This window comes from Danio aesculapii, chromosome 18, assembly GCF_903798145.1.
Source record: "Danio aesculapii chromosome 18, fDanAes4.1, whole genome shotgun sequence".
In the NCBI taxonomy this organism is placed as follows: Eukaryota; Metazoa; Chordata; class Actinopteri; order Cypriniformes; family Danionidae; genus Danio; species Danio aesculapii.
In genome coordinates this window covers 32,763,896-33,052,253 of record NC_079452.1, presented here as the reverse complement: position 1 = coordinate 33,052,253, position 288,358 = coordinate 32,763,896, and the positions used below count along the sequence as shown (strand labels likewise).

The following is a 288,358-nucleotide window of genomic DNA, read 5'->3' as shown; positions in this document are numbered from 1 at the left end:
GAAAAAAACTCATGCAAGTGGGGTTTTGTTAATTCTGAGAGCTCAAAAGTGATTAAATCACACCGCTCATCATATCATGCACTAAGAGAGTGCGTTCACTGCAATGGGAATGTGGGCAAATGAGTCAAAACTAGGGTGGCCGAGAGAGCTCAACATGCTGCAAGTTAAGAAAACACATGCAAATAGAAAAAAACACCAGCAAATTAAGAAAACATCAGTTTGACAGCACACGTTGCAAATCCTCACTACACAAACACAAAAAGAAAACGCACTGCAAATCCTCACAACACATACAAATAGCACGGATCACAAGGTAAATGTTTCAAGAAACTAAACTGAAGAAAGCGAAGGACCGGGCTGGGATTTGCTTATTGTGCAGTGACTATTAGTCTGTGGTTCTTGTTTGTTTATTTTAACACCCTGATTGCATGATTCCTTAATCTTTTGCATATTAGCCCAATCAAACTGACTGTTAACTATGAAATGCTATTAACCCTTTAATTGTCTGCTTTACCAAATGATTGACCATATTTTGACTGTTTTAAATGATGACTGTTAAAGTAATTTAAAGAAAGACTGTTTTCAATAATGGTTTACACACACAGCATTGTTGGTTTACAAAATATTCAAACAAACATAATCCTGTTGCACTACTACACTTGATTTTGTTTTCATTTAACAAGAAAACATGAGAATGTGAAATATTTTTTGCCGTACTTTAAAAAAATAAACATCCTTTTAGAAAATAGATTTTTTTTATTTTGACAGTTTTAAGTAAATTGGTCTTACACTTCATATTTTCTGATTTTCATAGTATAGGTATTAAATCTGGTACTTTTACCATAAACTGACGTATCAACCATTTGGTAGAGGTTGATATTTTAGAAATTATGAGATGTGTTGAAGAAAACGCATTGAGTGTGTTAACTAGCGACATCAGGATTTTTTTTTTCTTAGTGGTGCAGTTAAAGGGTTAAGAGTAATTAACTTAATATCCTCAACTAAATATAATTTCAACGTTAAGAAAAATAAAAAAAGTGCAATTCTTCAATAATTGTTAAAACAAAGTAAAAATAAATCGCAGATAAGAATAATATTAATAAAAAAATAAAACATTCAATAACAAATTTTTTTTAAATATTTAGTAGGTTACTGATGGAAAACACAACATAATACAAATGCAACGTGCTAACTTCAGCCAACTTTTCTTTTTTTAAGATTAAAATGTGCATGTGTGTTTTAGCATGTGCATGTGAGATATTGCAGTGCATTTTGTATTTGTTTTCATTTTGAGAACAGATGAAAAGATTTTCTTCATATGCTAGTGTTTATTTTTTTATTTGCATGCATTGCAGCATGTTGAGCTCTCTCTGCAATTAAAAAAAACAACATTTGTTAGTACAATTTATGCATGATATTCTCCTAGAGGCAGCAAAGGGGTTTGTGTGTTCACACTGGATGCAACCACTGCACCAAGGGTCAAAGGTCACTGGGACAGCAGTGGGTGTGTCCTACCAGTGGCCGCCAGCAGCAGTTCCTCACTGAAAGACACGCTCTTTCTCAGCATGGCTGTGTCTGATTGGCTGACATGGAGAGGGGGAGGAGTTGTACTCCTGGAGGCCATCCCTGACCGTAAGTGACAGGGCAGATGGGTAGAGGGGAGGGAAGATGATATGGACTCAAGGGCGGGAGTACTGGGACACAGAAATATCCTCACTGACAGAGAAACAGAGGTGTGAAGACATCACATGAGAAAAGAATGAGGTGACCGAACTGGAAAGGGAACTGATGAAAACAGGGATGCAAACTTATGAGGTGTTCAAAAACTAAGATGAGAAACTGTCATGTTTTTAAGTAGGTTAAGATCTGTCTGAATTACTTTTGTGGTCTGTTTCAACTAAGTAAAATTTGATTTAATCATTTAATGTTTAGAAGGCTTAAGATAATGCTTGGAAGGCTAAGCAAAACTGTTGTTTTAGTAAATAGGACCAGTTCCGGGCAAAAGTTAATTGCGATTAAAGTTAATTGCGATTAATCACATCCAAAATGAAAGTCTGTTTTGACAATATATGTGTGTGTATTATATATTTTTATTATGGACATGTGATGGAAACAAAAATACTAGGGCTGCACAATATATCGTTTGAGCATTGATATGGTAATGCGTGTATCTGCAATAGTCACATCGCATGACTAGATTATTTATTAAAGATTAAAAGATTATTAAATGTTATTTTTAAATTATTTCTACAATGATAAGCTTGTTATTTTACAAGTGATTGTTCAATTTCTGTACTTAAATACTGTTAGACTCCCTAAAAAAACCACAAAACACTGTTTATTCATTTATTTTTGCTTGTAATTTATAAAAATCTATGCAGATGCAGTGCACAGAAAAAAAAAGTCTTTTAAGCAGAACTATTTAAATCATCTGGGGAAATTTAATTTATATCGCAATATATTGCAGCAAAACAAAATATTGCTATGTCAAATTTTTCTAATATCATGCAGCCCTATCATATACACGTATTTTATATCTAAATATAAATAAACATTCTTTCAAATATGTATGCAAGTGTATATATATTATGCATATATAAATACACACAGTATGCACATGTAAAGTATGACAAAACAAACTTTTATTTTGGATCCAATTAACTTTAGTCCAGCACTAATTAGGACAATTAGTATTTTTTCTAGTTGTAAAAATCTTTGTTATACTGTATGTATGGAAGTGGAATAGAAAAAGGAAAACTGAAGAGTTTTAATTTTGTACATTTTACCATGCCCTTGTGTTTTTTGTGCACCTTCGTACATCATTCTTTACTTGCTGTCACAGGACTGATTTTTGAGAAAAGACGACCAATTACAATGCTGTCATTAATTTAGATAAATATTCTTTAAATCAAGTTGTCTGCAAGGAAGAGTTAAATGTTAACTTCGCTTTTCAATTTGTGAAACCTCAGAAAAACACTACGCACATGTGCATGTAGATGTAGCATTGATATAATGAAACACGAGTCTGCCCAAGCAAAACTCTTGACATTTTCATAAAAGTAGACCTTTTTTAACCTTATATATACCTTTAAAAAAAATACTTTTTAAAGTAACTTTAAACTCTCTAAAGTTTTAATAATTGTTCACTTAAAAACAGAATTTGTCATCATTTACTTATGATTTTTTTATGAATAACTAGAAATAAAGCATCACTAAAGGGAACCTATTATGCCACTATCTATGTACAAGATAAAATAGATAAAAATAAGTCTTTAGTGTTCATAGAGTGCATATGTGAAGTTTCAGCTCAAAATACCCCACAAATAATATGTTATAACTATTTGGAACTGAGCAAATTTTAGGCTTTGATCCAAATAGTACCATTTTGGTGACTGTTGCTTTAAATTCAAATGAGCCCTTTTTTGAGGGAAAAAGGCGGAGCTAAAAATGCCTGTGTCAGCATAGCAAGTTGCCATGGGTAATTTCCTACTTTATTTCATAATATTTCAAAAGAAATAGAAAAATTACTTTAAATTGTATTAACTAATGCAGTATCATGTTTTAAATGATAACTTTTTGCAATAAAAACAAACAATCTCATTTAAAATACACTGGAGTTCAATGCTGAATACACTGGTCAAGCAGAATTTGCAATTAGCTGTTTCTCAATTCCAAGAACGCAGAGAACGGACTTGCGTTCTTGTGGAGACCGGTCTTGCCAGGTCACTGCGAGAACAGAGAACGCGTCCTGTGAGGAATAAAATGCTGCGTTCTTCCTGATGGTCACGTGACCTTCACGCATTTTTACTGGGAAATTATTTAAACATTACACCATTCATACAGTGATTTATTGTTTTTCCCCTTTTCACAATATATACTCTGCATAAAGACTTTACAAACTCACTTTGTACAATACAAAATAAAACAGATTTTAATATGAATTTCAACAAATAATCACCCTCAATGTGTTTATGCCTCTTTTAAGATTTTAATGGTAATGATTACTTTCACAGTTTCATTTAGGGAAACTCCTGAGATAAATAAGTTCTATCTCTGAACCTTAATAATAACCGTACAGTATATAAAATGCAGCGCTTCCCACCTCCAGTCGCAATGACTTCAGGGACTTCTAGAGCGAGTGCTGCGCTCAAGTCTGCATGGATGCATCCTCAATATCAAGAACACATGCGGGAACTTTCACGTGTTCTCTGTACTTGCGATCTTAAGTATTGGAATTGCACTTTGTCGGTTGATAATGACGTTACACGAGGACACAAGATCGCTGAGGAACACATATTGAGAAACAGCCATTGACTTGGATTTGCTCACCAAAATTCTCCACATTGTCAGGTGACAGTGTGTACATTTAAACAAAATCATATTTCATTGAAAGAATTTAATTAAAACATTAAATTTCAGTTAGGTTTTAACAATATAACAAACAAAAATGGGGTTAGAATAAATTTTAATTGACTATCTTGAAACCATCCCGATCATTCCCTCTCTCTTCTCAGATGGGCTCATAGGCCAAATCAAAGGTTACCATTGGTCAACTTTGCCCCATGGGCCCTAGTTTGGGCATCTCTTTAGTACAATATGAAAGTGATAACACTTTAACGGTTTTTGGTAAGCAATTCCCCTCAATAATTTAACCTCACTGTTAAAACAAGTTTCTTAGTTTTGCCTGAAACAAAAAATAAGTGACCAATTTTGTATAAGAAACAGAGGATTTGGCAGAAAGCAGAGTAGTTTGCATCCCTGAAACCATAATGAAAGAACATGCATGAAATAAAATAATAAAACAATAAATAATTTGTTTAAAGGGGCTTATTTTGATAAAGAAGGCACATTGGTTGTTGACCTTTCAGATTTCTAATGTGCAAAATCCGAGAAAACAGCCTTGATGCAAATAAAATAAATAAATAAACGTCTCACACACAGATAAAAGTAACAACGGAGGGACAACACAACTGAAATAACAAAACTAGGCCAAAACAACCAGAGACACCGACACTGTGCCCTACACCCTCTGCCTCTGGGCCTTTACACTGGGCTCATATTGATCCAAATGTAGGCCTGTAAAGAGAGAGCGTCTGGTAGAGTGCCGATGGGGTGGGTCGGGGTATCTTACCGGTTTTGGGGGTTAAGCTGAGCTCGGTGTCAGAGGAGGAGGACTGGCGACTGTAGGACTTGGAGGGGGAGAAGGAGGAGAAGGTTTGTGCTCTCAGAGGGGTGGGGGGTCCTGAGGATAACGGGATGCCTGGGACCTCCTCCCCAAAAACTGGCCTGTCAGAGTAAGGAGGAACACACTCCATCAACACACACGGACTCTCATACATGTGGACTGTGCCCGAGTGCGTGCGTTTGAGCATGTGCATGTCTGTGTGTGTGTGAGAAGAGAGACAGAAAGAAAGAAAGAGTTGCTGGTGGAGCGTGTGAGGATGTCAAGAAAGCGTGTGATGGCGGGGATTAAAACAACACAGGAAAAAAAAAACTCACTGTGAATAACCATATTAGGCATAACACAGAATAAAAGAAATAAAAAATGAGATGAACAAGCGTGTTTCAGCCAACCAAAGCACAACGCTTTGAAAACGAGGATAATTTGAAAATCTCCCTGCCTGAACAACTTAACACAAGCCAAACCGACACCTCTTGGATAAGCTCTTTGAGTGACAGCTGAATGCAGCTCACTGATTGGTCGTTTTAAGCTTTGGCAGCTGAAGGGAGGGAGGGGCTGGTGATGTCGTAGCTGTCTGCCAATGAAGAACAGGAGGGTGGTGAAATCCGTGACGGGGGTCGTGATGGGGGGGGTCAGGGGGGGGTACCTGCCTACACTGCCTGGCTCTGGGGGCTTCTGAGCTCCTGTGTCTGGGTTTCATACCGGCGAACAGCAGAGTGGGCACAGAAACGGAGAAGCCCTGAGAGAGACGGCTGCTCGCACTGTGAACTGGACTGCTGTGTGTGGAACGACATCCGAGAGTGGAAGGAGCAGCCTGCAGAGAGCTACACACACACACATTCACGCAGAGTTCATACATTAAACACACACGGCCACACACTGTGCACTGTACAGTCACGGAGGACGCAAACATGTAGACGGAGAACATCAACATACACAAACATGCACACGCACACATAGGGGTGGGACCACACCCCTGCTCTAGATCTTCACAATTTAACATCACAAAGGCCTTTGGATTAGACTAACAGAACATGGATCTGATTTGATAAAATTGACAAAAACTGCACTTTTTTTGGCAGAGGGAGTGAAAAATATCTGACAGAAATTTGGATTTTGTTTTAAGAGACTTTTTTGTAATTATTGGCATGTTTGATGTCTGTGCCAATTTTTGTATATGTGCATGAAACATAGCTCGTGGGGTACTTTGTTGATTGTTTATAGGTGGCGCTGTCAAACCAATTTGCCACATCCACTTCTGAAACCTATAACAAACGTAAATGTTCACCACTTCTAGAGTGTGTGCAACATTTTGTGAGATTTCGAGCATGTTCAGGCTTTCAAAAATGCGATTCATACCAGAACTGAATAATAACAAAAAGAAACGGAGCCATTCCAATAAGGCCTACGCACCACCAGTGCTCGGTCCCTTAAAATTCACCAAAAAAGATGTTTAAAGGGGAACATTTATTTACAAAAAAAATGATATTTACAGTTGAAGTTGAAGATATATTAGCCCTCCTAAATCATTAGCCCCCCTGTATATCTTTTCCCCAATTTCTGTTTAACGGAGAGAAGATTTTTTTAACACATTTCTAAACATAATAGTTTAAATAACTCATCTCTAATAACTGATTTATTTTAATCTTTGCCATGATGACAGTAAATAAAACTTAGATATTTTATATATTAGATATTTTTCAAAATACTAGTATTCAGCTTAAAGTGAAAGATAATTAAGTTAATTAAGCAAATCATTGTATAATGATGGTTTGTTCAAAAAAAATATTGCTTAAGGGGGCTAAAAATATTGACCTTAAAATGGTTTTCAATAAAAATTAAAAACTTTTATTCTAAAAGCTAAAAGGTTTCATTCTAGCTAAAAATAAAACAAATCGGACTTTCTCCAGAGGACAAAATATTATAGAAAATACTGTTGTTTTTTTTTAATCACAATACAAGAATACAAGTAATTTGTCACTTTAAATCTTTCTACTGTTTTAACACATTTTAATCGGGTTTTATCTGTTTTTAATTATACTTAATTCTTTTAATCGCTTTTTTTTCTTGTCTCTTTTATTGTTGAATTACCATTGTGTATGAAATGTGCTAAATAAATAAACTTGCATGATTTCCGCTACATTCTTCCATAGCGGGGGCGCCACACCAAAATCCATCCCGCCACAGCTACATTAAAGCTTCTCATTCAAAACAATCAGTTGTTGTTGTTTTTTAACAGCGGGTTATAAATCGCACAAAAACGTATTAAAAGGTCATTAAATTATAACAGCGCAAACTTTTCTGTAATCGTATAAGTGCGGTGCGTTATTTGTTTAACCCTTTAAGGTGACATGCTGACCGACTGACAGGGCTGCATGATGTGTTAGGCTAGCAAACACGACGTAGCTTTCAGTTATGATGAACACAGTTTCCTAATTATACTTTATAGATAAAGATCTATGGCTCTGCATACAATGACATTATCTCGCTGGAGTTTATAGCCGTTTCACTTTACTTCAGGACGCATTAATGCTGCTCTGTAGGTCTATTAGGGACATTCATAAATATTACCTGCAAACCTAATAAATGTATGAGACATACTCATTACATAAACAAACTAAATCTCACTTCAGCAGTATTTATTTGAGTGCACAAGAAAGTCTGCGCTTGAGCAGCATATATTTGAGGGGGTGTGCAAGAAGTTTTGTGCACGTACAGAGGAAATCGGCGCTCGAGCACAGATTTGCATGCTCATATTACATAATTGCAATCTCGACTTGTAATACAGCGCCATAGCGCCAAAGGTATTTGATAGATCTGTGTAAAAGGTCTGCCACCACAGCTGGAAAAAATCCTAGAGGAAACACTGAACTTGCCTTGCCTTACTTTTCCACTATTCTTCAAAACACTATGTGTGATCCATTTGCAAGTAAAAAACCTATAAAATCATTTTGAAAATGGATCATGATTCTATGAAATTGGTCCCTGAAGGTTCCCACCCCTAAGCACATACTTAAAACAGACTGCATGGATAACTAACGGGGAGAAAATCCATTACTGGCTGTGTCTCAAATCCTAGTGAGCTGGCTACCTAGACATCACCAAAAATGCTGTCTAGATAGGCAGATCAAAAGTCAACATTCGTTGCTCCCTAGAGAGCAATGGACAAGACGACGCAAACACAAGAGACTCAAGGCAGCACTCCAGATGCAAAAAACGACTAGCTTGGAAATTCACAACCAAACAGCATTTAAGCCGTCTACTGCAAACACATGCTAGTAGTGCAGGGAGATGCAGCATGCAGGAGGAAGTCAGAAGAAAAAGACAGTAAGAGAGACAGAGGACATGCAGGGGAGAACAAGATTGTAGTGTGGTGTGTTTGTGTGTTGAGAATGCATTTCTGTACAACTTACAAAACAGCAACTCATAAAACAAACACACACACACACACACACTCATACTCATTTAAAACATAAACAGGAAAAACAGTAAGTAATTGCACAGCATTTCTTCTTTTTTCTGCATTGCATTAATACCTGTTTAACAAAACAAAAGGTGTGTTACATGATTTTTCATTGTGTTTTGATTAAACAGACAGAAATAATAGTGATTAATGGTTACGTTAGGACTGCACGATATTGGAAAAATCTGACATTGCGATATCTTATTTTATGAATACATATAAATACAATTTGGGCAGATGACTTGAAAAGCACTATTTGGAGTAAAATCATTAACTTCAATTGATTGGAATAATCTCGTAGAGGAGTGAATCAAAGAAATTGCAAGAATAAATAAATAAGATACAGGTCAAAGATAAAAGTTAAATAAGTGGTCAGATATTCAGGTACAGTAACACGATGCGATAATATCATGATGCCCCCGATAAAGATAGGTCATGATATCACAAGAACCATCCACAATATATCATGATATTTGTAAATTAGGAGGGGAAAATGCATATATAAAAGCACATATGTTTCTTGCAATTTCAACGTTGATAAATGTTTGATCCGCCATTACAAGAAGCGCCACCTCACGCATATCGCTATTTTGTCCTGCCCCAATGCAGACCCCATAGTTTTTCACGATTGATTTTTTATTTTTTTGCGATAAAAATTACGGGTTTTGTGGAGGTAATGCCCAGAAATTTGCGGACAATTTTGCGATTCAAAAATATATCTATATAAATATAAAGAAATTACATCTAACTAAATATAGAGAAATTACATCTATAAATAAATATAGAGAAATTATATATATATATAAATAAATATAGAGAAATTATATCTATATAAATATAGAGAAATTATATATATATATAAATATAGAGACATTACATCTATATAAATATAAAGACATTACATCTATATAAATATAGGGAAATTACATCTATACAAATATAGAGAAATTATATCTATACAAATATAGAGAAATTATATCTATAAATAAATATAGAGAAATTATATCTATAAATAAATATAGAGAAATTATATCTATAAATAAATATAGAGAAATTATATCTATAAATAAATATAGAGAAATTATATCTATATAAATATAGAGAAATTATATCTATATAAATATAGAGAAATTATATCTATATAAATATAGAGAAATTATATCTATATAAATATAGAGAAATTACATCTATATATATATATATATATATATATATATATATATATATATATATATATATATATATATATAGAGACATTACATCTATATAAATATAGAGAAATTACATATATATATATATATCATATTAGGTAGCCGATTATGTTAGGTGTTCAATCTGACAAAATGTCACAAATTATAAAAATAAAGCTTCTTTATTTTGGTCTCTTGTCAAGACAAGATCTGAAATGATAGGGATTAAACCAAACGAAGGTTGTATATTTTACATCTGAGCATCTGACATGCATCTCACTCAGGACATGCGTTAGGGCTTTCCCTACTGTAATAAACCTAAAACACGGATTGCCGTAAAACTTGTCAATGGCAGGGAAGCGTTTTCTCACGGTAACTGCATGAAAATAGTTCAACGAAAACATGTATCGATTTTACACGCACCATTATATCAGCCATACATGTAAAGCACAAATAATGTCCTTTAATTCGTTCACCTCCAGCAGCCGATATCCTTGAACCAATCTGCATTATTGTAAGCTGCTCGCTTTTCTATCTGTTCCATTGCTCCGATTTGTTTGCTCAAACTTTTTTTTGCAGTCTGAAGCGCATCAAACGCTCAATTCGCACCACAGGATGTCTAATCGCATCTTTGCACTTCACGCATCTTTGTAAATCACTCGCGCTTCATCTGTGTCTGCTTACTGCTGCAAAATTTCGTCTGTCCACTTCCATGTAATGTAATGATTATGAGGGCGCAGGTGAGACGTCATTTTTCGAGAGACACTCAAATACATCACATGCGCTGCATTTGTAACGTCTGTAAGTCAGGTAAAACAGTAAATTGCAAACTGAAATAAATATAATTTGATTTTATGTTTGGAATTGAATGTTTGATGAGATTATTTAAGAATTTTGCAGGATCGCAAAAATTTTCTACTTTTGTTGATTTTGCATTGGATTCAGCGATCGTGGAATCTGGCGAAAAACAAGGGGGTCTGCCTATTATTGAATAATCAAATGTAATGTAAAACGTAAACACTGTGCATTCTTTATTGCTGATCAACTGTAATAATCCCAACTCCACATTGCAGATGCTGCGATGTGACTATTGCGAATGCACACATTGCGATATCGATGCTGAAACGATATATTGTGCAGTCCTATGTTACATCATTTTATTATTATTAACATAACTTATTAAAATGCTTTGGATTATAGTGTCTGCTAAATGATGCTCAATGATAAACTTCCATTCAAAAATTTGGGGACTGTAAAGATTTTTTAATTATTTCTGTTTGAAATAATTGTTTCTAATCCAAATAAGTGTTGTTCTGTCATTACAGGAATACACTTTTATAACACATTATATTCCCAAATGTATTAACCCTACTGCTGGGCATGTTTTCATCCACTCTGGGGTGATTTTGAGTCTTAATTTGGCCACAACTTTCTCTGTGTTTTTCCGCAAATGGAATGATTTTTGGTGACCAATATTATTATGACACATATTTTGGCAAAATGCTTTAAAAGTTTTCAAAAACTCAATACACTCAAATTCACTACCCTTTCATTATGTTCATAGCTGTTTTTGCCCCATTGCCTGTTTTCGATTGTAAAGCCATGACACCATATTATCATGCATTCTTGAATGTTGCTGGTTTTTCCTGTTGGGAAGCCATGAACATAATAATAAAGGTAGTTAATTTGAACAGTACCAAAGCGTTAAAATACAAAAAACTTTAATATTAAATCACAATATCAAAGTTTGTCCAGTGTTTTGATTAAACAAACAATATCACCTTCCTGAGCACATCACATTTCCCAAACTTTTGAACAGAAGTGTACATTGAGTGCAAGCTCTCAAACAAACAGCCTTGATTTTGACTTCATTACAGGGGTCAAAAAATAAGCACTAATGAGTTACGTTTTCTGCAATTGCAACCCAATTTATAAGAAATATAATTCAGAGTATGCAGTAAAAATAACAGTGTCTTTCATATCTCTTAATAAATGAATGCAGGACTTGATGCTGGCATGCGCATATGCACAAACAGGTATTTATATGTGTGTGTGTGTTTGACACTTACTCTTTCATGTCTTTAGATGGAGAGGAGTTGCTCTGGTGTGTGGCTGTGGAAGGGAGAGTGCTGATTTTCTCAAGAGTGCACGCCGTCCCGATGGCTCGAACCACAAGACCTGATTCGCCTTCCAGATCGAAACATTGCAGATACCCCACCACAGCATTCCCTCCCATCTCCAGCACTTTCAGACCAATCTTCCTCTGCAATTCACCTACAACAACAACAAAAAAATACTCATACATTTCTTAGAAGGTTCTCAGATTTCATTTGCACATGTCTCCTGAGACACAGTAAGTAGTCTGCTAGTAAGAAGTCAATTAGCAGATGATTATCTTTTTCAAAGCAACTCGCAGTACACTTAGTCAGAGCAGATCAATAGGCCTAAACTCTACTGTCCAATGACCTAGATCATGTCCAATTTTCAGTTCAATGTTTCTACTGGAATCCTGATGTGGGTCACACATGAAAAAGAGCTTAATAATAAAAGTCAAATCAAATCACTTTTATTGTCACATGTGCTATGATGAGTGAAAAGCTTAGGTGCTGGCTCGAGATAAAATGAATGTGTAAAAAATACAGACAATGTAAAATACTGTACAACAACATACTCCAAACCAAAACAATATACTTTTAACAATGTTGACAAAAAACCTGTTAAAAGATATTAAATATGTGAAAGACAATAAATGCGGAAAGAAAAACACACATGTAGACACAGATAAACAAGTTCACAGTCAAAAAGCTGTATATATAGTTTGGCTGTTTGTGGATAATTATTGTAGGCAATATCGCTTTTTAAGTAAGTGCAATATAGCTTAGAATTTTTTTTTCTGTAGAGTATAATCTGTCCTTTTAATATGTATTGAGGCTAGATTGCAGCTCTAAAATCCATATTAACTGCCATTTAACATTTTTATACGTTTTTCAATCCTTCAAATCTCTAGGAAGTTGTTGCATTTAAAAAAAAATACAAAAACATACTAATGAAATTTTTTTTAATTAAATAAAAATGGTATATATTTTACTAGATACATATTGGAATAAGAACGGCTTTTGGTTCTTACACATATTTATTTACAGTTTAAGTCAGAATTATTAGCCCCCCTTTGAATTTATTTTTTTATATTTCCCAAATGATGTTTAACAGCAAGGAAATTTTGTGTCTGATAATATTTTTTCTTCTGGAGAAAGTCTTATTTGTTTTATTTCGGCTAGAATAAAAGCAGTTTTTACATTTTTTTTAATTATTAGCCTCTTTAAAGCTATATATTTTTTCGATAGTCTAACAAACCATCATTATACAATAACAATGCCTAGTTAACCTAATTAACCCAGTTAAGCCTTTAAATGTCCCTTTAAGCTGTATAGAAGTGTCTTAAAAAGATCAAGTCAAATATCATGTTCTGTCTTCATGGCAAAGATAAAATAAATCAGTTATTAGAAATGATTATTAAAACTATTATGTTTAGAAATGTGTTGAAAAAAAAATCTCTCTGTTAAACAGAAATTAGGAGAAAAAATAAAAATGGGGGCTAATAATTAAGGGGGGCTAATAATTCTGACTTCAACTGTATTTGTTATGCTAAATGATTATGGAAGATTATTAAAATAAGTTTTTGGAGGTGTCATTTTCACAGAAGTATATTAAAATACATTTATTATTAGATGTTTATGTATTTTATTATTGATTCAGAAAATAAAATGGCATGCCTCATATTAAATTTTTTGTAAAGGCCTAAAATGCTTAATACATTAGTCAACAAGTGGTTCAAAAGATCAAAGTTGTCCTAAAGCTACTGAACAACACCCTGAATTATTTAGGACAATTTTGAAAAATATTTGTGATCCACATTAAAATGTTGAAGACTGTATAATTAAATATTAATGTCACTATAGTCAATTAAATTCTCTTCTATAGATGTTTCTCTTGCATCTTGTTGGAGCTTTCTTACCTGACATGAGGAAGATGAGCCTCTGTCGGGCCTCGTTGGATGCCCGAGGGGTTCTGATACGGTCGATCCACTGGTACTCTGGATCCTCATTTACCACAAGCTCTTCCACAAAGCCATGAACCATAATGGCCCGATAACATCTGGGAATGGAGGTTGCTTAAAAAAACAGAGCAAAAATTTCAGTGAAAATTCTCAGAAAAAGACGAGACAAAAAATGTGGACAAAGAATAGCAGAAGCTGCAAGAAATGTATTAAAGAGAATTTGATCATGATGAATTTTTTATTTAATGCCATGTCAGCAACCACGGCTAGTTTCATGGCAAGAACATATATATATATATATATATATATATATATATATATATATATATATATATATATATATATATATATATACACACACATACATTAATATAAAATATACAATTAATAATAACAAACAAAAGAAAACATAAATAAGATTTTTAGCGTTAATGCATGATAACAATTTAAAAAATAATAATAATAATAATTCTTAGTGATACTTTGCTAAAAATGTCCTTAAGAGAGTTCATTTCATAAAAAAGCCTTTTGCAGTTATTATTAAAGAAAATGTAAAAAATAAAGAAACACAAACAGGACACATCAGAAGACAATATGACAATATACAGCATATACTATGGAGGAAATAAAAAGTAAATTTCATAGTATGGTCTATCATTAATTTCATATCGCCGCTAAATACAATGTTCATGGCAATAATTTTTCATCATTCGGTTGACCTCAATTACACATGGCACTATGGGGATGCAGGCAGAAATGTGAATTAAAGCATGGTGAGAAAGAAGCAAGTTTGAAAGTACAATGTTTGCATTTTGCATTTGATCCTATTATGTCTTATGTAACGGTGGCTCAGTGGTTAGCACTGTCGCCTCACAACAAGAAGGTCGCTGGTTCGAGTCCCGGCTGGGCCATTTGGCATTTCTGTGTGGAGTTTGCAAGTTCTTTCCGTGTTCGAGTGGGTTTCCTCAGGGTGCTCCGGTTTCCCCAGCAGTCCACAGACATGTGATATTGTTGAATTGGCCAAACAAAATTAGCCATAGTATTTGAGTGTGTGTGAATGAGTTAGTATGGGTGTTTCCCAGTACTGGGCATCCGCTGCATAAAACTTATAATGGAATATTTGGCGGTTCATTCCGCTGTGGCGACCCCTGATAAATAAGAAACTAAGCCGAAGGAAAATGAATTAATGAATTTATTCTACATTCCTTATTTTCCCTGATGGTCTAAATAAAGCGAGAAAAATAATCATACTATAAATTAGTATGTTTTGAATGTATGCTTTAATGTAAAAAAATAATAATAGTATAGACCTTGCCTTGTGGTCGATATATAAACTATTATATTATTAAATGTACAAAAATAGTACTATACTGTTATGTAACAATATGAGATTTGTCAAAACCACCCAGCTCCAATCAGAAGAATATGATCTACTTACTACAGAAGAATTTAACTCCACATGACGACTGTCTGAAGCGGTTCAAGTCATTGAAGAGATCCACCTTCACTAGCACATTGATTTCCCCTCTTATCCCTGAACACAAGCATCTGATTACAAAACAATTCAGAACTCTTCAATATTACAAACTTATTCAATACATACCATGTATAGTGTCATAGATAGGCAGCCAGCCAGAGATGACAGTAGCAGCTTCACTGCAGAGTAATGGATCGATGTCAATGTACACCTTTCCTATGGCATCATTAGCGCTGTATGTGTCATGGTCAAGAACGGTGATCTGCAACGGCTCATCCTGCAAATCCTCATCGTCCACCTGAAAGATGAAAAAAAGATCAGCACAGGGCATACAGTGGGGGAAATAAGCATCAACCACGTCAATATTTTTCTCAGAAAACATATTTCTAAAGGTGCTGTTGGCTTGAAATTGTCCCCAGATGTTGGTAACAACCAAAGAAATCCATAAATGCAAAAAAAAAAAAAAACGAATTAGTTTACAAATGAAGTTATGCATAATAAAATGAGATGACGCAGGAAAAAAGTATTGAACACATGAAGAAAGGGAGGTGTAGGAAGGCAGTGAAAGTCCAGACAGCAGCTGAAATCTCTCAGTAGTTCTTCAGCAACCCTTCGCCCTTCCTCATTGTAAATCACTATTATCTGCTTCAGTCCAATATCTACATTAGCAGGATGATGAAGATGAAACCAGGCTGGACATTTCATACAGCGAAGGAGACTCTTAAATGCTTTTAGAGAAAAAACATCAAGCAATACAAATTAAAGATCAGATTTGATAGACCGAGACTCAAAGAACCATCAAGATTGTACACTCTGTTGAAGTCTGTGGAAAAACTCACAGCATGCTGAGCAACGCATGTGACTTCAATCTCCATATGAAAGGCGTCTTTAAGCTGCCAGCACCAAAATAGAAATATATGCCTTTTATATAACGTATTAAATATATTTCAGTCATTCAGTTCAAAGTTCTCCTTGTGTCACTTCATTGTTATTACACAGAACTCATTTTTCTGAATTTCTTTGCTTTTGTTTTATTTTTATGTTAGAATTTTTACCAAAATCTGATTCAATTCCATGTCAACAGCTCCTTTAGAAATATTACTCCCAGGGAATAAAAACATGGAATGTTCAATACTTATTTCCATCACTGCATATTCCATAAATGTCCAAGTCAAAGCAGGACAAAGGAGAAGTTTTCTTACCTCAAATTTGAACCACTCAGAATTCCACTGAGGATTCAGAGACTTGGGGTACACATCTGTTTTATATGTTGTGTTTCCAAACTTCACCTGCAGAATAAAACATGAGTGCTCTTATGTACAGAATATATATTTTATCTCCAATTACTGTTGAACGGAAAGATTTTTTCCAACACATTTCTAAACATAATAGTTTTATTTTATTTTTTTTCGGGGTTTTCACCTTTATTCAATAGGACAGTAGAGAGAATTGACAGGAAAGCATGGGGAGCAGAGAGAGGGGAAGAATCGGCACAGGACCGCGAGGCGGAATCGAACCCGGGTCGCCGTGAGCACCGGAGTGCATGTGTCGACGCAGTAACCACCACACCACTGGCGCAGACTAAACATAATAGTTTTAACAACTTATTTCTAATAACTGATTTCTTTTATCTTTGCCATGATGACGGATCATAATATTTTACTAGATAATTCTCAAGATACTAGTATTCATCTTAAAGTGACATTTAAAGGCCTAACTAGGGTAATTACGTTAACTAGGCAAATTAGGGGTAATTAAGCAAATCATTGTATAACGACAGTCAGAAAAAAATTTGAATAAGGGGGCTAAGAATATTGACCTTAAAATGTTCAATAAAAAATTAAAAACTGATTTTATTCAAGCTGAAATAAAACAAATAAGACTTTAATCCTCATACTGAGGTAACCAGAGATTAGAGCAGCTCCAGTTTCTATCCAGCCTCTTTCAAAGACTTTAGATGACTCTACCACCTGAAATAATATATCTAAAACATTCAACATAACATAAAACATCTCTTTTATAAAACTTTCCATTGTAATCATGTTCACAGAATGCAATAATCACTTTAATTATGATCATCTTGGTTGAATATTGTCATTACCTGCTTGTGTCTGCAATATGGATATTACTGTACATTGGCATAGTAACCTCAGATAATCTTAATCATGCTTAATTGTGAAGTAGAATAAATATTCCTCTCTATACAGCCACTTTGTGATTATGAACAGGGATATACAAATAAATATGAACTGAATTAAACTGGTGGTGAACTGACCTCCACGAAGGCATCTGTGAGATCGCTGGCACGGTCCATGACGGGCAGGTGCCGCCCCGCAACAATCTTCGCCTTTAGCTTCCCAGGCATTATTCATCTAGTCTTGATAGACACACATAAACACTGTTTGCACACTGCGTCAAGTCTAAACAGAAAAGACATTGATACATAAAATGACATGCGTCTCTGACAGACTGAATGAGCAGGGAGCAGATTTGAAACTTCTGTTTTGAGTTTGAATAAAAGTTAATTAAAATTGGCTTTCTTATATAAAGATCTGATAACTTAAAAAAAAAAAAAACATTCTGAGCATTCTTTCTGCAGAAAATAACAATTGTTAGAAAATGTTTTCACTCATTGTGATTGAAAAACACGGTAATTCTACCAAATATTGTTTTCATTTTCCTTCTGAAGTTAAAACATTGGTATTAAAATTAGAGCTGCACATTACTGGAAAATTATGAAGTTGCGATATTTTGTTTTGCTGCGATATACATTGCGATATGTATAAAATTTCACCAGATGATTTGAATAGCTCTATTTGGAATTAGCTTTTTCTATTCAATTCTAATTAATAAGCAAATATAAATAAACAAATAAATAGTGATTCTAACAGAGTCCAGCAGTTTTCAAGAACAATAATTGAACAATCAAATGTAAAATAACATGATCATTATTGCATATATAAATTAAAAAATAATATTTAATATTATCTTTATCTTTAACAAAAAATCTAATCCTGTGAAGTGACTTTTGAAGATACACACATCATGATATCGATGCTAAACCAATATATTATTCAGCCCCAACTTAAATATCTTCAGCTGTTTTGTTGCAGAACAAAACTAAAATTATGCTTTACTCAAAGACATTACCATATATTGTAAAAAATGACAATTTCCAAGAAATTATTTACTACAACTAAATTCTCAATAGCTTTATATATTCAATAATATATACTAGGGCTGCACAATATATTGTTTTAGCATCAATATCGCATTGTGCACAATTGTAATCAATATTTGCACATTTCAGAGGAGGTGCATTTCACGGCAGGGGTGCGTTTCTCAGCACAACACCTGGACCGAGTTTGGGCACCCCTGCCCTAATATATACTTTCATATTAAGTTAGTGTATATAATAATGATCATTTTAGATTAGATGTATTTAAGTAGTTACTTCCAAATAATTGACAAATTAAGTGAAATAAACCCCATTTAGTCGTGCCTGAATTTATTTTACATCTGACATAAAAAAAACAACATTTATCTAATATTAAATAAGAAAAACAATCGAAAAAGTAAAAGTACATATAATAAATGTTCAACTACAAATTCACATTAGCATAATCGTACCTTTTTCATGCAAACACAACAATATTAGAAAACAATGCAAAATTCTTATGGAAATTGTGTACTTTTTATTACTATGGGTGTAGGTTTGTTTTTATATTCACAAATTCGGACTTTCAGCTTCCTAATATAATTTCAGAAAGGATTCTTTGCAAAATCATATTGGCATAGAAGCAATACCATGCAAATGTCAACCTTGCCATGAAAAAAAAAAGTTTTTACCAAAATACGGAAACCTTTTCTGCGTTTTTTGAGTAAGCAAGTATTTCACAGTACTTTAGAAATACTTTAGAAAAAACGTATCAGTCAATGTTTTCAAACTATTACATTTGATTTATCAAAATCACACAAGTGGCAATTTTACATCTGTCACATCCGTAACGGAGAAATGTCACATCCATAACAACATTTTTTCCTCATAATAATAAAAATATTAAATAAAACAAAATCAATCATTTTTGTTCTATGGTGAGCCAACTCCTATCCGTTTGATTAGCATTATTTCTTTTAGGTTGTGCAATTTAATTCACAGAACTTCTACAAAGTATGTTGTTTACTGTAAACTCGCAGAGTTTTTTGGTCACATCCAAAACGCATGTTTATTTTCCTTATTTAACGTACAAAACAAGTTTACAGATTGATCTTTTACTGGTCCCTTAACTCTGTGGTTAGTTGTTCTGGAAAATATAAACAGTTGTTTCAATACAATTTCTATGTGAATTTATGCTTTGAGTTTTTACTGCAAATGTCACATCCTTAACGCTGGAATTGCTCATATTAGACATGTTTTTAGCCAATTAATTAGTGCTAATGTTGTTTAGCTATCATTCTTACGTGCGATTTTAGACCAAATATTCATAATAATAGCATAATAAACAATGTAGGGATTGTACCACAAGTTGCCACTTATAAAAAAATTAATTAATGTGTGAATATAAGACCTCTTTTACCTTAAACTAACGATATATAGGTTATATGTATTACTATATGGGTTCACCTCGCGGTTAGCAAATAACACCATGCTGCTTGTTTTTTAAACATATAGTTACCACATTACACAAATAACACATTAGAATCTCCAAAATCATTTATGGAGGAAATATTCGATGATCCTTTTTATATAAATAATGTATAACGTTATCCATATCTCTCTGTGACTGCAGTAAACAGCTTCGCTGCATTCACCTAGTTTATACACCACAGCAGTACTAGATTAGACACAACATGCGTACTTATGGAAAGATTTGTTCATAAACTATACCGGAAAATGAGATTATTGTAGCATTTTTGATCCTGTCAACTCACCAGTTTCACCTTAGCGGTTCAATCTGACATTAAAGTCTCGCCATCGACCCTCGCTCCGGTTAAAACGCTTTTTCTGTCATGGTTCAATCTCAGGAAGGCGCGGCGTCGATTCTGTCAGGCATTTTGATCGCGTTCATGTCGAAATGTTGACGTTTATGCGGCTAATTTGCGAAATAAAATCGTCTATCACACACGTCTCAGAATCAGGCGCATCGCTCGCGCAGGTGGGAGGGGCGGGCGCGCGCACGTCAGAGCACATCCGGGTCACGGGCATTGACACCTCACGCACGTGTGTTTATGGGTCAGATGTGTGCTCATTTTTAATATTTCCCACTGTCATCCGTTAAACAACGTCTATATTACATCTTCACACTGTAAAGTGAACACAGAAATAATCACTGAACTTCTCCACAAGTGTCGAGGATTAAAAGTCAGAGTCTTACAGACTAATCCTATTGCATTCAGAGCCGATAGATGCTGCAGCCAGGCTTAGTTAGTCTACTATTATTACACACTCCTGCCCTACTGAGTGACCCGCTGGTTTCCTCCTGTGCAAAAACACATACACATACCATGTAAGCATAGTTGCATTTAATAAGTAGGCCACTGCTTTATTTGTAGCTATTTTTCATGTAGAAACTCCCCAAAAAAAATCAACAAAACAGTGTACAAATATGGGTGTAAAGTAACATTGCAAATACAAATTGCTGTAATTGAGTAGTGTTTGTACTTTACTAAGTAGCATAGTTTTAAAACGGTGTGCTTTTACTTTCCCTTGAGTACATTTTTAATGCTGTACTGTAGGCTATCTGTATTTTTACTCCACTATTCCTTCTACCTACTTTATTTTTACTTATATATTTATATATTTCATTGGTTAAGTATAGTAATTAGTCTTGTGATTTCCATCCAATCAAATTGCAAATAGAAAAATCGCATCATACAGAACGACCTCAAGACACAGACGCTTTATAAATGCAGCAAACATGTAGGCCTACATATGGAAGCATTAAAAGTGTCCAAGACAAAAATGATCACACGCAATGATCCAGAAACTATTTAGATGATGATGATGATGATGATGTTGATTGTATGATGACTGAAATCAAAATTGGCCTCAAACTAAATTCCCCACAGAATGTTACATTTTAAAACCGATGCGGTGGCACAGTGGGTAGCGCTCTCGCCTCACAGTAAGAAGGTTGCTGGTTAGAGCCTCGGCTGGGTCAGTTGGCATTTCGGTGTGGAGTTTGCATGTTCTCCCCGCGTTCGCTTGGGTTTCCTCCGGGTACGCCGGTTTCCCCCACCAGTCCAAAGACGTGCGCTATAGGTGAATTGGGTAAGCTAAATTGTCCGTAGTGTATATGTGTGAAAGAGAGTGTGGATGTTTCCCTGTGATGGGTTGCAGCTGGAAGGGCATCCGCTGCATAAAACATATGGATAAATTGGCGGTTCATTCCACTGTAGCGACCCCAGATTAATAAAGAGACTAAGCTGAAAAGAAAATGAATGAATGAATGTAAACGTTTTCACACTCTCACACAGCATGTAAGGGCATCAGACTTTGATTGTAATACTCACAGCTCTTTTACTCATACTTTTGAGTAAGATTTACAACAGATACTTTTACTCTACTTGTACTACATTTAATGGTATTTTACTTGAGTATGATCTCTCAGTACTCTTTCCATCACCGTGTACAAACATTTAAAGAATTCTATAAGTAAGGGAGAGCGGGGCACAAAGCAACACTTTTTCGTTTTGGTCAAATAATGAACAAAGTAATGGGGTTAGAGGAACCATATTTTTACCAACAACACACAAGCCTACAAATGAGTGCTGGAATTATGATTACCGGACCTACAGTAAGGTTTCTGTGCAGTATTGCCAAAAGTGCCAGGAGTAAAAATGCTACTATTTACCCCACCTGCGAGGCAAGTTGTAACAGTCGGAGGGTTAGTTGTAACACGTGCTTATAAAGGCAGATTTCACACAATTAATTTAAATTCAGTTTACTTCAAGTAGTAGCTATATTGCCTCAGTAATTGGCTCATTTCTTTTTTATTCTACATAGCACAATATGTTTATTTATTTCTTTCTTTATGTGATAAACACATCTATTTACATTATAATCCATTTATCCATTATTATACAGTGCATTTTATTGCATTATTAGCAATAAAATATTTTTTTTCTATTAAAACAATATTCATTCATTCATTCATTTTCTTGTCGGCTTAGTCCCTTTATTAATCTGGGGTGGCCACAGCGGAATGAACCGCCAACTCATCCAGCATTTTGTTTTACGCAGCGGATGCCCTTCCAGATGCAACCCATCACTGGGAAACACATACACACTCATTTACACACACATACACTACGGACAATTTAGCCAACCCAATTCACCTGTACCACATGTCTTTGGACTGTGGGGGAAACCGGAGCACCAGGAGGATACCCACGCGAACGCAGAGAGAACAGGCAAACTCCATACAGAAACGCCAACTGACCCAGCCGAGGCTCAAACCAGCGAGCTTCTTGCTGTGAGGCGACAGCACTACCTACTGCGCCACTGCGTTGCCTATTAAAACAATATTTTCTATTAAAGTCATTTTATATAAAAAGTTCTCAACAATACAGTCAAAATTCAACACATTATTTTGTTAGTTTAGTTGGTGTCCAACAGTGTGTGGATTATTTGTAACACCCTGTTACAACTTACTCCGCTGTGTCATGTTTTCCTCAAAACTGGCTAGCAGTCCCTGTGTGTTTAATCTTTCAAAATGGTTTCATCTTTTAGCCTAGAGGACGGAAATTACAGCAATATAAGATTTTACATACATACTTTCACAGATTTTCTTTAAATAAAAAAATATTGACTATAATAAAAAATACCTTTATGCTGCAAAAATGGTTTCTCCTGTGTTTCTCATCCAAATTTCGCTGAAATTGTTCAATAATTGGGAGGAAGACGTCTGCTGACACTATGGTGAAAACCTCGGAAGCATACCATGGTTCACCCTGAGCAAATACCTTAAAACTCCGTGTTACATTTAACCCCACGTTACTTTGTGCCCCAAGCTCCCCTACTACAGGCAGCGCAGTGGGTAGCATTGTCGCCTCACAGCAAGAAGGTCGCTGGTTCGAGCCTTGGCTGGGTCAGTTGGCATTTCTGTGGAGTTTGCATGTTCTCCCCATGTTGCCGTGGGTTTCCTCTGGGTGCTCCGGTTTCCTCCACAGTCCAAAGACATGCACTTTAGGTGAATTTTGGTAAGCTAAATTGACTGGTGTATGTGTGTTTTACCAGTGATGGGTTGCGTCTGGAAGGGCATCCACTGCGTAAAACATATGCTGGATACGTTGGCGGTTCATTCCGCTGTGGCGACTGAATAATAAAGGGACTAAGCTGAAAAGAAAATGAATGAATGAAAATGACAGCTCATGCATATTAATTTAGACACTAATTATAACTAGTGCAAAGTTACTCTATACGCTACTTGTATGTTATAAACCATTAATTATGATTGATGAGCACTAATGATTGATCATATTAAAATAGAAGAATTTCTCTTCTGAAAGATCTGGTAACATTGAAGACTAGAGTAGTGAAAATTCAGCATTGCCGAAAAGAAGTCAAATAAAATGCATTATTTATTAAATATTTATTGTAAATTAAACTGAACTTCACGATATCGCTTGCTATTATATTATTGCTGTTTTTACGATATTTCTGATTAAATAAGCAGCCTTGTTTTAACTTTTAAATTTGTATTATTATTAATTTATTAATTAATTATTTATCTATTATTTTACTTAAGTATTGGTTGTATATTGTACCTTTTATTGTTAAGAGTAGTGTAAATGTCTATTGGACCAATGTAAGTCAATGTGTTTAAATATTTAAAAAATAATAAAGAAATTAAAAAAAACAGAAATGAGCAGCCTTGGATTTTGGTGAACAGAAAAGAGTTATTTCAAAAACATTTAAAAATACTAAAGTAATTTTTTATGTACATTTAAAAAAATAAGTATTTCAGACTATAAAATTACAAATCCAGGGGAACTGAGATTTTTAATCTTTTTTTTCCCCATAGTTGTACAATAAAGCTATTAAAAAACAAAAGTGGTGTGTATATATATATATATATATATATATATATTGCATACAAGTGTCTACTTTAAATGTTTTGAACAAAACGTTGGTGTCAATCAACACACTGACCAATAGGAACATCTTTTAAATCCTTTAAATAATTAATTTCTTGTTAATTGTAGAAATAAAGGTACAAGAGCAATCACCAAGGCAGTACATTTTCACAACCTTTGTACCTAAAAGGTCCATCTCGGCACCTCAAAAGTACATATTAGTACCATTAAAAGTACAAAAGTGTCCCTTTTGAAAAGTTTTGGTACAGTTGTGTACTTTTTGAAAAGGCACCATCAGTGGCAGTACTGGCATTTGTTATGGGGCTGCACTCATTAAAATTGGCTCTTTTAATTATTCTTGTTCTAAAATACAGGGTTTCTGCAAGATTCACCAAGCCAAATTCAAGGCTTTTAAAGACCCTGTAAGACCACTATAAATGAAATTTCAGACTTACACAGGGAATAAACACCAAGGAGTTTTACTTGCCCCATTAAAATAATTCTAATAATGTGTCAAAACCACTAAATCATACATACATACTTTTTTCAATATAACTTTTATATTAGCTTTAGACAATCTTCAAAAACAGTAATAAAAGAAATGTACAACAGTCTGTCCAGGTCAATGTATTAACCACATATGGTCTACAAAAACATGGAGAACTTACATACAGTGCATCCAGGAATTATTCATAGCGCTTCACTTTTTCCACATTTGTTTATGTTACAGCCTTATTCCAAAATGGATTAAATTTCCTCAAAATTCTACACACAATACCCCATAATGACAATGTGAAAAAGATTTTTTGAAATTGTTGCTAATTTATTAAAAAAATAAAAAACCTGCAAAATCACATGTACATAGAGTAAGTATTCACAGCCTTTGCCATGAAGCTCTAAATTGAGCTCAGGTACACTCTGCTTCCACTGATCATTCTTGAGATGTTTCAGCAGCTTAATTGGAGTTCACCTGTGGTAAATTCAGTTGATTGGACATGATTTGAAAAGGCATACACCTGTCTATTTAAGGTCCCAGGGTTGACAGTGCATGTCAAAGCACAAACCAAGCATGAAGACAAAGGAATTGTCTGTAGACCTCAAAGACAGGATTGTCTGGAGGCACAAGGCTGGGGAACCTTACAGAAACATTTCTGCTGCTCTGAAAGTTCCAATGAGCACAGTGGCCTCCATCATCCGTAAGTGGAAGGTGTTTGGAACCACCAGGACTCTTCCTAGAGCTGGCCGGCCATCTAAGCTGAGTGATCAGGGAGAAGGGCCTTGGTCAGGGAGGTGATTAATAACCCGACGGTCACTCTGTCTGAGCTCCAGCATTCTTCTTTGATGAGAGGAGAACCTTACAGAAAGACAACCATCTGTGCAGCAATCCACCAATCAGGCCTGTATGGTAGAGTGGCCAGACGGAAGCCACTTCCCAGACGGAAGCTCTCAGACCATCAGAAACAAAATTATCTGGTCTGAGAAGACTAAAATTGAACTCTTTGGAGTGAAAATCAGGCACCACTCATCACCAGGCTAATACCATCCAGCATCATGCTGTGGGGATGTTTTTCAGCAGCAGGAACTGGAAGACTAGTCAGGATAGAGGGAAAGATGAATGCAGCAATGTACAGAAACATCCTAAATGAAACCTGCTTCAGAGTGCTCTTGACCTCAGACTGGGGTGACCATCTTCCAGCAGGACAATGACCCAAAGCACACCGCCAAAATATCAGAGTGGCTTCACAACAACTCAGTGAATGTCCTCGAATGGCCCAGCCAGAACCCAGACCTAAACCCTATTGAACATCTCTGGAGAGATCTGAAAATGGCTGCACACCGTCGCTTCCCATCCAACCTGATAGAGCTTGAGAGGTACTGCAAAGAGGAATGGCCAAACATTCCCAAAGACAGGTGTGCCAAGCTTGTGGCATTATATTCAATAAGACTTGAGACTGTAATTGCTGCCAAAGGTGCATCAACAGAATGTTGAGCAAAGGCTGTGAATACTGATGTACATGTGATTCTTCAGGTTTTTATTTTTTAATGAATTTGCAACAATTTCAAAAAATCTTTTTCACATTGTCATTATGGGGTATTGTGTGTAGAATGTTGAGGAAACTAAATGAATTTAATCAGTTTAATTGTGGAAAAAGTGAAGCGCTATGAATATTTTCCGGATGCACTGTATGTTGTTATATTATTGTGAGGAAAATAATCAAACCATGTTGCTAAATAGAGTTTTGTTCAAAGTTTGTGGATTGTTAGTGACTGTAAGGGTGTGATTGAGCTTTATATGGACAATGGAAAATTAAGACACTTTTAAAATGATTTAATACTTACAAGTCAATATTTCAGGAATTTAAAACTTTTATAGGCCTAAAATTTAGCTTTTTGAAATTTAAGACATTTTAAGACCCCTTGGAAACAATGTAAATATGTCCGGTAGGGTCTACGGGGTAACAGAAATGACCTAGTTTGTGTCTAACATTAACTCTTACATAAGCAGGCATCACGTTACATCAATTCCACACCTGACATATTGTCATCAAAGACTATTTTTGTATGCATATGTCTGAGAGCATTCACTGGCATCTTTTGTGACCATGCAATTAGTGTGTGTGTGTGTGTGTGTGTGTGTGTGTGTGTGTGTGTGTGTGTGTGTTTTAGGGGGATAAGCAGTATGTTTATGCGCTTCTGTTGCAAGGATCAATTCAATATCTCGTAAATATGGGCTTAGTTTTAAATGAAGCCTTGGATCAGAGGGGTTTTCACCTCATTGAGCTGCCTTAGGTGGAAATGCGCTAATATTGGATCAAATGTGCATGACAGATATTCCTGACACCCCAAGCTGCCAAAACTGTTGTTCGGCCATTGGGTTTGTCAGTCAGATGAGAGGAACCACGGAGAGATCTCTGTATATGGAAAGGTTACTGAATAAATAGACCCCTCACTAAATCCAAAAGGACTTTATATGGTTAACAAATAAACTCCCTGTTACATTTTCAACAGATTTCATGTCATGATGTCAAGTCAAAGACGAAAAAGCAGTCTTCAGTTTGTAAAATAATCACTAAATGCAGCTTTTCCCCCTTTTACTTTACATGTTTACAGAAGACACTTGCTAAAATGTCATTACATGTAATACGTGTATTTGAACAAAAAATTGTCAAGCAGATTTAAAACAAAATTCACTGGATGTCAAATTAAAAAAACAATCCCAAATCAATCAACCCAGTTACATTGGAAATACATTTAGCTTAAAATACATTGCTCTGGGTAAGTTTCAGATCTCAAATCCACTAGACCAGGCATGTCCAAGCTCGGTCCTGGAGGGCCGGTGTCCTGCAAAGTTTAGTTCCAACCCCAATCAGACACACCTGGGCTAGCTAATCAAGCACTTACTAGGCTTTCTAGAAACATCCGTGCAGGTGTGTTGAGGCAAGTTGGAGCTAAAATCTGCAGGACACCGGCCCTCCAGGACCGAGTTTGGACACCCCTGCACTAGACGGCGCTGTACATTTTTGTTAATCTGAAATATGTTGTTTAGGGTTTGTTTTGTTGTACGTTTCAGATACACATCTTTATTGTACTTTCTTCAGTTGAACACAGAAGTAGATCTCTTGAAGAAATTTAGGTTTTCCTGCTATAAAAGTCAGTGGTTGCAGGTTTTCAGCTTTCTTCAAAATATCTTCTTTCATGTTCAATATAGTACTGTCAAACACAAAATACAATCATTTAAAGAATGTTGAAAAAGGTAGAAAGCAATGCCACTGAAGTTAATGGCTACTGGTGTCCAACATTTTTCAAAATATCTTCTTTCGTCTTCAACAGTACTTGCCGAACACGTAATATAATAACTTAAAGAATTTTAGAAAATGGTCAAATTAATATCATCGACGTCAATGGCTACCGGTATCCAACATTTTTCAAAATATCTTACTTTGTGTTCAACAGTACTTTGTCGAACACAAAATACAATAATTTGACAAATGTTAAAAGCGGTAGAAAATAATATCACTGAAGTCAACAGCTACTGGTTTCCAACATTTTTTAAAATGTCATCTTTTGTGTTCAACAGTGAATTGTCGAACACATAATACAATAACCCACAGAATGTTGAAAACGGTAAAATTAAATTGAAGTCAATGGATACTGGTTTACAACATTTTTCAAAATATCTTCCTTTGTGTTCAACATTAATTTGTATTTAAAAAATTTTGAAAATGGTAGAAAATGAAACCACTGAAGTTAATAGCAACCGTTTTCCAACATCTTTCAAATGATCTTCTTTTGAGTTCAACAATATTTTGTCAAACACAAACTACAGTGATATTAAAAAAATGGTAAAAATGTTTTAAACAATACCATTGAATTCAGTGGCTCCCAGTTTCCAGCATTTTCAAAAATATCTTAGTTTGTGTTAAACAGTAATTTGTTAAGCACAAAATACAATCATTTGAAGAATGTTGAAAATGGTACAAACAATTACTATTGAAGTCAATGGCTACGGGTTTCCAACATTTTTCAAAATATCTTCCCTTGTCGTCAACAGTACTTGTTGAACACATAATACAATAACTCAAAGAATGTTGAAAACAGCTAAATAGTACCACTGAAGTCAATGGTTACCAGTTTCCAACATTTTTCTAAATATTTTCTTTTGTGTTCAACAGTAATTTGTCAAACAGAAAATATGATAATCTGAAGAATGTTGAAAACGTTAGAAAACAATACAATTGAAGTCAGTGGCTACCTGTTTCCAACATTTTGAAAAAATCTCGTCTTTTGTCTTCAACAGAAATTTGTCAAACATAAAAACACATTTAAATGTTGAAAGTGGTTGAAAATAATAACACTGAAGACAATAGTAACCGGTCTTCAACAGTACTTTGTCAAACACATGTTGAAAACAGAAAATAATAGAATTTGTAAAATTGTAAATTAAAAGTTGATGGCTACCAGTTTCCTACATTATTCAAAAAATCTTCTTTTGTGTTCAACAGTATTTTGTCAAATAATGTTGAAAGCGTTAGAAAATAATAACATTGAAGTCAATGGCTACCTTTTTCCAAAATTTTTCAAAACATCTTCTTTTATGTCCAAAAGTATTTTGTCAAACACAAAATACAGTGACATAAAAAAATGGTAAAAACGTTATAAAGTAATACCATTGAAGTCAATGGCTACCTGTTTCCAACATTTTTCAAAATATCTTCCTTTGTCCTCAACAGTTCTTTGTTAAACACAAATACAGTGGTTTGAAGAATGTTGAAAATGGCAGAAAATAATAACATTGAAGTCAATGGCTACCAGTTTTTTCAAAATTTTTCAAAATATCTTCTTTTGTGTCCAATAGTAATTTGTCAAACACAAAATACAATGATTTGAAGAATATTGAAAACGATAGAAAGTAATACCATTGAAGTCTATGGCTACCGGTGTCCAACATTTTTCAAAATATCTTGTTTTGTGCTCAACAGTAATTTGTCAATCAAATAATACAATAAGTTAAAGCAGGGGTCACCAATCACGGTCCTGGAGGGCCGGAGTCCTTGCAGGGTTTAGCTCCAACTTGCCTCAACACACCTGCTTAATTGTTTCAAGAATACCTAGTAAGACCTCGATTAGCTTGTTCAGGTGTGTTTAATTAGGGTTGGAGCTAAAATCTGCAGGACACCGGCCCTCCAGGAACAAGTTTGGTGACCCCTGAGTTAAAGAATGCTGAAAATGGAAAAAAGTAATACCACTGAAGTCAATGGCTACCAGTTTCCAACATTTTTCAATACATCTTATGTGTCCAACAGTAATTTGTTAAACACAAAATATAATCATTTGAAAAACGTTGAAAACGGCAGAAAATAATAACATTTAAGTCAATGGCTACCAGCATTTCCAACATTCTTCAAAATATCTTTGTTCGTCTTCAACAGTAATTTGTCATCACAAAATACAATAATTTGAAGAGAGTTGAAAACGCTAGAAAACAATAATGGCTACCAGCATTTCCAACATTCTTCAAAATATCTACATTTGTCTTCAACAGAACCAGTGGTTTGGGACCACTTGAAGCAGAATAAATAGTGGCAGAATTCATTTATAGGTGAACTATCCCTTTAACAACCTGCCACTTCCAGTAATTTACAATCCTTTTCAGTTAAAATCCTTCTCTTCATGCTCATGTTTGATTTCCCCTTTTTAACACACGTGCCATTTTTGTCTGCCCTATTGCATATAAAAAGTATTCTGAGTGGGCTTTGCATTGCTTTGTCCTTGTGGCATAGGACACACACACACACACACACACACACACACGCGTCTCAGAAATGTTGAGGACAGCTGCCCATTCATCCTCATTCCTCTCTCTCTGTGAGCTATATTTACAAAGCTGCTGCCGCTCACACATAAAAACAATTGTGTCTGTCCTTTGTGCTTCCAGAAGCTTTCTGACCCCTCCAGCAACTTCCTCAGGTAACACTGCTCTTTCTTATACACCTCTCAAACAATACAGCACAACACAGGACATTTATTTAGTCTGGTTTTGTGATTGTATCGACTCTATATGTATTAATTTCTCATATTTGATTTAGCAGGTTTTCACAATGGCAGACGAGTAAGTCATGTTTCATCACTTTGTGGACAATTATTAGTATTTTTATGTATTTGACGCCATTTTTTCCCTCTATTTTTCTCTTTGAAACCTTGAACAAATGAAATATGCAGCGATGTAAGTGACTTTTCTGTCTTATGCGACTTTTAAAACGGATTTGACTTCAATTAAAGGATGAAAACTGTGATGATGCAAATAATATGATTTATACTGTGTTTATTTGAGCCATTTTTTAATAGACTTTATTTTGTATGTTCAACAGACACCTCAGCCATTGGGCCCGCGGGTACAAGCCAAGGTATTTATTAGGATATTGTGATATATTAGTATTGTGGTTTTTATATTGTGTCGAATGGCAGAAAATAATGCAGAAGTACATTTTATTTACATTTTACATTACATTTACCTCTTATTTTTTTCATTTAGCCAAAATCGAAGATCTCTGCATCTCGAAAACTCTCCTTAAAGGTAGAGCAGTCTGTGTGTGTATGTGCGTTTGTGTGTGTTTTACTTTAATTGCAGTTAAATACAGTAAAAACTGAGAATGAGCTCTTATTTATCAGGGGTCGCCACGGCGCAATGAACCGCCATGTTTAAATATGTCATTATTTAATGTGATATAGCCATTATTATGTAATATAGCTATAATTGAATAATTATGTAATATATGCAATATTTTGTGCTAGATGTATGCAAATTAGTGCAATAAACATCACATATATTACATAAATACATTTTTAAATATGCGCATTATTTATTGCACTAATCTGCATGCATGTCTAGCACAAACAAATTTAATATTGTATGAAAGTTTTGGGGAATTTTTTTTACTGCATAATTCATAAAATACAGCAAACAGACAAAAATAAATGTAAAAATCTCATTGTAGAATAAAACAATAACATTTTATATAATAATTGTTAATAACATAAATTTATACATTTATACATATATATAAAATAAAAATTACAATAAGAAATTAACCATGTCATTATAGAATAAAATGCTAAAAATTTATAGAATAATAATTATTAATAATTAAAAAAATAATTATTAAAAAAAAAAAACCAAATATATATATATATATATATATATATATATATATATATATATATATATATATATATATATATATATATATATATATATATATAGTAAATAAGATATATATTTATATATATTAATATATATTTATATATTAATATATTATATTAATATAATATATATATATATATATATATATATATATATATATATATATATATATATATATATATATATATATATATATAAATAAAGAATATAAATATATGTGTATATATATATATATATATATATATATATATATATATATATATATATATATATATATAAATTAATGATAACATTTTATATAATAATAATAATTGTTAATAGTAATAATAATTTTAAAAAGCTATATTTTATTACAATAAAATTAGAAATTAGCCATGTCATGAAGAATAAAATGATAAAAATATAGAAAATGTTATAATAATAAATAATAAAATAAATAAATAATAAGTTAAATTAATAATAATAATAATAACCATGTCATTGTGGAACCAAATGATTAAATTATATATATGATAATAATTATTAATAATAATAATTTAAAATATATACATTTTATTATAATAAAGATAATAAAAAACTACCTTGTTATTGTAGAATAAAATTATACATTATTTAGAATAATAATTACTAATAAAGATTTAAAAATATATATATATATTTTATTATAATAAAAATAATAATTTTGCCATGTCATGTACAATGAAATGACAACATTTTATATAACAATAATTATTGATAATAATAATTGAAAATATACATTTTATTATAATAAAAATGACAAAAACTAGCCATGTCACTGTGGAATAAAATGATAATGTTTATAGCATAATAATTATTAATAAATAAATATATAAATAAATGAACAAATATAAAGAATTAACCATGTCATGTAGAATAAAATAATATAAACATTATAGAACAATTATTCATATTATTAATAATAATAATAATAATAATAATAATAATTTGAAAAATACATATTTCATTATAATAAAAATAAAAAGTAAAAAACCATGTCATATAGAATAAAATTATTAAAAGTTATAATATTTAGTAATAATAATAATAATAATAATAATAATAATAATAATAATAATAATAATAATAATTTAAAAACTATATTTTATTATAATAAAATTTATAATAAAAATAACCATGTCATTGTGAAACAAAATGATTACATTTTATATTATAATAATTATTAATAATAATTAAAAAAATATGCATCTTATTATAATAAAATAATAATATAAAAATAACCATGTTATTGTAGAATAAAATGCTGATTTGCCTCTGTAAAAACCTTTATATGAATATTCAAATAAACGATACTGTAAAGTTATCTCTCAGTGCCGGAGAAAAAGTAATAATTTGAAGGAAGCAGCCTTTAAAGGTATGTGTTATAACTGAAATACAACCCTGAATACTGAAAAGCAACCCTTAAAGAACATTTTGGATGCTTTATTTCAATTAGGCCTAAGAAACACTCCATGAGAAGCCCAAAAGTAAAGGTGTGTGTGTCAAATAATGCTATTAGACTTACATGTGTGATGTGTGCTTCAGATCCTGCTGCTCCAGAGGGCCATGGAGGAGCTGGAGCAGGAGAAGGTCAGCCGGGATGAAGAAAAGGTGAAATATCTGAGCGAGAAACTTCCACCTCTTCAAATAACAGGCCTTCAGCTGGAGGAGCTGCAGGTTAGAGACAGATCCACTCATTCATGTACAGTTGAAGTCAGAATTATTAGCCCTTCTGAATAGGTTTTCCCCAATTTCAGTTTAACGTAGAGAAGATTTTTCCCCAACACATTTCTAAACATAATAGTTTTAATAATCATTTCTAATCACTGATTTCTTTTATCTTTGCCATGAAGACACTAAATAATATTTGACTACAGGAGGGCTAATCAAATTGCTTTCAACTGTATATCTGCTTAATTCTTATGAAGACGAAACCACAAAAGGGAAGCTGAAAACCTTTTTTTTCCTGTGTCACATCCAGAAACTGTGTCGGCAGCTCCATGCCAAAATCGACAGTGTGGACGAGGAGAGATACGACTTTGAGGCCAAAGTGGTTAAAAACAACAAAGATGTGAGTATGAAGTCACATGTAATGTAAACTCAGTGTGTGTGTACTTGTGTATGTGGTTTATGAGACAAAACTGTATAACGACACTGATATGTCCTAGTTGTGCTGTAGTAAGCTGGTTTATGAGGACATGGCTCGTGTCCTTGTAATTCATAACCCTTAGAAAGCATACTTAAAGGGGTGTTTAGACATTCGATGTTTAAAGAGTTGGGTTTAGGCGTAGGCCTGTGGTATAAGGCCATATAATAAGCAATTTTTACTAATTACTGTACATTTCACCAGTGGAGAGTCCTCATAACAACATACAGTTGAAGTCAGAATTATTAGCCCCCCTTTGAATTTTCCTTTTCAAATATTTCCCAAATGATGTATAACAGAGGAAGGAAATTTTCACCGTATTTCTGATAATATTTTTTCTTCTGGAGAAAGTCTTAAAGAGCCCATATTATACATGAAATAGGGTCATATTTAGGTTGTAAGGGTCTCCAACAACAGTCTAATATGCATGCAAGGTCAAAAAACACTTTGATGGTCTTATAATCTGCATTTATTTTTACCTAATTATCCCAGCGACTCCCATATGAATCGTTCAGCGATTCATTTGTTCCCAAACCCCTCCTCAGTGCGAAGCTAATCTGCGCTGATTGGACCGATGACAGCCTGCTGCGATTGGTCGATGACACTGACAGCCTTCAGCGCGAGACAGAGTGAAATGCCCAGCTGCTAATCAACAATATAAAAGTAGTCACAGTGCATACACGCTTCATAGTGGATTTTGGCTGCCAGTGGGTGAATGTAAATACAGACGATGGACTAGAAAATACTGACGACTAACTATTTTATTGAGAAAAAAGTCCAAGAACTGGCGAGGAGATCTCCTAGCCCGTCGCAGTCTACCTGCTCTTTTCACACGCACACACACACACACACACACGCACACACACATACACGCACACACAGGGCCGGTGCGTCCATAGCGGCGTCGGCGCCACCTCCCTCACCACCCGCGTCCTCAGTTATATCCGCGAATAATAACCCCTGATCCATGATGCACTGATCCATGTTCTGACAGTCTTCACTGATCCTTCCTTTAACAAACTGATGAAGTCTTCTTTGTAAGCATGTAGTTTCCAGAAGCACTCAGAACTGCTCAAGGCTGGGCTATATTGCTGAGGTTTCATCTTTGATTAGACTGTCAATAATATCCATCTGCACAGCGTGACTTCATTCAACCGGTGTGTGTGTGTGTTGCTTTTTTTCTGTTAGTGGGCGGGGCCGCAGGTTTCAAATCTCTTGTGTTTCGTAGCCGCGTCATCACGAAACACCTAATGACTCGTTATCAAGACGACTCGTTTGAAGCACTATGAGTCGACTCTTTTATAGATGAATCAACAGTTTTAAACACTGTACACTTACAGATTTAAGCCTTAGCTGGACATTTCACCTCACTTAGAGCTATGTTACACACTACATGGAAGAGCATTTTCAAAAACCCATAATATGGGCTCTTTAATTGATTTATTTCGGCTAGAATAAAAGCAGTTTTTAATTTTTAAAAACCATTTTAAGGTCAATATTATTAGCCCCTTTAAGCTATTTTTATTTTGATAGTCTGCAGAACAAACCATCATTATACAATAACTTGCCTAATTACCCTAACCTGCCTAATTAACCTAATTAACCTAGTTAAGCCTTTAAAATGTCACTTTAAGCTGTATAGAAGTGTCTTAAAAAATATCTAGTCAAATATTATGTACTGTCATCATGGCAAAGATAAAATAAATCAGTGATTAGAAATGATTATTAAAACTATTATGTTTAGAAATGTGTTGACAAAAATTCTCCGTTAAACAGAAATTGGGGGGAACAAACAAACAGGGGGGTTAATAATTCTGACTTCAACTGTATATGTGTGTCTGAGCAGATCCATGAGCTGAAGCTGAAGGTGCAGGATCTGGGAGGGAAGTTTAAGAAACCGGCGCTCAGGAAGGTGCGCGTGTCTGCAGACGAGATGATGAGAGCACTGCTGGGCTCCAAACACAAGGGCTCCATGGACCTCCGAGCAAACCTCAAATCTGTCAAGAAAGAGGACATCAAACAAGAGAAGGTAGTGTTACACCTCTACATCAACAGCAAACTGAACAGTTAAAGCACTATATTAAGCATATTTTGTGCACGATAATTGACATTTTCACTATTCTCATTATTGTGGTGTTAGTGTAGTTAGTGTAGTTTTTCTGAAAGATCATCATTGATCAGGTTTTATTATTATTATTTGTCAACATGAAAAAAACTAAAATGTACTGATATTTAGTAACAATTACATATTTGATAACGTTAGTAATATAATTTAATATAATAAATTAAATATAATATAATATAATATAAAATAAAATAAAATAAAATGTAATGTAATGTATTATATTTTATTACATTACATTACATATTTTATTATATTAAATTATATTATATTTTAATATAATTTAATATAAAAAATATGTAATGTAATGTAATGTAATAAAATAAAATAAAATAAAATAAAATAAAATAAAATAAAATAAAATATAATAAAATATAATAAAATTTAATATAATAAAATATAATATAAAATATAATATAATATAATAAAATTTTATATAATAAAATTTTATATAATAAAATATAAAATATAATAAAATAAAATAAAATAAAATAAAAAAATTTATAAAATATATATTATACGTAATATATTTTTGAACGTTAATACAAGTAGAATTTTTATGATTTACTGTAGTACTATTTTAAAATATAACATAATATAATGTATATTACACTCACCAACCACTTTATTAGGTACATTTTACTAGTACCGGGTTGGACTCCCTTTTGCCTTCAGAACAGTGATAATCCTTAATGGCATAGATTCAACAAGGTACTGGAAATATTCCTCACAGATTTTGGTCCATATTGACATGATAGCATCACGCAGTTACTGCAGATTTGTCAGCTGCACATCCATGAAGTGAATCTCCCGTTCCAGAACATCCCAAAGGTGCTCTATTGATTAGATTAGATTAGATTCAATTTATTGTCATCACACATGTACAAGTACAAGGCAACGAAATGCAGGTGATTTTGGATTGAGTTCTGGTGACTGTGAAGGCCATTTGAGTACGGTGAACTCATTGTCATGTTCAACAAACCAGTCTGAGATTGAGGCACATCAGACCAAGCAACATTTTTCCAATCTTCTACTGCCCAATTTTGGTGAGCCTGTGCTAATTGTAGCTGACAGGAGTGGCACTCGGTTCTGCTGCTGTAGCCCATTCGCCTCAAGGTTGGACGTGTTGTGCGTTCAGAGATGCTCTTCTGCAGACCTCGGTTGTAACGAGTGGTTATTTGAGTTACTGTTGCCTTTCTATCAGCTGGAACCAGTCTGGAAATTCTTCTTTGGCATCAACAAGGCATTTGCGCCCACAGAACTGCCGCTCACTGGATATTTTCTCTTTTTCAGACCATTCTCTGTAAACCCTAGAGATGGTTGTGCGTGAAAATCCCAGTAGATCAGCAGTTTCTGAAATACTCAGACCAGCCCGTCAGGCACCAACAACCATACCACATTCAAATTCACTTAAATCATCTTTCTTCCTCATTCTGATGCTCTGCCATTTACAGATTTACAGATTTTTGCCATTTACAGTATTCCCACATTGTAAAGTATTGTTATATATTAAAATACAATCAAATAAATTATATGATTTAATGTAATATCAAATATGAAATAGAAAATTATAAATAAATATTTTCTTTTGCATTTTATTGATGAGAATTGGGGCAAATATGCCAAACCGCAGCATAAATGATAATAAATCTGCATTATATTATATTATTCATTCATTTTCTTTTCGACTTAGTCCCATTATTAAGCAGGGATCGCCACAGCAGAATGAACCGCCAACTCATCCAGCATATGTTTGACATAGTGGATGCGCTTCCAGCCACAACCCAACACTGGAAAACACCCATACATTCTTGCATGCACACGCATACACTACGGCCAATTTAGTTTATTCAATTCACCTATGGCGCATGTCTTTGGATCTGTGGGGGAAACCGGAGCACCCGGGGGAAACCCACACCAACACTGGGAGAACAAGCAAACTCCACACAGAAATGCCAACTGACCCAGCCGACCTTCTGTGAAGCGATCGAACATAATAAAACATTTGGATCAAATAGTGTGAGATTGTTTTTATAATAGTCCTAAGACAGGTCTTTCACACTGTTCTGAATGATAGCGAGCTGTTTTCAGTGTCTGTCCATGACGGGGTGTGTGTGTGTGTGTGTGTGTGTGTGTGTGTGTGTGTGTGTGTGTGTGTGTGTGTGTGTTGGTCAGGTTATGTCCACAGAGGTGGGCGACTGGAGAAAGAACGTGGAGGCCATGTCTGGAATGGAGGGCAGAAAGAAGATGTTCGATGCTGCTGGTGGAGGACAGTAGAGACACGAGTGTACATATATATATATAGCAGTGTGTATAATTGTGTAAATGTTTGTGTGTGTTTGTCAAAATAAAATCACATGTAATTGAAGATCTGACTTAAAGTTACTTTTATTTACCCAGCAAGTTTTTCTTTGACAAGAAATGACCCAGGCTTCTCCTAAAATATAATAAGATGAAGTACGAGAGGCATCATTCATTCATTCTTTTTTGGCTCAGTCCATTATTTATCAAAGGTCGCCACAGCGGAATGAACCGCCAACTATTCCAGCATATGTTTTACACAGCGGATGCCCTCAGGCTGCAACCCAGTACTGGGAAAGATTAATTAAATTAAATGTTAGTTTTAAGGATATCTATATGCTAGTGTGAGGTCGCCACAGCGGAATGAACCGCCAACTATTCCAGCAAATGTTTTACGCACCGGATGCCCTCCAGCTGCAACCCAGTACTGGGACAACAAATGTACACATTCATTCATTCAGTTTCCTTCAGCTTAATCCCTTATTTATCAAAGGTTCCCACTGCGGAATGAACCGCCAACTATTCCAGCATATGTTTTACACACCGGATGCCCTACAGCTGCAACCCAGTACTGGGAAACAGCCATACACATTCATTCATTCAGTGTCCTTTGGCTTAGTCCCTTATTTATCAGAGGTCGCCACAGCGGAATGAACCGCCAACTATTCCAGCATATGTTTTACACAGCGGATGCCCTTCATGGCTGCAGCCTAGTACTGGGAAAGATGAATTGAATGTTAGTTTTAAGGATAAGTTAGTGTGAGGTCGCCACAGCGGAATGAACCGCCAACTATTCTAGCAAATGCTTTACGCACCGGATGCCCTCAAGCTGCAACCCAGTACTGGGACAACAAATATACACATTCATTCATTTAGTTTCCTTCGGCTTAGTCCCTTATTTGTCAAAGGCCGCCACAGCGGAATGAACCGCCAACTATTCCAGCATATGTTTTACGCACCGTATGCCCTCCAGCTGCAACCCAGTACTGGGAAACAACTATACACATTCATTCATTTATTTTCCTTCGGCTTAGTCCCTTATTTATCAGAGGTCGCCACAGCGGAATGAACCGCCAACTATTCTAGCATATTTTTTACACAGTGGATGCCCTTCTAGCTGCAACCCAGTACTGGGAAACACCCACACACTCTCTCATTCACACACACTCATACACTATGGTCAATTTAGCATATTCAATTCACCTATAGCGCTTGTCTTTGGACTGTGGGGGAAACCAGAGCACCAGGAGAAAACCCATGGGGACACGGGGAGAACACGCAAACTCCACATAGAAAATGCCAACTGACCCAGCCGGGTCTCAAACCAGCAACCTTCTTGCTGTCTATTCTAAACACACACATATTTTTAACACACACAGGACAGAGATTGACAGTTTGTCCTCTTCTTCAGTACGAGTGAACAGATGACAGGCGCTCAGATATTCACACTGTGTGACCGCCGGTGTGTTCGTGCTCAAGGACAGCAGAAGTTAGTGATTTATTTGGTCAACAGCTGTCTGAGGGTGACAAAGAGATGCACACTGGATGACTGATGTGAGTGTGCTTGGCAGACACACAGTATGAGCAATGGTGTAGATGTGCTCTATTGAGGAAAGAATAGTTTATCACCTCGAGACAGCATGACTGCTACTGCGTTTGCATCAGCCTGTGGTCATGTGCATTCTCAAGCTAAATTTGGAAATAAAAATCCTTGAAAGGTCCCAGGAAATTAAAATAAGTTTTTTTTTTCGGATGTTAGATTCAGTATTACATTACACTTGTACTGAATTATAATTGTGACAACTATTTTTTTCAATTCAATTCACCTTTATTTGTATAGCGCTTATACAATGTAGATTGTGTCAAAGCAGCTTCACATAAAAGGTCACAGTAAATAGGAACAGTGTAGTTCAGTTTGTAGTGTTTAAGTTCAGTTCAGTTGAGCTCAGTTCAGTGTGGTTTAATAATCACTACTGAGAGTCCAAACACTGAAGAGCAAATTCAACGATGCGCAGCTCTACAGATCCTGAACCATGCAAGCCAGTGGCGACAGCGGAGAGGGAAAAAAAACTTCACTAAATGGCGAAAGTGAAGAAAAAAACCTTGAGAGAAACCAGACTCAGTTGGGCACGACCATTTTAATTTCTCCGCTGGCCAAACGTCTTGTGCAGAGCTGCAGTCTCAGTGGCGGAGGCTGGAAGCTGGCCTCAGCGAAGACTCGTCTGTCTCTGGAGCGTCACAGGAATCAGTCTCATGTTCTCCACTCTTCCATGACCACCACAGTAGCTGCTCAGGATATGGCCTGGTCCAGGATATGGAAACCTTGGGATCATCTCGTCGTTGGTCTTGGGTCGAATCAGTGACTCTGCATAGTCTGAGGGCCTCGGGAAGAGTATCCCCAGGTGGAAATGGAGAATAAAGAGAATAATTAGCGTAGCTGCTGTTCATAGTGTATATAAACAAAATGCAGAACCTGTGTCGGAACCCGCTAAGTGGTGCACTAAGTGTATGCTTTACTGAACAGGTTTTTAATCTAGTTTTGAATTGGGAGAGTGTGTCTGAGCCTCGGACGTTATCAGGAAGGCTATTCCAGAGTTTAGGAGCTATAAATGAGAAGGCTCGACCTCCTTTACTCGACTTAGCTATTCTGGGTACTACCAGAAGCCCTGAGTTTTGAGACCTTAGAGAGCGAGTTGGATTGTAGCGAGACAGAAGATTGGTTAGATAAACAGGAGCTAGATTATTTAAAGCTTTATATGTAAGAAGCAATAGTTAAACTTTTATGTTATGCTGCTTTGACACAATCAAAAGTGTTATAGAAAACAAGATAAATTGAATTGAATGTTAGTCTTAAGAATATCTATAAGCTAGTGTGCTCCAAACAGTGATAAAATTCACATTTAGAGGATATAAACCTGATATAAACATCCAGTTTGTCACTTCCGCCTAAATGAATCAACAAGTTTCTTTCCACATCATCTCATACTTTAGTTTCTCATCAAATACTGACCAATCAAATGCTTTCCAGTATCTGACGTGCCCCGCCCCCTTCAGACCACTTCTCATTTGATGCGCTTAAGCTCAACCACTTTCACTGGCGGACGGGTGATAAAATAAAATGCTATTGGCGGGGAGGAGCTACTCTACGTCCCACTCGATCTTCATTTTTCATATAAAAATGCATATTTTAATTCACAGGACCTTTAGTTTACAAAAAAAAGCAAAAAAGGGTTGATGTGAACAGGGTGATTTGGGGGCGCTAAGCAATTCCAGGCATGGGGCTCTGACAATAACACTCAAAACACTCTCTTCTCTTAGATATTTTGTTCTCTGTACATTTTTTGTGTGTGTGTATAAACGTATTATTTAATAAAATAAAATAAATTCACAAATGAAAAAAACAAGTTCACAAACTTACTACTGTATATGTACAGTTACAGTTAATTAGCCATATTTGTGATTAGATTTTAATATTAGCATGTGCAGAAGTAAAGAAGTAATAACGTTACAATCTTAATGGTTATAGACAGATTTTAAAACATATGATAAAAAATTTATTTTCAAAAAAAGCTATATTATTAAAAAAGTCTTCTTGGAATTGGTCGGGGACCCCTAATTCCCCGGAGCACCAAGCGGCTGCTCACCTCACTTATTGTTGGTTAAGTCCGCCTCTGAATGTGAATAAAGGGAGATGCAAAAATGCCCCCCACATGATGCCATTATGCTTGCCTTGTTTACTGTTGGTTAGCTTACCAATACTAGATTCAGCCACTTTAACAGCTTGATGAAAATGGACCTAATTTGCATTCATGCAAATTTTTTCGCTTCACAATAGGATGGAAACCTGTCCGGTGACACAAAATATCAATAATACTATTATTAGAATTACTATTATAAATATAATATACAGTGCTCAGCATAGATGAGTACACCCCATATTGAAAATGAATGTTTTTATCCATTTCTCAGTGAATGCACGTGTGTATTTTGTGCATTTAAACAAAACAGATTTATTAAACAGATATATTTATTAAAATAATATTTTAGTCACCAAAAATATTTAGAAATTAAAAGATATTCAAATTAAATTCAAGCAAAATATTGCAAAAAATAAAAAATTACAACCTACAAAATTCCAAATAAATTTGTCCTCTTTTTTTAAATTTGTATTTAATATTTTTCTATAACATTTAAATTTAGCTGCACTAGTTTTTAGACCGTTATCATAAGTTATTTTGTCAGATTAGCCCCAGATTTGGCTTCAGAACTGATTAATCTAATGTATATGCACAAATATAATATTGTATAAATTTCTATTAAAAATATGAATTTAAAAGAGAGATTTGTGAGGGGTGTACTTATATATGCTGAGCACTGTAGATTATTGAAGAGTCAAAGACACTCATCATGTTTATATTTAAAAGTGTATTTTATATAGATAAAAGCACATTATATGCACATACAGTCTTCAATGTTTCAGTTAACTTTTGTGAAAATTAAATATAAAAGTATGATTCAAATAATGCTTCACTGTCAGTCAGTGTAACAGATACACTCTTAAAAAAATACTGGGTTGTTGTAACACAACAATGGGTCACATGGTAAAAGCCAACATTGGATTAATTTTATCAAATAAATTTAATTGACAACTGTTGGGTTTGTTCATAGTTGACAGAATGTTGGGTTACAACAACCCAACATTCTAAAGAGTGCATGTTTATGTAAAAATTAAACAACACATATTCTGACCCATTCTTTAAAAACACATAAGCAATTATACTTAATTTATCATATTTGTACATTGTAAAAAATGTTGTGTTGACAAGTCTAGCGAAATGTAAAGGCTTAAAATGATATTTTATTAGCACTTTGTGTATTTTTGGTTCTATATTTGTGTATTTTAACATTCATTTTTTTTAAGATACCACGCTGTAAATAAAACAGATTATTGGATTAGGTTTCACCGGAACATTTCATTTTAGCTTTTCTACTTTTCTACTACAACTTCACAATAAATTTGTTGTTTCTTGAACAAATTTCTTTTAAAAATCTTTTCAAGATCATTTTCAAAATGTCTTTAAGTCTCCTTAATGCTCTCCAAATGTATTTGATAATAATACAGTAAAAGCAGCTATTAAAAATGGTAACATTTAAAGTAAAGTTTTCTTTCTACATTTCATACAAATCCAAATATTCATCATTATTCCAGTCTTCAGTGTCACATGATCCTTCAAGAAAAAACAAATCTGATGATGAATGTTAAAACTGAATATTTGTGTGTGTGTGTATATATATACAAATATATAATTTTTTAAAAACCATTTTAAGGTCAAAATTATTAGCCCCTTTAAGTTATATTTTTTTTCTTTAGTCTACAGAACAAACCATCATTATACAATAACTTGCCTAATTACCCTAACCTGCCTAGTGTTGTAAAAAAAATAAATGAGTGAATATAGAAGAGAATCCAGTCCAGGAGACTCGAAACAAGCAGAATTCCTTTATTGAGACGTGTTGGTTAATCTGCAGTCATACAGCGTCTTCAATAAGTCCATGTGTCTGCAGAGCCTACTGGAGGTATGCAGTCTGCGAGTTTTATCAAAAGTCTGAATTAAGACAAAGATGTCCTGTCTATATTGTCTTAGGAGGAGGGGAGATGGCTAAACAAAGCATGCAAATTCAGTTTTGGAGTCAGCAGGGTAAATTGGCATATAGGTGTAGAAACCGGCCCAGCAACTGACCACACAAGTTAATCAACAAAATGGTTTCTGTAGCATGAAAGCATGACCTGCAAATTATGTTCTGGAGACAGAAACCGCCTGACCAGTTGACCAAAAAGAGAAAACAAGTTACACAGCCGTGCTGTGAAACTGACACTTTGCATTACTTTGGAATATAAATTTATATTCCCACACTAGTTAACTTAATTAACCTAGTTAAACCTTTACATGTCACTTTAAGCTGTATAGAAGTGTATTGAAAAATAACTAGTCAAATATTATTTACTGTCATCACGTCAAAGATAAAATAAATCAGTTATTAAAGATGAGTTATTAAAACTATTATGTTTAGAAATGTGTAGAAAAAAACACTCTCTCTGTTAAACAGAAATTAGGGGAAAAAAAATAAACAGAGGGGCTAATAATTCTGACTTCAATGGTGTATATATATACACATACATATATACATATACACATATACATATACATATCTATATATATATATATATATATATATATATATATATATATATATATCTATATATATATATATATCTATATATCTATATCTATATATATATATATATCTATATATATATATATATATATATATATATATATATATATATATATATATATATATATATATATATATATATATATATATCTATATACACATAATTCCAGTGGAGTCTGAAACCAGATGATCGGGCCCAATTTCCGATCACGAGATCAGATCTGGACACCCTAATTATTATTATCATATTGTAAAGTGAAGATCATTACTGTCATTTTTACTCAATTCATTAATTTTCCTTCAGCTAAGTCCCTTATTTACTAAGGGTCGCCACAAAGGAATGAACCGCCAACTATTCCAACATATGTTTTACACAGCGGATGCCCTTCCACCTGGAACCCAACACTGGGAAACACCCATATACTTTTGCATTCACCCTCATACACTCATACAATTTAGTTCACTCAATTCACCTATAGCGCATGTCTTTGGATTGTGGAGGAAACCGGAGCACCCGGAGGAAACCCACACCAACACTGAGGAGAACATGCAAACTCCACATAGAAATGCCAACTGACCAATCTGGGACTAGAACCAGCGACCTTCTTGCTATAAGGGAACAGTTCTAACCACTGAGCCACCATGCTACCCTTTTATTCAATTCTTTATAACTAAGTGATGCATAATATATAGCTTCACAAACATTTCAGTTTAAGTCCTAGGCTGATAGGACACACATTTCTATTCTCATTATACAAACACCCACATAAACCCTCACACTGATCCTAACCTGCAACAAACCAGCGTCAAACATGTCAAAGTTTAAACAGTTGACTGATAATGAGTGTCTATCTCAGTACTTTACACTGTAAGGTGAGCTGAGTTCAGCTGACTGTAGACCTGAGACAGCACGTATACACAACTCCAAATAAATGCACAGACACAATCCTTGCCTAAATATAACCCGACGTATAAAACTAAAAGGCATTTACAGAATTTAAACAGCCACACAGAGGGAAGCCAGAGACTCCTGGTCTTATTTTAACCCTTCACAAGCTCATACCAGCAGCAGATGGATGTCCTTGTATAACTTTGTAGATGCTCTGGAATTACATGCTGTTTTGGAGCTTACAGTACATTTATTATTATTTTTATTGGACTGCAGTGGTTACAGCTTTAAAAATGACAGACGTGGACAAGATTGTTGGTACCCTTCAGTTTTGTCAAGGCCAGTTTCATTAGTTTGCCTTGTTTTAATAATTCTGTTGGTTATTCACTCCTTTATTTTCTTTTCAGCTTAGTCCCTTTATTAATCAGGTATATGTTGGCGGTACATTCTGCTGTGGCAACCCTTGATTAATTAAGGAACTAAGCCGAAAAGAAAATGAATGAATGAATGTACAGACATGGACAAACTTGTTGCCACCCTTCCACTGAAGAAAGATAAACAGTGGTCTATGAAATAACTAGAAACTGAAAGAAGTAGCTAATCATTAATAAAAAAATTTATGAAATCATCTAATATTGCTTTCAAATAATCAACAGATTTCCCAGTTTTGGGTTGCAGCTCGAAAGGCAACCGCTGCATTCATTCTTACATTCTTACATTCACACGCATACACTACAGACAATTAGCTTATTCAATTTACCTATAGCGCATGTGTTTGGACTGTGGGGGAAACCGGAGCACCTGGAGGAAACCAGCGCAACCAGCGACCTTCTAGCTGTGAGGCGATCATGCTACCCACTGCCCCACCGTGCTGCATATCTGTACATATAATTGTTTAAAATTCAGAAGAAGAAAAAAGTAGTAGGAAATACTTTTGTAATGTCCAGTTTATCCAGACAGCGTCCACACTTGAGCATCTTTCATGTTGGTCTTTTCATTTTTAATTTTCTGTGATAATGCAAACAGCATATTTCAGCAAAGAAAATATTGAAAGCGAATATTTGACTCTTATTTTTGTTCATAAATATATCAGGCACAAAAAAAAAAGTCCTCTCAGGAAGAAAAAATGTCCTCAATTATAACCAATTTAAACTGTAACCTGCAAAAACAATAAATAAATACGCAAATGTTCCTATTCGCAAAAGATTTCTGCATAAATAAAACAATAAATACGCAAATATATATGAAAATCCACAAATACCTGCATAAAAAATATGGAAGCAATTAATACTGCAAAACTGAAAGTAGATTTTTCAAATGTTTGTTAATTTTTGAACGTTGTTGCATATTCCTCAGCTCAACATGATAATGAGAGAGTGTCTATCAATCATCAGAAGGCGACCCTTATGTCACAATTGGTTAATCTTAGAAATCTTTTTTCGATTTTTGTGACTGGCTCGTGATGATTGTCATTAGCATATTGAGTTGAGGAAAAGTAAATACGGAGCTACAAAAAAATTTATTTTCAGTTCAGCTTTTTCATATTCTCCCAACATTTGTGTAAATTATTTACCTGCCAGCACTATTAACTATTAATATATTCATTTATGCAGAAATTTGTGGATTTTTATATATAATTATTTATTTAATTGCATATTTATTTATTTATTATTTTTTGCAGGTTTAGTCCTCCATACAGTATTGTATTTCAGTCCTATTATTCTTTGTTAACAAGTCTTTAATAGGGTATATGCCGAAGTATGCTAAAGGACTTTTAATTTGTTAGTAACCTGGGTTAAGCGCTTCCGGTGAACTGTATGCCATTACAAAACTGGAGCGTTTAGATTAGATTTAGATTAGATTCAACTGTATTGTCATTACACAAGTACAAGGCAACGAAATGCAGTTTAGGTCTAACCAGCAGTGTAATAGCAGCAAGTGCAGGATATAGGTATAAGTTATAAAGTGCAGTTATAGAAAAACTATGGTAATATTTACAGATGGATGTACTATCAACATTATATACAGGTTGTATTAGCTATGAACAGATTTACAATAAATGATTATATGTATAGGATACTATTAATAGCAGAAGTGTGCTTACAGATAAACATAATTACAAATGTCCATGTGCAGTGGATATGTACAGTTCAGATAAATGAATCAGTGCAATGAATATGTGCAAACTTTAAATGTGCAAATGTTAAATAGTGCAGTGATTGTGAAGAGTATAAGTTAGAGGAGTGTGGGGGGTGTATCGGGGGGGCAAAAGAGTCAGTGAGGGGCAGAGTTCAGAAGAAAGACAGCTCTGGGGAAAAAGCTGTTCCTCAGTCTGCTGGTTTTTGTCCGGGGGAGCCTGAAGCGCCTGCCGGAAGGCAGGAGAGAGAACAGTCCGTGAGCAGGGTGAGAGGTGTCCTTAAGAATACTGCGTGCTCGGCGCAGACAGTGTTTCTTCTGGATGTCCTCTATGGCTGGCAGTGTAGTCCCTGTGATGCGTTGGGCAGTTTTCACCACCCGCTGCAGTGCCTTACGCTCAGCAACAGAGCAGCTTCCATACCAGACTGTGACGCAGTTGGTCAGGATGCTTTCTATTGTGCATCGGTAGAAGTTCACCAAGACGCCTAATGAAAGGTGGTTCTTCTTAAGTTGCCTCAAGAAGAATAGGCGCTGGTGAGCCTTCTTGACCAGGCTGGAGGTGTTGGTGGTCCAGGAAAGGTCCTTAGAGATGTGGGTCCCCAGGAACTTGAAGGATAAGACAGGCTCAACGGCCATCCTTTTAATGTGGGAATGATGGGTGTGAGTGCTACAGGGCGGTAGTCATTCAGGCATGTTGGGCTGGAGTGTTTGGGCACTGGCACAATAGAGGTGGTTTTAAAGTATGTTGGCACAGTTGATAGGTTAAGCGACAGGTTGAAAATGTCTGTGAATACCCCAGCGAGCTGTTCTGCACATGCTTAGGGTCTGTTTTCTTTAAAAATCAGCGATCTCCACTGGCTGAGTGATATCCAATTTAAAGTGGATCTCAGATTGTACAAGAAGCACTGCATTAAATGACATTTTCCCCCGCCATGTCTTTAAAATATAAACATTTATTTTACCCCAGTATGTTCAATGGAGCTTCTGCGCTAGCCTGCCGACCCTGACGGGCATGTCCGAGTAAACAGCTTTTTATTAATCTCTTTTTACGCTTGAGCAACTAAATGAATGTCAAAGTCTATTTAACTGATTATATTTTCATTGCATTACAACATCAATGCTGTAAAAGGAGCCGTATAAATTGGAAAATAAAGTCACATTAACCGCTCACCGGAAGTTTATCAGTATGGGAAGAAACACTAGCTCTGCATATACCCTTTTATTTTCAACATTTTATTTTAAGTTCTGACGCGCGCGTGTTTGTACTCAAAAAATGTAACTACACATTGCAATGACTCGTATCAAGCTCTGTGATTGGTCAGCTTGGTAGCTGTGACCAGTGTAGGTGGGACCAAGAGCTGGGTTTGCAGTTGACCAGTCCAACTGCTTACCTCTGCATATCGCGTCATGCCTCGTGTTGTTAGGACACGCAGTTACAATGTAACCTGCTCACCTAATGTTTACACTCATAATATTCATATCATTTGCTAATTAATAACCTCATGTAGAACTCTGAATCTGCGTCTCATTTTGGAGTCTGCTACTGTCCACCGGAGGTCACATTTCGGTCACAGACACATATTTTGACAGCCTTCATGACTGAATGAATCAAATATGATGTTTCCAACAAGGCAACCCGCAGTGCTGAAATATACTTGGCTAAAGAGGCAGTGGACAAATAAACAAAACAAAGACAGCCATTCCAGCACGTAACGCACATTTTCAAAGCACAATATCTGACTTCAGCATTGTTTTTCAGATAAACAAAAGCATTTTTCTTAAATATCTGCAAACATATTATGGTATTTTTATGCTTTAGAAGAGACAAAAACAGAGACCTGTACAGTGTAACATGCATACTGTAACACCATTGCTATCTATTTCTTTCTAATGTTCTAAGTTTCAAAGTTGATGTAATCTTTTATCATTAACTGTTTTTGAAGTAGTAATAAATAATTACAAATATTGCGAGCGATGTATACTCAGTGATGGTCAAAAACACACCTCAACTTCAACCTGAAATGTTTTATTTTAAGACTGTTGGTGATCCACATCCACGAGTTAAAGGTTTCCATATTTAAGCCCTTCAAGAAGATCCTTCACGTAAAAAACAAACAGCAATGTAGCAAAACAAATGCATAAAAAAGTTGATTTTGTAAGCAATGCGCTATTAACTGGGAGATCTATAATGCGGCTCATTCTTATATATTCACAAAAAGGCAGTGACATTTACAGCATGTGTAACCATCCAAAAGAATCTCTGTAAAACAGCACCAGATCCCTTCATAACAGTGTACAGAAGATATTTCCATCCGCAAAATGAAATACACATAAGGCACATATGATGGCCGCTTTCATTACAGGCAAGAGTCAGCAAGGAATTTATCAGAGAAACAAAGCAATGTTTCGCAGTCTGTCTTTGTGTGTTGGATGGCAATGCATTGGATTGAATTTGTCTGAAATAATACTGTACCAGGTTGAAGGAGTCTGATTTGGAGTTTACTCACTGGAATGTTTCACGAACACAGATAAACTGCCTGACTACGTTCATAATGCAGGAAAATCCACTGATGCTGTACAAAAAAATAGGCATTTTAATCCTTCAACATCACTATAAATGGTGAATATTACAAAATATGCCCAGATCATTTCTTACCCTCCTGAAATAAATTACATTATGCATAATAAACATGCAATATTTAGTTCTTCCAGTGCTGTATTATGAAAAGAATAAAATTTTAATTAAAGATAATTAGGAACACATACATTCTAATTATAATTTAATAATAATGTATCTTTGTCTGTATTAGAGTGAGCAATTGAAAGTAAAGTCATTTTAAATTATCAAAAAATATATTCTTTAAGCAAAATATCATTTCTTTCTTCTTTCTTTTGGATTTTTCGGGGATGAAACATGACCTAAACGTGGTATAATGAGACTGACCTGAAGACAGCATTTGTAACCTGAATGAATCCATTTTATTAGACTGTGAATATTGCACATCTCTTTGGTTTTGGCTACCAATTCGTTCAATTCCTCAGGTCACTTGCAGTATTAAAAAAAAAAAAAAAAACAATGTGCAAATTCAACCCCCTCACCCAAGACTATTGGCTCCCTCAATAAATATGTATATCCATAGTATTTACATCTCATTAGCGTCATATTTCTGCCTGTCAGAACAGAAAACTCACCCAAACGCTACTAAGGCATATTATTGACCTGGAAGTAGAGCCTTCAGTGACCTGTAGTTCAGTTTTCTTGACAGCATTAGAGGAGCATTTCAACCCTGACATGCTCTCATAGCAGCTGGAGAGTTCAGTGTTACACAACCCAAACGTCTCAGACGTCCCTGTCCTGAGTCTCTGCGTGTTTCCGCCAACTATTACCTCAAATTCGCCTTCAGTTGGATGTGATATAAAGCACACATCCAGAATGTCCTGAGGTCTGGCAAAAGTTTAAAGTGCTGTGGTAAGCCTTGTTTATGTGGTTTACGTGTTGCGCAGTGACCGCCGGTTCCACATTCCTCGCTTTGAGTGGAAATAATGGAAGAAGTTCCTCAGGTAGAGTCGCTCCACCTCCAGCCCACCCTGGAGGATCCTTCACAAAACACACAACACACTTTACACTTCTGCATCTTTATACACTGCAAAATATTAAAGGGTTCCACACAATTCCTCCATGTTGTCGCATCACAAGTTGATTAAGTTAACTTTAGGTGGATTGAAGCTAAAACGATTAAGTTGTCCCCAAAAAAACTCTTGGTCAGAATGGGTCAGAAATTGTTGGCATTTAAAAATGTATGTAAACATGTAAAAATAGCAACTTCTTAATTTTGTTCAAAATGACACTTGGAAGATCTGTGTATTCTCTTTTACTGCTGTTTTTTGGCAAAAGAAAAACTTTTTTGCTGATCACCAAGAGAATTTTTGGCTCTGAATATAAATATTACAGGATATATAGTGCCAAAAATGAATATTTTTACCATAAACAATTACCAAATTACCATAAACAGCCCTGGGTGCTTGTGGTGTGAACTCCTGTGGTCAATAATAAAATAATGTAAGTGTGATATTAATGTATTTTTTTTTTATCATGACTGACCTGTCCAGTAGTTCCCAGTCTTCTCCACCCCAGCGGTCAGTAAACTCTTTAGTGTTCATGCCTCCAATGCGGTCCAGGTCTGACTTATAAATGCCCAGAAGTCCAAATCCATTGACCTCCCAGTAACCTACACAATAAAAACACATGAGGGGACAAACCTTTATTTTGACTTGAGAAAGTTGCAACATTTCTAACACTAACACTTTGCTAGCATGATTCAACATGATTAACATGTAACTAACATGCTTTAGGTAACAGTTTAGAACATTTCTAATACATTCCTAGCATGTTTTAGCAATTTGCTAATGTGAAGGTGGCAAGAACCACCTCAACCAGCTCATGACTAACTAGAACCAGATAGAACAATCTTAAACCACCTAATGACCAGCTTAAACTAGCTCATGACCAGCAAGAACCAGCTTAAACCAGCATGAACCAGCTTAAATTAACTCATGACCAGTGAAACCCATCTTAAACCAGCAAGAACCAGCTTAAACCAGCTCATGTCCAGCAAGAACCACCTTAACCAGCTCATGACCTTAAAGATCCAGCTTAAACCAGCTCATGTCCAGCAAGAACCAGCTTAAGCCAGCAAGAACCACCTTTACCAGCTCAGGATCAACAGGAATCAGCTTAAACCAGTTCATGACAAGCAAGAACCAGCTTCAACTAGCTTGTGACCAGCAAGGGTGACCTTAACAACCTCATGACCAGCAAGAACCAGCTTAAACCTCCTTATGATCAGCAAGAACCCCCTAAAACAGGTCATGACCAGTAAGAACCAGCTTAAACTACCCCATGATCAGCTTAAACCACCTCATGACAAGCAAAAACCAGCTTAAACTACTTCATAACAATCAAGAACCACTTAACAAATTAACAATCAAGAACCACTTAACAAATTAACAAGAAACAAATTAAATAAGATCATGACCAGCAAGAACCACCTTTACCAGCTCAGGATCAGCAAGAATCAGCTTAAACCAGCTTGTGACCAGCAAGGACTACCTTAACCACCTCATGACCAGACAAATCCAGCTTATACCAGCTCATGATCAACAAGAATCAGCATAAACCAGCAAGAACCATCTTTACCAGCTTAGGATCAGCAGGAACCATCTTAAACCAGCAAGAACCACCTTAACCAGCTCATGACCAACTAGAACCAGCTTAAATCATCTTATGATCAGCAAGAACCATCTTAAAACCACTTGTGACCAGCAAAGACCACCTTAACCAGCTTATGACCAGCAAGAACCAGCTTAAACTACCTTATGACCAGCAAGAACCACCTCAACTAGCTCATGACTAACTAGAACCAGCTAGAACAAGCTTAAACTACCTTACGACCAGCAAGTATCACTTTAAACTAGCTTGTGACCAGCAAGGACAACCTTAACAACCTCATGACCAGCAAGAACCAGCGTAAACTACCTTATGATCGGCAAGAACCAGCTTTAACTACCTCAGGACAAGCAGGAGCCAGCTTAAACTACCTAATGACCAGCTTAAACTACCTCATAACCAGCAAGAACCACCTTAAACTACCTTGTGACCAGCAAGAACCACGTCAACCAGCTCAAGACTAACTAGAACCAGCTAGAGCAAGCTTAAAGTAACTTATGACCAGCAAGAATCAGCTTAAACTAGCTTGTGACCAGCAAGGACGACCTTGACAACCTCATGACCAGCAAGAACTAGCTTAAACTACCTTATGATCAGCAAGAACCAGCTTTAACTACCTCAGGACAAGCAAGAGCCAGCTTAAACTACCTCATGACAATAAAGAACCAGCTCAAACCAGCTCATGACCAGCAGGAAACTAACTAAACCAGCTCATGACCAGCAAGAAACAAATTAAACCAGCTCATGACCAGCAAAAAAAATCAGCTTAAACCAGCAGCCATGTATAAAACCTACCTGTTTCAGAAAGGAAAGACTTTAAACTTTCAAACAGAAATGTACATGCCTTTGACACTATCAAAGCAGCACTATACAAATCATCTTGACCTGAATTGAACTCTTATCAGGCTGTGTTTGTAAGACTATACCATCAGGCTCCTGAGGCGTAGCTCCACAGTTCAGTCTCATGACGATGGGAGCGAAAGCCATGCGTCTCTCCACACAATGTTTCCTCACAGTGTCAATGAAGCCCGGTGGAAAATGGATGTGCAGATCACAGAGAAACACAATGCTGTTATCATCCTGACAAAGAGACAGACATTCATAAGCCCTTCAGCAATCAACCGAGTGACATTCAGTAGGTTTTTAACTGAAGCTTTAGTGCCAGAATTTCAAGCATTTGTCTGGTGTGTGAATGATTGTGCATCTTAAACTTACGGTAATGAGGTCAATTCCTGCCTGCAGTCCTGCCGATCTCTCAAAGTTTCCGCTCAACCTGAGGTACTGATACCTGAATCAAAGGACACACAATAGAAAGGAGGTCAAAGTGAGCTCTCATTTAACATTTTCCAAGCACATGGAGTATTAGAACAGTGGGGGTCTCATTTATAAACATGCCGTATGCACAAATCCAGGGTGGAAACGTGTACACCACTTCCCACACAAAGGTTGTGGTCTATTAAAAAACATGCTTGAATGCAGAATGTGTGCAGCTGATATTAATTCAATTCAACTCAATTCATTATTTCTGTAGCACCTTTAAAATGTAGATTGTGTCAAAGCATCTTATCATAAAAGTTTTAGTAGATTGAAACTGTCAGTCCAGTTTTAAGAGTTGAAGTTCAGTTCAGTAGGTTTAATTTTCACTGCTGAAAGTCCAAACACAGAGCAATCCATGGATGCACACCTCCACAAGTCCCAAACCAAGCAAGCCAGTGGTGACAGTGTCGAGGAACAAACTTCACCAATTGAAGAAAGTACAGGAAAAAACCTTGAGAGAAACCAGGCTCAGTTGAGCATGATCATTTCGACTATCATATATTAAATACTCTAAATATTAAACTGAAATATTGACTTAATTTAACCACTTTAAATCATTCTATGCAGTGCTTCCTCTAGGATTTTTTCCAGCTTTGGCGGCAGACTCTGTTGGGCCTTTCACACAGATCTACCAACTACCTGGGCGTTATTTCATTGACAAATGTCGTGAGCGCAGTATTACAAGTCGAGATTGCATTCATGCAATACGAGCATGTAAATCTCTGTGCTCGAGTGCCGATTTCCTCTGTTCATGCACAAAACTTTTTGCACGCACTGAAATATACGCTGCTCAAGTGCAGATTTTCTTGTGCGCTCTCAAATAAAAGCTGCTGAAGTGCCATTTAGTGCGTTTATGTCTGAGTATGTCTCCAACATTTATTAGATTTGCTAGGATTATTTGTGAATGTATCTAATAGACCTACAGAGCGGCATTAATGCGTCCTGAAGTAAAGTAAAATGGTTATAAACTCCAGCAAGATAAAGTCATTGTATGCAGAGCCATAGACCTTTAACTATAAATAAAATACAATTATGGAAATTGTGTTCGTCAGTTGAAAGTTACGTCGTGTTTGCTGGCCTCACGCATCATGCATCTGTCAGTCAGTCAGTCAGTCAGTCAGCACGTCACCTTAAAGTATTAAACAAATAACGCACAGCACTACTACGATTATAGAAAAGTTCATGCTGTTATTAAAAGGTAATTCACTTAACTTTTAATACGATTATAACCTGCTATTTAAAAAAACGACTGAACATTTTGAATGAGCAGCTGTAAGGTAGCCGTGGTGGGATGAATTTTAGTGTGGCGCCCCGCCATGGAAGAATGAATGTAGCGGAAACCATGCTATGAGATAAAATAATTAACAAATTAATTAAAATCTATTTTGGCTACGTTCACATTTAAGGCTGATTTATACTTCTGCCTCAAGAGCATGTGTATGCTCCGGCGCAGTCTTCGCCACAGTCGCCAACACTTATGCCCAATTTACACAGGCTTCAGCGCCATGCTTGACAGAGGGCGTGTCTGAAGTTGGGGCTGACGCGATCATCAAAACGTCAGATAATGAAAATAGTCCACAATTGGCTACTGTCTGAGCTGGTGTATTTGCATAAAGCGATCTAATTGGCTGATGCATCGGTGATTGAAAAGTTGAGAACAGCAGCACCGACGGATCCACAATGCAGTTTGGCAACAAGTTTGGCAGCAGTTTTAGTAAGAAGGTTCAACCAACTCGGAGTTTAAACTTGAACTCTGAGTTTTTAATCTCTCGGTAAATCAACTCAGAGTTTTCGGTTTCAGAATAGCGGATCTGAGTTGGGTCAATCAACATTGAGTAGACCATCTCAAAGTTAAGCGCGCACACCCGGAGGAAACCCACGCCAACACGGGGAGAGCATGCAAACTCCACACAGATATACCAACTGACCCAGCCAGGACTCAAACCAGCAACCTTCTTACTTTGAGGCAACAGTGCTAACCACTGAGCCACTGTGCCACCTCTTGGCAGTCTAATCTGCTGAAATATGATTTCCTAAATACACAAACATGACATGCATGCACAGAAAGCTGAGAAACACACAAGTATTCTCTTTCAAGTAAACTGCGAAACATACATATGGTTAAAAATCACACACACGTACACAAACACACACACACACACAAACAAGTTATTTTATTGACTTGATTCTATCTGTAAATGTAAACAATTTGGTGAGAAATCACATGTGTATCAGCATATTAGATCTGTGCAGCAGCATCTCTTGGACAACAAAGCAACACATTAGTAATGCAATTTAACCTATTTCAATTCTGGATAATTTGATGTGCACAAAACTCGACTGTAACTGGGGTATTTCAGGAAGTTGAGAAACTGTGCTTGCTAATGTAGAGAACTCCCACAAAAATATATGAAGTTGCTGTTTGAGCATGTAAAAGTTGATGGAATCAGAAGTTCAGGGAATTAGTGTGAATCTGTAATAGTACCTGGGTATATAAGAGTTTAGCAGTTCTTCTTCTATGTTCATATCAGTGCTTTCATAGTCTGTGATGATGATGTTGAAGTTCTGATCTCCAGTGATGCGGTAGAGCTCCTCCATGTCGGAAATAAACTGTTTCACCCAGCGGGCCTGGTTCTTCACTGCAGACACAAAGACAGACAGTTTTAATACAGGATATTTAATACAGCCCATATAAGAAACTTATACATGATATAGACAGCACAGTGCATTCTGTATGGGTCCAGTTCGAATATATATGTGCATCTAGAAATTATTCATAGCTCTTCATTTTTTATGTTACAGTCTTAATCCAAAATTGATTAAATTCATTAATTTACTAATAAATAATTTCCTAATTAATTTAATAATTAAAAGGTTTTTTTATTTTTAATAAATTTGCAACATTTTAAAAAAGTCTTTCTTCACATTGTCATTATGGGGTATTGTGTGTGGAATTTTGAGGAAATAAATGAATTTAATCCATTTTGGAATAAGGCTGTAACATAAATAAAATGTGGAAAAAGTGAAGCGCTATGAATACTTCCTGGATGCACTGTATATGTGCCTCTAAAAGAACCAGAATAACAATAACACTATGTTAAGCCTTTTTAGTCTGAGTGGGTTTGGAGACATATTCTACACAAGTATATTAAAGGTCCCATGACCTTAAAATAAAGTTTTTTAGACATTAGTATTAGTATTGGTAGTTTTTAAGATATCCAAAATCTAGTGTGCTCTAAAACAGTGACTAAATTCAGGCTTAGAAAAAACTGATATAAACATGTAAAGCTTGTAGTTTGTCACTTCCGCCTAAATGGATCAACGGTTTTATTCACGTCAACCCATACTACAGTTTCTCATCAAATCATAACCAATCAAATGCTCTCTAGTATCTGTCATGGCCCGCCCCCTTCAAGACATTTCTCATTTGCTTTTTATTTGATGCACTTCAGCTCAAGCACTCTCACTGGCAGAGCGGTGATAAAACTAAACGCTATTGACTGTTTTTTAAGGGGAGGAGCTACTCTATATCCCACCCTTTCTTCATGTTTTGGTTGAGATTACGTCAAACACTGAATAAAAATGCACAATTAAAAGCCATTCACAGAGCCTTTAAAGGCATCTGATGACTTTATCACAAACTGTACAATACAATAATACAATTTAATGTTTCAGATCATTAAACTAATTTAAATATTAGTTAGTATCAGTTTTTTTCCAAAATCCAAAACTACATAGCCTTGTGTGAAAAAGCATATTCATAAAAAGTCCACTTCTAAATGGCTGAAGACAAAAACTGGCTTTGGAGTGGCCTAGTCAAAGCCCCGACCTGAATCTAGATGCTGTGGCATGACCTTAAAAAGGCGGCTTATGCTCGAAAACTCTTCAATGTGTCCGAATTACAACAATTCTGCAAAGATGAGATGGACAAAAATTCCTCCACAGCACTGTAAGAGACTCATTGCAAGCCATCTAAAACACTTGATTGCAGTTGTAGCTGCTAAGGGTGGCCCAACCAGTAATTAGGTTTAGGGGCAAACACTTTCTCACACAGGGCTATGTAGATTGTATTTTGTTTTCCCTTAATAATTAAAACCTTTACTTGTTAACTTGTGTTATTTTTGACTAATATTTAAATTAATTTGATGATCTGATACATTAAAACATGACAAGCATGCAAAAATGAGAAATTTGTAAGGAGGCAAACACTTTCATACCACCTTATACATCTATAAAGTCCATTTATTTATTTATAAATGCATATCCCCCAAAATGAATGAATTTATTCTTGCCTGGGATGATGAAGTGGACAGTAGCAGTCGGGTTCCAGTAAAAGGTATATGGATTGCAAAGTTGAAGTTTTGCATCCTGAGGCTTTTGTTTTCTTGGAGAACCCCAATCTTCTGTTCGTTTCACAAAGATGTACTGTCCCAGACGCAGGTGCCGCCCTGAAGCCTCCAGCAGGTCCAGCTCCAGTAGATATCTACTGCCTCGGTTATAATCAGGCTTCTTCTCAACATTCACAATACGATCTAGAGAGAACTGCCTACATACACACAGAGGCAACAGTGTATGTTAGAAATTGCTCAAAATGTTTAGAATTGTATACTATCTATTCATTCATCTTCCTTCAGCTTAGTCCCTTTATTAATCAAGGGGTCGCCACAGCGAAATGAACCACCAACTTATGCAGCATATGTTTTACACAGCAGATGCCTTCCAGCTGCAACCCAGTACTAGGAAACATCCAAACACACTCATACACTACAGCAAATTTAGCTTATTCAACTCACCTACAGCGCATGTCTTTGGACTGTGGGGGAAACTGGAGCACCCGGAAGAAACCCACACAAACAAGTTGAGTGGGATATTATTATAGGTATTTAATTCTACCAAAAAAATGATGATTTGCTCAAACAATTTATTCAAAAGCATATTTGTTCAAAAGTAAGCTCTATGTTGCTTTAAGATTGTGTTCTGCCATTATAGAAATTGTGTAAAAATCAGTGGAAACATACAACATAGTCCCCAAAATGTAAGTCACTCCCTATTAATGTCTTGTATGTAATCCCAAAATCATGGCATAGCCATATTAAGTAAAGGATAAAATTATACTTGTTCATAAAAATTAAGTGTACATTATACAATAGAGTTTATGAGTTTGGGTTGATGAAATCTGATTCAGAAGGTCATGATTCGCACTCATTAAATAATTGCTTCGTACAGTTTTTCTTCAGGTGATACAAAACACAAACATTTCGGCACAATGCCTTCCTCAGTGTGTGAGACAATCCTCTCACTCTACGCTTTTGTCCCACAACCAATCACATTGCGTCATTAGTCAGACTGCCACTCAATGAAACTTGATAAAATACTTTTTCTAAAATACAGTAAAATGTAATTGGTGGTACGGTGGCTGAGTGGCTAGCACTGTCCCCTCACAGCAAGAAGGTCGCTGGTTCGAGTCCCAGCTGGGCCAGTTGGCTGGGCCAGTTTGTTCATGTGGGTCTCCTGCGGGTGCTCCAGTTTCACCCACAGTCCAAAGACATGTACTACAGGCAGGCACGGAATCTGTGAGCAAAAATCCGGAGATTTCCGCAGATTTTTAGCCCATCGTTGAGTCTATTTATTTACTTGAGTAAATTTATATTTATTCAGTTTTTAAATTAATTTCACTAATATTATCTAGATATAATTAATAATAATAATAATAATAAAATGTTGATATGATTTGTTTTCAATACAATTTGTAAAGTAATATGTTCTGTTGTTTAGAAGAGATATTATATGAGAGACTTGCTTTGTTAACCAAATAAGTGGATCTAATTGGATTTGCATTGGGCCCCACATGAAATCTGCGTGCAAAAATCTGCAGGTTTCCGCAGATTTTTAGCCCATCGTTGAGTCTATGCAGTTACTTGTGTAAATTTGTGTAAATTTATTTTTATTCAGTTTTTAAATTAATTTCACTAATATTATTTTGATATAATAATAATAAAAAAATGTTGATATGAGCTGTTTACTATACAGTTTATAAAGTAATATGTTCTGTCTTTTAGTAGAGATATTATGAGACTTGATTTGTTTACCAAATAAGTGGATCTAATTGGATTTGCATTGTAAACATTTAATAAAAGTTAACAATGTATTATTTTTTATTTCATGGATTAAGTTTAGTCATGACACTCCTAAAATCATTCCGATAAATCCGCAGAATTTTTACAACTTTCTCCGCAGAAATAGCAAAAAATGTCCGCAGATTCTGTCTAACCCTAGCTATAGGTGAATTGAATAAACAGAATTGGCCGCAGTATATGAGTATGTATGTATGCGTGTGAATGAAAGTGTATGTGTGTTTTCCAGCACTGGGTTGCGGCTGGAAGGACATCTGCTGTGTAAAACATATGCTGGAATAGTTGGCGGTTCATTACGCTATGGCAACCCCAGATGAATAAGGAACTAAGCTGAAGGAAAATGAATGAATGAATTAAATGTAATTACAATTTAGGATTAACACTTTCTATTATGCTGACTTACTGTTCAAGATTTCTTATTTATATCACTGTAAAAAAGGTGCCTAATATTTAGTGAAAACTGATTATTTTTGGATTTTTTTTTATGAAAAGGAAGTAAAATTATAATGATAAAAAACATTCTTAAATACATTTTAAAGTATTCACTGACACTTGATAAACTCAGAGCGTCCTTGCTGAAGTTTCTCAAGTAGCACTTTTTTTCCTTACCTCCATCTATCTCTTGATTTATTTACTTATCTACTTTAAATATTACTTTAATTTCTTTATTATTATTTTGTCCATAAAAATTATTGTATTTATTTATTTAGTAAATATTATTTAACCTATTTGCTACTATTGGTTATGATTTGATTTTGCAGTACATTTGGACTATAACCCATTGCACATTTTCTGTAAAACTTGCCTCTGATTATATCTCTGAAAGAACATTGTTCATTCATTTTGATAACCTTAACACTACCTGACAAAAGTCCTGTCACCTATCCAAGTTTTAGGAACAACAAATAATAACTTGACTTCTAGTTGATCATTTGGTATCATAAGTGGCTTATATGAAAGGCAAAGACCTCTAGATTACGCTTATTTTACCATAATAAAATATGATCATGCCTTGATTTTTAATGATTTCATTAGGACAGTAAAGTCTGACTTTGCTTAGACAAAAGTCTTGTCACTTAACAGAAATAATATAGAGTATAGAATATAAGTCATGGTGCAGTGGAAAAAGAATTAATATTGTGTATGACTCCCATGAGCTTGGAGGACTGCATCCATACATCTCTGCAATGACTCAAATAACTTATTAATAAAGTCATCTGGAATGGTAAAGAAAGCGTTCTTGCAGGACTCCCAGAGTTCATCAAAATTCTTTGGATTTATCTTCAGTGACTCCTCCATCTTACCCAAGACATGCTCGATAATGTTCATATCTGGTGACTGGGCTGGCCAATCCTGGAACACCTTCTTTGCTTTCAGGAACTTTGCTGTGGAGGCTGAAGTATGAGAAGGAGCGCTATCCTACTGAAGAATTTGCCCTCTCCTGTGGTTTGTAATGTAATGGGCAGCACCAATGTCTTGATACCTCAGGCTGTTGATGTTGCCATCCACTATGCAGATCTCTCACGCACCCAACCTGACTGATTTCTGTGAGAATCTTGGGTCCATGCTGGTTCCAGTAGGTCTCCTGCAGTATTTGGTATGCAGTTCAACAGATGATTCATCTGAAAAATCTACTTTCAGCCACTTTTCAGATCAACTAGAAGTCAAGTGATTATTTTTTGCTTTTACAGTTGGATTGACGACAAGACTTCTTTTAGGTAGTTTAAATAAATGTTGTGAAATTTTTTTTATTAAACTATATAAGAAAATAGCCAAATAAATGTTAAGTTTTGCTTAAAAATGCTATGAAAAAATATATATTCTTGATGCCAAAGTTAGTATTTAAAGTTAAAATTTGTAGTTATTTATTTATTAAAAGCTGTGGTCCAAATACTGAAAAAAAAAAAGAAACCAAAACCTTGAAACATTATTAATGTGTTTAACACTCCCGAGAATGTGATTCTATCAAGTGAAAATACTCTTCCTACCTTGGGTACTTCTTATTTAGTTCCTTCATGAAAGCATCTACTACAGACAAGGCTTCTGATTCGCCGAGCATCAGGTTTCCAGACACGTTACACTTCAGATCGATCCAATCAGAGCGCATTGAATGCAGATCCAGAGATTTAGCATGAAACGTCTGATTCCACTTGACTTCCACGTCAAACACAGGTCTGTGAACATGCTCGTAGTCTTCTTCCTCTGATAAACCCTGATTTACCCAATCATCTTCTTCATCTCCATCATCTTCAGTCTCTTTAACATCCATAGCATCATCCTGTATCGGTTTCTCAATTCGATTTCTGTCCTCATTGGCGTGACCCCAGCGGTTGTTATATTCTTGATCTTTGTGCTCACTGGTTTGGTTATACACCATGTTTTGGTGTGGTTTTTGGAGAACTGCAATATTATTATAAGCTTTATTGTTATGCTCGACTATTTGGTTGTCACCTACAACAATTGTATCTACTTTTTGTTTACGGTATTTGGGTTTCTTCATTGCGTCTGCTTTGACTTCATCTCCATGCAAATATTCATATGTAGCGTTCTTCACCTTGGTTTTTTTTAGTTCCACCGCATTTGATGAGTTCTTGCGTGCTTTGTCCACATGCTCTCCAAGAAAGACTTTCCGGTTATCCATTTGATTCGAAACGTCAGGATGTTCATTCTTGACCTCATTAAACATGGCAGGTTTTTTAATGGATTTTTCCTTTAGATCGATAGCTTCTCGAACTTTTTCAATGGGAATATCTCTGACTATAGCAGGGTTTGGATTTACATGGCTACTATTGACATAATGGGCTTTAAGACGGTGAATTCGATCCTTCTTAACCATCGATCTATCAGCTTGTAGATGTTTCTCCTCAAACCTCCGGATGGTTTTTTCCTGAAACAGTTCTGGATTCTGCTGCTCAGGTATTTTTTCCACAACATAAGCTTGTTTTCTGCCCTGGTCATAGCTTTTCACCTCTGAAGGTGCATTTTGGAGATGTTGTTGATCTTTCAGGTTTTGTTGTTGGGGCAGTCTCCTCTTCTTCTTCCTTCTCACTTGGGGTTCATTTTGTGGTTGTTCAGGCAGTTTTTGGATTTCCTTAGCTTGGTTCTCTTGTTCAATTCTGATGTTTAGTTCTCCATTGTTTCTCTTTCTTCTAATCACACTATGTTTCTGGACGGAGAAGAGTTTGCGGCGTCTATTCATTGAATAATCATCATAATCGTCGCCATAATCTGGGAGAACCTTCTTCTTCTCCATTCCATCAATTTGCTGCTTCTCCTCGTACTCTCTAGGTTTCTGAAGGTCTTTATTTTTATTTCTTCCGAGCATGCTGTCTCCTTAAGGAAAACAAACATTAGATGTGTTAAAATGGGGAATGTGGAAGATTTGTGACAGTTCAGAATCATCAGGCTGATTGGTTTATAACAATTAGAGATGTAACGATTAGAGATTGTGGTTGTATGATTGTAGTCTTAGGAATAATCACAGTTTCACGGTTATTAAGCAAAACCCTACTAGTTTAGAAAAATCACATGAAACTCCTTATATTTTAAAGTGTTATTTATTACTGCTCAGTAACCAACTAATACAACACAAAATAATAATAAAAAAAATCCCAAAGACTCCCATATGATTCGTTCAACGAGTCATTTATTCCCAAACCCCTCCTTAGCGTGATGCTAATCTGCGCCGATTGGTCTGATGAGCCAGCCTGTTCTGATTAGTCGACTGCATTCAGCGTGAGACAGAGGGAAACGCCCACTACGGCTTATCAACAATTTTGAAGAGTGTATGAGTGTATGTGTGAGCATACCTGCCAACACTCACGTTTTTCCTGGGAGTCTCCTGTATTTCAGACCCATCTCCCGCCACCCTCCCGTTTTGTTCTTTCTCCCAGAAAACTCCCGTAATTTCAACCTCTCCCAGTCCTCTATTGGTACAGTCTGTAAAACTCCCGGGTCTACAACTTTGTTATAGGCTCCGATTGCAGCGGCCGCCCGAAACACTCTTCATAGTAGTTACTAACACCACAGTACACTGTACCCGGTTCTCATGAGTGTTATTCAGACACCTCACCCCCGAAAACCCCCCCACCAAATGCAGGAGTGCATTAAAGCAATTCAGTTAAACACCAGCATATTGCTCTATTCTTAACCATGAGTAAAAACATGATACACATTCAGTATTATTCCACACGGTGGCAAAAGTAAACTATTTTGAAACCTGACAGCCGCACGTGTGTAGGAACAGCTGATGGTGGCAATAGCAACAACAAACGGCAGTAGATCACGAGCTCACAAACGCATTTAAATCCGTAAAAACAGAGGCACACATTGCATTTTCAACGTGGCTTCAGACGCAATATGAGAATATAAAGAGTTAACTAGATACAGTACAAGCGGTTACAAGTAATAAAGCTTTCTTCTTTAAACGAGAATGATGTCGATCACAACTTTCTGACGTACACCATGTGTATTGAACCATACTGTACCGCACCACTCGGTGAATACAAGGCATTAAATTCCTGATATACAGTTTACTAAACAAAAAGTGCAAGCACAGACGGCACAAATATGCTTGTATTTAATTAAGTTCTTTTCTCCCATTAACGGTCAAAACAGCACACAAAAACACTCTAAATCAGTATTTTAGGGTTATGAACCGGTATAAAACAGAAGTAAAACTCAACCAGGGCTCGTTGCTTAAATTCTGGATATTGCAACCTGAACACTCTCTAAAGAAATACAGTTTGAAAGAGTTCAGAACAGTGTTTACATAAATGCACCGCAAATGTAAAGACTAATGAAATGTAAATCTCCAGAACGCTTGGATGTTTGCCGTACCTTGGAATTTGAGGGAAAGCTCTTCCTCAGGCACATCCATTTGAATGTAGTTTGAGAAGCCGTATCTGAAAAGAAAAACAATTTCAGCTGAAATCATAACTCTTAAGGTGAATCAAAGAGGATAGTACACCTTCATTCATTCTCCTTTGGCTTAGTCCCTTTATTCATCAGGCGTCGCTAAAGCAAAATGAACTGCCAACTACTTCAGCATATGTTTTATGCAGCGGATGACCTTCCAGCCACAACTCAGTACTAGGAAACACCCATACACATTATGGCCAATTTAGTTAACCCAATCCACCTATAGCACATGTCTTTGGACTGTGGGGGAAACCAAAGCACCCGGAGGAAACCCACGCCAACATAGAGAGAACATGCAAACTCCACACAGAAATGTCAACTTGCCCAACCAGAACTCAAATCAGCGACCTTCTTGCTGTGAGGCTGCTTCAGTTCAAATAAATGCTATTAAAATTACGGTGTGACCCTTTGGTTTAAGTATCAATTCCCTAAACCTAGCAACTATAGCAAAAGTCATAGTTAATAGCTTAATAATAGCGAGAATTTGATCTTAAAATAAAGTCTGACTACTACAAATTCAAACTAAAAATCAAATTAAACGTCTAAATCTCTGTGTCACGGTGGCTCAGTGGCTAGCACAGCAGGAAGGTCGCTGGTTCGAGCCTCGGCTGGGTCAGTAGGCATTTCTGTGTGGAGTTTGCATGTTCTGCTTGTGTTGCCGTGGGTTTCCTCTAGGTGCTCCGGTCTCCCCCACACTCCAAAGACATGCGCTATAGGTGAACTGAATAAACTAAATTGGCCGTAGCGTATGTTTGTGAATGTGTATGGATGTTTCCCAGTACTGGGTTGCAGCTGGAAGAGCCTCCACTGGATAAGTTGGTGGTTCATTCCACTGTGGCGACCCCTGATGAATAAAGGGACTAAGTCGAAGGAGAATGAATGAATGAATTAATAAATATTATTAAACGTATTATTAACTACCTGTCCATGTAATATGGATTTGCGCGGTAGAAACATTTGTTTTCACTCTCCATGTGTGTGAGCCGCGTGTAGTCATTAGGATACACATAGGTCAGGTACACCTGTATCAGATTAGATCATGCACACATAAGCTAAATGACATTCATAACTTTACAGAGGAAAGTGAACTAAATGTCTAAGTATGTGTGGGTAAGTACTTACAAACTGCAGGCCCTGATAGCGCACCAGAGGATAACCCTTTATGATGTAGCTGGGGTTATAGATGCAGTCAGGTAAAACTCCATGCAAACGCACCTGGTCCAGTAATGGAACTACACATACACATACAACACTATTATTAACACTAATACACATACACAATTAAACAAACACCAATAATCTATTGATAATAATTAGAATTTCTGTTTAAAAGAATAGATTTGCATTCATATATTACAATAGTCTAACTCTAAAACCTCTTTTGGTCAATCTTCTTTTATATATAAAGCCACAAATCTATGGAAGTCTCTCCCAACAGAAATAATCACCTGTACAAATTATAATAGGTTTTCACACCTGACTAGAAGGTGTTTTTTGTCAAATCAAATTTGGACAAACTGAATGAGATGTTTTTGATTTGTTAGTGTTTTAGTGTATATGTGATTATGCCTGTATGTTTTAAACAGACTTTTTAATTAATTGGATATTATTGTTTTAATTTTTTACCTATCCAGGGACTGCAGGTGGAAAAAAGCAATCCTGCTACAACCTGGCACAATGCATCTTTCCTCTTTGAGGTTATTGTAATTTTTGTGCATGTCCCTGTTAAATAAATAAATACACACTACACACTAAAAATGGCATTCAAGTGCTATTAAAACTTCTTGAACGAAAAAAAAAAATTATAATAAAAATTTATAATTATTTAAATTTTACTGAAGGAAAAGAAAATGTACATACAATAAAATAATAGCAAATACAGTTTCCTTTTTTCTATTTTATTTATAATAACCCAACCCCTTTACCCAAGATCTGAACATACCAAGGAAGCTTAACAAAAAAAGTAAGGCCAAATAAATATGTTAATTACATAGTCTGGAGTCATCCATATCACAACATAACACAATAAATTAATTCATTAATTTCAATTCTGCAAGACAAACTACATTAAAACACTGAATATGATTATTTAATTTAACATAGATTATCAGATGTCCTGGACAAAAGAGTTCTCAAGTCATAAAGGTTGAGGAAAATTTGCACTAACATCCTTTTTCCACAAGATGGCGCCAATATCATATTCTCCCTGAATATTTCCCTTTAAATCAGAGATGCCCAAACTAGGTCCATGGCTCATGTAAACCTTTGATTTGGCCCAGCATCCCATTTGAGAAGAGAGGGAGAATGATGGGGAGGCAGTTGGGGTGAATATATTTGATAATTTAAAGCAATGTTTTGTAGTTATTTTTAAATATTAGGAAGGGACTCACGGAATCATTAATGTAATGCAATTTGGCATATTTACCTTCGGCCCACAGCCCTCAATCAAGATTGTTTTTTGGCCCTTCATAAGAAAAAGTTTGGTGCTATAAATGGTCATGTACAAGCCTTTATGCCTTAATAAACAAGATATTTTAAAGAATGTTGAAAACTACACTCCAAAAAATGCTGGGTTGTTTTAACCCAACGTTGAGTCAAATGTTGACAAACCGAACAGTAGGTTAAAAGACGCAATTTAAATATAATTGAAAAAACAATAACCTAACAGTTGGCGTGACCATATTTGACCAAAATTTGGTTTGAAACAACCCAGAAATTATGACAGTGCAGTAGCCATTGTCATCCATAGGAACTTTTTTGTTTTCATTTTTGGGTGAACTGTCCCTTTAAGATCTGCTGCAGCAACAAGCAATCAACAAGAAATAAATACACCATATTTTTAAAGCAAATGTAAAGCAAATTATCTAAAGTAAAAGAAACAGGAAATTTCAGATGGCAATGATTATATTACAACGTTAGAATGTTCAACTACATTATATTTACACTGTACTTTTTGGAGTTCATCATGAACCATCATTGATTAAATAAAGGGTTTTCAATTGAATATTCTTCACTCTTTTCATTTATATTTCTACACTGAATGTATATTTCTAAATCTACACTGCAAATCCTTTTCTTACTTAGATTTTAGTCTTGTTTCAAGTTCAAATATCTATAAATTCTTAAAGCAAGAAGCTTTTTCTAGACAAGAAATAATGTTGTCTTGTTTTAAGAATGTCAAAATGAAGTGAGATTTTTCCTTTAAACAGCTAGTAAATAACATACTCATGCTTTTCACTTAAACATAAGATTACTTGGCCTGTTTTAGGAAATGCTCCTTAATTTTTTATATTGTCTGTATCCAAGTATCTAAAACTTCTTAAATTAAGTAATAAAAGCTTTTTTGCGGTGTAATCAGTTTGGAATGATCTGCGAGTGAGGAGATAATGACAAAATATAAATTTTTGTATCGTGCTGCTAGCGTATGATTTTTGTTTAGAGTTTGAGTCTGAATTTCTCACTTTGATGAAAGGAATCTCGTGGATCTGCTCTCAGCATGTCGACATCATGGGGCGGAGTCTGAGACAACCTCGAGGGCGGATTCACATGACTGGCAGCTGTCTGAGGAATGTGACTGACATCTCCAGCCTTCAAAGAAGACTCGTCTGCACACACACAAAGGATAGAAGACAAACTACCCCATTAAACATGCCATTTTATAACCTATATAAATATAACATATAAACATTTAAATTTATATTTTTTATATATGGTTTACGATATTACATTTGTGCATATATATATATATATATATATATATATATATATATATATATATATATATATATATATATATATATATATATATATATATATATATATATATGCACACACACACACACACAACAGTCCTGTCTGGTTCTCAAACCTGATTGGCTGATAGTCGTGCAATATTCTGCAATATCAGCACTCGTACAGCCTCCTCACCCTTTTGTATTACTCCACCCACATAGATTGATAGCAGATGAATAAACTCACTATAGTTTGACAAATATTGCAGCTGTTGGACAACATAATGTATTTTGAGGCATTTTTAGGTGAGAATGTAGTTGTTTAGATTAAAACTATGCAGTTTATTTAAAAGGACACAATAGGCACTTATTTTAAATATTTATAATTTCTGAGATACAGCGCCATCCACAAGATGGCGACAGAGACGGCATAATAAGCTTTAAGAGAAGGAAAAACCCAGTGTAATTTTAAACTACAGCTTATCAAATAATTTTAAAACTGGTAAATGACTTTCTGGGTGGTTCTCTCTCTTTTTTATGTTGCAGTGCTGCATTTACACGATAGTAATTGTAGTGTATTGAGTGTGAGGTGGGACTCATATCAGGAATGTATGTATTTTGATTGGCCATCTGTTTGTTTCTAATGTGTCTCCTGTTTTCTTTACTGCAGACTAGTTCAGTAAACAGTAAGAAAAAAGAAACGCCCGTATGCGTTTTGCATTTTTCCTTATGGCAAATCTGCTAGTGTTTGCTTTGCTCTGGCTTTTTCGGGGTTAATTATTGTGATATCCTGATTGTAACAGAAAAATACTGGGAAATCTCTGTAGACTGATGGCATTTCATGCAGTTCAGCCTTATAATCTTAAAATGTTATCAAAATCACCTGTTTTGGCATCACTTTAGATATTACGCTAATGAATCATTCAAGTACTAGCTCTAAAGTGACGTTAAGAGAATGAGCAACGGTTTCTGCTGTTCTGACATCAGCTGCAGATGTGAATGAATGGCGGAAGAAAGTAGTTCCTCTTATGAAAAAGTTTAGACTCTGTGTTTGATTTTCTTTTTTATATACATGATTATGCTGTCAACTGTTGTATAAACGCAATATCACACTCGTAGCAGTGCGATGTGGCTGTATATCGTCACTGGTGGGACACTAAGGTGCCTCCCACCAGTGCCGATATACAGCTATATTGCACTGCTATGAGTGTGATATTGCTCATACAGTAGGTGACACTTTAATATGAGCGTTACCGCCGTGACTTGTACCGCCGCCGCTCTAAAGGAGTAAGAACGTGTTTTAAGGTATGACTGCAGTTCCCAACTATGTGCCAAGGGGCACAAAGGGACGGGATGCGAACAGACAGATATAGCCTATACATTAACTGTAAATACTCTGCTGCTTGTAAATAAAGATAAACAACGAAACAAAGCATTATAATTCCTTCATTAATCATTAAAAACTTGTTAACAAGCTTAATTATCATTGTACACATGTTAAGTGCAATGAGGATTCATTTTGAAAAGTAGAATTAAAGACATAAAAGACAGCTAAAATGAAAGTATAAACATAAATGCAAATAGGTAGGCCTTAACAAATAAAAAAATAAACAAAGCAGTGTTTTAGCCTAAATATAGAGATGTATAGTGTTTATTTTAAAGTGATAGGACTAAGACAGTCAACAAATAAGCTTTTTCATTTGCAGTTTTAATTTACATTTTCGTTGTTGATTATATTTTACTTTCTCATTTTATGTGTCAATTACATTAGTCAGTACTGAAGCCAAATCTGGAGCTAATAAAACAAAACTTACAATAACGGTCCAAAAATGTGTACACTAAAATGTATATGCTAGGGAAAAATATTAAATACAAATTTTAAAAAGAGCTAAATTCAAGAGACACAAAAAATATATACAATTTTGCAGTTTGTAATTTTTTTGCAATACACACACACACAAAGTTTGTGCAGCAGAGTCTCGCCCATCATTAGCTCTATTTCAGGGCGTGTGTGTGTGGACGAGAGCTGCTATTCCAGGCCTCCTAACACTACCCTGACATTTCTGCAACCACAGCCCAAAATAACACACACTCACTGGTGTAGAGCGAGATGAACTTGGAATCGATGATTGCAAATCCACTCCCAGTCACTTTGAGCTGCCACTGTAAGCAAATACATAACAGTGTCATAACAGAGTTCAAGCATCAGACAACAAGAGTGTCAGAAATACACACTCACCGCCACCTCCACGTGATCCGTTCCTTCACCGTTCTGCTTATGAATGAGTTCAAAGAAATATTTCTTGTTCGCCTGCAAACTGTAAAACAGATCAACTATATGTACAGCAGCAATTCTGCGTGAAAGCCATGCAAGAACTTTTACAGACTTTCAAGTTTGTAATGGCACTCAGTTTTAAAGTTAAAGATAACATGAAAATAACCCTAATTAATCTAGCAATAATAAAAGTATCATTTGATATTTCCATTTTTATTCTGAACACCTCTTCATTAAAGACATTAAAACCTTCTTTCAAAAAAAGACAAATACAGAACAGACAAAAAGTAAACAAAAACTATATATGCACATATATAACGAGAGAGAGAGTGAGCACAACTTCTGCCACGTAACCAATATAAACTAATATAAAACTGTGGCATACATCCTGTGCATAAATCCCACCATGAAAATTACGTTAAGATGCCTACTGGTTTAAAAATGCCTAAATTTAAAAAAAAGATGGCCAAATGGGAACTTTTCTGTCATAAACGATAGTAAAACAGCTTGTCAAAAAAGAAAATTAAAAAAGTCTTTGCTGTGTGCTGTGTAGATGCAGACAATCAGATGCACCCATGCATATCACTGGCCACTTTATTAGGTAAACCTTACTAGTACCAGGTTGGATCCCCTTTTGCCTTCAGAACTGCCGTAATCTTTTGTGGCAAAGATTCAACAAGGTACTGGAAATATTCCTCAGAGATTTTGGTCCATATTGACATGATAGCATCACGCAGTTGCTGCAGATTTGTCGGCTGCACATCTATGATGAAAATCTCCTGTTCACCACATCCCAAAGATGCTCTATTGGATTGAGAGCTGGTGACTGTGGAAGCCATTTAAGTACAGTGAACTCATTATCATGTTCAAAAAACTAGTCTGAGATCATTCACGCTTTATGACATGGAGCGTTATCCTGCTGGAAGTAGCCATCAGAAGATGGGTACACTGTGCTCATAAAGGGATGGACATGGTCAGCAACAATACTCAGGTAGGCCGTGGCATTGACACAATGCTCAGTTTGTACAATTGGGCCCAAAGTGTGCCAAGAAAATATCCCCCACACCATTACCACCAGCCTAAACCGTTGATACAAGGCAGGATGGACCAATGCTTTCATATTGTTAACGCCAAATTCTGACCCTACCGTCCGAATATCGCAGCACAAATCATCAGACCAGGCAACATTTTTCAAATCTTCTATTGTGCAATTTTCGTGAGCCTGTGCAAATTGTAGCCTTAGTTTCCTGTTCTTAGCTGACGGGAGTGACACCCAGTGAGGTCTTCTGCTGCTGTTGCTCATCCGCCTCAAGGCTGGACGTGTTGTGCATTCAGAGATGCTCTTCTGCAGGCCTCAGTTGTAACAAGTGGTTATTTGAGTTACTGTTGCCTAATCAGTTAGAACCAGTCTGGCCATTCTCCTCTGACCTCTGACATCAACCAGGCATTTACGCCCACAGAACTGCCGCTCACTGGATATTTTCTCTTTTTCAGCCTATTCTCTGTAAACCCTAGAGATGGTTATGCGTAAAAATCCCAGTAAATCAGCAGTTTCTGAAATACTCAGCTCGTCTGGCACCAACAACCATACCACATTCAAAGTCACTTAAATACCTTTCTTCACCATTCTGATGCTCGGTTTGAACTGCAGCAGATCGTCTTGACCATGTCTACATGCCTAAATGCATTGAGCTGCTGCCATGTGATTGGCTGATTAGAAATTTGCATCAATAAGCAGTTGGAGAGGTGTACCTAATAAAGTGATATGTATATATATATATATATATATATATATATATATATATATATATATATATAATTAACCATTAACAAAAAAAAACTCCTAATTGGCTGCTATTAATATTTAGTGAGCTAGTAGTTGGGTTTAGGGTAGAGATAAGAGATGATTGGAAAATGTACTTTACAGGTCTAATAAACAGCCAATATTTTAATAATAGTCATGCTATTAAGCTTTAGTCAATAGTGAGGATTGTTCCTTATACAACCATAATAAATGTTAAATTGAAATATTTTCTTTATATGGATTATACACATTTTCCTTACACTTACCCATACCTATATTAATAATAATTTAAAACTATAGCATTTTAAAAGTATAAATAATATTAAATACAGATAAATAAAATAAACAAGTGTTTTCCTTTAAGACCTAAGAATTTTTCACTCAATTATATTATTTTATGTATAAACATAAAGACTTCAGTGTTATAATGTCAATTTTTTCCAAATATCGTGCAGCCCTAATAATATGTGTGTAAAATCAAAGCTAAACTGTTTATCAGCTGTATTAGCCAAACAAAGCAAGCCAATCAAATTATCAGGAAAATTTAATCCATACTGTCTATAGCATAATTTCTGACTCTGAAGCCACTTTTTATTATACTGATGTATTTGTTTAATATCCAAATGCATTAGCTGAATAAGCTTTGCTTTGTGTGATTTGATCTGAAAAAACATGTTGCGAGTTTTCTGTGGTTGTTTGATTTGAAATTAGTGAACTCTAATGTCAACACACACAATATTACAAATCATAAATCAACCAACAATCACTACGCACTGACCAGAATCAAGCAGTGGCATGTAAATCTACACACTCTCAATCTAAATATAGTTCCTCATCACTGAAGTATGTGGTCATAACAGTGTGAGTGTTTTCCTGAAGCATTATGAAGCTCAAGCGAAACATTTACTTACGGAACAAGATCTGATATCTGACTGGCATATTTCCCATACTCCCCTGGGGCGGTCCATTCTCTACCCGTCTAAATGAAATGGAGAAACCATACAAAATTAAGTGCGTGCACCTGCCATCAAGTAATTGTAAAGACAACAATGGTCTCACAAACCTTCCCAACGTATGCAATGAGCTTCAGATTATCGGGATTGTCATCATCACTGAGCCAGAACTCACTGTTGTCATCAGACGCCAATGCAAATAGGAAGTCACCTGTCAAGCAAACAGAGCGATTAACTAAACACACGGTGTGTGTGTGTGCGTGCGTGCGTGTGTGTGTGTGTGTGTGTGTGTGTGTGCGCGTGTGTTTGAGATGAACAGACCATCAGTATAAGGATGTATGTAGCCAAATATCCTGAGCCCATAATTTGTCCAGCTGGGAGACACAGCAAGCTTCTTTACAGTTGTACGACGCTACAAAGATAAAAAAACAGGATATATTTATTTATTCATTCATTCATTTTCCTCAGCTTAGTCCCTTTATTCATCAGGGGTCGCCACAGCAGAATGAACCACCAACGTATCCAGCATACGTTTTACACAACGGATGCCCTTCCAGCTGCAACCCAGTACTGGGAAACACCCATACACATCCACACACATACCAATTTAGTTTATTCAATTCACATAGCACATGTCTTTGGACTGTGGGGGAAACTGGAGCACCCGGAGGAAACCCACGCCAACACGGTGAGAACATGCAAACTCCACACAAATGCCGACTGACCCAGCCGGGACTCGGACCAGCAACCTTTGTGTGCCTATGATTAGCACATCTTCTAAAAGACTGTACATCAGGCAACGTCAACACACATCTCTGAAAGAAACTAAAGAGGTTGGACATGCTGGCTTTTTGTACTAAACTCTGAAATAGGAGTAGGGCCAGACGGAATCTGCGGACATTTTTTGCTATTTCTGCGGAGAATTTAGGTAAAAATCTGCGGATTTCTGCTGAATTATTTTGGGAGTATCATAACTAAAACCTTAATATGTGAAATTAAAAATAATATCTTTTTAACTTTTATTTAATGTTTAAAATGCAAATCCAATTAGATCCACTTTATTTGGTAAACAAAGCAAGTCTCTCATATAATATCTCTACTAAAAGACGGAAAATATTACTGTACACACTGCATTGTACATAAATCAGATGAACATTTTCATATTAGTCAATAATATTACTGAAATTAATTTGAAAGCTGAATAAATATAGATTTACACACATTTACTCAAGAAAATAAACAGAATTAATAATAGGCTAAAAATCTGCAGAATTCTGCGTGCACAGATTCCGTGTGGGCCTAAATATGAGCAAGCAATCTAATCATGTTCAGAAAGTAAAAACAAAGCAGTAACTCGACTCTATTTTAAGTGTTTTAGTTTCCCTGATGTCCTCGATGCTTTTAGGCTCAGTGGAGCAAAGTGGTGGTCATATTTATTTTATATATTTACAATGTTGAATAGGTGATGCTTTCTTTTTCCTGAATCATTAATAAACTTATATGGGTTATAACATTTTATAAATGATCGCAAATATAATATTATTATTCAGAATGATATCGCAAATCCCCTTTTTCTTCATTTTTAAACAGCAATACAGAAAAAAGGGCACAGAATCCTACAAATATTTTACACTAACTGTGTAAGAAATAAGAATGAGACTATAGAGACAAACACTTTGGGCATAAAAAGTAAAATAGCAAAAAAAAAAAAAAAGTGATGTTATTGAATTAAAATAAAATATTAAAAACACTAAATACTTAAAATAAAGACTTCCAATTAAATATAAATTAAAGCTAAATAAAAAGCTGTGAATATCTGACCAATCTAGATAACAATACAGAAATATACAGCGCCACATACGTGAGGATATAGTGGATAATGTAGATTCTTCCGTAGTTGAGCTATAGATGAGCCACACCAGTCGTCGAAAACATGAAGATTAGCTTGTCCTTTATACTGCAGCAAACACAACAGAAATAAACAGACATCCATTAGTCAATACAACTAAAAAACAGAGACTGCAAACAGCCTAAACTAATTTGATAGTGTTAAACAATTGAATATCTACATCTACATAAGATTTAGGTAATTTTCCATGGGGGGGAACGGTCTATTTCACTGCCAATCTGAATTCAAAAGAAAGTCTTTGTCTTCAGTTGCAGAAAGCATGACAGTATTAACTTTTCAATAAATATATATTTCTTGTGCTAAAGAGCAAACATCAGCATATTTCATGGACATTATCAAATGGAATCATGTTTTGGAGGCAAAAATGTGAATATTTTCAGTTCTGTTGGGTGTTTTTTATAATAATTCGGTCCAGCTTAATTCTAGATTTTATACAGACTGTGAAAATTGGATTCATATTTTTTTCCATGGAGGTCTATGAGGCAAGAATCTACACTTTCATAATCTATATATTATCCTTTGGCTTAGTCTGTATTTCAGAGGTCACCACAGCGGAATGAACCACCAACTATTCCAGCATATGCTTTACACAGTGGAAGCCCTTCCAGCTGCAATCCAGTCCTGGGAAACACCCATACACTCAGATTCACACACACAGTCATACACTACGGCCAATTTAGTTAATCCAATTCATCTATAGAGCATGACTGTGGGGGAAACCGGAGCACTTGGAGGAAACCCACACCAACACGGGAAGAACATGCAAACTCCACACAGAAATGCAAACTGGTCCAGCAGGGACTCCTTCTTGTTGTGAGGTGAAAGTGCTAACCACTGAGCCACCGTGTTGCCCACTTTAAAAATAAATATTAAAAAACAAACAATAAAATGTCAGTGCAAAGTCATATCCAATATTTGAAGTTCAGGATTGCACACATTTCTGTACAAAAGAATGAATGTAAGCCTATTTTAAATGTAAGCACAACAAAAACGCAAGCTCATTTCTTTTGTTAAATCCTCTGGAGTATTAATGCATAAAGTTAATAACATAATGATTAAATCAATTTGGACAGCAAATGACCATAAACATATAGTTGAAAGCAAAATTATAACTACTGTAAGATTTTCCAAGTGATGAAGGACATTTTCACAGCATTTCTATAATATTTTTTTCTTTTGGAGAAAGTGTTATTTCTTTTAGTTTTGCTGAAATAAAAGCATTTTTAAACTAATTTTTAAGGTCCATATTGTTCACCCCCTTTATTCATAATTGTCTACAGAACAAACCATTGTTGTCCAATGACTAGTGTAATTAACCTAACTTGTCTACTGAAGGCTAATTTATACTTTCGCCTGGCGCCACAGACCATGCTGACTGAGTGCGCACCCCACAAAAAGGATGAGGCTTTTATACTTGTCACATTCGCTGTAGTGATATTCTTTAAAAGGACAGGGGGGCGGTCAAAAGAAACTCACCGTAAAATCAGACCGATAAACAGAGAAGCAGAAAGTTTCTGGAACTATGTCATATCATTATTATCATTCAAGATTTTTAGACTAATTATTTTTATCATTTATTATAATGATTATAAAGATTCTTATAACCATTAAAAATATTTAAATGAAACTTCGATGCATCTCTTGCTTTTTGTTCATATCACAGACCGTTCTACCTATTAAAGTTACATATGAATGACAACAGAACATGGGTTGCTCTACAAATATATATTTTTATCATAGCAAGAATAAAAGCCAAAAAAAGTCCACTTGCTAAAAAATACTGATGTTTATTTAATAGATTTAGCCCACTCCACAATTCATATATGCTTATATGCCAAAGCAATAATGGCCCAACATTCCTGACCATCATCACCGACAGCCTGGAAAAACAGGCCATCAGTATACTATAAACCGATAGGTTCAAATATTTTTTTCCAGTTATCAAAGGAATAATTTGCGGATTCATTTCAGTTTTGTAAAAATTGTTTTAATATATATATATATATTTAGAGGTTTTTACCTTTATTGATAGGACAGCAGAGATTTACAGACAGGAATGTGTGGGGAGCAGAGATAGGGGAAGGATCGGCAAAGGACCTCAAGCCGGGAATCGAACTCGGGTTGCCGAGAGCACCTGGGTGCTATGTGTCGACGCACTAACCACTAGGCTATTGGCGCTGACGTAAAAATTGTTTTATTTCAAAATTGTAATATATACATCAGTGTAAAACCTATGAATGGCGGAAAAACAGATTTCTGTAATTGTGTATTAAAACCACCCGGGTCTCCACTTTTGCCACGGCCTCTATTTGTGGTTTTAACAAACTTATCCCTCAAGTTTTTCTAAACTTTTTAACAAAAACTTTCCTCCTTTCCCACGGCTGTTGCAAATTCTAGCCAAGAATTATTGGTCATCAGATTAACCCAGTTGTCACACATGGACGGATAATAAAGATGTTTGTACAGTCGTACCTGTTTCAGACAAAATCTCTTCAAAGTGATTCATATTCAACTCAAATGAAATTTCGTGTGCCCCGCCAGCCAAAATTATGTTACACGCACCCAAAGCGAACCTCCGCGATGACGTCATGACAAGTATAAATCACGGAGACGAGTATAAATCAGGCTTTAATTAATTAATTTTAGTCTAATTAACCTAGTTAATCCTTTAAATTCCACTTTAAGCTGAATGCTAGCATCTTTAAAAATAACTAGAAATATATAATGCACTGTCATTATGGTACAAACAAAAGAAAGTTATCAATACTTATGTTTAAAAACGTTAAACAGCACTTGAAAAATATTTCTAAAAGAATTAATTTCACATATAATAACTCTGACTTTATCGGTACATAAAAAATGATTAAAAATGTATAGCCTTATGTGTGACGTTTAAAATAGTACAGCGACACCAGAGATACACGGAGTCGTGCTAAATTTAACAAGCCGTCAAAAGTGTTGCCAAAGACACGCAGAAAGAGCCGCGGGCGACATTATATTACATACACATCAACAGATCATGCACACTGAGATCTGAGTGGCAGAAAAATTGCCACCCATAGTATGAGGGGGTTTTCAGAGGCACATACCAGGATAACTTAATTTTTTGAAGCTGCAATACCATATTTGCTGGTATGAATCATAATAAAGCAATAATATTGGACACCATAATAGTACATTCCAAGTGTATTACTGTCATTAGCTAATTTAAAAATATATATAAAATAAAAGCAGAGTCATTATATTCTTTAATAATTACCGTCATGTCATCTTGTGTTTGATGACAGATGTATGTTTGGGAAGGGCAAGTGTGGGTGGTAATATAACCAAATACCTTTATGACACTCACAGTGTTATTTAGGATGACGGTGTGTATTGAAATTTGTGGTTAGTCCAGTAAATCACATGGTTTGTTGAGGTAAAGTCACATAAGTGGCCTTTTGATATGTGCTCCTTTTGTATCTTCCAATCAAAATTTAAAAATATAGCTGCATAAATTTAACATATGCATTTTTTTAAAGGATAGTTGACCTAAAATTAAACTTTACAGTCAATTTACTAACCCTTAGGCCATCTGAGATGTACAGTAACATTTATTTAATCTACAGACGAAATCACAATTATTAGCCTTCCTGTGAATTTTCTGTACTTTTTAAAACATTTCCCAACTGATGACTAACGGAGCAATACATTTTTCACTGTATTTCCTTTATTTTTTCTTCTTATCTTATTTTGGCTAGAATAAAAGTGGTTTTAAAATGTAAACAATTTTAAGGTTAATATTATTAGCCCTCTTAAGCAATATTTTTTTTTGATTGTGTACAGAACAAACCACTGTTTTACAATGACTTGCATAATTACCCTAACTTAAAACCCTATTTAACCTAGTTACGCCTTTAAATTCATGTTTATTTCTATAGCGCTTTTTACAAAGTAGATTGCGTCAAAGCAGCTTGACATAGTTCTAGTAAATGTCACTTTGAGCTAAATACTAGCATCTTTAACTGTATATTATTGCAGTTTATTTGCCATCATTTAGCAATAAATGCTAATAAAATATGACACGAATTCATATTTAAACTGTCAGATCAAATTCATCTTTATATTCTAAGAAATTCTGGATAGAACAATTAATATGTAATTATTTAAAATCATCCAAAAAGAATTCAGACATCTGTTAGCATGACTATACAACCATCAGTAATTTATTGGTCCTCAACGACAGCCTTTGCTGTAAACCAGATTCATGCAAACCTCATTATTTCCACATACTCGCTGCAGCAGCTTCTTCACTTCCTGTTGGTTTTAAGTTTACAGTATGACGCAGCACAGGTTTATTGGAAATACGTGCTTCGGCCCACAAAATGTACTTTGTGTTTGACTGCAGTTTCTAGGTAAAATGAATGCTAAGACAAAGTAGGACACCAACAACTTTTGTTCCTTTTCACATTAATGGTATTCACAGGGATATAGGGATATATTTTTACAAAATGAAATCTTTGCATGAATGTAAACTTATTTTCATAAACTTGCTAATATTAAATGATATATAACATTATTTTATATGTATAGATTTGTATTCATGTTTTATAGATACTTATTTCCTGATTTTTGTCATGTTCTGGTAAAGCATTTGCTAAAACATGATGTTTTCTCTGCCTAAATAATCAGGGTCTCTTTCGTTCATTACATATCCATTTTTAAACAGAAAAAGGAAAATTACGTTTTTCTTCTGCTCACAAAAAAAACAGAAGTTTTAGCTCGATTTTTAATTTAGGGTAGGAAAGCGGATAAATGACTTTAGAATTCATTATACACATGTAGGCGGTGCTGAAACACCCCTTTTCCTCTAATTGGTCAAGCAAATCTGAGCTCGTGTTGTCGCCCTCAAAATAAGAGCCCTCTGCGGATCAGCACCCAGGCTTTTAATTATTATTATTTAATTATATATATAAACTAAGTTTACATATTCTATCATTTGATCAGTTAGCAGGCTGACATTCATTGCGTATGCAGAAATTAAATAAAAATGTAAATTAGCAGTATTATTACACATTTGTCATTAAAATAAAGTCATAGTTTGCTGCCAAACGTCCTGCAGCTGTGCACCTGATGCTGAGCAATGATAGCCATTTCTGAGCAGAACCTGGTTTGGATGATTAGTTCCGAGCAAGACCTATATAATAATGATAATAAAAAGGACAAAAGAAAGTGAATGATTAAAAATAATAAAAATAATAGGCTAATAATAATTAATATTGTTGTCGGTTTTTATCGTTTAGTTTTTTTTTAACTGTTGCTAGCAGGATCAGAATAAGAACAAATTGGGCCTTGGGGCTATAACAAAGGGTACAATTTGATCAATTTGATTTCATTCATTCATTCATTCATTCATGTATTCATGTATGTATGTATTCATGTATGTATGTATTCATGTATGTATGTATTCATGTATGTATGTATGTATTCATGTATGTATGCATGTATGCATGTATGTATGTATGTATGCATGTATGTATGTATGTATATTGACCAATATAATGAAACGGGCCGTTTCAGCACTGCCTAAGTGTAAATTGAATTTTACAGTAATTTATCCGTTTTCTTACCCTAAACCAAAAAAACGAAAATCGAGCCAAAATCAGTTTTTTTGTTTTTGTTTTTGTTTTTTTGTGAGCAAAAGAAAAACCAAAAACGGCCGCTTTCTTAGTTTTCCTTTTTTAGATATGGAATGGACAGAAGATACCCCGATTCTAAACTCTTTAAAATCTTTTTTTTTGTTGTTAGCAGCTCGGAAATCAGAAGCATGAGCATATTGCCAGACAGAGGCATTTCAAATATGGCCGTAGAATTAGAAAATTAGAAAATTACTTGCTTTGGTTTAATGCACAGTCAGTTTTAGACCGTTTGGATCAGTGGCATTGAGAAACACAAGATCAAACACCATGACCATACTTAATCTAAATTCATCTTTAATGTTCTACTGAAAAAAAAACTACATTAATAGTGAATGTTAATTTTTGGCTGAACTATCCTTTTGAGATTCCATTTGCATCTTGCTCTCTCCATCCAGCATTTTACATCCCAAATATGTGGATGCAATTGAGGCTACATTATTACCTCTGTCCTCCATGTCAGTTGAGTGTTTTTTGGTTTCCATTTGTCTTCATCTCGATTCTCATCAGAGAAACGATCTTCTTTAACCTGTAAAAAATGCCCACACAAATCACACAAAGTCTTATAAACCTACAATACACTCCAGCAGCATTTTGGATTTTATTTCAGTTTCAAGAATACTGCAACTAACTTGACATGCATTTATATCTGTAGTATGTAGATTTTCTTCATGCATGAAATATCAGAAGAATATGTAATGCATTGCATTCATTTTGACAAGTCATTTGCAGTTTCACAACGTAACCAGAATAAACATCACTCATGATTTTTAACACTACCGTCATATAAACATGATTTCTGCATGCAACATGATAATAAGTTTTTACCGCACGTTGAGCAGCAGCAGCTTTTGCCCAGACAACAGATTCACCGCGTATGGTTACTTCTGGAAGAGAAACAGAGTAAATATTTAGTTGAGTAGCCAATTAATTACTTAAACCTGACCAACCATGTGTGTGTGTGTGTGTGTGTGTGTTTGATCCATGACAGCGACATTAGATTGCCATTGATGGTGTAGGATTTCTGCACATAGACGGAAACTGATTCCTTGTTGACATCAATCTTTAACAGCAGGGAAGCATTAACTTACACTCCATCAATCTCTCCCTCACACACACACATGCACATACTAAACACACATTCAATTTGACTGCAATCATATTAAACCACAAATAAATATTCTTTATTAAACACTAACTATGGCTACATCAACAACATCATTGATGAAATTAAACGCAAATTAAAAAATAATAATTAAAAACGGTGCCAAAATATCTCATCTTTTTTGTGGTTGCCAGATGTCAAGATTTTCAAGCATTTTCAAGCCTGTTTTACTTTATCTTCATAACCTGGCAACCGTGAGATTGTGTCCAATCTGTACTGAAGAAAAAAAACATGCGCATGAGGTTTAAAAAGTGTGTAAGACATTTAGTTTGAGCCATTAAGAAAATGGGTTTCCTGAAACATAAAACAAGCCACTTCATGGTGCTGCTTTCCTATATTCCGTCAAGATGCATCCTTCAAGATGATGCTCAAGCAGTTAAAAGTGACATCAGATCAAATGGTCAATTTTGAAAATTGTTGTGTGTTTAGTTAGGTTGTTGTGTCTGCCAGTTCAGACAGGTTGAAAATAAAAACATGCAGCTTGTTTTTTATAAACTAAGTGTATTTATGTGCCACAATTGACCTTATTGAAATTGGAGCCGGTTTTTATGTAACCAGCTACATCTTCACATGTGCCTGCCTCCAAACAGTGTCGCTTTTCATATGTATAGTTGTATAGTTTGTTTGAATACATTTTTCATTAGCTATGTTTCTATCCACCTATTTTTATGCACATTTTGGATATGCGCATAAAAAAATCGGTTAAGGAAACATTAAGATGTGCATCAATTTTGAAAATGCGCATATAAAACATGCGCATAACGGAGTAGAATAAACTTTTTTTATTCGAAAAGATGCGCATAAATTAATATAGAAACAATTTTACCAAACAAATTCTAGTATGTGCATTAAAAAAAAAATAAATAAATAAAAAGTCATGTGATTTTGTTAGAAGAGTGATGATAGATCATGTGATGATAAAAATGTGTGTGAATGGACAAACCAGCAGGCTGACCACACTGTTAAACATTTGTAATGTTGTTTTGGTCATTCTAAAACACCCTTACCATTTCAGTATTAGTGTCATTATTGATGACCTCCAGAACTGTCAAGAGCATCTGTGTTCTGCGTCACACGCCTTCAATTTCCACCACGCGTTCATTGGGTGTTTGTCTTCTGAAGCGCAAGTCATTTATTAAATGAAGAAAAGATTCACCCAGCTTCTCCTACCGTAGCAAATTCCCGCTTTACTGTTGATATTTGGCACCAGCTAATCAAGATTTTGTTTTCTTTGACTCGTTGGATGGAAACGCTGCTTTATTCTCACATCTTTTATGTGATATTCCAATTTTGCGCATCAAGATAATTCACATTTTTGGATGGAAACTAGCTAATGTGATACACCTAAGAAGAGATAATCTTGAACATTTTTAAATGATCAAAAGTAATAAGCAAATTATTAAAATATGCATAAACTAATTTGAAAAGAAGATGGTAAAAATAATCTAATACCTGATTCTGTAACAGAACAACTTTCTCTTTCAGTCTGAAAAACATCTTCACACTTTCGCTATACAAACACTGAAGCACTGTGTGATCTCCGTAGTACTCGTTAGAGCAAGCGGAGCTGCAAATCATTCAGCCCGCTTGGTTTGGCTTATTAATAGTTTTGCATATAGACGTCGGTGACCATACTTTTTCACTGTGCTGATGGTTTCTGTGCATCATATTCGTTGTTTTGTTAGTGTAAGTACACGTCTTTTCACAGTATTTTGCGCACAGTTTGTGTTTGTCTGGCGCACCTCACGGCTGTCATTTTACTCTGCCGCCACATCTCTTGCTCGCAGCTGATGTGCAGGTAAAGTGAGTTTGTGCATGTAACAACAGCGCCCTCTCTGTTAAAAAAACATATTGCGATTCGTTCAACATTTCTACCGATTTGAACAGTCACACATTTGAATCGGTTTTCAACCGGCTCACTGTGAATCCCTACATCCCTATTCAGAAGTTAAATGTCCAAACATATCTGGATATAACTTCACATTGTTGTTGGAGATGAAATATACACAGAAAATGTGATTTAAATATTATCCAGTTGGCTAGCTATTAATTAATAGTAATTCAAACAACTTTACCAAAGTCTCTTTACTCGACGGTTGGTCTTGCACGTCCGCCATGTTTGTAGTTTATTTACACTTTTTTTAACCCTATTTTGTAGTTCTAATCGAATTCACATCCAACACCCAATGTATTGTGGGCAATATTAGCAGTTAGAGTATGAACGCTTCTACACTTCGGATTGTTACCGGAAATAGTAAACCATCCGGGAACCTTTGGCATACACTTTTCAACATACTACAATTTGGGACACACTCTATTTTCAAATACTAGAACGGATAGTATGCGAATTGGGAAGCAGCATGTGTGTTTACAGAGAAGTGTGCTTAACCTCGCACATTGGTGCTACAGCAACAAAGAACACAGGAAAAGACAAGTCACCTGACCCCTGCGCCACTGAACACACACTGCAGGGAGGGCAGCTATTATGGTCTGTGTCTTCAGGTGTATTTGCACACTGGGCGGTGTGAACTTTTCTTAGTGTGCACGCAAGAACAAATGAGCTGAAAGAAGGGACCCAGAGGACTTCTGTATCTCATGTGCACGTTCAAAGCAAGCCTTTCTCCATTTCCCAAATCCTTTCTTTCACCATTCACCCCAGAGGTCACTGGCAGCCCCCAGAGGAATGTCGAGTTTGTATAAAAGAGGGACCAAAAGCCGCCCGTGCCCAGAAGATAATGGGATAAAGAGTCGACGGAGAGTTTGGGTCCAGCAATACTGTAGTCTCCTTGCGTGCACCTGCTCTCTGATAATCCTCATTAAAAATAATCAGCAAAATAAAGTGAATCTATCAAATCAATCTAAAAATTTAATTCAGCACTGGGAACACTCGTGAAAAAGTCACAAGGGTACATTACTTTACACCAACTTACAAAAAAACACAGCAATGTTGCTCAACTATGCACTAGGTTGACCAGACTCAAAATGAAAGGCGAAAACAATAGATGGACAAACTAAAAACAAAGCAAATAAATCAATCAACTGTGTGAATATCAACTACACAGTAAAAAAAATATCCGCAAATTGACGGTTTTCCAAATTTTGTGATTCATTACGGGTTTTTTTTTTCATTTATTCATGCTTTTTCAATTGCATTATGAGACCTTGATCTTTCTTATAACAACTTTTAACTTTGAAAAGTTTGAAGAAGTGACTTTTATGAATATTTGTAACAGTTTGATGTGATTGTATTGGGTTGGTGTTGTATATTACGCTACAAAAACCTTATAATAAGCTGTCAGTACATTTTGTGTTATTTTACAAACTTGGTTCTCGATGTGCACAAAATACATTGCCTATATTCACTGAGAAATGGATCAAAATATTCACTTTCAGAATGGAGTGTACTCAATTATGCTGAGCACTATACTATTTCTTAAACAATATTGGTCACACTTTATTTTGATGGATCTGTTTGTTGAATTTAAGTTACATTGCATCTACATGTCAACTAATTCTCATTAGATTATAAGTAGACTGTCAGGTTGGGGTTGGGTTAGTGTAAGTTGACATGCACTGGCAAAGTTTCTTATAGTTAAACAGTCAGTTAAATGTCTGTTGAAGGAGCAGTATCAGCAGATATTAAACAGACAGTCTGCTAATTCTCAAATGGACCATCAAAATAAAGGGTTACCACAATATTTTGTCTCAAACTACTAAAATGTCATAAAAAGTCACTTTATTAAACTGTAGAGTTGAATTTTCAACATCAAAAGTGGACAGAGCAGAGATCAACATCCCATAATTCATTTCACAACTGTAAATAAACGGATAACACAAAATACAGAAACTCTTAATTAACAGATATTTTTTACAGTGTAGTCTTCATTTCATAAAGAGCAAGAAAGTTGAGTGCATCGCCATTTATTGCTATTTCATGGCAAAAACAGATAAGCTACAAAAATAAGATTTTGTGAAAATGGTGATATCATCCACATGCTTGGTTTAACGTTGTACTTTATGCACAACTACATGACTGGTACTCGTTTTCAAAGATCTGTGTAAATCTGGAGTTTATTTGACAATGTTGTTGACTGTGCTACATCTTTAAAAGCACAAATGAAACAAAGTTTTTTTTTGTACATTTTGACATGACAGATATTAACAACTCACATTATTAGACAATAACTATGGCTACTTCAACTAATAATAAATTTTCATTTAAAAAAAAATTAAAAACTATACTAAATATCTTATATTTTTCTTGTGGTTGTTAGATGTCAAGATTTCATGCATTTTCAAGCCTGTTTTACTTTATCTTCGTAACCTGGCAACCACAAGCATCAAGCTCTGCACTGAAGAAAAAACCCCACAGATGAGCTGAAAACAACAGCAAATTGGACTTAAGCAAGATCCATTGGGAGAGTCTACTCAAATAAAAGTGTAATACATCCAGTCTGTGCAGTAAATCCATAATCAAACATCCTCACTGACGCATTTGACTAAATATAATCAAGGATCTTAACTGTGTTCAAGTCTGCGAGTGTGTTTGCCAAATAAATGCAACTACAAAACCTCTGTGCCTCCAAACATAATATATCATTTGCAATTAATATAGATTAAAACGGGCAACGCAATGGCGCAGTAGATAGTGCTGTCACCTCACAGCAAAAAGGTCGCTGGTTCGAGCCTCGGCTGGGTCAGTTGGCATTTCTGTGTGGAGTTTGCATGTTCTCCCTGCGTTTGTGTGGGTTTCCTCCGGGTGCTCCGGTTTCCCCCACAAGTCCAAAGACATGCGGTACAGGTGAATTGGGTTGGCTAAATTGTCCATAGTGTATAAGAGTGTATGGATGTTTCCCAGAGATGGGTTGCAGCTGGAAGGGCATCCGCTGTGTAAAACGTGTGCTGGATAAGTTGGCGGTTCATTCCGCTGTGGCGACCCCGGATTAATAAAGGGACTAAGCCGATAAGAAAATGAATGAATGAATTAGATTAAAACATGTCTTGTTTTCATCTTTGAGTTATCAATTTTCATATATATGAACAGATTAGTCCCCTTCACATTCTGATAACAGTAAATATCCAGAAAATTACCAGAATGACATTACCAGTAGATTCTAAAAAGCACTGTTTACATAGACATGGACGTTCTGGAATTTTTCCTGAAAAGACCATTCACATATCCATTCCAAACTGATAAATTTACAGGCAAATACCAGCAAATCCTGACATTATTAACCATAAATGAGCTCTAAACGACCATGCTTGTATTTGTAAGTCACGTGGTTGATGGTTTCACTTTTATTTGAAACTTTAGCATCATGTACCTACTTTTGTCCAAGAGACAGACCAAATAACTATGGAAAAAGGAAAAAAACTAAAAAAAGCTACCATTCGAAGGCCTTTTATCGATCGTTTACTCCACAGTTGACACCAAGAAGGAACATAGAAACATTATCTGACTAACTGGCAGCAGCTAAATGTGTCTGGAGAAGGATTCAAAGACATTTATTTTCATAAACAGTGCAGATGTGAATGCGCCTATGTGAGTGTTTTGATTAGCTGGAGTAAACATCACTTGTCAGTGTGTTCGTAACGTGAACGTGTTCTTTCCGACAATTTTTTATTCTGTGTTTACACCGTGGTTCACACAGAGCAGCATTCTGGCATATTACCAGTGACGTTACAATTTCTCATTCCGGAAAATTGCCGTAACGAATTTACCGGTATTTTCAAAAAGGGTCTGTTCAGACATGATCCCTTTCAGGAAAATTGCCTAATTTTGTGTGGAAGGGGCTATAGAAACAGTGCTAAATGATTAGATAAGTAATAATACCACTCTTAATTTGTGCTTTAGCAAAAAAGCAATGATACTACAATAATTATGGTCAAAAATTACAATTACAAACATTGAAGAAAGTAATAGGAATTTTGCAGTGTGACTAAAATAGTAGTAAAATACATGTAATTAACAATCTATTAAAATTTTTTGAATGAGTGTTATGCAAAGACACAAATTCATCCAGTTTAGCGAACATGATGTTGACGTAAATATGACCTTTTTTTACAATGCAAAAAATGATTGCATGTTTACTACATGACTGATAATAATTATTAGTAAATCTGTGAAAAACTTTTGCATCTTACATGAGCAAATTTTGTGTACCGACCTCATCTGCGGCCATTAAACTGCTCTTAATCTGCTCATAATCCACAAAAAAAGTTACATTAGTAAATTTAGCAGCTATTTAGATTTAGCTCAGAGGTTAGTAGTCACCTCACAGAAAGAAGGTCGCTGGTTAGAGTCCTGTCTGGGTCAATTGGTGTTTCTGTGTGGAGTTTGCATGTTCTCACCGTGTTGGTGTGGGTTTCCTCCTGGTGCTCCAGTTTCCCTCACAGTCCAAACACATGCGTTATAGGTGAATTGAATAAACTAAATTGGTCGTAGTGCATGAGCGTCAATGAGCGTGTATGGGTGTTTCCCAGTACTGGGTTGTGGCTAGAAGGGCAGTTGCTGGGTAAAACATATGCTGGAATAGTTGGCGGTTCTTTCCACTATGGTGACCTCTGAAATAAAGACTAACCCGAAGGAAAAATGAATGAATGAATGAATGTTTAGCCAGAGACAATCCATCATCAGCTCATCAATTATTTTTTGTGCTTTTAGCATCACCCGCTTAAACTTGCATGCATTTGAGTCAATCTGATAATATCACAAGTGGACAATGTAGAATAAACATGTTAATGGGGTCTAAACTGTTTTGAGCTTTCAGAGGTAGTCGACAATGCATCTGAGTGTATTGCTTTCACCGTGTAAACAAACACTCGTGCGGTTGAAAGCATTTGAAGTTTCAGACAGCCACAAAAGACCACCTGCTCTCTGCCTACTGACTCCACATGATCCAATTGGCACTTGCTGAGAGAAAACACACCAAAACAAGGTATTCATTTCTCTACATTGTACCAAAACAAAAACTAATTGTAGCCACTGTCCACATGGATCATTGACTTGCTTTTCTACCCAATCCGAAGTCATGTAACAGGAGTTTGTTCTAGGATACACAAACAATCGGAAAAAGATCCTTATCGCGATAACAGTATATGCAATTTCTGTATCAGTGTTCATTTTGGCAGCAAATCTTGATGTAGTTTTAGTTAAGTCTTCTCACTAAAATGCCAATAGCTGCATGTCAGGATTTAGCCAAGTGCGATGTGATACTGGATTAACATCCATGTTGATCCTGGAACATCATTTTTGTAGGAAAATGTAATCCATACCCATTCCCTACCCCTAAACCCAACCATAACTGTAAATGATTAACAAAATCAGAGGGGAATAATAGTTGGATAACAATCAAGTAGAAGTGCATAAAGCTAATCGTAAGCCTAAACTGAACATAAACGGTAAACATATCCCTTAATTCTATTTAGCTGACTGGAATGTTGTTCCAAGATCAACTTAGATGTTAATGCAGGAACATGTCCTACTTGGTGAAATCAAGTTGGCGGCCAATAACTTGAATAATGATTTAGTCTTCTGAGTCCATGTAGTTTTAGATTAGTAGTCTGGTTTTAGTTGATGAAAACTTGACATATTAGCAACACTATTATTATGGTGGCTTGAAAAGCCAGCATATTGTTATCTATCTTAAACTTATTATTATTCTTCTTCTTCTTCTTCTTCTTCTTCTTATTCTTCTGAGACTAATTTCTAAGTGTATCTCCTCCTAGGCCTTTCAAGCTACATACTTCAAACTTTCGTCAAACCTTCAAACTGGTCTGACTCGGGTTGCTATATCTTTTCTAACTGATCCGACCTTGGGTTTTCCGAAAAACGACCCAGAAAAAACCCAAAAGTCCCATTGACTTAACATTGGGTCAAACTTTGTGAGCTTATAACTCTGCATCAGACTGTTCTACAGACTTCTAACTGGACTCATTTAACTCAGTCTAGCCAGCAGCCAATAACTGATGACTTTTTAACTTACTAGCCACTCCCTAGCAACCACTTACAGCACCCTAGCAACTGTCCCATAGACTTCCATTGTAAAAGACTCCCATTGACTTAACAATGGATCAACCTTTGTGAGCTCATAACTCTGCATCAGACTGTCCTACAGACTAGAGTCTGGCCTCATTCAACTCAGTCTAGCCAGCAGCCAATCACTGATTACCTTTAAACTTACTAGCCACTCCCTAGCAACCAATTTCAGCACCCTAGCAACTGTCCCAGAGACTGTGACTAGCTATTCTAACACACGCTAACAGTTTTAACATCCTACTGACATGCTAATCTTGCTGGAAAGGTGCTAGCAACACGATAGTGACATGCTAGTCATGCTAGTAACATGCTAATTCATGCTAGAATCATGCTAACAACATGCTAATTCATGCTAGAATCATGCTAGTAACATGCTAGTTACATGCTAATTAATGCTAGAATCATGCTAGTTACATGCTAATTCATGCTAGAAACATGCTAATTCATGCTAGAATCATGCTAACAACATGCTAATTCATGCTAGAAACATGCTAATAACATGCTAATTCATGCTAGTAACATGCTAGAATCATGCTAGTAACATGCTAATTCATGCTAGAATCATGCTAGTAACATGCTAATTCATGCTAGAAACATGCTAGTAACATGCTAATTCATGCTAGAAACATGCTAGTAACATGCTAATCCATGCTAGAATCATGCTAGTAACATGCTAATTCATGCTAGAATCATGGTAGTAAAATGCTAATTCATGCTAGAATCATGCTAGTAACATGCTAATTCATGCTAGAAACATGCTAGTAACATGCTAATTCATGCTAGAATCATGCTAGTAACATGCTAATTCATGCTAGAATCATGCTAATAACATGCTAATTCATGCTAGAAACATGCTAATTCATGCTAGAATCATGCTAATAACATGCTAATTCATGCTGGAGTCATGCTAATAACATGCTAATTCATGCTAGAATCATGCTAACAACATGCTAATTCATGCTAGAATCATGCTAGTAACATGCTAGTTACATGCTAATTAATGCTAGAATCATGCTAGTTACATGCTAATTCATGCTAGAAACATGCTAATTCATGCTAGAATCATGCTAACAACATGCTAATTCATGCTAGAAACATGCTAATAACATGCTAATTCATGCTAGTAACATGCTAGAATCATGCTAGTAACATGCTAATTCATGCTAGAATCATGCTAGTAACATGCTAATTCATGCTAGAAACATGCTAGTAACATGCTAATTCATGCTAGAAACATGCTAGTAACATGCTAATCCATGCTAGAATCATGCTAGTAACATGCTAATTCATGCTAGAATCATGCTAGTAAAATGCTAATTCATGCTAGAATCATGCTAGTAACATGCTAATTCATGCTAGAATCATGCTAGTAACATGCTAATTCATGCTAGAAACATGCTAGTAACATGCTAATTCATGCTAGAATCATGCTAGTAACATGCTAATTCATGCTAGAATCATGCTAATAACATGCTAATTCATGCTAGAAACATGCTAATTCATGCTAGAATCATGCTAATAACATGCTAATTCATGCTAGAAACATGCTAGTAACATGCTAATTAATGCTAGAAACATGCTAATAATATGCTAATTCATGCTAGAATCATGCTAGTAACATGCTAATTCATGCTAGAAACATGTTAGTAACATGCTAATTCATGCTAGAATCATGCTAGTAACATGCTAATTCATGCTAGAATCATGCTAGTAACATGCTAATTCATGCTAGAATCATGCTAATAACATGCTAATTCATGCTAGAAACATGCTAGTAACATGCTAATTCATGCTAGAATCATGCTAGTTACATGCTAATCCATGCTAGAATCATGCTAGTAACATGCTAATTCATGCTAGAATCATGCTAGTAACATGCTAATTCATGCTAGAATCATGCTAGTAACATGCTAATTCATGCTAGAATCATGCTAATAACATGCTAATTCATGCTAGAATCATGCTAGTAACATGCTAATTCATGCTAGAATCATGCTAGTAACATGCTAATTCATGCTAGAAACATGCTAATTCATGCTAGAATCATGCTAGTAACATGCTAATTCATGCTAGAATCATGCTAATAACATGCTAATTCATGCTAGAAACATGCTAATTCATGCTAGAATCATGCTAATAACATGCTAATTCATGCTAGAAACATGCTAGTAACATGCTAATTAATGCTAGAAACATGCTAATAATATGCTAATTCATGCTAGAATCATGCTAGTAACATGCTAATTCATGCTAGAAACATGTTAGTAACATGCTAATTCATGCTAGAATCATGCTAGTAACATGCTAATTCATGCTAGAATCATGCTAGTAACATGCTAATTCATGCTAGAATCATGCTAATAACATGCTAATTCATGCTAGAAACATGCTAGTAACATGCTAATTCATGCTAGAATCATGCTAGTTACATGCTAATCCATGCTAGAATCATGCTAGTAACATGCTAATTCATGCTAGAATCATGCTAGTAACATGCTAATTCATGCTAGAATCATGCTAGTAACATGCTAATTCATGCTAGAATCATGCTAGTAACATGCTAATTCATGCTAGAATCATGCTAATAACATGCTAATTCATGCTAGAATCATGCTAGTAACATGCTAATTCATGCTAGAATCATGCTAGTAACATGCTAATTCATGCTAGAAACATGCTAATTCATGCTAGAATCATGCTAGTAACATGCTAATTCATGCTAGAATCATGCTAATAACATGCTAATTCATGCTAGAAACATGCTAATTCATGCTAGAATCATGCTAATAACATGCTAAATCATGCTAGAAACATGCTAGTAACATGCTAATTCGTGCTAGAAACATGCTAGTAACATGCTAATTCGTGCTAGAATCATGCTAGTAACATGCTAATTCATGCTAGAATAATGCTAGTAACATGTTAATTCATGCTAGAATCATGCTAATAACATGCTAATTCATGCTAGAAACATGCTAATTCATGCTAGAATCATGCTAATAACATGCTAATTCATGCTAGTAACATGCTAATTCATGCTAGAATCATGCTAGTAACATGCTAATTCATGCTAGAAACATGCTAGTAACATGCTAATTCATGCTAGAATCATGCTAATTCATGCTAGAAACATGCTAGTAACATGCTAATTCATGCTAGAATCATGCTAGTTACATGCTAATTTATGTTAGAATCATGCTAGTTACTTGCTAATTCATGCTAGTAACATGCTAATTCAGACTCGGCTTTTCAAACCACCATAAAGTTTGTCCTCAAACTTTAATATCTAGTTATTATTATTATTATTATTATAATTAACAGTACAATCAATCTACTCTATCTCCAGCGCTCAAAGGTTAGCCGGAAATGGACGTTTTTAAAATCTCAGTATCGATTGGTATTGAATTCCAGAAACCTGACAACACTACTACATTGTTGCCTTTATTGACTTAAATAAAAATGTCATATTTCAATAAGAAATTATTCAAACTAAATAATATATAAAATAAAAATCGATAAATATGACAATTTTACTTTTTTTTTAAAAAATTGGTTACATTTTTGATAACTTAAAAATCTTCCTTTGGATGCATTTTTAAAAACATCCATCAAAGTGCTTTGAGCATAAAAATCTTGTCTAGAACTTTTTTTTTTTAAATGTGACATTCGTGAGTGGCTTGACAGTGATTTAGTGGTGGGTAGAGTACTGATAAATCATACTCAAGTAAAAGTACCATTACTTGCCCAAAAACGTAGTGCAATTAGAGTAAAAGTATCTGTTGTAAATCAAAAAGGTAGCTAAAAGCTAAAAAGTTAGAAGCTAAAAGCTAAAAAGTAGCTCTTATAAAAGTACTCAAGGAGTAGTGAGTATTAAGCTGTGAAATGCTGATGCATTTATATGCAATTTGTGCATGTGTGTGTAAACGTAACATTCTGTAGTGCATTTAGTTATTGTGCAAGACTATTTAGCAATTTCATCCCTGCAGGCACAGGATGCCAACATGACGTCAGATTGACGTTGTACCCCAACGTCGTGGGATGTTTAATTTTGTTTGGAAAGAAAATCAGGTTGACATATGAACCCAATGTCAGGCCGACGTCACATTTTGATCACTTTCCAACACAATCTAAAAACAACAAACTATCAAAGTCTAATGATGTTACAGGTTGACGTTGTGTGGACGTTACCAATATGAAGTCTATCAGACGTTGGATTTTGGTTGCCATACCTGAGGAATAAATGGCAGTATTTAACGTCAATATGACTTTGGTTTAAGATGTTGGCTTGACGTTGGATTTTGGTCACTCCAACACAACCTAAAATCAACCACACATCAACGTCATTTCATGTCAGCATTTGATGTCAAAAAAACATTGTCCTTAGACCTAAATCTAACCTAATATTAATGGCTTATAATGTTGTGTGTCTGCTGAGATCAGTGACATGCAGCCTAAACTCTCTCTCTTGGTCATCATTGCATGCAAAGATTTTGGACAACTTCTTGGACACTTTTAATGCTTCCAAACGGTTTGCTGCTCTTATAAAGCACCCATGTCACAGGGAAATAAAGTAGTGACTGCAGGTTGAAGGAAAGTAGTGAAGTAAAAATACAAATACAGCACAAAAATGTACTCAAGGGAAAGTAAAAGTGCACATTTTAAAACTACTTAGTAAATTATAATTCCTGGGAATTACAGTAGTTTGAGTATTTGCAATTTGTTACTTTACACCACTGCAGTGATTACATATAGGGTGTACATGTATTCTTCTAGTGAGTCAACAATATGGCATCGGGTATAAAAAGTCTCAAAGAAATTAAATTTGAAGTGTCTTCCATTATGCTTGGGTTGATCTCTTGCAATTTATTATTGGTTAATCCAAGATATAAAAAATGTATCACAACGTCATGCAAAATAGTCAAACCTGAAACTATTCATATCCCTGTCAAATTGTGACTTAAAGTTACTTTTTTGAGTTTTTTTGAGTGGAAATGACACAGGACAAAAAATATAGGATGATATGAAAAAATAATATAACAACGTACAAGATTGTGCAACATTGTGGAAAATGCACAACCTTTATTTACCTGTAAACACTAAGTGGTAGTCATACTTCGTCAGGGGTATGAATAATTCTAGGTGTGACTGTATATGCATATTCAAAGTCAGAGAATGCATGATCGGTTGCACGCCAATGCCGTATGTAGGTCAAACACTCGTTTTAGTTTGGAAATCCAAAAAGAAAAAAAAATTTAAAATCACACTGAAGCGACTTCCTCACAATCAGATTCCATCCCAGGCAGAGCTCGACTGGACAGCTGTTGCTTTTAATCTGATTTCACTCGCAGGCAGTATGAGCTTACAATTCAGATGTAATTTTAGATGCACATTAGCAGACTGATGTCCAGGTGGTGTGACACTGGCACTGCTCCTCTGACCTGATACTGACCTTAAACTAGATGACAAACTCCTTCTGCAGGTCAGAGCTCACCTGACGTCTCTCAGGTTTCCAAATAAGCTCTTTGTACGGATTTCATAATGTGGAACCAAAAAAAAACATGATTTAAAATTGTTGTAGGTTTCATGGCTGCCAGTTTAGCAGATAAATGAAGCAGAATAGACACTGTGTATTAGGGGTGCAACAATACAGACTTCTCATGGTTTGGTTTATGGTTTTAGGGTCAAGGTTTCAGTATTTTATACTGTATGCCCAGTAGAAAATCTGACATTTTATTTTGCGTATGTAAACTACCTGACAAAACTCTTGTTGTGGATCCCAGTTGTAAAAGCAACAAATAATAACTTGACTTCTAGTTGATCATTTGGAAAAATGGCAGAAGGTAGATTTTTCAGATGAATCATCTGTTGAACTGCGTCCCAGTCATCATAAACACTGCAGAAGACCTACTGGAATCCAAACGGTCCCAAGATTTTCACAGAAATCAGTCAGGTTGGGTGCGTGAGAGATCTGCAGAGTAGATGGCAACATCAACAGCCTGAGGTATCAAGACATTTGTGCTGCCCATTACATTACAAACCACAGGAGAGGGCAAATTCTTCAGCAGGATAGCGCTCCTTCTCATACTTCAGCCTCCACATCAAAGTTGCTGATAGCAAGGAAGGTCAAGGTGCTCCAGGATTGGTCAGCCCAGTCACCAGACATGAACATTATTAAGCATGTCTGGGGTAAGATGGAGGAGGAGGCATTTTTCTTGATAAACTCAGTCCTGCAAGAACACTTTCTTTACCATTCCAGATGACTTTATTAATAAGTTATTTGAGTCATTGCAGAGATGTATGGATGCAGTCGTCCAAGCTCATGGGAGTCAGACACAATATTCATTCTTTTTCCACTGCAGCATGACTTTATATTCTATACTGTCAATTATTTCTGTTAAGTAACAAGACTTTTGTCAAAGCAAAGTCAGACTTAACTGTCCTAATTAAAAATATTAAAAATCAAAATCATACTTATTTTGGTCAAATAATCGTAATCTAGATGCCTTTGCCTTTCATATAAGCCACTTCTGATACCAAATGATCAACTAGAAAACTTGAATAGGCAAAGAGACTTCTGCAATTTCAGCTGATGATTTTAATAGCTCTATTTGGAAAGATTTAATTCATTTAGACTGACTAGGATGATCAAGTCTTTTCATCGCAGTGCAGCAGCACAAAATATAATGAATTTGAAGCACATATAAATACGACGGAGTTGGAAATTGTAAAATAAATAAGATGCAAAAAAATACACTGATAAGAAATTTATTCATTCATTCATTTTCTTTTCAGCTTAGTCCCTTTATTAATCAGGGGTCACCACAGCGGAATAAACCACCAACTTATCCAGCATATGTTTTAGCAGTGGATGCCCTTCAAGCCGCAACCCATCACTGGGAAACATCCATACACACTCATTCACATACTGCAGTCAATTTTAGCATACCTAATTCACCTATACATCACGTCTTTGGACTTGTGGGGGAAACTGGAGCACCTGAAGGAAACTCACGCCAACACAGGGAGAACATGCAAATTCCACACAGAAACACCAACTGACCCAGCCGAGGCTCGAACCAGCGACCTCCTTGCTGTGAGGCGATCGTGCTACCCATTGCGCCACCGTGTCGCCATAAGTAATTTTATTTCAAAAAATTATATTGAATATTTATTTCATAAAATATATAAAAGCAAAGCCTAAGAATTGTCAGTTTTAACACCACAGAAATTACTGAAAGTTTAGGAATTATACATTTGGAATTGTTTCTTGCTGCAGTGGTTTGTCAAATCTATTTGACACTGATATTACATCAAAGATAATTAAAAAGTATTTGAGACTCAAAAATGAACACGTAAATGGCTTCAAAATGTTCTGTGCGCAAGAAGAAATTACAATAAAAACATTTTAATTAATTAAATAAAACTAATACAAAAAATAAAATTTAAATAAAAAAAATTGAGATAAAAGGATGAGTATGTTAATGTATGTATTTATATTTAAGTATTTGCAATATTTCATTCCCTAAATAAAACTACTACTTTTTTTATTGTGCATGTAATCTGGGACCCTGTTGTAAAACAAGCTGCCATACTATTTTAATCATTGTGCTGGACTGTTTGCATGTTTTGCATTGCATTGCATTAATAATAATAAATGACGCAATTTGCTACAATAAACTCCTCATAAGAGCAAACACACTGTCAATAAACTCAAGCTCTTCCCTTAGTAAGTCCATCTAAAAACATAACAAGAAGAAAATATGTGGCTAAAAGTGCAACAAACTCCTGGTGCAATTAAACATCTAATAAATTAAATCAACATTATAACTCTAGAATGTAATGGGAAAAACTAAAATATGATCTAAAATCTAATTAGAAACAGACATGTTCAGATAGCGGATGAGATTATAAACTGCATCTAACAAGAAATTGGATCAATTGATAGTAAACAATGATTAATTTATAAAACATAAGTAAACAATTTCACAATGCAATATGTTATTTTAAATACTTGCATTAATGAAAAACAATTTAACTATTTACAGCAGTGACATCCTTATATTAATATTGCACTACAATCAATGCTAATTTCTGCAAATAATAATACAACAACTGAAGTTTATTATAGGGCTGCACAATATGGGAAAATTTTCACCTTGCGATATTTTTTTTTCTCTGCGATATATATTGCAATATAATTTTAACAGATGACTTAAATAGCTCTATTTGCAAAGCCATTACTTGAGATGATTTTTTAGAGGAGTGAAATATAAATATATGTCTATGTAATTTGTTATATTTTATATATTCTTGTATTTATTTTACATAAACTACAGTCATAAACACAACAGAGCCAATATTAAAGTGAAATAAACCGTACTTTATGGTTTCCTGGAGAGAGCAACAGTATTCAAGTACAGAAATTGAATAATCAAATGTAAAACAGCACTGTATCATCTTCACCATATAAACAACTTTATAAATGTTATAAATAAATTAAAAACAGGCCCTAAAAACACATGCAGATGATAAACTATATTATGTTTCAATTCAGTGTCTCCACAAATCTCCTGTGTTTTGACCTGTGGTATCTGGTCATCTATAATCCTAACTCCACATTGCATATTTTGCGATGTGACTTATGGACACACACATTGCGATACTGATGCTCAAACGATATATTGTGCAGCCCTATTAGCAAAGTTTTTTTTTTATTTTTTTACTAATTAAGATTCATGTAAACAGTGATATACTGAAAAATGACAATAACAAACAAGATCAGATATTGCTAAAATGAGTTCATAAAAAAAGCTACTTTGTTTAAATATTTGTTCATTAATTCTAAACCTTCAATCATGCATAAAAACGTCTCATAAATTATTATAAAATATATAATAAGAATTTATTTTAAATGAAAAGATAATTAAATAGAAATATTAGATAATAAATAAAATTCTCAAAAAGAAAATAATTTCTAATTCAAACTAAAACACTTTAAAAGCTTGAAACGCAGGAAAACAAAACATTTCATGTGACCATTAAGCGACAACTATAAACATGTCTACAAGTGATAGTATAGAACTATTGGTGTTACTTCTGAATAAAAAAATTAATTAAATAAATTAAGTGCCGTTTCTATTTTAACTATTTCGAATACTGAAAAACTCTCAAAATCACAGTAAGTGTATGTCAGAATCAAACAGGTTCACCTGACAGAGAGAGTGAGAATTTTGAGTTTATTGCCATATCAGCTACTCTGGCTATATGTCATGGCAAAAAAAATAATAATAATAATAAATAAATAAATTTAAAAAACAGATGAAGTTTACCACATTTATTATAAATATCCCCTTTCTATGATTATAAAAATATTCTGAAAATTAAAAGTCATCAACAGCAATAAATAATACATCAGATAAAATACATACGTAATAATATAAATAATGTATAAAATCTTAGGAACCTTAAGATTCACATTAGGATTAGGATTCACATTAAAAATATTTCATTTAAAGTCTCTCCAGATAAAAATTGTTGTCTGATAACATTACAAATAGGGCTTTCCACAAGAATATGTTTAACAGTTTGGTTTCTGTTGCAGTATTGAGATTTTGGGGGTTCTTCTCCTTTGAGTAAATGTTCAGTTCACCTGACAAAAAGTGTTGTTTTTTTATTTTCTTTAATTTAATTTCAGAAAAGTATTTTTAGCTAAATATAAATAGGGAAATCATATTGGCAGCCAATTGCTATCAAAAGTACAACATTTTCCACAGTCAATTAAATACTGCAAATGTTGTTATAAAGTCATACTTGCATGCGATTTCAGACTCAATATTCAAAGTAGAGTGGTAAACAATATAGGAAAATTTCACAAGTTGTCACTGTTAAAAAAAATGAATGAATGTGGGAATACAAAACAAACTATACCTCAATTAAAAACAAAGTTTGGGAATCTCTGACAAGTGCAGTGAGATGATGTATTGAGTTAAAATTGGTTTTATATTCCCACATTTCTACTTGATAATATTGCATAATCTAAATAGGAAAATCGTATTAGCAGCTAATGACTATCAAAGTACAACTTTGTTCACAGTCAATTAAATAGTGCTAATGTTGTTTTCAAATCATGAGACTTCAGACCAAATATTCAAAGTACCATGGTAAACAATATAAGAAACATGTCAGAAGTTGTCACTGAATGAAAGCGTGGATATAAAACCAACTTTACCTCAATAGATGATGTGTATTGTCAGCCCATGATAAAGTGAGGTAAATGACTCGAGCCTTATTGAACACTGTGGTTTAATTAAAGTACATTTATCATATTATAGTGAATGTAGGCATCAGATGTGAGTTTACGTTACTAAGGAAACATTTTATATTCACACATTCATTCAGGGACAATATAAGACAAGTTGTCACTGTTCAAATATGAATGTGTGAATATAAAACCAACTTTCCCTCAAAGTTTATTATCAGCCATTACTTTTCTTCTTAATAGTGCTGACATTAATGTTGTTTTCAAGTCTAACTTAAGTGAGATTTCAGACTAAATAAATATTCAAAGTACCATGGTAAACAAGTGTGTCACTGAACGTGTGTGCAAACATAAAACCAACTTTACCTCAATAAAAAGTTTGGAAATCTCTAACCAGTGCAGTGAGATGATGTTTATAGTCAGCCCATGATAAAGTGAGGTAAAGAATGACCCTTACTGAACACTGTAGTTTAATCAACATACATCTTTATCATCTTGACAGTGAAATAGTGAAATCATATTAGCAGCCAATGACTATCAAAGCACAACACCGTTCACAGTCAATTAAATAGTGCTAATGTTGCTTAGACATGAGATTTCAGACCCAATATTCAAAGTAGCTTGACAAACAATATAGGAAGCTTTTCACAAGTTGTCACTTTAAAAAAAAAACTGAATGAATGTGCGAATATAAAACCAACTTTACATTCAATAAAACAAGGTTAGGAATCTCTGACCAGTGCAGTGAGATGGTGTTTATAGTCAGCCCATGATAAAGAAGGAAATGATTCAACTCTTACTGAACACTGTGGTTTAATAGACGTATATATTTATCATCTTGAAAGAGAAATAGTGATATTATATTAGCAGTCAATGACTAAGTACAAAATTGTTCACAGTCAATTAAATAGTGCTAATGTTGTTTTAAAGTCATACTTGCATGAGATTTCAGACCGAATATTTAGAGTAGTGTGGTAAACAATATAGGAAGCTTTCACAAGTTTAAAAAAAATTAATGTGCAAATATAAAACCAACTTTACCTCAGTAAAAAAGTTTGGGAATCTCCGACCAGAGCAGTGAGATGATGTTTATAGTCAGCCCATGATAAAGTGAGGTAAATGACTCGACCCTTACTGAACACTGTGGTTTAATGGACGTTGATGTTAAGCATCATGACGGAAAAATAGTGATATCGTATTAGCAGCCAATGACTATCAAAGTACAACATTGTTCAGTCAATTAAATAGAGCTAATATTGTTTTAAATTCATACTTGCATGATATTTCAGACCAAACATTCAATGTACCATGGTAAACAATAAAGGAAGGGTGTCACAAGTTGTGACTGAACACATGTGTGAATATAAAACCAACTTTCAATATAAAAAGTTTGGGAATCTCCAGGGGCATGGCAGACATTTTAAGAGTGGGGGACAGCTCTAGGAGATCTAAATGTTTAAATTCATATAATTATTAAATCACCCGTTTCTAAATGACCTGTCTCTAAAAGTGAGGGGGACATATCCCCACTCCCCCCCCACCCCCCCCCCCCACCCCCCCCCCATTTGCTACACCCCTGGAGTCTCTGACCAGTGCAGTGAGATGATGTATAGAGGTAAATTTGGTTTTATATTCCGACATTCTCCTCAATAATTTAATTTCAGGAAAGTATTCTTTGAAAATTCTAAATAGGGAAATTCTGTTAGCAGCCAATGACTATCAAAGTACAACATTGTTCAGTCAATTAAACAGTGCTAATGTCATAAAGCAAGTCATATTCACATGAGATTTCAAACTAAATATTCAAAGAAAAATCATAAACACTACAGGAACAAGTTCAATTTATAAACAAGCTGTCATTGAACAAATTTGCGAATATAAAACCAACTTTACCTCAATAAAAAAGTTTGGGAATCTCTGACCAGTGCAGAGAGATGATGTTTATTGTCAGCCCAAGATAAAGTGAGGGAACTTGACTCTTTTTGAACACTGTGGTTTAATTAATCTTATGTTTATCATCTTGACAGAAATGTGGGCATCATATGTGAGTTAACGTTATTGAGGTAAAGTTAGTTTTATATTTCACACATTAAGACTTTCTCCTTAATAGTGCTAACGTTAATATTGTTTTCAAGTCTAACTTACGTGAGATTTCAGACTGAATATTTAAAGTTCCACGGTAAACAATATAGGAAGTGTGTCACTGAATGAGTGTGCAAATATAACTTTACCTCAGTAAAAAAGTTTGAGAATCTCCGACCAGAGCAGTGAGATGATGTTTATAGTCAGCCCATGATTAAGTGAGGTAAATGACTCGACCCATAATAAACACTGTGGTTTAATCAACATACATGTTTATCATCTTGACAGTGAAATAGTGAAATCATATTAGCAGCCAATGACTATCAAAGCACAACATTGTTCACAGTCAATTAAACAGTGCTAATGTTGTTTAGACATCAGATTTCAGATCCAATATTCAAAGTGGCGTGGTAAAAAACATAAGAAACTTTTCACATGTTGTCACTTTTGAAACTGAACGAATGTGAGAATATAAAATGAATTTTAGCCTTAATAAAAAAGTTTGGAAATCTCTAACCAGAGCAGTGAGATGATGTTTATAGTCAGCCCATGATAAAGTGAGGTAAATAATGACCCTTACAGAACACTGTGGTTTAATCAACGTACATGTTTATGATCTTGACAGTGAAATTGTGAAATCATATTAGCAGCCAATGACTATCAAAGTACAACACTGCTCATAGTCAATTAAATAGCACCAATGTTGTTATAAAGTCAGACATGCATGCGATTTCAGACCCAATAATCAAAGTAGCGTGGTAAACAATATAGGAAAATTTCACAGTGTCACTTTAAAAAAACAAAACAAAAAAAAAAAAACTAATGTGCGAATATAAATCCAACTTTTCCTCAATAAAAAAGTTGGGGAATCTCTGACCAGTGCAGTGAGTTGATGTCTAGAGGTGAATTCGTTTTTTTTTTATTGGCACATTCGGAATATCTATTTAATATTATTTCAGAAAAGTATCCTTTGCCAATTATAAATAGTTATATCATATTAGCTGACAATGACTATCAAAGTACAACATTGTTCACAGTCAATTAAATGCTAAGGTTGTTTAGAAGTAATACTTACATTACATATTCAAAGAACCATGATAAACAATATAGGAACAAGTTCAATATATAAACAAGTTGTCACTGAAGAAATTTGTGAATATAAAACCAACTCTACCTCAATAAAAAAGGTTTGGGAATCTCTGCGCAGTCCATGTAAGATGATGTTTATTGTCAGCCCATGATAAAGTGAGGGAAATGACTTGACTCTTTTTGAACACTGTGGTTTAATTATTCTTATGTTTATCATCTTGACAGAAATGTGGGCATCATATGCGAGTTAACGTTATTTAAGGTAAAGTTGGTTTTATATTTCACACATTCAGACTCTCCTTAATAGTTCTAACGTTAATATCAATATCAATGTAAATATTAATATCAATATCAATCTGTATATTTGCATTCACTACTCACTTCCATTTTCTATTTTTATTTTAAACATATTTATTATCTGTTTTTTGTCCTGTCTCTGTAATCCTGTTGCACTGTAGAAGCTCTGTCACGAAAACAAATTCCTCGTATGTGTGAACATACCTGGCAATAAAGCTCTTTCTGATTCTGATTAATATTGTTTTCAAGTCTAACTTACAAGGGACTCCGACTGAATATTTAAAGTACCATGGTAAACAATATAGAGAGTGGCACTGAACAAATGTGCGAATATAAAAACAACTTTACCTCAATTAAAAGTTTGGGAATCTCCGACCAGTGCAGTGAGATGATGTTTATAGTCAGCCCATGATAAAGTGAGGTAAATGACTCGACCCATAATAAACACTGTGGTTTAATAGACGTATATGTTTATCATCTTGAAGGAGAAATAGTGATATCATATTAGCAGGCAATGACTATCAAAGTAACGTTACAACATTGTTCACAGTAAATTAAATAGTGCTAATGTTATTTTCAAGTAATTACATGAGATGCAGTGATCAAAGTAGCGTGGTAAACAAAAGGGAGCATGTCACAAGCGGTCATAGTTAAAAAAAAAATGAACGAATGTGCGAATATAAAACTAACTTTACCTCAATAAAAAAGTTTGGGAATCTCTGAGTACAGTGAGATGATGTTTACAGTCAGCCCATGATGAAGTGGGGTAACGTAACGTTAAATGACTCGAGCCTTATTGAACAGTGTGGTTTAATTAAAGTATATGTTTAACATCCTGTAGTGAATGTGGGCATCAGGTGTAAGTTATCGCTACTCACCGGAGCTGCTCCACTCACTCGTGGCCCTGAACTCCAGATACGCCGCGAGCAGCGCGACCGTCAGCACCGCCCCGAACACTATATATCTACCGTTGCGTTTGAATTTCCGCACCGGGAGAAAGTTGAGCATCATCTTTCCGCCCTTCAGGCTCCGTCTGGATCACAGAAGTTGTGAGCCGCTGAAAGGACCATCAATACACAGTTTCACGGTGTCAGAACTCGTGGAAAACTCAATCCTCGTCACTCCGGTTCACATTTCTCCCTGCCGCCGTGATTCAGCGTCTGTGAAGAGTCCGTGAACATCAGTGCGCTCACAGGTTGAGTAGGCCACGCCCTCCTCGTGACGTCAAAGGCACTCGCTGAACAGGTACAGCGATGGTGGAGGTGTTTTTATTGTCTGCTCATATTTGCTGTGAGAAGTAGGTGATAGGTTTGCAGGTCCGTAGCCAGCCTGGTGAAAGGGGTGGTTCTTTTATCTCAAAAAGTTGAGCTTTTTGCAGTTATTCGCCTCGATTTTTATTTAATCAGGAGATTTAAATACTGCTCTTAAATGTCATTTTATGCGTTCTCCCTGCGTTTGTGTGGGTTTCCTCCGGGTGCTCCGGTTTTCCCCACAGTCCAAAGACATGCGGTACAGGTGAATTGGGTAGGCTAAATTCTCCGTAGTGTATGAGAGTGTATGGATGTTTCCCAGAGATGGGTTGCAGCTGTGAAACATATGCTGGAATCTGGATAAATTGGCGGTCCATTCTGCTGTGGCGACTCCGGATTAATAAAGGGACTAATCCGAAAAGAAAATAAATGAATATTACATAATTAGAAAAAAATTGAAATTTGTTAAAGTTTTAAATTAAAAACTGTAATCTATTGTCATTTATTAGGTAAATAACAAACTGACCTGCACGTCCAAATTAGTATTTAAATTTATTTTATCGGCCACTTTTGGTGCTTCACACCTTTTTATTGGAGTCAATCTAGGGCCATATATACTTGCAAAATAAAAGAAAGTTTTGCAAACAAAAACTAAAGTATTGAGCAAAAAATAAACAAATGCAAATCTCTAAAAATCGCAAAGGGAAAATAAAGTTTTGAGAAATAGAAATTTATTTTGCTAACAAAAATAAAAACTGGGAAAATAAAGTTGAGAAATAAAATTTAATTTTCAAAAAAAAAAACAACAATATAAATATAAAAATAAAATAAAATCAAGCAGTGCAAAAAAAAAATAAATAAAATACTACAACAAAATACTTGCAACTAAAAATAATATATATATATATATATATATATATATATATATATATATATATATATATATATATATATATATATATATATATATATATATACACATATTTGCAAAACATTTTTATAGCATGGTCTACAAATCTCATCCAATCAATGGCCGTAAATGGCCAAGTTCTCTTGACTCCACCTCCATGTAAAATCAGGGCCACAAAGTGAAACATGCAGAAACGTGAAGTGCAAAGTGAAAACAGCATCACAGACTCACAGTTGACTAAAAAGCAAATCAAAATGAGCATTGCCATTGACTGGACGAGTTTTGTTAAGGCAATAAAAATGTTTTGCAAAAATGTATAGTTTTTATTTTTATTTAATTGCAAATATTTTTGTATTTTTTATTTGCACTGCTTGATTTTTATTTGCAGTTTTTATTTCCCTAAACTTAATTTTCCCTTTATTAGCAAAATACATTTTTATTTCTCAAAAATGTATTTTCGTTTTGCGAATTTTTGAGATTTGCATTCATTCATTTATTTTGCTTAATACTTTTTTGTTTGCAAAACTTTCTTTTATTTTGCAATATGGCCCTAGATTGACTCCATACTAGTCCAAGATTTAGAATAAAAGTAACCTGTAAAATGTTTTCTCCATTTAAACACAATACAGTCACCAGTGGAAGATGACTTCATGTCAGATTGTGTTTCTTGCACAGCTGGATATTGAACTCATGAAAAATAATTGTTTGCATTGGTCAAAACGGATTAACTGAATTAACTATTTTTAATGTCAAACTATAAAATATTTACATTTAGTAACTTTTACAAAAAGCATCTAAGAAAATCAACAATAATATCTGAGACATTACAAATAAATAGCATAAGATAAAATGTTTAAAGTATAATAAATTAAATTACTTCTAATTTAAATATTAAAAGACAGAAGCAATAAATGAGTTTTTTATACAGTGAAGGTAATGTTCGTTATTACTGGTTTAACATTCAGCAAACAGTATTATCCAGCATGACGAACAACAGAGGAACAAGAGCAATTTGTCAAAGTGTCAATAGAAGTCATAATAGGCCTGCACAATGGCAGCTTAATCTGACAGCTATTTGGAGCAAGGAACAATGGGAAATGCAGGAAACATCTTTTTATTGCTGTATTAAAAATGTTTGCACACTTTTCTGTTGTGAAATGCTCTCTCTTCACCAGAAACTTGGATCGTATCCTAAAAGTCCTTTAAGAAACACAAAGAAATGTGTACAGCACACATCCAAACATATTCCTGACCGATCTGGATAAACCTGTAAGACCTGCTGCAGGTTGTTTTGCATGCAGATTTGTCGTCTCCAGAGTCAATAATCTTTCCAGCAGTGCTTAGCCATTCATTTGAATGTGGAAACATGGAAGTGAGTGCATAGAGTGAACGCTGACAAACAAACAGATCTGCCTGCCAGAGGGATTTCACTGTCCCTCATGACTGCTGTGTTACCAAGTGACACAAACCACAGGCAGAAGAAACCATCTCCAGCATTCGAAGCCAATCACAGAACATTAGGTCTGATTAGAGAAGCTAATCAAAACACAAATTTGTTTTAAAATTCAGTACAATAGGAGCACAGGTAACAACACTGCACCAAATACAGGTCTTCAATTGGTATCTTTCATATATTTTTCTCAGTTTATATATTTTTGAACTGACTTTTTTTATATTCACTTTGCTATTTTCATCAATTCATTTTCCTTCGGCTTAGTCACTTTATTTATCACGGGTCGCCACAACGGGATGAACCGCCAACTTATCTAGCATATGTTTTACGTAGCGGATGCCATAACAGCCACAACCCAGTACTGGGAAACTCCCATACACTCTCACATTCACACATACACTAGGCCCAATTTAGCTCATTCAATTCACCTAAAGCATATGTCTTTGGACTATGGGGGAATCCCACACGAGAAAGATGGGAAACACAGTGAGAACAAGCAATATATATATATATATATATATATATATATATATATATATATATATATATATATATATATATATATATATATATATATATATATATATATATATATATATATATTTATATACACATGGTCCGCCTATAGACGAATTACTGGTTTGTAAACTGTGTATATACACAGTTGTAGTCAGAATTATTAGCCCTCTGTTTATTTTTTTCCCCCAATTTCTGTTTAACGGAGAGAAGATTTCTTCAACACATTTCTAAACATAATAGTTTTAATAATCATTTCTAATAACTGATTTATTTTATCTTTGCCATGATGACAGTAAATAATATTTTACTGGATATTTTTTAAGACACTTCTATACAGCTTAAAGTGACATTTAAAAGCTTAGGTATGCAAATAAGGTTAACTAAAAAATAGCTTAAAGGGACTAATAATTTTTTCACTATAAAATGGTTCATAAAAATTAAAAACTGCTTTTATTCTAGCCGAAATAAAACAAATAAGACTTTCTCCAGAAGAAAAAATATTATCAGACATACTGTGAAAATGTCCTTGCTCTGTTAAACATCATTTGGGAAAAAAATAAAATAAAATCAAAGGGCGGCTAATAATTCTGACTTCTACTGTATATATATATATATATGGTCCACCTATAGACGAATTACTGGTTTGTAAACATTCAGGATGCGCACGCAGTGAGGTTGCAAAAAAAAACAAAAAAAAACAGGAGTGGTAGCATTTACAGCAAGGGAATGACATCCGATGCGGTACAGAGTTTGTTGTTGTATTAGAGATAAGTTATATTGATAACATATTATATATATTATTTACATAATGCTTTCAGCGTATTTTAACAGCTTGTCACCCTGTGATAAGCATAGTGATTCTGCAAAATTAAGTGAGCGGCGTTCGTCTGACAGGTCCATTTGCGATAGCACTCTCCTATTGGATACTGGATACGACGAAATGGCCAAGCAACTATCAACTATCTCACTGAAACTCCAAGTGTTTTTACAAGAGAGAAGTTAAAGACCTACAAGTCTTTGGATGCCAATAATTTTGTTCTGTGTGGTCATGTGCAAGAAATAATGTTCCATGATTACCAGATTCAAAACTATATAGCGCTAGAAACCAAGGTTCTGCCTAGCCAAAGACAAGGAAGGAAGACAGAACTGTACAAGGCCTGGGTAATCATCAACAAGCAAAACAACTGCATTCTGACAGTGAACTGCACCTGTACGGTAGAGTATGTGAACGTACATGTTTACATTTCATTCTGAGCATTCAGTGTCTGCAGTTTAATTCACCATATTTAACTCTTTTTGCTGAAATCATTGCTGCAATCAAAAACAAGTAATGTGTATGATTCAGCATAGCGTGAACTTACCTGATATGAAATGAGAACTGCAGAGTCGAGCATTTTTAATTAGGCCCTCACTCCATTCAGCTCTTATGACGGCTGTTAGCCAAAGACGTCTGCAGTTGGCATTAAAGCAGTGTGGTGTGCGGTAAAATTTAAGTTTTCTATTTTTTGGCATTCTACCGCACAACACGACATGTTTGCTATTGCAACCGGTCTTTTTTTGCAACCAGTATGCGTGGTTGAACCCGCATGACGTCATGTGTGATGTAGGTTGGAAATCCCCCTATAAGACCCAGATTGATCCTATTAATTCTCTGGAGTTGTAATAGGTATAGTCTGTAGCACCTGATTATAAAGTCCAGTATTACAACTATTAATTCTGTGAAATCATGTTATAATTGATGTAATGTAAAAACGTAATAATGACCATTTAATTCCACCATTATAATGACATTTAAAAGCGTCATATAGAGCCTTTCATACACTGATGTATAATTAAAAGAATGAAATTGAGCATTTATATTTCGTACTGTTTAGTTAGCCTTTTTGCTAGCATAATCATACATCTTCCTTTAGCCTCCTAGCTACAACAAGCTAGCTCTGATTAGCCACACAACAAGGTATTACAATAATGGCTTTTGATCCGGCGTTCACCTCAGATGACCCCTTGGTGTCCTAAGTGGATTCGATTTTTTTCCACACCCGACTTGACCCAGCGACCTTCTTGCTGTAAGGCCACAGTGCTAACTACTGAGCCACCGTGCCACCCCTTTGCTATTTTTATAACTATAAATGGCTTGTTTCCTATTAAATTCCCTAGATTATATATATATATATATATATATATATATATATATATATATATATATATATATATATATATATATATGTGTGTCAAATGTTTATTTTCTCAATTGTAATCATGCAGGGAATGTGTAGCCTAGGCCTACCATCATGTTCACATTGACTGAAAACAAATGTTAGCCATGTGCTACAAATGCGTGCTAATAAAGGATACAATCAACATAATAAACATGCTATAAATTAGCATCAAAGTCCATTTAAACATACTAGAAGTGTTAAAACGCCTTAGCCTTGTGCTAACAGGCTGTCCACATGCTAATTAATTCAAGATAACCACATATTAAACATATTCATTAGTTTTCTTTTCAGCTTAGTCCCTTTAATAATCTGGGGTCGCCACAGTGGAATGAACCGCTAACTTATCCAGCATATGTTTTACGCAGCGGATGCCCTACTAGCCGCAACCCATCACTGGGAAACATCCATACACACACATACACTACACAATTTTAGCTCACCCAATTCACCTATACCCTGTTTTTGGACTTGTGGGGGAAACCGGAGCACCCGGAGGAAACCCACGTGAACACTGGGAGAACATGCAAACTCCACACAGAAATGCCAACTGACACAGCCGGGGCTCGAACCAGCGACCTTGTTGCTGTGAGGCAGTGCTACTTACTGTGCCACCGTACAAACATTAAAAAAATAATTTTAAACATAGCAATTTGAAGTCTAAAACACAGAAGTACAATAGCACGCTAAACGTCTTTATGCTAGCATATTAACCTGTTAAAAAGTTGCTAGTGTTTACCACAATCATTTAAAAAGGATGTACAAATTGTTAAATGCAAAAGAGTCATGCTAGCAAATATCAAGCATACAACATCCTTTATACTAGCAACATGTTAACAACATGCTAGCTAGATTTGTGTTAAACATATCATGATATCAACATAAACAGCGTGAATACTCACAACATGCTTATGTTAATTAGCTAGCATTGTAATCTTTCTCCCCCACACTTCAGTACTTACCAGGCTGTTTCAAACATTCCATGGTTTTCTCAACGAAGCATGTCCAAAATTTACTACCTAGTTTAACTCGTTTATCAACTAAAACATTTAAGATACACATCACATTTTTGCCTATAGGATAAAGTTCAAAACAATCTACATAAACTATATGAGCTGTTGCGGAGCTCCAGCAGAGGGCAGTGTAGATGCACTTTGAAAGCTTGCATTGTGTAGAAGGGAATAGATGAAACGCGTCCATTTTTACTTATTTTTCTTTATCCTAAATTTGACTTGTGTTCTCATATTTATTCCATTGACTAGTCACACTCATACACACACCCTACAGGTGCACAGTATGTTTTAATGACGTCAAATCTTCTCATGTTTGCTCCTTGAAGCCAGAGGCAATCTCTTTGCGTGTGCTGCTTGGCCGACAAGATTTCTTTTCTGATTGTGAAAATGTATTACCCATTGTGCATTTCTGCATTATTAACCATCCCAATTTAAAAAGATAATTCACCCAAAAATTAAAATGAGATTACTCACCCTTGTTTTAATCTTTCTTCTGTTGAACACAAAACAAGACATGTTGAGGAAAGCCAAAAATGACCATTGACTTCCATAGTATTTATTTTTCCTACCATGAACAGACTACAGGTTTTCAGCTTTCTTCAAATTATCTTCTGTGTCACTTAAAAGTTTGAAACCTCTTGAGGGAGTGTGAATAGTGAGAAATTTTTATATAAACTATCCCTTTAAAACAACCCCTGATTTTGGATCTAAAGTCATGAGCTTTGGGTCATAACCGAAAAAACAAGATCTCAGATACAAGAGGCTGAAGGCTGAGTTTCCTTCTCAGGGTGGCAGGGCGCACCCTTATAGATAGGGTGAGGACTTTTATACAGTCATTGGATGAGGAGCTCTGTCACCTGGGAGGAGCTCGGAGTAGAGCCGCTGCTCCTCCACATCGTGAGAAGTCAGCTGAGGTGGCTCGGGCATCTGTTTCGGATGCCTCCTGGACGCCTGCCTAGGGTAATAGTATCTGGATGCAGCCTTTATGATGCAAGCTGAGATTGCATCACTCAGCGATGCAATGTCAGACACAATGCACTCAAATGGAGCGAGTGACGTCACTGTGAGGGGTAGGGTTGAGGTTAAAAAAAGCATTGGATGCAGCTTAGATTGTACTGCAGAGTCTGCAGCCAGACCCCTCTCACCTAGGGAGGTGTTCCAGGCATGTCCTACAGGGGGGAGGCCCTCGGGGAAGACCCAAGACACACTGGAGGGACTATGTCTCTCGGCTGGCCTGGGAATGCCTCGGGATCCACCCAGAGGAGCTGGAGGAAATGTCTGGGGAGAGGAACGTCTAGGGCAGGGGTGGGCAAACTCGGTCCTGGAGGGCCGGTGTCCTGCACAGTTTAGCTCCAACTCTAATCACACACACCTGCTTGTAGATTTCTAGTGATCTTAAAGACACTGATTAGCATGTTCAGGTGTGTTTGATTAGTGTTGCAGCTAAACTATGCAGGACACCGGCCCTCCAGGACCGAGTTTGCCCACCCCTGGTCTAGGGTTATCTCCTGAGACTGCTGCCCTCGTGACCTGGCCCCAGAAATGCATTGAAGCACAAAGTAGTGGTGTTTAACCTTTCTGGCGATATTTAAAGGCTGACTTCGATAAAATTATCTAGTGAGTCTCAATAGTGTAAAACCTTTAATACTCTCTTTGGTCATTAAAAATCCCATGACACATATTGTAAAGAGTAGGAGTGCAACTCTGATGTCCTGACCAAATTCAATGCATCGTCCCTTACCGATCATGGACTCCCAATCATCCCCATCCGCCAAATTGGCTGTATCACTGTCTCCACCTATAGCTGCCGCTGTCCTGTGGCTGCTGTCTAATCATCAAAGTGGAGCTGCACACTGGAGCACAAGATTCTTCACATTTATCTTCAATGCCTCCTACATCTTACCCCAGAAATGCTCAATAATGTTCATGTCTGGTGACTGGGTTGACCAATACTGGAGCCCCTTGACCTTCTTTGCTTTCAGGAACTTTGATGTGGAGGCTGAAGTATGAGAAGGAGTGTTGTCCTGCTGAAGAATTTGCCCTCTCCTGTGGTTTGTAATGTAATGGGCAGCACAAATGTCTTGATACCCCAGGCTGTTGATGTTGCCATCCACTCTGCAGATCTCTAGCACGCCCCCATACTGAATGTAACCCCAAACCATGATATTTCCTTCACCAAACTTGACTGATTTTCTGTGAGAATCTTGGGTCCATGCGGGTTCCAATAGGTTTTCTGCAGTGTTTGTGATGATTGTGATGCAGTTCAACACATGCTTCATCAGAAAAACCTTCTGCCACTTTTCCAAATGATCAACTAGAGGTCAAGATATATTTGTTGCTCTTACAACCGGAATCGACGACAAGACTTTTATCAGGTAGTGTTAATACACATTACAATATATTTAGTATGATATTAAGTAATATTAATGTTGATTTCATTAATTGGCACCACTGAGCAACCCTTATGAGTTGCCAATTTAACTAGAAAAGTAAAGTTCGTAGACAAACTTTATGGTGTCTTGAGAAAGCCTCGTCTGAAAGTTTGAAGTAGCTTTAAAAATGAAATATTTCAGGTAGTTTTTAAAAAGTTTGAAGCAGTTGGCATAGATGGATAAATACATATAGGTTAGCATGTTTATAGTATGGATTGGTATGTTTCTTGCTAGGCGGTTGCTAGGGGTGTTCAGGCAGTTGCTAACACAAATTACCATGGTTCTAGTACGAATTAGCATGTTGCTAGCAGGTTTTAGCATAAATTAGCACGCTGTTAGCATGGTTTTAGTATGAATTACATGTCACTAGCATATTTAAGCATTAATTTAGTATAAATTAGCATGTTTCTACTATGATCAGCATTAGTTTATAGTCTGAATCAGTATATTGCTAGTATGATTTGGTATGTTGTTAGTATGTCCAATGTAAAGTTAATGGCAGTTTATGGGACAGCTGTGCTAGGGTGCCGTAAGTGGTTGCTAGGGTGTAGCTAGTAAGCTGAACGGTCATCAGTGATTGGCAGATTGGTAGTCTGAGTTAAATGAGCCCAACCTTATGTCTGTTTGACAGTCTGCCGCAAAATTATGAGGTCACAAATTTTGGTCCAATGTTAAGTCAATGGGACTTTTCCAAAATTTCCAGGTCAGTTTTCGGAAAACCGCAAGTCGGATCAATTGGAAAAGATATAGTAACCCGAGTCAGAGTAGTTTGGAGATCTGGAGTAAGTTTGGTGGTTGTAGTATGAACTGTCTAGGAGGAGATGCATATAGAAATTAGTCTCAGAAGAAGAAGAAGATGGAAAAAGAGTAAGTTTATGTAGTATAACAGTATGTTAGCTTTCTTAAGCCACCATAATTAAAGGGAAAATTCTTAAACTATATATTCTTTAATATATAAATAATATATAGATACATATACATTTTCTATTAAACAAAAAAAAGCAGATGTCCAGATTTATCATTTTTATTTAATTTCAGTTAAAAAAAATCATCACAATATCTTATAATAAATTGTGATACAGCTCCATTCTGCACTGCTTTCAGGTTGCACTAAACGCTACAAAGCAGACAATACAGCAGGAGGATTCAGAGCTTGTTTTATTGTTCTAGTCAACATCAGAAGAGCATCAAGGACATGGGAACAGAACTATCTGTATGTCTCTCATTCAGTACAGTAATCCTGCCACACAGTGTAAAGCAAGCCTCTTCTGCCATGATCATTACAGTGCGCAAGTGCAATCATGGAGAAATCATGGGGAATCTTGTTCAACAAGAAGATGAAAAAGGGGAAAAAAGTTCATGTTCTCACCTTGCATTTAAAAATGACATCTCAGCCCCATGTTGATGGCGTTTCTCCGCTAAGAACAGTATCACCAAAAAAAAAGACCTACAGACAAAACTAACAAAGCAAAGACTAAACTCTTCTTCACAGGAAAAGTGCGTGGTTTCTCTAAGACGCTTGTAAGACTTCAGCAGAAATTCACTATCCAAAGGCTTCCAGTTGTGATACGTCATAAACATTAAATGTGGAAAGCTGTCCTTAAAAAAAAAACAAGTCTTTACAACAGATTAGAAACTAAAGTGTGTACGCGTCCTCACTCGCATAAACACAGTCGCTTCAAGAGGGCGGAAATCATAGAAGGTACAAAATAACCTCTTAAAAAAACAAAACAAACCCACAAAAGACAGTAAATAATACAAACGCACGCTATTATGCTGCGGTTTGTTCCTGGGCTGCGTTTTCATCTATTTCCATTGCACTACCGTTCTGTTTCTTATCCTGCTCTTTCTCTTGCTCGGCTTCCTTCTAAACAATCAAAAACACAAGGATTAGATCAAACATGAGGCAGGTAAATGATTTTCATGTGGTGAGTGCGAGCTAGTAACTGTAGACACTTACTTTGGCGTCTCTCTCTGCAAACTTCTGGAACATGTTGGCATAGAGGCGTTTGTCCTTCTCGTGTTGCTCTTTCATGTGTTTCTGGCAGATCATGATCTGGCTCTTTGCTGCTTTATTGGCTGGGTATAACTGAATGACACGCTGGAAGTCTGCTCTCGCCCTGTCGAACTCCTTCATGACAACCAGAGCCTCTCCTCGCCTAAATAAAGCCTTCTCGTTATTGGCGTCCAGCTCCAGTGCCTTCACACAAAGAGACGGTCAAATGAGAACAGCGGTTCGGGTGGCTGAAATTAAAGTCTTGTTGCAAAGTTCTAATTGACCTGCATATTCAAGAAACCCTTACTCAATGTTATGATTAGCTGCTAAACAGATGCGTTATAAGGGACAGTTCACACAAAAAAATGAACATTCTGTCATCATTTTCTCACCCTTGAAATGTTTTAAAGTGTTTTTCTGCTAGTAAACACTAATTAAGTTTGTGTATCCTACTGTTGAAGTTAATAGTTACAGGTTTTCAGCTTTGGAGCCACTTGAGGGAGAGTAAATTTTCATTTTCAGATGAGCTATGATTTACCCAAAAATGAAACTTCCTGTTCATTTACCAGGGTTTCTGCAGATATCCTAATGTCAAATTTAAGACCTTTTTAAGACCATTATGCATTAATTTTAAGACCTATCTCACAATATCAAAAACCCGCATACACATAAAGAGAAAATGCTAAATCACAAAATTAGTGCTAAAATAAATGTATTCAAATTGAACAGTACTAAAGCCAGGTTTGATGCACCATTGAACTACAGAAAAAACAAACAAACATCTTAAGGCTGATTTATACTTAGCGCCGCATCGCGCACCTCATGAAACGGATGAAGCTTTTATACTTGACGCGTTCGCCATTGAGATATTCTTTTAAATGACAGTGGGGCGGTCAAAAGAAACCCACTGTAAAATCAGACGGATAAACAGTAGCAAGTTTCCGGAACTATGTCATATCATTAATATCATTGAAGATTTTAAAACTAATTGTTTTTTTATTATTTTTTATAATTTATTATAATGATTATAAAGATTCTTATAACCATTCAAGATTTTTCAAACTTTGAAGCATCACTTGCTTTTGTTCATATCTCTGACAGTTCTACCTATTAAAATGAAATATTAAATGGCAACAGAACATGGGTTGCTCTACAATTATATTTTTTATTATGTCAAGAATAATAGCAAAAAAAAGTAGACTTATAAAAAATACTGCCTTTTGTTTGCCCACTCAACAATTCACACATTACTGTCTGGCTAGTTTATGTCCTCTACTTATGCTAAAAAGGCAATAATGGTCCAACATTCCTGACCATTATCACCAATAAAGCCTAGAAATTGGGCATCAGTATATTGTAAACCGATAGGTTCAAATATTCCTTTGCCATTATCAAAGACATAATTTGTAACTTAATTTTAGTTTGTAACTATGAAATTGTTTTAAATTCAGAATTGTAATGAATACATCAGTGTACATCAGTAAAACCCATCATGACTGGTGAAAAAACATATTCTTTAATACAGGGGTCACCAATCTCGGTCCAGGAGGGCCGGAGTCCCTGCAGGGTTTAGCTCCAACTTGCCTCAACACACCTGCCTTAGTGTTTCTAGCATACCTAGTAAGACCTTGATTAGCTTGTTCAGGTGTGTTTGATTAGGATTGGAGCTAAAATCTGCAGGACACCGGCCCTCCAGGAACAAGTTTGGTGACCCCTGCTTTAATATAAAAACCACCTGGGTCTCCACTTTTGCATGGCCTTTTTTTGTTTTAACAAACAAATCCCTCAGGTTTTTCCAAACTTTTACAAAAAATTTCCTCCTTTCCCACGGCTGTTGCAATTAACAGCCAAGAATTATTGGTCATCTGTTTATCTCCATTTCACTTTGTAAGACTTCGGTGTATCACCAGGAGCTATAAGTGAGGCCAAACAGAATCGGTGGACATTTTTTGAGGAGAATTTAGTAAAGAAATCAGTGGATTTATGCTGAATTATTTTGGGAGTATCAAAATAAAAAGCGTAATACATAAAAAAAAAAACCTTTTTAACTTTTATTTAATGTTTACAGAGTAAATCTATCTAGATCCACTTATTTGGTAAACAAAGCAAGTCTCTCATAAAATATATCTACTAAAAGACAGAATATATTACTTTACAAGCTGTATTGTAAATAAATCAAATTAACGTTTTCATATTAGTAAGTATTATCAGTTAAATGAATTCAAAAACTAAATAAATATAAATTTACACAAGTAAATAAGTACAATACTGATGGGCTAAAAATCAGCAAATTTCTGCGTGCGGGCCTGGCCATTAGTCTTCATTTAGTTTTGCCTGTATGTTTTCTGACTCTCAAAGTGCTGGTAATCATTGACCTGTATTTTATGATTACAGAGGACCATAGTTTAAGATAAAAATCTTCCTTAATGTTCTACTGAAGAGAAAATAAACACCACCTACATTTCTGATGGCGTAAAGGTGAGTGCATTTACATATCTGAGTGAACTATCTCTTTAAAGAGGTTTCTCATACCTTGTCACAGTTCTCGAGGGCGGGGTTTGCATCCTGCAGCTTCAGGTAGCACATGGCCAGATTGAGGTGAGCAGCCAATCGCAGTGCTTTAGCTTTCTCCTCCTCATCTGGCTGCATACTGCTCTCGTGCTCCAACCAGGAAACAATGCGTTTGTACTGCACAGTCGCCTGCTTGTATTTTCCCTCCTGTGGACAAAATACAGACACTATTTACTAAAACAAATCATATGCTTGCAAAACCATTACATATTGTATTTATTTATTCCTTAAAATAAATTATTATGTGATTAAAATGGGACAGGTATGTGTGTGTGTGTGTGCGTGACATTTCTTCTACCTTAAAATACTGAGTTCCTTTCTCTTTGACAATGACACTCTGTTCCAGTTTCTCAATCGTGTTCATCTCCCAGGATTCTTTGGCCTGTTTAACAGGACATAGCAAATTAGTTTCACATCTACTCAAGATAGGAATATATGACTTAAATTTTAGAGTGAACTATCACTTTAAGATTAAGTCTGCAATCATTTGCTTTACTTTTCCCAAACTTTTCTCTCTTCTGAATTGTATTTTTCGTTCCTACTATGAATGTCAATGGTTGCTTTATTCCAACATAATTCAGAAAAATCTCTTTGTGTGTTTTTCTATAATAAACAATAATAGAAATGATAATTCTAATAAAATGATTATATATTCCTTATAGAAATGTTTGATATTGGCCACACAATTTAGGTAACAGGTTTTGTTTTATCAGTTTCAATGTTTAGCAGTATATTAGATACACAAGTAATATTTTATATTTATACTTTGTACTTCAATGTCGGGACAGATCCACACACCGCTGCTAGATGGCGCTACTAACAGGGTTAGTTCTCTTGTGTCTACAGAATATAATTTTCTCTGTAATTTAGTTATTATACAAGATGCATGAAGTACTGCTCAGTCAACACTTCGAACTGTAACAATATTAAGTCCAGATGAATTGAGTAGCCTCATATACTTTAACATTACATCCTGAAAACTATACCATACATAGCTAAAATGTATCACTTTCCCTTTCCTTCGGCTCAATCCCTGCTTTTTAATAGTTTTAATGAATTATATATATTTTTTATAAATTTGTAATATCATCTAAACTTTTGAAACTTTCAAGTATTACATTTCAGGTGCTATAGGCTATAGCGCGGAATAAATGAAAACAAATATGAGAACTGAAGTAGTGTGCACTAGACACGGCACAATAAACGTTTTCACGGTATACCGCGGTTTAGTAAAGTCAAGGTTTAAAAAACATAAAAATTGTCTGCAATACCGTTCCTAAGGTATGTGTATGATTTTTTATTTACTTTTTTTGTTTGTTTGTTTTTTAGGACAACAGTATCTCCAGCAAAATAAAAAAAATTATTGTAAATAATCTGTTTTTGAAACAAATAAAGACAACAGAAGTCAAGAATTCGTTTAGCCTGACATGTTTACTGTTCCAAAATATATTAAATGTTTCTCAAAATAAAATATAGTGTTCAAAAGGGAAAAAAGTTTTTTACCAAGACATTTAAAAAGAATATATTTTAAAGCAGTAACCACAATACCGCGAAACCGTGATATTTTTATCCAAGGTTATTCTACCATCATAATCTTATACCGGCCTATGCCTATTGTGCACAGCCACACACCCATTTAAATCGATTTCATAACTTTTCATATCGTCAGCGGCTTCGTCATACGTGCACATTATAGAACTACACAATGTCATTATGTTATATACACAGTAGCCTAGTTAGGTCTACAATTAGATCCCTGAAAGACATACGGAATGAAGGGGAAAACCATCAGGTCGTCTGCTTTGATGACAATGAACATTACAATGGCGTTTATACATACACAATCATTTTTATAATTTGTAATAATTCTTCTAACATATCTTTTGTTTACATTGCACTGAAAGCCACGCACAACTCTCAGTTATTATTATATTATTATCATCTATAGTTATTCCAATGGGTGTGCGTATTAGTCTTGGTGTATAAGCTTGTCGGAACTTAAACTAGCGCACAGGTGGCATAACATTTAGCATAGCATAAGTTTCGTTCCGTGCAACAGAAACTCGGCATTGAGAAGCCTATAAGCTTACTGTAAGTATCCAAATGTTTTCGGCTGCTCAAGCCACTCACTCGCTTAATGTCAGGTGACTCACGCTCTGCGCAGCCTTCAACTGCAGCTCATGCTGTATTGAACAGACAGACATCACTTCATAAGTATAGCGACCGTTTTTCGACTGACCAAATTTATTTTTGATGTCTTGATCACACTATTTGGAGGGCCGGAACAAATTGCTTCACGGGCTCGCCAACTGAATAGCCCTGCGTTCCCACGTTTGTCGCAAATTACGTGACATCACCCGGACAAAGGAGCTTGGCCGGACACACCCGGTCGAAGCCAATCGAGAAAAATAAATATATTTATGCTTTTTTTAAAGTCAAACACTTTGGAAAACGCTTGAACAACATTGAAGACCTCATAAAAACGTGATTAAGACTTTTTAATACCTTTTAAGGGCCTAAATTTTCTCATAATTGATTGATCAACTTTTAATACTTTTTAAGACTCCGCAGACACCCTGATAAAAAAACCCCTCACAAATACAATGTACATCTTGGTAACATAAAATCCCACATGCTGACATTTTTTTTTTAATAACACAGGTGTGAATTTTGCTGTGCACTGCTATTTATACACTGACCTTGTATAAGGCTTACTGACCTTTTCGAATGCTTTCATTTTGATTTTGTACTGCAGTGTAGCATTAGGTGGAATGTTGTATTTTTCGCTGCCAGCAGTTCCAAAACCGTACCTGATGATACAGAAATTAGTAAACACCACCCACTTCAACAGACACTGTATATGCAGGTGTATAAGAAGCATGTTTACTTTGGTTTGATGGTGAAGAGTGCCTCCTCTCCCTGCTCCATAGCCTGCAGGGCTTTCTCCACACCCAGTGGCAGACCCAAATTCTCACCATCTCCCACTTCAAACTTCAGCTCACGCTCATCAAAAACACGATCCTCATAAGAGCCCTCCAACCAGACTAACACAAAGAATGAGAGAGTAAAATTAACTACTGCAAAGATGACAAGATTAAGGACACATCTGTATTGTACTTAAAATACAGAAACGTTTTTCTGCTTCATTTTGAAATGTGTCTTGTACAGACGACAACAGTCAAACAATCCCCAGTCACAACGATCCACTGAAATAACTAAAAGGCTGTTTTATGCATGCTAGGTCTATAATTCATGATGTTAAGAAGCACTTCTTATGGTTCACTTATAATCCTCTGCTTGTTTTTATTTTTTAAATACTTGCACTTTAAAACACATTGGCAAAATGTTGTGCTTTCAGAGCCCTAAAACACAGTTGTGCAAATGCACTGCTAAACCAATTAAACATTTTACATTTATAATTGAAAACAGCATCATGTGACCACCAGCTAAATTATTTTGCTCCATTTTTTTGATGTAATGTATTTTATATTTAATTCCATGTCAGCAACTAAGGAAGGCTATTTTCATGGCAGGAACCTTTCAATAAATATACAATTAAAAACACCAAACGAATACATAAGTCAAATAAGATTTTTAGCGTTAATACATGATAAAAATTCTACAATTTGTCCTGGTGTCACTTTGCTAAAATGTCCTTAAGAGAGTAAAAAAAGCCTTCTGGAATCATTAAAAGCAGGACAGACCAGTAGAATGTGTTTTACTGTAAGAGGAATTGTCCAGTATAAACATTGAGTGGGGTTTTCACCTTTAGGCAAAAACTATGGGTTAACCATGTACAGTTGAAGTCTGAATTATTAGCCCCCCTGAATTATTAGCCCCCTGTTAATTTTTTTCCCCAATTTCTGTTTAACAGAGAGAAGATTTTAACACATCTCTAAACATAATAGTTTTATTTACTCATTTCTAATAACTGATTTATTTTATATTTGCCATGAAGACAATAATATTTAATAATATAAAATAATATAATAATATTTTACTAGATATTTTTCAAGATACTAGTATTCAGCTTAGTGACATTTAAAGGCTTAACTAGGTTAATAAGGTTAACTAGGATAACAGGTTAGGGTAATTAGGCAAGTTACTGTATAATAATGGTTTGTTCTGTAGACAATCGAAAAAAATATAACTTAAATGGGCAAATAATATTGAGCTTAAAATGTTTCATAAAAATTAAAAACTGCTTTTTTTCTAGCCGAAGTAAAACAAATAAGACTTTCTCCAGAAGAAAAAATATTATCAGACATACTGTGAAAATTTCCTTGCTCTGTTAAACATAATTTGTGAAATATTTAAAAAAGAAAAAAACTCAAAGGTGGGCTAATAATTCTGACTTCAACTGTATGTCCAATACGACATCTAAAAATCTAGATCAAATCTAGTCTAAGGCTGCTTTCACACCTGTAGATTGATTCTTTTGATCCGAAACAGGGATTAAAATCGTTAAAATGTTTATTTTTGTTCTTGGTGCGATTCACTTTCACACAGCAAAGTTTCTAAACGGACCAAAATAGTTAAAACAAGTCAAGTGCGAGTAAACTCTACTGACATCAGGAGTTTCAGGGTTTATTTTTCAGAGTCCCGCTCAGCTGTCATGCGTCCTTATTTTATTTATTTATGCCAATGAGCAATAAGACAATATAAGCAAAAAGCTGAGCTTTAACTTTGAATGGTGACACCCACAGACATCGTCACCAAGTATAAATCAGAGGTAAAACTTACTCATACTTAGCCGTTGGCTAGAGTCATGCATTATAGGCTTTACATAAAGAGAAATAACAGATAAACCTAGACTGCAGGTTGGTCAACTTTCCTAACGCATAAACAGCTCTCGTTAATATTTTAGCATTTTTAGCATTTCGCATTTGACATGAAACGCACATTTACTGGTAGGACTGACATCCCACGCTACTCATAATTTTCTCTTCATATAGCCGTATATGGCTATTACATATCCATAATACACTGTGATTTAGCCGGGTTCATTAGTTTGTTGGATTGTTTTGCTTTCTTACTACAATCAATTCGCTCCAAGGTTCGTTTCAATCGAACTAAGACCACCTCACTCAGACCGTTTGTTTTGACGTTGATCCGAGTGCGATTGCTGGATTCACAGATGCCAAACGAAATGCGCCAGGTTCCGGAACAAAAGTCTAGGTGTGAAAGCACCCTCAAAATGTCTTAAAACTCGGTTTGAGATTTCAGGTTGTATTTCAAACTATTTATTACTTTCCAATGCATCCCACTCCTCTTGCAACATATTTAAAACGGAAACTTTGATAAAAGATCTCTGAAGAAGGAATTTGGCATTTGTTCACACTTCACTTTGTTTCAAAGCTTCTTTAGCAGCTGTATCAGCTTGCTCATTTCCTGAAAGTCCAACATGTCCTGAAACCCAGCAAAAAAAATTATATGATGAAAACTGGTTTTGAAGATGGTAAACTTTAGTTAAAATACTATCCTCTATTTTTTTGATAACATTTGCATTTATTCATTAAAGGATTATGAAAAGGTAAAATAAAAAGGTAATTCTGTTAATAATTAAGTCACCCTCATATTGTTCCAATTCGTTGTCAGAACACAAATTAAGGGTGCTTTCACACCTAGACTTTTGTTTCAGAACCTGACTGTTTTGCCTCCTTAGCACGGTTCGTTTGGCATATGTGAATCCAGCAATCACTCTCGGATCTGCAGCAAATCAATCGCTCCAAGATCACCTGAATGAGGTGGTCTCGGCTCGATTCAAACGAACTCTGGAGCGGAGTGAGAAAGCAATACAATCAAACAAACTAATAAACCCGACTAGAACACAGTGTATTATGGACATGGAATAGGCATTTATGGCTATATGAATGAGAATTATAAGTAGGGCAGGATGTCATTCCTACTGGTAAATGTGCATTTAATGTCGAATACAAAAGTGAAAGCATGCTGAAATATTAACGAGAGCTATTTATTCGTTAGGTTAAATTACTGATATTTTTTTCTATATTTTAATCTTATAATATTTTGAATTAGGCCTATCGTTTTGTTCATTTGTGCACTTTACATCGATCTGATTCATGATCTGACTGCAGTCTCGGTTCATCTGTTGTCTCTCTCTCTAAATGTAAGCTTATAATGCAGAATTCTAGACAACGTTTTTTTAATTGATTAATTGACTCAGTGGATATATTTGTACAACCCTTAACAACTGAAATGAGGCCATGTATGAGAAAGTCTTACCTCTCTGCTTTTTTATTTGGTGACGAATTCTGTGGGTGTTAAAATTAAAGTGTACCTTTTCGCTTATAATTTCTCATCATCATAAATTAAAATAATGACGTGTGACAGCTCAGCTGAATCCTTGGGACTCTGAAACTTTGACCAATATGAGAGTTTAATCGCACGTCACTTGTATTGACTTGTTTTATTTTGGTCCGTTTAGAAACTTTGCCGTGTGAAAGCAAACGGCATCAAGAACAAAAATAAACATTCTAACAATTGCACACAAACATATTCTCGTAGCTTCATAACATTGTGATTGAGCCACTTAATACATATGGACCATTTTCACAAAGTTTTTGGTACTTATGAATGTCTCTTGACTGTTCCTGTCTATGGAGGATCAGAAAGCTCTTGGATGCCATCTAAAATATCTTCATTTGTGTTCTGACAATGAACACAGGTCTCAGACTGAGTAATTAAAAAACTATTTTTATTTTTGAATGAACCATGCCTTTAAGGCTGGACTTATCAAACCAGCAGCCTCCCAATATACAGTAAAGAAGGTTGCAGGTGAGCATAAATCTGGCTTCATGATTTGTTCTGCAACACTGGCACGAAGTAGACCACACTGGGGCTTTTTGGCCCACTGAACATGTTGATTTGGCATCCGTTGGTGCAAGAATGAACACTTATTGGCTGTTAAATTTAGCACAGGAGTGCATCACAATTAAAGTAACCAAAGAAGTCACAAGTTGGCTTACTCACAAGTCTGACAGTTTACTGCTAGATAGATAAACTGCCTTGCATGTATTGATTGTTTTAGAAACAAGAAAACTACCTTCCACAGTTGCACCCTCATTAGGCTTTGTGTAACCCTCCCCTTTCGTGATGATCCTGCGGGTAATTCCACCATCTTCATCATCTGTGATGTCCTCCCCACGAAAGTCAAACAATTCCACCTGCAACAAACAAGTGGGCACATTAATAAAGAAACCATGCTTGCAAACATCCAAGGTTCTTACACTTATTCCAAAGCCAAATTTAAGCACTTTTCTGGTGCATTTTCAAACTTTTCAAGCACTTTGCAAGTGTCGCAAATGACATTTACATATACTAAATGATATTAAATCAGATGCTAATCATTATTGTATTCTATAGCGTAGTATTCCAAGGAATATGTTAAATGGTGTGTTTACCCCAAGCCAAACATTGAATTAGTGTAATTTACTTGTACACTCTTTACTAGGTACACTCTTTTACACTTTATTAAGTACACCTGTTCAACCGTCATTAATACAAATTTCTAATCAGCCAATCACATGGCAGCAACTCAATGCATTTAGGCATGTAGACATGGGCTGTTTCTCAATTCCAGGAACGCAGAGAATGGACTTGCGTTCTTGTGAAGACCGGTCTTGCCAGGTCACCTCGGACCTCGAACTCGGGAGAACGCGAGAACAGAGAACGCGTCCTGTGAGAAATGAGACGCTGCGTTCTTCCTGATGTTCACACGACCCTCAATTATTTTTAACTAAAAATTATTTAAAGATTACAGCATTCATACAGCGATTTATTGTTTTTCCCCTTTTGCCCTCTATATACTACGCATAAAGAATTTACAAATATATGTTGCACAATTTAAATAAAACTGATTTTAATACGAATTTCAGCAAATAAACACCCTTAATGTGTTTATTCCTTTATTAAGATTTTCATGGTAATGTTTATATTCACCGTTTTATTTAGGGAAATGGCTGAGAAAAGTTATATCTCTGAACTTTAATATTAAATCTATTTAAAATGCTGTGCTTTCCTGAACATGACATTGAGTTAACTGTACTCAAGTGGCCTTCACAGTCACCAGAGCTCAATCCAATAGAGCGCCTTTGGGATGTGGTGGAATAAGAAAATCACATCATGGATGTACAGCCGACAAATCTGCAGCAACTGCGTGATGCTATCCTGTCAATATGGATCAAAATCTTGGAGGAATATTTCCAGTACCTTGCTGAATCTACGCCACGAAGGATTAAAGCAGTTCTGAAGGCAAAAGGGGGTCCAACCCGGTACTAGTAAGGTGTACCTAATAAAGTGACCGGCGAGTGTATGTTAAATGTAAAAAACGTAAAATTTCAAAAAGCGCAGAAAAAAAAAAAGGAAAAATACTTATTTTTATTTAAATAGTTCATTATTATTCTATATTAGGAAAGAAATTATTACAAAAGCAACAATCACATTTTCAAGCACTTTATCCAAGACCCTGACAATAGCAGATCCAAATTCAAGCATTTCCAAGTATTTCCCGCACCAGTGCAAACATTGAAAATCTCAGCAGTCTATTACATTACCTGGAACAGAAGAGTAGCATTAGGTGGGATCTTTGGAGGGCTGCCAGCAGCTCCGTATGCATACTCAGGTTTGCATGTCAATTGGCAGATCTCGCCAATCTTCATCGTAGCCACACCGATGTCCCATGCTTTGATCACCTGACCTGCGAGATGGAGCAAATAATTGTCTAAAATTGTTGACTTGCATGCGCAATGATGTTTTGCTTACATTTATAAATGCATCTGTTCCTATGCCCTGCAGTATTCTGCCGTTTTGTCGATCGCAGGCTTGGATTTGTATTTGCCTCAATCTAATCTACAACCAAATATAAATACCTGCTGTAGACATTTCTAGATATGTCGGTTAATTGTATTTTCAGTTCTATCATCACAAATCAAATTGCTATGTATTAAATACCTGAAGTAATTTTGAATATTAAGAAATGCCTAAGATGTTTTCATGTTTAAAACAGGATAAGAAACATTGAGAATACACCCGTGTGGTTTATTAATTAAGCTACTGCTATTCTTGAAAAAGAAACAAGTAGCTTAATGAGACTACAAAGGTTGTTGCGTACATTAAACATCAAGATGAACAGGTTAACTCATCTGATCACATTCTTACAAACTCATAGTTTCAAGGGAAATGTTGTTCACAATTTTAAAGTGTGCCAAAAGCTTAACGGTTGTGACATGAGTTGTGTGTTTAGGCTCAAGATTAAAGTCAGGTTAATTTGTCAAGATTATCATCGAGTATGTTTACATGGACACCAATAATCCGATTTTAATACGATTAAGACAATACTCTGATTAAGAGTCCACCATGTAAACAGCGAGTTTGGTTTAATTTAATTCGATTATGATCATAATCGAACTAAACAGAAATCGAATTTAGACGTGGAGTGTGCCGATTTTAGTCGCATTATAGAAGTGCAATGCAGCCATGTAAACACCTTAATCAAACTATCACCATCGTGTAGGATTTTCACTGTATTTTGCGACAGGAAAGTCTATACACAATACACACACACGGCTGTTTGACACTATTCTCTGCACCTACCGAGTCAGTAAAGGACCACAGACACCTGCATTGCAAAATGCGGAGGTTTTTTTCCCCTATACGGAGGGCGGTCTCAAATTCCATTAAAACTACCCTCTTCCAGCAGTTCATACTCGGCATACAATATCTTGTTTGTCACAGGGGCATTCATGAAATGTTCCTGAATGAAAGTGCTAAACTGCAATTAAATTCGACAAATTAAAAATGAAACATGAATTAAAAATGAAATTACATGAAACTGAAAGAAATGTGGATAGCGTGGTCACGCAACAACGTCAATCGAATTATGTGCTATAGCATGTAAAGCCGGATTATGAACATTCAAAAAGAAACTTATGTAAACACCATCATATTATTGCCTTATTCAGATTAAGGCAAATAATTCGATAACTGATGCCCATATAAACTCAAGTAATTTTAAAAAATGTGTAAACAGATCATTTCTAAAGGCCCCCCAACACAAACACAAGTATTTTAATTTTTTTCTACGGGGTTTCGCTGTTTGTCAACACGAAAATGAAGTATCAGGTGAGTGAAACTTCCTAAAAACTCTGGCCATGGTGAAAATTTTCCAAAACTCCAGGTACAGTGCACTTGTTCGGACTTCAGTGTTTGGGCTTTCAGCAGTGAAAATGTCTTTATGAAAATACTTAATACTTAACCTATCTAGCCAATTACAGACGTTTCTGTTGGGCTTCTGAGCACACGGCCATTCAGCTCATGCTGATATGCTCTCTCATTGGCTGGAGCTTGTCACTACATCTGACCGCACGTGGGGTTGAGTTGGCCGACTGCTCTGGAATATTCAGCATGCTGGACATTGGATTTCCATCGGCGAGGTGTTGGCGACGCATCAGCGAGCCTCCTTGATGCGTTCTTCAGTAGTTCACACATAAAGACTGCCGAGCACCCCCAGATATTTCCCCGATCACAGCCTGATCTGTCGGCGAGCTCGTTAACTTCCAAATCGGGCTCAAAATCCTCTAGTGTGAACTAAGCTTTAGTATGTTGAAGCAGGGTTGCAACTAAACTGTGCAGAGCGTAGGTCCTCCAGAAACTGAGCTTGACACCCCTGATCTAAATTCTGCTTTATTAAATGCAGATCATTTTAGCAATCCGTGGTCTGTTCCACAATGCAAGATTAGCTGGCTAGCAAGTTAAGTTTCAGTTCAGTTTGCACCAATCCTGGGTTTTAGGTACCAATTAGACTAAAACCGTGCTTAATCTTGAGCCTAAACACGTCACACAACTATAATGTCACAACAATAGTTAAAATACAGTAGTTGCTCTCATTTTTAATTGAAGGAGCACACGCTTGGTGTATATAGGAAGAGATATTTCTTTTTGTTTTAAAAATATCTGTTTGGTTTTGTGATACTTCAATATCAAAACAAACATGAAGCAATAGCCTAATAAAATAATACCTTTTAATTTGACTGAACATCTTCAAACTCATTTGTTATGATTTCTCACTAATTGTGAACTCAAAATCTCGCATTGAACTGTGATTTCAGTGAATCATGACATTGAGTTTTTTTTCCTTCACTTTCGTCAATTGGTCTAGCTTTGTTCCTCACCACTGTCGCCACTGGTTTGCTTTGTTTGGGACTTGTGGAGCTGCGCATCGATGGATTTGCTCTTCAGTGTTTGGACTTTCAGCAGTGAAAATTAAACCACACTGAACTGAACTAAACCGAACTTCAACTCTGAAAACTGGACTGACACAGATTCAATTTACTAGAACTTCTGTGTTAAGCTGCTTTGACTCAGTTTACATTCTAAAAGCACTATAGAAATAAAGAGGAATTGAATTGAATCCCTAGAATCTGTTTAAGAGTCAGCAAGAGCGAACTACTATTCAGTGCACTTCACCCTTACAACACTCACCTTTGCCCAGCTCAAAGGAGAACTTTTCCCCTCGATCACGGCTGGAGTCGAACTGTGAGCCATCAAGCAGTGTTCCGACATAGTGCACAAATACTTTATCGCCAATCATAGGCAACTCGGTGCCTGTACCCTCCTTCTTGACCAACTGTAGAAGAGAGAAAGAGATTAATCTTCAATCTGTTGGGCACACTGCACTACACCTGTGACCTGTCAATCTTCAAAGACCGCAGGGCAGAAAGATGTTCACGCCTAACGCTTAGGTTAATGATTTTATACACAAATAACTCTTATATGCTTGTAATAGTCAAATAGTTTAAAACTGCATATACAGTGCCATATTCCACACAATAATTACACAATAAATACAATAATTATGTTATTTAGATGAATACTTCTTGAATGTGTTACACCGAAAGCGTTTAATTATCCCAAACAAGTAATACCTGTATTTCTATCTGAAAACACCAATCTGAGATGAGTTTCCAGAGATTACATACTTTGATTGCTACTGATTTTAATCACATAAATGTGTCATGTATATTAAATAACCTGCACAAAACTTTGTTTAATTAACACTGCAAAACAAGAGGATTGTGATACTAAAAATAAAAAGGAAAATTAACCTAAAATAAGATTTGTGTCACATTTGCTCACTTTAACGTTGTTTATTAAACTGTATGGTTGTATTTCTATTCACAAAACAATATACTTACCAGTCACCATTCGGTTTAGTAACGTTAGCATACAACAACACATAATGAAAGTGAATGGTGACCTGCAACTGTCAAACGCTAATGTCTTGTCTCCTTTTGTGTTTACATTACATTAAGTAAATCATATAGGTTCAAGAATACATTGAGACTAAATGAATCATATCAGAATTATATTATTTCTGAAACCTTTATCGTTAGGCGCGGTAGAAAGATCTAGAAAACGCAGCACAATTAGCAACAGGCGTTGTTTATCAATCAATACTGTTAAAACAATCACATTTAGTCGCATTTAAATGCACAACAACAGCTATAGCAGTAGTAAAAGTGAGCTAATAGACAGACACATTGTCTGTAACATGCATTTTAGTCAGTCACACCTCCCACATGGAGTCAATGCGGCTCAATGCACTGCAGTATTTACCTTTAAAACCCCTCCATCTTTCTTCGGGGTGATGTCTTCACCCTCGATGGGGATGCTACAACCTTCATTCACCACCTCCTCTGCAGTCATCTTCGCTTTAATATGGATATTACCTTCAAAACAGCTCCAAAATGCAGACTGAGTCTCCTCACCGAGGTCTTTCCTTCAACAGTTAACGTGTAGAAATCACTGAAGACTCGACGTCTGCAGGGCTAAACGGCTTTAATTTCGGTATTAGGGGCGGATTTGCTGAGCTATAGCGCGATTGTGACAGTCAGCGGCCGATAAATGTGGTTTTTGGGAACGCACAGGGGCTCCGCGAGGCGTTTATATAACGATCGGGCCGCCGCTGGAAACTGAATCGACTCAGCGAACTTTCCAGAGCTGCGCGAGAGCGAGGAGACGGCGAAGTCTAGAACTGACTGCAGCATGTGGGACCGTCACAAAATTCTGAACCATAGTCATTAGCGGAGAAAGGGATATACGAGTTTGTGATAGAATCAGATTGTTGGGAACAGCAAATGTCGTTGTCAACACTCAAATTACAATATGACTATCCTATTTTCTACATTTTCATTTTAATTGTAAAAGCATACTGTTTTTGCAGTGTACTTTTATATAAAAAGGAAAATATCTATTAGCATTACCATTACGCTCAATATATATTACCTTCTAACTCAGTGTTTCCCAACACTGTTCCTGAAGGCACACCAACAGTACACATTTTCAACCTCTCCCTAATCAAACACACCTGAATCAACTTATCATAACATCAGAAGAGACTCCAACACCTGAAGTTAATGGGGCAGAAAAGGGAGACATCCAAAATATGTACTGTTGGTGTGGCTCCAGGAACAGGGTTGGGAAACACTGTTCTAACTGTTAAGTCTCCCATACTGATATATATCAAATATGTGCGGCGTCTGCATATTTAACAAACTATGATAGTTCACGTTCACTGAAAAGTAAGAATGATTAATAAATCCATATGAAACAGTCCCTTAAAATTGACGTCGCGTCTTAAGTTTCACACTCAAGTGTAACTGCATAAATTGTCATATTATTGTATTATTGTTGATGTTGCTTGGATTACTTGTATTGTCCCCATTTGATTGTAACTTGCTTTGGATAAACTTATATTACCTGCCTGTATTATAATGCAGTTTGTAACATAGTTATAACCATAAAGGTCACACTGTATCTTATAATATATGTTGCTAATATTGTGTAAAACTAAAGCTATATGCAAATATTTTCGCATTAAGGAAATTGCATGCACATAAAAATGCTAATATAAAACTGAAAACATTACATAACACCACATTAACAAGATATGTAGAAATAGAGTATATGCAGAGCTAGTGCTTTTTCCTATACTGATAAACATCCGGTAAACGGTTAATGTGACTTTTTTCCATTTTATATGGTTCTTTTTACAGCATCGATGTTGTAATGTAGTTAAAGTATAATCAGTTATATAGACTTTGGCATTCATTTAGTTGCTCAAGCATGAAACGAGATGAAAAGCCATTTACTCGCACGCACCTGTCAGGATTAGCAGGCTGGCGCAGAAGCTCCATTGAATAAACTGGGGTAAAAAAAATGTTCATATTTTAAAGACATGGCTGGGAAACATGCAATTTAATGCAGTGCTTCTTGTACATTCTGAGACCCACTTTATATTGGATATCACTCAGCCAGTGGAGATTGCTGATTTTTAAAGAAAACAGGCCTTAAACTTGCCGATTTTGTAACGGCATACAGTTCACAGGAAGCGCTTGACCCAGGTTACTGACAAATTCAAAGTTTTTCCGCATACTTCTGCATATACCTAATTAAAATACAATAAAACACAAGAAAATACAATAAAAGTATTACTGATAAACAAAACATCACAGATGTATTAAAAAGTTTTTGAATAATAAACATGAGTCATTAAAAATGATCATGTAGTTTCGTTTTTCAAAAAAGAGTGAACTTTGACGATCGTCCCTATCCTCTAAGAAGTTTTCCCTCGTTTTCATTGGCTGAAGCAGAAGACTGGCGCGTTTGTTCGAGGAAGTTTACGCTGTCAGAACGTGTTTTGGTGTATTTGTGTAACTCAGTTACGTGTTATTTCTGTTTGCCCTTTGCGACTTCATTGGAATTATACGGTAGATTTTGATAATAGCTGAAGTCATATTTCGATGATACAGTGAGGAGTTTATTGTCGGCGTGAAAAGCGCTCATATGCAGTGTTGATTTTCGTGTTGTTCGGCCTCTAACGTTATTCAGGAATCTAACCCAATACCAGATTTATAAAATGGAGAACAAAAGTGGCCGGTTTCCCTTCCCCTTCCAGGCGTATCCCATCCAGGAAAGCTTCATGGAGGCACTTTACACCGCCCTGGATCAGCGGAAAGTCGGTATATTCGAGAGTCCCACAGGCACGGTGAGTCTCCACAACAAGACTTTAAGGTTTCAGTTACCGTCAGCTAAAGCACTGCAGGTTAATTTAGTTACAAATTGACTAATCGTTTTTATTATACTTAGATTGTTGAACATTGTTTGTATTACAAGTTTTCTACTCGTCTATATCTACATATATCATTAAATATGCGCTAATATGCATACATTTTTAGCCCAAACATCAGAATATTTGATCAAGTCAGGTTAAAAGTTCATGTTTCTTTTTTAACATTTCAGTTAATTTTGGGTAAAGGTTTAAAGGGAATCTTAGCAACAAGAAAAAAAGTATATAATCAAATTAAACAAATTATATTTGTATACAGAATAAAACTACAATGTGATGTAACATTATGTCAGTGCTGATGAAGTGGAGATGTATACTCAGTGCATTAAAAAAACAACACATTTTGAGAGAACAGCCTTTAAAAATGTTTTTTTTTTTTAATTAAAATTTATAAACATAACTTGAAAACATAAAATGCAACAAAGCAAACACCTTAAAGTGTATTCTGGATGTTTTTTTTAACATGTAAATCTGTCCATTGGATGAAAAAACAGTTTCACCTGCAGTCTCTCTCCTAAGATGGCAGTAGATGTTTGATCTGCATTGTGTTTGATTCTGCAGGGAAAGTCTCTGAGCCTCATCTGTGGAGCTTTGACGTGGCTGAGAGACTACGAGGAGCAGAGGAAACAGGAGGCTGCTAGACTTCTGGAAGGACAGAAGAAGGACAGTGATGTTGTGAACAAGAAAAACAGCAATGGCAGACCATCAGAGCCAGACTGGGTGTCAGAGTTTGTGCAAAAGAAAGCAGAGAGGGATATGGTGAACAAGTTAAAGGTATCAGAACTATCAAACTGGGCTCACTGGCAGCTAATAAGATACTGCTATCCACCTGTCAAATTGTGACATGGTTTCCAGACCCAAGCCGCTACTCACTTGAATTGAGAAAATATTTGTTTATGACCACTTTCAGTCATATCACACATTAAAGTAAATTTCTGGTGTATACATGGTGTCTCTTGCTGCATCACAGACATTAATATTTCAACAATATATAAAAAATATATCACTTTCTGGCCATATGATAATAGGCATGGACATATGTTCGTTCATTCATTTTCCTTTAGCTTAGTCTCTTATTGATTAGAGATGAGAGGAATGAACTGCCAACCATTTCAGCATATGTTTTATGCAACGGCTGCTATTTAAATTTTAAGGAAAGGACCCATTGCAAGATAATGATCAGGTATGAAAAAACTAAATTTTTTGTCAATTTCATTCAGGATGACGAGCTGAAACGGAAGAAGCGAGAGGAGAGACTGGAAATGATCCGACACAATGCTCAGCTCAGATATGCCATGAAGAGAAAAGTAAGTCCAGTGCAACAATCTCTGATTTTTCTCCTGAATTCTGAGTTTGCATGTCACACTTTGACCTTTTGCTCTGTAAAAAAAAGTAATTGTAAGAAAAAAGGTCAGCAAGAAAAATGTCATAAATGGTCCTGTTTTCGTTCTGTGGTGGTAATAAGCATTCATTAAAGTTACCTTGGGGGTTTGCTCATAAGTGAGGGAAGGATGGAACGGGAGATTGACAGGCGGATTGGTGCAGCGGCAGCAGTAATCCTCTGAGGAGGAGCTCGTAATAGAGCCGCTGCTCCTTCACATCGAGAGAAGTCAGCTGGATTGGCTCGGATGCCTCCTGGATGGCTACCTAGGGAGGTGTTCCAGGCATGCCTCATTAGGAGGAGGCCTCGGGGAAGACCCAGGACATGATGGAGGGACTATGTCTCTTGGCTGGCCTGGGAATGCCTCGGGATCCCCCCGGAGGAGCTGGAGGAAGTGTCTGGGGAGAGGGAAGTCTGGGATTCTCTCCTGAGACGGCTGACCCTGACCCTGCCCCAGAAAAGCAGATGAAATTGAATGAATAAATGAATAAAATTATGTTTTGTACCTTTAATAGGCTGATGAAGATGACGAAGCAGTGAAATTACTGCAGCTCAGCAGAGAGGGGGCGGAGTCAGAGACTCACAGCCCAGAGGAGGAGGGGCTTATTGTAGCAGAGTATGAGAGTGATGATGAAGCCACGCCCAAGAGCAGGTATTCCTCATGTTTATGAATGACTGCATGAGTGTGACTTTTTCCAGTCTTCAGTTCTTATTCAGTTTCATCTGCAGACTCTGTGATGATGATGATGACGATGATCTGGAGGAGGAGCATGTCACTAAGGTGCATGTTTAAACCTTTCACTCTGCATTGGTCGATAAGGTGTTCGTGCATGTTTAACATTTATTTATTTATTTTTTTAATCTTAAGATATATTACTGTAGCCGCACTCACTCTCAGCTGGCTCAGTTTGTGCATGAGGTCCAGAAGAGTCCATATGGAGCTGCGGTTCGCTTGGTTAACCTGGGCTCCAGACAGGTAAACATACATATGCAATAGTAAAATAAAGACAGTTTTGTAATAAAAAAAAAAAACTATTTATGTTTACAGTGTCACCTGATCTTTCATAAATCATTATAATATGATCATTTTCACAATTATTATAGCAGTAACTCTTATTATAAATCCTGAAATACTTTTATGCTAAGGTTTTCTGCTATATATTGTTTTTAAGATTTTTTCATCAAAGGTCAAAGATCAAGAAAGGTTGAAATACAAATCTTCTGTAACATTATAAATGTAATTTGTTACTTGTGATCATATGAATCTGTCTTGAATAAACAGTAGCGTATAATTATTAACTGTAATAACTGTATTTAATATGCTATTAGACAATTACATAATTACACTTTTAAATTAGAGGAAAACCTTTGAATAGTCATACAATGAAACATAAACAGCATTTAATTGGACAGAAAAATATTGTCAAATATTATTACATTTTAAAATAACTGCTTTCTATTGAAAAATATATTTAAAATGTAATTTAATGCAGGGATTTCAAAGCTGAATTTTTATTGTCCAGTGTAACTTTCAGAAATCATTCTAATATGATATTCTTAGGCCCAATCCCAGTTCTACCCCTTAAGAAACCCCCCTGCTCTCCCCCCACTGAGCATCATGGATGGCATTGTGGCAGCAGTGGAGTCATTCAGGTACCTGGGCACCACCATCTTGCAAAACCTGAAGTGGGACATTCGCATTGACTCCATTGTCAAAAAAGCTCAACAAAGACTGTACTTCCTTCGTCAGCTGAGGAAGTTCAACCTCCCAAAGTAGCTGCTGAAACAGTTCTACACCTCCATCATTGAACCATTCCTCTGCACTTCAATAACTAGCTAGTTTAGCTCAGCTACCTAATCTGACCTTCGAAGACTACGTCAAGTAGTTCAGACTGCTGAGCGAATCATTGGTACAACCATCCCTACTCTCCAAGAAATATACATATCCAGAGCAAGCAGGAGGGCAGCCAAAATCACTCTGGACCCCTCACACCCAGCACACTGCCTATTTGAACTTTTACCTTCTGGTCGACGCTACAGAGCACTGCGCACCAGAACAACCTGACACCGAAACAGTTTCTTCCCTCAGGCAATCCATCTCATGAACACTTAATGATAGTTATTGTGAAACAAACATCACTACTTGCTATACACTTTTATACACACATACACTTATTTAACAACACGCTTTACATGCTAATTTGCACATAACAGCTGCACATATAGGCCCAATCCTAATTCTACCTTTTAGCCCTTCCCCTTACCTCTACCCTTCGTTTTGTGCGTTCCTGCGAAAGGCTGGGGTTTCCCAATACTCTTTAGCTTGAAGGTGTAGAGCTAAGGGGAAGGGACCCCTCTGAACGAAGATTTTTCAGGACCACACTCAAAACTCAGGGGCAAGAAAATTTCCCAGAATACACCAGCGACAACGGCAGGATTGCTGCACCCGGAAGTAAGGAGATCCACAAATTAGTGTTTTTTTTTGTCATTATTACATATTTTTACAACAAACAAGCACGTTTTAATAATGCTTTTATAAAAAAAACGCTAAAATAAAAACAGCTAAATTTCACTATCTATAATCCCTAATAATAAGTCCTGTACAGCAGTCCACGATATTGTGACACTCGATGACACTTGAATACCCTGTCAGAAAAGTCTAGTGGCTGGGAATGAGCTTTTTACAGTGTCTGCTATAATGTTAATGTTGTTTTTGTGTGTGTTTACATAGATGAATATGGCCACGTTGTAAATGCACAGTATAGTTACGATCTTATTCCCACATTATATCAGTATGATAACAATATACGCCTTCAGTGATTTCCTGAAGATAAATACCAAAAAATAAAGCAACTGGAATAACTACAGCAGTCGCGATCGTCTGATCTCATATGAAGCAAGAGATTGCGATGACATATGATGACGTGTGCAGGTGCTGTAGTGCTGTCCCATTTCTTAGGGGTAAATTTTGAAGCCCTTCCCCTTCACACTCGTTTTTAAGGGCCATGGGGAAGGGGTAGGGGTACAAAAATAGAATTGGGATTGGGCCATAACGTATATTGTAATATACCTGTACATACACTTGTAATTTGTATATTTGCATTCACTACTTACTTCTACTTTTAAAATATATTTATTATCTGTTTTTACCTGTCTCTGTAATTCTGTTTCACTGTAGAAGCTCTGTCACGAAAACTAATTCCTTGTATGTGTGAACATACCTGGCAATAAAGCTCTTTCTGATTCTGATTCTAATAACTCCTGTATAACAGTCCCACAACATACTTTCACATCTGACACTTGAATACCCTGTCAGAAAAGTGCATATAATGTTAATGTTGTTTTTGTTTGTTTAGATGAATATGGCCACTGTGTAAATGCACAGTACAGTTACAATCTTATTGCCACATTACATCAGTATGATAACATAATATCGCTGACTTCAGTGATTTCCTATTTTAAATACCAAAAAATGAAGCAACTGGAATAACTGCAGCAGTCCTGTTCGTCAATCTCAAGATTGCGATGACATGTGCAGGTGTTATAGTGCTGTCCCAAGCCCTTTCTCTTCACACTCTGTTTCAACGGGAAGTGTAAGGGGTAAAAATAGAACTGAGATTGGGCCTAAGTTGTTACCACAAAGTTATGCTGAAGTTTCACAATATTTTTCATTTTTAATAATAATTTCTTGTCATTTTTCAGAACCTGTGTATCAATCCAGAGGTCGTCCGGCTGGGAAATGTCCAAATGATGAATGAGCGCTGTTTGGAAATGCAGAAAAACAAACACGGTCAGAAACATCAACACACAATCTCTGCCAGTTCAAATGTAGTGCTGTGGCCTGTTCAAATCTGCTATTCATTCAGAGTAACACTTCTGACCTCCATTTGCAGAGAAAAGACAAAAGGAGTCAGACTCCGAGTCCAAGCGCAGTCGTGGTATGCCCAAAGCAACGTGTGTCTTTTCTGGGTTTGAGAATCTGATGGCGATGAAGGATGAGGTGCTGGTGAAGGTTCGAGACGTGGAGCAGCTCATACAACTTGGCCGTGAAACACACACCTGTCCTTATTACAGCACACGCATGTCCATTCCTGCGGCTCAGGTACACACACACACACACACAAACACACGCATATACACACACACCTGTTCTTATTCCAGCACACACATTTTCATTTCTGGATGTTCCTCTTCTTTATATTATTTGTCAGTTTAAAACCACCTAATGTGGATTTTTACACTCTGGATCTATGTCTGGGTGGCACGGTGGCTCAGTGGTTAGCACTGTCGCCTCACAACAAGAACATTTCTGGTTCAAGTCCTGGCTGGATCTGTTGGCATTTCAGTGTGGAGTTTGCATGTTCTCCCCTTGTTGGCGTGGGTTTCCTCCGGGTGCTCCGGTTTCCCCCACAGTCCAAACACATGCGCTATAGGTGAATTGAATAAACTAATTTGGCCGTCGTGAATGAGTGCTTGTGTGAATGTGAGAATGTGTGGGTGGTTCACAAGACTGGGTTGTGGCTGGAAGGGCATCTGCTATGTAAAACATATGCTGGAATGTTTGGCGGTTCATTATGCTGTGGCGACCTCTGAAATAGAGACTAAGCTGAAGGAAAATGAATGAATGGATCTGCGTTTCATTTGGGAGACTGCTGCTGTCCTCCAGAGGGCGCATTTTCAGCCACGGTCGTATACACGGATGCTGCTTTCAAGACTGAAATGAAATATGGTGTGTTTTCAGCCAAGGCAATCCAGAGTGCTGAAATATAACTGGGTAAACGGGCAGTGACAATACAGACAAAGTAGAATATTATAATAAGAAAATATCAGTTTGCAACACCAAGCAGCAAAACGAGCTGTTTTTAACGTCTAAAAAAGAATGGAAGTGAATGAGACCAGAAGTCTCGAGCCAAAATGATTCAAATGGCTGCGCCCACTCGTACGCAGAGAATAAGGTGAATACTTTTAAATGGGGAAAAGTGTAAGAGTCAATATGGTGAATGAAGCCCTGCCTTCTAGTACATGAGCCAATCAGCGATCACTATATGGCGAAAAAAGGCCGCTTTCTAGTTCATGAGCCAATCAGCGATCACTATATGGCGAAAAAAGGCCGCTTTCTAGTACATGAGCCAATCAGCGATCACTATAGAATGACAACTCTCCAGGGGAGGGGCTTGGACTAGACGTGAGTTTCTGCAGATTTTGTGTAATACGAACATTTATAAATGAAACTAAATAGACAGTTGTTGTATAATTTTATTGGTTATTGATAATATGTTATCTAATCGTAATCTTGGCAAGTAGTTTTGGAGAATTTGATGTTTCAGAATGCCCGAGCATACTACCCGAGAGGCGTTTTAAAGATGGCCGCCGAGTGAAATGACTTTCCTTAAAGAGACTTTGTTTACACATTCACATGGATGACGCGATGGCAGCCATATTGCCCCAGACCGCACACCAGCTGATTGGTGGAGGGGAGACAGAGTGATGCAGCCAATTATGATATGGGGATGATTAGGAGGCCATGATGGACAGAGGCCAGTGGGCAAATTAGCCAGGATGCCGAAGTTAAAGCCATACTCATTCTAGGATTTTTGACAGAGTCAGGACCTTGGTTTAATGTCTCATCCAAAAGACAGAAATACTCACCCCCATGTTGTTTCATCATCAAAACTAATTAAGATATTTTAGATTAAATTTGAGAGCTCCCTCATTCTCCCTAGACAGCAAATTAAAAAACCAATGTCAAAACATTCCACACGTGACTTCAGTGATTCAACTGTAATCATAGGAAGCTCCATGAATGCTTTCACTGAGCAGTATAGAGTCCCCATCAATATACTGGGGTGTTAGGACCCACACAGACTGCAGGTTAAGCACCCCCTGCTGGTCTTACTAACACCAATTCCGACTGCAACCTAGCTTCACATGTGGCCTCCCATCCAGGTACTGCTTAGCTTCAGTGGGTGACATTGTGAGAGTTGCAGAGAGTTGAAGTGACGACGAACGAAGTGGACAAAAGTAGACGAGCTCAAAACATTTCAGACCTCCTTTACATGATACAATATTTAGCATTGTTTACCTGTTGTTGGATTGACAAAAATGCATCTCAGTAGCAGGTGTAAACAGTCTCACACACTCTGTGCTTTTCAGGTGGTGGTGTTGCCGTATCAGTCGCTGCTTCATGCTTCCACACGCAAAGCATCAGGCATCAAACTGAAGGATCAGATCGTGATTATAGATGAAGCTCATAATCTAATGGACACAATCTCAGCCATACACAGTGCAGAAATCAGCGGAGGACAGGTACACACACACACACACATATACTACAAACACACTTAAACATACAAACACATACACACACATGCAAACACACACATACAATCACACACACACAAATGCAATCACACATAAACATAGACATACACACATCACACACACACACAAACACACTAATATACACACGTTCATACACATACAAACACACATGCATGCTCACACACATACTGTACAAACACATGAACAGAGCCATACACACATCACACATACACATACAAACTCACATACACATACAAACACACAAATATACACACATTCATACACATACAGACACACACGCACGCTCACACACATACTGTACAAACACACACACACAAATACAGTCACACATGAACAGAGCCATACACACATCACACATACAAACTCACACACACACACCACACATACAAACACACAAATATACACACGTTCATACACATACAAACACACACATACACACACGCAGGCTCACACACATACTGTACAAACACACACACACACACACACACACACACACACACACACACACAAATAGTCACACATGAACACAGCCATACATGCATCACACATACAAACTCACACACACACACACACACACACACACACACACACACCACACATAAAAACACTCAAATATACACGTTCATACACACACACATACACACACGAACGCTCACACACATACTGTACAAACACACACACACACAAATACAGTCACACATGAACAGAGCCATACACACATCACACATACACATACAAACACACATCATGCATGCATATACAAACACACATCTATAAACACACATACACACAGCAGATCTAGTGCACTAGTGTAGTAATGGTCATTTGTTGTGTTTCAGCTCTGCAGGGCTCATTCACAGCTCTCTCAGTACTGTGAGCGCTACAGGTAAAGTTACAGCACATCACACATATTTCATACTCGTACAGTTATTAATTTAGTGTAAAATTATCCAATAAAATGAAGGATTTTGAAAAGTCTCCTGCTCATCAAAGTGGAATTTATTTGATCAAACATACAATATAATCTGTAATAATTGAAATTAAATGTGGCCCTTCACATGATCCTTCAGAAATAGCCCTATTATTGTTGTTATTATACAATCTTGCTGACAAAAAAGGGAAAAAGACACTTAAAAGTTCATACAAACTAATATTGAACTTTTATTATTAATATTTTGGATAACATTTTATATGAAGATATTTTTTCAGTACTCTTACTTTGTGTTGTTGTGTACTTTGTTTTCAAATATCTACATAATTATTATTTCAGATACGTTATTTTAATATATTAAATTTATACCAAATATTAAGATATAATATATTATTATTATTAACTCATATATATATATATATATATATATATATATATATATATATATATATATATATATATATATATATATATATAAACATGTCTGAGAAATTTCTTAGTTATTTTATGCAATATATATATACATATATAAGGCGTTACGGTGGCGCAGTGGGTAGCACGATCGCCTCACAGCAAGAAGGTCGCTGGTTGGAGCCTCGGCTGGGTCAGTTGGCATTTCTGTGTGGAGTTTGCATGTTCTCCCCGTGTTGGTGTGGGTTTCCTCCAGGTGCTCCGGTTTTCCCCACAGTCCAATGACATGCGGTATAGGTAAATTGAAGAAGCTAAATTGGCCGTAGTGTATGTGTGTAAATGCAAGAGTGTATGGGTGTTTCCCAGTGTTGGGTTGTGGCTGGAAGGGCATCCGCTGCATAAAACATATGCTAGATAAGTTGGCGGAAAAGTCTTTGGCCACCATTAGATTTGTCATTTTAATGTAGTAATTATAATAATATAATTATTTATAATCTAGAATGATAATCTCTCGCTTCTTACATGAACAGTAATGATATTTAGAGATAATTCTACTGATTATGAAATTATCTCATATTTATAGATATTCATGATATTTATAGACAAAAACAGCTAAGGGCAGCACAGTGGTGCAGTGGGTAGCACAATTGCCTCACAGCAAGAAGGTTACTGGTTCGAGCCCCGGCTGGATCATTTGGCATTTCTGTGTGGAGTTTGCATGTTTTCCCCGTGTTGACGTGGGTTTCCCCACCAAGTCCAAAAATGTATGTGTGTGAATGAGTGTGTATGATTGTTTCCCAGCAATAGGTTGCAGCTGGAAGGGCATCCGCTGTGTAAAACATATGCTGGATAAGTTAGCGGTTCATTCCGCTGTGGCGACCCCAGATTAATAAAGGGACTAAGCCGAAGAGTCCACAGAGTCCACACCTTAATATAATATTAAAGAGGCAGTATGGGATTGCCTAGAAAAAAAGCAGGAAAAAAAACAACACAGACATTAGAAATTGAACTTGTGTCTACATAAACTCATACTAGTCTTTTGCTTGCAGGAGTCATTTTATTCTGAAAACAGCGTTTTGTTTTTCCTAATTTTGTGTACATATTTCTTTTCTATCTATTAATAACTTAATGCAGAGACCAGTCTTAAGGTCAATAAAGTTTTGCTAAAACATCAAAAGTAGTTTGCACAGTGTATATACACTCACTGGACACTTTATTAGGCACACCTTACTAGTACCGGGTCGGACCCCCTTTTGCCTTCAGAACTGCCTTAATCCTTCGTGGCACAGATTCAACAAAGTACTGGAAATATTACTCACAGATTTTAGTCCATATTGACATGATAGCATCAGCACAGCACAGTTAGCACAGTTGCTGCAGATTTGTCAGCTGCACATCCATGATGTGAATCTCTGGTTCCACCATATTCCAAAGGTGCTCTATTAGATTGAGCTCTGGTGACTCTGGAGGCCATTTGAGTACAGTGAACTCATTGTCATGTTCAGGAAACCAGTCTGATATAATTCTTGAATCCTGCTGGAAGTAGCCATCAGAAGATGGGTACACTGTGGTCATAAAGGGATGGACATGGTCAGCAACAATACTCAGGTAGGCTGTGGCGTTGACGCGATGCTCAATTGGTACTAATGGACCCAAAGTGTTCCAAGAAAATATCCAACACATTATTACACCACCACCAGCCTGAACCGTTGATATAAGGCAGGATGGATCCATACTTTCATGTTGTTGACGCCATATTCTGACCCTACCATCCGAATGTTGCAGCAGAAATCGAGACTCATCAGACCAGGCAACGTTTTTCTAATCTTCTATTGTCCAATTTTGAGCCTGTGTGAATTGTAGCCCGTTTCCTGTTGTTAGCTGACAGGAGTGGCACCTGGTGTGGTCTTCTGCTTCTGTAGCCCATCCGCCTCAAGGTTGGACGTGTTGTGTGTTCAGAGATACTCTTCTTCATACCTCAGTTGTAACGAGTGGTTTGAGTTACTGTTGCCTTTCTATCAGCTGGAACCAGTCTGGCCATTCTCCTCTGACCTCTGGCATCAACAAGGCATTTGTGCCCACAGAACTGCCGCTCACTGGATATTTTCTTTTTCAGACCATTCTCTGTAAATCCTAGAGATGATTGTGCGTGAAAATCCCAGTAAATCAGCAGTTTCTGAAATACTCAGACCAGCCCGTCTGGCACCAACAAGCATGCCAGGTTCAAAGACCCTGAAATCACCTTTCTTCCCCATTCTGATGCTTGACCATGTCTACATGCCTAAATGCATTGGGTTTCTGTCATGTGATTGGCTGATTAGACATTTGCGTTAACAAGCAGTTGGACAGGTGTACCTAATAAAGTGGCCAGTAAGTGTATATATTTTAGTTACCTTAGTTAATATTATTTTTTTTAGCTTTAGTTGACTATATTTACCCTGGTTAGCATAACAGACATCAGATGACATTAACAATGATGTGATTTAATATAAATCTCAATGTTTGGAATGATTATAGAAGTCGACTGAAGGCCAAAAACCTGATGTACATCAAGCAGATCCTCTTTGTGCTGGAGGGTCTGGTGCGGACACTCGGAGGTCAGCTGAGTGATACACTGGTTTCTCTGAGTATTTTATCTTGATCCATCTGTCTGATTTATTGTGCTCGTTTCCTGTTCAAGGTAAAGTGGGTCAGAATCCAAACACTCAGTCCTGCCAAACAGGTAAACAAATACAACCTGCACAGATAGTTCAGGAAACTTTTCCTCCTTCGTGAACCATTTCTAAAAATGTTCTGAAATGTATTACACAACAGGAAGTGAGCTGCTGACAATCAACGACTTCCTGTTTAAGGCTCAAGTTGATAACATAAACCTATTTAAGGTACTACACCAAGTGCAATAGCATCTGTCTGTCTGTCTGTCTGTCTGTCTATCTATCTATCCATCTATCTATATGCAATGACAACAATCAGAAATGTACATAATTATGATTTATGTTAATTTGGTAGCATTTTAATGTGGTTTTCTCTGTTGGTTGAAGGTTCAGAAATACTTTGAGAAAAGCATGATCAGCCGAAAGGTGATTATAAGAGCACATCAATGATTCCAGTTTTAAAAATCCAAGCAAACACAAACTGATCATCATCTTTGTGCTGTTCGTAGCTGTGTGGATTTGCAGAGAAATATGAAGGCAGTGGAATAAACACACACTCCAGCTCTAAAAACAAAGAAAACCGTCGCACTGAAGGACTCGGACGTTTCCTGCAGACGCTTCAGAGCAAACCTACAGGTACAGCTATCAGAGAAACAGGGTATTTGCGGGCTCTTAAAATGTCTAAAATTTCAAAACAAAATTTTAGGCCATAAAAAAAAGATCTAATTTCTCTGAAATATTGTGTTTTAAGCCTGAAGTCAATTTAAACAGGTCTTAATTTTTCTATGTCCGAGTAAAGCTACCCAGTTGGCCAATACCCAATCACCAACAATACATCTCAGAACGTCTTTCGTTAGATCTAAGTATTGTATTGCAAAGAGATACAATTCATAATAGCTGTTAGACATTTGACAGCCAAGTCTCCTAATTAAATTCCCTAATTAGGGAAAGAAAACTAAAGCAACACATCCCTTTACATGATCTTCTATTAATACAAAAACTATTTACAGAAGTAACTGGGCCATTAGAAAAAATCCTTAGTGTTTAGTCGTGAATAAGTCTAAAACTTAAAAAGTCTTACATTTGACTTATTTGACAAACCTGCAGAAACAACATTTTAACATCGTAATGAGCTGCTATATGCGTGGTTTCACCTATGAGTATGATGATCCAGATGCATATATATATATATATATATATATATATATATATATATATATATATATATATATATATATATATATATATATATATATATATATATATATATATATATATATATATATATATATATATATATATATATATATATTACCCATGACTGTGTTTAAAGTAATAAAATTAAACTCAAAGTGTTTATATACCGTTTTTACATATGCTATTGGTTTAATGATCAGAAATGTAACTTTTACAACATGCAGAAATGAAGAATTAATATTTTGTTAAGAAAAAAAGGCTGTGTTAAGTTTACCCATTACAAGTTTTATAAAAATGTTTAGCATTATGAATATTGTCAAATTCATGAAATGTTACACCTTTGTCATGTTTTGTAATTTCAATAAACAGTCTGGTTTCTATCAAGAGCAAAAATCTGCCTCTAAACATTTAATCACAATAACAATTGATATTGACTGATAATTTTTTTTGGCCATATTGCTCAGCACTACTGTAAAATATAAAAAATATGTGGTAGGGTGAAGAGCATTAAAATACAATGGGGGAAATAAGTATTCAACAGTTTTTCTTAAAATTAAAGGTGCCGTTGACTTGAGATTTTCACTGGATATGGTAACAACCAAAGAAATACATATATGCAAAGAAAACAATGCAATTATGTGTAATAAAATGAAATGACACTGTGGAAAATAACTGAACACATGAAGAGAGGGAGGTGCAGAAAGGCAGTGAAAGCCCAGACAGCAGCTGAAATCTCTCAGTAGTTCTTCAGCAACCTTCTGCCCTTCATCAAATTACTATTAGCCGTTTCAGACCAACTAAATCTACTTTAGCAGGAGGATGAAGATGAAACCAGAGTGGACATTTCAGCAAGACAATGATCCAAAACACAATCAAGGATACTCAAGCTGTAGAATGGCCCAGCCAATCACCTGACTTGAATCCAATAGAAAACACAAAATAAAGCTCAGAGTTGATAGACGAGACCCACAGAACCATCAAGATATTTACATCTTTTGTCCATTTACGTCTGTTGAAGTCTGTGAAAAACTCACACCTGAGCAACAGCTCCTTTAGAAAGATTATTCCCAGGAACAAACATGACGTGTTCAATACTTATTTCCCCCGCTGTACATGTTTACATATGTAAAAATGTGTTTCATTTAGCATTAATGGAAGCTTACTTTATGTAATTTCGTAATTAAGTTATAAAACGTGACTTCTATATACCTATGCAAAAGTCAGTGTTATTTCTTTCAACACTGCAACTTTCAGCTCACACATTTTCTATAGTTCTAAGCTTTTAGGAATTTCTTACTTCTGTTGAACACAAAACAAGATATCCTGAAAAATGTTGGAAATAACAGACATGGACATCTATATTAGGAACAAAACTACCACAGAAGTCAATAGCTGTTTTTCCCCCAAACATTCTTCAAAATATCTTCCTTTATGTTTAAAAGGAAAAAAATTGGATTGGAACTAGTGGAAGATGAGTAAATGATGACAAAATTGTCATTTTTGGTTGAACTATCACTTTATATTTAGGCATATGTTTTTTAATACAGAAAACATGGGTATTCAGAGAATGTAAAATGTTTTTGTTGATGTTGTAGATGTGCCAGAACAGCAGATGGCAGTAGAAGACAAACTAATCATGGCCTCTCCGATGATGCTGGCTGAAAGTTTCCTGTTTGCCCTCACTAATGCCAACAAAGACGGCCGGGTTGTGATACAAAGACAGGGTTGGTAGAGCATTCGGGCTCCTGCATGCAGACACACATTCTCACATAATCTGCTGGTTTAGTCTGATGTAGTGCGTCACAGTTTCCAAACACTATTAGATCCCAAAAGCAAAAAAACAAGTAGTACTAATATATACTCGCAGTGTGCTGCAATACCATAAAAGAATCATGATTGAAATGTTTATATCAATGCCTAATCTCTCGGATGGTGAGACTGTGATTCGTCTTTTATAAATCATTAAAATATTAATGTCTCAGATGCAGCAAGTCCAAAGACTGACACCACGGCTTGTGAAAGATTCACTTAATGTGTGAAATAACTAAACGTTGGTCGTTTTGTTCCAAGTCATGGAATATCAGGGGTTTGTGTTTGTATTTGTTTAGTTCCCATTTATAAGCATATATTTTTTCTTTATCATGTTTTTTTTTATCATGTTTCAATTGTTTGCCTATTGTTATGGTTTATGGAGTTAGATTTGTTTCATAATAGTTAGGCTGTATTTCACTGACATTTTTTGTGTTATTATTATTATTATTACTACAGTAAATATGAGTTCTTTTGTAAAAACACTATATACTGTATAACTGCAGGTTAACTACATTTATATACCTTTTTTACTTTCCCACCTGTCAAATAGCAATCAAATGGGTCACCAGACTTTACCTGTTAAAATACTGTCTGTAATATTGGTCAAAAGTATCCCAAGCTTTGTTTCCATCCATCTATTGTTATGAGTATTTTGGATTAACCTTTAAAAGAAAGCTAAACCCCAAGATGTGGAAACATTTTTAAAAAACGTATGCGCACAACTGAGTAGGATAAACTTTTTGATCTAAAAATATATAATGTGCATAAACCACAATGTAAACACAATTACTGAATACATTCCAGCATGATGGACATAAAAAAGTCATGTGATTTAGTTTTAAAAGATCATGTGATGATAAAAATGGGCACAATGAGACAGTATTTATGGACCGATCACATTGTAAAACATCTGAAATGTTGTTTTGTTCATTCTAAAATTCCTCAGCCAATGTCCATCATCAAAGTGGTTCAGGATTATTATTATTATATTATTTTGTTAAATGTTAAAATGTTAAATGATGTTAAATTGCGAAGATCTAGAGTTTTCGTTGAAGGGTGTGTCCTTGGCGGACTCGCAAACTTTGATGTTTCGCCACAAAACAGGAAGTTTTTATAACTCAGGCAAGCTTTTTCTGATCTGCCTCAAAATTCACGTTTGATAACAGTCGTGACTTGAACATATTTACACACCAATATCCAGTTACAGTTATAGCGCCACCTGCTGGCTACAGCAAATGACATGTTTTACAGTGTAACAAACAGAATCTAAGTTTTGTCAGTGTAGTCCAAAGGCCTTTGGGATGATCTTGATGAAGTTGTGAAGATCTAGAGTGTTCGTCAAAGGGCCAGTCTATGGCGGACTGATAAAGTTCAGTGTTTCTCTATGACGGAGGAGGTACTTATAACTCAGCCACACAATGGCCAACCTGCCTGAAAATGCACAGTTTCAATGAAACTGCTGACAGAAGAAAGTTTGGAAGTCTGGGATTTTCTCAGATTTTTTAATATAGACCGCTTTGAGGCATGCAAACAAAAACAATGGTCCCAACGTGTTTCCTGTTTTACATTTTTAATTTCTACAGCTTCCAAGAAGCTAAAAATGGGCCACGTATTGATAAATAATGTTATGATAGCTGTTTTAACATTAAGTTATGATTGAATTGTCTCTTGTTACACTTATGAAATAGTTTAACAAGCAGGAAATGTTTATGGGCCAATTACATGACCACACTGAAATGGTCTATACTGTATATCAGCTTAAATTATTATTGTCCACTGTTTTCTGTCATCCTAAGGCCACAGGACGGTGGTGAGCCTGGGTGCAAGGTCCCTTTCATCGCTGCTTGCAGCTTTATTAATTATAACCTCCAAAATTGTCTCTCAAAGAGCATCTCACGCCTCCAAAAAAGACCATGCGCTCATTGCATTTCATCTTCTAAGCCATTTACTATATAAGAAAAAAGGCCCACAGTGGCTTCTCCTAGCTACATTTTTCTTTTTGATATTTGCCACCAGTTTATCAGGAAGTGATCATTTTGTTCTCTGTGATTCATAGGATGGTAACGCTGCTTTATTCTCAAATCTTTTATGTGATATTCCAGTGTTATGCATGAGTTTAATTAGCACCTTTGGATGGTAACAGCTACAGTTTTTTGAAAAATAGTTTAGCCCTAAATGCAATGCAATGCAAGTATAAAAAAGTCTCCCAAATGCATCAGAGCAATTCCGAGCAATTCCAATCAAATGTCAATCTCGCCATGAAAAAAATTAAGTTCTCACCAAAATAGTAAAACCCTTCCCAAGTTTTTTGTGTAGGCTTGTATTTTACAGTACTGCAAAAATATGCAAAATTGTCTCTGTTTTCAAACAATTAAATTAGATTTACCAAAGTCACACAAGTGCCAATTTCACATCTGTCACATCCATAATGAAACTTTTCCCTCAAAAATGTAAAATAAAATAAAATCAATAATTCCTGCTCTATAGAGATCCAACTCATATGTTGTTTACTGTAAACTCGCAGACTTTTTTGATCACATCCATAACGCATGTTTATTTTCCTCATTTAAAATATAAAACTGTTTACAGATTGATATTTTTCTGATCCCAATACCACGTGGTTAGTTGTTCTGGAAAATATAAACGGATGTTCAGGGGTGTCCAAACTCGGTCCTGGAGGGCCGGTGTCCTGCAGATTTTAGCTCCAACTTGCCTCAACACACCTGCACGGATGTTTCTAGAAAGCCTAGTAAGTGCTTGATTAGCTAGCCCAGGTGTGTCTGATTGGGGTTGGAACTAAACTTTGCAGGACACCGGCCCTCCAGGACCGAGCTTGGACATGCCTGTTTTAATATAATGTTAACGTATACTTTCTTGTGAGTATATGTTTTGAGTTTTTACTGCAAATTTCACACCCATAATGCTGGAATTGATAATAAATGTATTGAGTATTGACCAGTGTTGCTCAGAGCAGCTTGAAGTTTCTTTTATGCGATATTCCAGTGTTGTGCATAAGTATAATTAGCATCCTTGGATGGAAACACAGCTACAGTTAGACTATTTTTAAAAACGGTTTAGCCCAAAATGCAATGCAAGTATAAAAGTGTGTGCTAAATGCATAATTGTATTGTTTACGTGATAACAAAAGTGTATTAACCTGTGTTCCTGCAGCGTGTGTAGCTCAGAGCAGCCTGAAGTTTCTCCTGCTGAACGCCGCGGTTCACTTCGCTCAGATCCTCCAGGAGTGCAGAGCTGTGATCATCGCTGGAGGAACCATGCAGCCTGTAAGCTAACAAACACACACACATTTAAACACAGTACTGCAGACAGTGACACAGCTGTTTCAGTTACATAACCCTGAAGCAACACACTAAACACTAACAGACTGATTTCGTGTTAATGCTTTACAGGTTGCAGATTTTAAAGAGCAGCTTTTATTTTCGGCCGGGGTCACAGAAGAGCGTATTTTAGAGTTCTCGTGCGGTAGGTTATCGTGTGTGTGTGTGTTTTTTCCTCTTGTCTGTGTTTACTTATGTGTTTTCTAACTGTTGCATAATGGCTTCAGGTCATGTCATACCCCCTGAGAACATCCTACCCATAGTGCTTTGCGCCGGCCCCTCAGGACAGCAGTTGGAGTTCACTTTTCAGACCAGAGACTCGCCGCAGATGGTAAAAACTTACACGTGCAGAGCAAAAACTGACACAGATGGTTGAATGTGAACATTTGTGCATCTTCAAAATGTGGACAGAAATAGTCAGAGGAATAATAATGTTTTTAATCTAAGGGTTGGTTATGATATCATGTTCAATTCACTTTCAAATATAACGTTTTGTGTGGTCTTGATATTTTAATATGTTTTGAAATATAATTCATTCACATAAACAAAGCTGGATTTAGTCAAGTCTGCACTGCAGTGTCACATGATCCTACAGAAATAATTCAGAATAATATGCTGATTTACTGCTTAAATATATCTCATCTCTTAATATCTACAAAAAACTAATCTCTTAATGTATTTATGCCCTAGCATTCAAAGGTTTAGGGTGAGTAAAATGCATTGACATTTATTCAGCTAGGATGCATTAAATTGATCAAAAATCATTGGAATATTTAGAATATTACTTTTTTTTATTTAATTCAAGCTGTAAGAATATTATTTTATATAATCTAGTTTCAAATTAACAGTGATTATTTATATATATATATATATATATATATATATATATATATATATATATATATATATATATATATATATATATTTAATTAAATTATTTCATTCAAAACTCTAGCAGCCCAGGTGTGAGAGATATTAGAACCTATTGCATTCCTGAGCACAGGCTGAGCCAGAGTGATGCAAATGCTAAAGGCAGGGTCTCAAAGACTGTGCCTTCAGGGCAGATGAAACCTCAGGATCTATTCAAGACCTTAAAACAAGATCTTTAACTAAAACTAGTCATGCCCGTTTTCTATGTCTCACCTACAAACTCTGCCCCCTCCTAAAACACATAATAGACAGGACAACTCTGTCTCAAATTAGACTTGTTTGACTGCAGACTAACCAACAAGTCTCAATAAAGAAATTCTGCTTGTTCGAGTCCCCCGGACTGGGTTCTCGTTCATACATTTTTTTCCAACCAAGCTATCACTGCTCTTTTGAGCTTTTTATTTATTAACAAATTCTGCAAAATGTATGATGGTATCCAGAAAGTATGAAACCACAAAAGCTGTTTATAATAAAAATGTTAATATAATTAAAACAATAATTAAGCATCAAATTTCTAAATGTTTAAATAGATTTTACAGTCAATAGTTCCAGTAAATAGACTCTTAAGAGTAAAGTAAAAGAGACTCCTTTGACTCTTGTGAGTCAATTTTAAAATGTTACCCTATGATACGGTACCTCTTTTTGAACAAGCATTGGTCCTAATAATGACTACCAGAAATGTTATTAATTTTAAGAATTGTATCTGTTTAAATTACAGGCTGGTTATACAGTGCCAATTGTTTTTATATTAAAAAACTATAATTTTTCCATATAAAGGCTAACTGTATTTTATTATTAGAGCTCTGATAATTCAGTGATCATAAACCACATTAATTTTGATGCATTATTATATGTTCAGTGTCACTTAAATAAACAAATGCAGCCGACCTCAAATACAAATGTCTCAGGATACACAAACAAAGCAACTCTAAAATCCATACCAACACATCCACATCAATAAAATTAAGTCATTTAATTTCTGACCGCAGAGCTGTGAGTGTTTGCTTCTATAAAAATGTGTCAAAATATTAAAACCTTTTATGATAATAGTTATTGAATGATTATTGAAGGTTTGTCAAGATTGGAGTACCTGTTTACAAAGAATATGTGATATTTTAGCACATAAATGGCACAGGGATGAAATAATGCAGTATTAATGGGTTTTAAAGGGAGCTGTTTTTTAATATATGGTGTAAAGTAGATTTATGAAATCATGAAGTGAGGTTTAGCCAAAATGTAGATTTTAAAGGCAAGGCAAGTTTATTTATAGAGCACAGTTCATACACAGTGGTAATTCAAAGTGCTTTACATAAACAGGAATAAAAGAAACAAGAAAACAAGAATTAAAAATGATTAAAACAGATAAAAACAAATTCAAATGTGTTAAAACAGGTTATAAAAGAATGAAAAAGAAAAGAAAGACATAATATAGTGTGATCTGTCGGACATAGCACAGTGCTCATTCAGTAAAGGCACAGCTAAACAGATGTGTTTTCAGTCTTGATTTGAATGTGCCTAATGTTGGAGCACATCTGATCATTTCTGGTAGAGCAGCTTCATCATCATTTTCTAAAGAGCAGATTTATTTTCTGCCAGGGTAGGCTTGGGCGGTATCCAAATTTTGATACCGTCAAACCTCCCTATTTTACCTCGGTAAATAGTATTACCGTGCATTATTAAAAAAATATGATGTAAGGCTCAGACTGCGTCACCAAACTGTTGGCTTGTGCCTAAACCATTCAGAGACTGAATACCGTATATGCGACCTTAGGTTGAGGGTTACCTGTTTGCCTTGTTCGTATTAGAGATCTGCGCTGACACTCTCTCATTCACACACACACACACACACACACACACACACACACACACACACACACATACACACACACACACACAGCACCAAGCCAGTGACATACAGCATCACGCTCTCTCGCTCATTCACACACATACAAACACACACACATAGACAGCACCAAACAAGCGACACACAGCATCACGCTCTCTCATACACACACACATATAAACAACATCTACTCGGGAGCGATATTGTTAGACTGTGCGCCCGCTCCCGTTCAAATTACACCAGAGTTACCGACCGCTCCCTCGCTTTATTCGGAAATTTATTCCCGCAGCTCCCGTGGAACAGTAGCGGGAATGCAGGACTCTAGTTCATATTTACCACGTCTCCCTTCTTGTTCGGTCGAAACCCGAAATACTGCCAAACTGCAAAGGTTGTGTTCTTTTTCGAGACCAGGTCACTTGGTGCACGACACGCCATCTTACCTCACCTCTCTCCTCCACACTGTCCCATGATGACAATCACGCATACGCAATTAATATTTAATACTCGTCTCCTATATAAGTGCATTGTTTTTATGACGGTACAATGGTATTAAACTGACATGTTGCTATTTTTAGATCCTTCAGTATACCATATTACTGTGTTACCGCCCAAGCCTATGCTAGGGTCACAGTGGAGTGTTTTTTAGAGTTCACATGCGGTGAGTTTAGGTAAATGTGTGTGTGTGTTTTATATTTTATTATTTAAATGGCACAGGGATGAAATATATCAGTATTAATGGGTTTCAATGGAAAATTTGCTTTTGTATATGGTGTAAAGTAGCTTGTATGAACAAATTATCAAAATAACAAGGATGCAAAAAAAATTGACCTGAAGATTTAAATAGGAAAAGTACACAACCTAAAATATAACTGTCGTACCTTCTCTCTACCGGTTATTCTTTCTTAGATGGAGGAGACGGGCCGCGTTCTGTCAAACCTTTGTAATATAGTGCCGGGTGGCGTGGTCTGCTTCTTCCCCTCTTATGAATATGAGAAGAGGATTCTGGGACACTGGGAGAGCACCGGGATCCTCCAGCGGCTGCAGTCTAAGAAGAAGGTACACACAAACACCAACACTGCTACAGAAAGTCACTTTACTTCATTTAAAATGCTTGTGCGTGTGTGTGTGTGTTTGTGTGTGTATGTGTGTGTTTTAGATTTTTCAGGAGCCCAAAAAAGCCAGTCAGGTGGAGCAAGTGCTGAGTGACTATTCCAAATGCATACAGGTGTGTTGTATTAGTGTGACTATTAGTGTACTTACATTACAAACACAACTGGACATTACATGGTTTATATCTACAGTATTCTACTTATTCCTGGCCTCTTCTACCTTGCGGTGTAGAGGCTACAGTATTCTATCTATATTAGAATATACATAATATAATAATGACAGAACTTCATTTTTGGGTGGACTATCCTTTTAACTACCTATACAGTATTCTATCTAGTGTATATTGGTTTGTTAAAGGGATAGTTCACCCAAAAACAGTATTCCGTTATTGAAGTTCAGTCATTATTTACTCACCCTTCACTTGTTCAAAAGATGTGTTCAACGATAAGTGACAAGATACACAAAAGACGATATTTTGAAGAATGCTGGTTACTGGTACTTATTGACTTCCATAGTAGAACAAAAAATACTATGAAAGTCAATGGGTGCTAGCAACCAGCATTCTCCAGAATGTCTTCTTGTGTTCAACAGATGAAATGTTTAAAACCACATGGTGGAGAGTAAATGATGAGGTAATTTTGGGTGATGTCTTTAATGCAGCGCTGCAGTAATGTTGGAGGTGGCCAGACGGGGGCGCTGCTTTTCTCTGTGGTCGGAGGGAAAATGAGTGAAGGAATCAACTTCTCTGATGACCTGGGCAGGTGAGTACGAGTTGCAATAGAGAGCGTAATTTATTTAGCGCAAATATTATTTTACAGAATTTTTCTGTGTATCCAAAATTACTTATAATTATTAATTTTTACTCTATAATAAACTATTTGTTTTTATGTAGTTTTTATATGCATAAATGTAAATTTTCTAATTGCAAACCTATTTTTTTTAGGATTTATGCAAGAGATTAAAATAACTACAATTCCAGATTCACTTAACAAGTAAACACTCAAAGTATAGAATTTGCACAACCTGTACTATATATAATGTATTAAATCGCTGTTATCTTTTTTATTTTGCCCTCTTCAATCTCAGTTTCTTTCTCTATTATATCTATCCTCAGATCAGATAATCTCTTGATATTCTTTGTTTTGTCCCCATGAACCAGAAGCTGTGACCGTCATTTTTTTGTATTGTGTTGCAGTTAGAGTTTTTTCTGCTGCGAGCTGATTGGAAGTAGGCATTTCATTCAGAAAGATCAGGAAAAAAGGTTTAGGACAGTTGCAACCTTACAGACTCCTCCTGGGGTTCGTTCTTTGTACCTCGCTTAAATAATCTAAGATGATTTGACAGATCCTGGATCTTTTAATCTTGATAACTGATCTCTGGCTAATTTGGTTCTTCAAACAAGTTTGTGAATCAGATTAAAATGTCTGAATGAACTGATCTGAGATCGCTGTATGTGTTGTGAAGGACAGATCTATCGATCCTCGAAATCATGATCAGCAATGCAGCGATTGGCTGACGACACAGCAGCGTAATGACATCATCTGATTAATATTCGATTATACACATGAGCAAAATTACATAAAATTCTTAGTAAGCAGTTTATTAAATATGATACGCATTATCTTTACACGTTTGTTGTGGGCTGCAGGCTTTACACTTTCATGTGTCGAGAGGATTTAGCAATTTATTTAGTTTTACAGTTCGAGTGGATTTTAGCGGTATAAGGAATAACTGGCTATTTAAATAAATTTTGCATCAAATAAGCATTGTACAGTAAAGGCGTCTGCAACGTTTGTGAAGCATCAAATCACCGGCATATTAACTGTCAAAACATCTGCATGACTGCATAAATTATTACTCCTTTAAAAAAAATACATAAATCAGTCAAACATTGTCCATGTCTGTTATTATAAACAAATTGTACTAAAGCTGGTACTTTAAAATAGTTTGCGTTTGTCCATATTAATAAATGTTCTCTTTGAACCACCCCATGACAGTCTTTTTACTTTTATTTATATATTTATATACAGGTTGTCCACGGTGTCTTAAAGTGTATTAAAAGTTGATAAATCAATTATGAGAAAACTAAGGCCCTTAAAGGGTATTAAAAAGGCTTAATCGCGTTTTTACAAGGTCTTACATTTTGTTTAAGCGTTGTCCAAAATGTTTGACAATGTTTAAATATATTTATTTTCCTCCTAATATTAACGACGGCGTGCTCGATCCACGCAATTGGTTCGTCCAGCCAAGCTCCTCCGTCAGGGTGAGGCCACGTTATTTGCAACAAACGCAGGAAGGTGATGTGACGCTCTCCACATGTAGCGAAACCATAGAGTAAAACAGACAGCGAAATGGGAAAATGCAAATCTGCGCAATCCTGGTTGGAGAAAGACGAGTTTAAACAATGGCTGAAGTCTGACGCTGAAAACAACAGCGTAGTTTATTTTTCCAAGCTTTGTTTCTGTTGTGAGTTTTGTTGCACGCTTGTGCTCCATTCATTTATTTAACTACAACTGTTTATTAACAACTGTTTATTAACAACTGTTTATTAAGTTAAAGCTTTGATACTGATTAGAACTTGAAGTGGCGATGAGGTCTTAAAATACTCTCAGAAGGTCTTTAAAAAGTCTTAAAGGTATTGAAATTTCCTTTAGGATTCCTGTATATACCCTTATATATATGTATATTTATATACACACATATATCTCAGGGTATATACACAATTAATTTAACCATCTACTATTTTCTCAAGTGTATATAACTACTACTGTAAGAAAACATCAGAATTCAGTACATATTTTTTACTATTACCTTTGTTGAAGAGAACTGATCGAATCCTGTTTATATGAAATAAGCTGCTGCTCCCGAGCAGGTTTGAGCTACCGGAACTGGTATGAGTTTTGAAGAACGAAACGATCATGGGTCGTGTTAAATCAGAAGTAACCAAATCCAGCTAAATGAGTAATCCATGTACGGACCTCTGCTCATAGTCTCCGTTTGTTGTCAAAACTGACTGTTGGAGGGGCGTGGTCAACAGGGCTTGACATGAACTTTTTTGATCACCAGCCACTGTGGCTAGTAGATGTACAACATCACTAGCCACTCGGCTTTTTCACTAGCCACAACTTTATTGTTGGGAAAATGCATTTTGTATGCATAAATTTAACTTTGACATGCTAAAATTACTTGATTTAGGTTTTGTATTATGTCCACACGCCTCCTTATTCACCTAACTTTTTGTGTGTGCTCAATGTGCTTGAGCGAATGGGTTGTGTTGCATTGCAATTAGTTTTTATTTCACAAAACTTTTCAGGGCTCAACATTAAGGATTTACCAAAATTAACACACATAATTGGGGAGTTAATCTCATATTAAAGCAATGCTGTTATAAAAAAAAAGATCATTAAACTATATTAACAAAAATAACTGTAAGCAAAAGAAAGCAGGTAAAAAGCATACCGTGTCTGATCATGAAAGGCTGATCACACACACATGGTCAGTGTTAGGCCTGTTAATAATCTGTTCAAAGAATAACTGAAGTGAAAGCAGAGTCCGCTGCTGCTTACAAATAGATTTTCTTTTTTAATCTTGAGCTCTTGAAAGCAGCAGGACTGTGGGTGCACGATCATCGCTTTTTGTCCGGTCTATTTTAAATCAGTTGTGCTTCCTCTAGGCACAGTTGCTTCACGCAAGTAAACGGGAGCGCACATCACATCACCTGTTCACGCGAGTGATTATCCTCTCATTCGGTATTCACCTGCTTTCTTTTACTCGTGCGAACACAATTACTTTTGTCAGTCCTGCTGCTTCTCAATTCTAAGATCACATTTGCACGAATATTGGGTCATCTCTGTTGTTGAACCCTGCTTTTAAGAAGACCACCATTTAAAAATTAGTTTTTTACCAGCCAAAGTGGCTAGTGGGAGTGTCTGTCTAACTCACCACAGCTGAAATCTACCTGCATTTGGCGAGTGTTAATGTCAAGCCCTGGTGGTCAAGTATGATAAGCCACGCCCAATACATCAAGAACAGGTAATCTGAGAATTTAACAGAAAAACAGGAAGTGCATTTTCAGATTGTAATTTTAGATTATAAGGCTTTTTTTTCCTAATGACACACACAGATGAGTTGTTCATCACAAACCTAGCAATGTGAGCTAACAAAAATCAACATGGTTAGCTTTGATTTCATTTGTACTTTAATATTTTACCTCAGCAAAATACATACAGTAAATGATACTTTTTTATAGCTATAAAGAGCGGTTTCATTTAATCACTGTAATGACCCAATTTCTGCATCTGTGAATGTGTCCAGATGCATTGTTATGGTGGGAATGCCGTATCCCAACATAAAGTCACCAGAGCTGCAGGAGAAGATGGCTTACCTGGACAAACACATGGTGAGGACCCCTTCAGTGGAGAATCTGCTCTTGAAAAAAAGAAAGTCTGCCATTTCTAAAATGTCTCCCTTCTGTTTCAGCCTCATGTTGCTGGTAAAAGTCCTGGGAAAGCGCTGGTTGAGAGTCTGTGCATGAAAGCTGTCAATCAATCTATTGGTAGGCGGAGCCATGTATTCCTGTCATTTAAATGCTGGTTAACAAATATTACACACAAGACACTGCAAGTGAACGGAAAAAAGCTCTCACCACTTCCCAGCTGACTGCATTAGAAGTTTTCTAAAATGTTATGTTTAAATATGCAAATGATGCATTATTTTGTTTATGTGCTGATTTGCATATTCAAGATGATGTCAGGTTCAAAATTGTCACTTGTTTTTTGACATATTAGAGTCAAAGATTTTTTACTAGAGATTTTGGGACATATTTATAACAATTTTATCACAACAATTAGGAAAATACCAGAAAAAAGTAGAGCCAGTTGTATATAATCAGGCAAATAATTAGTAAATAAATGAATCTGTAAAAATCTTCAGAATATAGATATGAATAGAGATAGATTTATGGATATGAATAAAACTGAATTATGTAAAAAAAAACTATGTAAAAGCTGCTGAAGTGGATATTTTTATTAAAAAGATGTATTATAAGAAAAATCATAAAGTGTGAGTCTTTAATAAACTATAAAATACCAAAACATACAGTCTTTTTTCCGGCAGTGTCTTGCTTTAATGTGTTACACTTTATTATTTAGTGAACAGTATTTTAGCTGATAGTAAGTTTCTCACTTTTTGACAGGCCGTGCGATCCGTCACCGTGGTGATTACGCTTGTATTGTGTTGTGTGATCACCGATACGCCCGAACCGGGACACTGCAGAAACTTCCAGAATGGATTCAATCCAGCACACGCACACACGCAACTTTCGGGCCCGCGTTTGCCAGTGCCAGGAGGGTGAGAGTACTGCATACTGTGCATTATATTGTATAAATACATTGTTAATTTTCTTTATAAGTTTTTTGTTTTACTGTATATTATTACAGTAGTCATTAATAATATATTGATTGACTTGTTATTTTTCATAGAAATGATATAGTACGTTTTAAAATTAATAATAATTATTATTATTAATAGTTATTTTATTTGAAAGAGTATTATACAGAAGAATATATACACTACCTGACAAAAGTCTTGTCTTCGATCCCAGTTGTAAGAGCAACAAATAATAACTTGACTTCTAGTTGATTATTTGGAAAAGTGGCAGAAGGTGGATTTTTCTGATGAATCATCTGTTGAACTGCATCCCAATCATCACAAATACAGCAGAAGACCTATTGGAACCCGCATGGACCCAAGATTCTCACAGAAATCAGTCAAGTTTAGTGAAGGAAAAATCATGGTTTGGGGTTACATTCAGTATGGAGGCGTGCGGGAGATCTGCAGAGTGGATGGCAACATCAACAGCCTGAGGTATCAAGACATTTGTTCTGCCCATTACATTACAAACAATAGGAGAGGGCAAGTTCTTCAGCAGGATAGCTCTCCTTCTCATACTTCAGCCTCCACATCAAAGTTCCACAAAGCAAAGAAGGTCAATGTGCTCCAGGAATGGCCAGCCCAGTCACCAGACATAAACATTATTGAGCATGTCTGGGGTAAAATGAAGGAGGAGGCATTAAAGATGAAGCCAAAGAATCTTGATGAACTCTGGGAGTCCTGCAAGAACGCTTTCTTTGCCATTCCAGATGACGTTATTAATAAGTGATTTGAGTCATTGCAGAGATGTATGGATGCAGTCCTTCAAGCTCATGGGAGTCAAACACAATATTCATTCTTTTTCCACTGCAGCAAGACTTTATATTCTATACTGGACATTATTTTTGTTAAGTGACTTTTGTCCAAGTAAAGTCAGACCTTACTGTCCTAATTAAATCATTAAAAATCAAGGCATGATAATGTTTTATTTCTGTAAAATAAGCTAAATCTAGAGGCCTTTGCCTTTCATATAAGCCACTTCTGATACCAAATGATCAACTAGAAGTCAAGTTATTTGCTGTTTCTAAAACCTGGATAGGCGACAAGATTTTTGTCAGGTATATATACAGTTGAAGTCAGAATTTTTAGCCCCCCTTTAATTTTTTTTTCTTTTTTAAATATTTCCCAAATGATGTTTAACAGAGCAAGGATATTTTCACAGTATGTCTGATAATATTTTTTCTTCTGGAGAAAGTTTTATTTGTTTTATTTCGGCTAGAATAAAAGCAGTTTTTAATTTTTTATGAACCATTTTAAGGTCAAAATTATTAGCCCTTTTAAGCTATTTTTTTTTTTTCGAAATAAACGGGGGGGCTAATAATTCTGACTTCAACTGTATATGTATTTATTACAATATGATTATTGCCATAGCAATGTATTAATTTCCTTTATTGATTTTATATATATATATATATATATATATATATATATATATATATATATATATATATATATATATAAATTAAAACTAAATGATTGCTTGCCTGATGCAAATGACATTCTGCTAGATTTGTAAGGCAGTGTGTGTTGACAGACAGGAGTGTGAAGTGTTTCTCCAGCTGTGTTCTCTGTAAGCAGGTCTGTTTTAATGATAGGAAAGTGATGAGCATCATTTGTTAGCTGTATGTTCACAGTCCCATCCTTTATTTGATTCTGCAGTTTTTCCTGGAGAAGCGACAGAAAGCCACACTCTGAAGGCCATCTACTCATCTGCGTGTGTGTAAAAACATTACGCTCCGTCCTGCATTATGGATGTTTGTTTGAGTACTCCTTCCTTGTGAATTATTAAGGTGAAGTTCAGCCTCCTCTCTCTCAGGTTTCTACATGTCATTTTGTTTGGTTTTATTTAATTAAAGCTGGTTTTAATAATACTGGATTATGTCTGTGCCTGTAATCCAAAACATGATGCAGACACACTCGCTCGGATTGCTTAAAACGTCACACAGATTAGTTTATTTTGTCTGTACTAAAAGCTATGAATGTCAGAGATGTTTTGGTACACATAATTATGATAAAATATCAAAAAATACATTCATTTCCTTAATGGAGCGTCATCAAATCTTGTGAATGAGCACGAGGAGTTTTAAATATTCATCAATAATATTAAAGTCAACATACTGTAAAACAAGCATGATGTGAAACTGGGTTATATTAAACGATTGCTTGTGCATTTAGATGAAATTAGGTCTTATTGTAAATAAAAGAGTAAGATTTTACCAAAGTTTGTTAGTTATGTTAGTAAACATTCATATTTTTAAGATCTAAAGTTGTGTCTACTATTAAAGCACTCTGAAAATGAACATTGGGTAACACTTTACAATAAGGTTGTATTAGTTAATGCATTTACTAACACGAACTAAGCATTTATTACAGTATTTGCTCATGTTAGTTAATGTTAAGTTGGTGCATTAATGTTAACAAACAGGAATTCTGATGTTAATAATGCATTAGTAAATGTTGAACTATGATTTATAAATGCTGTACAAGTGTTGTTCATGTTAGTAAATACATTAACTAATGAAACCTTATTGAAAGTGTGACATTTGTTGGTTATCAAATGCTATAAAAATACTGCTCTGAAAAAAGCATTTGTGTTTGAGTAAAATGGTAATATTTGTTTGAGCAAATGACATTATTTTTATTTTAAATATAGAAGGAATGACCTTTAAAGGTTGTATAGATTAACATTTTACTCAAACACATATAAAATATCATATATTAAACAAGTAAATCCAAAAACAACAAAAGAATTTAAGCTTTCTAAGTGTTTCTCTATAGCTGTATAATGCTCAAAGGGATAGTTCACCCAAAAATCATTTACTTGTTTTAAAACTGTTCCCTTTCTTGATTTGGTTGAACAGAAAGAAATATATCTGTAATGCAGGCCAGCTAGCGAAGCGCTATGCAGGTAAAGCTCACTCCTCTGACCTCAAAAGATGCTCTAGCAACTGACGGCAGAGGCCATGGTCTTTAGCCTCCTTGTTAGAGTAACCGACTCCCATGCATAGAAGCGCCGGTTCAATCCCAGCTCAGAGCAGGTTGGGTGCAGTAGAACCGGTGGGTTACATATATTTTAAAGAAAGCTGGAAACCGGTAACCATTGACTTCCATATTATTATTTTTTTCCTATTATGGAATTCAATGGTTACCGGTTTCCAACTTTCTTCAGAATATCTTCTTTTGTGTTCATAAGGATTTGTAACCACCTGAGGGTGAAGTAAAACTTTGAGGTGAACTATCCCGTTAATGCATTAACACATTTGAACAAATGATATACAGCTGAAGTCAGAATTATTAGCCCCTCTGTTTATTTTTTTCCTCAATTTCTGTTTAACATAAAGATGATTTTTTTCAACACATTTCTAAACATAATAGTTTTAATAACTCATCTCTAATAACTGATTTATTTTATCTTTGCCATGATGACAGTAAATAATCTTTGACTAGATATTTTTCCAGACACTTCTATACAGCTTAAAGTGACATTTAAAGGCTTAACTGGGTTAACTAGGCAGGTTAGGGTAATTAGGCAAGTTATTGTATAACGATGGTTTGTTCTGTAGACTATCAGAAAAAAAAAAAGCTTAAAGGGGCTAATAATTTTGACCCGAAAAGGGTTAATAAAAATTAAAAACTGCTTTTATTCCAGCCAAAATAAAACAAATAAGACTTTCCCCAGAGGAAAAAAATATTATCAGACATACTGTGAAAATTTCCTTGCTCTGGTAAACATCATTTGGGAAATATTTTTAAAAAGAAAAAAATTCAAAGGGGGGCTAATAATTCTGACTTCAACTGTATTTAATTTTGTAATTGGTTACTGGTAACACTATACAATAATTACACCAGGGGTGTCGAACTTATTTTAGCTCAGGGGCCACATGGAGGAAAATCAATTCCCAAGTTAGCCGGAGTGTTGAAATCCTGGTATATATAACTTAAAAACGACTACTTCAGATTGTTTTCTTTGTTTTAATATGATCAACATAAAACATAAAGCTGGAGCCTGAGGACAACACGATCTCACAGCAATTTGAAACTTTTTGATTTATTGGCTAATTCATATGAATTTGTACAATTTAGTTTGATTTGCTCATCTACCAAATGACGGTGGGGTTTAGGGGGTGTGGTTGGTTTTTTTATATTGTACATTTTCATACTACTAAACTCGAATGAATTAGCCACTAAACTGACCAAACGTGAAATAGTTCTGTTTCCTCATGAAAACACCTCAGTTTGGCATGGCAGGGCATAGATGGGGTCTTTCTCTCTGAGAAGGCCGTCACACTGACGCTGATTTAGGCATCTGAATCGGGCCTGATCCGGCCCGCATGTTTAACACAGCTGAACTACACACTTTGAATCATTTATTAAGCATTAGCAAATAGTTCATTCATTATCTGTTAAGCATTAACTCTACATTAGTAGACATTAGTAAGCAGTTTATAACTACAGCTACAAATGCTCTATTCTTGACTTATATGCATGTGTAATGTGCTTAATGATTGTGTTTTCATACTTTGTTAATGATTTATTTCTTTATTACTAAATTAAGTATTGCATTATTTACAAACCAGTTATTTAATAGTTGATGTTTTTTGAAGATCATTCAGAATGAGTTAGTAAATGATTAATAAACTATTCAAATGAACACTTAGAATTCTTTTTATTCAGGCATATAGTAATGGTTGCTTTGTATGTTAATAAATGCTGTATTAACTCAATTTCATCCAGTTTTGTGACCTAATCTAAAATGGATATTATTTAAGCTTTGTAAATCCCTTATAAATGACAATTATACATTATACATGCGCTTATATGAAGGCCCAAACAGACTCTGCGCACGCAGATTTTTAGCCCTTCATTGACTATTTATTTACTTGTGTAAATGTGTGTACATTTATTTATTCAGGGTTTTTTTTAAATTAATTTCAGTAATATTATTGACTGATATTATTGTTCATTTAATTTATTTACAATATAGTTTGTAAAGTAATATGTTCTGTCTTTATGTAGATATATATTAGTCTTGCTTTATTTACCAAATAAGTGGATCTAATTGGATTTGCATTGTGAACAATAAATAAAAATAAGTGAAAAAGGGATTATTTTTCATTTCATGAAGTTTTTAGTTATGATACTCCCAAAATAATTCCACATAAATCTGCAGATTTTTTTACAAAATTCTTCGCAGAAATTGCAAAAAAAAATGTCTGCAGATTCAGTCGGGCCTACTTATAAGTCAAGAATACAGCATTTTTATCTGTATTTATAAAGTCTATTAATGTAGAGTTAATGCTTAACAAATAATGCATTTGCCTATGCTTAATAAATGATCTATATAGTGTAGTCTTTATAAAATGTTACCTGGTTACTTGAAGATAAATTTCTAGAATAATTTACGCATGAATCATCCATGAATTACCAGAAAATATACATTTAAAAAAATCTAGTAAATCCTCAAAAACAGAATTTAAGCACTCTTAATTGTTTCCCACAACTATATATTGCTCATTCTTAGTTATTTAATTACTTTTTCTAGTAAAGTGTTACTTAAAATCACATCTTAGACTCATTTCCACATGAATCATGCATGAATTATCAGAAATATCCATTTGTAATTCCTCTTTATAGCAAATAACAACCTGTATATGTTCATTTCTATTTGCATATCCCTGATAATTAACAGCAGCCTGTACAGTGTGTTCATCTATTTGAACTATCTAATTCCAGTTATTATGACTTGTATTGATGTTCATAGTGCATCCTTCTGTTAATAATTCCCATACTTTTCTAGAATTGCACTTTTAACTTATACCTACCTGTATCCTGCACTTGCTGCTATTGCACTCCTGGTTAGACCTAAACTGCATTTTGTTGCCTTGTACATGTGTAATGATAATAAAGTTGAGTCTAATCCATCATAAACGCCAAAGAAGAGTGGCAATAGGGTGAGTTTAGATATCATGTTGGCTTTAATATAATCCTTCAGACCTCTTGTGACATATAAAACACGTCTTTATAACACTTTTGCTCATTCACTGACCTTCAGGACACAAAACCAGGAATAAAAGGTCTCACAGATGTCCTTTTAGAGACCGTCTCCATATCTGCAGTCTTTGAGCTGGACACTTGGCTGAGGTTGTCCTCCATGCTTTATGCCTCCCAGTCGTCTTCATCGTCTGCCGCTGACTGCTGTGGTGCTGGCAGTGGTGGAATCACATCTGACATCCTGGCGAAGGCACCGCCTGAACTGGCAGGGGCTTCAGAGGAGTCTCCCTGACCCCCTGGACCCTTGCCTGAGATCCCTGTCAGATATTCAGAAATAAAAAATAAATAAATGATGCATCGGGTAGGATAAAAACTCTAAAATGAAGGTTTAAAACACACCTTTCCTGCGCAGGGCCAGTTTATTGAAGAGGTCCGACATCAGGTCTCCACCACTGACCGTCGCCCCAACTGGAGGAAAATAATAATAAAATGGCCATTTCTGTGGATGTTAATAGGATTTAGAAGATGTGTTGACCACAGGAGGTATAAAAATAAGGCTTTAAGAAGCCTTAAAATGTCTTAAATTCGCATTTCAGAGGTCTTAAAAATGCAATCGAACTAGGGGTGTAACGGACCACAACCCACAGTTTGGAACGCACGTGACTCACGGATTAATAACTTGTAGATTAATCCAACATTTAGAACAAATGCAGAGAGATCGCCTCCCGCGTCATTCAAATCACGTGTATGAAAGCATTTTGGCTTCGCTGTAAAATATAAAGATGAGAGAAAAGGTTGTGGTGGGACCTAAATGCTTTCTTAGGTTATTCATTAGGTGAAGTTTATTTATAAACTATTTTCGAGAGGATCACCTGCTTATGATTGATTGCAGCTGGCCCTGCATTATTCAAATTATGATTCACCAATCAGACGATTCCTAAGCCACTAGAAATAGCCTAAGTTCCATATAACAGCCATCTTCGTTTTGAAGAATCCCCCCTTCCACCCCACTCCTCCTTTCCTAGATGGGTGGCACGGTGGTCCAGTGGTTAGCACTGTTGCCTCACAGCAAGAACGTCACTAGTTCTAGTCCTTACCAAGCCAGCCGACGTTTCTGTGCGGAGTTTACACATTCTCCCCGTGCTTATGTGGGTTTCAAAACATGCAACTTAAGTTACTTGACCAATACAAATCAGCACCATAGACATGCTCCTAGTAAGTAGTTATCTCTTAAGAGCAATCACTATCTGTTTATTAGCTACTACAGCTCGAGATCTACCTGAGCTCAAACTCCCCTCTCGCCTTGCAAACGGGAGGAGCCCCGGGCTCGAGGATCTTATGAGCTCAGGGCTCTCTCCCAGGACAGCACATCAAACAAGCTTTATAATCAATCACATCAGCTAAATATGAACTCTTGAAAGGTGTTTTCTGTCACTGCTTGTTTGGCCTACATTAATGCATTCGGTGTAAAGCTGCACAATTAAACATTAAAAGATTGTGATTTCATTTATTTATATATATATATATATATATATATATATTTATTTATATATATATATATATATATATTTATTTATATATATATATATATTTAGACAACCTACAGCATCTAAACACTGGGGTACCTCAGGGCTCTGTTCTTGGGCACCTTCTCTTCTCTATCTACACGGCATCCATCCATCCATCCATCCATCCATCCATCCATCCATCCATCCATCCATCCATCTATCTATCTATCTATCACACTGATGATATATTAATGAAGAACTGGAAATATCAGCCTCCTCGAGTCTAGGGCCAGTCGATTTCAGAGCAAATGTCAAGGAGATTTAAAAAGCCTAAATAGGGCATGATTTAATGACAGTAAATTTCTGGTTTGACCTTTCCAAATACCATAGTGTTCTTCAGTATATTAACAATACTGAAACAATGAATTCCTCTTGTTTTGAAAATGTATATTCTTGTACTCCTAATACGAAATACTTCAGAGTGCATATTTTACATGCCGTATATTCTGGCTGGTTGCCAGGTTGAAACTTTACAACTGCTATTCAGTGCTCAGTGCTTCCAGTAATTGAGGAGTTTCTTGAGATCGATTGAACAAGATTTTGATGCACTTCTGTTTAACACACACACATATATATATATATATATATATATGCTACCTCTCAGACAAAATCTACAAAAAATTGGTATTAATTATCATTGCTATGCTGACGATAAACAGATTTACAATAGTACAACTCCTAATTTATCTGCCTCATTGTCAACATTTAATGCCTGCTTGGTAGACATTAAAGCCTGAATGCAACATAACTCAAATTAATAGCTCCAAAACTGAGACTTAACTCTTTGGCATGCTCTCTTCTGTTAATAGATGTGGTAATCTTACGTTAACAGTTGATGGTTCTCTTCAATCTTCTTCTATGCAGGTATGAAAACTTGATGTACTTTCTGATGCTCAACTTAGCCTGAAACCTCATTTTAAACAATTAACAAAAACACATTTCATCACTTACGGAACATTGCCTGCGCCCGTCCTTTTCTCTCAACACCAGAGGCTGAAAGGCTTGTTCTTAAATTACGTCTTGTTTAGATTTCTGTAACTCTTTATTTGGGGGTTTGCCAGTCAATTCTCTTAAGATTTTACAATATGTTCAAAACTCAGCCGCACGTGTGTTAACTCATACCTCATCTCATTCTCATATGACCCCTGTACTTCAACAGTTACACTGGTGGCCTGTTAAGTCATGCATCAATTTTATAACCTTGATTTTAAAGAGGTTAATGCCCTTTAAATGTCACTCAAAGCTGATTACTAGTATCTTGACAAATACCTAGTCAAACATTATGTACTGTCATTACGATAGATAAAAAGATAAAAGAAATCAGTTATTAGAAATGAGTTATTAAAACTATGTTTAGAAATGTGTTAAATAAATCTGAATAAATCTTCTTTCCATTAAACAGAATTTGGGGAAAAAATATAGAAGGGGGCTAATAATTCTGACTTCAACTGTATATAAAAAAAGAAGGGACTAGCTAGTTTTTTTCCTCATGGTTGTCTTAAACACTGCTAACAAGTTTCCTCCTCTAATAACAGTTGAGCTAATGTTAACACCCTGTAATTGGCTGTGTTTGACAGCACGCGTGGTCTGTTTTATTGAGTGTAAACACTGGTTGCGTCTGACCTTGCTCTTGTTCCTTCTGTTTCTTCTTCTCCATCTTGCGCTCCTTCACGTTGCGGAGGTTTGCTTTGCCGATGCCACCAGCATTTCGGATCGACTCTAAAAGACTGGCACGCCCATTTGACGGCTGCACCACCTCAGACGGGGCTCCTTTTACCGTACCTAAACCACACAAAGAAAATACCTTTATATAAAAAAATTATAATAACAAAATAAATGAAGGTTTCCTAAAAGACTTTACCACATTATTTAAGAATGTGAATGTCAGAAGAAAATGTATTATTACATTTAAAATAATAAACCTATTTAAATAACCTATTTAAAAATGTAAATGCCAGAAAAAGTGTTATTAAATTAATATTAAAATAAATGATGGTTTCCTCAAGGACCTTATATCACTTTTTTAAAATGTAAATGCCAGAATAAGTGTGTTATTAAATTAATATTAAAATAAATAATGGTTTCCTCAAGGACTTTATATCACTTTTTAAAAATGTAAATGCCAGAAAAAAATATTATTAAATTGAAAACAAAATAAATGAAGGTTTCCTAAAGCATTTTATACCATTTTTTAAATGTAAATGCCAGACAATCAGTATTATTAAATTAAAAATAAAATTATAAAATGAACAAAAGTTTCCTAAAGAACTTTATACCACACTTTTTTAAAAGGTAAATTGCTGAAAAAATGTATTATTAAAATAAAAATAAAAAAAATACAGGTTTCCTGAAGGACTTTATATAAATAAAAAAAATGTAAATACCAAAAAAATTATTCACTTAAAAATAAAATAAATAAAGGTTTCCTGAAGGACTTTATACCACACATTTAAAAAAATGTAAATGCAAGACAAACAGCATTATTAAATTCAAAATAAAATAATGAAATAAATAAAGGTTTCCTAGAGGACTTTATATCACACTTTTTTAAAAGGTAAATGCCGGAATGTTTTTATTATTATGAAATTCAAAATAAAAAAAATTATAAAATAAAGGTTTCCCAAAGGACATCGCTTTTTTAAATGTAAATGCCAGACAAACAGCATTATTAAATTAAAAATAAAATTATTAAATGAACAAAAGTTCCTAAAGGACTTTATACCACACGTTTTTCAAAAGGTAAACGCCAGAAAACATATTATTAAATTAAAAATAAAATAATAAAATAAAGGTTTCCTGAAGGACTTTAAACCACACATTTAAAGATGTAAATGGCAGAAAAAAATGCAATATTAAATTTAAAATAAATGTAAATGCTTGAAAAAAATTTATTAAATTAAAAATACAAATATAAAATAAATAAAGATTTCCTAAAGGACTTTATTTAATTTTTTTAATGTAAATGCCCGAAAAAAATATATAAAATTAAAAATACAATTATAAAATAAAGTTTTCCTAAAGGACTTTATATCAATTATTTCAATGTAAATACCAGAAATACAGCTTTATTAAATTAAAAATAAAATTATAAATAAAGGTATCCTAAAGAACTTTATAGCACTTTTTAAAAATGTAAATGCCAGAAAAAACATTTTTATTAAATTAAAAATAATGCTTTATTTAGCAAGCATGCATTAAATTGATTAAAGATGAGAGTAAAGATGTCTTTTAGCTGCTGAAAATTCAGATTTGATGTCAAGAATAAATGACATTTTAATATATATTAAGATATTATATTCAGAAAATAGTTGCAATAATATTTCACTGTTGCAATATCCATGAAAACAAACAAATCATGCACATGTAAAAAAAAAAGAAAAGAAAACCAGTCATAATTTGGTATGCTAACATTTTATTAACATCACAGCAGGTTTTCTTGCATGTGGTAATAAAATGTAATTAACTCAAGTAAAAAATAAATCTTACCTGTGGGCGGGGCTGGGCTTGATGCATCAGGGTTGTCTGCTGTGATAGGTGGAGGTGGGGGTGGAGGTGGTGGGGCTAAAGATGTTCCAGGGGGCGGGACTGGCACTTGGGTTGGTTCTTGTGGAGGAGGGGGCGGGGGAGGAGGAGGAGGAGGAGCCTCCAGTTTAAACTGAGAGTCTAAAAAATAAAATACAAATTAAATTAAAATATTATTTGTCATAATTATAAATTTATATAAACACAAAAAAAAGACTTGCTGTTTGTTCAAACTATTTATGGTAGCATTTTAATTTGATTGTCCATTTGAGTATTAGTAGACTGTCTGCTTAATATCTGCTAATACGGCAGCTAAAAAGACATTTAACTGACTATAAGAAACTTTGCAGTAAGTTACATTAACCCTAAGTTACACTAACCCTAACCCCAACCCCAACCTAACAGTCTACTTATAATCTAATGAGCACCATCAAAACAAACGGACCATCAAAACAAAGTGTGACCCTATTTATATAAAATGAGTTGAACCAACACAGTTCTTACGTTTCTTTGGGGGACAACATAAGAGTTTTATGTTCAATCCACTTAAATTTGTAATTAAGTTAACTTAACAAACTTAATCTTAAAATATGTGTTGGGATAACATGAAGGAATTGTATGGAACAGCATTTTATACAGTGTATTTACATATTTATGTTCATATTTGCATAATAGCAATCATATTACACTTTTTCATATAATTGTGCAATAATAAATTCTTTATATAATTAGTTATATTACTATTATTTTATAAATTATACATTGATTTACATTATTTGTAATTTATATATTTTAGAAAAAAATATATAAATAAAACGAACATCGGTAGACATAAATTATACAATTTTTATTTAGCATTTACAACAACATAATATTGTTTATATTGCATTATGCTTTTAACTGTACTAATTACAATAATATATTCATATAAAATTACAAATTACAGTATTTTTACATATTAGAATAATAATAACCTTTTATTTAATAATATACACTTTCATATGATTTACAATTAAATATGTTATAAGCAGAAATTAAAGTGTATTCAGTAGGGGAAAATCTTGATGTTTCTGTGGGTCTCGTCTATCAAATCTGATATTTATTTTATATTTTCTATTGGATTCAAGTCAGGTGATTGGCTGGGCCATTCTACAGCTTGATTTTCTTTCTCTGAAAGCATTTAAGAGTTTCCTTGGCTGTGTTTTGGACCATTGACTTGCTGAAATGTCCACTCTGGTTTAATCTTCATCCTCCTGCTACTGTAGATGTTGGACTGACGAGCTAATATTCATTCACACTGATGAAGAGCAGAAGGTTGCTGAAGAACTACTGAGAGATTTCAGCTGCTGTCTGGGCTTTCACTGCCTTTCTACACCTCGCTTTCTTCATGTGTTCAATATTTTTTTCCTATGTCATTTCATTTTATTACACAACTTCATTTGTAAACCAGTTAGTATTGTTTGCTTTGCATATATGGATTTCTTTGGTTGTTACCAACATCCAGGGAATATTTCAAGTCAACAGCACCTTTAGGAATATGTTTTCTGAGAAAAATGGTGACGTGTTCAATACTTATTTCCCCCACTGTATATACACACACACACCTTTATAATTTTTATAATTTAATTTTTATAATTTAATTTTAAATGTTCCATTATATTTTACAAATTGATAAAATTCAGAAATTAAACATTAAACAAATTATGTAGGATAATATAAATTATAATTAAATCAAATAATAGCAGATTAAATAACAAAACATTGTGTGTAGTCATAATAAACCCACCGGAGCCGCTAGATTCATCATGGTCCGTGCTAAAGGATGGGAGTTCAGGAATGCTGTTGCTGGCAGGAACGGATGGAGCGAAGCCCGGGCCGAGGTCAGCGCTGTACATCAGGTCATCAGCGATGCCCGGCAGGTCCGGCAGGTACGAAGGCACATCGATCTCCGGCACTTGTCCCAGATCTGGCACATAGAAATAATTCTCTGCTGTCTGAGGAATAAAACATGATAGAAGTCAGAGAAGCTGGAGTCCTTTTTTCCAGCAACAGAAGATATTTTGAAAAATGTTGGAAACCTAAACCTTTCTGAAAAGCTGTAACCATTGAAAAACGAATGAAAAACTGATAACAAAAGAAGATATTTTGAAAAATGTTGGAAACCTAAACCTTTCTGAAAAGCTGTAACCGTTGAAAAAAATCAATGAAAAACTGATAACAAAAGAAGATATTTTGAAAAATGTTGGAAACCTAAACCTTTCTGAAAAGCTGTAACCATTGAAAAAAAATCAATGAAAAACTGATAACAAAAGAAGATATTTTGAAAAATGTTGGAAACCTAAACCTTTCTGTAAAGCTGTAACCATTGAAAAACGAATGAAAAACTTAATAGAAATGAAGATATTTTGAAAAATGTTGGAAACGTAAACCTTTCTGAAAGCTGTAACCATTGAAAAATGAATGAAAAACTGATAACAAAAGAAGATACTTTGAAAAATGTTGGAAACCTAAACCTTTCTGAAAAGCTGTAACCATTGAAAAACGAATGAAAAACTGATAACAAAAGAAGATATTTTGAAAAATGTTGGAAACCTACTGTAAACCTTTCTGTAAAGCTGTAACCATTGAAAAATCTATGAAAAACTGATAACAAAAGAAGATACTTTGAAAAATGTTGGAAACCTAAACCTTTCTGAAAAGCTGTAACCATTAAAAATTTATGAAAAACTGATAACAAAAGAAGATATTTTGAAAAATGTTGGAAACCTAAACCTTTCTGTAAAGCTGTAACCATTGAAAAACGAATGAAAAACTTAATAGAAATGAAGATATTTTGAAAAATTGAAACGTAAACCTTTCTGAAAGCTGTAACCATTGAAAAATGAATGAAAAACTGATAACAAAAGAAGATACTTTGAAAAATGTTGGAAACCTAAACCTTTCTGAAAAGCTGTAACCATTGAAAAATCAATGAAAAACTGATAACGAAGATGTTTTGAAAAATGTTGGAAACCTAAACCTTTCTGAAAAGCTGTAACCATTGAAAAATGAATGAAAAACTGATAACAAAAGAAGATATTTTGAAAAATGTGGGAAACCTAAACCTTTCTGAAAAGCTGTAACCATTGAAAAACGAATTAAAAACTGAATGCAAAAGAAGACATTTTGAAAAATGTTGGAAATATTGAGTTAATTTTTGAGTGAACTGACCCTTTAAGGTTTACCACAGCTGTATACAGTGAGAACACCAGACTAAACAGCCCACCTGTCTCTCCAGCTGCTCTCTCTTGGTGATGGACAGCGGTGCATCAAACGGTTTATCCTCTTTTTCCGTCTCCAGTGTGGTGTGTGTTTTCGTCACAGCGCCCGCCAAAGGGTCAAGAAACACATATTTCTTATAGCTGCAAACACACACACACACACAGAGTGCTGATTATGTGAGCATTAATAAGGCTGCGTTCAGTCAGCATGCGTGTAGGCGTGTTTGTACTCACAGGTTCTCGGTTGTGTTGAACAGCAGTAAAGAGCTGACGGAGTTGACATTTCTCGGCAAACTTCCCAAACCCTCTTCTGTCTCATCCTCGGAGCGCTTCTTAGTGTTCACACACACCGGCAAATACATCAACTTCTCCTATGAATAAGAAGTCAGAATCAACACGAGAAGCTGTACTGCAATCAATGCACATTTATGAATGTGGTGGACATTTTAGGAGACATTTTGTTTTTGAAATTTAATTTTGACATTTTAGGGCGTCACGGTGGCGCAGCAGGCAGCACAATCGCCTCACAGCCGGAAGGTCGCTGGTTCGAGCCCTGGCTGGGTCAGTTGGCATTTCTGTGTGGAGTTTACATGTTCTCCCCATGTTCACGTGGGTTTCCTCCAGGTGCTCCGGTTTTCCCCACAATCCAAAGACATGTTTGTATGTGTGTGTGAATGAGAGAGAATGAGTGTTTCCCAGTGATGGGTTGCGGCTGAAAGGGCATACGCTGCGTAAATCATATGCTAGATAAGTTGGCGGTTCATTACGCTGTGGCGACCCTGATAAAGGTCTGATTGACCCCTGATTGATAAAGGGACTAAGCCGAGAAAAAATAATGAATGAATTTTTACATTTCGCAAGCATCGTGTGTTCCTAAATAAGAGCCTTTCTTCTTGCTAAACACAAAAGAAGATATTTTGAAGAATGTTAGCAACCAGACAAATGACAACATCCATTGACTTGCTTAGTACTTACAAAAAATACTATGGAAGTCTGTATAGATTCTAACATTCTTCAAAATATAAGATTCTTTCTTCAAAACACAAAATAAGATATTTTGAAAAAACTTCCTCAGTATCTGTTTTTCCTACTATGGAAGTCAATGGTTACAGCTTTTCAGCTTTCTTCAAAATAACAGCTTTTGTGTTCAACAGAAGAAACTCATAAAAGGTTTTTCTTCTTGCTAAACACAAAAGAAGATATTTTGAAGAATGTTAGCAACCAGGCAGTAGACAACATCCATTGACTAGCTTAGTACTTACAAAAAATACTATAGAAGTCTGTATAGATTCTAACATTCTTCAAAATATCTTCCTTTTTGTGTTTGTGTTACAGAAAAAAAAGTCAGAATTATTAGCCCCCCTTATTATTTTTTGAATATTTCCCAAATGATGTTTAACAGAGCAAGGAAATTTTCACAGTATGTCTGATAATAATTTTTCTTCTGGAGAAAGTCTTATTTGTTTTATTTCGGCTAGAATAAAAGCAGTTTTTAATTTTTTTTAATACCATGGAGACCATTAAGGACAAAATTATTAGCTCCTTTAAGCAATATTTTGATAGTCTGCAGAACAAACCATCATTATACAATAACTTGCCTAATTACCCTAACCTGCCTAGTTAACCTAATTAACCTAGTTAAGCCTTTAAATGTCACTTTAAGCTGTATAGAAGTGTCTAGAAAAATATCTAGTCAAATATTATTTACTGTCATCATGGCAAAGATAAAATAAATCAGTTATTAGAAATGAGTTATTAAAACTATTATGTTTAGAAATGTGTTGAAAAAAATCTTCTCTCCGCTAAACAGAAATTGAGGAAAAAAATAAACAGAGGGGCTAATAATTCTGATTTCAACTGTAGGTTTAAAAGTGGAGTTTGTGTAAAGTATAAAAAAATTAAATCAAGTCAAAATGCTGCTTTTTATAGTTTTGAAATGGACAAATGTATACAGAAAATATTCTCACAGCTTACAACTAAAAATGAATAGATCGAAAAATGACAACATATATTTTACATAACAGTAAATCATCTTTAATATGCTAGGTTGAAGCATGAGACTTTTTGTATTTAAAAACTTTTTGTATTATCAATATTTAACATCATTATTCTGATTGTTGAACCAAACGTCTGTTAAAAAAATATTTTTTTCCATTTATAAAGTGATTTCTGAACAGCTTATTATGTATTTTTCATTCAAAAATCATAAAAGTTGTTCTTGTAGTTTAACAATGTTTATTTAAATGCTTGTTTTAAAATGTGGTTCAACAAATGATATTTATTTCCAAGTATTTTCATTCATTTTCCTTTGGCTTAGTCCCTTTATTCATCAGCAGAATGAACTGCCAACTTATCCAGGATATTTTGTACACAGCGGACGCCCTTCCAGCCGCAACCCAGTACTGGGAAACACCCATACACTCTCACATTCACACACATACACTACGGCCAATTTAGTTTATTCAATTCACCTATGGCGCATGTCTTTGGACTGTGGGGGAAACTGGAGCACCCAGAGGAAACCAACACCAACACAGGAAGAACATGCAAACTCCACACAAAAATGCCAACTGACCCAGCCGGGACTCAAACCAGTGACCTTCTTGTTTTGAGGCGACAGTAACAACCACTGAGGCACCGTGTCAACCTTTCCAAGTACTTGTTCAAACAAATTATAATCCATACACTCTTGAGTTAAAAACCTGTTCACCTGCTGGGCCTTGTCATCCAGTGGGCGGAGTTTGCTCTGGACTTTAATGCGCGGTCTCTTTTGTGAAGCGGGGTCAACTGCACCTGTGAAGATGGAGGAATAATCTTGCAGTTTTTCTGGAGCGGGGTATTTGGCACTGGAGAACACCTACAAAACAACAACATCAACAAAAACATCAGTATTGTGCAGCAATTATTAATAATTAGCCATTTAGTTTATGCTTTAATGTCATGTGACAGTGTATTTATTGTTGTAAAAAACTACAGTGCCAGCAATGCTGAGATCATGGGCTCTGTTTTTGAATAAAAGCTAGACAAAAATCTGTTTTAAGTTTATTTTCTCATTTTGGTGAACACACACACAGTTTCTTTTGAGACAAAAGAAGATATTTTGAAGAATGTTGGAAAACGGTAGCTATTGTCTTCCATAGTAAAACAAATAAATAAAAAATACTATGGAAGTCAATGGTTTCCAACATTCTTCAAATTATCTTCATTTGTGTCTTAAAAGAAACTCTAACAGGTTTGGAAAAAGTGTAGGATCATGCCAATTTTCTCACACACAAGATTGGAAAACGGTAGCCACTGACTTACATAGTAAAAAAAATAAAATACTATGGAAGTCAATGGTTACCCACAGGTTTCCCACATTCTTCAAATGATCTTCTTTTGTGTCTTAAAAGAAACTAGGATCATGCCAATTTTCACACACACACACGCACGCACGCACACGCGCACACACACACGCACACACACACACACAAACAAACAAACAAACAAACACACACACGCGCGCACACGCACGCACGCACGCACACACGCACGCACGCAAGGTTTGAAAACGGTAGCCATTGACTTCCATAGTAAAAAAATAAATAAAAAATACTTCAGTGGTTACCGGTTTCCAACATTCTTCAAATTATCTTCATTTGTGTCTTAAAAGAAACTCTAACAGGTTTGGAAAAAGTGTAGGATCATGCCAATTTTCACACACACAAGGTTGGAAAACGGTAGCCACTGACTTACATAGTAAAAAAAATAAAATACTATGGAAGTCAATGGTTACAGGTTTCCCACATTCTTCAAATTATCTTCTTTTGTGTCTTAAAAGAATCTAGGATCATGCCAATTTTCACACACACACAAGGTTGGAAAACGGTAGCCATTGACTTCCATAGTAAAAAAAAAAATAAAAAATACTTCAGTGGTTACCGGTTTCCAAAATTCTTCAAAATATCTTTCTTTGTGTCTCAGTGTAGGATCATGCCAATTTTCATTTTTGGGAGAACTATCTCTTTAATGCTAATCTTTTGTTATTCAGGCAAACTATGAGCCAGACGATTCTTGATATTTGAATCATTAGTTTATGCCCTTCAACAACACATATTCACATGCTCCAGACGTCTGCAGCAGAATACGTTTCTGTACACTGTCAGATTGATTGTTGTGTGTGAATCTCGGGCTTCACCTTCGTGGCTTTCTTGCTTCCTTTGATCTTCTGGACTCTGGCCTGAGCGAGTTTGATACGGTCTGTGACGGACTGAAGGTGCGCACGGTTCTTCTCCACGCTCTCAGACACCCTGTCAAAGCAAAAAGCTCTTCAGAAACACCTCTGCACATCCACAGCACAACTTCCGACTGAAATGATTTCTTTTATCTTTGCCATGATGGCAGTACATAATACATTTTACTAAACATTTTTAAAGATGCTAGTAATCAGCTTAAAGTGACATTTAAAGGCTTAAAGGGCACCTAGGTTAGCCCTTTTTTCAGATTTAATATGAGTCTCCAGAAAGTGTGTGTAAAGTTTCAGCTCAAAACACCCATCAGATTTTTTATTATACCTTTTATTAAATTCCTATTTATACATTTTTTCACTGGGTGGCGGTTTTGGTGTACTACTCCTTTAAGGCTAGTCCTCCCCACCCACCGTTTCTACGTGCCTTTCTGCGTGCCTTAATCTCCTCCCTCGGCAGCGTCAGACAACAGACAGACTTAAAGGAAGCAGATCTCACGTAGCGTTTGTGAGAAATACTACAGCAAGAACTTTACCAATTAGTATTTATTGTGCAGTTGCATGGCAGGGTCACACAAAGTTCACGCACGCACACACACACCGCAGCAGACACACACACTGACAGGCAGAGCGCCCGTTTAGCTTTGCACTCTTTTTGCACGCATATGTGACAGGATACAGGTTAATCCTCACTGCTGTATGGATATCTGTTATGGAAATGTACAAAATAAACCTGATTTAACGTCCACAAACCGGGACTGAAGCGTCTTCCTTTATAATTGTTCTGACACGCGGCTGTGCTGATGAAGTAAAGCTAAGCTAAATCGCTATAATTCATTACACACATGCTCTGTTTTAAAACATTTTAAACATGTAAAACTCACTCTTGATCATATTTGATGATTGATGATCCTAGCGAACTGAACACACCTTTTATTTCCGGTTGCTTTGCGCTCGTCCTGTCTTGTATATATGATTATACACGTGACTACCGGGACATGTTAATATGTGCAGCTGTCAATCAATTCAGTGGGCGGGGGGACCGCACTCCTACGTAAAGTTGCAGTCTATCTGAAAACCGCTCCAATTGGTCCACCGTTTTTATTTTGCTAAATTGAAAAAAAAAAGGACTGGGTGTGTTAATATCACCCCAATATGACGGTCTTTACACTATACATGCATATATGTCTGTCCAAACAGCTTGAAAAGTAGATTTTTCACCATAGGTGCCCTTTAACTAGGTTAATTAGGCAAGTTAGGGTAATTAGGAAAATCATTGTACAACAGTGGTTTGTTCTGTAGAGAATCTAAAAAAATATTGCTTAAGGGGACTAATCATATTGAATATTAATATAAAAATGTTATATTAAAATTTAAAACTGCTTTTATTCCAGCTGAAATAAACCAAATAAGATTTTCTTCAGAAGAAAAAATATTATAAGAAATACTGTGAAAAATTCCTTGTTCAACAACAAGGAATGTTCTGTTCAACATCACTTGGGAAAAATTTGAAAAAGAAAAAAATACAAAGTTCTACACCACAGGTGTCAAACTCCTGGAGGGCCGCAGATCTGCAGAGTTTAGTTACAACCCTTATTAAACACACCTGATCAAACCAACTGAGTGCTTTAGGCACTTGTTTGATACCTCCAGATAGGTGTGTTGAAGCAGGCCTGGAACTAAACTCTGCAGGGCTGTGGCCGTCCAGGAACTGAGTTTGACACCCTTGTTCTACACCATCACAAATAGTTCAAGCTGTTCTAATCTAAAGCATCCTTACTGCCCTGATCGATTGGGAGCAGTCGTTTTACTCAACTCAACAGGTGAAAAACAGAAGCTCTCTGCTTTTGGTTTGTGGACAGTCATGGCTAAGACATAGGAGTTACAGTTTTCAGCCACAATACACAAACCACGCGGTGTATCTCAAGCTGGTAGTGATGCTGGTAGTGGCGATTCTCTCCAACCTAGTGATCAGCAGTGTGTATATGTCACGTTTGATTATGGTTTGGCTTGCTTGGATCCTCACTTGAGGTGGTACTAAAAAAAAGTACAAGGTACTGGATATGGAACGCAGTAGAAAAGCCCCCAAAAAGTCTGCTGTATTGAACCAAAATGCACTATACCAAGCACAGGAAAAGCACCTTTAACTTTCCATGAAATGTCAGGATTGACCAATGAGAATAAAGTATAAGAACCATGTAACAAGCAAGAATTAGGGGCCATTCACACAGAATGCATTTTTCCTCTCCAATGTGCTACCTTTTTATTTTTGTTTCAATGTAAGCATGCACTGGATGGACGTGTTTGACCGTTACGCTTACACCTTTGATCTTTTGAAGAGCAGTGCACATGAACGCCATGTTTTTTTACATGCTGTAAGATCTTCAACTTTCACATGCAGCGCAGCTCATCACTGTCAGGTCTAGCAGTGGACCAATCAGAAGAGCTTGGAGGCAGGGTAACTAGGGCTGCACGATATTGGAAAAATCTAACATTGCGATATTTTGCTGTTCTGCAATATATATTGCAATATGAATACCATTTCACCAGATGACTTAAATATCTCTATTAGGAAAGAATTCATCATTTTAGATTGATTGGTATGACTCTATAGGGAAGTGCATCTGAATAAAATATAATAAACCATTTACAAGCATATATCAATACAATTTAAAATATATATATACAACTGAAATATACAATGTTCTCTGAGTCTAACATTATTCAGGTAATTGTGTAATAAAAATAATTCAATATTAAAGTTACAAACGGTACCATTTCTTATCTCTAAATGCTTTTAAAATCATTATATAGTTATAGGCCTCAAAAACACATTGTAAAAATGATAAGTTATAATATTATGACTATTGCGAATGATTACATTGCGGTAGCGATGCTAAAATTATATCATGTGCAACCCTAGTTGTGAGCTTCTGTTTATAGTATAAAGTTGGCATGACAACGGTTTTATTTACTGATATATGATGGCGGATGAGGCACTTATCATTGTGGCTGTCCAGAATATCCTGAGTTATATGAGGTATGTTCATGTCCTTATCATAACATATTTATTTCTTATTTCTAATGGTTCTGTTACTGTCGTTATTACATCACGTTCATAATATCGTGTTACATGGACCTCGCACTGCTCTTTTTTTAGACCCATTCCTGAGTGCCGCGTCAAGCATTTTTAGAAGCAAAAACACATTCGGTGTGAATGAGCCCTAACATGTTTGAAAATAAATAGCCTAATTAGGTCTTCCGTCAATTGGTTAATTTATTAATTTTCCTTCAGCTTAGTCCCTTATTTATCAGAGGTCGCCACAGCGGAATGAACCAAAAACTATTCCTGCATATGTTTTATGCAGCAGATGCCCTTATAGCTGCAACCCAGTACTGGGAAACATCCATACACTCACATTCACACACTACGACTAATTTTGTTTACCAAATTTACCTTTAGCATGTCTTTGGGGAAAACCCACACCAACACGGGGAGAACATGCAAACTCCACACTGAAATGCCAACTGGCCTAGCTGTGAGACGACAGTGCTAACCACTGAACGCAACAATCGGAAATATTCTTAAAAGGCACACTAAAAGCTTAAATATCAAAACAGTATTTTGAAGTGCCCGTGACAGCAACATCAAGCATGTGTTTATCATCACAATATATTTTATTATTGCATATCGGCACATGTCTTGTGTACAATCCTATCATCACTACAGAGTGAGTGAGTGTGCTTTTCTGTAGCCTATGGCGCTACACGCTGTCTGAAAAGACCCTCCATTATAAAAGGGGAAAAAGATGACAGAAGAATGACTAAAAGAGAAGGGGGAAGGAGAGGCTTAATGGAGCTGACCTAGAAACGCACTGCTTCACCACACAAACACACACACACGCACACACGCAAGTATGTTCCCTGGACCCCTGTGCGCCATGTTGTCATGGTAACGCTGTGGATGGTATTCTAGCCTGTTCATCTAGAATTAGCATATTTGAGCAGTCACCACCTCACAACTGCACCACAAACAAAACACACACCTTTCATTGTTGTTATGACATGGTCGAATCCTAGTCTTCTATAAATAGCCTGGAGCAACATTGAGGCAGTGTGAGGGGTTTTGGGCTAGTTGACGGAGCTGTCATTAACCTTAGGAGGACTAGAAGCTTCATCTTATGTTTTGCGCGATCATGTATTTGTTTATGTCTTGCTTGCAAATATAAATAGATGATACGCATTACATACTTAAATTAACCTACTGATTTCGAAAAATGGAGAGAAGGTTAACAAATCAGCTGAAAATGACAACAACCTGTTTCTGTTGAAACTTTAAGAATGATTTGTGTGACAAATAAATAAAGACAAACAATAATTGTTATTAAATTATAAAAAAACAATATTATAATATAAAGATTAATATAAATATTATTAATAAAATAAAATTAGTCAATTGATACATTTTAGACATGCTGTAAACATTAATAAAATGAACTAATCATTTTCATTGTAACATTAGCATTTTTTTTTCTTTTTTATAATAATATTAATAATAATTAATTATAATACATAATAATTTAAATACTTTCATGTTCACCAAGGATGCTGGATTTACTGTAGGGCTGCACAATATATTGTTTTAGCATCGATATTGCAATGTGATCATTCGCAATAGTCACATCGCGAGTATACACAGTGTTGAGTCTGAATTATAATTGATCATTTCACAAGGGTCTTTTGAGGCCTGTGACTGTGTGAGGATTTTAAAAGCATTCAGGTGTAAGAAATTGTACCAACTTTGACAAATTAATAACGATACATTTTTTTGAATTGTTTATAAAATGAAGACTATGCAGTATTATTTTAGATTTGATTATTCAATGACTGTACACATGAATAGAGTTCGATTCCTCAGAAAACTCTAAATTGTGTGTATTTAATTTGTATATTTTTCTTTATTTTATTCATCTATGCTTGTAGATTGTTTATTATATTGTGTGCACTTCCCTACAGAATCATCTTAATCCATCTAAAATAATAAATTCTTTCCAAATAGTTATTCAACTCATGAAATTGTATTCGTATAGCAATATATGTCACAGAATAATTAAATATTGCTGTATTTTATTGCCCTATTTAACTGTATGATCAACACAGAAAACAATGAAATAATATTACAGCTTAAATTAATTTTTTTCTATTTTAATAAATTTTGAAATGTAATTTATTCCTGTGAGGTCAAAGCTGAACTTTTAAAATTATTACTTTAGTATTCAGTGTTACATGATTCATTATTATTATCATTAGTATTAATGTTGTAAACAGCTGAACTGCTTAATTTTTTGGAAACTATAATATCTTTTTAACGACTTTTCAATGAAGTTTAAAATAACAGCATTTGTTTAAAACAGCAATCTTTTGTAACATAAATGTCTTTACTGCTGGTTTTGATATATTTTATGTGCATATTTTAAATACAAACAAATGAATTATACTAAACATATTTTCATGTAAACGTGCTTTACTTCATACATTGAAATTAAAAAAAGTTACTTCATTTTATCAACATATTTTAAAAGTGCTAAAACATTTATCTTAAAGCTGTTCATTTTTAGAGGGGACAGTGAGACTGAAAATGTAAGCAAGGCAAACTATTTTTTTAGGTGTGATTGTGATGAATAAACAACTTAAAAATAGCACTTTTACAGTGTTTGCATGAACTGCCATAATGTACCGCAATCTTTATTTCATAACTTGAAAATAAAAAAGTTGCAATTTTTTGGTCTGTTCAATTTTTGAGGATTTGTGCCACTGAAAACATTAGCACGTCAAACAAGATTTTAAAAAGCATATTAGAAATATATTTCAGAAAATCAAGAACTTTTTACGTATGATTTTAATGAATAAAACAGCTAAAAAGAGCACTTATGCAGAGAACTGCCATAATGTAGTCCTTCCAGATGCTTGACTCTGCACTGCAAAAACAGCACTCTGTACTAAAAATGAGTGTGCCAGAAGGAGTTACCTAGTAAAGATGTCTGTTGATATCGTCTCCAGGTATTGTAAGGCATCAGTGATCTGATGCACAGCCTCTTCTCTCCTCAGGTCCGGCTGGATGAGAGGAACAGAGTACACCTGTCCCTCCAGGTAACGCTTCTGTGTCATCCTACACAAATACACACAAGTGAATCATTCTATCGGTGAAAAAGTGTATTATACTAGGCCTGAAGTATTAAAAGAAAGTTTTAAAATGAAATGAAGATGCATTTCTAAACTGTTTGCATCTCAAATACTAATACTGAGGTAAAGTTAGTTTTATATTCGCACATTTAGACTTTCTCCTTGATAGAATCATACAGACTGTGAAAAAGTGTCCCTATACTATCCTTAAAGTACTAAAACAAAGTATTAAAATGAAATTAAAACAAGTTACTACACTACTTGCAAGCCAGATACTATTGCTGAGGTAAAGTTGTTTTTTTTTTCGCATATTCAGACTTTCTCTTTAATAGAATCATACAATCTGTGAAAAATGTGTCCCTAAAATATACTTAAAGTATTAAAATGAAATTAAAACGAATTACTACACTATTTGCAACCCAGATACTATTGCAAAGACACAGTTGGTATTATATTCGCACACTCAGACTTTCTCCTTAATAATACAATTTAAGAAAAGTATTTTCTTTGATAATTTTAAGTAGGGGAATCGCAGATACATCTGTCACATATCTGAATCCAATCTATCTAATCTAACAGATAAACACAAACACTGATCCAGAACCAAACCGCGAGGCTTTGCCAAATGACAGTCACATGATGAGTCGACATTTTCTTGGATAAAGGTGTATAAAGAGTGTTTTGATGTCTTTAAAAATTCATTAAAACAGTGTATTACAATAATAACATAACAGATAAGTTATATTAAAAAATCAGCTGATTTCGACACTGATCTGCATCACGCAACCATCCGGTGTAAAACAAAACAAAACACAGCGGACATACATTAACGGAGGATTTGAAGATGTCTGTGAAATATCGCTGGTTATAAAATAATAGTAAGCAGAAAGGTAATACTCTACCTGACCATTTAAGTGCCAAATGCATCAACGTTCGGGTACCTGAAAGCGCTCGGCACAGTGTTTCAGGATGAAAACTTCCGCACAGACGCAGCACGTGACGTCTGACGTCGGCACGTAACTGGAGAGAGGAAACGTAAAATAAAACAACACCAAAACCAAAATCATATTTGCTATAATTCTGTCTGTTGTAAACCCAAAATTACATTTAGAAGGTGTTGAGTTGACTCATGAAAAATGTACTAATAAACATATTCTTACTATTTTTCAGAAGCAAAATAAAATTAGGGGTGCTGTCGCCTCACAGCAAGAAGGTTGCTGGTTCGAGCCTCGGCTGGGTCAGTTGGCATTTTTGTGTGTGGAGTTAGCATGTTCTCCCTGTGGATCCTAGAGGCTAATTTTCCTGGAACTCTATTATAATTAATATCACTTGTAAAAGAGCCTGGTTAACTCCTTTCAAATACACTATTAATAATAAAATTAAGGAAATTAATTTTAAAATATGCACTTTACCCAGTAAAATGATTATTATCAAAGTACATTGAAATGGAGGATATCTGGTTTCTGCAATGTGGATCAAGAGAGCCTTTGTCATTTATTTTTTGAATGCAAAGTTGTAAACAGTTTCTGGAAGGATCTTGCCAAATTTATTTTTTTAAATGACAAAACTTAGTTATTATTTTACATGAAAAGATATTATTTTTTGTTATGAAAACAAATCCAACAAAAGTCTTGAATATATTGTTAATCTCTTTATTTTATTGGCAAAGTTTTACATACACAAACAGAAATATGCTAAGTCATCTCCCACATTAACAGTTTTTTATATTGAGTTTGACTTTTTTATTTCTACTGTGAAATTGTTGAAAAGTAAAAAATCTGAGATATGTATCAATGATTATAACACTTTTTTTTATTCCACTGTCAATTCTTAAATCATTGGATGTAGAAGTGCTGTACACTGTGCTTTGTGTATTTAATAAAACAATTTAATTAAACTTATATTTGTTTTTTTTACCATTGTTATATTGGGTTTTTTTTATGTTTCATCTTTTATATTGTGTTGTATGTTTGTTCCTGATAATTTATGCAATAAAAAAATTATTGCATAAATCATCAGGAACAAACATACAACACGATATAAAAGATGAAACATAAAAACAAAACAAATACAACAATGGTAAAAAACAAAACAAAAACTAAACAAATGTAAATTTAATTAATTTTTTTTTTATTAAATAGAAAACGTGCTGCACCAAAACAACAACACTAAAACGAATTTTAAAGATTAAAATTAGTCTACATAATAAAACGTATCTATCAACATGTTGATAATAGGTTTATCAAATAATTGTTAAAATGTGTAGGCTATATTGTGTTATGACGTTTCGTTTTTGGATCTCTATAATATTCTTTTTTGTATATTCATATAAACTTACAGAGATTTGTATAATTTAATATTTATTGTGATCATTAGTAGTAGCGGTTATTTTGCATTGTCATTATTGTTTCTTTATTTATCTTCTTTTTATGGTGCATCTCGTGTATTTTCTGTAATTTTTTGTGTAGGCATGTTAAAATAATTGTATATGAATATAAACAGCTTTCAAAAGTCCACTTGTGTGTAAGTTAATCACATATGACAAAGCATTGTTTATGTTCGCATTGCTTATCACGTATCACATTGGCATTATTTCTGATTATTTATTTACTTTTTATTTATTTATTTATTTATTTATTTATTTATTTATTTATTTATTTATTTATTTATTTATTTATTTATTTATTTATTTATTTATTTATTTATTTATTTATTTATGCATTGATGCTTTGGCATTGCTTACTGAGAGACTGTCATGCTAATAATCCCATTGAAAATGAGGCATTCATTTGGTAACTAAGCAACAGAAATCTAAATCTGTAACAATAAAGGCACTGAGCAGTCAGCATTTATGCAGAACATATTCCTATACATTTGCATGAGTATATGACATGTTAGGCTACTTATTTATTTATGAAAAATATAAGAAGCAATCTGTATGGATCCGGGTTGAGGTGGGCTACATAGGATTAGCCTATTATTGCTAATAATAATAATAATAATAATAATAATAATAATAATAATAATAATAATAATAATAATAATAACTAATAAAAGTAGATATCCAATTCATATCGTTGTTATAGACCATTTCAATGTGGTGATGTCATTGGCCCATGAACATTTCAATCATAACTTCATGTTAAAATAACATTATTTATCTATTTAACTATGTGGCACTTTTTGGATTCTTGGAAGCTATAGAAATGAAAGATGTAAAACAGGAAATACGCTGGGACCATTGTTTTTGTTTTTTTTAACATCCATCTAGGCTATTTAAGAGCCTTAATATACCAAACTATTTAAATATTTATTTATTTATAATTAAAGGTCCCGTGAAGTGACGGAACATAGACTAGCTCCTCCTCTTTTAAAACAACAGCCAAAAGTGTTTTGTTTTTATCACATCTCTGCCAGTGAGAGTGGTTGAGATCAAGCGCATCGAATGAAAAGCAAACGAAAAGTGTCTGGAAGGGGGCGGGGCATGTCAGATACTAGAGAGCATTTAATTGGTCAAGATTTAATGAGAAACACTCATCTATTTGGCAGAAGTGAAATGTTTATATCGGTTTTATATCTTCTAAATGCGAATTTTTTAACTGTTTTGGAGGACACTAGCTGATAGATATCCTTAAAACTAACATCTAAAACCTTTTTTATTTTAAATTCACGGGACCTTCAATGCATGAACCACAAATACAAATCAACTATGCCATGGGTAGGCAGGTCTATACAAAAACTAAATTTATGATTATACATAAACATAAAACTAGCAAATTTAATTTGCGCCTCATTTCGTGCCCCGTGACGTCACTTGCGCACTTGACCCCGCCCCCTTCAATCCCGTGTTTTGACATCCTCGCATCAGCACCACTCCGCGCATCCCTTCATGCGCGCTCTGGGCACGGAGGTGGAGGCGGAGGCGGGGGTCTCTCGCTCTTTCGGTCTCTCTCACTCTCCGTTCAGCCATTTAAACATCAGCCCGTGCAACCGGTGAGGGGAACCGACACCATAGCCACTCCGCCTGGACAGCATCACTCGTCGGCGCTTCACCGGGATGTCGAGCCTCCTGGAGAACCCTTTGCAGGCGGTGCTCTATCTGAAGGAGCTCACCGCCATCGTGCAGAACCAGCAGAGCCTGATACAAACGCAGAGATACCGGATAGACATACTCGAGCGCCGGCTGGAGGATCTAGCGACGGAAAATCGGCAGCTCCGGGACTCCGGCAGCCATCACCGGCACCCTCCGCGCTATCATCCGCCTCCGCCCCCCCGGACCTCGAGTTTACCCCGAACCAGCAGAGCCGAGACGCCGCCGGAGCAGACCCAGACCCCACAGCAGCAGCAGCAGCAGATCTCTCCGCTGGACATGCAGCTCGTGCCCGCTGGACCCAGCACCGCCAGTCCGGACTCTGCTGATGAAGATGAAAACCCCCAGGACCCCTGCTGTCGCTCTCTCGTCCCGCAGACACCTGCCACCTTGTGCCGAGCTGTGGGACTCCCACGGGCATCCGAGTGAGTGTTTTTTTTCATCACACATGTCATTGAACACAACAAATAAGCCTTTCTTTTGGGGAAAACACGAGATCGGTGAGATGCTGAGGCAGATTACATGCGCAATCGGGATTACATAACAATTTCACTGTATGTAGGCCACCGTGAACATGCAATTGCACATCAATAACAATTGTGTGTGCATTTGTCAAACGTTTCTTTAAATATAATGTGGGTTTGCTGAATTTATATCTGTGCTTGCATGCATGTGGGTTCAGTATTGAATTAAAGGAACAGTTCACCCAAAAATTAAAACATTTACTCATCATTTACTCACCTTCAAGTGGTTCTTCATACCTTTATGAGTCTTCTTTTTTTCTATTGAACACAAAAGAAGATATTTTGAAAAATGTACCTTCATTGACTTCCATAGTAGAAAGAAAAACACTATGAAAGTCAATGGTTTACAACATTTTTCAAAATATCTTCTTTTGTGTTCAACGGAAAACAACACAAGAATGTCCGGTTTGTGACAAGTGAAGTATGAGTAAATGATGGCAGAATTTTCAATCTTGGGTGAACTATCCCTTTAACTAGGCTACACCATCTGAAATGCATGAGAAATTATGTACATATTCACTCTTTCCAGGGCAAAAGGTCTGAAGAAAGAGGTTTTTAATGCACCTGATTATTTTGCGGCAAGACTGCATTTTTAAAAAAGCACTTAAAATACTTTATAGCCAGGGAGCTATGTGGAAACAGTCACACACACACAGATTTACGCGTAAAGTGCGGCTTTAAGTGACATTCCCATAGTGCATGTGAAGCTGATCCGCCAGCTGGAATCTAATCCACAGTAAGAGAGAGTGTGTGTCATCTATTAAGGCTTCTCATCTGCTTCAGTGCACATCTCATGCTGCATTTGTAGAGTATTCCCTATGTGTGTATACGTGTGTGTGTGTTATACCCCACAAGCAAAACCGGAGTGATACATTCCCCACTGATTTGTTTAATGGTAGCATTATCTCTTGCTTTAGGGTAAAATGAGTCTAAAATGATGTTACCTTATTTTGGTGTTTGTTTATGTGACAGAACACATGTAGTTGTGCTGGATGTGTGAGACACTCATTGCCAATGAGTTTTAGGGCCCAATTATGCTCATTCATACACGCAGCTCATTAAAGGGAATTTCACATCGGCATCTTCAAAGTGTCTGCTTATGACAGGTATATTTTCAGCCTGTTGCATGCTTATTAATGAGCAAAGACGAGTCTTTGTTATGGACACTTACACTGTAGCTCATCCTGAAATCATCATTTATTCGCTATCAAATAGTTTTCTTTCATCTGTGGAATGCTAAAAACCCCCAAAATTGTACAAACTTATTTAAAATGAGCGGAAACGACACAATTCCTGAGGGGTTTTTGGGACAACTTAATTGTTTTATGTTCAATCCACTTAAAGGTGCAGTAGGTGATCGTCTTCAGAAACATTTTTTGTTGTGCTGGTTAAAAGTCTCTTCACATTCCAGTAGTAATGATTAAAGTAAATGATCTAAATGTATTTATATGTATTTTTAAATTCTGGTTAAGGCATAAGACTAATAAATGTTCATCCAATTAAATATTGTAGGGCCAATAATTCCCATAATTCTGATAAGTAGCCCAAACTGTCAACAAATGTAGATTTGTACGTCTGCAGCCGTTCACTTAGATCCGCCATTTGCACGTGTTAATGAAATGTGCACATGAGAGAGAGTGACAGCGGAAACAAATGCTCAATCACAACTTTTTAAATCCTGAATCAATAATGGAGTTTTGCAGGCTGGAAGAAGGACGACACCATGGCTAAAGTGTTTCTTTTAGACAGGTAATGTTGTGTTTTAAAACTCCTTTAGTCACGCAAAGCTGATGTAGATTGTGTTTTCAGGGGCAGATTTAACCAATAAGCGAGATAAGCGGTCGCTTAGGGCCCCAGGAAATCTGGGGGCCTCCAATAAATATCTAGAAGTATAAATTACACCTATAAGCAATTTATAACATTATTTTCTATCATATTTTGTATGGTGAGAGTCAAATAAAATGGTAACAGAATTAAATATTATTTAATATAAATATAATATTATAATAATTTAATGTTATATAATAATAATTCATTCATTCATTCATTCATTTTCTTTTCGGCTTAGTCTCTTTATTAATCTGGAGTCACCACAGTGGAATGAACCACCAACTTATCCAGCATATGTTTTACGCAGCGGATGCCCTTCCAGCCGCATCCCATCTCTGGGAAACATCCATACACACTCACTCACACTCATACACTATGGACAATTTAGCCTATGGCCTTCCCAATTCACCTGTACCGCATGTCTTTGGGGGAAACCTGAGCACCCAGAGGAAACCCACGCGAGCACAGGGAGGACATGCAAACTCCACACAGGAACGCCAACTGACCCAGCCGAGGCTTGAACCAGCGACCTTCTTGCTCTGAGGCGACAGCGCTACCTACTGCGCCACTGCGTTGCCCTGTAAAATATTATAATTATTACATCTGCACAAATTTGTCCACCACCAACCAATCATAGAGCAGTTCAACAGTCAAATTTATAATACATATATATTTATTATTTTTGGTTGTAAATTAATTTTAAGAAAACTAATTATTTAAAAAGTAGAGACTGTATTAAGACAGAACATAGAAAATAAGTTTTATGTAATATAAAAAAACATCTAAATAAAAGTATAAGGGTCCATTTTAGGACTGAAGGGCCCAAAATGTCCCAAAACACTATTAAAATGTGCTGGTTTTAATGGGTGGCAATGTTTTGAAATTATTATTTTTATTATTAATATTTTGTAAACTTTAAGACATCTGTGATAGCCTAGATTATTTTGTTTTGTTTTCTTTCAACAGAGAAATAAAATTAAATTAAGACATGTCTGTGAGAATATGCTTTGTTTTGTCGAGAAAACTACATTCATAATTAATCACATTAATTACATTCAGTTGCATTGATTTATTTTGCAGCTCTAGTGGATTCTAGTTTACTTCACTGAACTGTAATTGAAAATGTAAAAAAAGTAGATAGGGTGCATTTTAGGACTATTGGGCTCCATGGCTGGAATTGCATAGTCCCCAATTCCCTAAATCCACTCCTGTGTGTTACGAATGGGTTATATGCACGGAAGTGTTGTTCAGCCAATGAAATCTTCGATAGACTGATGTGACTATTTTCATAAGGAACCCTTTACAGCATCGATAATGTCGATTTTATTTAGTTTAACAACAAAACACAAGTAAATATTCCGCCTAGCCTGCTTTACTGAGGTGAAGATGGTTTTATATTCACATCGGTTCATTTTTTGAACAATGACAGCCTGTGACGCGCTCTCTATATTGTTTACTGTGCTACTCTGAATTATCGCTCTGAAATAGCATGTAAGTATGGCTCAGTAATAAGTGTAATTCCTGCATGCTGCCGGCCAACCACTAAGCATACAGTAGTCTCTTTAGGACAAAGCATGTGAGAGAGTGAGTCCAGCGATCCTTGCATACATGAAATATTGCACATTATGACAAGCTTTGCTTGCTACACAACTGAAAACATGCTACATATAATACAGTTTTTTTTTTGTTGGGAATTGTGGTAATAAGTACTATAAAGTTTTCTAACTGGCTAATGACATGATCTAGTGGGTCTCTGTCATCTTTTAATGAGCTTCATGTTTCAGTAAGCGTGGATTTGTACGGGAGGTGAGGGGACTGTGTTTTCAAAGCTATTATGCTAACGGATAGCATTTAGGCAGATCACCTACTGCACCTTTAAATTTGTAAAAGCAATAAAGTAAACTTAATCGATTTATGTTCGGACAACATGAAGGAATTGTGAGAAATCCTACATTTTTTTTACAGTGAAGATAATTTTTCTAGCAAAAAAGCAGCTGGGAATTGTACACGCACAACAAAATATTGCATTAATAATGAAAATCGCACAATACCAGAATAGCAGGACTGCACAGAAGTGATATGCAAATACGATTGTATTAATAGCACTGCTCCAGTGAGAAGTAAACATATTTGATGAGCTGTCAACAGTGGAGGACTCATTTTCAGAAGGACTTTTTATTTAGAGACTGAACTCTTTTGAATATTATTGAAGAAGGTCGCTGGTTCGACACATACGCTACAGATGAATTGGGTAAGCTAAATTGTACGTAGTGTATGTGTGTGAATGAGAGTGTATGGGTGTTTCCCAGTGATAAGTTGCAGCTGGAAGAGCATCCACTGCGTAAAACATATGCTGGATAAGTTGGCGGTTCATTCCGCTGTGGCGACCCCTGATTGATAAAGGGACTAAGCCGAAAAGAAAATGAATGAGTTAAATGTTTAGAATTACAAAGGCGTATGATTGTCACCTGATGTACTAATACTCGAAACTGCAGGACTTTTGCAGACAATATTTGTAAAGTAAAAGGAAATATGACTCAGAATACATAAAGCAACCTTTGCATCAACAATAATATGTTTTGTGCAGTGAGCTCATTCATTCACCACATTCATTCCGGTCACTACAGCGGAATGAACCGCCAACTATTCCAGCATATGTTTTACGCAGCGGATGCCCTTCCAGTCAAACCCAGTACTGGGTCCTCATTCACACACACATTCATACTCGATGGCCAATTTAGTTCATCCAATTCCTTTATACAGCATGTGTTTGGACTGTGGGGCAAACCGGAGAACTCGGAGGAAACCCACGCCAACACTGGGAGAACATGTAAACTCCACACAGAAACGCCACCTGACCCAGCTGGGACTTGAATGAGTGACCTTTTTGCTGTGAGGCAACAGTGTTAACCACTGAGCCACCTGTGCAGTGATCTGTTGGCTGTCAATTTAGCATGCTACCTTTTATTTCAGTATGCTATTTTTGTTGCTATTCTTCATGTAAGCTAAGTAGTATGTAGTAGGATGATGTACCAAAAACCAAAGTCATAGATTTCATTATTCATGAACTGATGAAATGTGTTGTAATTGTATCCATCTATCTTACACTTATTGCCGTATTATATTCCAGTAAAGAAGCTTTAACATTCAAAAAACATTTCCATTGCACAAAGAGTTCTTTATAGGACAAAATGGTAATATAGATTATTAAAAGGCGACGTGGGGGCGCAGTGGGTAGCACGATCGCCTCACAGCAAGATGGTCGCTGGTTCGAGCCCCAGCTGGGTCAGTTGGCATTTCTGTGTGGAGTTTGCATGTTCTCTCAGTGTTCGCGTGGGCTCCAGTTTCCCCAACACAATCTCATGGCAATTCGTTACTTTTTGACTTAGTGGCTAATTCGTATGATTTAATTCGTACAATTTAGTACGATTTGCTCATCCCCCAATGACGGTTGGGTTTAGGGGTGGGGTTAGGTGCCACGCCTCCTTTTTAAAATCATACAATTTCGTACAACTGAACTCGAACGAATTCATACGAATTAGCCACTAAACTGACAAAACGTAAAATACTTACGTTTTCTCGTGAGATCAGGCTGGTTTCCCCCACAGTCCAAAGTCCAAAGACAATTGGGTAAGCTAGTGTCGTAGTGTGTGTGAATGAGTATGTATGGATGTTTCCCAGTGATAGATTGCAGCTGGAAGAGCATCTGCTGTGTAAAGCATATGCTGGATAAATTGGCGGTTCATTCCACTGTGGCGACCCCAGATTAATAAAGGGATTAAGCCGAAAAGAAAATGAATGAATGAATGAATGAATGAAACAACAAATACCACAAAAACAGTACAACAGCACACCTTTGCATCAACTACAGTAAATAACTTTTAAAAAAAAACATATACAATTTACACCACGGGCGTCACAGTGGCGCTGTGGGTAGCACGATCACCTCATAGCAAGAAGGTTGGTGGTTCGAGCCTTGGCTGGGTCAGTTAGCATTTTTGTGTGGAGTTTGCATGTTCTCCCCGTGTTGGCGTGACTACCTCTGGGTGCTCCGATTTCCCCCACAATCCAAAGACATGCGCTATAGGTGAATTGGTAACCTAAGCCGAAAAGAAAATGAATGAATGAATGTATGAGTGTGAATGTAAGAGTGTATGGGTGTTTCCCAGTAATGGGTTGTGGCTGGAAGGGCATCCACTGCGTAAAACATATGCTGGATAAGTTGGCGGTTCATTCTGCTGTGGCGACCCTTTATTAATAAAGAGACTAAGCCGAAAAGAAAATGAATGAATGAAATTACACCAGTTTGTTAAAAGACCTGACAGCGGTTGGGATAAAGGACCTTTTAAATCTCTCTGTGGAGCACCGGGGCATTAGTAGTCGCTCACTGAATGAGCTCTTAAGTGTGCTAAAATTTACCCCTTGTTTTCTTTTTACCGTCACCTCCAGTTAATCAGGATTAAAACCAATAAATGATTTTTTTTTAATTATGAACTGCTTTCATTCTAGCCGAAATAAAACAAATATTACTTTCTCCAGAAGAAAAAATAATATGGGGAATACTGCTTAAAATCCCTTGCTCTATTTGAAATATATTTGAAAAAGAAATTCACCGGAGGCCGAATCATTCTGACTTCATCTGTATGTAAATAACACATAGATTTCCATCTTTCCAGGAGTCAGACGGTCCTGCACCAGTTCTGCTGTCCAGCCCCAGAAGCCCCAGAAGGAGAGTCCAGCACCACCTGCTCCAGGTGAGAACAACAGCTTAATGAGACAATCAGACGAGTGTTACTCAAGTAAAGTCATGCAGTAAGAAGAGTGAGAATCTGCTTGTTTACTGCAGCCGTCAGCATTGGTTAAGTTTTCCAGCACTGAATGGTAGTGTTTTTTTTTTGTTTGAGACCCCTATTCTCTTGGCCTGAGGCATTCTGGGTGATGGGATTCAAGCTAGCGGAGTGTAAGTGTGTGTGTGAGCTGCAGGTGTAGTTTAACCCTGGTCCGTCCTCTGTCTGATAGACTGGAAAAGTCTCGGCATGGGTAAGCACCGTCACTCAGGTGGAGAGAAAGTGTGTGTTTGTTTGTGTGTAAGTGTGTGTGTGTATGTGTGTGTGTGTGTGTGTGCGTGTGTGTGTGTGTGTGTGTGTGTGTGTATGTGGCAGTTCTGCACTATTTTTGGAACTTCAAACCATCTGAGCTTTGTTGAACGCATATTTTATGCTGTCAACAAAACCAGGTCTTAACGGAAATTCTAAGTGAAACAGCACTAACTGTGAGCACAATAAACAGAAAATATATGTTTTTTTGTGTTCAAAATTTGAAGACAATCTCAACTTTTTATTTCTAGGAAAAATTGTGACTCAATAGTCGAAAAAGAGGAAAAATAGGCAAGATGATCAAGAAAACAGAGCAAATCTTGTTTTACTATATATATATATATAACGCAAGTTTCTAATCAGCCAATCACATGGCAGCAACTCAATGTATTTAGGCATGTAGACATTGTCAAGATGATCTGCTGCAGTTCAAACCGAGCATCAGAATGGGGAAGATAGGTGATTTAAGTGACTTTGAACGTGGCATGGGTGTTGGTGCCAGACGGGCTGGTCTGAGTATTTCAGAAACTGCTGATCTACTGGGATTTTCACGCACAACCATCTCTATGGTTAACAGAGAATGGTCTGAAAAAGAGAAAATATCCAGTGAGCAGCAGTTCTGTGGACGCAAATGCCTTGTTGATGTCAGAGGTCAGAGGAGAATGGCCAGACTGGTTCCAGCTGATAGAAAGGCAACCGTAACTCAAATAATCACTCGTTACAACTGGGGTATGAAGAAGAGTGTCTCTGAACACACAACACATCCAACCTTGAGGCAGATGGGCTGCAGCAGCAGAAGATCACAGCGGGTGCCACTCCTGTCAGCTAAGAACAGGAAACTGAAGCTACAATTCACACAGGCTCACCAAAATTGGACAATAGAAGATTTGAAAATGTTGCCTGTTCTGATGAGTCTCGATTTCTGCAGCCACATTCAGATAGTAGGGTCAGAATTTGGCTTCAACAACATGAAAGCATGGATCCATCCTGCCTTGTATCAACGGTTCAGGCTGATGGTGGTGGTGTAAGGTTGTAGGGGATATTTTCGTGGCACACTTTGGGTCTATTAGTAGCAATTGAGCATTGTGTCAACGCCACAGCCTACCTGAGTATTGTTGCTGACCATGTCAATTCCTTTATGACCACAGTGTATCCATCTTCTGATATCTACTTCCAGCAGGATAACACACCATGTCATAAAGCGCGAATCATCTCAGACTGGTTTCTTGAACATGACGATGAGTTCACTGTACTCAAATGGCCTCCACAGTCACCATAACTCAATCCAATAGAGCACCTTTGGGATGTGGTGGAACGGGAGATTCGCATCATGGATGTGCAGCCGACAAATCTGCAGCAACTGCGTGATGCTATCATGTCAATATGGACCAAAGTCTCTGAGGAATATTTCCAGTACCTTGTTGAATCTATGCCACGAAGGATTAAGGCAGTTCTGAAGGCAAAAGTGGGTCCAACCCGGTACTAGTAAGGTGTACCTAATAAAGTGGCCAGTGGGTGTATTTATTAGTGCTCAAAAAAATACACCCCCTTTTGAAAATTAATATTTTTATCCATCGTTTAGTGGTGGTTCATTCCGCTGTTGCGACCTCCGAAATAGAGACTACGCCGAAGGAAAATGATTGAATGAGTGAATGAGCCCTAAAATAATAAGTAACCATAAGCCTGAGAAAGCACTGCTAATGAAGTTAACCACATTTATTGATGAACAGGAAAGTGTTCATTTCTGCAGAAAGCCTATTGTGATTATGCACTGGTTATTTCCCAAATGGTTTAGTGAGGGAGTAATAAGGAGAATATATAAGCATGCAGTAGTTTCTCACCTCGTGTTTGTAGAAAACCACTGCCTGTTTTGTTTTAAGATGCTGAAACCTGTCGTCTTGCACATTCTGCATGAAAGAGAAAGCATGTTTATTTGGAGTTATATCACAGGAAATAACATCAAACTATTCACTGCCTGCACCGGTTCACTTAAGGTGAGACACTGCAGGCGAAAACACTGTTGTTTCACGCATCTGTCAAGTTTCAGTATTTTCTGGTTCTCAGAGTACAGTCTAATGGAAGGATTTTCAAAAGATGAAAAGTCTGTCATCATTTACTCACTCTTTACTGGTTTAACACAAAAGATGATATTGGTCACACTTTATTTTGATGGTCCGTTTGTTGAATTTAAGTTACATTGCAACTAATTCTCATTAGATTATAAGAAGATTGTTAGGTTGGGGTTAGGGTTAGTGTAAGTTGGCATGTACTTGCAAAGTTTCTAATAGTCAGTTGAATGTCTGTTGAAGGCGCAGAATCAACAGATATTAAGCAGACAGTCTACTAATACTCAACTGGACCATCGAAATAAAGTGTTATCAAGATATTTAGAAAAAAGCTGGGACAGTAGCTGGTACCCATTGTCTTCCATAGTCTTTTTTTTTGTCCTATTATGGATGGGTGCCATCCAATAGCATTTTTCAAACTATCTTCTTTCGCCTCACAGAAGAAACTCATAACTGCTTAAAACCACATGAGGGAGGGTAAATGATGAGGTAATTTAAAATTTTCAGTGAACTTTGAGGCCATTTTCTCAAAATATCCTGTTTTCTACAGCAACTAATCTTCAGACTTCATTGGTATAAAGTGGAATAATTTCCACACAGCTTTTGAGTACTTTTAGGTCTACTTTTTACACACAGTGCTTAGCATACATGAGTACACCCCATTTCGAAAATCCATCTATCAATCATTCTTTTAATATTAAATTTAGAATTCATTCATTCATGCATTTACTTTTTGGCTTAGTGAATTTATTAATCTGAGGTCGCGGAATGCAGAATGAACCGCCAACTTATCCAGCATATGCCCTTCCAGCTGCAACACACACACACTACGGATAATTTAACTTACCCAATTCACCTATAGCACATGTCTTTGGACTTGTGTTTGAAGTTTTTGAAGTTTTACGCAGTGGATGCCCTTTCAGCCGCACCCTTTCACTGGGAAACACCCATTCACTCTCATTCACACACATACATGTCTTTGCAGGGCTGTGCACAGAGGGGTGGACCGGTGGCTTGAGCCACTGCCCATTTGCCCTCATAGGCTGAAGTGCCCCTCTTGCTCAATCGCCGCCCCACCCCCCCGGCTTTTCACATTGTGATCGCGTTGGGCACCTGCCCCTGTAAGGGTCTGTGCACGGGCCTGTGTCTTTGGACTGTGGAGGAAACCGGAGCACTCGGAGGAAACCCATGCAATATTAATTTGGGTATTTCCGATTTCATGGTCAAACTGAAGATGGATAATATGAAAAAAACATTTGTATGCCATTTTTATCTTATAATAACAATATAATAATATAATATAGTCTTATAATAAAGCCTGGTTTATACTTCTGCGTCGAGTGCATAGCATGCCTTGGCTTGCGTGTTGGCATGCATTTATACTTCTGCGCGCTGTTTGTGTTGCTCTGCAATAATACTTCCGAAACGCTAGCTGGCAGTGAGGTGTTTATGTTCCTCTGTGTCGAGTTTCTTCGCTGGTGTTTTATTTTTCTGAACGCTACCTTAATGTACAAGTGGCACACACTTGCTCATTTTGAGGTGGGAACCGGCGGACGTGCAACAACTTTAATCATAAGGTAAACACAAAACAACAGTCTCCATCCGAAGCTGCTTGACAGGACTCCATACTTGTAAACACTTGTTCCATCGGGCTCGCGCGGCTCTCGGTCCCGTTGCCCACTCGTGAACGCTACGCTACTAAGCCGACCAATCACAGAGCTTGCGCTACGCGTTGTTGCGGCGTGTAGTTACATTTTTTTTAGAGGTGCGCGTCAGCGTTGCCAACGGCCACAGCGAGGGCTATGCGTCCACGCGTAGACTGCGCCGGAGCATACGCGTGCGCTTGACGCAGAAGTATGAATCAGCCTTAAGTCTTAAAATAATTAAACAAATTAATTCAAAATTGAATATGAAAAGAATAAATGACGAGGTATGATGGCTTAGTGGTCGCCACACAGCAAGAATGTCGCTGGTTCGAGCCTCGGCTGGGTCAGTTGGCATTTCTGTGTGGAGTTAGCATGTTCTCCCTGTGTTGACGTAGGTTTCCTTCGGGTGCTCCGGTTTCTCCCACAGTCTAAAGACATGCTATAGGTGAATTGAATAAACTAAATTGGCCGTAGTGTATGAGTGTGTGTGAATGAGTGTGTATAGATGTTTCCTAGTATGGGTTGCAGCTGGAATGGGCAATCGCTGCGTAAAACATATGCTGGAATAGTTGGCGGTTCATTCTGCTGTGGCGACCCCTGATGAATAAAGGGACTAAGTCGAAGGAAGATACCCTGATTGATAACTATTAGTTCATTTTATTTAGCCATTTCACCTGCAGTGTGAGATCAGATTTCAGCCTGCATTCTCGGATCAATTGCGCAGCAGACAAATGACCTGTGGAGCGGCGTCTGTTTTCACTCTCTTTTAAGGTTCTGCTGCATTTGTTGTGGTTCCTCGGAGGCGAGCAGTTCTTGGCGCATGAAAGATGGAAAAGCTTGCTCTGTTCTCCTAGCGTTGGAGTGCTCACACAGCTTAAGTGGCCTTTACTCCAGGGCAGCAGCTAATGTGCTGACAGTGAATGCAGTCAGCAGTGTGCCTTGTAAACCCGTGTCTACACCAAGAGAGAGAACCTGGAGAAAATGGAAATGGGGGCAGAGCTGTGTTGTTAAGCAGAAGAGACATACTTTATGACATTCTCATGATTTAAACATCCCACTTCCACTCCCAGATGCTTCTTCATGAGCTCAACACAAGAGGAAATGGCTTTGTCATGCGTGGGCTTATATAAGATTGTGTGGGTTTTTAGGTTTGATTTTCTAGGCTTTGCTTCATTTGTATATGTAATCTGGGCATTGTGATTTATAATTGTACTATAGGAGTAACCAAATCAAATGCATTTTACATTACACTGTTAAATTTTGAGTTGAATCCAATTTTCCAAAACTTTTCTAGTTATCTCAACTTACATTAATCAATCTGAAGAAAAATATTAAGTTAAACTTTGTATACTTAAAAAATAGTTGATTAACTGATTAACTTTAAAATTAAAGTTTAAAATTAACTTATTTTAAGTTAATCAGTTAATCAACTAATTTTTATTATTAGTTTTACAGCATAAAAATATGTGGCACGGTGGCTCATGGTCACAGCAAGAAGGTTGATGGACCGAGTGCCAGCTGGACCAGTTGGAATTTCTGTGTCGAGTTTGCATGTTAACTGCAGACTGTCAGCTTTAATTTGAGGGTATTTACATCCAAATCAGGTGAAAGCTGTAGGAATTACAACAGTTTACATATGTGCCTCCCACTTGTTAAGGGACCAAAAGTAATTGGACAATTCATTCATTTTTTTTTTATTCGGTTTGGTCTATTTATTAATCAGGGGTTGACACAGCGGAATGAACCGCCAACTTATCCAGCATATGTTTTACGTGGCAGATGCCCTTCCAGCTGCAACCCATCACTAGGAAAGTAATTGGACAGAATAATAATCATAAATCTGACTTTCACTTTTTAATACTTGGTTGCAAATCCTTTGCAGTCAAATACAGCCTGAAGTTTGGAATGCATGGACATCACCAGATGCTGGGTTTCATTCCTGGTGATGCTCTGCCAGGCCTCTACAGCAACCGTCTTCAGTTCCTGCTTGTTCTTGGGGTAGTTTCCTTTCAGTTTGGTCTTCAGCAAGTGAAATGCATGCTCAATCAGATTCAGGTCGAGTGATTGACTTGGCCATTGCATAACATTTCACTTCTTTCCCCCACAGTCCAAAGACATGTGTTATAGGTGAATTGAATATACTAAATTGGCCGTAGTGTATGAGTGTGTGTGTGTGTGTGTGTGTGTGTGAAGTGTTTGGGTGTTTCCCAGTACTGGGTTGCCGCTAGAAGGTCATCCGCTGCGTAAAACATATACTGGAATAGTTGGCAGTTGTTACCGTTGTGGTGACCTCTGAAATAGAGACTAAGCCAAAGGAAAATGAATGAATGAATGATCATAAATATATTTGTTGTCTTTACTTTTTGTCATGATATGTTTTTATAGTCTAGCCCCCCTTGTGAAATAATACATATTTTTTAATTTCAATAAAAATAATCACAATTTTTATTTAAAATATATAATTTACAAATATTTATCCAATATTTCCCAACTGCTGTTTAACTGAGGGATTTTTTCAACACATTTTTAAAGTTTTAATAACTCGTCTCCAATTCAGCAACACTTTCTATAAGGCTCAAACTTATAATGAATTATAATTATTTATAATCATAAAAATTCTGTAAATGTATCTATAAACACAACAAACCTTATACTATATTATAATGACAGTTATAGCTTCACTTTTAATAGTGTTATTAATACTTATTAGTGATGCATTTCATTTTTCAAGATACATGTTCATATGACATTGTACACTGATTTATAAGTATTTAGGAAGTATTAATTAGTTAGTATGATTTTATTTATAAAGATGCAGTCTGAAATGTTCAAATGTTGTCACAAATAGCTGTAAATTGGCAATTTTGAGTTGCCAAAAAAGCAAAAAATGCCAAAGAAGCAAAAAAAGTACATATATAAAAATATATTTTAAAATAATAAATAATAACAAATAAAATAAAAAGAAGGACGCTGCTTTGAGCCTCGGCTGGGTCAGTTGGCATTTCTGTGTGGAGTTTGCATGTTCTCCCCGTGTTGGCGTGGGTTTCCTCCGAGTTCTCAAGTTCCCCCACAATCTAAAGACATGTGCTATAGGTGAATTAATAAACTAAATTGGCCGCAGTGGCTGAGTGTGTGTATGGGTGTTTCCCAGTACTGGGTTGCGGCTGGAATAGTTGGCGGTTCATTCCGCTGTGTCGACCCCTGAATAATAAAGGGACTAAGCTGAAAAGAAAATGAATGAATTCTGTCCAATTACTTTTGGTGCCTTAACAAGTGGGAGGCACATATGCAGTTAACACTGGGAGAACATGCAAACTTGACACAGAAATGCCAACTGGCCTTCATTCCGCTGTGGTAACCCCTGATAAATAAGGGACTAAACCGGAAGAAAATGAATAAATGAATATTCTAAAATAATAAATGCGACTTACTTCAATTATTATTAATAATAATAATAATAATAATAATAATAATTTCTTACATTTATATTGCACTTTTCTGGACACTCAAAGCGCTTTACACATAGGGGGAATCTCTTGATCCACTACCAGTGTGCAGCATCCACCTGGTTGACGCAACATCAGCCATGTTGCGCCAGACCGCACACCACATCCAATTATGATATGGGGATGGTTAGGAGGCCATGATGGAAAGAGGTCAGTGGGCAAATTTAGCCAGGATGCTGGGGTTAAACCCCTACTCTTTTCGAAGGACATTCTGGGATATTTAACAACCACAGTTACGACCTCGGTTAAACGTCTCATCCAAAATTAAATTTGCTACATCATTCAGTGAGCAGTTTCTGCCCATTAAATGATGTTTTGAAAGGATGATCTGAAACCTTCACTCGATTACTGTGAGCCGTTTCCCACGAACACCGTGTTGAATCTGCAACCCGTGAAAGCCTGCGTGTAGTAATTAAACAGAGTTAATTAGTGGTGAGTGCGCACTGGGTTGTGATCAGTGTAGATTAAAAGCCGGTGAATCTGGGTCAGCCACTGCTCACTTGTGTCATCTGAACCGCAGCTCCGTTCCTGCTGCAGGAGAGGAACAGAAAGAGGAGAAAAGAGACGACCAGCCTGACGTGCCTCCCTGCTCACATCCACCAGAATATGAGCTCTCTCCTGATCTCAAACAAAAACAGGTACAGCACACACACACACACACACACACACACACACACACACACACACACACACACACACACACGCACACACATGCACACACACACACACACACACTATTACCCATCTATTACCCCACAATCTATGCATCCATCTGTCCGTCCATCCATCCATCCATCCATCCATCCATCACCTCACAATCTATCCATCCGTCCATCCATCCATACATCCATCCATCACCTCACAATCTATCCATCCGTCCATCCGTCCATCCATCCATCCATCCATCCATCCATCCATCCATCCATCCATCCATCCATCCATCCATCCATCCATCCATCCATCACCCCACAATCTATCCATCCATCCATCCGTCCATCCATCCATCCATCCATCCATCCATCCATCCATCCATCCATCCATCCATCCATCCATCCATCCATCCATCCATCCATCCATCCATCCATCCATCCATCCATCCATCTATCTATCTATCTATCTATCTATCTATCTATCTATCTATCTATCTATCTATCTATCCGTCCATCCATCTTTTTCTGTCTGTATATCTAACTACCTATCTATCTACCTATTTATCTGTCTATTCGTCCATCTGTCTTTCCGTCTCTCTCTCTACTCTCTCTCTCTCTCTCTGTCTGTCTGTAGATAGAGGAGCTGGAGCAGAAGTATGGTGGTCCTCTAATTTCCCGGCGAGCGGCCTGTAAGATCCAGACAGCGTTTCGTCAGTATCAGCTCAGCAAAAACTTCCAGAAGATCCGCAACTCAGTTCTGGAGAGTGGGATCCCGCGGCGCATGTCGGTACGCAGGGTCCGGGTTCAGCGGGACGGTTTCTCTGCGGAACGGGCACTGATGGAGGGATGTTCAATCATGGGCATCCCGCTCACACACTCCACCTCACTGCCAGTGACCACCACCACCACACTCACACACCTGGAGGACACGTTCAGTGAACAGGTACAACTACATACACATCAACAACACATCACGTGGTGGCTATTATTTTCTTTATAGTCTATTCATTCTAATTTATTGTTACTACATTTGTTTTTTTCAAGCAAAGTCCTTTTAAGGCAAGTCATTTTACTTGCGGGACTCCTTTGAAACACCTTTTGGGCAGTATGCTCAGGCATTCTGTTTGAATGGGGAAACATCAAATTCTCCAAAATTGCTTGCCAAACTTACGATTAAATTCCATATTAGGATTAATCAATCAAATTAAACAACAACTGTCTCTTTAGTTTCATTTATAAACATTTGAATCACACAAAATCTGCAGAAACTCTTGTCTGGTCCAAGCCCCTCCCCCCGGATAATCATCAGTCTATAGCGAATGATGATTGGCTCCTGTACTAGAAGGCGGGGCTTCATTCGCCATATTGACTGTTACACTTTTCCCCATTCAAAACTATATGGGTGACATGTCTTGTGTATTCTACAGTCTTTGTTTCCTGTCTGTCTTTTGGTTTTGTTATTCTGTTCTACTTTATTCAAATATATTGTTCTATTCTGTTGTGTTTTATTCATATTTATTCAGCTGTATTCTATCCAAATTCACTTAATGTTTATTTATATTTATGTATTCCATTCTGCTGTTCTGGTCTATTCTATTCTATTCTATTCTATTCTATTCTATTCTATTCTATTCTATTCTATTCTATTCTATTCTATTCTATTCTATATAGTTTTGTTCTGTTCTATTCTATTAAATCATTAAAACTTTCTTTGTTCTATTGTACTCAAATGTTCTATTCTATTCTATTCTGTTGTTCTACTCTATTCTATTCTATTCTACTGTTCTGGCCTCTTCTGTTTTGTTCTATTCTATTCTATTCTATTCTATTCTATTCTGCTCTGCTGTTCAGGTGTCTTCTATTCTATTGTATTCTTTTCTGCTGTTCTGGTCTATTCTATTCTATTCTATTCTATTCTATTCTATTCTATTCTATTCTATTCTATTCTATTCTATTCTACTCTGCTGTTCAGGTGTCTTCTATTCTATTGTATTCTTTTCTGCTGTTCTGGTCTATTCTATTCTATTCTATTCTATTCTATTCTATTCTATTCTATTCTATTCTTTTCTATTCTATTCTGCTGTTCAGGTGTCTTCTATTCTATTCTATTCTATTCTATTCTATTCTATTCTATTCTATTCTATTCTATTCTATTCTATTCTTTTCTATTCTATTCTGCTGTTTAGGTGTCTTCTATTCTATTCTATTCTATTCTATTCTATTCATTGTTTTGTTGTCTTCTGTCCTCCCTGACAGGTCCAGTCTTTAGCGCGGTCTATCGACGAGGCTCTGAGCAGCTGGAGCACCATTCGAGATGGGGAAGGAGAGAAGTCTTCTGCAGCCCCTCCCTCCGGACCCCATCCCGAGGGGCTCCTGATGGACCCCTCCAGCCTACAGGAGGCCACACAGAGCGGCTGTGGGGAGAGCATACCTCGAAGCGCCAGCAAACTCATGATGGCTTTCAGGGACGTCACTGTTCAAATCGACAACCACAACTTTCGCCTGTCCTCCTCCATGCTGGAGTCAGTTTCTCTTGGTAATGGCGTATCAAAAGAAACTGGCTCAGAGCCCCAAATTGGGGGACAAATTGCTAGCCAGACAGCGCTGTCGGCCACAGTGGAGCCTGATTTTCCTCCTCCTCCACCCAGCGAGGAAGAAAAAGAGAACCAACAGCCAATTGGATTGGACACAGTGACCGCAGGGGCGGGGCTGGAGGGGAAACAGACCAATCAGGTTGCACCGGAGATGGCGGAGAACAGCTCAGACCCCATCAGCAGCAGCAGCACCTCCACATCAGCATGTGAGACTATGATTCTGTCTCTGCCCCGTCCACACTGCCAGAACACACCCTGTGGGACGCTCTCCACGGATATTGCACGCAAACGCCTTTACCGCATCGGACTCAACCTCTTCAATGTGTGAGTACAAAGATGAAATCTTCCTATTTGTGCTGGCATGTTAAAGCTTTTGCTCGTTTTGGTTCAATGACAGTAAAACATAGTAAAAATTTGGGGTCAGTTTTAGTGTTTTTTACATATTTGGAAAAATGTTGGGATCCAAACAGTTGATGGTCACTACAGTAAAAAAATACTATGGAAGTCAGTGGCGACCACCAATTAGAAGTGAAAATCTGTGGAAACCAATCATTCAGGAAGTAAGCTTCTCTGAACTTCAATGTTATTTTTTTAAATAACAAGTAAAATATTTCTGTATGAAATATTTATATATGAAATATATAAGACTTTTGTGTTATCAGAATGTCCGTGAAGTTTCAGCTCAAAATATCCATCAGATCATTTATTATGTCCTGTTGAAAACGTCCATTTTAGGGTCAAGAGAATTGTTTTGGGTCTGTGCCTTTAAATGCAAACGAGCAGGTTCTCCCCGCCCACTATTCCGACCACCAATCTCTGCTTCTTCTACTTCAGGCATCAGATAAGCACAGCACAATGACAGGCACTAACAGCCACTCAGATAAGGATGAAGCAGAGATTCAGTTTATGAGTCAAAAATACCACAGTAAGACTGAACCAGGATGTTTCTGAATAGTTATTTGATGTATTTGTTGTGGAGTTTATTCAAGCCTTTCTGCAACGTTTTCTTGCCACCGCAGCATTTAGGCTTTGGGTAAAGGTCGGGCCTACACAGTAATTGTCCAATCAGAGAATCTGCGGGGTGGGATCATACCCCCATTCCCTCCTCTAGGAGGCCGGCTTGACACATTGTGTAATTGGCGTTTTTTTACCTGCCTTTGATTGGACGTTATTAAAATATAGTAACATGGACATTTTTCATTCACCACTAACGGCTACAACTCATTAACTATCCGTATAACATGCAACACATGGAACATGTACACACAAAAACCTACATAAACGTTAAATAAGCATACATTAACTCAAATAAACCCAGTTTAACTGAATGTCCGCTTACATTTTGGAAGCTTTTTGATCGCTTCCTTTGTCTGCCTGAAGCATGTGTGTTTCCTCACAGATGCGGTTCTCAGACGGGAGCCAAAATGGCTCAAAATCCCAAAAACCTGTTTGGGGGGTCTGTGAGTGTAAGCCTCTTTTTATTGTTTTAAGATGGATAAACTTTTGCTGGGTGCCTGTGGAAGACAATCCTTTAAGGATAATATGGTGTGTGACTTGTTCAGTTCTGGAAAGATCCGTTGACTCCCTACAATATGTTCCATGTCTGAAACAAAATGCCCATTTCAGAGTGCTTGTATGTCACTGGAAGCATATGCTGGAATAGACGGCGGTTCATTCTGTTGTGGTGACCTCTATTAATGGAGACTAAGCTGAAGGAAAATTAATGAATGATTTGCATGCAAAGTGCAACACTGTTAATTATTAATTTTCTTTTCAGCTTAGTCCCTTTATTAATCAAGGGTTGCCACAGCGGAATGAACCGCCAACTTATCCAGCATATGTTTGAATCCAGTGGACAGGATGACTGAATATACTGTTTTTAGCCAGATTGCACCACTCGTGTTCAATGTAGATGTGGAGTAACATTAGAGAATTGAATTAGTTTAAAAACAAGACATGATTCACGCAGGCTTTTCAGAGCGTCTGCAAATAAAAGCTGATGGATTGCTGAGTGTATTGGGTCAGACAGTCATGTTGTCTCAACATATGGGAACAACAAGTACTGTGTCGCTACAAGTGTCGCTATTGGTTTTTCATTATCACTAACTAATATTATTACTAACGAATAATTATTACTAATATTACTACAAACGTATAATTATAAATATTATTACTAACGAATAATTATTACTAACTAATATTACTACTAACGAATAATTAATAGTAATATTACTACTAACAAATAATTAATACTAACTAATATTATTACTAACGAATAATTATTACTAGCTAATATTACTACTCACCAATAATTATTACTAATTTTACTACAAACGTATAATTAATACTAACTAATATTATTACTAACGAATAATTATTACTAACTAATATTATTACTCACTAATAATTATTACTAATATTACTACTAACGAATAATTAATAGTAATATTACTACTAACGGATAATTAATACTAACTAATATTACTACTAACGAATAATTAATACTAACTAATATTAATACTAATGAAAATTATTACTTACTAATATTACTACTAACAAATAATTATTACTAACTAATATTACTACTAATGAATAATTAATAGTAATATTACTACTAACGAATAATTGAAACTAACTAATATTACTACTAACGAATAATTAATAGTAATATTACTACTAACGAATAATTAATAGTAATATTACTACTAATGAATAATTAATAGTAATATTACTACTCACTAATAACTATTGCTAACTGATATTACTACTAACAAATAATTATTACTAACTAATATTAATACTAATGAAAATTATTACTAACTAATATTACTACTAACGAATAATTAATAGTAATATTACTACTAACGAATAATTAATAGTAATATTACTACTAACGAATAATTATTACTAACTAATATTACTACAAACGAATAATTATGAGTAATATTACTACTAACGAATAATTGAAATTAACTAATATTACTACTAACGAATAATTAATACTAACTAATATTATTACTAATGATAATTATTACTAACTAATATTACTACTAACGAATAATTAATAGTAATATTACTACTAACGAATAATTTAAACTAACTAATATTACTACTAACGAATAATTAATAGTAATATTAATATTAACGAATAATTAATACTAACTGATATTACTACTCACTAATAATTATTATTAACTGATATTACTACTAACGAATAATTATTACTAATATTACTACTAACGAATAATTAATAGTAATATTACTACTCACTAATAATTATTACTAACTGATATTACTACTAACGAATAATTATTACTAAAATTACTACTAACGAATAATTAATAGTAATATTACTACTAACGAATAATTGAAACTAACTAATATTACTACTAACGAATAATTAATAGTAATATTAATATTAACGAATAATTAATACTAACTGATATTACTACTCACTAATAATTATTACTATCTGATATTACTACTAACGAATAATTGAAACTAACTAATATTACTACTAACGAAAAATTATTACTAATATTACTACTAACGAATAATTGAAACTAACTAATATTACTACTAACGAATAATTAATAGTAATAGTAATATTAATATTAACGAATAATTAATACTAACTGATATTACTACTCACTAATAATTATTACTATCTGATATTACTACTAACGAATAATTATTACTAATATTACTACTTACGAATAATTAATACTAATATTACTACTAACGAATAATTGAAACTAACTAATATTACTACTAACGAATAATTATTACTAATATTACTACTAACGAATAATTGAAACTAACTAATATTACTACTAACGAATAATTGAAACTAACTAATATTACTACTAACAAATAATTATTACTAACTAATATTACTACTAACAAATAATTATTACTATGCGTTGGTTTTTCTATTGCATATTGTTTGAGCACTGGTAACATTAATGAATGCTTTAGCAGGATTTCAACTCTGTTTGCCAGGTCAGTTTGACTGTGACTAAATGAGCTGAGTGCATTTTCATTTTGCCTACTGAAACACACTGACAAAAACACACACACACACACACACACACACTCAAACATGTATACATACACACATACGCAAGACTATATTATACTCCCTCAGGGCTGATTGTGAAGCTCTTTCTCTGCTCCACTTTGAGTGTGTAGCTCTTTCAGACGTGCGCACACACAAACACACACACACACACACACACTCACACACACACACAGAAAGAAAGAATAAAGCCAATCCTCAGAGGCTTCGAAGTGCATCAGCACTCAATTGAAATCTCAGATCAGATTCACTTTGACATGCTTGACGTGAGTTGCACTACGGTTGCCACGGTAACCAGGTGATCTTACTCTCTCTCACACACACAGACCAGACACAAACACACACACTAAGGATGTTTACTAAAAGTGCAGAACAATGTTTCTGTCAAGATGTACGTGTGAATTGCATGTTTACTCAGCATGAGTTAGTGTGATGCAGCATGTTTGCGGTGATGCACGTATGTGTGTGTGTGTGTGTTTGCGCATGTTTGCCGGATGCAACCTGTGAAGACGCTCAGCAGGCTGGAAATAATGCACACGGCACAGTGACGTCATCTCGCAGATGAGCGCTAAAGAAAACAACAGGCAAACACAGGAGGAGACAGAGAACAGATATGTGAATAATATTAATGTAATAACCCACATGAAAAAATACTGGGGCGGCACAATGGGTAACGCAGTCGCCTCACAGCTAGAAGGTCGCTGGTTTGAGCCATGGCTGGGTCAGTTGGAATGTCTATGTGGAGTTTGCATGTTCTCCCCATGTTCGCGTGGGTTTCCCCCACAGTCTAAAGACATGCGCTATAGGTGAATTGGGTAAGCTAAATTGACCATAGTGTATGTGTGTGGGTGTTTCCCAGTGATGGGTTGCAGCTGGAAGGGCATCTGCTGCATAAAACATATGCTGGATAAGTTGTCGGTTCATTCTGCTGTGGCGGCCCCTGATTAATAAAGGGACTAAGTCGAAAAGAAAATGAATGAATGAAAAAACACTATAGTCATTTATAGGGCTGCACCCAAATGAAAATTCTAGAGCAAAACCGAAATTCTGAATGCATTTGAGTGAAAACCGAAACCAAAAATAATTATTTAGTTTTTTTTACATAACTGCAAATTTCTTTCTTCCAATTAATGATTTTTTGGGTTTGTGTCCACGTTTCGCATGTGTTTCAGGTGTTCCATATTGATTTAGCATGAAAATGTTTCAGAAAAAGCACACATTTCCCACGTGTTTCACATATTGCACATAGTTTTACATGTAATTAATTACACAAATGAGACTTATGGTTTATCTGTAAGGGCATACAGTTATACACTCACCGGCCACTTTATTAGGTACACCTGTCCAACTGCTTGTTAACGCAATTTTCTAATCAGCCAATCACATGGCAGCACCTCAATGCATTTAGGCATGTAGACATGGTCAAGACGAACTGCTGCAGTTCAAACCGAGCATCAGAATGAGGAAGAAATGTGATTTAAGTGACTTTGAACGTGGCATGCTTGTTGGTGCCAGACGAGCTGGTCTGAGTATTTCAGAAACTGTTGATCTACTGGGATTTTCACACACAACCATCTCTACTGTTAACAGAGAATGGTCTGAAAAAGAGAAAATATCCAGTGAGCGGCAGTTCTGTGGACGAAAATGCCTTGTTGATGCCAGAGGTCAGAGGAGAATGGCCAGACTGGTTCGAGCTGATAGAAAGGCAACTGTAACTCAAATAACCACTCGTTACAATTGAGGTATGCAGAAGAGCATCTCTGAACACACAACATGTCCCACCTTGAGGCGGATGGGCTACAGCAGCAGAAGACCACACCAGGTGCCACTCCTGTCAGCTAAGAACAGGAAACTGAAGCTACAATTCGCACAGGCTCACCAAAATGGGACAATAGAAGATTGGAAAAACGTTGCCTGGTCTGATGAGTCTCGATTTCTGCTGCAACATTCGGATGGTAGGGTCAGAATTTGGCGTCAACAACATGAAAGCATGGATCCATCCTACCTTGCATCAATGATTCAATGGTGTAATGGTGGGAGGGATATTTTCTTGACACATTTTGGGCCCATTAGTACCAATTGAGCATCATGTCAACGCCACAGCCTACCTGAGTATTGTTGCTGACCATGTCCATCCCTTTATGACCACATTGTACCCATCTTCTGATGGCTACTTCCAGCAGAATTCAAGAATTATCTCAGATTGGTTTCCTGAACATGACAATGAGTTCATTGTACTCAAATGGCCTGCAGAGTCACCATAGCTCAATCTAATTGAGCACCTTTGGGATGTGGTGGAACGGGAGATTCTCATCATGGATGTGCAGCTGACAAATCTGCAGCAGCTGTGTGATGCTATCATGTCAATATGGAGCAAACTCTCTGAGGAATATTTCCAGTACCTTGTTGAATCTATGCCATGAAGGATTAAGGCAGTTCTGAAGGCAAAAGGGGGTCCAACCCAGAACTAGCAAGGTGTACCTAATAAAGTGTATAGTTTAAAGTATGTATACTGTTCTAATGAAAAAATACTGTATGCCTCATGTGCACTGTAAACATGCCCTGAAATACTTGGCATGTATCACAGTATGTGCACGGTTCTGAATATTGTGTCACGTACATACTGTACACTATTACATGTACAAAGTGAATATACTTTAGCTTTAGTCCAGATGTTTTAGCTGAGGGTTGCTAATGCAGTTTCTGTGATTCACAGATGGACGTCTTTGAAAGAGGATGTGGACAATATGTTCACTAATGCAGACATGGTAATCTGTGTGTAAATACTGTATGTTTGTAGCTATGAATATCTCCCTAACACATGTATTGCACAGGCCTATATGTGAATCTGCCAAGCTGCGCGCACACACACACACACACACATACACACAAACCTCTGCGTTTTTTTCTAGTGAACACTTCATTATAATTTCCACATGCTCCGACTGATTTATTTGTGTATCTGTGTGTTTTCTGCTCTGATTTGGTGCTGGGATGTGGTGTAGTCATTTAGTCATTTAGTCATTTAGCAGACGCTTTTATCCAAAGCGACTTACAAATGAGGACAAGGAAGCAATTTACACAACTATAAGAGCAGCAGTGAACAAGCGCTATAGACAAGTTTCAGGTGTGTAAAAGTCTAAGAAGCAAAACATTAGTAGAAATTTTTTTTTTTTTTTGAGAGAGAGAGAGAGAGGGCACAGTTAGTGGTGTAGCCAGAGAGGCAATTGCAGATTAGGAGGAAAAGTGGAGACTAAACAGTTGCGTTATTAGTCGTTTCTTGAAGACAGCAAGTGACTCGGCTGTTCTGATGTAGTTAGGGAGTTCATTCCACCAACTGGGCAGATTGAATGTGAGAGTTCGGGAAAGTGATTTCTTCCCTCTTTAGGATGGAACAACGAGGCGACGTTCATTCACAGAACGCAAGTTTCTGGAGGGCACATATATCTGCAGAAGTGAGAGCAGATATGAAGGAGCCAAGCTAACGGTCACTTTGTAAGCAAACATCAGAGCTTTGAATTTGATGCGGGCAGCAACTGGCAGCCAGTGCAAACGGGTGAGTAGCGGAGTGACATGTGCTCTTTTCAGTTCATCAAAGACCACTCGTGCTGCTGCGTTCTGAAGCAGCTGAAGAGGTTTGATAGAACTAGCTGGTAGCCCGGCTAGCAGAGAGTTGCAATAGTCCAGTTTGGAGAGGACAAGAGCTTGAACAATGAGTTGAGCTGTATGTTCAGATAGGAAGGGTCGGACCTTTCTGATGTTGTAGAGTGCGAATCTGCAAGATCGAGCAGTTCTAGAAATGTGGTCAGAGAAGTTCAGTTGGTCATCAATCGTAACTCCAAGGCTTTTTACCATTTTGGATGCAGTGATGGTTGCTCCGTCCATCTGGATTGAAAAGTTATGGTGTAGAGTCGGGTTGGCAGAAACTTCAAGCATTTCCGTTTTCATGAGGTTAAGCTGGAGATGATGATCTTTCATCCAGAGTGAAATGTCTGACAGGCAGGCTGAAATGCGAGCTGGAACCGAGGGATCATCAGGGTGGAAAGAGAGGTATAGCTGGGTGTCATCAGCATAGCAGTGGTAGGAAAAACCATGTTTCTGGATGACTGTTCCTAAAGATGCCGTGTAGATAGAGAAGAGAAGTGGTCCAAGCACAGAGCCCTGAGGTACCCCAGTGTTTAGATGCTGTAGGTTGGACACCTCTCCCCTCCACGACACCCTGAATGACCTGTCCGAGAGGTAGGAACTGAACCATTGAATAACAGTGCCTGTGACGCCCAGTGACTCAAGCGTAGATAGCAGGATCTGGTGGTTTACAGTGTCAAAAGCAGCTGATAAATCCAGCAAGATGAGGACAGATGATTTAGAGTCTGCTTTAGCCAGTCTGAGGTCCTCCACGACCGAGAGCAGGGCAGTCTCAGTTGAGTGGCCTTTCTTAAAGCCAGATTGCTTGTTGTCCATGAGGTTGTTTTGAGTAAGAAAGTCTAGGACTTGATTGAACACTACTTTCTCCAAAATCTTGGCCATGAATGGAAGCAGGGATACCGGTCGGTAGTTTTCAAGTAGCGTTTGATCCAGGTTGGGTTTCTTTAGCAGAGGGGTTACCCTAGCCTGCTTAAATGAAGTAGGGAATAGACCAGAGTCAAGAGATGTGTTAATTATGTGAGTCAGTGTTGGTATGACTGCAGGAGAAATGGCTTGCAGGAGATGAGAGGGAATGGGATCTAGCGGACAGGTGGTTGCATGGCTTGATAGCATGAGATTGGACACCTCAGACTCAGAGAGCTGGGAGAAAGAGGTGAGTGTGTGTGGTGTTGGTAGTGTATCTTGCGTGTTTGTTGTAGGTGCAGCAAATTGAGCACTGATTTTTGCAGTTTTGGTGCAAAAGAATGTAGCAAAGTCATCAGTAGTGAGTGTGGAGGATGCGGGTGGAGGAGGAGGGTAGAGGAGGGAGGAAAATGTTTTAAAAAGCAAGCGAGGATTGGTGGCACTGTTGACTTTCTGACGGAAGTATGTCTGCTTTGCAGAAGTAACCTCAGTCGAGAAAGAAGACAGAAGAGTTTGGTATGTTATGAGCTGTTCAGGATTTTTAGTTTTTCGCCAGCTTCTCTCAGCAGCCCGAAGTTTTGAGCGATGCTCACGGAGAACATCAGAGAGCCAGGGTGCAGGAGGGCTGGCTCGGGTTGGTCTGGACGTCAGAGGGCATAGTCTGTCTAGACATGATGTTAGCGTGGAGCAGAGTGTATCAGTGGTACTGTTCGTATCAAGTGCAGAGAGTTTGCAAGATGGAGGAAGAGAGTTAGAAACAATGGTGGATAGTCTATTGGGTGAGAGAGAGCGTAGGTTTCTGCGAAAGGCAACTAGAGTAGGAGTGTGTGGCGGCTCAGGAGTAATGTGGATGTTGAGAGAGAGAAGGAAATGATCCGATGTTTGTAGTGGAGTTACTAGTGTTTGGTCAGCGAGGCAATGTCGAGTGTAAATAAGGTCTAGTTGATTACCTGATTTGTGAGTAGCAGAAGTAGGTGCTCTTTTGAGGTCGAAAGATGCAAGCAGAGTCTGGAAGTGGATGTGGTGTAGGCTTTTAACATTGATAAAATGTATGGCAGAAATCATTGAGTATAGTGTTTAAAAGTTAAAATCATTAAATTGATCAATGAATTAAAAATCATTAAATAAAATCATTACCTATTATGCAAAAATCACTTTTATAAGTGGTTTAACAGCAACAGTGTGTTGATATAGCTAGCCTCCAATCCTAAAAGTTAATTCATTAAAATTTTATAATCACACTTGCTAAAAACAGTCTGCAGAAACACTTTGAATGGCATTCTCCATTTGTACGTGTCATAAGAGGGGGAAAACCCCGCCCATTAGTGACAATCTCTCTATCATTAACATAAACAGCCAGTGTTGCCAGATTGGGCGGCTTTGCAAGCTGGAAGGGCATCCGCTGCGTAAAACATGTGCTGGATAAGTTGGCGGTTCATTCTGCTGTGGTGACCCTGGATTAATAAAGGGACTAAGCGGAAAAGAAAATGAATGAATGAATGAAAAAAGGGGCATAAAAGGTCCCCTTTAAGATATATTTGAAATAAATATTTTTTTGCTTATACCAGGATTGACTTTATTTGCTAAATGCAGTAAAAATAGTAAGAATTTCAAAATTTTATTATACAAGCGTTTGGAAAGATTACTTTTAAAAGAAATATATATCATGAAAATAACTAAACTAGTTATTTCTTAAAGGGCATCTATGGTGAAAAATCTACTTTTCAAGCTGTTTGGACAGAAATATGTGTAAGTGTACTGTATAACCTGTCATGGGGGTGATATAAACACACCCAGTCCTTTTTTTTCAAATTTAGCAAAATAAAAACGGTGGACCAATTGGAGCGGTTTTCAGATCGACCGCAACTTTACGTAGGAGTGCGGTTTCCCCCGCCCACCAATATTGATTGACAGCTGTGCGCATTAACATGTCCGGTAGTCAAGTGTAAACATATCAACAAGAGAGGACGAGCGCAAAGCAACCGGGAATAAAAGGTGTGTTCAGTTCACTAGGATCATCAATCATCATCAAATGTGATCAAGAGTGAGTTTCACATGTTTAAAAATGTTTTAAAACAGTGCATGTGTGTAATAAATTACAGCGATTCACTTCAGATGCACTTCATCAGCACAGCCGCGTGTCAGAACAATTATAAAGGAAGACGCTTCAATCGCGGTTTGTGGACATTAAATCAGGTTTATTTTGTACATTAACATAACAGATATCCATACAGCAGTGGAGATTACCAGTATCATGTCACATGCGTGCAAAACGAGTGCAAAGCTTAACGCGCTCTCTCTCTCTCTCTCTCTCTCTCTCTGTGTGTGTGTGTCTGCATGTCTGAGCTATGTGTGTGTGGGTGTATGTCTGCGATACGTGTGTGTGTGTGCGCTATGTGTTTGTGTCCAAGCTGTGTGTGTGCGTGAACTTTGTAATGACATTGTGTGTGACTCATTGTTGCAAATCCACAGAAACTGAATCAAATACTGATTGTTAAAGTTCTTACTGTAGTATTTCTCACACACGTTACATGAGATCTGCTTCCTGAGGCAGCCGAGGGTGGCGGTTGCTGACAGGCACGTGGGAACGGTGGGCGGGGAGGACTAGCCTTAAAGGGCCAGTACAAAAAAAACAGCAAAACCTTTTCTCCAGCTATAATACAGACACTTCAAACAGCTATAATAAATAATCTGATGGGTGTTTTGAGCTGAAACTTTACAGACACATTCTGGGGACACAAAAGACTTATATTAAATATGAAAAAAGGGGTAACCTATGTGCCCTTTAAGGAAAGTAATGAGTTAACTTATTTGTTTGTATTAGAATTATTATTATTATTTTTATAAATGTAAGAGCCTTTTACTCCATAAAGTCAAAAGTGAAGTCATTAAACCTAAATGAAGTAAATGTAAAAATCTGATTACTTGTAACGCATTACTGATTTCAATCCTAATTTACTATAAAATGTAATTTATTCCTATGATGCAAAGCTCAATTTCTCCAGTTTCCTCATGTCACTTGATTCAGCAGGATCATGCTAATATGCTGATAAGCTCAAGAAATGTGTCTTCATATTAGTAATATCGATCACTTACATTTTCCTTGATCTTCCTGCAGAAATCCAGACAAAGGCATACAGTTCCTGATATCCAGGGGCTTTATTCCGGACACAGCCATCGGTGTGGCTCATTTTCTGCTTCAGAGGAAAGGACTGAGCCGGCAGATGATCGGGGAGTTTCTGGGGAACAGCAAGAGGCAGTTTAACAGAGACGTGTTAGAGTGAGTCCTGTCTTTACCAGGGTTTATGCCTAAATCACACAAAGCAGCTATATGAACAAATTAATCCAATATGATTAGCTGGATTCAAATGTTTTTATAAAAAATTATCAGAATAAAATTGGGATTTGTTGCCAAGTATGATTACAGCACACTTAAAATACAGCTTTACATGTACAGTATGTTTATTTCATGATAGTGAAATAACAAAACATGAATAAAAGTAAGTGAATAAAAATACAGTAGATTGGTAAATAATATATGGTCTCAGACATATAACTAATGTATAAAATAGAGAACAAAAAAGATGATAGGATGTTAAAATATTAAATAAGTAAACATTAATCAATTTATAATAAATAAATATAAAAAGATTATATATGGTATATTTTAGTTTTATTTTGTGTATAACTAGAATAAAAATGCAATATAGTTTTCCTAAATATATATTGTATACACTACTAGTCAAAAGTTTGGGGTCAGTAGGATTTTTAAATGCTATAAAATAAGCTTCTCCTGCTCATCAAGGCTGCATTTATTTAGTCAGAAATACAATACAAATTGTATAATAGTAAAATGTTATTGCACTATAAAATATCTGTTCAAAAGTAGTTTATCATTTAATTTAATCATTTATTCCAGTGATTTTAAAGATGAATTTTCAGCTTCATTACTCCAGTCTTCAGAGTCACTCTAATATTAATTATTATTTTCATTATTATTTTCATTATTATTATTATTATTATTATTATTATTATTATTATTATTATTATTATTATTATTATTATTATTATTATGTTAGTAATAAAAGCAATAAGGACTGGAGTAATAATTTCATTTGAGAACGCAGTTATTTAAAATTGTAATAAATATTAAGCAATTTAACATTTTTTTAAACATTTAATAAATGCCGTCTTGATGAACAGAATAATTTTCTTTAAAAAAACCTGACCCCAAACTTTTGACTGGTAGTGTATTTATTTATATATAATACATGTATATACAGTTGAAGTCAGAATTGTTAGCCCCCCTGAGTTATTCGCCCCCCTGTTTATTTTTTTTTACCAAGTTTGTTTAACGGAGAGAAGATTTTTATCAACACATTTCTAAACACAATAGTTTTAATAACTCATTTCTAATAACTGATTTATTTTATCTTTGCCATGATGACAGTAAATAATATTTACTTCCAAACAGCATAAAGTGACATTTAAAGGCTTAACTAGGTTAATTAGGTTAACTAGGCAGGTTAGGGTAATTAGGCAAGATATTGTATAACGATGGTTTGTTCTGTAGACTATCTAAAAAATATAGCATAAAGGGGCTAATAATTTGATCTTAAAATGTTTTTTAAAAAATTAAAAACCGCTTTTATTCTAGCCGAAATAAAACAAACAAGACTTTCTCCAGAGGAAAAAATATTATCAGACATACTGTGAAAATTTGCAATTTGCATTATTTGGGAAATATTAAAAAAAGAAAAAAAAAAATCAAAGGGGGGCTAATAATTCTGACTTCAGCTGTGTATATATATAACTTCTAAACGTGGCTAATCTGTTAACACTTTTAATGAAAAAAGGATAATGAAATTAATAAATACATTTTTAATAAACAATACATTTTATATATCTACAATATGAAACAAACAAAAATGTCATTAAAGATTTTTTAAATAAAAAATAAATTAATCCAAGGAAATGGTCAATATTATGAAAAAGTTGATAATAAAAGTCAGAATTGTCACTCCAAATAAAATGCAAATACGGAAAAAACCCGGTGTGATAAAAGCTTATAATTAATTAAGAAACTATGAACCTGTATTATGTTTTGTAAGAAAAAAAAATTTGATTAATAAGAATAAATTAATTCTGAATTAATTAGAATTGTCATCACTTAAAAAATGTCAATATATTTTACAAATATTTTATTAAATATAATTTACCTGACTGCATTAACCAAAGCACAAATATTCAGAACTAAAGGTTTTCATTTTATTTTTATCATTTTAATTTGAGGTTGAAAATTAAAAGCCTGACAGTAATAACAGCACATTTTAATTTCTTACTGTGCTGGAGCCTCATTAACGACCCTCTCTCGGTCAGCTGTGTGGTGGATGAGATGGATTTCTCCATGCTGGAGCTGGACGAAGCGCTCAGGAAGTTTCAGGCTCATGTTCGAGTGCAAGGAGAAGCTCAGAAAGTGGAGAGACTCATCGAAGCCTTTAGGTGAGAAACAAACACACAGAAGGGTCATTTCTCACAGCAGCTGGGTTGCAGCTGGAAGAGCATCTGCTGCATAAAACATATGCTGGAATAGTTGGCGGTTCATTCCGCTGTAGCGACCCCTGATAAATAAGGGACTAAGCCGAAGGAAAATTAATGAATAATTAACTAAATGTTTTATATGCTCTACAACAGGGGTGCCCAAACTCGGTCCTGGAAGGCCGGTGTCCTACATATTTTAGTTCGAACCCCAATTAAACACACCTGAACCAGCTAATCAAGCTCTTTCTAGCTATACCAGAAACTTCCAGGCAGGTGTGTTAAAGCAAGTTGGAGCTAAACTATGCAGGACACCGGCCCTCTAGGAGTTTGGGCACCCTTGCTCTACAATGGAATCTGGTTATGTGTCAGGGTGAGTTACTTCAAAAAAAGTGATTAATGACTATTTACATAAAACATCATGTCTACAGTTGATATCAAAATTATTTGTTTTAATTAATTTTAATTCATTTGTAATTTAAATTATAATTTTTTTTAAAAATATTTCCCAAATATTGAAACATGAATTTCGCCATGTATAATATGCATTTATGAGCTGTTGTTCTGTCTTTCAGTCAGAGGTATTGCATGTGTAACCCAGACGTGGTGCAGCAGTTTCACAACCCCGACACCATCTTCATCCTGGCTTTCGCCATCGTGCTGCTCAACACAGACATGTACAGTCCCAACATCAAACCAGAGCGCAAGATGCTTCTGGAGGACTTCATCCGCAATCTACGAGGTGTGTATGTGTGTGTCTTTATGTGTGTGTGTCTTTATTTACAGTTGAAGTCAAGATTACTCGCCCTCCTTTGATTTTTTTTTTTCTCTTTTTCAAATATTTTCCAAATGATGTTTACCAGAGCAAAGAATTTTTCACAGTATTTCCTACAATATTTTTTCTTCTGGAGAAAGTCTTAATTGTTTTATTTCAGCTAGAATAAAAGCAGTTTCTATTTCCTTTCTATATTATTAGCCCCCTTATGGCCCATTTCCACTAAGTGATACAGTTCGGTACGGCGACTTCCTCCCCCCTCCCCCCGTCCTCACTTTCATTCGTGACACCCAGGTCTTCACTTTGCGAACCGGTATCTTCCGTTTTCACTTTCGGGTTGAGGGCTGCGTCATCGTTGTTTGCCTAGAGCACCAGTTTAGTTTGCTCCGACCCTGAGTACGCTTTTATGGCCGTTTCCACTGTCAAAAGGTACCAAAAAGCGAACCGTACCATACCACTTTTTGGGTACCATTTCCAAAAGGTACCTAGCACAATAAATGGGTACCAAAATGCAGAACAAGACACACAGCTGAACGCTATTGGTTTACAGAGATACGTCAGTAGCGCATGCACAAGCAAGAGAATGAAAAGCATCATTTTTAAATACACAGCCGACACATTAAACCGTAATAATATATACAGATATTAATGAGCCATGGTCGACCCTTGCTCAAACAAACCTTGTCGTCGTCTTGATGAACAGCCACAAAACCAAGAAGAACAAAATCTGCCGTGCCCTGCTTTTGTTTTATGAGGCCATCTAAAAGCGCTTGCCACGTGTCTATATTTGAAATAACAAACTTCTTAAGCTCATAATAAAAACGTGCGTGTGATTATTGAAGTGCTTCTGACATCTGATCTTTTTAGAAACAGACCAATGCGAGAGAAGCGTGAAAAAACAAAGGAGCAAATGATTCTTTCAGCAACCTAAAAGATGAATAAACTGCCATGTTTAGCAATTATCATCACCTTTTGGACTATTATGAACTCGTAATGATGGAAATACTTTCTAACAAGAGTTTACACGTGCTGCTGAAGATTAAAGGCACAGATGAGAGGTTTGCTCTGACTGTGGGCTATATTGCGTGTTGTTTTTGAACACACATAAGGACTGAATGTATGCTGTGTGTAGTTTTTCTGTAATTGGTAACATATCGGAGACTGTAAGTGTCCATGCTTATAACCAGTAGGGGGTTCGGGTGGTTTGAACAACCCAACCCCCATGGCCAACAGGTCCAGAATTTGTTCTTTTAATTATTTTATGTAATAATAAAAAAAAAATAATAATAATATATATATATATATATATATATATATATATATATATATATATATATATATATATATATATATATATATATATATTATAATAAAGTGTCATTTTAAATAACAATGGCCAGTAATTCGAATACCATGGACCCTCAAAGCCAGTGATGCAAGTCACGTGACATAACCCATTGAGCGGTAATGTTTGATACGACATCCTCATCCATACTGAGTAAACAATATGGGTCGAAACGAGAAACAGAGACGGAAGAGAAAGCAGGCAGCAGAGTCATGGTAGCAAAATCTTGAACATATATTCAAAAAATATATGCCAAACGGGGTAAGGCTAACGTTACTTACTTTCAAACAGATGAGAATCTGTCGCAACCATGAGGTTCTACTAACTGGCTGAATTAGCTGGGACGTCCTGTAACTTATATTGGGCATTATTGATATGTCCCATGACCTCCCATTCCCTATTTTTGCCATTTATTTTTTTTTAATAAATAACTGTCCGATGAAGGCTTCACTACCAAGCGGAGTCATCAGCTGTCACTTCACAGCAAACGGTGCTAATCCTGTCAGGTCCGTATTTTTGAGGCTGTTTACACCTCATTCGTTTTATTCTGATCGGAAATAAACTCTGGAAACTTCAGAAGGTGGTCTGGGACGCATTCCAGATGAAACTGGACGGGTCTAATAATTTGATTTGAGACAAAATTAATTTAAATAAAATAAATAATGACCTGGAGAAAATATGACCTGCGCCTGTGTAGAGAAACACCTGCACTTTTACAGACAAACACACATAAAGTGCAAAATAATAAATAAATAAATAAATAAATAAATAAATAAATAAATAAATAAATAAATGAATAAATAAATAAGTAAATAAATAAATAAGTAAATAAATAAATAAATAAGTAAATAAATAAATAAGTAAGTAAATAAATAAATAAATAAGTAAATAAATAAATAAATAAATAAATAAATAAATAAATAAATAAATAAATGAATAAATAAATAAATAAATAAATGAATAAATAAATAAGTAAATAAATAAATAAGTAAATAAATAAATAAATAAGTAAATAAATAAATAAGTAAGTAAATAAATAAATAAATAAGTAAATAAATAAATAAGTAAATAAATAAATAAATAAATAAATAAGTAAATAAATAAATAAATAAATAAATAAATAAATAAGTAAATAAATAAATAAATAAATAAATACATACATACATACATACATACATACATACAGATTTACTCTAAGCATAAAACATGTCAATGAACAAAAAGTTCAAATAAGAATTTCGCATGCCATATTATATGAAAATGTTTGCATAATAATATGTTTGAATATAAATCACCTAATTAATATTCAAGCATGTGCTGCTGAGATAAACAACCATTTATACAATCTGAATAAAGCATATTTAAAAGCACTCTAAAAGTTAAAATAATTGTTATCAATATAATGCATATTGATTATCACAACATATTGCATTATTGAATATCGCTATTTACCTCTACGGGAAGTCCTAACAGTTCTTTCAGTCTTGACTAGTGCGGTTGAATGACTTTTGTCCTAGGAGCACTGTACCAATGTGGCAGCGGTATTGACGCAAACTCACAGTCTGTATGCATTATCTAGTGTACTGTATGTATCTATGGAATTCATCTAGTTGAGCCTCTAAATGTCACTGTAAGTTGAATACTAGTATCGTGACTATCTTGACTTTAACTTATATCTAGTCAAATATTATTCACTGTCATCATGGCAAAGATAAAGTAAATCAGTTATTAGAGATGAGTTATTAAAACTATTATGTGTAGAAATGTGTTAAAAACATCTCTCCGTTAAACAGAAATTGGGAAAAATAAACAGGAGGGCTAATAATTCTGACTTCAGCTGTATGTGTGCTGTTAATTAAAACTGTTTTGAGGTCACAGATCTAATATTTGATTTTAAATCTGGCCAATTTTTAATCAGCTTTCCGTCTTCATGTGTAAATTTGCATTTTCTGTCATATCAAGAGACATTTGATTATCTCTGAGAAGCGTAGGAGGTGTTTGTGTGTGTGTGTGTGTTTGTGTGTGTGTGTGTGTGTATGTGTCTTGGACTGATTCCTGGTCTCTGATCAAATAGTTTTTGATCTGTTCATTGCCTGCTTTCTGTGGATATAACAAACACATATGGTGTAGGAGAGCTGTTTATTAAAGTGAGATGTAAAGACACGTGGACTGGAGGAACATCAGAGCTGACTATTAGTCAAGCTCTGGTTTATTATGAGCTTTCCCATACTGTAGAGACAAATACAGTACGTCACTTATAAGGTACACAGTCAAACTTCGGCTTTTAAAGGAAGCTCATTTCCTTTATTTAATGCTAATTTAAATAGGAAGTTAACACTCATTTGATCCTAGTAACTGCCTAGCAACAATGAACATTACTCTAGCAACTTCCTAGCAACCACTTATTTGATCCCAGTAACTTCCTAGCAACCCCACTGTTTACTCTAGCAACCGCCTAGCAACCGCTCATTTAATCCTTATACCTGCCTAGCAACAAAACAGATTACCCTAGCAATTTCCTGCCACCACTTATTTGATCCCAGTACCTTTCTAGCAACCACACTGTTTACTCTAACAATGTCCTAGCAACCACTCTTTTGATCCTAGTATCTGCGTAGCAACGACCCAGATTATCCTAGCAACATCCTAGCAAACTACTTTTTAATCCGAGTAACTTCCTAGCAACCCCTTATTTGATCCTAGTCACTGCCTAGCAACCACACTCTTTACCCTAGCAACTGTCTAACAACCACTAATTTGATCCTAGTAACTGCCTAGCAACCACACAGATTACCCTTGCAACTTCCACGCAACCACTAACTTGATCCTTGGAATTGTCTAGCAACTACACAGATTACCCCAGCAACTGCCTAGCAACTATTCATTGGATCCCAGTAACTTCCTAGCAACCACCCAGATTATTTTAGGAGCTGCCTATCAACCACTCACTTGATCCAAGTAACTGCCTAGCAAAAACCCAGATTACCCTAGCAACCACCCATTTGATCTCAGTAACTGCCTTGCAACCACCTAGATTACCCCAGCAACTGCATAGCAACCACTCAATTGATCCTAGTAACTGCCTAGCAATAATCCAGACTACCTAGCAACATCCTAGAAACCACTAATTTGATCCTAGTAACTGCTTAGCAATCACCAGAATTACCCTAGTAACTGTGTAGCAACCACTCTTTTGACTCTAGTAACTGCCTAGCAACAACACCGATTACCCTAGCAACATCCTAGCAATCACTAATTTGATCCTAGTATCTGCTTAGCAATCACACTATATTCCCTAGCAACTGCCTAGTACCCACTCATTTGATCCTAGTAACTGCCTAGCAACAGCCCAGATTACCCTAGCAACTTTTTGGTCTGCTAATTAACTGAATAAACTGCCCTTCAGGAGTGGACGATGGAGCAGATATTCCGCGAGAGATGCTCGCTGGGATTTATGAGCGGATTCAGCAGCGGGAGCTTCGATCCAATGAGGACCACGTGACTTACGTTACCAGGGTGGAGCAGAGCATTCTGGGAATGAAGACGGTGAGTCAGTCCTCTACCAATTAAACACAAAGGTCATGTAAATCTGAAAAGTGCAACACCTTTCATTTCAGTCTGAGGCTGGAACAGATCTGAAAAGGTGATCACACTGAGATTCTATTAGACATTCATTAGCTGGACTAGCTCATTAACTTTACTATCACTCATACTAGTGTGATTTGAACAAACCTTAAAGCGACAGTTCACCCAAAACTGAAAATTCAGCCATTTCTTCACCCTTCACTCAAACCTATTTGAGTTTCTTTCTTTACTTCAACACAAAAGAAGATATTATGAAGAATGCTGGTAGCTGGAACTCATTGACGTCAATCCAAATTTTTTTCTACTATGAAAGTCAATGGAGTCAGCATGGTGGCTCAGTGGGTAGCACAATCGCCTCACAGCAAGCAGGCTGGGTCAGTTGGCATTTCTGTGTGGAGTTTGCATGTCCTCCCCGTGTTTGCGTGGGTCTCCTCCGGGTGCTCCGCTTTCCCCCACAAGTCCAACAACATGTGGTATTCACAGCCTTTCCCATGAAGCTCTAAACTGAGCTCAGGTACACTCTGTTTCTACTGATCACTCTTGAGATGTTTCAGCAGTTAAATTGGAGTTCACCTGTGGTAAATTCAGTTGATTGGACATGATTTGAAAAGGCATACACCTGTCTATTTAAGGTCCCAGGGTTGACAGTGCATGTCAAAGCACAAACCAAGCATGAAGACAAAGAAATTGTCTGTAGACCTCCGAGACAGGATTGTCTGGAGGCACAAGGCTGAGGAAGATTACAGAAAAATTTCTGCTGCTCTGAAAGTTCCACAGTGGCCTCCATCATCTGTAAGTGGAAGATTGGAAGTGGAACCACCAGGACTCTTCCTACAGCTGGCCGGCCATCTAAGCTGAGTGATCTGGGGAGAAGGGCCTTAGTCAGGGAGGTGATCAATAACCCGATGGTCACTCTGTCTGAGCTCCAACATTCTTCTGTGGTGAGAGGAGAACCTTACAGAAAGACAACCATCTGTGCAGCAATCCACCAATCAGGCCTGTATGGTAGAGTGGCCAAATGGAAGCCACTCCCCACCTGGAAATTGCTAAAAGGCATCTGAAGGACTCTCAGACCATCAGAAACTATATTATCTGCTCTGATGAGACTAAAATTGAACTGTTTGGAGTGAATGCCAGGCGTTAAATTTGGAGAAAACCAGGCACCGCTCATCACCAGGCTAATACCATCCCTACAGTGAAGCATGGTGGTGGCAGCATCATGGTGTGGGGATGTTTTTCAGCAGCGGGAACTGGAAGACTAGTCAGGATAGAGGGAAAAATGAATGCAGCAATGTAGAGACATCCTGAATGAAAACCTGCTTCAGAGTGCTCTTGACCTCAGACTGGGGCGACGGTTCATCTTCCAGCAGGACAATGACCCAAAGCACACCACCAAAATATCAATAGAGTGGCTTCACAACAACTAGTGAATGTCCTAGAGTGGCCCAGCCAGAGCCCAGACCTAAATCCTATTGAACATCTCTGGAGAGATTTGAAAATGGCTGCACACCGCCGCTTCCCATTCAACCTAATAGAGTTTGAGAGGTACTGCAAAGAGGAATGGCCAAACATTCCCAAATACGTCTGTACATGTGATTCTTCAGGGTCTTATTTTTTAATGAATTTGCAACAATTTCAAAAAATCTCTCTTCACATTGTCATTGTGGGGTATTGTGTGTAGAATGTTGAGGAAATCAGTTAATTTAATCCATTTTGCAATAAGGCTGTAACATAAAACAAATGTTGAAAAAGTGAAGCGCTATGAATATTTTCCAGATGCACTTATATTCAAAGTTATTGCTCAAAGTAAATTATTTCAACAACAGCTATCAATAACTGACAAGTACTGAGTCTGCCTTCTAATGAGAGAAATGTCCTTTTTCAACTTAAATGAAAAACTTTCCTTAGTCAGAAGTTTGATCAACGAAAGTAAAAAATAAGCTAGCGACATTCACATTACAGTTTCTGGTCATTCATCTCTGCCACCTCTGTATGCTAACAGCTGTGTGAATCAGTTTATCAGTGTGTGAGCTATAAAAGCAGGACTCATTAGTTAGCTGCTGTAATTTCAGATTTCACATGACAGCGCTGCTAAACATTGTACCTCAGCATGAAATATTAATTCCTGTCTCCAGCCGACGCTGTATCAGACATCCGCATGTTCATTTCCTGTGCTGATGTAGGCTGAGACTTCTGGACTCAATCCACTCGATATTCAATCTTTCTTTGTTTCTTCAGATCCTGTCGGTTCCTCACCGCAGGCTGGTGTGCTGCAGTCGACTCTATGAGGTCACGGATGTAAATAAACCGCAGAAACAGGCTTCACATCAGAGGGAGGTCTTCCTCTTCAATGACCTGATAGTGGTGAGACAGACACATTCATCAAAACTTACTGTTTTTCATGTGCACACTGAAAATGCAAAGTAAGATATGACTGTTTTACTTTTTTTATGATGCAATAGATCCTAAAACTGTGTCCTAAGAAGAAGACTGCTGCCACATATACGTTCTGCAAGGCTATGGGTTTACTGGGAATGCAGTTTCATCTGTTTGAGAACGAGTGTAAGAATATAAACACACACAAACTTTGTTATATAACAAAGATAGTGAAATTAGTCTAAAATAAAATCAAAATAATCAAAAATAATAATAATAATAATAATAAAAGTATTTGTTTATTTTTTACTGTTATATATATATATATATATATATATATATATATATATATATATATATATATATATATATATATATATATATATGCAGTGGAAACAGAATGAATATTGTGTCTGACTCCCATGAGCTTGGAGGATGTCATGGATTGGTCAGGCTCTCACGACCCCCACTCACGAAGATCACCATCACCTGACTTCTAATGAGCACACAGCTGCATCACATTCACGAGCACCAGATAAAAGCACAGCACTCCAGTCGCTCATTGTCCGGGCTCGTCTCGACGAAAGCGGACAACTGAGCGACCACTCAGCGTAGTCATCCTCAGCTAAAACAAACGATTTACTTACCTGTTCTCTTTGTATTCCTCCTAGTCTTCCTGGTCCTCCCGAATCGTCCTGTCTTCCAGTCCTTCCAAGTCTGTGTCATCCTCTGTCAGCTGTATCTGGTGTGTGCTGTCCATCCTCGTGTATTCCTGTTACCCAGCCACGGAGGAAAAGACCCCAACATCATTCCTGATCCTCCTGGCTATCCTTCATGTGCTCCTTGTTGTCATTTAATAAACACCCTAACGTTTCCTTACCTCTGTCTCCTGTCCGCTTCATAACAGAAGCCCGGACCTATAACGACGACAACATGAGCACCCTCGATCACTTTCAAGAGCTGGTGGACCAGTTGAAGCGGATTCTACAGCCACCAGCTCCACTTTCCAACGCACCACCAGCACCGAGCACTTCCGCCTCCACAGTTTCTTCTTCGGCCCTTCCTTCCAGTCCCATGGCCCGACCAGCGCCCTACTCAGGCGGAGCGGGGGAGTGCAATGGTTTTCTGTTACAATGTTCCCTCATATTCGAAATGCAACCTTCTCTATATCCCACAGATAAGTCAAAGATCGCCTACATCGTATCACTACTCTCTGGACCTGCACTTAAATGGGCTGAGACGATCTGGAACCAAGCCGGGCCGGTCATGAATTCCATCACTACCTTCACGGAGTATTTCAAAGAGGTGTTTGGACGTTCTGATGGGGAAGTAGCCGCTGGAGAGCAGCTGTATCATCTAAAGCAAGGTACTCTATCTACACAGGAATATGCTCTCCGGTTTCGCACTCTAGCAGCTGCAAGTGGATGGAATGAGAGATCGTTGTTGACCACGTACCGGCTCGGCTTGGAACCCACTCTCCGAATCCAGCTGGCCACATTAGATGATACAATGGGTCTGGAGAGATTCATCCAACATTCTCTCCGATGTTCCGATCGTCTCCGTTCCTATCAACAGGACACCATCACCCCCTCGTCTGCACTCCTCCAATCGCCTGAGTCAACAGCCTCTCCAGAACCAGAACCCATGATAATAGAGTCTGGAAGACTGACATCAGCGGAACGACAGAGGAGGCTGACCCGGGGTCTGTGTCTATACTGCGGTGTCAGTGGACACACCCGTATGGAGTGTCCCCTTCGTCCCATTCGGACTTCAGTGAGTGTATTCAGTACGAATATTGAACAATGTAAACCACTTACTACCACCGTACAAATAACTACTGCCTCTATTTCTCTCCTTGTCACAGCCCTCATCGACTCCGGGTCAGCAGGGAACTTCATCTCCCAATCCCTCTGTCGTCAACTCCACCTCCGTACTGAGGCGTCCTCGCATATATACCAGATACAACCGATAACCCAGTGTACTCGATCTTCGACCCGTATCCATCGACAATGCGAAGACATCCTTCTTCAAGTGGGGCTGTTACATCAAGAGAGGATTCAATTTCTGGTTCTGGAGGGTGCAAATATGGACATCATTCTAGGGCGCCCGTGGCTGGTGAAGCACGATCCCATCATCTCTTGGGGCACAGGAGAGATAAAGAAATGGGGATCTGGATGTACACCTACCTGTTTTCCAAATCTCCCTCTTCAAGGTCGGAACCCCATTTCTTTGTTTGCAACATCGGTCGAGAGCCCTCCTGAGAAGCAGTCTATCCACATTCCTAAGGAGTACAGCTCCTTTCATGATGTCTTCTGCCCCAAGAGAGCTTCCCAGCTACCGCCGCATCGGCCATGGGACTGCGCGATCGACCTAGTTCCAGATGCCCAGTTGCCAAGAGGTAGGATCTACCCGCTCTCGCTTCCAGAGAATCAGGCAATGGAAGATTACATAAGGGAGGCTCTGAGTCAGGGGTACATACGTCACTCAAAATCACCAGCCGCCTCAAGCTTCTTCTTTGTGGCCAAGAAGGACGGAGGGCTGCGTCCATGCATCGACTACAGGGTCCTAAATAACGGTACAGTAAAATACCGATATCCCCTTCCTCTGGTACCAGCCGCTTTGGAACAGCTCCGAGAAGCTAAAGTCTTCACTAAATTGGACCTCCGCAGCGCGTATAATCTGATAAGAATACGTGAGGGGGACCAATGGAAGACAGCATTCGTGACCCCTACTGGCCACTATGAATATGAGGTCATGCCTTACGGTCTGGTCAACGCCCCCTCCGTATTCCAAAACTTCATTCATGAAGTCCTCCGGGAGTTTCTTCACCACTTTGTAATAGTGTACATAGATGACATCCTCATTTACTCCCGGAGTGAGGCCGAACATCGCCAACACGTTGCGGAGGTCCTACACACATTGAGAGAACATCACCTCTACCTCAAAGCGGAGAAATGCTCATTCCACCAGAAGTCGATTCATTTCTTGGGATACATCATTGATCAAACCGGTATACGTATGGATGGGAAGAAAATTGAGGCTGTTCTATCCTGGTCAGAACCCACTTCCATTAAGGAGCTCCAGAAGTTTCTTGGGTTTGCTAACTTTTATAGACGGTTTATCAAGGACTACAGCAGGATTACATCACCTCTCACTAATCTCCTCAAGGGTAAACCCAAAGGACTGGAGTGGACCAAAGAAGCAGCCGCAGCCTTCCGCCTTCTTAAGAAGGAGTTCACAAGGGCCCCACTCCTGACTCATCCTGACCCAAATCTTCCTTTCGTGGTGGAAGTGGACGCATCCACCACCGGCGTCGGGGCAGTATTATCTCAACATCATGATACACCGCCCCGACTGCATCCCTGTGCCTATTTCTCTCGGAAGTTGAGCCCGGCGGAGCAGAATTACAGCATAGGAGACAGGGAGCTGCTAGCAATCAAGCTAGCCTTGGAGGAGTGGCGTCACTGGTTGGAGGGAGCCAAACATCCGTTCCAGGTGATCACAGATCACAAAAACCTCCAATATATCAAAGAGGCCAAGAGACTATGTCCACGTCAAGCCAGATGGTCACTTTTCTTCTCACGTTTTGATTTCTCCATTTCCTATCGTCCAGGACCCAAGAATCTAAGAGCAGACGCTCTCTCTCGTTTACACGAGCATCACGATCATGAAGAACTCCCAACGAAGATTCTTCCCGAACACATCTCCATTTGTCCGATCACCTGGAACGCTCCTCCAGTCGTTGCCACTCCGGAAGCCCCTGCTCCGCCGGGATGCCCTCCTCATCGGCAGTTCATACCACCTGAACACCGGGTAGATCTGATCCACTCCTTACATACCTCGCTAGGCACTGGACATCCAGGGATCAACAATACTCTCTCGCTAGTATCCCAACGATTCTGGTGGCCAAACATGGCAAGGGATGTGAGGCAATATGTTCAGGGCTGTAAGGACTGTGCCCAATCCAAGAGCCCACGTCATCTACCCGCTGGAAAGCTCCATCCCTTGCCGATTCCGAACCGTCCCTGGTCACACCTAGGAGTGGACTTTATCACTGATCTCCCTTCGTCAGAAGGTAATACCTGTATTCTAGTCATAGTAGATAGATTCTCAAAGTTTGTCAAACTAATCCCTCTGAAAGGTCTTCCCACAGCCTTTGAAACAGCCGACAATATCTTTAATCAAGTCTTCAGGTCATTTGGTATTCCAGAAGATATTGTGTCGGACAGAGGTCCACAGTTCATCTCACGTCTATGGAAAGCCTTCTTCAAGCTCCTAGGTGTGGCCGTCAGCCTCTCTTCTGGATATCATCCCCAAACCAACGGGCAGACAGAGAGGAAGATTCAGGAGGTGGGACGGTTCCTGAGGACCTTCTGCAGTGGTCACCAGAGCTCCTGGAGCCAGTATTTGGGCTGGGCAGAATATGCCCAAAATTCACTGCGGCAACCCTCCACCGGACTCACGCCATTCCAGTGCGTCCTGGGCTTCCAACCACCGCTCTTTCCCTGGGATGGCGAACCATCTGATGTCCCCGCAGTGGATCACTGGTTCCGGGAGAGCGAGAGAGTCTGGGACGAGGCTCATCAACATCTGCAGAGGGCAGTCCGTCGAAGCAAGGTAACCGCCGATAGAAGAAGGTCTGAAGAACCCAGATACACACCCGGACAAAAGGTGTGGCTATCCACCCGGGACATACGCATGCGACTGCCCTCTCGCAAGTTAAGTCCCCGATTTGTTGGTCCCTTCACCATCGTGGAACAGGTTAACCCCGTCACCTACAAACTACAATTACCCTCTCACTACCGTATTCACCCTACATTCCACGTATCACTCCTGAAACCCTATCACGATCCTGTTCTTCCCTCCACAGAGCCTGACCACGAAGAGGAACCCCCTCCTCCACTGCTCCTAGAAGAAGGAGCCGTCTACGCAGTGAAGGAGATCTTGCGTTCCCGACGTCGTGGTGGCCAGTTGGAGTACCTGGTGGACTGGGAAGGGTACGGCCCCGAAGAAAGGACATGGGTTCCCAGAGCTGATATTCTCGATCCTAGTCTCATGGTGGAGTTTCATGAGAGCCACCCTGAGTTCCCAGCGCCTAGAGGCAGAGGGAGACCACCACGGCGTCGGAGGTGTCGGCCCTCAGGAGCGGGCCCTGGGGAGGGGGGTACTGTCATGGATTGGTCAGGCTCTCACGACCCCCACTCACGAAGATCACCATCACCTGACTTCTAATGAGCACACAGCTGCATCACATTCACGAGCACCAGATAAAAGCACAGCACTCCAGTCGCTCATTGTCCGGGCTCGTCTCGACGAAAGCGGACAACTGAGCGACCACTCAGCGTAGTCATCCTCAGCTAAAACAAACGATTTACTTACCTGTTCTCTTTGTATTCCTCCTAGTCTTCCTGGTCCTCCCGAATCGTCCTGTCTTCCAGTCCTTCCAAGTCTGTGTCATCCTCTGTCAGCTGTATCTGGTGTGTGCTGTCCATCCTCGTGTATTCCTGTTACCCAGCCACGGAGGAAAAGACCCCAACATCATTCCTGATCCTCCTGGCTATCCTTCATGTGCTCCTTGTTGTCATTTAATAAACACCCTAACGTTTCCTTACCTCTGTCTCCTGTCCGCTTCATAACAGAGGACTGCATCCATACATCTCTGCAATGACTCAAATCACTTATTAATAAAGTCATCTGGAATGGCAAAGAAAGCGTTCTTGCAGGACTCCCAGAGTTCATCAAGATTCTTTGGATTCATCTTCAATGCCTCCTCTTTCATCTTACCCCAGACATGCTCAATAATGTTCATGTCTGGTGACTGGGCTGGCCAATCCTGGATCACCTTGACCTTCTTTGCTTTCAGGCACAGATGTGGGGCTGAAGTATGAGAATGAGCGCTATCCTGCTGAAGAATTTGCCCTCATACTGAATGTAACCCCAAACCATGATTTTTCCTTCACCAAACTTGACTGATTTCTGTGAGAATCTTGGGTCCATGCGGGCTCCAAGTGGTCTTCTGTAGTATTTGTGATGATTTGGATGCAGCTCAACAGATGATTCATGGGAAAAATCTACCTTCTGCCACTTTTCCAAATGATCAACTAGAATATTCAAGATATTATTTGTTGCTCTTACAAATGAAAATATGGTTGGTTGGTCTATTTTATTAATATTCTATTAAGAGTCATGAATAAATATGAATAAAATATATATTTTTACATAATAATACTTATTTCTTAAAATTTTGTAGTAAATTTTTACTTCTTATTATTATTGAATTTAACTTTTTATTTAATTCTTTTTCCAAAACATCCCCTTCCCCAACAGTTGAGCCCCTTACAGAGAAGTGAATGAAAAATTAATAATATAAAAATGTAAAATTAAATGATAAAAATGATACAAAATGAATAAATAAAGCGTACTGCCATCATAAATTCTTTTCAGGGGATACATTTGTACATCAAGTTACATTGTGTCACATTCTAGTTACCTCAAATTACATTGGTGTATGATAGGCTAATTAACCTCTAAATGTACACATCGAAACATCTTGTAATACTTTTCCACCTCTTCAGAAAACTATGTACTATATTTAAGTATTATTGTATTCTATATGTATACTATATCTAAGTATTATTAAAATAAATAAACAAACTAAATTTTAGATCACCTTATATATAATTCAGATCAACGTTGCTAACATTTTGTGCATTTTAATGGAAGTTTAGAATTATATAAATATGTTTTGTGCTTTAAACTATATCTAAATAAACAGTGCCTTCAAAACATTTGGAAATGCCTTAGCCAAAGTGGAGTTATAGATAATGGGATCATTTATATATTCAAATGATTTGTAGTTATGACATTTTAAAGCAGTAACACATTAAACTACTATGGAGGAAATATATTTTTCTTCTGAAGATTTTATTGCTGAACCCAACAGTTGTGCTCTCTATATAAAGTAAAGTTATTTCTAACGCATTTATAACGTATCTCTAAAATGTATTCTGATTGGTCTGTTGTTCTGTCAGTCAATCTGTGAAGTTTATACACAGCCAAAAATGAACAAATTTACAAATCCCCAGAGCAGGATCTCACTGAGTATTTTGTTGTGACACATACAATGTTTTTGATCACAGATTATCCTCATGGAATCACGATATTGTCTCCGTTCTCGTCGGAGAAGAAGCAGGTGGTGAGTTTCTGCTCTCAGAGCGCCGACGAGCTGCTCAAGTTCATAGAGGACCTGAGAGAGAGCATCGCAGAAGTGGCAGAGATGGAGCAAATCCGCATTGAGTGTGAGTGTCTCTCTACATTACTGCACGCTCATTTATCCATGATCACATGCTTTAGAGTAGCCATAATCACATTAAATAAAATACACTGTAAAAATGCTGGGTTGTTGGGTCAAATATGGAAGAACTCAGAGGTTTTTTTCTTGTTAGCTCACAATTTTATTCTTTGGATGAGCAATTAATCCGTGATTTTTAATCCACAGATTTTTTGTTTGTTTGTTTTGGTAATCTTCAATCAAATCTGACAATTTGCTTCTGCAATTGGAGTGGTGGTTCTTCTCTGATGATGTCATTCACAATATTCTTAACCACGCCCCTTTTACCGTTAGTTTGCTTTGAGGGAATGATGCGCAAAAAGAAAGCCCCGCCCCCTACTCAATATTGTGTTTAAGTTGGAAGTATACTAACATACAGAAATAAAAGATTCTGTTCAGGCGAACTTTAATTTAAGAAAATTAACCCAGCATTGTCTATATTTGACCCAACATTGGGTTACATTCATTGATTTTTCTTTCAGCTTAGTCCCTGATTCATCAGGGGTCGCCACTGTGGAATGAACCGCCAACTATTCCAGCATATGTTTTAAGCAGAGGATGCCCTTCCAGCTGCAACCCAGTACTGGGAATCACCAATACACTCTCACATTCACACACACACACACTCATACACTACAGCCAATTTAGTTTATTAAATTCACCTACTGTATAGCGCATGTCTTTGGACTGTGGGGGAAACCGGAGCACCCGGAGGAAACCCACGCCAACACGGGGAGAACATGCAAACTCCACACGGAAATGCCAACTGCCAACTAGCGACCTTCTTGCTGTGAGGCAACAGTGCTAACCACTGAGCCATCGTGTCGTCATTTGGTTACAGTCATTAATTTTCCTTTGGGTTAGTCTTCGATTTATCAGGGGTCGCCACAGCGGAATGAACCGCCAACTATTCCAGCATATGTTTTACGCAGCGGATGCCCTTCCAGCTAAACCCAGTACTGAAAAACATTGGGTTATAACAACCCATAATATTTTTGAGCATATGAATCTGTTTTTAAAAAATCATTTGGTTTCTTTTCCATTTTGTAGGACACCAAGTTGTGCAAACATGCCCTAAAATGGCATCACTACAGTACAATATTGTCCATATATTTTAGTAACAGCAGCTACATTAACACAAATCCAAATTATCATTTGTATTTGGACTCCAAAATGACAGACCACATCTATGAATTAGACAAGTCAGATGAATGTTTTACTTGGATTTTATGGGGAGGTTTAAATCTTTTGTAATCTGATCAATAGGATTTGTGAACACTCAACTGGATTAAAAACTGAAGCTGGAAAGTTTTGCGCATGTACAATAGACACAAAAATGGTGTAATGCTGTAAAACGTATGGCGCACAAAACAAGGTCATTGATGAACGTAATAAATATTTGTTCCATTTTAAATTAGTTGAGGTTTTTATAGTTTTAATGTTGATTTGAATTTTGTTGTGTGGTTTGTTTGTTTTTTCTTCATTTAAATTCATTAGAACTAAACCGGAGTCCCTTTAAGGCTGTATTCTATAGTCTTTGGTTAAACTAAATGAAAATAAGTAAAATCTAAAATGTAATATAAATATTTTAGTAATTTACATGCCATTTAAAGGTGCCCTGGAATTGTTTTAGAGAGTACATCTAAGATCAGAAACATTGTGCCATTTGGTCAGGGTATACATTTTACAATCATTTTGCAATAATTTAAATATGGTTCATTTGAATCAATTCACGGTGGCTTAGTGGTCGCCTCGCATCAAGAAGGTTGCTGGTTCAAGTCCCAGCTGGGTCAGTTGGCATTTCTGTGTAAAGTTTGCATGTTCTTCCCGTGTTGGCGTGGGTTTCCTCCGAGTGCTCCGGTTTCCCCCACAGTCCAAAGACATGCGCTATACAGTAGGTGAATTGAATAAACTAAATTGGCTGTGGTGTATGAGTGTGCGTGTGAATGTGAAAGTGTACGGGTGTTTTCCAGTACTTGGTTGTAGCTGGAAGAGCATCCACTGAACAACAAAACATATGCTGGAATAGTTGGCGGTTCATTCCGCTGTGGCAACCCCCTGATAAACAAGGGACTAAGCTGAAGGAAAATAAATCAATCAATCAATCAATTCAGGATTTAAGCTCTGTAAGCCCCTCCCCTCCATAAGCTAGCTCTTCTCCAATTTGTCAGCTGTCGAAGTGTGTTTTGATTGGTCTTACAGTATATATATTCTCAGTCTGAAATAAAATACCCATTGCAGAGCGTTTGTATGTCACTGGAGGCATGGATTAAAGATGCAGTAGGTGATTGTCTTCAGAAACATTTTTTGTTGTGCTGGTGGAAAGTCTCTTCACATTCTAGTAGTAATGATTAAAATAAATGATGTAAATGTATTTATATGTGTTTTTATACTCTGGGCAAAGCGTAAAACAAAAAAATGTTCGTCCAACTAAATATTGTCAGGCTGATAATTCCCTTAATTCTGATAAGTAGCTCAAACTGTGTCAACAAATGAGGAGTTCAGATGCAAAAACCTCTAAATGCCGTCTGAAATGTTCTCCTTAAATGACAATTTATCTCAACCTCCTATGTTTATGTTGAGTTTTTTCACTTGAAAGGCAATGATTAGAACTTATCTGTCTCTATAAATGTAAAATTATTGAGCCTACCCACAAGAGTTGAAGAAAAATGATAGTTTTAGAAGAAAATATCAAATGGCTTTTAGAGGTTTTTGCATCTTAACTCTTCAAATGTATTTGTATATCTGCGGATCTCTTTTTACGCAGATCCACTATTTGCACGCACACACACGCACCGTGCATTCATGTGCACATGAGACAAGAGAGAGAGAGCGGTAAAAACAAATGCTGAATCAATATTGGAGTTAGTTTTGTATGCTGGAGGAAGGACGACACCATGGCTGAAGCATTTCTTTTAGACAGGTAATGTTCTGTTTTAAACTATTTTAGTCACGCAAAGCTGATGCAGATTGTGTTGTGTTACGAATGGGTTAAATGCACGGAAGTGTTGTTCAGCCACTGAAATCTTCCATGGAAAGCTTGATGTGTCTATTTTTAGTTTCATACGGGCACAGTTTCAAATTTACAGCATTGTGTAGATTTTTATTTAGTTTAACAACAAAACATCAGTAATGGCCCGTTTCCACTGAGTGGAACGGTACGGTTCGGTTTGGTACGCTTTTATGGCCGTTTCCACTGTCAAAAGGCATACCGAATCGAACCATACCGTACCACTTTTTTGGCACCCTTTCGAAAGGGTACCAAACACGAGAAAGGGTACCAAAAGGCGGAGCCACACGCGCAGCTGAACGCTATTGGTTTACAGAGATACGTCACTCGCTTACGCAACAAGCCAGAATGAAAACAAAAAACCCGCCATGTTTAAAATACAAACACAACAAGAGATTACAGCGGAATTATAAATACATATAATAATGAGCCATGGTCAATCTGGGCTCAAACAAACCTTGTCGTCGTCTTGATGAACAGCCACAAAGCCAAGAAGAAGAGCAGATTTACCCTGTGCCTCGTAGTTTTTTATGAGCCAGTCAGAGCCGCGAGCGGTTTCGCTGTCTTGCTAGCACTCGGGCACGTCTAACATTATATCTGAAATAACAAACTTCTTGAGCTGATGATAATAACCTGTGCTTGATTATTGAGGTGCTTTTGAAACCCGATCCTGTCAGACACTGACAAACGCGAGAGTGAAGCGCGAAGAAACAAAGGAGAAGCCGGAAAAAGGAGCACATTAGTATTCAGCAAACATGAACAAAATGGCATGTATAACTGACTTTTTATCTTCACCTTTTGGACTAATATGAACCAGGAATGATGAAATTACTCTCTAACAGAGGCTACATGTGCTGCTGAAGATTACAGACACAGATAAGAGGTTTTCACTGAATGTAGGCTATATTTTGTGTTGTTTTGAACCTAAATATGGATGAAATGTCTGATATAAGTAGTTCTTCTGTAGTTGGTAACATATCGGAGACTGTAAGGGGCTGTATGTGTTTATATATGTTCATTTATTTAGTTATGTAATATAATTACAGACATTACAGTAGGCTGTGCCATTGATCTGCAGTTATAATCAACTCATGTTCATTGAAAAGTTAGTAATAAACATTTCTACACAAGTATTTATGTGTGTAAAAGCATCTGTTTTGTGAGAAGTGCTTCTCATATGATATGTGAACGACCTGTACAGCTTTATTGCAGACATTTCCTCGAGCGAGAATGACGTCGACTGAAACTTTCTGTCATACACCACGCCCACCAAAAGGGTACCCTTGTTAGTCGAAACGCAATCCTGATAAAGGTGACCCGTACCAAACCGAACTGTACTGTACCAGTCAGTGGAAACGAGCCATAAATAGCGCTATTCCGCCTAGCCCGCTTTACTGAGGTGAACTTGGTTTTATCTTCACATTGGTTCATTTTTAAACAATGACAACCTGTGACGGGTCCCTATGTTGTTTACCGCTACTTTGAATATTCGGTCTGAAATAGCATGTAAGTATGGCTCAGTAATAAGTGTAAGTATGTTTCAAAGATATTATGCTAACCGGTTAGCATTGTGGCAGATCACCTACTGCACCTTTAAGCAAATGTATTACTTTGATCATCTTGAGGTAAATCGCTAGCAGGCAAAAGATTTGAAAATATAAAGACTCGTTTAGACGATTCATAGCCGACCCGTTTGAGTGACAATATCTATATCATTCATGCACTTCTTTTTGTATTGCCAATGTTTACATTAAAGACATGCTACGTTGCAAACTGCACATAAGACGTCTTTCAAAAACCCATAATGACCTGCTCTTTAACAGCTTGCAATAGTTCATGCAAAGGGGACCTGTTATGCCCCCTTTTGCAAGACGTTAAATAAGTTTCTGATGTCACTAGAGTGTGTATGTGGAGTTTTACCTCAAAATACAACATAAATAATGTTTTAAAAACTGCCCCTTTTAGGCTTTGATCCTAAATGTGCCGTTTTGGTGACTGTCGCTTTAAATTCAAATGAGATTGTGCTCCCAGGCCTCTTTTCAAAAGGGGGCGGAGCTTAAAACGCCTGTGAGTCACCATAGGCAGCAGATTCAAAACTCTAATGGCAGATGGCTGCTTCTCACTCAGGGCTGTTTATGCTAATGAGGGAGAGGTGGTCTCTAATGGGCGGGGCTTTCCCTCTCTGATGACACGTACAAAGAGAGAATGTCAATCAAAGTGTTTCTGTTTAATCCCCTTATTAACGTGATTTTTGCATAATAGGTCTCCTTTAAAGCATGCTGTATTACAGATCATTGCATGTTTTCCTCATCCCAGGTTGTTTATTACCACTATACATAATTGATATATTATTCTTAACGTTTTAATTCATTATCATCACCTAAAGGTTTGGTTGAATGGAAATGAATCCTCAGTGGTTTGAATGCCACGCTCATGGGCAATATTGTGGGCGTCTTTAAAGTGAATTATGTATGTGCTTCTTAGGGGAACTAGAAAGACAACAGGTTGTGAGAAATCAAACTAACAAGAACGGCACACAACTGGACATCCACGCCGGACCTAGTTCTGCTTCAGGTACACACAATAACACACATATTCACACATATACAGTTGAAGTCAAAATTATTAGCCCTCCGGTGAATTTGTTTTTCTTTTTCAAGTATTTTCCAAATGACGTTTAACAGAGCAAGAAATTTTAAGCAGTATCTCTGATAATATTTTTTCTTCTGGAGAAAGTCTTATTTGTTTTATTTCGGCTAGAATAAAAGCAGTTTTTAATTTTTAAAAACCATTTTAAGGTCAAAATTATTAGCCCCCTTAACTCTGAGGTTGCCAGATCACCGAGGTGTGACCAGCATCTGTTTTTGTCTTATCAGTGTCAGACACTAAGAATACTCTGTTGTTTTTGGTCAAACAAAGAAGTGTTACACACCATTCAAATCTGTTGTCTACGTTTTTTTCTGTACACTCACAATAACAACAAACGTGTGTGTTCTTGCAAAATAAGGAAAATAAACAGTGTGTGCGTTCTTTCTTTTGTCTCTCCGTGAACTTTTTAGCACGCGTCACTAAAATGCACTGAAACTCTGCGAAAACAAAACACACAGACATGAGACATACATCTATAGAAAGCTTGAAATGCACCGAGTGCATGTTGAAAATAAATATTGTTTGATAAAGTAATCAGTCTGAAATCAACACTATGGCCCAATCCCAATTCTACCCCTTAGCCCTTCCCCTTATCCCTCGTTTTGCACGTGCACACAAAGGGGTAGGGGTGTCCCAATTCTCTTTATCTTGAAGGCGTAGGGCTAAGGAGAAGGGGTAAATACCCCTTCGAACGAAGAATTTTCAGGACCACACTTGAAACCAAGGGGTAAGAAAATTTCCCAGAATACAGCAGCCACAATGGCAGGATCGCTGCACCCGGAAGTAAGGAGATCCACAAATGAGTATTTTTTGTCATTATTACGAATTTTTACGACAAACAAGCACATGTTTTAATGTATTCATAACCACGTTCATGTTTTACCGTCATGCTTTTATTAAAAAAAAGGAAAAAAAAAAAACCCCGCTAAATTTCACGATCTATAATCCCTAATAATAACTCCTGTACAGCAGTCGTTACACTGAAAAGAAACATTCAAAGATGATTCCCTTAATTTTTTACGTTAAGTGGTTGTAAACAATTTATTTGGGCTGAATTTAAACAAATTAAGTTGAGCATTATTAAATTTAATTTGTTTAAATTCAACACAAATAAATAGTTTGCCACAGTTTTGCATGCAACACTTTTTTCAGTGATGATTATGATAACATAATATACGCCTTCAGTGATTTCCTGAAAATAAATACCAAAAAATAACACAACTGGAATAACTACAGCAGTCGCGATCGTCTGATCTCAAATCAAGCAAGAGATTGCGATGACATATGATGACGTGTGCAGGTGCTGTAGTGCTGTCCCATTCTTAGGGATAAACTTTGAAGCCCTTCTCCTTCACCCTCGGTTGTAAGGGCCAAGGGGAAGGGGAAGGGGTACAAAAATAGAATTGGGCCTGTCTAGTTTCTCAGTTTGAGCTCATCATTTTTAATGCGACCACGAACAACTTTGCTATTACAATTGTCCACGTGAAAGGCGCGCAACCTGTAAAATGTGGTCAGAAAAACAGCTGAATCTCCATGAATACATGACAGACATACATGAGATACATACCTGCATAAAGCTTGGAAGGTGCACTTAGAAAACAAATGTGTCATTTGGTAATATTTGGCAATTTCTTTTGATTGCCTACATAAAAAACATCATTACACAATGACTTGCCTATTTACACTGACTAACAGAAATTAACCCAATTAACCTAGTTAAGTCTTTAACTTTAAGCTGAAATAATAGTATCTTGAAGAATATCTAGTCAAATATTATTTACTGTCATCATGGCATGATGTGATTAGAAACGAGTTATTAAAACTATTATGTGTAGAAATGTGCTGAACGAAATATTCTTCTGTTAGAAATAATAAGGAAAAAATATTAAAGGAAATACTGTGAAAATATCCTTGCACTGTTAAACATCACTTGGGAAATATTTAGAAGTTTGACAGGACGGCTGATCATTTTGACTTCCACTGCATATTATAAGCCTGTTTTTGATGTCTTGTGTATTTGCAGGGGATGATTTTTATGAGAAAGCGGGAAGCAACACGGTGGAGGTTTGTATCATTAAATTGTGGTGTGAGTGTAAAATTATGATTCGGTGTGCATGCATGTACAGCGTCCTCCAGAAGTCTGAAAACGCCCAAGGCAAAGAAGAGTTTTGGATAACATCAGCATTAATCTGTATCATTTTTTGTGATGATTGCATTGATAAAGAAAATAGCTGTTTTTAAAGCATCAGTGGTGTTCTGACTGTTCTGAAACTGCTCAGTGCAGCTATAAAACCAAATATATTTCAAAAAGAAGTAATCAAACAGAAAATAACATTAAACTGCATATTATTTATTAAGAAATTGAAGTAATTACTCCATCAGATTTTGGGGTGCTGTGTCCAAAACCCATTTTGAGGATCAAATTAACTCCAGGGACAGATTTCTCAAAAACGGTTATTAATTGGTAAATTTTCTTTGAGGCTTTTAAATTATTTTGTCAAAAAATATAAAAAATGGCTTAAATTGGAGTATGTTTGATGAACAAATAATATTAAAAAATACTATCATACATACTTTAATAAATACATGACAGAAAAAAACACTACATTTTTGTATATAAATACATGAAATATGAAATTACCTGATGAAATATTTTATTATATATGTGCCATTTATATATATATATATATATATATATATATATATATATATATATATATATATATATATATATATATATATATATATATATGTGTGTGTGTGTGTGTGTGTGTGTGTGTGTGTATACAGTTGAAGTCAGAATTATTAGCTCCCCTTTGAATTGTTTTTTTCTTTTTTAAATATTTCCCAAATGATGTTTAACAGAGCAAGGAAATTTTCACAGTATGTCTGATAATATTTTATCTTCTGGAGAAAGTCTGATTTATTTTTAATTTCGCCTAGAATCAAAGCAGTTTTTAATTTTTTAAAAACATTTTAAGGTCAATATTATTAGCCCCTTTAAGCTATTTTTTTACGACTGTCTACAAAACAAACCATCAATATACAATAACTTGCCTAATTACCCTAACCTAATATACAAATAAACAGGGGGGCTAATAATTCTGACTTCAACTGTATATATATATATATATATATATATATATATATATATATATATATATATATATATATATATATATATATATATATATATGTGTGTGTGTGTGTGTGTATATATATATATAATTTTTTTTTTCATAATTAAGGGTGTCCTATAACCATTTCCAGTAATAATTGCATTATACTTTAATTCATCAAAGTAATAACTCATGATTTTAGGGCTACAATTATGGCCAGAGACAAACAGAAAATTACAGACTATAGAAAATTTATTACATAATTATTAATTAAATTAAATTAATTAATTAATAATTTGTAAACTTTGACATTAAATGGGGGGTTTAAACTGTATTTGTCAAAAAAGTATGAAGTATCAAAATAATAAAAATTGCTTAAATTAAAACATCTTGTTCGATAAAAAAATGTTTTTATAAAAAAAAGAAAATACTAGCGGTTCATTGCACTGTGGCGACCTCTGATAAACCAGAGACTAACTGAAGTAAAATGAAAAAAAAAAAAAAACTATACTTTAATAATCACATGCCAGAAAAAATTTAAGTTTAATTTTGATATGTAAATACATCTATTTCACTGTGTAATGATGAAACACTATATTTATGACGTATTAATTTCACAAGTGTTATCTGAAACATCACAGCTGATTTGAATGGCATTATCGGTGGTTATTAGCTGATAGATATGGGCCAGTAGGGAACTTCTGTGCCCACTGGCAGGCTCAGAAAGCTGTTATCATGCATTTACATGGTTAATCAGCTATAGATCACATACAGCAATGGCTGGAAGTTAATGAGAAATATTTTAATTATTTATTAAATTTCCCATTAATTATATTTTATTAATGTCTACCCCAACCCTAAACCCATCCGTCACAGTAATGAAAAAACAGACCAAGATCTGGAGTCTTCTCTATTAGTATAGCTGATTAACCATGTGGATGGATGATAACAGCCTTCTGAGCCTACTAGTAGGCGCAGAAGGCCCCTACTGGCCCAGATCTATCAGCCACAGATAATGCCCATTCAGTCAAGTGATAACATTTGAAATGGGTGAACATCAAATGGTTTGCTTGCATTTAATATGCTTCAATCTATCTAAAACCAGTGCAACATTAGATATTCACGAACTCTTCTGTCTAATGATGTAATATCAGTCCTCTTTTCAAATCTTGGCTTTGCTGTTACCATTTTCAGTAATATTGCACAACACTTGAATGCATTTATGTCATAAAAGTGAAGTAATCATGTTAACCTTGTCCAAAACTCAATCTCAAAACCCCGAGCGTTTTCAGACTCCTGGCATATATAGTAAGTGAGGAGAGCACGTACTGTCCATTCAGTTATCATCACTATATCTCCTTGCAGAATCAGAGATAACCTCCCCACCGGCCCACAACCCCTGCCCTTCACCCACTGACCCCTGAGCTCACTGTCCGTCAGAGCGGAGACGCCTGCCCTCGGTGTCTTCACTGCACACACGCACACACACACTCACACAGACCAGAGTAATAACGCCACTGCCAATCCCACATAACAGCATCTACCCCTCACCGTCATCTGTAATCTATGGCCTCTCACTCAGGCTTTTGCTGACTGCTGTGTTTCAGTCCTGCATACAGCCGCTGTTGTTGTGTGGTGAAATTCTTTCAAAGACACACCGGGTATTAAGACTTAATATAAATCATGCCTTAGTAAAATGTGTAGTAGGACAGTGTTTCCCAGCCCTGTTCCTGAAGGCACATTAACAGTTCATATTTTGGATGTCTCCCTTATCTGACCCATTCATTTCAGGTTTTGGAGTCTCTTCTAATGTTCTGATGAGTTGACTCTGGTGTGTTTGATTAGGGAGAGGCTGAAATGTGTACTGTTGGTGTGCCTTCAGGAACAGGGCTGGGAAACACTGTAGTAGGAAACCGATGGACTATGGGGGTGCCATTACTTGTCAAATGGTTGCACTCCAGGGGAGAGACCAGACATTTTAAATTGGGTGACCTTGGTGAAATAGGGTGGACCTCGGTGCCTACCTACATACAGTTGAAGTCAGAATTATTAGCCTCCCTTTGAATTTAAAAAAAAATATATTTTCCAAATGACGTTTAACAGAGCAAGGAAATTTTCACAGTATGTCTGATAATATTTTTTCTTCTGGAGAAAGTCTTATTTTTTTTCCTGACTATAATAAAAGCAGTTTTAAATTTTTAAAAAACCATTTAAGGTCAAAATTATAAGTTTATAATTACTGTATTTATTTTACAGAACAAATCATCTTTATACAATTACTTGCATAATTACCCTAACCTGCCTAGTTAACCTAATTAACCTAGTTAAGCCTTTAAATGTCACTTTAAGCTTTATAGAAGTGTCCTGAAAAATATCTAGTCAAATATTATTTACTGTCATCATGACAAAGATAAAATAAATCAGTTAGAGATTAGAGATGAGTTATTAAAACTATGAAAAAAATCTCTCGTTAAACAGAAATTGGGGAAAAAAAACAGGGGTCTAATAATTCAGGGGGGCTAATAATTCTGACTTCAACTATATATATATATATATATATCATATATACATATATATATATATATATATATATATATATATATATATATATATATATATATATCATATATACACATATATATATATATATAAATAAAAATCCAGATTGATTAAAGCATTCTCATAGAATGCAGATCTTATCATTCAAGATGTGAAAGCAAAAACACATATTTTTCTCCTGAATTTTCTATAGAGGCTTGCAGAAGTAATTTAACCAATTTACATAAAGTTTAGATGTTTAATAACTGCAAATAATTAACATATGTCTTGCTAATATTTTCAAATTTCCTTCAAGTTAACGTGTAAAATGCAAATGATCGTCAAAACATTGGCTACAATGAAAACCAGCCGAATAAGGGTTTTTATTTAAAGGTGCCGTATGTAAATTTGACACCCGATGGTTGAACTAGGTATTGCATTCTTGGATCAAAACATACTGAGGACCAAGGAGCAAGTCTGACGATCGAACCCAAAGGCTGATTTAAGTCGTGTTCTATATAAAAGCAACGGCATGTTATAGAAGGAATATTCAGCATTCCGGCACGTAACACACATCTTCACAGCAAAATATCTGACCATATCTGATATTATTTCAGATAAACAAGAATGTTCACTTAGTATGTTTCTTAAATATCCGCAAACATATTATGGTATTTTTATGCTTTAGAAGAGTCAAAAAAGTACACACAGCACCTTTAATACTGAAAACAACGCAATTATATTAACACACCTCTCACACTACTCATTTATTACTTATAATCTCCTCTCTTGATCAGCAAATAGGAATAGTCAGTTGGACAGTTTCATTTTCAGACCTGCTGCTTCAGTCAATTCCAGCAATAAAGAAGTAAACAGTGCTCGTCTGAGCAGTGTGGAGCAACATTTGGACAATTCCATTTTCGTGCAGTGGAGGGGGAATTTACATTTTATTGACAAACAATAACTAAAGGATGCTGTTAATCATCAATATTAAATTTTATTCATAATTCTCCCTACATTAATTACATGCTTTATATTTAAGATTTTCCATAATATAAATTTGTCTGGGTGGGCCAGCCTTCAGTTTGAGTGGGCCAGTGCCACCCCGCCCTCATGTAGTCTCGCTACTGATGCACTCTGTGACTTACCGGTGCTGCCTGTTGCTATTTTTAAAGAAACACATCTCGTTAATTAAAATACTGATAAATTGAAATACACTAGTGCACACACACTATACCCCATATAACCTTAAGCCAGAAATTAAGCCTTTTTTTTACACTGCAACTGATCATATCAACAGTAAAAATAACAGATTTGACCTCTTCCCAACAGGAAAAACCACCAACAATCAAGAATGTATAATCATATAGTGTCATGGCTTTGCAATAAAAAAATGTGACTATTATAGAAGTCAGTGGGGTCAAAACAGCCACCAACATAAAGAAAGGGTAGTCAATTTGAGTGTATTGTTGAGTTTGACAGCTTTCAAAGCATTTTCCCAAAATGTGTGTCAAAATAAGATTTGTCACCAAAAATCATTCCATTTACTGAAGCACAGAGAAAGTTGTGGCCAAATTAAGACTCAAAATCACCCCAGAGTGGACGAAAACATCACCAACAGCACACAAGGGTTAAAGGAAACCATGCTACACTTTCTGAAACTGTCTGAAACAGTAGTATTACCGTTTCAAATTTTCATTATCATGAAAACACAATAGGTGTTCATCACCGCTAGTTCTTTGTTGTTTGCTTGGCTGTGTCTTCCTATTGTTTACTCCTCTTCTTAAGTCTACGAAAACAATGAAGACTTGCTTCACTTCTCTTGCCCTTTGAGTGAAAATTGCAAGCAGAAGCAGCACAATGTGGTGGCAGCATATTGATTTTACAAGTTATTGCAGTAAAAAAGCAGCACCAGTAGATCACAGAGTGCAACCATTTGATGCGATTCACAGCACACCTAAAATAATGATGCACACATAGTCCAAAAAGTGGATTTTTTAAATGTGTTTTCTATTACAGTACTTCAGTAATAGACATCATTTGCGTTACATTAAGCATCACAAGGATTAATACCAGGGGTTTCTTTTAAACTTAAGTGATGTTGACAGTAAGACATATTGAAGAGTACATTCACACACACACAGCCTTTGCCTTGAAGGAAATGCTGTGACCAACACTGTGACTGTAATCTGCTCTCAGCCTTAGTTAGTGTACATTCGATTATACAATCTAAAAGACAATTGTAAATTGCATACTATTCTGTGGCTCAACAAAAACACTTGCCTACTAGTGGATGAAAATGTGGTAGCACTTTACAATAAGGTTGTATTACTACAGCGGGGAAAAAAAGTATTGAACACCTCATGTATTTTCCTGGGAATAACATTTCTAAAGTAGCTGTTGACATGGAATTGAACCAGATTTTGGTGAAAACCCAAACAATACAAACATAAAAATAAAACAAAAAAATGAGTTATGTGTAATAAGAATTAAATGACACACGTTTTATATATAAGGCTTTTTTAATGATGGCAGCTTAAAGACGTCTCTCATATGGAGAATGAAGCACATGCATTACTCAGGTGTGAGCTTTTTACAGACGTCAACAGAGTGTAAAAATCTTGATGGTTCTGTGGGTCTCGTCTATCAAATCTGATTTTATTTTGTATATGCTATTCAAGTCAGGTGATTGGCTGGGCCATTCTACAGTTTGATTTTCTTTCTCTGAAAGCATTTGAGAGTTCAAATTGCTAATGTAGATGTTGGACTGAAGAGCTAATATTCATTTACACTGACGAAGGGCAGAGGGTTGCTGAAGAACTACAGAGAGATTTTAGCTGCTGTCTGGGCTTTCACTGCCTTTCTACACCTCCCTTTCTTCATGTGTTTAATACTTTTTTCTGTGTCATTTCATTTATTACACATAACTTCATTTGTAAACTAATTAGACTTGCATATATGGATTTCTGGTTGTTACCGACAAAATTTCAAGTCAACAGCACATTTCGAAATATGTTTTCTGAGAAAAATGGTGACGTGTTCAATACTTATTTTCCCTGCTGTATCTAACATGAACAACGAACAATGCATTTATAACAGTATTTATTCATGCTTGTTAATGAAAATACAGTTGTTGATTGTTAGTTAATGTTAACTCACAGTCCATTACTAATGCTAACAAGTATGAATTTGTATTACAGGGTATCTCCAGGGTCTTAAAAAGTCGTAAATTTAAAAAAAAAACAAATTTTAGGTCCTAAAAAAGTCTTAAATCCACTGAAATATTGTGTTGCAGGTCTTAAATAATTTTTTATCAGGTCTTAATTTTCCTATGTCCATGTAAATACCCAATCGGGCCAACACCCATTCAGTCACTAAAAATATATTTAGTTTTATATTTTATATTTATATTTTAGTTTTTATAAGTTTTGAGAAATGTTTATTTAATAACTCTATTTACTTATTAATATGGTTTAATTATCTTCCTTAAAATAACATTTGTTTTTAAATGGTTTTTAATGGAGTTCAGTCTTGTGTAAATCTGAAATTCCATTCATTAGGGTCTTAAAAAGGTCTTAAAAAGTCTTAGATTTGGCTTGATGAAACCTGTAGAAACACTGTTTTAATAAATACTGTACCAAGTATTGTTCATACTTAATTCATGTTAGTAAATACATTAACTAATGAAACCTAATTATAGAGACTGACCGAAAATGCCATTGCTTAATTGCGGAGAAACAATTTTAACTTTCGTAACACACATCCAAAAACACAATAGCCAATAGTTTCACTACTCATTAAAATTTGAATACTTCATTAAAAAGGCTGAGCTGTTTCTAGTGTGGACAGAAGGCTACGAAAGCGCTTTTCTGAGATGCCAAACACGCATACACATGCAAACCGGGTCTATCAAGACAAGGTGCAAATTACCCAGCATGCAACAAGGACCCTCACTGCCAAGCGCCTAGGCCCTCGAGGGGCACTTTAATGCTTCTTACAGATGGATAAAAATATAACAGTCTGATTAGCAGCGCAGTAATAAAAGGAAATGCATAAGATAGTAGCTAATTATCCAAATGGCGGCAGTTCAAGCAGGAAGTCAGCATCACCCGCTTTCACCCACACCAACTGTGCTGTATGTACTGTATCATGCTGTTTCCTGCTGTCTGCATGAATTGCCATTATAACTTTTGGAGGAACAAGAAAAAATATGCCAGTAAATATGCTTGTATGTAAAAAATCAGCCATGACGACAAAAGTTTTAGTTACTTTAAGTTATTATCATTTTAATATGTTTTCAACTACATTTTTTTAAGTTAAACAAAATCTAACTTAATCTTTTTAGTCAGTATTATTGCTGCAAGTTGAGATGACTAAAAAATACCCTGTAACATGTACTATAAATTAGGGTTGTCACGATACTGGAATTCAGTACCAATCGATACTGAAATTTTAAAAACGTCCATTTCCCGCTGATTGGCCATCATGTTCACGTGCTCAACAGAAATGACTGTGATTGGCCGTAAAGGTCATCAGTTTACCAAACTCAACCCTGTTTACTGAGTGTAACCACAGATACAGTGACACTGGAGCATTATAAAGTTGTGAGGATCAGCTGGTCTGTTTATGAGCTGGCATAGGAGCTATCTGCTGATGAATCAACTGATCTTCACGGCTTTAAAATGCTCCAGTGACCTATCTGTGGTTTCACTCCATAAACAGGGTTGAGTTTGGTGAACTGATGACCTTCACGACCAATCACAGTAATTTCTGTTGAGCATGTGAATACAATGGCAAATCAGTAGTGTTTAAGAACACGCTTAACAGCGCTCAAATGTTAGCGGGAAAAGGACGTTTTTAAAATCTCAGTATCGATTGGTATCGAATTCCAGCATCATGACAACACAACTATAAAAACACAGTAACACTTTATGATAAGGAGCATTCGTGAATATTAGTTTATGCTCTAACTACCACTGGGCAGTACATTTGTTATAGTATTAATTATTCTTTTTTGTAGTTCTTGCTAGCTCCATATAATTAACTGATATTTACTAATACATTTTTTAAGCCCAATGTTGTATTTGTCAATGTTGAAATTAACATTAACTATGATTAATAAATATATTGTTTAAAATAGAGTCTATGAATTAAAAGTCGAGATTGATTGATGTTTCTAGTAAAACTGTTTTAATTATTAGGCATTTTAAGTGGACACTTAACACAAAAGTATTTGCAGCTTATTAAATTTACAGCTAAACACATTTTTTGGGGGGGACGATACTGATTTTACCAAATAGCTATTGGCCAAATTACAATATTTATTACTTGCTTACCTGTATAATACTAGTAATTTACAATTATTTTCCCTGAGCATGTATTAGATCCATGTAACATTCAACAAGCAAACTTAATTTTAAAGGGTTTTGCGCAAATAATTCTGACATTTTTTTTTATAATGATCAAACTAGTAATATTTAATCAATTTACCAGAGAGAAAATTTGATTATTCAACATACATGTGAGACTATAACCATGTAGGGACTGTGAATTTGTGCTTTGTACCTTGTTAGACCTTTTTAATGCTAAAAACAGCAACATTTGTTAAAAGTATAAACCACATAATATGACCCCTTAAAGTGACAGTTCACCCGAAAAAAAAGAAAAGGAAAATCTGAAATTATTTCACTTCATTGTCACCTTTATGAGTATCGTTCTTCTGTTGAAGACAAAAGAAGATATTTTAAAGAAAGATGGAAACCGATAACCATTGACTTCCAAATTATTTTTTTCATAGCATTATTTTTCCTACTATGGAAGTCAATGGTTACAGGATTCCAAGATTCTTCAAAACATTTTCTTTAGTGTTCAACAGAAGAAAGAAACTGTTAAACACATGGAACCACTTGAGGGTGAATAAATAGTGAGTCAATTTTCATTTTTTGGAGTGAATTATTCCTTTAAATAAAAAAAGTTAAAAAAAATCACAGTGTAGGAAGGGAGCGTCCCCCACATCACCCAGTGTAAAAACAGCTACATTTGTTAAAAGTATGAACACCAAAAAAGACCCCTTAAAGTTAATTTTTTCTGTTGAACACAAAAGAAGATTTTGAAGAAAGCAGGAAACCTGTAACCATTGACTTCCATAGTATTTATTTTTTCTTCTATGGAAGTCAATGGTTACAGGATTCCAAGATTCTCCAAAACATTGTAATTCAAAAAATAAGAAACATTTGGAACAACTTAAGGGTGAGTAAATAGTGAGTCAATTCTAATTTTTTTGAGTGAACTATCCCTTTAAATAAAAAAGAGAGTGTAGGAAGGGAGAGTCACCCACTTTTACTAAATTTAAATTAAAAAAAAGCTTTGCATGAATAACATAAAATGACCCCTTAAAGTGATGGTTCATCCGTAAATAAAAATTCTTTCCTTATTTATTCACCCTTTACTTGTTTCAAAAGCTTTATGGTTGTCTTTCTTCTGTTAAACCCAAAGACGATATTTTAAAGTAAACAGGAAACCGGTAAATGACTTTCATAGTACTTATTTTTCCTTCTATGGAAGACAATGGTTACAGGTTTCCAATAGTCTTCAAAACATATCATTCAACAGTAGAATAAACATTTGGAACCACTTGAGGGTGAGCAAATGTAGTCAGTTTTCATTTTTTGGAGTGAACTATTCCTTTAAATAAAAAGAGTGTATAGGAAGGGAGCGTCACCCACTTTCACCCATTGTAAAAACAGCTACATTTCTATAAATTTAATAAAATGTAAAATGACCTCTTAAAGTGATGGCTCATCAAAAAAAAAAAAAAAAGAAAGGAAAATTCTGTCATTATTTTATTTCATTGTAATCTTTATGGGTGTCTTTTTTCTCCTGAACACAAAAGAAGATTTTTAAAGAAAGTTGGAAACTGGTAACCATTGACTTCCATAGTATTTATTTTTCCTTCTATTGAAGTCAATGGTTACAGGTTTCCAAAATTCTTCAAAACATATCATTTAACAGAAGAGGCATTTGAAACCATTTGAGGGTGTCAATGTTATTTTTTTGGAGTGAACTATCCCTTTAAATAAAAAAAAAAATCACATTGTAGGAAGGGAGCGTCCCCCACATCACACAATGTAAAAATAGCTACATTTGTATGAATTACATAAAATAAAGTGACAGTTCATCCAGAAGTGAAAATTCTGTCATCATTTACTCACCCTTTACTTGTTTCAAAACTTTTATGAGTTTCTTTCTTCTGTTGAACACAATAGAAGATATTTTAAAGAAAGCAGGAAACCTGTAACCATTGACTTCCATAGTATTAATTTTTCCTTCTATGGAAGTCAATGGTTACAGGTTTCTAATATTCTTAGAAAACATATCATTCTACAGAAGAAGTATTGGGAACCACTTAAGGGTGGGTAAATGTAGTCAGTTTAAAATTTCTGGACTGAACTATCCCTTTAAATAAAAAAATGAGAGTGTAGGAAGGGAGCGACACCCACTTTCACCCAATGTTACGGCGCTGTATGTCAGTGTTGGTGCCGTGTTTTGCCGCCTGCATGCTCTGTGGCATGGCCTCGTCGTGTGATCCGCACCAGAGGGCCGTGAGAGTGCAGCAGGCCAGGCTGATAACGCTTCCTGCTTCTGGCTGTTTCTAAACTAGGTGTCAATTCACAACAGGCTCCAAACGTACCAACTCAGCTCTCCTCTGGCCCCGCCCAGCGCTCAGCAACGCCTGGCCGTCCTGCCTAGCCCCGCCCCCGACTCCACCCTCACCATCTCCCCTGACACCCTGATCCAGTGCCAGCAGATCGTCAAGGTGATCGTCGTGGATTCCGCTGGGCGTGGCCACGTGGAGGCGTTCCTCAGCCACAACCCTGCCCATCGCCTCATCCAATCAGCGGTGTCCACGCCCACCAGGTCCCGGGATGTGGGTAAACAGCAGCAGCAGCAGCAGCCGCCTCTACCCCCTCCACCGCCTCCTTATCATCACCCGCATCAATTTTGCCCACCGACTCCACCTCCGCCACGCCACCTGCTGAGCCAGCGCAGGTACTCCAGCGGGACGCGCAGCCTAGTCTGAACAATTTACAGTTGAAGTCTAAATTATTCGCCCTCCTGTGATTTTTCTTTTCAAATATTTCCCAAATGATGTTTAATGGAGGAAGGAATTTTTCACAGGATTTCCTATAATATTTTTTCTTCTGAAAAAGTCTTATTGGTTTTATTTCGGCTAGAATGAAAGCAGTTTTGAATTTTTTAAAACCATTTTAAGGTCAACATTATTAGCCCCTTTAAGCTTTTGTTTTGATTATCAACAGAACAAACCATCGCTATACAATGATTTGCCTAATTACCCTAACTTGCCTAATAATCTAATAAGTTAAGCCTTTAAATGTCACTTTAAGCTGAATACTAGTATCTTGAAAAATATCTAGTCATATTATTTACTGTCATCATTACAGATAAAATAAATCAGTTATTAGAAATGAGTTATTAAAACTATTATGTTTAGAAATGTGTTGAAGAAATCTCTCCGTTAAACAGAAATTGGGGAAAATATACAGGGGGGCTAATAATTCAGGAGGGCTAATAATTCTGACTTCTACTTTATCTATAATCTGAATATGAGTTTACACATTAAAAAAAAACTCTAAATGCATTTAACCATCCTCATGTTGTTACAAACTCACATGCTGCTGTTTTATTGGGTTATTTTTGGTATAAAATACAAAACAAAGTATTGTTATTATTCTTTACCAGTGTTGGGGAAAGTTACTTTAGAAAGTAAAGCATTACAATATTGAGTTACTCCCCAAAAAAGTAACTATTTGCGTTAGTTGGTTACTTTTTATGGTAAGTTATGCGTTACGTTACTTTTGTGTTACTTTTTATTACCTGACTGAGGGCTTGATCCCTTTCAGAACTTGTTTTTTTTTCTTTTATTTTTTAAATAGAGGAGTTCTGCAATAAACAACACACCGTATAACATTCATTTACCTTTGAACACATGAAAAAAATATTTTAAGATAATGTTATCTGAGAACTTTCTGACCCCAGAGCTATACATGCCGTTCATACAGGTTATTGAAAGTTTAAAGCAATGTGTTTGCTACTTTTGTACTATTTGTCTTTAGTAAAATCCCTGTCCATTAAGACTGTATCCTCTTTTCCTTTATTTTGATGCGTTCAAAATAACTAACACATTCTCTAATTGACTGAGTGATTCATTGTGACTACTTTAATTTTAATTCAGCAATTAATTTTTATAAAAGCTCATTAACTAAACTAAAGAGTAACTCGTGTTACATTTTTTTAAAAGTAACTCAAATATTATGACTTATTTTTGAAAAGTAATGCGTTACTTTACATGTTACTTAGAAAAGTAATATCATTAACTCACCTTACTTGTAATGTGTTACCCACAACACTGATCTTTACACATTTTTTTTCACTATACCAACTATTCATAGTGACAAAAAAGCACAATTAAAGAAGTGTGTTAGGTTATGTCTATATAGTCTTCTGAAGCCATATAGAAGTCAAGACCAAAATGTATAAGTTATTGAATATTTATGATATTCACTGTATTTCATTTGTTTATTTATTTAGAAGATATTAAGAGTATTAATTAAGAGTACATTTTGTTTTCACTAAATAAATTAATAAATATATATATATATATATATATATATATATATATATATATATATATATATATATATATATATATATATATAAATAAATATATGCAAAAAAAATTATTATATATATATATATATATATATATATATATATATATATATATATATATATATAGATAAAATAAATAAATAAATATAAAAAATTTTCAATGCAATTAGACTAAATTAAATTGAATTTAAACAAAGTCTATCAATATTTATTTATTTTTTACTTTTGCTTCAAGCACATTTATTTGGTTTTAATTATCAGAGTTAATTTACAATTAAAATAGATAAGAAAATGCTAAAAAGTAAAATATTTAGTAGTTTAAGAAGTGTGAACTGTCCAGTTTTATTTATAAATAGTTACATGTATTCTTAATATTTCACATTTGCTTTTATTTTTTAATCCTTTTTTAAATATTCCTATTTAGTGAGAATTTCTAGCGTTTAAAATCACAAGGCAACATTTCTGTTTTTCCTTATATTTATATTAGCTTCACTTTGACAAATGAAAAATAATCTTAATAGTTTTATTTTTAAAACTCAATTTATTGATTTTTTAATATTTATTTTAACACTCAATTTATTTATTTATTTGTTTTCAGGGGGGAAATGACAGCATGCAGCTTTAAAGCATCATGAGGATGAATAAATGAATGAATAAAATGTGACAAAACGTTCATATATCGATTTGAACCTGAACTATCATCTACACTCTCTTTTCCATGACACAAAACAGCACAAGCAGCCCGATCTGAACTGCTCACATCGATCGGTCAGCAGAAGCTACACTTAGAATCGTTGGGTCCTCATGGCCTTAAAGTGTGTATTTAAAGTGAGTAGATGTATAGTATTTTTTTAAGAGGGTGTTTTTTTTCTCAGATCTTTATTGTGTGTGTTCACCATGTCCCCGTATTCAAATGAAGTGTTTCTATATTTTGATTTCTCCATGTCATGTGACCTGAACCAGAGTAGATGGGTGTAGAGTAGAGGGAGGTCATTTTTTTCCTAGTCACAATCATAAAATAATGTTTTGCAATTATATAAATGTTGACATCGTATTTTGTATGGAAACAGGAAATCACCACCCTCTTTCAAATGTCTACCATTCGGCCTAAAGCTGAAGACAAAATCAAATTCCAGTATTCAGATATTAATGATCCCTAAATAAAAAACAAACAAACATATAAAGCAATATAAATTAATGCAAAAGCGGTGTTGAGTAAAGTACAATTATTAAAAGTATTTAAATTACTTATGGGGCCCTATCATACACCCGGTGCAATAAAGTGCAAGACGTGTGTGGCGAGATTTGTTTGCTATTTTTAGACCAGCACAACTGTAATTTTCATGTTTGGCACCACTTTGTGGACTCATGGGTTAGCCGGTCTATAAAGAAGGTGTGTTTAGGCGCTTTGTTGGCACGTTGCTATTTTGAGAAACTGAAATAGACCGTGCCATTGACCAACTTAGAGCTGGTCTAAAGTCCAGTGCAGAGCGCGTTAGTTATATGCAGGTCCAAACGCTTAATACACACAGGATGTACAGCAATACACAAATATCTTTACATATGAAAAAATAATAAAGGATTAAAATGTTACAAAAATTATTATTTACTACATAGATATAAAAAACACTGCCCCATGCGTTTTTCACCTCTATGCATTTGTATAATGATATTATTATTAGCAGTATTATTTATGATATGCATATTTATATTTGTTTGAATAAAAACAAGTTTAGATTTGTCCACCTGTCGGGTTTTGGAGATGTATGCGTCAATATGGGCATAAGAATAGAACGTGTGTTTGGATGTACTGTAACTCCTGTTTTTGACCACACTTTGTTATTATTGTTCATTTATTAATTTGCTGGAAATTAGAACTGAATTTAGAAATAGTTTTGAAAACAAATCTTTGCGCTTAAACTAAATTAAATATGTAGGCTGATGGATGTCTACAGTGGAGTGCGTACAACACTGTTTCCTTACTCCACGAAAGTAAAGGAGAAAAGAAAAGAGTAAAAGTAAGGTAAAGAGAAAGTAAAGAGGCCGATTGGAGGAGGCTTGTTCTTTATCCTTGCGCTGCAGATGGTCTGTTTAACTGTTTTCTCACTAGTGAAGTGTTCAGTTTTTCCACTTACAGAGTCCGTCATGTAAATAGCAAATGCGCCATGGCGTGATGCAGCTGACTCTTAAAGGGAATGGGAGATGAGACTCTGATTGGTTTAATGCACTTTATGCTCAAAACACACCAATAATTATTAAGAGAGCTCATTAAGCTCATTAAGAGAATAAGCACAACCCTGTTAGACCATGCGCCATGGCGCAAACCGTATTTTTCCATCCTTAAAATAGCAAAAGTGGATTCGGACGTTCCCTTAATGCTTTTGCGCCTTTAGACTTTGTGCTTAGATCCTTAAAATGAAGCCCTTGGCCTGAACAGTAACTTAGTTACTCAATAAGTGATTTAATTTCTTAACTCAAAAATCAAGAAATCAAAAAACTCAACTCAATTATTTAAATTTAAGTCTAACAGGACTTTTTAGTTTTGTAAAAAAATAAAAACATATAATTTAAACAATATATGTATAAAATGACACCATATTTCAAACATACCGTAACATTCATTCATTCATTTTCTTTTCGACTTAGTTCCTTTATTAATCAGGGGTCACCACAGCGCAATGAACTGCCAGCATATGTTTTACACAGCGGATGCCCTTCCAACCGCAACCCAACACTGGGAAACACCCATACACACTCTTTCACACACATACACTACGGCCAATTTAGCTTACTCAACTCACCTATGCCCCGTGTCTTTGGACTGTGGGGGAAACCGAAGCACCCGGAGGAAACCCACGCCAACATGGGGAGAACATGCAAACTCCACACAGAACTGCTAACTGACCCAGCCTGGGCTCGAACCAGAGACCTTCTCGCTGTGAGACGATCGTGCTACCCACTGCGCCACCGTGATCCCCATACTGTAATATATATTGACAAGGTTTTAAAACATTTCATTGTTTCTTAAGCATGTGCAATTACTGGACAAATCTAACCTTCTTTAGCTGAAAAATTATAACTAGATGTATAATTCTAAGAGTTATGCAAAGTATCTTAATTTTAAAAAAAGTAGATAAAAAAATACATTTACATATACACCATTAACCTGTTTCTCTGAATGTTTACCTTATTTTGTCATAAGTTAATTGTGTTCATCCTCTTTTTTTTGTAATATATATATATCCCTCTATTTCTCTGAATTAATTTATATGGAAGTGTGAATTTATTTGCAGTATTTAAGGCAGATATATTATTAGTAATTGTAATTAAATTACCTAAAATGAAAAGTTATCCATTACTTTATTTTTTTGGTGGCAAAGTAATTTAATTACACTTACGATTTACTTTATAACTAATAACATCCAAAACTGTTTAAAAGTAAAACAACTTTGTTAGATAAAAAACTCCCCATAAAGTGGTTAAACTGCAGTAGCTGACTACATCATGAGGCAGACCACTACTTTGTTCTCATTGGTGGATTTCACATCAAATTTGCATTCAAATGGTCAAATCTGACCGAAATGCACAACTTTACTATAGTAAAGTAAAAATAAAGTATAATAATAATAATAAAGTATCACTAAAAAAAGTGTTGCATGCAAAACTGTTGCAAACAATTTATTTGTGTTGAATTTAAACAAACAAATTAAATTAAGCAATGTTCAACTAAATTTGTTTGTTTAAATTCAGCCTAAATAAATAGTTTACAACCACGTAACGTAAAAAAATTGAGTAAATCCAAGGAATCATCTTTGAATAATTTTTTTCAGTGTACAGCAAATCCAAGTCTTTAAGTGAATTGTTCAAACTGTGTTGTGAATTTCCTAAGGGGAGTCTAAGGGTTTTTGCGAGAGATTTAGGTCAGGACGTGGCCACTAAAGAATTTCTTGAAAGCTAGAGATTTTGGCATCACGAGTCTCAGCTACTGAGAGAATTAGGATGCATTTGCCATCCTGTATGGAAAGAAGCGCTTGATCTTCAGCGATGCACATTGTATCTAATGATGAGTTCCATAAAGCCTTTAAAACGCTCGGATGCTCAGCTCCTGACTTGAGCCTTAGTCTTTAAAACACTCCGAGTGAGTGAAAACCTGTGCACATATTCTGATTGGCTGTTGTCATTTCCCTCTCTTGTCTCAAAGTATTTATTTTCAGCTCTTTCAACTTTGGGCCGCTCCAGCCAATAGCAGAAAAGCAACTACTAGGGAGGCGGAGATAAAGATAGCAGGGCCTCATCTGATTGGTCATATTTAGATAAACAACCACTGTATTAATGTAACTCACCAAACATGCTAGCGATACATATATTGCATTTACTAGTCACAACAACAATAATTTTGCGATATATCGTGCAACTCTAATTTTAAACATAAAAGTGTTACCAATTTCTTGCTAATGCACTTTTATACATTTTTTAAGCCACACAAAGAAAAAAATGTTGAATTTGAGAGAGGGTGGTGTTATAGTTGACCAACTAGAGCCAGGGATGGGCTTTCTAACCCAGCGAATCATCCGAAATCAACCTTTTTATTGTGTCTAGTCCTATAGAGCGACTTCTGTAGCGTGTTACTGTGATCCAGCCTGGTGCTCAGGTAGCTTCATATGAAAACCAGGCGCGCATCAAACCTCTGAGAAAAATATCAAATGTTGTATACCACAAGGCTATGACTGAGAAATTGTATATTTTTAAAAACCTCTTCACTTCTTCAAATGTTTATCAAAAATAGTTACGTTGAAATCTTTAATTCCAAATGATCTGGTGGATTTATTGTTTGTGTTTGCCACTTAAGAGTCCACCGTATTTCCGTATTGCATGTCATAAAGAGACTCATACGTTTACGTGCAGATATCTATAGAGCTTTTACGGAGAGTATATCTCAGATGTACGACACTGATGTTTATGTTTCTACTTTCTTTGTTTTTTGAATCATGAGACTTGTTTTTGTTGTCTACTATCTGTTTTTATTCCTGGCATTATTGGAAATGATGTCATTCTGTGCGTGGACACAGAGATTATAGAAAAGCAGCAAAAAAATGTATTTATAAATCTATTTATTCATACAGAGTAGAGAATGAAAAGCTTTATTGTATAGTTTGCACAGCTGTTTATTCATTCAGATGCGCTGATGTTTCCTTCATGTACACCTTATTGTACATGTTTCTGCAAGTGTTCAATTCTTATCTACGAATCAGACGCTGCTAATTTGATAGCGCAAATTAATATGTAGCAATTAGTGCTGTCAAACGATTAATCACATAAAAAAGTTAATACTCACTGCATAAATAAAATATATATATAAAATACAAAAAAATACAAAACTTAAATATTTATATCTAATTTGTATTAGATATAAATATTTTGGTTTTGTATTTTTTGTATTTTATTTTTTTATATAAAAAATATAAATATTTAATATAGATATAAATATTTAATTAATACTCTTTAAAATAATTTATATATATATATATATATATATATATATATATATATATATATATATATACATATATATATATATATATATATATATATATATATATATATATATATATATATATATATATATATATATATATATATGCACTCTGTATATTTATTTTGTATATATAAATACACACATGCATGCATATAATTTGAGATTTTATTTATATTTATATTTAGATTTTATTTATATTTAGATATATATATATGAATATGAACAAATTTTATATACCTATTTGAATATATGACAAAAAATTTTGTATAGTTTTGTTTTTATGTATGTGTTTGTATCAAATATACATAATAAATAAATAAAATACATTCACATATATTATGTCATTTATTTTGGATGCAATTAACCATGATTATCTTTGTCCAACACTAATATATATATATATATATATATATATATATATACATACACACTCACTCTCACACACAAAATAAATATGCACAGTACGCATTATGTAAATGCAAGCTTTTATTTTGGATGTGATTAATGGCGATTAATCTTTTGACAGCACTAGTAGCCACATGATTTATTTCCACAATAATGCAAAAACATGTAAACCCAGCGAGGGGCCGTAATTCTGACTGTGAAGTTGTGAACCTGCACTGCATTTTGGTGAAAATTCACCATAAATCATATCCTAGATTCCATAGTTTCAGAGTAATTTTCAATTCAAATTTCTTTCCCTAGAGTTCCTTTAAAAACATATAAGCTAAAAATATGTCTGAAGAAAAAGTAATTTCATGTAGGGCTCAAAATATGGCCTTGTGATGGCCAAAGCAATGGTCCCATCATAGGTTTTTATGATCTATATTTGTATTGAGCACTATTATGAAGTTTTATATAGTGTATAAAGACACTTGATACGCTCACATTCATATCCTGTATATGCAATGTCACTCAATCATATCTCAACAATCATTAAACGTGCTGAAAATAGAACAACTGTGTGTGTGTGTGTGTATCACTGCATGGAAATATACTAAAGACTGCAATGCATTACATAATATATGTAGAATAACTCTATTGTTCAGATAGACATTCACAAATAGAAAACTATTGACTGGATCTGTTTAAAGCAGCTGGCATATTGATTCAACTTGACATTCAAGCTTCAACGTGCTAATCAGTACTAATTATAAATATTAGCATTTAATTTACATGAACAAACATTACCATTAAGTCCATTTATCAAAAGCACAACTGACTGAATGCAAGCTTGAGAAAACCGCCATCAAATGTGTGTGTGCATGATAAAAACAACAATGACAAAAAGTCAAGAGAACAAATATTTTTATGTTGCTTTAATTTATTTTATCATTAATTAATTGTGTTAATCTTTTTTTTGTAATATATATATATTCCTCTATTTCTCTGAATTAATTTATATGGAAGTGTGAATTTATTTGCAGTATTTAAGGCAGATATATTATTAGTAACTGTAATTAAATTACCTAAAATGAAAAGTTATTCATTACTTTATTTTTTTGGTGGCAAAGTAATTTAATTACACTTACGATTTACTTTATAACTAATAACATCCAAAACTGTTTAAAGTTTTTAAACTTTAAAACTTTAAGTTAATCAGGTTTCAACTAAATGTATTAAGTTATACCTACCCTAAGTTTAACCTAATATCTAATCTGATTCAACTCAAAAACTTAAGGCAACAATATTCTTTTCTTACAGAGTGTTTGTATTTACACACATTCATGAATTCACTTTCAAATATTTCTCAAGAACTATATCCCAGCTAATTTATTTTGTCTTTGCCATGATAACAGTACGTAATTTTAGTACTTATTTTGCAAATTTCTAATTCTTACATTTCCTTAAGTGCAATTTAAAGGCTTGACTTGGCTGATTTAATTAGGCAAGACAGATTAATAGGCAAGTCATTGGACAACAGCAGTTTGTTCAGGTGACTAGTAATATTGACCCTAGCAGCCATTTATATATATATATATATATATATATATATATATATATATATATATATATATATATATATATATATATATATATATATATATATATATATATATATATATATATATATATATATATATATATATATATATATATATGAATATATATATAAATTAATATGAATATGGATCAGTGCTCAGTAAATATGGGTGATATATTTTGGTGCATTTGAACAAAACAGATTTATTAAATAGATATATTTCTTAAAATATTATTTTAGTCACAGAACATCTTTAGAAATGGAAAGATAATGCAATATAAAGTCAATATAAATTTGTCAAAAAATGACAAACTACAACATTTTACATATTTTTGAAAAAAATAGTTTAATATTTTTCTCTAACATATAAATTTGGGCTACTAATATTTGAACTATTATTGTAAGTTATTTTATTAGATAAGCTCCAGATTTGGCTTCAGTATAGACTAATCTAATGTATATGCATACATATAATATTGTAAAGCCTCCTATGTAAAATATTAATTTAAATGAGAGATTTGTGGGGGTTGCACTTATATATGCTGAGCACGGTATATATTATTATTCCAGGTAAACTAAAATATATGTACAGGGTGGGCCATGTATATGGATACACCTTAATAAAATGGGAATGGTTGGTGATATTAACATCCTGTTTGTGGCACATTAGTATATGTGTGGGGGCTTGTAAATAAATCATGCCAGAATAAAGTTACGTTTAAAACCAAGCACATCATTGTTTTTCTTGTGAAATTCCCAATAATTTATTAAGGTGTATCCATATAAATGGCCCATCCTGTATATTACACTTAAAATTTCAAAAGAGGGCTAATATATATACTGTATGTAAATTAAAAAATGATTGAAGCGTTAATATTATAACATATTATAAATTATCATAAAATCCAATATAATAAAATTATTTAAATTCAATTATTATTATTTTTTTAAAGTGGGAAAGGGGTTCTAATACATTTATTTTAAAATAATTGGTGATTTTATCAATTTAAAAAAATTTAATAAAAAAACAATTGTGTTATGTCATATAGTTGTCGCTGCACTTTTTTCAGACCTACAGTAACATTTCTCTGAAATCACAGTGTTAATAAAAGTGGGCGGAAATGACCTGAATGACCTACTTCTGTCTGTGAGACTCTGAATTTACAATCCTATGAGACCGAATTTGTGAATGGAAGAGAAGTGACCCCACTGAGTATCATGATAATTACAACAGGACACATTTTAACTAACATACCATTTCAGATTGCAAAGTAATTACTTACTTATTTACTCCCATAGCCATTTATATCGACGTTGATATTTAGCTGCATATTGGCATTTCATAACATCGAGTTTTTATGAGGTGGGTTGTTAGCCCAACACTCAACCCCCAACCAAGAGGACCAGGACATACACACATACACTACGGACAATTTAGCTTACCCAATTCACCTATACCGCATGTCTTTGGACTGTGTAGGAAATCCACTCCCACTCTAACCCACTCCAACAAAGGGAGAACATGCAAACTCTACACAGAAATGCCAACTGACCCTGCCGGGGCTCGAACCAGTGACCTTCTTGCTGTGAGGTGACAGCACCACCCACTGCGCCACCCTTGCAAAGTAGTTATTTACTTAAAATAAGTTACCTACTCAGTGAGTACAGTAAGTCATTTTGGACACTGCTAGTCTGTGGCTAATAGCTTGATTTTAAACTCAAACATCTCCATACCTGCGGCTTCCTCTCAGGAAGGATCCTGTTGTTCTGCTTGTTTTGACAGAAAGCTTTAGCGCTGCTCTCCAGACTCCTGAATTGCTGCTTTCACTCGTCAAAGCAGCCACATGGAGAGTGACAGTCTGGCACTCTGGGATATATCAGATTGAGCTCCTGTAATCATTTCAACAAGCACAAACCTTAAAGCCGTAGTTCACTTAAAATGAAGATTTGATGTTAATTCACTCACCTTCAGGCTGAGATCTATTTTATTTTCTTCTTCAGATTCATAAGCAGCAAGTCAATGGCTAAACCTGCAGTCAGAAAAAAAGTGGCTTCTGCTGATACATTTTGGCCTTACTAAGCAAAACAATCAGTCAGTGAAAAACATTGTCAGCATACATACTCACCTTTGAGCTGACACTATTTGCTTTATATATAGTATACACTCACTGGTCACTTTATTAGGTACACCTTACTAATACTGTGTTGGACCCCCTTTTGCCTTCACAACTGCTTCAATAAAGTAGTTATTCGAGTTACAGCTGCCTTTCTATCAGCTGGAACCAGTCTGGCCATTCTCCTCTGACCTCTGGCATCAACAAGGACTGATCATCAACATCCACAGAACTGCCGCTCACTGGATATTTTCTCTCTTTTAGACCATTCTCTGGTAACCCTAGAGATGGTTGTGCATGAAAATCCCAGTAGATCAGCAGTTTCTGAAATACTCAGACCAGCCCATCTGGCATCAACAACCATGCCACGTGGTGGATGGTAATCGTTTCTTTTTTCGGTTATATTTTAATTACATTTAGCGAAGAAAAAATACACAAAAAAACATAAAAAAGCATACAGTCTACATGTTGAATGGCCTGTGGGTGAACAAACAAACACACTATTTATGCGCATTTTCAAAATTTATGCGCATCATGGCGTTTCCATCATATCCAAAATGCGCATAAAAATAGGTGGATGGAAACATAGCTACAGGATGAAGAATACTTCTGATTTTGCTGAAAAAAAACAAACAAACAAACCTAAAAAAACCCATTATTTCAGTTTCATTCCTATAACCACACAGACAATTTACTTAATGTAACGTGTATTTATCCAGCGCATTTATCATGTATGGCCATACACCCAAAGTGCTTCACAATCATGAGGGGGGTCTCTCCACACTACCACCAGTGTGCAGCCTCCACTTGGATGATGCGATGGCAGCCACAGGACAATGGCGCCGTGCGCTCACCACACACCAGCTATAGGTGGAGTGGAGAGACGGTGATAGAGCCAATTCGGTGGATGGGGATGATTGGGAGGCCATGATGGGTAAGCGCCGATGGAGGAAATTTGGACAGGACACCGGGATTACACCCCTACTCTTTACGAGAAGTGCCATGGGATTTTAAATGACCACAGAGAGGCAGGACCTCGGTTTAACGTCTCACCCGAAAGACTACACATCTCTCATTTCAAAGCCATGAATATAGATCTTATATTTACCTAAAAGAAGCACAAGATCTAGCCCAAAATTACAGAAGCACCATAAACATATTTGAACTGTACTCAAATACTGCTCAGACAACAGCTCTAAGTAAAGCACAGATCATAATTGAAACAACAATTCAGCGAAAATCATGCCAGTCATAAACATCTGCAGAACAAAAACTATATTTATATATTTATTTCAAAACAAATACTGTTGATTTTCAAATACACACACACACACACACACGACAGAATCGTACCTCAGATCCTGACACTCATTTTGGCTTAATAATAATAAGTTATGCAATAGAAAAGTAACTTCTGAAAGAGCTTTACGATTTAGCGAGACAACCACGACAAATGCTGTGTTCCTCTCACTTCTGTGTCACGAGCAAATAAAAACAGCAATAGAAGACAAATGAAGCTATTATTCACAAATGAACAAACATACAAAGAGCCTTTACTGTACTTTACTCTGCCTCAGCATTAATGATGAATAAACGAAAGCCAGATAACAAACTAAATGCACCCGACTGAATGGATGACAGCACAATTATCTGAAACTGCAGAGATTGTGAAGAGATACAGGCTACTATATGAAAATAGCTTCTTCAATCTTTACAGTTTCCTGATTACTAAAAATATTTGCAATAAACATTTACTTCAGTGTGAAAGAATAAGGGCTGTTTTGTCCTTGATTTTGGTTAAGTGGTATTTAGACCGCACAAATAACCTTGCATTCACACCAAGAATGATAAAGAGCTATTGGGCTTTTACAAATGTGAGAATTATAAATCCAAAACAACAACATTAAGGATAATAATGCAAACATCTACAGATAGTTAGGATCGTCTTTTACTGCAAAAAGTCATTGTCTTAGAGGTTTTTGTCTTGTTCCTACCTAAAAAATTATATCAAGAAGCATTTTCTAGACAAATTAAAGACAAAAGTTCACTGTAAAAATGCTGGGTTCCACAAAATCGACAACATGAGAATTAATTTAACTTATTCATTTTTACAATTTTAAGTGTATTTAAGATAAACCAATGTTGTTCCCCCCCCCAAAAAGCTCAAGAATTGTGTTGTTTCGACTCATTTTAAATCAGTAGTTCGAACAAACAGCAAGTGTCATTTTTTTGAGTGCACATATTATTGTCTTGTTTTTTTTTTAAACTCTGCCTCTGGGTTTTAAGAAAACCTTTAATTTCGACTCTCTTTTTCTGAAAATAAGACTATTTTTACTTCTTGATTAAAGTTTTTTATATACATATTTATACTAGAAAGAAGACAAAACATCAAATAAATTTTTTGCTGCTTTGTTTGCACACCGATGAATGATAATTCATTTTCTGCTAACAATAATGGCTAATTTTAATAGTAATTCAATTTCCACCACTAAAAATGTGCATTCTTATCAAAAATTGAGTAATTCTTCATAACTCTATTATCACATTGAACATGTTGAAATACGTGTACGTATTTCAAGTATTTGCATCTCAGCTACTGAAATTTAATTACAAGCTAATTCATGATACCTGATGTCTGAAAGTACAATAACAGATATCAAACATATATTTTCCCTCCCAAATGTTAAAATGTAATTTTTAATAACAGGAATTCAGTTTCTATGAGTAATTATGTCATTGTTACACCAATGTAATAATTTTAACCACTGAAAATGTATTTTCCAATATTAAAAACATCCATTAGAAATAATTCCAGTCCTGACATAAAGAATGATTATTTAGTTGTTCATTTTAGAAAATGATTAAAAATCTTATATCATAATGCATTCTTAGAATAAATAAAATGCCCTTTTAGTGATAATAAAAGAAAATGAAGATAAGAGAAATTAAGATATGGAATCTGATTAAAGCAAAAATGACTGTAAAGCACACACTGTGGGTAATTATGTTCACAGAACATAACTGCAGATTGAGCTTAATATGAACAGAAACCTTTCTTTAACACTTTTGCACTGTTAAAATTTACTACCTTTTGTTACTGTATGTTAGGGATGAAAAAATCCACTAAATTTAACTGCAGTAATACACAGTCTTTGTTTTTGTTTACTCCAAGTAGTTCTGAGAGCTGAGGTGCATAATTAGATTTTCACAGACACATCAAGGTACGTGCGCAAAGGTCACTTTCACACACTCACAGACAGTGCCATGCACAGACTCGTAAGATTCGTAGACGTTGGGGGGTTACAGGCTGAGAGGGGCACCTTAGCCAATGAGGGCAGAGGAGCAGTGGCTCTGGCCACCGGGCCACCCCCCCCCTGTGCACGGCCCTGCTCTCAGACACACATACACATTAATTTGCTGTTTTACTCCATATAAAATCCAGAAACTAAGCTGTTTTGTACAGGCCTATCTAAAGGGTTAATGCTGCCGACTGATGATCAACAGTAAAAATTACACATTTGACCTCTTCCCAACAGGGGAAACCACCAACAATCAAGAATGCATGATTATATGGTGTCATGGTTCTGCAATCAAAAAATGTGAATATAATGGAAGTCAATGGGCCAAAAACCCACCAACAGTAATCTAGAAATTTTCTTTTAAGAATCTTATACTGCATAAAAATTAACAATGCATGAAAGGCAATGTTGTTACTAATCTTACACATCTCCAAGATTGTGATTAAAAAGTTTTTAAAAATCCAGTCCACAATCACTTTTTATATTGAAAATATGTCATTTTGTGTTTTTTTTTTAACCAAATCAGTTACATAATTTATGAATTTGGCATTTAAAGAGTTAAAATCCTGTAATTTTTTAACAATTTAATAGTTTTGATCAGAACAGAGGTTGATTAACAGATTTATGCAAAAAAATATATATAATAAATAAATAAAACTATATATATATATATATATAAATTTGATGCAGTTTTACAGCAGTTTAATTTAATAGATGTTTTCATCCCTAACATCACGAAATGGTAGTAAATTTGCCCAGAGTGTGTATTACTGAGTGATGGTAGAGTGGGTATGCTTAGTTTACATAAATAAAAAATGCCACCCTATTAAATTGATCTCATAATTTCCCGCAAAACATTATCAGCTCTTATTCCTAATAATTGCGTTTAATAATACATTGCATAATACTGGACATAAAAGCCCTCTCTCTCACTCCTGACTGCTGAAAATGTGTACTTTCTTCAACAACACATAATTCTGTCTAATCCGGTTTGATTCCTTAAGCAGGCGTTGTACCGTATTCTACTGTAGGCAGAGATAAAGCCATTACAGACGTTGAACAAAAACTTTGACGGATGAGAGTGTCTTCTGCATATAAATGAGACGATCGGTTTGCTTCTGAATCAACTATTCCTCACTTTATCCTCTGCTCGGTGTGTTTTGGCCCCAGGGTCCAAAGTCCCAGCGTCTGTGTACGGATTCACGAGCGTGTGTCCCATGTTTCCTCACAACCATCAAAAACTGACAGCGAACAAGAGTCCTGGCTACATGGTCGTCTCTTCCCACTCCAATTCAACGTCCCCTGAGAGAGAACAAATATGACAAAATATGACTACTGAAGAATGACAGGCACACGTAGACTGTGGGATGTTTATTTTACCCTCCATTGCATCCAGCGAGTCCATCTTCTCTAGAGCGGAGTAATTGACAAACCATATGGACTGACTGTTTCCTTTGGCCGACAGCAGATCCAGAGTGCTCTGATGGAGAAACATGTACTGAGCCTGAGAGAGAAGCAGAGATCAATGTGTGAGCAGGAGAATGGGACTGACACACTGTAGTTTGCAAAAATAGCATGATTTTGCAATCCGGGCTCAAAGGAAACACGTGCCTCAGGCTACATTTTTTGCAAAATGTAAAATATGCTGTTACATAATAATGTAAAATAAAGGTAAATGATGTAGTCGCAGTGCAGTTTTTATTAATCGTCGGTTATTTTAATACATCAGCACATACAAATACAGTCTCAGCTATACAGTAGGAAATAATGGGAAATATCCAAACAAGTAAACAGAATAATACAGTCAGGCTAGGAGGTAATAATGCACCATAGAATAGGAAATCGGAGAGAAATTATTAATGTAATGCCAAAATGGTGTCCAAATCGGACTTTTGATGTATGTCATAGGTGAGTTTCTCGAGTGGAAATAGCATACATACTTGAGACAACCATATTTTAAAGGAGGGTACAAGAGGAGATGACCAGAATAAAAGCTTATGTTTGCTTTTAAAACACTATTGGTTGATCATCTTGATATCAGTAAATACATTTCCATTAGTAAAAAAATTTAATTTCTAAATTTTACTTGTGGAAATACAAATTATTCAAAGCAATACAAATGCTAGTGAAAATAAAATAACACATATCAAAAATATTTCAGTGCAATGACATCATTGTAATAAATATCTTTTAACTAGTGGAAATGTAATTCTTGATATTAAACAGTCATTTTATTTCCACTTCTGAAATGACAGAATTGTGACTAGTGAAAACTCTGATCAGTGTGTGAGCAGGAGAATGGGACTGACACACTGTAGTTTGCAGAAACAGCATGATTGTGCAACCCAGACTCAATAGAAATACGTGCCTCAGGCTACATTTTTGAGAAATGTAAAATATGCTGTTATTTATTAATGTAAAATAAAGGTAAAACTATGTAGTCGCAGTGCATTTTTCTCTTAGGTTTACTTGTGAAACACTATTAGCTGTGTTTGATCATTTTGACATCGGTAATTACATTTCCGTTAGTAAAAAATAAGAATTTTTAATATCCAAAACTGTGTAATTACTTGTGGAAATACAATTAAAACTAGTCAAAATTACCATTCTTATTTTAAATTGACTTAATTAGTGACAATACAAGAACAGATATCAAGAATATTTTTGAAATCAATTTCAGTGCAATGACAATTGTGTTGCATCATTGTTATAAATATGTTTTAACAAGTGGAAATGTAATTCCTGATATTAAAAACTGTCATTTTATTATTTTGCACTTCTGAAATGACAGAATTGTGACAAGTGAAATATTTGATCTTTGTGTGAGCAAGAAAATGGGACTGACACACTGTATTTTGCAGAAACAGCATGATTGTGCAACCCAGACTCAATGGAAATACGTGCCTCAGGCTACATTTTTGAGAAATGTAAAATATGCTGTTATATAGTAATGTAAAATAAAGGTAAAACTACGTAGTCGCAGCGCATTTTTCTCTTAGGTTTACTTGTAAAAAATTATTTGCTGTGTTTGATCATATCGACATCGGTAATTACATTTCCATTAGTAAAAAATAAGAATTTTTAATATCCAAAATTGTGTAATTACTTGTGGAAATACAATTTTCAACTAGTAAAAATGGCAATTGTTAACTTTACTTGACTTAACTAGTGACAATACAAGAACAGATATCAAGAATCAATTTCAGTGCAATGACATTGGGTTGCATCATTGTAATAAATATGTTTTAACAAGTGAAAATGTAATTCTTGATATTAAAAACAGTCATTTTATCATTTTCCACTTCTGAAATGACAGAATTGTGACTAGTGAAAACTCTGATCAGTGTGTGAGCAGGAGAAAGGGACTGACACACAGTAGTTTGCAGAAACAGCATGATTTTGCAATGAAATACGTGCTTCAGGCTACATTTTTGCTAAATGTAAAATACGCTGTTATGTTGTAATGTAAATTAAAGGTAAATGATGTAATTGCAGTGCAGGTTTGCTTTTAAAACACTATTGGTTGTATTCGATCATCTTTATATCAGTAATTGCATTTAAATTAGTAATAAATGTAAATTTTTATATCTAAAATTGTGTAATAACAAACTTTAACTGGTAAAAATGCTAATTCTTAAATCTCTGAGTAAACTAAAGAGAGTGACGAGGTGCTCTGCATTTGCTGTAAACCCAGTATAACTTTCTAAATAGTCTTGAGAGCTAAACATAACCAAATAGCTTACATAGTCTTACTCGCTGTATTTCACATACAGGAAGTCAGGCACAAGTTAAAGCTGGATTGATTAAAATAAGTTGGCACACACAAATCTTATATTTTCCAGAAGAGAATCTGGGTCAAATTAGCACTGAATATGTCCTTTTAAATATCATTAGTGTGAAAAGAAACTAAAGTTGTTGCCATCATACTGCCCCCTAGTGTTCATTTTACCTAGAACTGCAGTCTAATGTATGCTGAAGTACATATTTGCAGTTTCACAAAAAGTAGACTGAAGCATGTATTTCCATTGAGATTGTGTTAAGAGTTTTACAATATACAGTACAGTGAGTTTTTAAAAGGGTTTACCAGGTTTTGCACCATGCACATCCTCTCACTGCGCAGTTCTGCGACCAGGCCGAATATGTCCACAAACTCATGATCTCGCAAATGCTGGATAAGATGATCCAGTGCTATAAACACTCCAGTCCTGCCCACACCAGCACTGCACACACAGAAGATACAGGTTGATACTAGAATTCAGCTTAAAGTGCAATTTAAAGGCTTAACTAGATTCATTAGGTTAACTAGGTAGGTTAGGTTTAATAGGCAAGTCATTGGGCATCAGTAGTTTGTTCTGTAGCTTATCAAAAAATTATTTCTTAAAGTGGCTAATAATATTGACACTTAATAATTAAAAACTGCCCTTATTCCAGCCAAACTATAAGAAATAAGACTTTCTACAGAAGAAAAAATATTATCGGAAATCATATGAAAATTTCCTTGCTCGGTTAAACATTACTGAGGAAATATATAAAAAAGAATTTAAATTTCACAGGAAGTCGAATAATTCTGCCTTTATTGTACTGTACTGTACATATGAATTTATCTCTGGTTGAAGTAGGAATGGGTTTGAGCAGAATGTTAATATTAGTTTTATTCTATAAAGTTCTGATACTATTTCTTTCAAGTTTCAAATAGGGCCGGTGATTTGGCCCTAAGCAATTCCAGGTATGGGGCCTGTTACAGTCATATGTATATGCCTGTATGTTTTGATTGTGTCTGTGCACTCTCTCTCTCTCTCTCACTCTCTCACTCCCTCCCTCTCTCTGTGTCAATGATAGAAAATGTATAAAAGAGCTATATGATTAATATGAGCTTCTTGGCATTGGTGGGGGCCCCTTAATTCCACAGGACCTTAAGCAGCCGCTTACCTCGCTTATTGGTAAAGTTCGCACCTGGTTTCAAATAAAAATATTTTTAATTGCAGAAATTAATGAGCATTTGTAGACAATTTGCAGAGATTGACAATTGGTCAAAATAAAAGGGATTTTAGTTGTTGTGGATTATTCCACCAAATTTAGATTTCTTAAAATTTCAGAAGTTAAAACATGGATGTTATGTTGTCTGAAAATAAACATTTTATTATTTTGAGGCAATAGTAATTTTATGCTAATTAATACTTAAGGTGTCAACATTTTTATTTGAAAGAAATGTCAAAAGCAGTTTCAATAATAAAACTAAAATTACGTTTTACTCAAATGTATAAATTGTAAATTTAGAGAAAGTGAAAAACAAAGATTTTTCAATCCTTTAAGCCTGTTTTACCAAGAATCATTCATTCATTTTTCTTCGGCTTAGTCCCTTTATTCATCAGGGGTCACCACAGTGGAATGAACCGCCAACTTATCCAGCATATATTTTACACAGTGAATGCGCTTCCAGCTGAAATCCAGTACTGGGAAACATCCATACATACACACACATCCACACACACTTCACACGGCCAATTTAGTTTATTAGCGCATGTGTTTGGACTGTGGGGGAAACCGGAGCAACCGGAGGAAACCCACGCCAACATGGGGAGAACATGCAACTCCACACAGAAATGCCAACTGACCCAGCCGAGACTCGAACCAGCGACCTTCTTGCTGCGAGGCGACAGTGCTAACCACTGAGCCACCGTGTCGCCCCATTTACCAAGATAAATTACAAAACTAAAGCTTAGAGTGGTGTCAGAAACACAATTATACCCATAACATGTGCCAAGATTTTGGCACCTTAAAGGGTTAAAGTCATTTTATGAGATAAGAAACACATTACGACAATAAGAAATCTGAAATGTGAGATTTAAAGTGATTAAAATAGACCTAAAGATTAATTAGGAAATATAAAGCACCAATTGTTAGACAAAATCACATTGTAAAAATGGGTTTTCATGCAGAATGTATTTGAAAGCTAAAGCAATGGTAGAGCAGTGTAGAGAAGTCTGCGCACCTGCAGTGGACCACGATGGTGGTGTTTTCATGGCCTCTGTTGGAGCGAACAGCTTTGACAAACTGGACCAGTGTGGAGCTGGACTCAGGAACGCCGTGTTCTGGCCATGAGGTATAGTTAAAGTGATGGACGATCATGTAGCTGCCATGCTGGAAAGAGAAGAAGAGAGAGAGAGAGAGCGAGGGCTAAAAGTGTCCTTGAGGAATAATTAACCATTGAACCACACACACATCTCTCTCTCTCTCTGTGTGTGTGTGTGTGTGTGTTTTATTGTGCATTTTTAGAACACAAATTGAAATACTCAGTCAAAGCATGTACAGTTGAAGACACAATTATTAGCCCTCCTCTAAAACGTTAATTCTTTTGTTACAGTATTTTCTATCAGATTTTGTTCTGGCAAAGTCTTGATTCTATAGTATAGCTCAAAAAAAACTTGCACTTTAGTTAAATACTCATATCTTGCAAACTAACCAGTAAAATGTTCTGTACTGTCATAATGGCAAAGGCAGAAGATATCTGTTATTAGAGATGAAACTATATCTTTAAAAATGTGTTAAAAAAACAAACAAAACAACAAAATGTTTTTAAAAAATATATATTTTTAAATATTTGAAACAGAATTTTAATTTCCCAGGAGAGATAATAATACAGCATTCAACTGTAAGTGTTGACTCCCATAATATGCTGTAAAAAGATCCATAAATTAGCAGTTTTCAATATTTTGTGATTCATGTTTTTATTTTTCCAAGTTTATTCATGCTTTTGAATTGCATTAAGGGCGGCGCGGTGGCGGCAGTGGGTAGTGCTTTGCCTCACAGCAAGAAGGTTGCTGGTTCGAGCCTCAGCTGGGTCAGTTGGCATTTCGGTGTGGAATTTGTTCTCCCCGTGCGGCATGGGTTTCCCCCGGGTGCTCCGGTTTCCCCCACAGTCCAAAGACATGTGCTATAGGTAAATTGGGTAAGCTAAATTGTCCGTAGTGCATGTGTGTGAATGAAAGTGTATGGCTGTTTCCCAGTAATGGGTTGCAGCTGGAAGGGCATCCGCTGCATAAAATATTTGCTGGATAAGTTGGCGGTTCATTCCACTGTGGTGATTCCGGATTAATAAAGGGACTAAGCCGAAAAGAAAATTAATGAATGAACTGCATTATGGGACCTTGATCTTTCTTCCAACAACTTTTAACCTTTAAAAGTTTAAGAAAATGACTTTTATGAACATTTTTAATAGTGTAAAGTGATATTTCGTCTGGTTTGGTGTTGTATATTACGCTACAATAACCTTGTAATAAACTGCCATGACATTTTCTGTTATTTTATTGCTGACTTATTTTTCTCTATGTTTTTTCTTATACATAATATTATTATATCCAACTACTAAAATGCCAATAAAAGTCACTTTGTTAAACTGTAGAGTTGAAATTTCAACATCAAAAGTTGACAGAGCACAAATCAAACTCCCATAATGCAATTCACAACTGTAAATAAACAGAAAACACTTGCGAATCACAAAATACAGAAACTGTTAACAAACAAACTTTTTACAGTGTGTATAGCAGGGGCGTTGCTAGACATAAAGCTCTACTGGGGCACAGCTCCCCCTCCAAAATAAATAAATAAATAAATAAATAAATAAATAAATAAATAAATGAATAAAAAAAATATATATTATAAAACAAAAAAATATATAATTATAAATAAATAACAGTATTATTGTTATTATACAATTATTATTCTAAATAAAAAACTGAAATTAATCCTAAATGTAGCTGGAAAACAATCTAAGGACACAACTGGAGGGATGCTAAGATCATTTAAGAAATTTTTAACATGAATATTAATTTTATTAGAATGAAATTCTATGGACAATTCAATAGAATACAAAAAAAGATGTTTTATAGAATTATCAGTTGTGTGTTGTCTTAGACCCGACCCATGGCCGAGAATTAGTCTTACCTACCTGACTCATCATCCCTCCATTTTAACTTCATACAAAAAATATATTGCTTCATATAATCAGGAGCCATGCTTAGTATAAATAAGATTACCCTCATATTATTGAAACTTTGTTTTGTCAACTTGCAAAACTCACTGTGTGGCGACATCTCCACATAAAAGACTGTTACGCCGGTTTTATAACACATGAGCGGCGCCGCTATTTTTTCAGCATGCATGTTCACAACCGGGACTACACAGGGAGCAGAGCAGCCCATCAGAGTCAAGCAGGAGCAGTGCGTGGGGCGCACGGGTATGTTTTTTTTCTGCGCACATGCTCAGTTTGCTTTTTGATTAAACTACATTGCTTTCATCAGCGTTGGTTCGGTTGCACAGAGAATAACTTCTTTATTCTGGGATTACCACTCTTTATACACTTGCATTTAAAGTAAATCGTATCTCAAAGCATTTACTGGGGCACTGGTGATTTTTACTGGGGCACATGCTTTTTACCATCGACTGTAGGCCTGTGAACAGATCCAACACCATCATCAAATTTGCAGATGACACCACAGTGATTGGTCTAATCAGCAATAATGATGAGACTGCCTACAGGGAGGAGATACAGCATCTGGCCACTTGGTGCACCGACAATAATCTGCTCCTTAACACCAATAAGACCAAGGAGCTCATTGTGGACTTCAGGAAGGGGACGAACAGGCTCGCATGATCCCATCCACATTAATGGGATGGCCGTTGAGCCTGTCTCATCCCTTCAAGTTCCTGGGGACCCACATCCTCAAAGGACCTTTCCTGGACCACCAACACCTCCAGCCTGGTCAAGAAGGCTCATCAGCGCCTATTCTTCTTGAGGCAACTTAAGAAGAACCAGCTTTCATCAGCCGTCTTGGTGAACTTCTACCGCTGCACAATAGAAAGCATCCTGACCAACTGCGTCACAGTCTGGTATGGAAGCTGCTCTGTTGCTGAGCGTAAGGCACTGCAGCGGGTGGTGAAAACTGCCCAACGCATCACAGGCACTACACTGCCAGCCATTGAGGACATCCAGAAGAAACACTGTCTGCGCCGAGCACGCAGTATTCTTAAGGACACCTCTCACCCTGCTCACAGACTGTTCTCTCTCCTGCCTTCCGGCAGGCGCTTCAGGCTCCCCCGGACAAAAACCAGCAGACTGAGGAACAGCTTTTTCCCCAGAGCTGTCTTCCTTTTGAACTCTGCCCCTCACTGACTCTTTTGCCCCCCCAATACACCCCCCACACTCCTCTAACTTATACTCCTCACAATCACTGCACTATTTAACATTTGCACATTTAAAGTTTGCACATATTCATTGCACTGATTCATTTACTTGAACTGTACATACCCACAGCACATGAACATTTGTAATTTGTAATTATGTTTATCTATCTGCCACTCCTGATTATTAATAGCATCATGTACATATATTCATTTATGCAAATCTCTGTTTATAGCTAATACAACCTGTATATAATGTTGATAGTACATCCATCTGTAAATATCACCATAGTTTTTCTATAACTGCACTTTATAACTTATACCTGAATCCTGCACTTGCTGCTATTGCACTGCTGGTTAGACCGAAACTGCATTTCGTTGCCTTGTACTTGTACATGTGTAATGACAATAAAGTTGAATCTAATCTAATAATCTAATCTAAATGGGGTCTAGCGACAGCCCTGGTGCATAGTTTCCTATGAAATTCAAAATAAAGAAATATATTTCTCCAGGGGGTAATAGAATTTTAAAAAAATTAAACTAGACGGCATTTAATGGGATTTGTAAATCCAACTAGCAGGCAGCAAACATGTCAGCAGATTTTCTTTGAAAGATTGTCTTCAACTGTTGCTCTGCTTTGACATTAAGTGAGCTGAAAGATGACAACGATAATGAAGATGAAGATGTGCATTGTTTTACCCGCTCCACTCTGAGTGCCCGCACCGTCCAATCGGGACGCACGTCCTCCGTGAGTTTAGTGATTATGATGTCAGCAAAAACAGTGACTGGCTTATTATCCTCTGGCCAGTACTGATGACAGCGGATCTGAAACATACAGCCACAATATATATATTCTATTATTTACATCAAATATATACTTAATATATACAGTAGACAGATCACGGTCAAGCATGTGCAACTGTTATATTGACATAACAATACGTTAAGTTAATTAACATAAACATGCATATAGTTTATTTACTTACAATTAGGGCAAAGGGTTTGGTAACACTTTATTTTGATGGTCCATTTGAGTATTAGTAGACTGTCTGCTTAACATCTGTTGATACTGCTCCTTCAACAAACATTTAACTGACTATAAGAAACTTTGCAAGTACATGTCAACTTACACTAACCCTAAAGCCAACCCTAACCCCAACCTAACAGTCTACTTATAATCTAATGAGAATTAGTTGGCATGTAGATGCAATGTAGCTTGAATTCAACAAACAGATCCATCAAAATAAAGTGTGACCAAGGGTTTACTCATTTTTGTTAAGTCAAGTCAACTAATCGCTTTAAAAGCAATGAGTTTACTCACATTTTTAGTAGTAAACTAATTGTCTTTACCACTGTATAATTATTTTAACATTAAATTAACATTTCCACTAACTACCACAGCAATTACCACAGAAATTTTAATCACAATAATTAATAAGTAAATAATAGTTTCTTTTAAGTATATCTAACACCTATATTTCACTACGTACATAAGTGTAAATTGAATTTAATGTGTAAAATCACTTTATTTATTTTAATATTGTATTTACATATATATGTGTACTTAATAAATATAACTTATACTTAAGTATACATAAATACAAACATTAATTTACAAAATTTCAAACATTTATAAACATTTAATGTATAAAATCACTTCATTTTAATATTGTATTTACATATATGTGTGTGTACTTATTAAGTAATGTTAATTTAGTATACATAAATACAAACATTAATGTATATTTTTGAGAAAATGTTTATGCATATTTATAATAAAAAAGGATTTACAAATTTTAACATCTATGTAAATATTTTTGTTTTGTATAATTTTATTTGTATGTGTGTGTGTATTACCCAGACATTCAATTCAATTCAATTCAATTCACCTTTATTTGTACAGTATAGCGCTTATACAATGTAGATTGTGTCAAAGCAGCTTCACATAAAAGGTCACAGTAAATAGGAACAGTGTAATTCAGTTTGTAGTGTTTAAGTTCAGTGCAGTTTAGTTCAGTTCAGTGTGGTTTAATAATCACTACTGAGAGTCCAAATATTGAAGGGCAAATCCAACGATGCGCAGCTCTACAGATCCCGAACCATGCAAGCCAGTGGCGACAGCGGAGAGGGAAAAAAAACTTCACTAATGGCGGAAGTGAAGAAAAAAAAACCTTGAGAGAAACCAGGCTCAGTTGGGCACGATCATTTTAATTTCTCCGCTGGCCAAACGTCTTGTGCAGAGCTACATTGCTTACATCAGACATAATAAATATACATAATACACGCACATATTTTATGCATAAACTATTTTTTATTTTGCATATGATTAACCATGATTAATCTTTGCCCAGCATTACATATTTAGTTTTTTTATTTGAATAGCAATATAATGCAATAATGATAATTTTATAAATACATCTGCCGTTATATTTCAGTATCTATCAATTTATTACATTATTTGTGGTTCCGTGGAATCAACGTACATATTTTTATGACATCAGACTGTAAAACCCTTAGGCAGAACATATTGCTTGAATTAAATGAAGTATAAGAGTACATTCAAGCATACATTTATTGGCTGCATTTAGCTCATACGCACCCGGCCCTTCTCAAAGCACTGAGTAAGCATGACGATGGTTTTAGTCCCGGTTTCCCATATCATCCTCCAGAAGTCTGCGACGGTGCTCGGCAGAGGGCCCTGAGTGGCTATAAACTCATTAGGACACAGATAGCCCTAAGACACAGAATCAAACACAAGCTTAGGTCGATTCAATTAAAGTTGTGGCGCAGAATAACAGAGCAGCAGCTGATATGTGGGCTGATCTGGAGCGCTTACAGAGACGAAGCTGGCATTGATGTAGTCAGAACCCGGCATTCCTGGCTCAGACAGCAACTTCACTCGGCTATTGTTATCTTGAGAAAAAAAGACACATTCAAATAAGTGTTGTTTGCAATGTTTGTTTACAGAAAACTTGGTAAATTAATTTAAAGTAAGCTCAGATATTCTGTTTTTATGCTTAGAACACAAAATGTTCTTCTTACTCTTCTTCTAGTCCAAATATCAAGAAATTCTTAAATCAAGAAGCATTTTCAAGACATGCAAAACATGTTGTCTTCTTTTAAGAAATAAAATGCCAAAATTAGGTGAGTTTTTACTTAAAACAAGCAAAATAATCTGAAAACAGGGTAACCAAAATAATCTAGTATTTGCTTTTGACATAAGATTATTTTGCTTGTCTAATTGACAGATTATTTTGTCGTTTTAAGGAAAAACTCACTTAATTTTGACTTATTATTCCCTAAAACAAGACCATTGCTGTGTCCCAATTGCCATACTTATAAATATATAACACGGAAAACATGAATTAAAATTTTTCCAGTTGGCTAGATATTAATTATCAGTTATTCAAACAACTTAACCGAAGCTTATCTGCTTGACACTTGGTCTTGCGAGTCTGCCATGTTTGTAGTTTATTTACACTTTTAACTTTCTTTGATTAGTTTGTAGTTCTAATTGAATTCACGTCCAACGTGCAAAGAATTAGCAGTTAGAGTATGGTTCTACACTGAATTTTTACTGGAAATAGTAGACCATGCGGGAACTTTTGGCATACTCTTTTCATTATACTATGGTTTGGGACACACTAATTCTATTTTCAAATACTACTGCCACAGTCACCAAGTTGAGTGCCCACCAGACACACTAGAGGTAGGGATGGCTGATGTGAAACAGATGTTTTGACACAGTGTCGAGATCCCGATGCGCAAGTGTTTCGAAACACTGCACTGAAACATGATCCGAAACAGCTAAGGTGATTCGAGGTCACGTAACTAAAGTGTTTTAAAACACCACGTCACGTTACTACAGCGATTCAAAGCATCGGGCATTTCAGAAGTGTTTTGAGACCTGGCGAATCAGTGTTTGACAGGTAGGGTCGGAAACAAACCTCTATCTCGTGTAGCCTAGTGGACTGTGCGTGTGCACAGAGTAACTGTGCTGCAAATGACCCGAGTTGAAATCCTGACTTGCACAAATACTCTGAAATTCTGACTTGATCAATATTTTACTAATGTTACATTTTTATGACCGAAACAAGACATATTTATTCACAAAGTGTTCATTCAGATATCAGACCAATGTTAAAACAAGACACTTAACAAGATCAGAGCATTTAAAGACTAACATCTACAGCAGATATGTTAAGATAATGCATAAATCTCAATTTCCAAATTGGTTTTGTGGGTCTCATTTGAACAAAACTGCATCCAATGAATGCAAACTTAGTGAGCAAAAGAAATGTCTTTCAAAAATCTTTCCAGCTTCCAACATAGTCTTATGGGACCCTTCTTTTATGCCTTTCGTGTTAAACTGAAAAAGAAAGTCATGCAGGTTTAAAATAAGACGACAGCTACTAAACATCAACAGAATGCAAATAGTTTTCATACAAGGCTTGATATTTGTGAAGCGATTTTTGGAGCGATTCCAAGGCAGGTCAGCGTCTGATGTGGCCAGATCCTGCAGCAGCTTCGGCAACTCCTGAAACACACAGTAGAAAAAAAAGTCCAATCACGAAACACACCAGGGAGAAATTTAATCAAGCAGGGAATATATTCTGAGAAGTCAAACACCACTGAGCGCAGAGCTCTACGTGTTCAATCAAAATGAAGTGTCACTGAAACTCATTTTACTGTTCACTAGTGCTTTCTTTCTCTCTCGCTCACCCACACAGACACGCTTTCAATGCTAAAACTTACAGCAAACTCCTCCTGAAACTTGGCGTTGTCGTTGGCACAAAGATCTTCCACATGCTGAAGAAATGATTTCTTACTGATTGGCCTGCAAATGTGTTAGAAAGAGATTAGGAGAGTGTGAAAATACAAAAACTTGAAAAATCATTATCACTATCATTATATAAGCATTATCACTACTATTTCTACAGTACAGCTTTCTTTATGGCCTTTAAACATATAAGTAGTAAGTAAGAAGTCTTTCTTACAGCTTTTTGTCTTATTTCTAGTGCAAATATAAAAAAAAAAAAATAAACCAAGAGTCATTTTTAGCAAAAAAGCAAAAAACAAGAAGCAAATTAATCTGCCAATGGGGTGAGCAAAATAATAAGGAAAATAACACAAATAATAAGGAAAAAACACTTAAAGGTGCCCTATAATGATAGTATGGGTATACCAAGGCATAGTAGAATAATAAAAGATCAATACAGTGGTCTCTTATTAATCTCAGGAGTTGTGTTCTAAAAATAACATTAGGCAAAAAAGTAGCCAGCTTTATTTTCACAATAATTATAGATGTTTTAAAGCTGTAAAACCCTTCATTGCACACTTTATCCACTTTTCTCAGACAGGCATTAACATTTTCACACTTTTCTCTCTCGTTTAAACACTCATAAAGTTCAAACCTTTGTAGAAAAACAAGTCCAGTATTATAGACTGAAACCAAAGATCAAAACCATTTGATCTTCATTTATTTATTCCTTAAATGGCGCTCTACAGTCGCGGAACTACTACGTTCCTTTAGCGTATGCAGAAGTTCAAGTTTTGTTGATGATTAGCATCTTCCTTTGCCTTTTGGGTGCTACCACAGGTGCGTTTGATGGTACAGAAAGTTTCATCGACATTGTGGGGAGAAAACTTAGCACTGATTGAAGATTTATGTAAATTTGGCAAGCTGAACGCATTCTGTACTGTACAGGAGACACAACACGGAGGAGATTGATTGACAGTGGTCTATAGCCAATCAGGATGCAGAACACAATGTGCTGTAGAAAAAAAGCATGTCAAATTGCACAAAAAAAATCTGGGAAAAGTGAACCGTGTTATAGCGAAGGAACATTATGTGGAAATGGGCATACTGCGAGCCTCAGACCCACTGTTTCCTCGTTCTCATGTAAATTCCACAAGTGTAAAATCCTGGTGGACAACAGGCCAATCAGAGAACAAAACAAACTGTGATGAGACTCATGGGCCACGCCCTCATTATTTGCATGTAAGCTTACTTTAGGTTATTCATTCGGATCTGACGAGCAGCCGCGCCATCAAGAGAGCAGGACAGCTGTGCTCTGCTCTGAGATCATAAAAAACCTCTATAATTATTAATATGCACGCCTCATGCTGTGTTTGATAAGCCAAACATTTCTAGTGATACATCAGTGATAATTTTTCTCCCTTAGTTATTTTAAGCGTATATTTTATTTACTATGTATGTGGGACCTTTATTTTGAAAACGCGAGCCCAAATTGTTAACTGTGCGTTACTGGGCAACGACAGCACGAAGCATGTTTCAAACTGGCCTCAGGACACAAAATGCAAGATTTACAGATTATACATGTATTCATCTCCACTCTGAATAAGGCATAAGGTATGTTCAGTTACATCTTTTGGTAATTTATCGTGTTTTTAGTGACATTTGATGTCAACAAACACATGTAGACTGCTGAATCTTGTCAAATCACTCAGCTCAACTGTCATGTTCATGCAGAGGTTGATTTTAATTACTGGCTGTGTTTTCTTTGACTGTAGCTTCAAAATACTATACGATACATCTATCCCTCCCTTTTGTCAAGTTTAATCATAATTTAGCCTTTATTCACTACAGATCTGGTGACAAAAATAAGTTAACATTACTCTGATTGGGTTTATATTTGTCCGTGTTCAGCATACATCATGCTCTGTGTGTATGTGTGTGTGTGTCTGTAAGAGCGGCATGTCACATCGAGCTCATTAATATTCATGACATGAACCGTATATGGTCAATCATGGACCTTCTGATTCTATGGGTATTTTATGGAGTAATACAGGAGCTTATAAATCCGTTTTTGAAAATTTTTGGACTTACTGAAGCCATAAACCTACTATGTAGCTATCAGAGAGCAATTGAACTTATTAAACCAATGCAGTATATGGCCAGTATATGGCACCTTTCATTTTGCATGAAAACAAAACAATGTTTTTTTTTTGCTTGTCTTGAAAACGCTTGTTGCTTTAAGCATTTGTAGAGATTTGGACTAGAAACAAGACCAAAACTCTAAGTAAGAAAAACTATTTTTTTTTCAGTGTAGCAGGTGGTTATGGGTAATCATCTGTCTTGAGGACTGGAATGAACAACAATAATAAATCCATCAAAATCTCCTTTACTTACT

General features: G+C 36.0%; 8 protein-coding genes and 2 long non-coding RNA genes across 25 annotated transcripts in view; 3 read left to right on the top strand and 7 right to left on the bottom strand.

Annotated features, from left to right (window-relative positions):
• Positions 1-20,527, bottom strand: part of c2cd5 (C2 calcium dependent domain containing 5) — a 69,721-nt gene extending 49,194 nt beyond the window's left edge. For 7 of the 15 annotated variants that reach the window (XM_056479029.1, XM_056479015.1, XM_056479017.1 and 4 more), the window contains exons 1-10: positions 20,302-20,527; positions 17,645-17,746; positions 16,572-16,658; positions 15,496-15,667; positions 15,331-15,426; positions 13,851-14,006; positions 11,905-12,109; positions 5,833-6,006; positions 5,132-5,286; positions 1,516-1,716 (exon numbers count right to left, since the gene is read on the bottom strand). In XM_056479029.1, coding sequence (XP_056335004.1) covers positions 1,516-1,716; positions 5,132-5,286; positions 5,833-6,006; positions 11,905-12,109; positions 13,851-14,006; positions 15,331-15,426; positions 15,496-15,667; positions 16,572-16,658; positions 17,645-17,734 — 1,336 coding nt within the window. In that variant the 5' untranslated portion in view covers positions 17,735-17,746; positions 20,302-20,527. Of the gene's footprint in view, positions 1-1,515; positions 1,717-5,131; positions 5,287-5,832; positions 6,007-11,904; positions 12,110-13,850; positions 14,007-15,330; positions 15,427-15,495; positions 15,668-16,571; positions 16,659-17,644; positions 17,790-20,301 lie in introns of all 15 variants that reach the window. The other 8 variants (XM_056479026.1, XM_056479027.1, XM_056479028.1 and 5 more) reach the window with 4 other exon arrangements.
• A 10,744-nt stretch (positions 20,528-31,271) lies between these two features.
• Positions 31,272-38,803, top strand: tnni1c (troponin I, skeletal, slow c; the record flags this gene model as incomplete). The annotated part of the gene is made up of 6 exons (XM_056478022.1): positions 31,272-31,352; positions 31,481-31,522; positions 33,713-33,844; positions 34,149-34,238; positions 36,160-36,342; positions 38,611-38,803. Coding segments are annotated over 6 exons (630 nt in total), but the record flags the coding sequence as incomplete, so codon positions are not given.
• Positions 38,804-50,008: 11,205 nt separating this feature from the next.
• b4galnt3b (beta-1,4-N-acetyl-galactosaminyl transferase 3b) lies at positions 50,009-106,054 on the bottom strand. The gene is made up of 20 exons (XM_056478262.1): positions 105,751-106,054; positions 82,772-82,830; positions 82,389-82,472; positions 76,221-76,316; positions 74,681-74,771; positions 74,470-74,570; positions 74,318-74,385; positions 71,567-71,645; positions 71,424-71,490; positions 69,058-69,201; positions 66,719-66,828; positions 66,518-66,618; positions 65,516-65,580; positions 62,665-64,009; positions 58,835-59,088; positions 57,028-57,181; positions 54,441-54,513; positions 54,152-54,305; positions 52,101-52,227; positions 50,009-51,596 (listed from the first exon to the last, which is right to left on the bottom strand). Exons 1-20 carry the CDS (start codon positions 105,881-105,883, stop codon positions 51,488-51,490), a joined length of 3,414 nt encoding a protein of 1,137 aa, XP_056334237.1. The 5' UTR covers positions 105,884-106,054; the 3' UTR covers positions 50,009-51,487.
• Positions 106,055-115,805: 9,751 nt separating this feature from the next.
• On the bottom strand, positions 115,806-132,285 carry fkbp4 (FKBP prolyl isomerase 4). Its single transcript, XM_056478330.1, has 10 exons — positions 131,869-132,285; positions 130,735-130,879; positions 127,809-127,951; positions 126,299-126,419; positions 122,120-122,276; positions 121,952-122,042; positions 119,531-119,614; positions 119,194-119,379; positions 116,626-116,865; positions 115,806-116,532 (listed from the first exon to the last, which is right to left on the bottom strand). Exons 1-10 carry the CDS (start codon positions 131,956-131,958, stop codon positions 116,437-116,439), a joined length of 1,353 nt encoding a protein of 450 aa, XP_056334305.1. The 5' UTR covers positions 131,959-132,285; the 3' UTR covers positions 115,806-116,436.
• Positions 132,286-133,918: 1,633 nt separating this feature from the next.
• ddx11 (DEAD/H (Asp-Glu-Ala-Asp/His) box helicase 11) lies at positions 133,919-163,630 on the top strand. The gene is made up of 26 exons (XM_056478541.1): positions 133,919-134,299; positions 134,942-135,154; positions 135,601-135,687; positions 136,277-136,413; positions 136,491-136,542; positions 136,630-136,737; positions 139,464-139,551; positions 139,655-139,863; positions 141,915-142,067; positions 142,943-142,989; positions 145,963-146,042; positions 146,126-146,167; positions 146,260-146,327; positions 146,487-146,525; positions 146,609-146,735; positions 148,892-149,020; positions 152,280-152,392; positions 152,519-152,591; positions 152,674-152,777; positions 156,126-156,275; positions 156,376-156,444; positions 156,990-157,090; positions 160,644-160,728; positions 160,809-160,884; positions 161,524-161,678; positions 163,419-163,630. Exons 1-26 carry the CDS (start codon positions 134,171-134,173, stop codon positions 163,452-163,454), a joined length of 2,670 nt encoding a protein of 889 aa, XP_056334516.1. The 5' UTR covers positions 133,919-134,170; the 3' UTR covers positions 163,455-163,630.
• LOC130245775 (uncharacterized) lies at positions 136,633-140,355 on the bottom strand. Its single transcript, XR_008839360.1, has 3 exons — positions 139,643-140,355; positions 139,467-139,522; positions 136,633-136,722 (listed from the first exon to the last, which is right to left on the bottom strand). It is a non-coding gene; the product is annotated as an uncharacterized LOC130245775 (long non-coding RNA).
• Positions 143,529-152,453, bottom strand: LOC130245774 (uncharacterized). The gene is made up of 3 exons (XR_008839359.1): positions 152,266-152,453; positions 145,985-146,116; positions 143,529-144,407 (listed from the first exon to the last, which is right to left on the bottom strand). It is a non-coding gene; the product is annotated as an uncharacterized LOC130245774 (long non-coding RNA).
• A 4,081-nt stretch (positions 163,631-167,711) lies between the features above and the next one.
• On the bottom strand, positions 167,712-187,499 carry wash1 (WAS protein family homolog 1). 2 transcript variants are annotated; one of them, XM_056478985.1, is made up of 11 exons: positions 187,411-187,499; positions 186,354-186,494; positions 180,278-180,389; positions 178,811-178,957; positions 176,335-176,471; positions 176,106-176,241; positions 174,627-174,834; positions 172,805-172,981; positions 170,942-171,100; positions 168,150-168,218; positions 167,712-168,067 (listed from the first exon to the last, which is right to left on the bottom strand). In XM_056478985.1, exons 1-11 carry the CDS (start codon positions 187,416-187,418, stop codon positions 167,916-167,918), a joined length of 1,446 nt encoding a protein of 481 aa, XP_056334960.1. In that variant the 5' UTR covers positions 187,419-187,499; the 3' UTR covers positions 167,712-167,915. The 2 variants fall into 2 exon arrangements, with proteins under 2 accessions (XP_056334960.1, XP_056334961.1); XM_056478986.1 differs by having other exon boundaries at positions 187,450-187,495.
• Positions 187,500-190,515: 3,016 nt separating this feature from the next.
• iqsec3b (IQ motif and Sec7 domain ArfGEF 3b) lies at positions 190,516-257,794 on the top strand. Its single transcript, XM_056478855.1, has 15 exons — positions 190,516-191,023; positions 197,629-197,706; positions 205,787-205,904; positions 206,551-206,859; positions 208,173-208,834; positions 220,255-220,416; positions 222,516-222,638; positions 223,250-223,416; positions 228,201-228,340; positions 230,618-230,743; positions 230,842-230,941; positions 237,895-238,053; positions 243,580-243,669; positions 245,768-245,808; positions 257,062-257,794. Exons 1-15 carry the CDS (start codon positions 190,566-190,568, stop codon positions 257,479-257,481), a joined length of 3,153 nt encoding a protein of 1,050 aa, XP_056334830.1. The 5' UTR covers positions 190,516-190,565; the 3' UTR covers positions 257,482-257,794.
• A 14,960-nt stretch (positions 257,795-272,754) lies between these two features.
• The window catches only part of ptprq (protein tyrosine phosphatase receptor type Q), a 116,046-nt gene continuing 100,442 nt past the window's right edge, over positions 272,755-288,358 (bottom strand). Inside the window, 10 exon segments of the mRNA XM_056478021.1 lie at positions 272,755-273,326; positions 273,405-273,528; positions 276,109-276,244; positions 278,017-278,165; positions 281,904-282,029; positions 283,804-283,938; positions 284,041-284,117; positions 285,651-285,741; positions 285,960-286,041; position 288,358. The exon segment at position 288,358 is cut by the window's right edge and continues 26 nt beyond it. Coding sequence (XP_056333996.1) covers positions 273,289-273,326; positions 273,405-273,528; positions 276,109-276,244; positions 278,017-278,165; positions 281,904-282,029; positions 283,804-283,938; positions 284,041-284,117; positions 285,651-285,741; positions 285,960-286,041; position 288,358 — 959 coding nt within the window. The 3' untranslated portion in view covers positions 272,755-273,288.

Bases quoted from the DNA above. Each gene is read 5' to 3' on its own strand.
- b4galnt3b (XM_056478262.1), bottom strand. From the start codon at position 105,883: ATGATGCTCAACTTTCTCCCGGTGCGGAAATTCAAACGCAACGGTAGA. The intron at 71,646-74,317 runs GTAAGTAAATGT...TCTGTTTTACAG, and splicing joins CAGATATCAGATCTTGTTCC to TTTGCAGGCGAACAAGAAAT. The intron at 57,182-58,834 runs GCAAGAATAAAT...TTGTGTCTGCAG, and splicing joins TGTCCACTTCATCATCCCAG to TGAAGAACCAGGCCCGCTGG.
- wash1 (XM_056478985.1), bottom strand. The intron at 178,958-180,277 runs GTGAAGCCCGAG...GTTGTTTTGTAG, and splicing joins GAAGCAAGAAAGCCACGAAG to GTGTTCTCCAGTGCCAAATA. The intron at 168,219-170,941 runs GTCAGACGCAAC...ATTTTCCTCCAG, and splicing joins ACAGAAGGAACAAGAGCAAG to TTGGGGCGACGGTCAGTGGT.
- ddx11 (XM_056478541.1), top strand. From the start codon at position 134,171: ATGGAGAACAAAAGTGGCCGGTTTCCCTTCCCCTTCCAGGCGTATCCC. The intron at 135,155-135,600 runs GTATCAGAACTA...AATTTCATTCAG, and splicing joins ATATGGTGAACAAGTTAAAG to GATGACGAGCTGAAACGGAA. The intron at 142,068-142,942 runs GTACACACACAC...GTTGTGTTTCAG, and splicing joins CAGAAATCAGCGGAGGACAG to CTCTGCAGGGCTCATTCACA.
- iqsec3b (XM_056478855.1), top strand. From the start codon at position 190,566: ATGTCGAGCCTCCTGGAGAACCCTTTGCAGGCGGTGCTCTATCTGAAG. The intron at 191,024-197,628 runs GTGAGTGTTTTT...CCATCTTTCCAG, and splicing joins GGACTCCCACGGGCATCCGA to GAGTCAGACGGTCCTGCACC. The intron at 238,054-243,579 runs GTGAGTGTCTCT...TGTGCTTCTTAG, and splicing joins GGAGCAAATCCGCATTGAGT to GGGAACTAGAAAGACAACAG.
- fkbp4 (XM_056478330.1), bottom strand. From the start codon at position 131,958: ATGACTGCAGAGGAGGTGGTGAATGAAGGTTGTAGCATCCCCATCGAG. The intron at 122,277-126,298 runs GTAGTTTTCTTG...TCTTTGTGTTAG, and splicing joins TGAGGGTGCAACTGTGGAAG to TCTGGTTGGAGGGCTCTTAT. The intron at 122,043-122,119 runs GTAAACATGCTT...CTGTATCATCAG, and splicing joins CTCTTCACCATCAAACCAAA to GTACGGTTTTGGAACTGCTG.